The 250,390-nt window shown below is 43.6% G+C and overlaps 4 protein-coding genes across 19 annotated transcripts; 3 read left to right on the top strand and 1 right to left on the bottom strand.

Moving 5' to 3' along the window:
* Positions 1–17,768: 17,768 nt before the first annotated feature.
* LOC118650899 (sperm acrosome-associated protein 7-like) lies at positions 17,769–33,773 on the bottom strand. The gene is made up of 6 exons (XM_036299404.1): positions 33,686–33,773; positions 32,580–32,639; positions 29,853–29,954; positions 28,673–28,762; positions 20,523–20,603; positions 17,769–17,854 (listed from the first exon to the last, which is right to left on the bottom strand). The coding sequence occupies exons 1-6, from the start codon at positions 33,771–33,773 to the stop codon at positions 17,769–17,771; spliced, it is 507 nt and encodes a 168-aa protein (XP_036155297.1).
* Positions 33,774–93,672: 59,899 nt separating this feature from the next.
* On the top strand, positions 93,673–226,342 carry ARHGEF7 (Rho guanine nucleotide exchange factor 7). 16 transcript variants are annotated; one of them, XR_004966429.1, is made up of 24 exons: positions 93,673–94,220; positions 123,685–123,771; positions 146,998–147,082; positions 150,075–150,205; positions 160,773–160,974; positions 167,262–167,350; positions 180,507–180,601; positions 180,838–180,933; positions 183,373–183,459; positions 186,915–187,037; positions 193,086–193,224; positions 194,003–194,062; positions 194,780–194,926; positions 196,948–197,034; positions 200,071–200,149; positions 200,347–200,486; positions 203,543–203,767; positions 206,885–206,978; positions 208,695–208,775; positions 209,212–209,301; positions 216,684–216,886; positions 220,799–220,898; positions 221,860–221,914; positions 223,779–223,863. XR_004966429.1 is itself a non-coding variant. In XM_036301985.1 (24 exons), the coding sequence occupies exons 1-24, from the start codon at positions 94,056–94,058 to the stop codon at positions 223,899–223,901; spliced, it is 2,757 nt and encodes a 918-aa protein (XP_036157878.1). In that variant the 5' UTR covers positions 93,673–94,055; the 3' UTR covers positions 223,902–226,342. The 16 variants fall into 16 exon arrangements, 14 of the variants coding, with proteins under 14 accessions (XP_036157878.1, XP_036157880.1, XP_036157879.1 ...); XM_036301985.1 differs by lacking the exon at positions 216,684–216,886 and adding an exon at positions 212,381–212,557 and having other exon boundaries at positions 223,779–226,342; XM_036301997.1 differs by lacking the exons at positions 93,673–94,220; positions 123,685–123,771; positions 216,684–216,886 and adding exons at positions 144,932–144,965; positions 149,507–149,608; positions 212,381–212,557 and having other exon boundaries at positions 223,779–226,342.
* Positions 226,343–229,912: 3,570 nt separating this feature from the next.
* On the top strand, positions 229,913–243,363 carry TEX29 (testis expressed 29). The gene is made up of 5 exons (XM_036300270.1): positions 229,913–230,072; positions 232,705–232,815; positions 239,089–239,158; positions 239,949–240,115; positions 243,214–243,363. Exons 1-5 carry the CDS (start codon positions 230,015–230,017, stop codon positions 243,252–243,254), a joined length of 447 nt encoding a protein of 148 aa, XP_036156163.1. The 5' UTR covers positions 229,913–230,014; the 3' UTR covers positions 243,255–243,363.
* Positions 234,255–235,555, top strand: LOC118651273 (small kinetochore-associated protein-like). The gene is given in 3 exon segments (XM_036300269.1): positions 234,255–234,576; positions 234,579–234,809; positions 234,812–235,555. Coding segments are annotated over 3 exon segments (768 nt in total). The 5' UTR covers positions 234,255–234,317; the 3' UTR covers positions 235,090–235,555.
* Positions 243,364–250,390: the final 7,027 nt, after the last annotated feature.

Genomic DNA, 250,390 nt, shown 5'->3' with positions numbered 1-250,390 from the left:
AATGAATTCATAATCCCTTACCACACTTGGCCTTTTGCATTTCTCCTTTGGCAACCCTAACAGATATCTCTCCCCCACTGCAAGCAATAATGGGGTCTTACCCATTGGTCTCTCTAACAATCGTGATGGCCTTACTTGATTAAAAATCTACTTTACCATGCCTTAACAAGTGCCATTAACAAGTTTCTTCTTTAATTGTTTGCATAATAATTTTTTTCTTTAACCTAGCAAATTTGGATACTTGAAGACAGGATTCAAATACCTGAAAGAAACAAGAAGACTCCAGACTCAATATATCAAAATTAAACCCCAAAACCCTGTGTTTAGAATTGGCATTGTGATTTTCCAAAAAGGAATTGCTCAAGTGGGGCAGGGCTTAGTTGAAGGAATGTCCCAGTCAGAAATGCATAGACGTGTACACATACTTGGTACTCATTGGTGGGCCTCTTCTGAGAACTGTTATGCTTGGGACACAGTGAACAGTGTGTTGTGGAAAACGAAATTAGAGAGGAAGCTAGGGTCCCAGGTTATACACCAAACTAAGGAGCTGTCTTTAATTCCTGAAAGTGTTGGACCAGTAAGGGGCTTTGCTGTGGTGCCAGGTAAAGGGAGGGCGTGGTGCTCTGAGGGAGAACCAGACCTGACTTACAACTGATCATGGGACGGGAGATCCCACTCTGATGGTGCCTTTACCTTGGCCCAAAAGTGGGGCCAAAGTCTTACTGTTCTCTCATCTGCCTTTTCTCTCCTCCCATCCATCTCCCACCATGCTGCCAGATCATCTCTTAATAAGGCAAATCTGCTTAAAATTGGACGTAAGAACAGTGTTTGGGTCTGTCCAGGCTGCCATAACAAAATACCATAGAGTGGTTAGCTTCAACCAGCGGTCGCTAACCTTTTGGACCTCACGGACCACCAGTTGGCAACTGCTGGCTTAAACAACAGAAAGGTATTTCTCACCGTTCTGGAGGCTGGAAGTCAGAGATTAGGGTGCCAATACAGTTGGGTTCTGGTGAAAAGCCTCTTCCTGCTTCATAGATGGCTGTCTTCTTGCTGTGTCCTCGCGTGGTGGAGAGGGAGAGCTCTCTCTCATGTCTCTTATAAGGAAACTAATTCCATCAGGGGGGCATCATCATGACCTCATCTAACCTTAATCACCTCCAAAGGCCCAGCTCCAAATAGCATCATGTTGGGATGAGTTTGAGGGAAACAATTTCCCAAACTTTGGTCACTCAGATACCACCTCCCTGTGAATTTTCACGTCTATGTAGATTTTTTATCCATGTAGGATTTGTGCTATCCATATTTTTCTTTAAATATGTTTACTTCTTAAAACTTACCAACTTTTTTCACATCCTCTCCATTAACAAAACACCGATGAGTTATGGTGTTAGTTACATTTTCTTCCCTACCCATTTAAACAAATACACGATTTATTCAAGTGCTTTCCAAATCTCCCACCATTAGTGGTACTCACATCTTGCTTTGGAAATTGCTTCCCCGGCAATAAAATCTGTACCTACAATGTCTGACTTCCTTTGTTTCCTTTTCCATCAGTAACTAGCTAACTATGGTAATAATGTGACTAGTGTCCTTATAAAAGTGGGAAATTGGGCACTGGTGCACGCACAGGGAGAACACCCTGGGATGATGCAGTCGGACATCGGGGTGATGTAGCAGAAGCTAACAATGCCAAGGTGTGGAAGGTCTGGGACAAGATCTCTCTCCATCATCCTCAGGAAGATCCAACCTGTGGTCACCTTAATATTGGACTTCTGGCCTGCAGACCGTGAGAGAATACATTCCTGTTCAAGCTGCCTGTTTGTGGTGCTTTGTTATAGCAGTACCAGGACACGAGCATGCCCTCCTGTCCTGGTTCAATCCAGAGATGCCAAGGCTGGGGAGGCTCCCTCACTGCCCTGTTCAGACACCTTTGAATGCACCTGACTCCTTGGACTCTTTTTGAAAGCCGTGACCCTGGTAACAACAGGAGCTTTGTTCCCCTCCAGACACTTCTGAGAGCAGAGTTTCCAGATGTCTAGAATTTTAGTTTCTTGTCACCCCCAGATGGAAAAAATAAAAAAACCCAACAAGTAAATTTTACTCATTTTAAATTATGAAATAAAATTTTAAAAACAAAAATCAATCCTATATAATAAAAGTGTAGTATGCAAATTGTCCCCTGGACCAGGAGTTGTCCAGCAGTTCGAACCAGGGGGTGGGGCGGAACAGTGGAAGGGAGGGAGTACCCGGCAGCCGCTAGGGACCCTGCCAGTGCATGAATTTCGTGCACTGGGCCTCTAGTGAAATAAATAAAAATCTAGATAGTGAAGAGATGTGCCCTGAGACTGCCTCTCCACATTACTAGATCTCTTGGTGATTGGAGACATGCCAGAAGTTTGCTTCTGGAGGCTCTAAATGTGAAAACAGGTGCTTGTCTGTCAGAGGATGCCTCTCTGCTCTGCAATGGAGCCACCAGGCAGTTTGGAGAGCTTGCTCTGAAAATCTTGTGCTTTCCACTTCACATTGGGTGTTCTGTTGAATAAAATAATGGATAGATGCCTCTCTCTCTCCCACACCATTTCTGTCTCTATCTCTCTCCATCTCAGTCTTACTCTGTCTCCATCTCTCTGTTTCTCTTCATCTGTCTCTTTCCACCTCTCCCACTCTCACACTGTCTCTGTCTGTCTCTCTGTCTCTTTCCGTCTCTCTCCACCTCTTCCTCTCTGTCTCTCCTTATCTCTGTCTGTCTCTCTGTCTCTTCCTCTCTGACTCTCTCCATCTCTCCCTCACTGTCTCTCTGTTCCTCCCTCTCTGCCTCTGTCTTTATCTCTCAGTTTCTGTCTACTCTGCATCTGTCTCTCTCTCCATTATCACTGTATCCCTTGCACCAGGACAGTGCCCCATCCATATTAAGTCCTCAGTACAAATCTGTTGACTGACATCAAGTTGCAGGCTGAAACTCAGATCAGTTTTCCTTTGCAGAAAGGGGATCTTGGTTATAAAGAACATGAAGATTCTGGAATCTTACTGATTGTCCTGTGTCTTACTTATATCTTGTTTAGAAAGTGATTAGCACTATAATGGGGGGGGCGGATCTCATTTTTTCCCCTTCCTATGTAGGCAAAACCTCAGTTCCTCCCTGCTGCATGTTTCTTCCCTGTGTGTCTCCTTTACCTTCACAAAGAACACTTCTGACACTTCTGGTCACCAAATGTGTGGAGATTTGGAATAAGAGGTGCTCTTAGTGTCTTATCACTTTGGAAATGACAAGGGTTTTAGGAGCTCTGTCAGGAACTGGGGACAGAGGCCAATATATGTATTTCTTATAATTTCACAAGCACAAATGCCCTTAAAACCAAAGGACCTATGCTCCACTCAAAATACTTGAAATCTATATACTAGTATATATAAAAGCCTAAGCGACTGTTCGACCGGTCGCTGTGATGCGCACTGACCACCAGGGAGCAGACGCTCAATGCAAGAGCTGCCCCCTGGTGGTCAGTGCGCTCCCACAGCAGGAGTGCCATTAGCCAGATGCTGGGCTCGGGAGAGCAGCTGCAGTGGCGCGAGCCTCTCTCAGGGACACTCCCTCTGTGCGCCCCTCCCCCATCGGGACCAAACCAGGATCAGACCGTCATCGGGACTGACTAGGCACAAGCCCTCAGCTGCTTCTCGGTCATGGGCACTCTGGTATTGCCCTAGGATGGGCGCATGGAGACCGCAGTGGAGCGGCAGGTGCAGCAGGGGCTGAGATGAGCCAGAGTGACACGGTGCCCAGCCCGGGCTTGGGCTCCTCCCCGGCTGCCTGCCGCTTCCCAGATTTGGCCAGATCCCGCAGGCCATGCCGAGGGACCCCACCGGTGGCCTCTAGTAGTAGAATACTTGGGCATGGAGGGTGGAAAGGTGTGAGGAAGAAAAAGGAAGCAGCAGGCTGGTCTGTACCTGCCATCCTGAAGACAGGCAGCCGGGGTTGGGGCTGCTCCTGAGGAGGGTCCTGCTGAGATTACCATGTGTGGTCTCATGAGCCCTCGACCTTTAACTTGGCAACGAAGAAGTCCTTTCAGATGTTTCAGCCTATTCCTTAATTCCCCTGTGTTACTACCAGAGAGAAGAGTCCCTAGTGAGTCATCAGTATTATTGAAGCGTGCTCAGCGGTCCCCCGGCAGCGCTGTGACCTTCCTCCGCAGAGCTGGCCAGGAAATGCCCATGTGGCCACACCGAGGCCGATTTCCCTCCACACGGAGCCACAGCCCTCGAGCTGAGGCAGCTAACCATGCTCATTGGACCAGACCTAGGCACCTGGAGCCGCTGAAATTGATCACATGTTCCTCACCCTTCCTGAAATTCCCACTGTGGAATTCATCCCTTAAGTACATTCCAGAAACAAGAGCATTTAGCCCGACAGGAACCTCTGTTACTGAGGATAACATAATCTCAAACACCTGATGGAATAAGAGGAACTAAGTTGTCAAAACTACTCCAGTGGATGCAGGAGAGCTGAGACCATGTGAACCAGGAACACGGAGGCTACAAAGAGGTGAGGTTGGAGCTCACTCAGGTCCCAAGATGGTCTCTGTGTGGAAAACAAACACATGAGCACTTGTCTTTTTATCCAACCCCACTAGAACCCTGCACCCCTGGTCCGTTCAAACATGGGAGTGGTCTTTGTAGGGGACTGTGGGGCATGAGGGGAAGCAGCCAGAGTGGGGGATGGAGACACAGCGCCCTCCCGCAGTGGTGGCCCAGGGCACGGAGCCAGTTACTTTCACCTCTCATTATGCCAACCTCTCCCCTTTCTCCATTTCTAGGGTCTGGGTACATATGAAGAAGGAAGGTCTCCCTGGCTAGAGGGAACATCTCTCAGCCTCTCTAGCTTAGTCTCCTCATTCACTAAAGCAGCGGTTCTCAACCTGTGGGTCGCGACCCCTTTGGCGGTCAAACGACCCTTTCATAGGGGTCGCCTAAGACCATCCTGCATATCAGATATTTACATTACGATTCATAACAGTAGCAACATTACAGTTATGCAGTAGCAACGAAAATAATTTTATGGTTGGGTCACAACATGAGGAACTGTATTTAAAGGGCCAGAAGGTTGAGAACCACTGCACTAAAGGAAGACAAAAATTACCCAATTCCTGCTAAATGGCCCTTGTCAGGGTCAGATGAGACTGTGGGTGTGTAAAGGATTTTTAGATTGTGAAGATGCAGGTTATTAAGCATTCTGCAGAGCACCTTTGTTATTTACCCTGACACCAAGCAGTTTATAAAAATTTCAGTTACCAGCTTTTCCTGGTATGGGGTCTTGCTGTTAGGTGTTTTCTTTCTCTGGAAGGCTAAATTTCAGTGTCAAGGCCTCCAAGGGCCTTGTTGTCAGAAAGGGGCACCACTCAGAGTACATGCCAGCTGCTATGAGTGTCCCCAGGACCCTGCCCTGTTCCTAGGACCAATGGCCCTGCCTAGGCACTGATGTCCACAGGGCTGCTGATGACAGCATGCTGACCTCTGGCTAGGAGACACTGTCCTCCCCCTGGTCTCTTCATCCCAAATGTACAGTGACCCCTGGTTGTAGAGAGCGCCTGGGAAGGCGCATGAGCTGATTGTCAGCTGAGTCCAGTGACATCGGTAGAGCCACGTCCTGGAAACATACCTTGCCAGAGGCAGGTATGTTGTCAGCCTGGCCTTTAGCTCAGGCGCCAGGGGGTGGGTTTCATTATCTAAGTTCAGTCAGGCGCCAGGAATGGACACAATTATCCGGGCTCAGCCAGGAGTGACAATTACAAAGAAGCCACAAGAATGAAGAATTGCAGCTTGATCTTTAACCTTGATTTCACATAATTTCCATTGCCTTAAACTCTAGTAAAACTTCCTGGTATCATGCTGTACATAATAAATGTGCTGCACTAGCTCTGGGTCACTGTCTCTCCATCAGAGGGCAGCGTCCCACCTGGTCCCAGCTTTCCCTACTGTCTCTGTGTCTGTCTCTTTCTTTTCCTAATCCCTCATCACCCCTACTCAGGCTCGTCTGCTCTCTAGTCATACTGGTTGCGGTCAAAGAGAGAAAAACTTATACCTGGTAACTCCACAACAGAGACTGTCACATTTGTTGTATATATTTTCACACACACACACACACACACACAAATATAAGTATAGTTATACATTAAGCTACCCATGATTTTTCAGGTAAAATGGAATCATATTACACACTGTCTGCAGCAGAGCCATTACTTACTAAAGTTTACGCAGCTTTCCATGATGGTAATGGAAATAGCTACTGTTCTTTTTAATAGCTATGTATGCCAGTATGTGTCTATAGCATGAGTTGTTTACTCATTCTTTATAGATGAACGCATTATTTTGCAATTATAAGCAATGATACAATGAATATACTTATATATAGTTCTTGGCATACTTGCCCGATTTTCTAAGGTAGAATCGCTAGGTTAATTTTATGCATTTTTTATTAAATATATTTTTATAGATTTCAGAGAGGAAGGGAGAGGGAGAGAGAGAAAAACATCAATGATGAGAAAAAATCATTGATTGGCTGCCTCCTGCACACCACACACTGGGGGTTGAGCCTGACACCCAGGCATGTGCCTTGTCAGGGAAATGAACTGTGACCTCCTGGTTCATATGTCAATGTTCAACCACTGAGCCACTCCAACCAGGCAATTGTATGCATATTTTAATGGCTTTTCATACATTTCCAAGTTGCCACTCAGAAAATTTGGGCTAATTTATGTTCCCATCAACAATGTTTGAGAGTGCCTGTTTCCACACACCCTGGTAAAATACTGGGCACTCATCATATTTTTCAATTTAGGAAATCTGATATGCAAAAATGATTCATTTAACAAGTATTCATCAAGAACCTGCCACATGCCCTTTTAAACCTGCACTTGTAAATTATTAATGAGACTGCTACTGAGCATCTTTCTCTATGTGTTTTATGTTTCCATATAAACATCCTTGAGATGTCAACTGGTAGGCCTTGCTTATTTGTAAATGTTAATTTATAAGAGCCGTTCATGTTTAAAATATCAACTCTATTATGTCACAAAGAGTTGTTTTAACTGCTTTAATGGATCCTTTTACTTGGCCAAGGTTCTCTATTTTATGCAGTCAAGTCTGGCCTCATATTTTGCTTTATAGTTTCTGTCCTTGGAGTCAGGCTAAGAAAAGTACACTAAAATTATAAAAATATTTCTGTGCCAGTTGTCAGTCTATTGGATTTTAGCTTCAGCTTTGGTATTCACTCTACCAGAATGGACCAGATGCTCTAAGCATTTCTCCTTGGCATTAAGCACAGTGCTGAACTTCAAAAGTAGGGGATGCTGGAGGAACATGGCAGGAGGATGGCACCTTCTCCTCCTGGTCCAGGAATGCTGTGCTTGTTCTCTTTTCTTTGTGCCTTCTGTGAGGTCTGATGGTGATGCAGACTAGGAAACAGCTCTGACTGTGCAATTTCTCCACCACCCAATGGTGTGTACGAAGACCTTTGCGATGGAGCCTGGACGCTGATCTCAGGGGCAGGGCCCCTTCCAAGTTTGTCCTCCCTGCGCACTCTCCCTCAGCCCTGAGGTAATCTTCAGTGTCTTCTCTCCAGGGGACAGATGTTCAATGCAGGAGCTGCCCCCTGGTGGTCAGTGCACTCCCACAGTAGGAGCACCACTCCGCTGACAGATGGGCGCCAGATGCCAGGCTCACGGCTGGCTAGCACACCTGCAGCAGCACGAGCCTCTCCCGCGGACCCGCTGCACGCCCCAGCAGTAGTGCACTACTTCGTGCTGTGCGGGATCAATACGGACAGCATGCTGGAGCCCCACGAGCTGGCGGATAAGGCTGGGCTCCACTGGTGCGGAGGTCACTGATCCCTGCAGGCCAGGCCGAGGGACCCCACTGGTGCAAGAATCCATGCACCAGGGCCTCTAGTTCTTTGTATTGAAGTTCTCTTGTTTAAATTACTGACTGGACCCAGACTGGTACAATTCCCTTATATTTCCTTTCAGCCGTTGTAATGCTTGTATTCTTGATATTTAAATATTTAACTCATCTCCGTGTGTATTCCTGTGTAGGTATGTTAAAGCTCTAACAGTGTTTTCCCAGTAGTTCACCCATTGTCCCTAAACCTCCCATATAGACCTGAAACGATTCTTTGTCATATATAGAACATCATAACTATCAAAATTTCTGGACACTTTATTCCATTCCAGTGACATTCTGTCTACTCCTGTGCCAGACTGTTTTATGCCCTAGAGCTTTATAACACACTTTAAAATACAGTTTGCCAAAAGGAAATCTCAACAATCACCAGTAACTCCCTTTCCCCAAAATATTAGGTGATCTATGTCCATAATAAAATTTTAAAATAACAATAGATAAAAGTAACCTCTTGGAAAATGAAAAATTCTAACTTGTTTTAGAAGCAGAAAGGAAATAACTGAAATTGGCAGCAGTTAGGATTATCACCAAGAACATGCTGTACAAAAACCTATGAGGTGGTGTATATATTTCCATACAAACTATGCCCCTTGTACCCAGGAGCCAGCACACAATAATGTCACGATTCCATATTTTAATTTGAAAAATTAATATGCAGATGCAGTTTCAAACCATGAAATCCACTAAGTCTGATTTGGAATGAGAGGAGCATCTGCCTCTGTTCTGCAAAGAACAGGGACAGGGGCAGAGTAGCAGAGACCATACCCCTGGAATTCCATATCAGACCGCAAACCCTCTCACCTCGAGTCTTGTATCTTCATCCTCTCCTCCTTTACTAATTATTCAGAAGATGGAATGCCGTCTCCTCCTTGCCAAGACTAACCAGTCCCCACTGAGCTCTTGATCTGGGCCTCATAGCCAAGGAGCCCCTGTCCAAGGACACAGCTGGGGCTGAAACCCAGCTCCCACTGCTTGTCACATCATGCACCAGGCGAACGGCAGCCACGAGGTGCAGGGGTTCTTTTTTCAAATTTGTCACATCCAGATTAGAGCCCCAAAAGGAAAAAGGATGGAAAATGTAGAAAAAAAGAGCATAAGAATTAACTATCTTGTTGCCTTTGCATTGACTATACAGTAGTAAAAGTACTGATGTATTTTAGATTCTAGTAAGTCAGAGAGTTGTAGCTAAGTTAAGCATTAAAAGACTATTAAAATAATGTATACTAGATATAAGACTTTTCTCAAGTATTTATTTTGAAAATATTTTCTCCTAGTCTATAGCTTTTCTTTTCATCACCCTAACAGGGTACATCATAGCCCAAAAGTGTTTGAATTAGTACAAAAAAAATTGATGATGTACAACTTATCCTTTTCGCTTTTGATGTCATCCTATCTAATAAAAGAGAGACATGGTAATTGGCGTACGACCGCTACCCTTCCCATTGGCTAATCAGAGCAATATGCAAATTAACTGTCAGCCAAGATGGCGGCCGGCAGCCAGGCAGCTTGAAACTAACATGAGGCTTGCTTGCTTCAGTGATGGAGGAAACCAACGTTCCCCACCTGCCGCTGCAGGCCTCTGAGCTGCAAGCAACTATGTAACAAACAGAGAAGCTAAACAAAACCCCAGAAACCTGCCAGGCTTCAGCCAGCAGGATCGCAACATTGTAAGCAAAGGCCAGAAACCTACTTTCAGCAGCAGAGGCCTAAGAGCTGGAGCCAAGCCTCAAAGCTAAAGCTGGCCCAGAATAAAAAAGAAAAAAGAAGAAAAGGAGCGGTTGGGAGCTTCAGTCACCCCCAGCCTGAAAACAGCCCTCAGCTCCTCACCCAGACTGGCCAGGCACCCCAGTGGGGACCCCCACCCTGAAGGGTGTGTGACCAGCTGCAAACAGCCATCATCCCCTCACCCAGGCTGGCCAGGCACCCCAGTGGGGACCCCCACCCTGATCCAGGACACCCTTCAGGGCAAACCAGCTGGCACCCACCCATGCACCAGGCCTCTATTCTAGATAGTAAAAGGGTAATATGCCTCCCGGCACCAGGATCAGCGTGACAGGGGGCAGCGCCCAAACCCCCTGATCGGCCCTGCTCTGTGTGTGACTGGGGGCGGCGCCCCCCCCTCCCCCACAGGCCCTGCTCTGTGTGTGACGGGGTAGATCCATAACCTCCCCATCGGCCCTGCCCTGAGTGTGAGAGTGGCGGCACCCCAACCCCTTGATCGGCCCTGCTCTGTGGGTGATAGAGGGCGGCGCCCCAACCCCCTGGTGGGCTCTGCTCTGTGCGTGACAGGGGGCTGCGCCCCAACCCCCTGATTGGCCCTGCTCTGTGCATGACAGGGGGTGGTGCCGCAACCTCCCCATTGACCCTGCCTTGAGTGTGACAGGGGATGGTGCCCCAACCCCCCAATCAGCCCTACCCTGAGCGTGACTGAGGGTGGAATCACAACTTCCCGATCGCCCTGCTCTGTGTATGACAGGGGGAAGCGCCCCAACTCCCCAATCGGCCCTGTTCTGAGCCCGACCAGGGGCTGCACCTAGGGATTGGGCCTGCCCTCTGCCACCCTGGAGCAGGCCTAAGCCAGCAGGGCGTTATCTCCCGAGGGGTCCCAGACTGCGAGAGGGCATAGGCCGGGCTGAGGGACCCCCCTCCCCGCCGAGTGCACAAATTTTTGTGCACCGGGCCTCTAGTGTTAAATAACTATTCACATACTTTTAGGTTTTGAAATTTTTCTTCTGTGTTTTCTTTTGAAAGATTTATAGTTTTCTTTATTCTAATTAAATCTATGATTCATTTTGAAAACTATGAGATTTAGGTCAAGCTTCAATTTTTTTCCAGCACCATTCATTGAAAAAGCTATCTTTTCTTCACTAAATTGATTTTGCATATTTGTCAAAAATATTTACATGAGTCTATATCTGGGCTGTCTATTCTGTTCCATTTCTGCATGTGTCTATCCCTGCACAAATGCCAAACTGTTTTGAGATTATTCACATACCATACAATTAAAATATTTAAAGTGTGCAATTCAAAGGCTTTTAGTATATGTAGTTGTGCAACCATCGCCACAATCAATTTTAGAACATGTTAATTACTCCAAAAGGAAATACTATGTGGCATAGCTGCTATCCCTCAATGACCCAATACCTCCTACCATAGGCAACCATTAATCAACTCTCTGAATAGATTTGCCTAATATAAACATACTAGAGGCCCGGTGCACAAAAATTTGTGCACTCAGGGGGGAGGGGGAGTACCTCAGTCCGGCCTGTGCCCTCTCGCAGTCTGGGACCCCTCGGGAGATAACGACCTGCTGGCTTAGGCCTGCTCCCGGGTGGCAGAGGGCAGGCCCAATCCCTAGGTGCAGCCCCTGGTTGGGCTCAGAGCAGGGCCGATCAGGGGGTTGGGGCACTGCACCCTGTCACACACAGAGCCGCAGGGCAATCAGGGGGTTGGGGAGCTCCCCCCTATCAGGCACAGAGCAGGGCTGATCAGGGGGTTGGGGTGCCTTCCCCTGTCACGAACAGAGCAGGGCAGATAGGGAGGTTGTGGCCCCGCCTCCTGTCACACACAGAGCCGCAGGGCAATCAGGGGGTTTGGGCGCTGCCCCCTGTCAGGCTGATCCCAGTGCCAGGAGGCCTCGCGGCTCCACTGATCCCGGTGCTGGGAGGCATATTACCCTTTTACTATATAGGATAGAGGCCTGGTGCACGAGTGGGGGCCGGCTGGTTTGCCCTGAAGGGTGTCCTGGATCAGGGTGGGGGTCCCCACTGGCGTGTCTGGCCAGCCTGGGTGAGGGGATGATGGCTGTTTGCAGCTGGTCACACACCCTTCAGGGTAGGGGTCCCCACTGGGGTGCCTGGCCAGTCTGGGTGAGGGGCTGAGGGCTGTTTTCAGGCTGGGGGTGACTGAAGCTCCCAACCGCTCCTTTTTTTCTTTTTTTTTATTCTGGGCCAGCTTTAGCTCTGAGGCTTGGATCCAGCTCTTAGGCCTCGGCTGCTGAAAGCAGGTATCTGGTTTGTTTGGGTTCTATAATCGAAACACTGTTTCAACTCCAGCTCTGAGATCCCGGCTGGCTGAAAGCAAGTTTCTGGGGTTTTGTTTAGCTTCTATATTTGTAACAATGTTTCAAACTGCAAGCTCAGAGGCCAGCAGCGGCAGGCGGGGAACGTTGGAGTCCTCCGTCACTGAAGGAAGCAAGCCTCATGTTCACTTCAAGCTGCCTGGCTGCCGGCCGCCATCTTGGCTGGCAGTTAATTTGCATATCGCCCTGATTAGCCAATGGGAAGGGTAGCAGATGTATGGCTAATTACCATGTTTCTCTTTTATTAGATAGGATTATATAAATGGACTCATATAATATGGGGTCTTTTGAGTCTGGCTTCTTTCACTTGCATAGTATTTTCAAGGTTCATCCATGTTGTAGTGGGTGTCAGTGCTTTATTCCTATACTAGAGGCCCGGTGTGCGAAATTTGTGCAGGGGGGTGTGTGTGTCCCTCATCCCAGCCTGCACCCTCTCCAATCTGGGACCCCTCTAGGGTTGTTAGACTGCCCGTTTAGGCCCGATCCCACTGGGCTCGGGCCTAAATGGGCAGTCAGACATCCCTCTCACAATCCAGGACTGCTGGCTCCCAACTGCTCGCCTGCCTGCCTGTCCAATTGCCCCTAACTGCTTCTGCCTGCCAGCCTGATCACCCCCTTACCATTCCCCTGCCAGCCTGATCGATGCCTAACTGCTCCCCTGCAGGCCTGATTGCCCCTAACTGCCCTCCCCTGCTGGCCTGGTCGCCCCTAACTGTCCTCCCCTGCAGGCCATCTTGTGTCCACATGGGGGAGGCCATCTTCGACCACATGGGGGGCAGCCATCTTGTGTGTTGGAGTGATGGTCAATTTGCATATTACCTCTTCATTATATAGGATTTTGCTGAATAATGTTCCATTGTATGGATAGAACACACTTGTCTGTGAATCCATCAGTTGATGAACATTTGGGTTGTTTCCAATTTTTGGTTATTATAAAGAATGCCACTATTAACATAAGTGTATAAACTTTTGTGTGGGTATATGCTTTCATTTCCCTTGGTTATAAACCTAGGAGTGGGATTGCTGAGTTATATGGTAGCTCTATGTTTAACTGTTTTCCAAAGCAGCTGCCCCATTTCACATTCCACATGCAGAGTGCAAGGGTTCCAATTCTTCCACATTCTCCCCAACATTTGTTATTACCTATTACCCATCTTTGTTATTGTCACCATCCTAGTGGATGTGAAGTAGTATCTTATTTTGATTTGCATTTCTCTCATGGCTAATGATGTTGAGCATCTTTTCATGTGCTAATTGGTTATTGGTATATCTTCTTTGGAAAATCATCTATTCAGATCACTTGCCCATTTTTGTTGTTGTTATTGAGTTGTAATAAAAGTTTTATTACAACATTTAGATACAAGTGCCTTATCAGATATATGATTGCAAATATTTCTTCTTTTTTGTATATTCTCTTTTCACTTTCTTCATGGTGTAACTGAAGATACCTTTTAAAATTGTGGTTAAAAACACAACACTGAATTTATCATCTTAACCATTTTTAAATGTACATTTCAGTATATTTACATTGTTGTACAACAGATCTCTAGAGAGTAGAAGTTCAACTATCTTCCAAGGACCCAACACATTCATTCGCTGTTTTGGATGCTGTCAGTTAGATTGAAGACATTTTTATGTGGCCAAAATATTGGATCATTACACTTTCGGGTTTTGAAAATTGCTGTAATGAGATGTGTTACAAGGTCCAGAGACAGAACAAGGGAAGGTAAAGTTCAAATATCTGTTCAACCCTAGTAAGTTTTCTCAGTAGTTAGACTGTTGGCCCGGGGACCGAAGGGTCTCAGGTTCAATTCCTGGTCAAGGGCATGTACCTTGATTGCAGGCTCAATTTCCAGCCTTGGGGTTGGAGCACGTGTGGGAGGCGACCAATCCATGTCTCTCTTTCTCATATAGATGTTCTTCTCTTTAGCTCCCCTTCACTCCTTCTAAAAGTCAATGGAAAAAAATATCCTTGGGTGAGGATTAAAAAGGAGTATCTCTTCAATTTACCTCAAGATAATGAAAGGAATTTTTAAATATCTGTCTTATCTAAGGGCAGTACTGCTGTGTAAATTGATTGCGTCAGTATATCCTGATCTGCCAACAGTGATGGTCATGATTTTAAAACATTTAGTGGAAGACCATGACTCCTAAGTTAGGAGGCCTGCTGGAGTATTGGGTTCACCACGGACTATGTAATGGTGTGACAATGAGAAAGATCACTTAGTATGTCTGAGTGAAGACAAAGTGGAGGTGGCACCTCCTTCCCAGCACTTTGGTGAAGGTTCAATGGTGTTACGTACATGAAAACAATTTACAGATCACAAAGCAAAAATGTTTGAGAGGTGTTCTGTGCTGAACTGTGTCTCCTCAAAATTCATATGTTGAAACCTAACCACCCACCCACCCCCCACCCCTGTATATCAGTACGTGCCTGTGTTTGGAGATAGGGTCCTAAATAGGTGATTGGATTAAAATGAGGCCATTATGGTGGGCCCTAATCCATTCTGACTGGTTTCCTCATAGGAGGAGATTTGGTTACATAGAAACACCAGGATGCATGCACAGAGGAAAGACCATGTGAGGCGGGGAGAAGATGGCTATCTACAAGCCAGGAAGAAAGGCCTCAGTAGAAACCAACCCTACCCTTGATCTTAGACTCCAGAACTCTGAGACAACTAATTTCTGTTGTTTAAGCCTCGCAATAAGCGGTACATTGTTAAGGCAATTTGAGCAAACTAATACACACAGTCGAGTAGGAAATATAGAAAATAACAACACTGAAATATTCTTTTATTGATAAACTGGTAGCCCATTGCGCAATAATGCGCAGTAGGCTGCCCACTGCTTCCTCGGGAGCTGGCAGGAACCGCAGTGCACCGCCAGGAGCTGCGCTGCTTCCACCAGAGGCAGGAGGGAGCCGCGCTGATTCCGTGGGAGGTGGGAGGGAGTCAGGCCACTTCTGCTGGAGCATGGAGGGACTCGTGCAGATTCCGTGGGAGGTGGAAGGGACCCGCGCTGCTTCTGCGGGAGGCAGGCCCGCCGTCTCCTCTCCGGGCCTGTGCTCAGCTGCGGAGGCTGCAGGCCAGCCCCCTGTCCCTGTCCGTGTCTGTTCTGGCCAGAGCCGCCTCCAAGCCTTCATGATCAGGATCACGGGCTGCAGACTAGGCAGCTCCTGGGTCCCAGGGGTGCCGCCTTGCCTGCGGTCTGGCTTTCCGATCATGATCACCGGCTGGGGGAGGGCAAAGGCGCCCGGTTCTCCAATCCAGGGCCGCCTTTGCCCTGCCACCCGGCTCTTGCCTGCCACCTGGGTTTCTGACCGTTCTTCTGTCCTTCCCCTTTCGCCTCCCATCATTGCGCCTACATATGCAAATTAACCACCATCTTTGTTGGCAGTTAACTGCCATCTTTCTTGGCAGTTAATTTGCATATCACCCTGATTAGCCAATGGGAAGCGTAGCAAAGTTATGGTCAATTACCCTGTTTGTCTTTTATTAGATAGGAAGGGGCTACAGAATGGTGTAATAGAAATTGGATGGGGTTGGAAATCAGAGTTTTATTCTTGCTCCTCCACTGACTTATTTTGTAACTAGTGAGCTGTATGTCCTCTCTTTGCCTCAGTTTCCTAGAATCCTAGGGTTGGATGAAAGGCCTCAAAAGGCTATTCCAGCACAAACATTCTCTGACTCAAGCCCCCAGTCCTATATTTTACAGGTGATTCACTGACATTGGGAAAAGACAGGATAAGGCTTTTCTATCTTTGAGAAAAGCTTAAAGCCAGCAATTACAAATAAAATGGTATAGTTTAATTCAATTTCCAATTGCCTTTTAAAATAATGTTTAGAAGAACACCAATCCATTGCAAAACAACACAAACATTTAGCATTGTTTCTAAGACAAGATTCATGAACTTCCCCAAACCTGCCTTTCTGGAAAAATAGGGCAGCCCCACATTTAAACCTGAATAACACTTTTCAGCCTGGTCACCTCAAGAAGTAGGGCATGTCTGCAACCACAATCAGCTTGGGAATGAAAACTTGGAAGAAACTTTGCTCAAGGAAATGTTCTTGTCACCCACTAAAAAATGCTATGGGTCAAATCCTTCGCAGCTGAAATACTGATGGTAAAAGGTTCACTAGTACACAGGGAATTTTCAATGCCTTGAAAATTACCTGAATTTGGATCATTTCCTAGGGATTGGAAAACTTTTTTTTCCTGTAGAGATCTTGGTTTCAGTCAGGGATAATATTCAAAATATTTAACCACCCTCAAGGTTGAACACTGGCTATAAATAGCCTGGTCACACTGAGGGGCAATTTCAGCCCTGGCTTTCCATCCAAGTCAGTTGCATGCACTCCTTGGAATGCTGTTTTATCTCCACATTGCAGAAACTCATTGTGTATATTCTGAGCCTTCACAGGGCAAGGATATTTACTCTGTGAGTGCATGCATGCTTTCTATGTGTACGTGCATGCCTTTGCAGGTGCTGCAGCAGGAGGGAGGCATGGGAGGGCTGACTATCAGGCCTTCATAGGCTCTGGCTCTCCATGTACAGAATTATTCACAGGATATAATGGTTAATTTTATATGTCAACTTGACCACTGGATGCCCAGATATTTGATCAAACATTTCTCTAGATGTTTCTATGAAGTTGTGTCTGTATGAGATCAACATTGTAATGAGAAGGCTGAGAAAAGCAGATTGCCCTCCATAGGTGGGTGGACCGTACCTGATCGGTTGAGGCCTCAATTGAACAAAAGGCTGGCTTTCCTCCTCGAAGATGAACTTTGATCTGGGGACATTAGTCTTTTTCTGATTCCAGATTCGAACTGGAACATCGGCTCTTCCTGGAAATATACCAGTGGTTCTCCTGAGTCTCTGGTTTGCTGACTGCAGATCTTGGGATTTGTCAGCCTCCATAATTGCGTGAGCCAATTCTTTTTTTTTTTTTTTTTGTTAATCTTCACCTGAGGATATTTTTCCATTGATTTTCTTTTTTAGAGAGAGCGGAAGAGAAAGGGAAAGACAGAGAGAAACACATTGATTGGTTGCATCTTGCACAAGCCATGACCAGGGCCTGGGCCAGGGAGGAGCCTGCAACCCAGGTATGTGCCCTTGACGGGAATCGAACCTGGGACCCTTTGGTCCGCAGGCCGATACTCTATCCACTGAGCCAAACTGGCTAGGGCACGTGAGCCAATTTTTTACAATACATTTCTATATGTATACATCCTGTTAGTTCTGTTTCTTTGAAGGACCCTGACTATACAGGTTATGTTTCTTTAAAACTCATTCTGTTAGCAAGCTTTGAACACTCTTATTATTCAGGCTCAATCAGATTTTCTTTCTTTTTCTTTAAGAAAATAAAAACACCTTATCTTTAACTCAATATTCTTTTAAAATTATTTTTATTGATTTTTATATAGAGAGGAAGGGAGAGGGAGAGAGAGAGAGAAACATTGATGTGAGAATACAACATTGATCAGCTGCCTCCTGCACATCCCCCAGTGGGGATTGAGCCCGAAACATGGGCATGTGCCCATACTGGGACTCGAACCAGCAACCAACTGAGCCACATCAGCCAAGGCCCTTTAACTTAATATTTCAATATGTTCATTTTATTTGGCACTCCTTGAATACAATTATTCTTCTTTATTCTGTATAATTGTAATTCTATTTTATTTTTATTCCACAGGGTGGGAGTGAATGGTCAGTCCCTCAGGTAGTCTTGGTTTCTCAGTTTAGGCTTTCTTTCACCCTGTGGTGGTTGGATCCCTTGAACAAACTTTTGTTTTTCTTTCTTCTTTGCTTGAGAGTGTTTACTGTTTGAAAAGAGGAGATTTTCTTTAAAAATTCTAGGTGTTGCTATGAGCCTGCATTTCACACCCTCCCATAGTTCACTCATATTAATGAATACTGATGGGGCTGCAGGACTGAAGCGTATGGGGCTAGGAGCAGCTTTAGATTCACTCCTTTGTTGTCCCTGAACCACAAGCAAACACTTTCCTCTGGTCGCTTCAGGTGTGCCCCCCCCCGGCCCCCCACAGGTCCAGGGGGGTGGGTATGTGTGCAGGCTCCATGCTAAGCCCTCAGCAAATGTTATCTAACCCCTTCTTCCCCTATGAGGCAGGTGCTCTGACTACCCTACTTTGCAGCTGAAGAAGCTGAAGCTTAGGAGGTGCTTGGTGAAGGTCACCCCAATGTCATACAACTCATTTTGGCCTAGGTATAGATTTGAAGCCAGGTCAGTCCAAATCTTGTGCTCTGAGCTACTACCCAGCTCCCATCAGCACTGAGTCAGATCCTCTGGTTCTACATGTAGCTGAGATGCTCAGTGAGCCGCAGTCTCCTCTCCAGTTTCCCCAGAGGAGCTGGGTGACTGGAAGGAGATGTAAGAAGAGAGAGTCCTGGGTGGGGAATGCGATCGATATGGGGCATTCCAAGTTTAAGGTGCAGACATCATTCTAGAGATGCTCAGAAGATGTTAAATATGCAAGACAGAAACCCCAAAGCAGTCAGGGCTCACATGTGCATTATTTGCATGAAGGAAAAAGTAGAAGTGTGGGTTTAGGTGAGGTGGGCAGTGAGTGAGGTGTAGGAAAGAGAACTGGCAGGTTCTTGAGGGAGCATGAAGCCAGATAGAGGAAGGAGAGTAGGACAGAGCGGAGAGAGGAGAATCTGGCAGGCCAGGCTGCAATCTACTTGCCCCAGCTAGTCTGTTTGGTTTAACATCTCATTTCCAGGGCATTCTGCCCCAAAACCCAATGGGGGACCTTCTTAGAGCTTTGCTGGGCTTCTCCCCTCAGAGGCAGTTTGCTGGGGAACCATTCCTGTGATGTTATTTTGGGGAGGTCAAGGACTTTTGGTCCTTCCTGTCCAAGCATTGCTGTGGCCTGTACACCCAACTGCCATTCAAGGAGCTTCCATTGTCTACCGCCCCCCTCCCCCAAATATATAGGACCTGGATAACTTATAGGAGTGTCTTTAAGTGGAGAGGCCCCTGTCTTTAGACATTTGGGTTATAGGAGAGTTTATTGTTCTGATGTCAGAGCACTCAAATCCCAGGGAACTGGGAATTTGGCAAAGTCTCTCCTGAAATCTACATAAAAGCAACAGAAATTGGCTGGATGACAGTACAGTAGGTAAATTTTCAGCAGGTCGAGCCACCACTAATCTCCCTCTCAACCTCTGACTGTGTTGGACTGATCCTGTTGGGGGACAGGGTGCAGACCGTGGGGCCTGAGATTTTTGTGGCCCCAGACCTGGCTCTGGCACTGCAAAGTCTGAGGTGGGGAGAGCCCCACTTCAGAACAACAACTGGCCTGTGCCTGATGACAACTTGTACAACTGAGAGGTGTCTAGTAAGGTGCCCGAGATCCTATCCTCATTGGCATTTAAATGACAAGATGGTGGGCTTGTCGCATCAGGATGATCAGGGGCTTGGAGGAGCAGCCCATAGGATGAGTCAGGACCCCCAAATTTCCCAACAGGCTGGAACCAAGAGACACATCTGACCCCCCTTCCAAATGTGAGCTCCACAAGGGTAGGGGTCTCTGTGTCTATGGTGATGAATCCTGAGAACTTAGAATAGTTCCTGGTGCATGGGAGGTGCTCAATAAACATTGAAGGTTGAATTAAGGTGCCCAAGTTTAAATGTTTGGCCCTGCACTTGGACCTCCAAAAAGCCAACTGCATGTGGCTTAGCAATAGCACATTTACCAAATCCTTAGAAGTTTTCATTAACATTAGCTTGAAATTAATGGTGGGATGTATCCCCAGAACCAATGCCGTCTTAGAGTGTGTGGGCAGATGTGTGGGATGTAGCGTGCTGGAGATATTGAACCATCAACGTGATTGCGAAGTATAACTCAGAGAGGCTAGGAGGACGGAGGAGGATTAGCCTGGAGAAGAGGCTCAGAGGTATTCTGGAAAGTTCTGGGGAGAAGTCTGGAGCCAGGGGCAGAAGCCACAGGGGAAATGCACGGGCTAGCTTCAGCAATTGAAGTTGTATTTGAAAAGGCAGTGGGAAAGGGTGGGAGGCAAGGGACCCCCACTGATGTGAGACTCAGCCCCAAGTGGGAGGCCACCTTCATTGAGAGGCAGGTGTGACAGATGGTTTGGGGACCTTCCTGGGCCTGGTCATAGGGGCAGGCAACCACTACTATGTGGCCTCAAGCATCACAGTTATTCCTGGGAGAGTGAAGGGGCCCCTCAATAAGTCTGGCTGAGAAGGGAGAGTGGATGCCCATACATGGCCCATGACTCCTCAGATTTAGAGTTGAATGGGCCAGGTGTCCCTGCATTGACAACCACCAGGAAACTACGGTGGGGCTCACAGCTGGTCTACCCAGGGCTGAGTCATCTGCTTTTTCAGAGAGCTGTTCACAATCACACATGTCCCTTGAGTAGACACTTTACTTCTCTTCATACCAGCAAAAAAGAAAAGGCCCACATTTACCTATCACCAAGATGGTCCCAGGTTCCATTTACCTAAAGCTCTTTGTAGACTGTCAATAATATTTTCCAGGATTCTTAGGCTTTTAATCTGATTAAGTGTTTCTTTCTCCTCTTCTGTGGGAAAAATTAAGCACAATGATAAAAATTTGACAATTATGGTTTAATTCCAAACTCACGTTTTTCTTTTTAACTGGGCCATCTGGCTTTCAACCCTAAGTTCTTAGCTTCTCCCTTGCACTGTCTCCCAAGTTCCTGTGACCCACTATAAGCCTTTGATTCTCCTCCCCATCAGTTAGGAAAGGTGCTGGAAGCATCAACTGGATTTCCTTTGTCAATACTTACTCTGGTATTCATCAACAAGTACACAGAGGCTATGCATGTGCCTCTTTTTTCTTTATCTTCCACCCCCATATCATGAGATATCCATTAGGGTATGACAAGAATCACTAAGAAGCCAAATATAGAAGAACTAGAGGCCCGGTGCATGAAAATTGTGCATGGGTAGGGTCCCTAGGCCTGACTTGGGATCAGGGCTTGCCGGGAGCCAGTCCATCCTTGCTGTTTCAAAGGACCTGGCATATATGGCATACTGTTCTTAATATGTTTGCTCACCTTCTTGGCACTATGTGTTTTAACCAAGGTCTCTGAGAAAGGTTGTTTCCCCAGGTAGGGATTTTCCCCTGAAGTTAGGGAGGGAATAAAACCTCTTAACTAAGTGCCAGGTGGGTAATTAATCACTTTAACTATGAACAATCATGCTTAAGCTACATAATCTTTACTCCCTGGAATGGAGATAAGAAACGCCCTAACCTTTGTAATAGAGATTGATAGGATTGAATCAACTGGTATAAATACAGATGTAACAAGACAGTAAGACACAGAACTTAGAACACAGAACTTAGAACACAGAACTTAGAACACAGAACTTAGATTGAGAGAACATGGCAAAAGATCCTGGACTGAACCTGACTACAGAAATTGGCAAGAGAACCTGACTAGAACCTGGTGACTGAACCTGGCTGGAGAACCTGGACAGAACCTGGCTGGAGAACCTAGCGGGGGAACATGGCTACAGAACCTGGCTGGAGAACCTGGAGAACCTAGCAAGAGAACATGGACACAGAACCTGGCTGGAGATCCTAAGCAGAACCTCTCTGGAGATCCAGACCAGAACTTGGCTGGAGATCCTGGCTGGAGATCCTGGCTAGGCTGCTGATCAACTGAACGCTGTCTCCATGTCATTCCTTCTTCGCCGACTCCATCCACACCTTTGGGGACCCCTGGACCTGCTGGGGTTGGACCCCGGCATCTGGCGCCCGAACAGGGACCCCTAGGTAAGCCCCACTCTCGGGATGGATAGGACTCCACCGTAGGAAGAGGGTGGATAGTCTTCGCCGACTCCGTCCACACCTTTGGGAACTCCTGAAACAGGATTCCCCTAGGTAAGCCCCCCTCCCCATTAAGAACCCCCACACTCGGGACGGATAGGACTCCACCAGGGTGCTACAGACCCCCCTATAGAGGATAAGTAGGGTAAGAAGGTGGATAGTACAGAACTTAGATTGAGAAGATGTGCCATACTGAATCCAAAGAAAGAAAACTCTGTATTGATCTTTAGATTAAGAAGATATGCCATACTGAGTCTAAAGAAATAAGACTCTGTATTGATCTTTTAACACATATGCTTGTTAGCAGAGGAATTAAGGTTACTCCCAGTCAGACAGAACGTTTTATATAAGAAGTATGTCCATGCTTTTCTGAGGAAGGAAAGGTGCCGGAAAGGTAAATGTAAAGGCATGGGAGAAGGTAGGCCCAAGGAGCCTTATCCTTAACCCTACTGCAGCCTTTCCACCCCGGGAAAGTGTAGGATTGGCAAGTTCTCCCTGGGGTGATAGATCAGGACTCAGGTAATAGCGGAAAGTGCCAATCCTACTCTTAAAATGGATACAAGAGAGCATTTGGGGTTTTCCTTTTTAATGCCTGCTTTTAAAAAATAAAAAAGGGGGAATTTGCCAGGAGCCAGTCCATCCTTGCTGTTTCAAAGGACCTGGCATATATGGCATACTGTTCTTAATATGTTTGCTCACCTTCTTGGCACTATGTGTTTTAACCAAGGTCTCTGAGAAAGGTTGTTTCCCCAGGTAGGGATTTTCCCCTGAAGTTAGGGAGGGAATAAAACCTCTTAACTAGTGCCAGGTGGGTAATTAATCACTTTAACTACGAACAATCATGCTTAAGCTACATAATCTTTACTCCCTGGAATGGAGATAAGAAACGCCCTAACCTTTGTAATAGAGATTGGTAGGATTGAATCAACTGGTATAAATACAGATGTAGTAAGACAGCAAGAGATAGAACTTAGTATACGGAACCAAGAGAGACAGAACCTAGGCACAGAACCTACACAGAACTAGAGACAGAAGAACTTCGCTGGAGAGAACATGGCAAAAGATCCTGGACTGAACCTGACTACAGAAATGGGCAAGAGAACCTGACTAGAACCTGGTGACTGAACCTGGCTGGAGAACCTGGACTGAACCTGGCTGGAGAACCTAGCAAGAGAACATGGACACAGAACCTGGCTGGAGATCTGAAGCAGAACCTCTCTGGAGATCCAGACCAGAACTTGGCTGGAGATCCTGGCTAGGCTGCTGATCAACTGAACACTGTCTCCGTGTCCTTCCTTCTTCGCCGACTCCATCCACACCTTTGGGGACCCCTGGACCTGCTGGGGTTGGACCCCGGCAAGGGCTGATCTGTGGGGCAACTGTTAGGGTGATCAGGGGGCCCCTGCTGACACCCACCTTGGCCGACCTGGTGCTGCCTGCTCACTGGCCCCACCCCCAGCCTCCTCCTCCCCCCCCAGTTGCCTCCCTTTGCAGGGCAACCAGTGGGGTGATCGGGGGGACCCTGCTGGCATCTGCCTTGGCTGGCCTGGGGCCTGCAGGCTGGGGGCAGCTCCTGCATTGAGCGTCTGACTCCTGGTGGCCAGTGCATGTCATAGCGACTGGTCATTCAGCTGTTCGGTCAATTTGCATATTAGGCTTTTATTATATAGGATATGCTAAAAAATCAAATATCAGGAAAAGGCGATACCACTGTAAGTTCCATCATGCTTCTTACTAGTGTGAGAGAATAAGTCTAGCCCAGGAAATAGAGTCAGTGAGTTGCCAAAAGGTTCCCCTGCTCAGCATACTAAAAATCATAAGGAAATTTTCAAACTGATACGTTAAATCTGTGAGAAATCTATAGCCAACATCATACTTAATGACAAAAGGCTAAACTGTTTTCTATTGAGGTCTGGGAGAAGCCAAGAATGCTCATTTTCACCACTTCTATTTAAACCTTCCTAGAGGTCCTGGCAGTGCAATAAGACACGAAAAATAAACAAAAGGTATCCATGTCAGAAAGACAAATGTCCTTATTTGTAAATGTGATTGTTTACATAGAAAAATATTGGGGAACCTATAAAACAACTTCTATAGTATTAGTGTAGAGTACTGGGCCCAATACAATACCTCATCATTTTTTTTTTGAGGTAGAGCGTTTTAATTCTCTAACTTCTCCAATAGCAGCAGATCTCTGCCTGAGTCCTGACAGTGTGAGCATTTGCCACTCCTCTCTCTAAGGCAGAGGGTTTTATTTCTTCCCTTTCCCAGGATAAACAGAGAGAAGTTAGAGCTCTTCCATATAGTAGAAGTCTAACTAATCACTGTAGAAGGAATGATAGAAATAGATAAATCACTTTTTTGGCAACTACTACAGTCATAATTTTTAAAGGTAAATAGCAGTGGACGCTAAATTAATAGGTGAAAATATGATGAGGAATAGGACATTTTTATGGTCTGAAAGTACCTCCCAATAAGTACTAATTATTTACAAAGGAAAAATATATTAATTAACTTGATTATGGAGAAACCTCGTAGGCACAACCTTGAATAATTGAACAAGGTAATAAGATAGGTCTATGTCAAGCACATCCTCATGTACTGTACAAAGAAAAGCATAACATCACTTCAACATTCTTGCCAAAAATATATAACCAGAATCTAATCATTCAGACAATCTCAAACGGAAAGAGATTCTACAAAGTAACTAGGCAGTGCTCCTCAAGGTCATGAGAGATAAAGACACAACAGGGAACGCCCCCCGATTGGAGGAGACTAAAGTGACATGACAGTTAAATGCAAAGTGGAATCCTGGATGGATCCTAGAGCCAACAAAAAGCATTAGTAAGATAATTGGCAAAATTTAATCAGGTCTCTAGGCCATTTGACAGTATTGCATCATGTCAATGTCCTGGTTTTAGGAATTGTGCTCAGTCACGTAAGACGTTAGCACAGGAGAATACCAGGGGAAGGGAACACAGGAAATGCTTCGGGCTGTTTTCACAGAGTCTTTGGTAATTCTGAAAATATGTCAGAGTAGGAACTGTTTTAAATGCTCTCACTGTTTTTGTTTTATCTGTCCTTTTGTTTTCCTGTTACCTATTTCCCAGACATGCCAACATGAGTACCTATACACTGGGGATTATGCCCAGGTGAGCGCAAACACACACACACACACACACACACACACACACACACACACACACACAGCAGCAGCAGCAGCAGCAGCAACCCACTTCCGTTAATAGGTAGCCAGAGACAATCTGCCTCTCTACAACAACATTTCGCAAATAAATGTCTTTAATGCAGATGGACCAGCGTAATCTTTGCTGAGGATGTAATTAATTCTCCATCCTGCTCAGCAATTTCGTTCCTGTTCCCTCTGCGGCTTGGAGGCATTACAACAGGGAGTGAGGCAGCGACAGGCCTGCCTTGGTTTCCCTTCCCAGCAAGTGAAGAAGCAGCTCTCCCATGGGCCTGGGAGACTTCATCTGCATCCCTGTGGCACTATCCACTCATTCCCTGGCTCACTGTCACATCAGGCTTCCTGGCCATAGGCCACCTCACCCATTCAGGCTTCTATTGTGACCAAACAAAAATGCTAAGGCGTTTGTCTCCTCTAGCAAAACTCCAACTACCTCTTCATACCATGGCGATCAGTCCTGCCTGGGTGCCAGTGTCCAGTGTACCTACAGCCTGCTGCGTAATACAGGGCAATCCCTTAACCTAAGAGTGCCTCCGTTTCCCCATCTGAAAAACAGGAGCAGGACTAGAAGAATTTTATTCTCTAGCTGAAGCTGTTATGTCAGCATAGGAGTCCTTTACTAGCTGAATTATACTCAAATAGTCTAAATGATTACGATGAAAACACACACACACACACACACACACACACACACACACACACACACAGCCATAGCACAATGTTTCAGAGCTGCAGTCAATCTGATCTGCCCCGACCAATGCAGCTCTCCTGCCATTCACACCCATCTTCACGTCCTTCAGCCTAAGGATGAGGGGCAGAACATTGCTTAAGAGATGGGTCTGGCCCTAGCCGGCTTGGCTTAGTGGATGGAGCATCGGCCTGCGGACTGAAGGGTCCCAGGTTCGATTCCGGCCAAGGGCACATGCCTGGGTTGCGGGCTTGTTCCCCAGTGGGGGGTGTGCGGGAGGCAGCCAATCAATGATTCTCTCTTATCATTGATGTTTCTATCCCTCTCTCCTTCTCCCTTCCTCTCTGAAATCAATAAAGAAATATAATTAAAAAAAAAAAAAAAGAGATGGGTCTGCCTGGGTGTCAGGGAGTCGCCAGCGCTGCCTGTGTGTTTTTAATTCATGATCAGCACACGGAAGGCGGGCATGCCACTGGTATCTGCACACTATGTGCACAGTCTAAGAAAGCCCCAATGCTGTGGATGTAAGTCCTTTAAAGAGCACACGCCACAAGCTTTTCCAGAGTCCCCTGTGCCTTTTCAGCCAAGCAGAAAGGGGCAGGGTGGTAAGCTGAAGAGCCCGGCTTGCTGCCTCTGGCCCGAGAATTCTTTTTTTTTTTTTTTAAATATATTTTATTGATTTTTTACAGAGAGGAAGGGAGAGAGATAGAGAGTTAGAAACATCGATGAGAGAGAAACATCGATCAGCTGCCTCCTGCACATCTTCTACTGGGGATGTGCCCGCAACCCAAGTACATGCCCTTGACCGGAATCGAACCTGGGACCTTTCAGTCCGCAGGCCGACGCTCTATCCACTGAGCCAAACCGGTTTCGGCCCGAGCATTCTTTTAGAAACAATAATAACAATGAGCCTGACACCCAGCATTATAAAAGGGCAGACAAGGGCGCGTCTTGGAACCAAATGTGCATTTGCAGCCTCGCTGGTTGACCATGTCACTTACTAGAACCCTGGGCTTTCTGGGGTCTGGCCTCATTTCATTTGCTACACATCTCTATCTCGTGTGCTAAATCTCAGGGACCCCCACGACTTGGCTCTGGGCTCACCAATGGTCTGGGCTTGTGCCAGTCGCAGCCCCTGGCTCTTAGGCTTTTTGTCAAGAAGCTGGTGGGTCCAAAGCAGGATCAGTGGGCCACCATCCCCTCTGCTCCTGGGGCAACCACCTGAAGAACAGCTGCTCCAGAGGTGGGGTCTTTGCATCCCAAGAACTGGTGGGTGGCCCAGAAGGCTCTGCTCACAGAGCTGCTACTGGGACCAATGGCCAAAAGCAATGGCATTCTGGGTTTTCCCTTCATTCGTATCAGTTCATTAAGAGTAGAGCAGGTATTGTACGCTATGGTGACCTGAGGACACTGCTCTCTGTTCCCCTGCTCTTCCTTCTTCTTGGCAACCCTGACACCACCTCCTCCCTGGCCCCAGACTATAGGTTAGCTTCTGTTTGGCCCCAAATCCCCTCCTAGGCTGGCCCTTGCCCATCCCTCCCAAGACTCTGAACTTAACCTCTATTTTCTCTCAGTCCCTGAAGTGGCTGGTCTCGGCTTGGTGGATAGGAGAAAAACAATTCAATTAAACAGATTCCTTTACAGCAAAGTGTGGCCTTTGCCTTGGGGCCCAGAGAAATCTAGTGGCAGCTCAGAGGGCCACTCAGAGAGCAAGGGCTCTGCGGAGGCCCCCAGACCAGTCTCAGGACTGAGCAGAGGATCAGGGATGACAAACACAGTAGTGCTGGGCAGTCCTGCACCCATGACAGATTTGGAAATTTCATGGTCCCTGTGAAGACCCTGGTGACTGGTTCATTTTTTCTCCTTCATCTCTTACCCCTGATTCAGACTCTTCCCACTGGTCTCTCATTCTCAGCCTGTCTCAGACTTTTCAGTCCATCCTTACTTCCTCCTGCTTCTTTAGGGAATGAGTACAATGCAGAGAGATTGTGTTCTTGAGACCGGTTCATGGGCGGTCCATTCAGTAGAGACCCACCTTGTCACCTCTCCTGTTGTGGGCCCACTGCCATAAAGATGTCCAGCCCTATTTAATTTATAACCATCTGGCAACTGGCAGACGTCAGTGGGTGGGACAAATCCAGAGGCGTTAGAAATATTACTTTCAACTAGAACCTTATTCTTGTTCAGTCCTTGCAAACACAAGAGGCTGGCTCCCCAGAGAAGGCTATTTGGAGGAATGGACTGAACTGCAGGTTCCGGCAGAGTCACTCGGTGGAGCCTGGGGGCATGTATTTGAGTCAGCTCCCCTTCCTGCGCCTGCTATACCATCAGGCTTGGGAGCTGCAACCTGGACTTCCTCTAGGTCCACCACGGGGTCTCAGAGGGGTGTCCTAAGAGCTGCGCAGGTGTCCTTTCTTGTTGAGTCTTTAGGGTAAAGACAAGATCTGTCACCCATGGGATGCTGGCTCCTTAGTCCTGGAGCCTTGACACAGTGCTTTTCATTTCAGCAAACTTGTCTGTTTCCCCCACTCCTGGGGACATCCTGGGGGACACTCTGGGCCCAGCCCAGGAGAGGAGCAGTGACTTAACTGAAACTTTGGGAGGGGATGGGCAGTGTGACAGCGCCTTCCTTGCCCTCTGGCCCCCGCCTGCCTGCAGGGACGACATTCCTGCCAGCTCCTCTAGGCCCTAGTTTTCCAGGGTCTGACCCATGAGCAGGGGTGGGGGCTGGCTGTCCCTCAGCCCTGAAAGAGACGGGAAATCTGCCTGACCTGGTGAAGCAGCTATGACCCCCATCCTCCATCCTCCACACTCTACATTCTCTAACAAGGAGCCATCAGGCCCCTCTGTGCTCCCCACCAGCCTCTGAACTCAGGCAAGGGAATTACCAGGTTGCACTTACCATTAAGGAAAAGTATGTCTTCATTCCCGGAAGAGAATGTCTTTTCATGATGCTTATCAGTATCAGTCTGATCATTGGTTTTAATATGGGCTTTTTTGATGAAGAGCATGGGGGGGGGGGGGGGCGGAAATGGAGAAAAACATAAATGTATACTTTCATGAACATTTTGGTCCAAACTTTATTTTAAAACGTTAGGGTGGAATGCTAATAGAGTTTCCACTGGAAATGTGTGTTGGAAAGTTAATGTGTAACCAGAGAGTCAGGCATCGCCTGAGTGCCTTGAACCAGCAGTTGGGTCTGGGTGGATGTTGGTGAGCTAGTGCCAGGACTTAGAATTTATGTCTGGATGCAAACTTTCAAGAAAAAGCTGGACTCCCCTGCTGCTTTGTGCATTTTCATGCTCTGTGTGTAGATTTCTGGTGCCCTGCTTTCTCCTTAGCAGGTGTCAACCAAATATTCTGTCTTGGTTCTCAGTGCGCTACTTTATTAACATGAAGCTACACTTTGAAAAAGCACATTCTTTGCTTTTATTCTCTACTAGCAGTGTGGCCTTGGGCACGTCCTTTTTCAGACCTTAGTTTGATCCCATCAAATGGGGTCATGGTCATTGCCCTGCTCTCTAAGAAGCTTAGGTGAGCATCACACATGCTGGCTTATGGGAAGTTCCCATTTTCCTGTGCCCCCTGTTTCTGCAGTGGTGGAGCCCATTTTCCTCCCAAACCCAAGGCCTTGCTTGCCCATGCACCCCAGAGACCACTCCAAAATTAAGTGAACTTGTTTCTGCCGGTCTAGGTTTTTATAGACATGGTTTGGGACAACCACTTCGGTCACATCTCTATTTGCTTTTGCTCCAGAAGTAGCTGCCTTAAGAATGCTAAAATGATGGGATTGTGCTTTATGCCCATTGATTTTTTTTTTTAGCAAGTGGAAGGGAGGGAGGGAGGGAGGAAGGGCGAGGGAGAGAGAGAGAAAGAAAGAGAGAGAGAGAGAGAGGAGAAAGACACATCAATTGGTTGCTTCCTGCAGGAGCCCTGACCAGGGCTGGGGATCAAAACCCAAGACCCTTAGGCCCGAGGGCTGATGCTCTAACCCCTGAGCAAACCGGCCAGGATGCGATTGTGCATTTAATACCATAGACCCCTAGGAATACATGCAATTAAGAGTTTAAAAACATGTATACTTGCTTTTTTCTTTGTACTCTTCATTGGCTTTTGTTGTGGTCTTTGTGTTTCAAACAATATTGATTTATCTGGACCCAGAAACTCTTGGACTAGAATTTCATCTTGGGAAAAGCACACAAGGATATGTTAAAGCCAGTGGCGCAGAACCCGCACCTTTTTGCTCTACACGGCAGCTCTGCGAAATCTGTGACTGGAGGCAGGAAATCAGTGACTCCACGGGTAGGGGAACTGACCTTCTATAGTAGTTTTTTCCTTGTTCTGCTCACCTGAGGATATGTTTATTGATTATTATTTTAGAGAGAAACATTGACCGGTTGCCTCTGATACAGACCCCAAGCAGGGATTGACCCACAACCTAGGTGTGTGACCTGATTGGGAATCAAACCTGCAGCCTTTGGGTGTATGGAACAACGCCCCAAACAACTGAGCTACCCAGCCAGGGCAAGGGTAGGCTTTCCTTTCCTTTTTTAAATAATTCTTTATTGTTGAAAGTATTACATTACATATGTCCCCCCCCCCTCATTGACCCCACCCAGCCCACCCTCCCCACCTTGCCCCTTGTCCCAGACCCTCACTGCCCCATTGTCTGTGTCCATGGCCATGCATACATGCACACAAGATCCTTGGTTGATGACCTCCCACCCACCCAGAAGTTGGCTTTCTTTCTTTTTTTTTTTTATTTCTTTATTGGTTAAGGTATTACAAACGTGTCCTCATTTCCCATTAACCCCCAACCTCCTCGCGCCCCGCCCCCCCCAACTCATGCTCTCATAGGAGTTGGCTTTCTAAAGAAACTTGTCTGAGGAGGAAGGGCCTCCCTAACTAATAAACCTGAGACCATTCAGATTCCCTGAGTAATAAACATTGACCCCCAAAGATATGAGGCTGGAAGCGTGGCCTCGGGCATAGTTATAATTTCCTTCCTGCCCCTGTTGTCATTCTGTCCCCACCTTGAGCCTTTCCCCAAGCTGTCCCTGTGTTTGCACAAATGTCTTTTCTAGTTGCTACATAATGTGGCATGTTGTTCCTCTTATATCCTTCTGACCTCTCCTAGGAAGATTATAACTTAGTCTAGGCAGGGCTTTATGTTGGACAGACTTGACCCACATTCTGGTTCTACCCTCATGGGAATGTGCGTTTGACAAGTTCCTCTCTGACTTTCGGTTTTGTCTTCTGTAAAATGGAGTCTATATTACATCAGACTTTTATGAGGTTAAAATAAAGCAGTACATATGAGCATTAATATATAGCCTGGGACAATGGCAGCTATGAGTCCCCCTGTATCAGCAACACAATGGTCACCCTGACCATCTCCTCATCTCTGCAACACAATGGGCACCCTAAACAGCCCCCATTTCTGCAACACAGAGTGGTCATGCTGACCGGGACCCTTCATCTGTGTAATACAATGGTTACGCTGACCAGCACCCCCATAACTGCAACACAATAGACATCCTGACCAGCCAGTCCACATGTTGGGTTGGGCTGAGGGCAACCAACCTGCCCTGGTTTGCCCTGATTTTCCTGGTTTAGCATGAATGTCCCACATCTTGGGAACTCCACAGCCTCATGCAAAGCAGACTGGTCACCCCAGCTCCCACTCATGTGGAATACACGAATAAAGGGGATGAAGAACTAAATATCACTGGAAGCAATGGTGTCACAAACATACATGGGGTAATACTCTTCCATGGTTCTGTCGCATTCCCACTCAACAGCCATGTTCTCCTTCCTCCACCACAGAACCTTAACCTGGCGGGGGCGATGTATGCACCCCAGGTGGGTCCTTTGAGAACCTTGAGGAGCGGGTGGGCTATGGGACATGCAAAGGTAAGCGGGAGTCTCTGGGCTCTGTGAAGAATCTAGCTTTTCCTGATAAAAGGGAAATGGTGTCTGGACTGTATGCACCCCTGAGTTTTTCTGCCCTGGAAGTGGCCATGATGTCTGGAGCTGTGGACTCCATGTGTGACCCTGGGACACGAGCTCAAGGAATGGCCAGGGTGACCACAGGGATAAAGCCTCATGTCATTGAGCTGCTGATGATGCAGGATCACAACCCCTGCATGGCTGAGCCACTGTCACTCAGATTCTGCTCATGAAGCCAGTCGCAGTCTTAGCTGGTGCAGCTGCTCTGGCAATACCTGCTTCCACCTTGACAAGACCTTGGCCACTCTCTGAGCCAGCTATTATACAGAAGAACCAATTTTAAGTTCCTAAAAAATCATGGTGTCTAGTTAGATTCTGGGTCATGGAGAAGAATAGATGTTGAGGGGAACCACAAGCATTTATTGAGCACCTATTGTGGACCAGAAACTGTCCAAGTGCTGAAGGATCAAGGATGAGCCAGCTCTGGTCCCTGGCCTCTGTCTTGAGCAGGCCAGCTGTGTGTGAAAGGTGGGATTCTACAGATGTGACCACACAGCATGCTTCAGCTGTAAGAGAGAACGGGGACAGGTAGGGACAGGCAGGGGACAGGAGCTTGGCTGACCAGAGCAAAGCAGTGGGAGTTCCTGGATTCCATCTGCTCCATGCAGGAAGCAGGGGGCGGTCTCCTGGAGATACTAAAGGCCGTGAGCTATGGGGTCATGGGAATGTGATTTTAGCCTCAAATCAAATCACCTCCACCTTTTGCACTTTGCAGCAGGTTTTCTGGAAAACACCCGCTGACCAATCACCCAAGCCCATCCAAACACAAACCAGGTGTTTGGTAAGAAGAGGCTCCTTACCAAATATCCCAGGTATATCCTCCTGAGGTTCTGATTTCCATGACGTTTCAGAAGCTGGACCTAGTGAAGTAATAAAAACCCTAATAGTTTAACCATATTCATTGAATCTGCACTGACCTCTAAATAGATTTTCTTTTGCAGAGCCCTGCATGGAGCTCCTGTGTCTGGGTTCTCACCGGGAAACTGGTGGCCAAGGTGGCCTCCCTGTCCTCTGTCCCATTTCTCAATATGTAAGGGGTCAGGATAAAGGAGCCAGAGCCAAAGGCCTATGGGTGCTGCTTGGGTGTGATTAGAACCAACCACCTGCAGAAGGTCATTCTGAGACCACAGGGGAGATTTTAAATGGGCTGGGTATTAGCCAATATTCGCTTGTTTGCAGGATTTTTGAAACCCTTGTCAGTGTTTAATGACATTGTAGACATATACAAATAAAAAGGTTCTTATCTTAGCAAGAAAACATTTTCATAAAATGATAAGACATCTTGGACAGTGCTAAAATACTCCCAGGAACAACAAATGTGTCTATGTGCGTATAGAAAAAAACAAGATGGCAAAACATATATAATTGAAAGCAGGTGATGGAGGTTCTTTATACTGTTCCTCTACTTTTGGGTAAGTTAGAACATTTCCATAATAAATAGTTATATACAGCCTTGCTGGCGTGGCTCAGTGGTTGAGCCATCGACCTATGAACCAGGAGATCCCCATTCAATTCCGGTCAAGGACACATACCCGGGTTGTGGGCTCAATCCCCAGTATGGGGCATGCAGGAGGCAGCTGATCAATGATTCTCTCTCATCATTGATGTTTCTCTTTCTCTCTCTCCCTCTCCCTCTCTAAAATCACACACACACACACACACACACACACACACACACACACACACATTTCCATAATAAACAGCATACATAATGTATGCTACTCTCCCACTGAGTACCAGATTTTAAAAAGGGCTTGAATTTACTCTGTTCCCCTGGGAATAAGTGGTAAATGTGGGGAGATGGGGGAGAAGGGACCTGTGGCAGAAAGCGACCACCTGCCTGATTCAGGCCCCAGGGAGGAAGGAGCGTGTTTCCTACCTGCCACATGATCCACTGCGACTGTACCTGAAAATATGTTCATTGACTGGACCTCAGCTTCTTGCCAGCAGCACAGCAGCAGGACAAAGAGGGTCGCTCCTCTATTCGCTGCCATGTTCCCTCAGCCGAAGGAGGAGGACTTCCTTCTGAGGCCCCTCAGCGCCCCTCACCTTCGTAGCCAGGATACTGTGGAATGCTTGGGGGCCTGTGACATCACAGCAGGAAGTGAGTTGGGCCCTGCCCGGTGGGTGGGAGACAGGATCTGTGACTGGGAAGAGAGTGGGGCCTGACTGAGCCATGAACGGAGGCCTTCATAGGAGATGAAGATTTGAAGAATCAGTTGGGCCAAAGTATTTTCATGCTAGGTTTGATGAAGAGTGGACCGTTGTGGGGGACTCTGAAAGGTCAAAGAGTATGAGGTAAGCGTGTCAGGGAAACTCAGCAAAGCTTGTTCGTTAGGATTCTCTTTGGTGTCCCTTGTCTTGGGAGAGTCAAGCCAAACTCTCAGGACACAAAACAGGATGGAAGGAGAATCCCATCATCATTTTTATTAGTGACTCACAGAAAAGTTTAACCAAATGGATGCCGGTCTGGTGAGAACCGTAAACTCACTGGTCGGTAAGGCTGCCTTGAACAACAGCTTATAGGACCTAAGCCTATGTTGTTACCTATGATTCTCCTTTTTATGACAAAGGACACCAAGGACAGAGACAAAGGAAAACAACGGCTACCCCCGGAAGGGAAAAGATCAATAATAAGAATACTCAAACTCAGATTCGTAAGAATCATGTCAAATAACTATTATTTTTTTAAAAATATTTTTATTGATTTTAGAGAGGGAGAGAAACATCAGTGATGAGAGAGAATCATTGATTGGCCCGGGCTTGTGCCTTGACCAGGAATCAAACCGCAATCTCCTGGTTTGTAGGTCAACGCTCAACCATGGAGCCACGCCCAGTTGGGCCAAGGAACTAATTATTACAATGTGTTCTCTGAATCCAGATTTGGAAAGGAAAAGATAAGCAGTAGCTCTTGGCACTCTCACTTGACCAGACTCTGAGCAGAAGTCCAGAAGGCTGACTTGGTAAGTATTTCTACCTTCACAGCTTTTTCAGGTGTGCCGAGACCTCAATTACAGGAGTGCGTGGCAGATTACTCCCCCAGCTCATCTTTGTTGCCAAAACCATCAAGGAGGAAACACTTTTCATCTACCCTCTTGGGTTCTGAGGCCTGCAAATTGAACTATCAAGAGATAGAGTAACAGGAGAAAGGTATGGCATTTTTATCAATATTTACATGCATGGGAGTTCACAGAAAAGTGACTCTCAAAGAAGTAGTTAGACTTGGGGACTTATGTACAATTTTAACAAAGAAGAGGGGGTTTAGACCTCAAGGGATGATAAATGATGGGAAAGCGACTAAGAAATACACAGGGGAACTTAATGGAAGACAAGGGGTGTTTATGTAAATTCTCAGTGTGGGCTCTTCATTTCTACCACCAAGAGTGCTCCCCCTTCCTGGTATGGGTGAGGGTGCCACCTTCACAAAGGGAGACTTATATGACTTTGCCCGTAAGCTTTTAAGGAGAGGGCACAGAGCTTTTCCTCTATCTGTGATTTTTGATCGCCTTCAGCTCAAAATAATCCTAAATGGTATATTTTGGGGTGACATACTCTGTTACCCTTCAGCCATTAAACAGTTTGTTCTTATGTCACCAATTTTCCCAATAAAAGATCATTTTCAAAGCGCAGTTGCAGTTGTTTTTGTTGCCAGTGGAAACGGGGTCCCTGCGGTGTCACATAAAAGCATCTCGGGGGCCACGCACGGGAGGATGAGATATGGTGGTAAGATTGACCGGGGTTGGAATGGAAGGCTGCCCCCAGGCTCCCGGGGTCTCATCCCCACCCGCCCCGCTGTGGGAAATGTCCAGCCTTGTCTTCATCAGGCCCAGAAACTCTCTGCCAGGCCAAGGCTTTAGTTCAGTTTAGTCTCTGTCCCCATCCAGCTTGGTCTGTTTCCCACTGCGCTTTGGCTGGCGCCATGTCCAGACCCACCATTGGAGCCCCTGCCTGGAGTCTGCTCGGCTGCCAGGCCCTCATGGCTGCTATGGAGAGAGAACATGCGAGTGCACAGGGCAAGCCTGTGGAGGGGGGTGGGAGAGAAGAAAAAGGAGGAGGAGGAGGAGGAGGAGGAGGAGGAGGAGGAGGAGGAGGAGGAGGAGGAGGAGAGAAGGTTGAGCCCTTTTTAAAGTCTGGAGCTCCATGGGAGAGTAGAATACATAATGTATTTTAACTTTTAAAAATATATTTTTATTGATTTCAGAGAGGAAGGGAGAGGGAGAAAGAGAAAGAGAAACATCAATGATGAGAGAGAATCATTGATCGGCTGCCTCCTGCACACCCCACACTGGGAACTGAGCCCACAACCCAGGTATGTGTTCTGACCTGAATCGAATGGGGATCTCCTGGTTCATAGGTTGATGGCTCAACCACTGTGCCATGCCGGTGGGGCTGTATTTTAACTTTTTATTATGGAAATGTTCTAACTTACCCAAAAGTAGAGGAAGAGTATAAAGAACCTCCATCACCTGGCTTCAATTATATATGTTTTTTCATCTTGTATTTTTTTTTTTTTCAGGGCAAGCACCACACCTTCTTTGTTTTTTAAAATGTCACTCCCTTTTGGCAACCATCAACTTGTTCTTCCTATCTATACCTTGGTCTATTTCTGTCTTGTTTATTTATTTATTTTTTGGTTTTAGATTCTACATATAAATGAAATCACATAGAATTTGTCTTTCTCTGACTTATTGCACTTAGCATAATATCCTCTGGGTTTGTCCATGATGTCGCATTAGCAAGATTTTATTCTTTTTTCTTGCTAAGTAATATTCCACTTTGTATGCCACATCTTTATCCGCATATTCACCATGCCTACGTAGGGTGTGGTGGTTCTCAATCTGTATATCCCTTTAACTGCACCGGGGGACCTGGTGACACTGGCATGAGGATGTTCAAAGCTCTGCAGTGTTTCTGATGTGCAGCAATGCTTGAGCTGGTTTGCCCACCCTCTGATCCCCTGCAGCACCAACCAAGCTTGAATGGGACAACTGCGGAGTTTGTTCTAAAGGTTAGGAGTGAATTCAGAGAGCCTCCCTATTCTGCACCAGCTTTGCTTACCAAATCTCCCCTTCAAATATTCACACTCCTCTTTGCAATATGAGACTCTGAGAAAGTCTGTAGTACAGAAGTCTGTCTAACCTTACTCTCTATTCAGTGTTTTCCAAACTTAACATCAAATTGGTGTTATCCTATATAATAAAAACCTAATATGCAAGTTGACCGAACAGCAGAACAACTGATTGCTATGACACTCACTGACCACCAGGGGGTAGACGCTCAAGACAGGAGCTGCTCCCTGATGGTCAGTGAACTCCCACAGGGGGAACACAGCTCATCCAGAAGCTGGGCTCATGGCTGGCGAGTGCAGTGGCAGTGGTGGGAGCCGCTCCTGTCTCCAGGGCAGCCCTATGGAGCAGCAAGCAGGCAGGGGGTAAGAAGCCAGGGGTCCCAGACTGCAAGAGGTTACAGGGCACGAATGTCATGCACCGGGCCTCTAGTAATAATATATGTGCATTTTTATTAATATATGAAACTAGGGGCACACTGCATGAATTCATGCACCTTGAAAGGAACTGAGCCATGAGGCTGTGGTGGGCACAGGGGCAGGTTTTGACCCATCCTCCGCACCCCCACCCAGCCCCTTCTGCCACAAACCCTGGTCCCCTGTCTGCCAGCAGCTCTGCTCCCACTGCCACACCCATGTGCTGATGGCACCAGCCCCACTCACACAGTGATTGGGGCTGGTGCCAGCAGTGGGTGTAAGCGGGGCTGGTGCCATCAGCAGGTGTGAGTGATGGCTGCTGCCCTGATCGCACCTCAGGAGCAGGGGGAGGTGGAGAAGCCCTCAGGGGCGATTAGGGCTGGCAGCCACAGCTCGCACCCGCTGATGGCACTGAGTGATTGGGACTGGTGTTGGGCGCCGGCAACGGTGGCTCCGGTGCCAGCTGCAGGTGTGAGTGGTGGCTCTGGTGCCGACAGCGGGTATGAGAAGGGCCGGCACTGGTAGCAGGTGCAAGTGCCAGGTGGGACCGTGGCATGTAGGAGCAAAGAATTTTCAGTAACCACCAGAGGCTCACCCCAATGACAGCAACTGGTGCCCTGCCTTGGTGTGGCACCCCCACTCACCTGCTCCACCATCCTGCCGCGGCCAATGTTCACCATGTTCCACACCCCCCCGGAGGTCAGTGCACATCATAGCGACCAGTTGTTCGGTTGTTCTGGTTGTTCCACCATTCAGACTATTTGCATATTAGCCTTTTATTATATAGGATAATAAGAAATAGCAGCTATTTCAAGGTATGTGCAACAACTTAACATCAATGTAAAAATGCCAGGGCTGACCGGCAGACCCTGAGCAACGGATGAATGATTACTCTGACACATGTTTCTGTGAAAGAGAGGGCTAAGGGGCTGTTTGGGTATAGGAATCAAACAGCCCTGTTCACCTGCCTCCTTAGGCTTTTATTGTAGCAACAGCTTGAACTAAAATTAACTACTAGATACTATCAGCAGGGTAAGTATATTTGAGAAAATACGTGTATCTATAGTGTCTTTTAAACAAGGACGTTTAAAGAATAAACAAAGATTCCAGCAAAACACCCAGGGGGCTCAGACTTGTTTGGAAAAGTCAAGGTAGGGTCTGCCACCTTCGGCAAGGTCCCCCTAGAGGCCTCCCACCTTTCGGAGAATCCTCCTTACAGACTTTCCAACTAAGTCCTGTGCTTCCCCACATAAAAATACAGGATTTTATTTGTGACAAAATCACATTATAAATGTAATTTGCATTTATAATCAAAGAAAAAGCTAAATTTCAGATATAGACAATGCAAATAAGGCATAATTACCTTCCTTCCAAGTTCACAGACCCCTCTGCATTCTGTGCTTGTGGACTCTAAGTCCAGAAACCCTAAGAACAAAACTCACAATAAATGTCTTACAATAAACTGACCCTGATACCATGGAATGGAGCTAGTTTTCTGCAGAATTATCACAGGGGTGAATGTGAACATCCATCTCTAGGTTTCTTGCCATGGAACTGGTGGGATGCCAGTCACATGTGGGACTGGGAACCATCTCTGCCCTTGTCTGTTTTTGTTGGGTTTCTTGGACCTTCTTTCTCTGTGGCCCAGCTGTGCACTCCTCGGTAACTTTCCTGCGTTAGGCTCTCTATGATGGCTATTCAGAGTTCACTTTAGGTGTAAGTAGCTTTGTTGCTGTTGTCCTGAGAAGCTCTTTCAAATGCCCAAGGTTACCTATTTCCAGGAAAGGCTTTCTCTTCCCTTCCTGCTGCTGAGTGATGCTTGGTGTCCTGCCTTAACTGCTTCCGGGTTTGGCTGATTTGCAACCCAAGAATGAGTTTTTGCTCTTTTTACCTGAAATAAAAACTTCCAGGTGGCCTCTGAGCTTTGCTATATTTGGTTTGGCATCATTAAAATCTGCCTCTGGTTCCACCAGTTGGCATTTTACTTTTAGCTATAAAAACGATATGATCCCCTAGCCCAGTAGTGCAGGGACTGGTGTTCAACTTTTATTTTATCTTGTATTAGGATGAAATGGAAAGACAGGTAAAAATAGAGCACTTAACAATTTACAGATATTCTGAAAGATTAGTGTAGAGCAGTGATGGCGAACCTTTTGAGCTTGGCGTGTCAGCATTTTGAAAAACCCTAACTTAACTCTGGTGTCGTGTCACATATAGAAATTTTTGATATTTGCAACCATAGTAAAACAAAGACTTCTATTTTTGATATTTATTTTATATATTTAAATGCCATTTAACAAAGAAAAATCAACCAAAAAAATGAGTTCGCATGTCACCTCTGACACGCATGTCATAGGTTCGCCATCACTGGTGTAGAACAAGCATGTCAGACTCATGACCAGTGGGCTGCAGCCCACAATGAATATTTTTGTGCAACCAATATAACGGTATGTAAGAAACGTTTTAATAAAAATTTCTTAATGTTTACAATATCCTGTTACACATAATTATTAATAACAAAGTACAGTGTTTGCTAATGACTGATTACTATCATCTTGTTGCATTCATTTCCCTTACACGACTTACGCGCAGGCGCACCATTTCTCTCCACTAATACTAGCAGCGAATATTTTAGCAGTCGATTGCCACGTCATTAGTCTTGCAGTGACTTGTTTGGTCTGTGCAATAGGAAATATTTTGCTTTCGGAGAACAAGAAAAATAGGTTTATTTGTGTTGCGCTTATTAATTTGTACAGTTATTCAGTGTCTGGTAAGTTAATGTTCAAGAAAAAATATTAATTTTTATTAAAATGTTCTATTATTTTATGTTAACAGTTATTTATTTCAGCCCTTCTCATTCAGCATGTCTCTATTGAAATAAACCTATGATTCTATGAAAATTGAAGCTTTTGTTTTATTGCGGCCCACATAAACTTAAACCTCATTTATTTGGCCCGTGTTAGCCTTTGAGTTTGACATGCTTGGTGTAGAAAGTATTTTCAATTGTTGGGGAACGCTTCTAATTATTTTTGGAAGTATTCGAGAGAAAAGCCTCACTTGTTACTAAAATATCTACAGAAAACCATGTCAGTATGCCTTTGTTGTGGCTAACAGGACCTCTCACCCCATAAACTCACTGAGGTAAGCAAATCATGCCTGCTGTGGGTGAAAAGGAGTCAGCTCAGTGTTAAGTAGATGGGAGGGTGGATGAACCTTTAGACAGGGGTGGGAAATGTCCAGCCGGCGAAATCATTTGGTCTGGCCCTGCCAAGGCATTACGGGTGGGTTAATTAAATGCTTGACCAAATATAGCAGGCTAATTTTTAAGGTGATAATTTTGTATGGTCCATGAATGATGTTATAAATACCCAAATGGCCCTTGGCAGAAAAAGGGTTCCTTCTTCTGTTTAGGACAAGCTTGCCAACGCTATAAAGGACCAGTGCTTCAGATTGTGGCAAAAAAACAACAACAAAAAACAAAAACAAAAAAAGGGGGAAAAGTTAGAATAAGGCACTGTTGCTTTCAAATTAGAAGTTTTCCACACTTGCTTCTAATAATGTCCTAAAAATCTCTAATCTGAAATTGGAAAGAGAGTGAATTATAGATAACACAGGAACTGCTTTTGGGATTATCTATCTCTGTGTATATATTCAGTATTCATTATTTTGTTCCTTTTCTACTTTTGAAATATATTTATATTATTGAAATTTAAAGGTTTTCCCATATACATACTAGTATTTTATTGTCTTGGTCCTTTTATGCTCCACCACTGAACTAGCGTAATTTATCAGCAGTTTACCTTGTCAGTTCCCTTTTCAGGCTTCCTCTGGCTCAGAGCCTTTTTAGCTTCTCTAGGTGTGGATCTCTTGGTATTGCCTGCAGAATTGACAGGTTGAAGTTGGGTCTTTTGTGGTCTGTATTAATGGATCTGGTTCTTAGAAACTAAGTTGCTTGCTAAGAAAATTATCCCCTTCATTTCTGTTTCTAGTAGGGAGGCCTTGGCATTTGTCCAACAGTTAATGAGAAATCATGGTACAATTATGTTTTATTTTTCCCCTTAGTTCTTTCTGTGGTTGACATAATGCTGAAAATTAAAGAACCTTGAGTGGAAAATGCATCAATAAAATAAAAGCATATTGCAATTATATTCTGACCTTGATTTTTTCTCTATAACTATATATTTTTCACAGGATTAATTAAATTCTAAGAGGTACCTATTCCTCTCAGTGTTTGCTACCAGATGTTTGCTGGTAGAGTAATTGCATGCTACTTTGCCCTCAGATGAAGTGATGCTTTCATAACTTCTAACGAAGACAGAATTGTCTAAGGTTTCTTAGCTTTTAAAAATTAAATTTTCTTATTGTTCGTATTGATAAAAACTTGGCTGCACTCCAACTCTCAGGATAAATTAGTGTGTTGTCTCTAGAAAATAGCTCTTCTGTTTGTGAAAAGCAGATAAAAGCTATACAGGCAATTAACCTAATCTGTTCACGGACACATTATAAAACAATGAGGTTTAGCAAGGTGGCTTAAATAGTCTTTGAGATATTCATGCTGCATTTATAAAATGTTTTGTTTTCCATCAAAAATCATTTAATTATAGATTAAAGTGATGATAACCTCCTTATAGTGGTTTTGTTTATTCCTCAAAGCAGTTGTTAGTTATATGTTTAAGAATTAAATGTAAACCAAGTCAGTCCTGGCTGGTGTGGCTCAGTTGGTTGGAGCGCCATCCTGTGCACTGAAGTGTTTCGGGTTTGATTCCTGGTCAGGGCACACACCCAGGTTGGGTGTTCCATCCCTGGTTGGGACACATATGCAATTGATCGATGTTTCTTTCTCACGTTGATGTTTCTCTGTCTCCCTCTACCTCTCCCTTCCTTCTTCTCTAAAATCAATAAAAAAAATCCTCAGGTGAGGATTAAAAAATAAATAAATATAAATGAAGTAAAAAAATTCAAAAAGAAAGTCAATTAATAATTTAATAATTTAGATTGCTCTCCAAAGAATATACCTGTAAATTGAAAATAAATGTAGAAGTTTCTTCCCTGTAGCCATGGTGTTTTGACACTTACTTATGCCTCCTTATAAAGGAAATTGACTGGATGAATTCCTTAATCTAAAATGACTCCCCCTCACCGCAGTGCTATCTCCACCCTGTTCTGTTTATCACTGGTAGTGAGAAGTGCATTCTTTCACGTCTTTGTTTATGTGCAGGTACCCCTAGTATGGCCCTGTGAGGGTCACTTTTTTTATCCAGAAAATGAAGATAATAATGCAGCAGGCAACTCCATAATATTTCCTGGTTCAATGAATTAGCCAGGATGACAATTCATGAGTAGGAATATATGGGTAATTAGCTAGGATGACAAGCCAGTCTTTTAAATAGATTCATGAGAAGAAATATAGTCTCTTTTTCTTGCCTCTGATGAATTGAGACTTTTTTAAAATAGAAAATTCATAATGAAATTTAACTTTTAGGCCATTAACTGGGAATAATAAACAGAATATAAATTTTAAAGAGAGCTATTAAGTAGATGATTATAAAACATTTGAATAAAAATTGCTTCTTAAAACCTCTGCTTCTAGGCTTTCAAAAGCCCTTTAAAGCTATTACCATAGTTTCTTTTTTTAAAGCTGTGCTTCGAAGGAAGAAGAATGAATAAATTTTAAAAGATACCCATTTTTATACACCTTTTTAAAACACTAAATTAGAATTCCTGCTTTTATATTCTTTCTATCCAATCCATTCTATACCTACTGTTAATTCCAAATATCTAGTAATATTTGGGAGAGGAAAAATATTGTGCTTTAATTCTGGTCTAATCCACTCACCACCTGCCAGTTGTTTGTAGGAAGCCCAAGACTCGTCTTCTGCATAGAGGTGTGCTCTCCTGAGGCTGCGTCCTGCCAAGGGCTTGGGAGGAAGGAGGCGGCGCTTCTCTCTTCCTCCTTCTTCCACCCCCTTCTCACCTGCGAGAACAGGCGCATAACTAGCTGTGAAGCCACACAGGCCTGCATGGCTCTGCATATCACCTACCCGCCCATGGCTTCCTGGCTGTGTAAGCAGAGGGTGCGAGGAAGCTCAGCCTCTGAAGCAGCCACTGTCCAGCAGGCATAGCTGTCCTTTCTGACCAGGGGCCTGATGTCTAGTGCATCTCTGGGCCCTGCTGGAGGCCTGGCGGTGTGCGGCAGCGCAAGTTGGAAGCGCAGGTGCAGGGGAAGAAACTCACCATGGCGGCCACAGGCACGGGCCCTGGAACTGAGTTACCACCTGGGTCCCCTATCCTGCCTCTGGTTATAACTGACTGTTATAACCAAAAGGTCTGGCTTCTGAGCCTTTGAGCCTCACTTTTCTCACCTCTGCCCTGGCCTTTAAGACAGGCGTGAGGCTCACGGGAAGGCGCTGTGAAGATGGCCAGACTGAGGCACCTGCCGAGCAGAACCCAGGTGAGGCCTGCGCGGGCACCTGCCTCAGGGCGCTAAGGTGGACCGTTAGACCTGCGCTTGCACCAACACCCTCAGTGGCCCTGAAAGACACCCTGCAGGAGTTTTAGGACAGGCGGTCACCCTCCATGCTCTGGAGGGAGCCGGGAGAAGTCGGGGGTCTGATTTAAGGTGGGAGAGACCAAGGTAGCACTTCTCCCGTAGCACCTGTATGGCCCTCACGTCCATTTCATAAAGGGCTTGGAGTGAAGCCGGCTTTCCGAAAGCGGTTCCCTACTAGTTTTGCATATATTATTAATTCATTTCAGCGTTTTATGGTTATAAATGTGATAGTAATTTATTGTCAGAAATGACTATAAACGTGATGAATCGTTTCTTAAATGACTATAGAGTTTTGAATTCTTTGTAGCTTCTCATGTCTGAATCTGTGAGCTCAGCTCTTTATGTATCTCTAAGATGATTTGTCTGTAATTCAGAAAGGACTTTATTTCTGAGGGAGTGTGTAATGTTTTCCTATCTCTGGAGGGTATTAATAAATCAGATTATAAAGTCTCTTAAAGGAGCTCTATTTGGTTGGTTTACAGAGATAAAAAAAGCACTTTCATAAATTGAATATTTGAGAAAATAAGGACATTGAACTTAATTAAATTTAAAGTATTCTTAAATGTGCTATTTAAAAAATATTCATATAAAATCATGAACACAGACAATAGTGGGGTGATGGCCAGGGGTAGAGGAGTTGGGAACTGGGTGGAGGTGGGTAAAGGGGGGAAAAATGGGGGCATCTGTAATAGTGTCAATAATAAATTAGATTAAATTAAAAATAAGTAAAATATAACTCAGAAATGCTAAGAATCCAAGTATACAAATTAAGCAAAAATCCTTGGCAACTGAGACTAATTTAATCTAAAAATTCAGTTTGAAAGATAGCTGTCCCTGATTTATTGATGTAAAACAAAATGCTTAACTACTTGAGTTTGTTTTTCTTAAACCAAAACAGGTTTACTGATCAAGTATGCTAATGTTGCGCCTCTATAACGTTTCAGATTATGAAAAATATAGGTTTGTATTTAAGTAAATTGAAGCATTATTATGATGATCTTTTTTTTCTGTTCTTTATTGTTTTGTACACTCCAGTGACCAGACATTACATACCTTAATATGTTATCATCCTAATAAATCCCGCACCCATCCAGCACCACACCTACTTATTCGAATATTATTGACTATATTCCTTATGCTGTACTTTACATCTCCCATGACTATTCCCATGACTATTCCTCCCATGACTATTCTGTAACAACCAATTTGTACTTCTTAATCCCTTCACCTTTTTCGTCTACCCCTCCCCCAAGTCCTCCTCTTATCTGGCAACCAACAAAAAATTCTCTGTATCTATGAGTCTGTTTCTGTTCTGCTTGTTCACTTTGTTTGTAGATTCAATTGTTGATAGATATGTATTTATTGCCATTTTATTGTTCGTATTTTTTTCTTCTTCTTAAATAAGACCCTTTTATATTTCATATAATACTGGTTTGGTGGTGATTAACTCTTTTAGCTTTTTCTTGTCTGGAAAGCTCTTTATCTGTCCTTCGATTTGAAATTATAGCTTTGCAGGTTAGAGTAATCTTGGTTGTAGGTCCTTGCTTTTCATCACTTTGAATATTTTTTGCCACTCCCTCTGGCCTGCAAAGTTTCTGTTGAGATATCAGATGTGCAGAGACCCATAACATAGACCAGCTGATAGTCTTATGGGAGCTCCCTGGTAGCTAACTAACTGCTTTTCTCTCGCTGCTTTTAAAATTTTCTGTTGTCTTTAACCTTTTGTATTTGAATTATAAAGTGTCTTAGTGTGGGCCTCTTTGGGTTCTTTTTGTTTGGGACTCTCTGAGCTTTCTGGATGTGAATGCCTGTTTCCTTCACTAAGTTAGGAAAATTTTGTCATTATTTTTTCAAATAAGTTTTCAATTTCCTGCTCTCTCTTTCCCTGCTTCTGGAACCCCCATGATGTGAATGTTGGTTCTCTTTAAGCTTTCCCAGAGGCTCCTTACACTATCCTCATTATTTCAAATTTATTTTTCTTTTTGCTGTTCTGATTGTTTTTTGCTTCCTTATATTCCAAATTGCTGATTTGATTCTCAACTTCATCTACTCTACTGTTGACTTCCTGTAAATTATTATTTATTTCAGTTAGTGTAGCCTTCATTTATAACTGGTTCTTCTTTTTTTAAAAAAAATACATTTTTATTGATTTTAATATGCTTTTATTGAGAGGAAGGGAGAGGGAGAGAGAGATAGAAACATCAATGATGAAAGAGAATACTTGATTGGCTTCCTCCTGCATGCCCCCCACCTGGGATTGAGCCTGCAACCCAGGCATGTGCCCCTGGCTGGAATCAAACCCAGGACCCTTCAGTCCTCAGGCTGATTTTCTATCCACTGAGCAAAACCAGCCAGAGCATAGCTGGTTCTTCTTTATGCTGTTAAGGTCCTCAATAAGTTCCTTGAGCATCCTTATAACCAATGTTTTGAGCTCTGCATCTAATAGATTGCTTATCTCCCTTTTGTTTAGTTCTTTTTCTGGAGTTTTGTTCTATTGTTTCATTTGGGCCATGTTTCTTTGTTTCCTCATTTTGGCCACCTCCCTGTGTTTGTTTCTATGTATTAGGGAGAGCTGCCACCATCTCCCAGGCTCAGTAGTGTGGCCTAATGTAGCAGGTATCCTGTAGGGTCCAGTGGCACAGTCTCCCTGATCATTCAAGCTGGGCACTCAAGGTGCTTCCCCCCAATGTTGACTGTACGTCCTCCTGTTGTAGTTGAGTCTTGGTTGCTGTTGTCATTTCAATGGGATAGATTTACCCAGGCTGATCAGCTGCAAGAACTGGCTGTGACCTCTGATCACCAACTTCCAACCACCGTGGAGGATCAGATGCACAGGGACCCACCACACAGAGCAGAACTTGCTCCACCTGGGCTCTGGTACCTGCAGAGTCTGCCCTTGAGTGTGTTGCTTATGGAGGTGGTTGGGTGGGGGTACTTTGATGTGGTCTGAAGCTGTCCACTGGTTGCACTGGCTCTGGGGCCTCTGGGGAGGTACAGGTCAAGGTCAGTCACCACCTGTGTTCTACCCAGGCCACCAGGCATAAGCTACAAAGCAATCTGTAAATAGCTGCTTCTTGTATTGGGCCTGGAGGTGCCCAGGTAAGGCCAACCTGTGAACCAAGGCTGGTCGTTGCTAGTGCCTGGCCTGGGGCCACTTAATTGGGCTTGCTGAGGCCAAATGCTGCTCATTTGGTAGATTTTAGGAAAATATGAAGCATGAGCCAAGACAGGCCATTCCTATGGTACAACCACTAGAAACAGCTGGGGTGGACCTGAAAGTTGGGTGGGGCAGGGTCTCAGGGAATCACTGGATGGGGCAAACAGTATGAACCAAGTTGATGAGATCTCAGATATGGCACCTGTCTGCTGGCTCTGTGAGGGAAGGGCTCATCAAAGGAACAGTGGCTTCTGCCAGCACTTTTGTCTGGGAGAATGATGCCCCTCCAGCTCTTGACCTGATTCCAAACAATTCAATTCCTCCCCGGATGTCTCTGGTGCATATATATATATATATATATATATATATATATATATAATTGATTTCAGAGAGGAAGGGAGAGGGAGAGAGAGATAGAAACATCTATGATGTATGATGAGAGAGAACCATTGATCAGCTGCCTCCTGCATGCCCCGCACTGGGAACCGAGCCCACAACTCATGCATGTGCCCCGGAACGGAACCGAGCCCGTGACCTTTCAGTCCGCAGGCCGACGCTCCATCCAATGAGCCAAACTGGCTTGGGCCCTGGTGCCCTTTAAGCTACTGTCCCCTCACTGGAGCTCAGAGGGAGTGGGTCTGAGTAAGTCTGTGTTTGGGCTCTTTAAGAGGAACTGCCTGGGATTCCAACAGCCTCAGCTTCAATTATTGTTGTTTTTTACAGCCAGAAGTTCAGGAACTTCTCTTCTTGGAACTGGAGCCCTGGGCTGAGGGGCCTGGTGTGGTACTGGGACCCCTCATTTCTCAGGGGGGGACATCCATAGCAAAGGTACCTCTCTGATTTTTATCCGACAGATGTGGTTGTGGGATCAGTCCGTTTCACGCCTCTGCCCCTCCTACCAATCTCCATGTGGCTTCTTTTTAAATTTTGTAGTTGTAATTTTATAGTTTTAATTCTTCCATTCAGCTCAATTTCAGGCAGATCTGAATGATGGTGGTTCTGTATTTTCATTGTAATTTTGATGTGGTTTTGGGAGGAGACAAGCACTGTGTCTCCTATCCTGCCATCTTGGTTGGAAGTCCTATGATGATCTTTTTATTTAAACAGTAATTATGTTTTATATTGTCAGCTTGAAAATAATTTCCAAGGTTGTTAGATAGCAAGATTGTGTAATAATTTTAAGTTGCATTAATTAATGGATAATTTTTGGAAACCTAGACACTTTTTAAGTAAGATATATTGAAACATCAATCATATAGAACAATCTCAGAAAGAGTCTGGAGTATTGGCTAGAAATAAATAATAAAGATTATTCAAGGGTCTTAGAGTTTGTAAACTAGAACCACAGATAGGCAAAAACACAGAAGTGTTCCAAAAAGAAAGAAAAGTTAAGAGTTCTTATACTGGCTAGTACATTCTTGAGAAGAATCAGTCCTGCATTCTTGGCCTAGAATTGGCCCTAGATGATAATTCTCTAGATGACCTGTCATCTGGATAACGGATGTCAAGTGAGCATTCTTGGTTATGTAAGCATTCTTTACTTAGTCCTTCAGGGAATAATCAGAGGGTTATCTGGAGGTTTGATGTATATCCAGGCATTGACACAGGACTGAGAAGTTTAAAAGTTTAAGTTCCCATGCTAGTTAAAACAAAAATAAAATCATTTCCTCATGCCTCAACCTACTTGATTTTAGTAATTTAGCAGCTTGACTATACACCATTTTATTTCTTCACTCTATTTCTCCATTTTATTTCTTCACTCTATTCCTCAACCAGTAAGCATAATTTTACATAATTTGGTTTATTTTTATGTGCTAGAAAGGCTATATCTTTGGTTCAGGTTAACAAATGTGTTCTATTTTGCTACATTACAAAGGGATGTGTGTGGCCCTACCTAGTTTGTCTCAGTATATAGAGTGTCAGCCTGTGGACTGAAGGGTCCTGGGTTCAATTCTGGTCAAGGGCACATGCCTGGGTTGTGGGCTTGATCTCCAGTAGGGGGCGTGTGGGAGGCAGCCGATCAATGATTCTCTCTCATCACTGATGTTTCTATCTCTCTCTACTTCTCTCTTCCTCTCTGAAATCAATAAAAAATATATTAAAAGAAAAAAACAACAACAAAGGGATGTGTGTGGCTTATAGGAAGTCATATGATAAGCTTTGCTAGTCTGCTAAAGTGCTCATGTATGACAGATAGTTTTTAATCAATCTAACCCCTTAGTTTTCTTTATTAAATATTACTGACTAAGCCACACTAGCAGCAACAGTGACGGAAAAGTGCGTCTGTGTGTTCCTTGGATTTTTTGCAAGGAAAAAGGTAGTTTTGCCCTCAAGCAGTGATTTCAAACTTGTTTTGGTCACTGGACTTTGTAATACTCTTGGGACTTCATGAAGACCTCCGCTTCTGTTGATGCATGTTATAAATATCCACATTGACTAAGTTAAAAATGGAAATGAGGAAATTTTAAAAATGCACATTTGTTGTTTCATTTGAAGACGTCAATGATAAACACATTGTCGGTTGAAGGGTGGCCGAACATGCCATCTCCAAAGATGCCACTTTGGCATAAGGATGATTTTGAGCTGAAAGCACTTGAGAAGCAGTTACAAGAAAAGCTCTGCCCTCCCCCCTTTGCCTAAAAACAGCCTTAAATTTGTTAAGGTGTCCCCTCCCCTCTCTCTACTAGGAAATACAGAGACAACTCTTGATCCTTATCAACCCAGAGATGGCATCAGAGTAAGCTTCATAACAAATCTTGCTAAAACTAGCCATCGTCTACCATCCGTTTCCTCATATACTTGCCTCACCACAATTTGTCATCCCTAGAAGCTCAAAGTCCTTTTCCTATGTCTTGTCACTTCTCTAAAAATGTGTTGTTCTTTAATTAAGATGTTATGTAAGCTCCTTTCTAACCACCCCTTTGTGCTACACTCCTACGTGTATGCAGGATGCATATGTTAACAAACTTCTGTTTGTTTTTCTTTTGGGAATCTGCATTTTGTCAGTCTAATTTACAGGGCTCCAGCTGGAGAACCGAAAATGGGGAGAGGAGAGTTTTATTTTCCTCCTCATAACAGAAATAAAATCTTAGGATTATTATAAAATCAACTTTGACCTCCTGGACCCCTGACATCTGTTTCAGAATATTAGGAGTATAATGGAGGAAAAAACAAAACACTGGAAAGCAAACTGTATTTGCCTGGGTTTGAAATACCTGAATCTGAAAAAACACACACATAAAAACAGAAAACTATGTACTGAGTAAAATCTTGGCAGGGTTCACAAATTCGTTGGGCTTGCCTCCGTGGTTACTGTTTAATGACTTTGCCTACAATACAACAGGCCATTCTTCACTTTCTGTGTAATATCCTTTGATAGCAGAGTTTCTGCGTCGTATTGAAATCATTTTCAATACTATGTATTGACTTCATGTTCTTAACTATTTAACGGGAAATAAAAGGGTTTCCTTACTTACGAACAAACTGAGGCTTTAAAAACAGCAATATTATAGTCTATGTTTATTTTAAATGTTTTATTGTCATTTTGATTAAATAGGAAACTAAGTTACCTCAGGCACCCACGATCCTATCTTAACCAAGTGTGCAAGTCTGACAACTTTGACATTTGCCTTCCCCAAATCAGATCATAAATGTGGAACAAGTAAGATAAGACTTTTAGGATACCTTTTATCCCTAAAACATCACAGGGAATGATAAGTGGAAAAACAATTCTCTGATTGTTCAGAGAAGGGCTCAAAGTAGTAATTCGGTTTGACATGTTGCACTGTAAAGTTGCATGGGAAAAACTGTCAAATCTGAAGAGGTGTTCAGAAATTGCAGGCTTCCTGGGAAGTCCCTGAAGATTTGTCAATGCCCTGGCTATCCGTGGTGTATTTAACCTCAAGGACACCGATGAAAAACTCTTTGAAACAGTGCTGCCCACCTTTGTTAGAGTTCTGGGATATCAGGCAACAGCAGTCTACTTTTATCAATCAAATTTCAGTCATTATTTAAAATGTTGATTGGCCACAGTCTTTAATTTGTATCTAGCATCTGCTAAGCCAGTAACTTTCAATAGAGGATGCACATCAGACTTACCAATAGAGTTTTTGCTGTGTTAGTAGAACTGATTATTTAATTCTTCTTCTTTAGCCTGTTGATGTAACATTATATTAATTAAGTTTTTAATGTTGACATAGCCTTGTATACCTAGAGTAAATCCTACTTGCCCATGGATATATAATTCTTTGTATATATTGTTGGATTCGATTTGCCAGTATTTTGTTGGGAATTTTTGCATCTATGTTCATGAAACACACTGGACTAATCGTTTTCATTTTGTGTAATGTCTTTACCTTGTTTTGGTATTAGGGTGATGCTGGCTTCACAGAATAGGTTAGGAGTATTCCCTCTGCTTGTATTTTCTGGAAGACATTGTGCAGAAATGGCATAATTTCCTCCGTAAGAGTTTGATACAATTCACTAGTGAAACCATTTGGGTCTGGTGCTTTTTTGTGTGGAAACTTATTAATTTCTGATTCAATCTTACCAAACCTATTGACAAGGCAAAGTAACACTCTTTCTCCACCTACATAAATAATCAAGCCAAACCAGAGACCAGCCTTATACTATGATTAGAAATAATCTTTGAGATTATTATGGTAACAAGGGAGATTCTAGGAAAATATTTTGGAAAACTTCGAAATGGGGAAAACATTAAAACAGGACTTGTGGGTGTTCTATCTAGCTTACCCATTCAGGTTATCTCCACCTTTTACTGGCTTTGAGCTACTTTACAACTCTGAAATTTGTAGAAAACTGATAACATAAAAAAACTGATAGTAGATAATTCCTATCCACAGAAATGCAAATTCTGTTAGGTGGGATGCAATTGATTATTGCTCTGTAGATATTGGTGAATTTTGCTGGTTTTGCGTCTATTTGTAAATGCTTTTCAGTATCTCTTTATTATTATAAATGTGTGGTATTTTGAATTTTTCTTTGAATTATTTTTAGTCTTCAACATTCTGTTGGTTAAAATCTTTGACATGTGTTCGTTTTACATTTTATATAAGAGTCATGATTTTGCTTTTATAAAAAACTAGAGGCCTGTTGCAGGAAGATTCCTGCAAGAATAGGGCTTCCTCGGGCCTATTCCTGCAAGAATAGGGCTTCCTGTGGCCGGAGTGAAGCAGAGAAGGGAGTGAAGCCCACCGAGGCTGACTTTGCTCCCGTCTCTGCCGGCCCGCTGGCTTCTCTGAAGCTTCGCTCCCTTCTGCAGTGCTTGGCTTCCTTCTATGCTGTCTTCAGTCTTCGCTCTGTGCCTGCATATGCAAATTAACTGTCATCTTTGTTGGGTTAATTTGTATAGTTGCTCTGATTAGCTGGTGGGTGTAGCGGAGTGATGACCAATTTGCATGTTTCTCTTTTATTAGTGTAGATGGGCTTTCTTTGGAGAGAGGAAGACCTTCAGCTCATGGTTGAATGATAGAAATCAGTTCCTAGGTTGGCGACCAGAGAAGGCTGAGCTGTAAAAGTGTCCTGGTGAGCCTCAGAGCTCAGTAAATGGTGGGAATACAGTGGAGCAAGACTCTCTAAAGGGAGTTTTATTAGGAACGTCCTTCTCTGCATTTCTGGGTAGTCTTGACTCATGTTTCCATTTACTCAGAGAGATGGAGGAAACTGGGTCATTCTACTGCCACAGTGTCTGGGTGGAATTTTTGGTTGGAGACCAAACCAAATCTTTGGTTGGAAGGTATTTTGGAGTTGGAGACCCTGTAAAAAATAAAAATTTCCAATAAACCACCCTATTAAATTATCTTTAAGAATCTTGACTTTCAGTGTAGCCTAAGAAGCAAGGGTGTAATGGTAAGTGTTAATATTCTTCAAGGAATGCCTTGGAAAGAACCCAGGATGAAAAACCAGGTGACCTAATTCTGGCATTGACCCTGCCCTTGAGCAACTTTAGGTGGGTCCTCTGAAGTTTTGTGCCTGTAATGTCATAGTGGAATGCCTGCTCTACCCTTCTTGCAGGGTTGTGTGAGGGTCCAGTGGGATAATAGGCATTAAAATATTTTAAAATATTGGGAAATGAATGAACACTACCCAAATTAGAAAAGCAAAGGCTGTTTAATCAGAAGTCACTAGAGTAGGGAGTCACAACAATTGGAGTTTGGCAGACACTCAAAGCAGGCAGAGGAGGAAAAAGCTTATAATGGACAAGAGTGATTCCCAGGTGTGCCCTGATGGTCACTTCTGGGCAGGGGAAGCTGGAGACGCTAACCAGAAGCAGACCTCCCATGTGACTGGTCCGTGGAGCACATTTGGCTTTCTCTGGCTGGTCCTAAATTGTAAGCAAGTTAGGGTAGCTGTCAGCTGTTGATCAAGTCCTGGCCATTTGGGGCTGGTTGTTCCAGAAGTTATGCTTTAGCTTCCTGGATCGCCACTAGAGATAGCCACTTGGCTCCTTCGAGTCTGACCTACAACAGGCTGCTTCTGGGATGTTTATTGTAGATTAGGGATTGTTTTTTTCTGGGCAGGCTGAGGCAGGTTGTAGGTCAAAGTTTTATTTTTTATATGTGTGGGAAACAGTTTATTGTCTTCACTATCTGATAAGCATAGACAGAATACCCCCCAAGGCTGGGTGCCTTGAAGCCCTAGCAAAGGGTGGAGCTAGGCGCCACCTCTGTTTGTCCAGACAGTGGTAGCTGAAACTACTCCCCCATTTATTATTATGTAAATCCTTGCTGATGGGCTAGTCTGCCTGTTGCCTGAGCACGGTGGAAGTCCTTCCCCTTGAGTTGGACTTGCCCACCTGGTCCCCCAATATTTCCAATTATCTCTTGTCTTTTCATTTTCATTTGTGTGCGGCTGCTTCCAGTTCCTGAACCCTGATCCACGCGGGACGTGGGAAGGAAACACACAACATATATGTTCTGGCTATTGTCCATTGATGTATTCAGTTTCTCAATGTGTATAACATAAAATTCTGAATCAGTGCCTAAACTGATTTTTGAGACGAATATTCCATATTTCTTAATAGAGTATTCTTAAAGAAAGTCCCAACATATTACTTGAACTGAGTAAACATATTCCCAGAAACTTCCTTGAGAAAGCAACAGCTGCTACTATTTAAAGATTTCCTTTAAATCTACTGCCCGGAAAGCTGAGTCGGTTGAAGTGTGAAGTTCTCTCCGCAGATCCTGGCTCAGACCAGGTGGAGGGGGGAGGGGAAGCAGCTGAACAGAATTAATATCCCCATACTCGCTGCTCATTACCTAATTTCTATATCCAGAATCACAGGATTGGAAGGGGTTAAAATGTGACTTGCCCAGCTCTTGCCCTGGAAAAGCATTTGTAAATATATATTTTTAAAGTTCAATTGAGACCAAGACACAATAATCATAACTGGCAGCTGATTATGGGATTAAAACTTCCAGAAAAGTCAAATGGAAAAGGCAGCTATGAAAGAAATATAAGAAACCATGCCTGTTGGGGCTGACAGCTTCATGTGAGACATTTATGGGGGATGAGCACACATCTGTTACTCAGCTATTCCCGTACCATTGCTAGCTGACTTCAACAGAAGAGTAGTATTATGCTAAGCGAAATAAGCCAGTCAGAGAAAGATAAGTATCACATGATCTCACTCATATGTGGTGTAAACATAAAAGAACATTCAAACCTGTAAAGAATTTTTGTGAGCTTATTTGAGTCAAACTGTTGACAATTGCCAGGAAGCAGAATCTCAACGTATGGAGATAATGCTCTGGAGAATGGTGTGTTTTATTTTTTTATTTTATTTTTTTTACCTTGTTTTATACATTACAATCAAAAGAGGAGGCATATGTGGGTTACATGAAATCCATTGGGGATAGATTAGGGAGGTGGGAGAAAGTAAAGTGGGGAAACCTCTGGGATTGGATAAAAAATAAAATGATAGACACATACTCCCTTTTCATCCACAGTGGAATCTAATGATGAACAAAATAAGTCCATGGAACAGGCTGTCAAACCTTAGAGGGAAGGCCTGGATGGGGGGCGGGGGTGGGCTAGAAGAGGTCAATGGGGGGAAAAGGGAGACATATGTAATACTTTCAACAATAAAGATTTAAAACACACACACACAGGCATTGTATAGACTGAGGTAAATTAGCTAATGGCCTCCTCACCAGATGTTTCCACTTTTCTGAATTGGACAACGTCACGCTACATGTATTAAAAAACCTCTTGGCTAAACACTTTCATTCCTTCTGTTTAAGTTTTCACTTCCTTAGCAGCAGGCATCTCCAAGTATTTTTTCAACAAACTTAAAAAAAGCAAAATCTCAAACCTACCTAAAAATTGCAAGTAACAGTACAATGGAACACTTTTTTTCCCTGAACCATTTGAGAATAAATGGAGATCACGATACTCCACCACCCCCAAATACTTCAGTATGTATTTATTTATTTTATTTTTTTTACAAACAATAGCTTTCTCCTACACAACTATAAAATGTCTTTCAAAATCAGGAAAATAACATTGATGCATTACACGCTATGTAATAATACATTCCACTATCTAATCCTTGGACCCCTTTTAGTGTTAATCCTTAATCCCAAATTTAGCAAGATGATGGATATAATGGAATGGAATCAAGTAAATAGTTTTACTATTTTAGTAATGACCAGCTATAAGTTGTGATAAAAATATTCTTCATGTTATAGCAGAAATTATGTTATATGGGGGATATAACCCTAACACACGCAACAGAAAATATATAAAGGGTGTTCTGTTTAGTGGAAATGTCATAGTATTTCCTCGTAACCACCCAGAAATGACTCTGAAGCTAAAAGAACAAGAAACAGAAATGCAAACTCCATCACATAAAATATGAAGACATTTAAAACCCTAACTCTCTAAATAGGAGGAACTGCTCTGAAAGCAATAACAGTCCCAGAGAGGGTAGGGAGTTAGAGTGTGCAGTTAAAAATTAATAGATAAGAAACATTGCAGAACATTTCTATAATACCATTAAGGTTATGTGTTTGTTTTTTTAAAAAAAACTCCACATAAAATGACACTACATAATTTAACCACGCTATGTATTTTCTATGAGAACATATATATTCAATGCATAAAATATCTGAAAAGATCATATCAAATTGATGAGTTACCAATGGAGAAGCATAGGCAGGGACAGGTGAGATACACATGTTCAAGGGGAACATTAGCTTGATCTATTGGGCTTAATTTTTTTTTTTGGAATTGCTTTAAAATGCTCTTGTATTGCTTATATAATTAAAATTTGTTTTAAAAGCTAACTTTTAAAGTTACTATGTCTTTCTCCTGTTGTCAAGCAATAGCAATCAGATCAGGCCAAATTCTTTTCCTTTCATCTGTCTCCAACTGACTTCAACGTGCAGAAATGTAGCTGAAGATGGTCTGAAAGTATTAGATGACTCTGGGAGAAATAAAACATAATTGGGGAAATAGTTACTACACCTACATCACTACAAAGAAGTCATGCCTCAAGTTAAAGGTGAGACACAGGCTGGATGCAAAGGAACTTAGCTAAAAGTTTAATGCATAGTGTGGGCTAGTTTGGGCTTCCTCACATGGCTGCTGGGTTTTCCTAGAGAAAGTGTCCCAAAAGAGCCAGGTCAAAATGCATGACATTTTTTATGGTATCACCTAGCCTCTGGGGGTCCCAAAGCATCAATTCAGCCACACTCTGTTGGTCAAGACTGTGACAAAGTCTACCTGGATTCAAGTGGAGGAAACTGCTTGTTTGTTAAAAGAAGCATCAAGATCACATTGTTAAAAATAAAGGTGCAGGGGGAGCATTTGTGATCTTGCTCCCCAGCATGTTGTCAATTTGGTTCAAATAAATTCTTATCAAAATTTTCTACATGTTTGGATGTCAACTTTTATTTGGTACTAGAGGCCTGGTGCACGAAATTTGTGCACGGGTAGGGTCTTTGGGCCTGGCTGACATCAGGGCTGATCTGTAGGGCAGCTGATGGAGAAATTGGGGGCCCTGCCTTGGCTGGCCTGGCACCACCTGCTTGCTGCCCCTACCCCCACCCCTCCCCTCGCTGCCACTGGTTGCCTCCCTCTGCGGGGAGACTGGCAGGGCGATTGGGGAGTGGGGGGCCCCACTGGCACCCACCTTGGCTGACCTGGGGCCTTCAGGCTCTAGGGGAAGCTTCTGCATTGAGCATCTGCCCCCTGGTGGTCAGTGCACATCATAGTGACTGGTTGTTCCACTGGTTTTTCTGCCATTCGGTCAATTTGCATATCAGGCTTTTATTATATGGGATAGCCAGCAGGATTCCAAGGGAGTCTATCTAGGGACCACCATGCAGGTTCAACCCCATGCCTGGTACCAGCATGGGCTCATTGAGCCCCACCGGCTCCCAGCTTCACATTGGGTGAACTTGGTGAGCTTCCAGGAGACAAAGACTTTGAAGGTCATTAACTGCCACCAAGATATTTTGTTTATTGGAAAGGACATCAAATAAAAGACACTTCCACCCTCATTGAAAGGGACCTTATCAGGCACCAAACCACGAATGGACATCTACTCCTGTCTCTGACACTCACTTCCACCTACAACAGACACCAAAGACTCCTCAGGGATGAGAAGTCACTGACACCAGAGGTAGACAGCTACCCCAAGACATTGACAGCCTGTATACCTATGGATTGCTATTGAACTCAGAAATCATTTGTTTGGTTTTCTTTACTTGTCGGCTAATGATATTAATCATAATAGTAGCTATACTTGCTCTTTGGGTTTTTCTATATAGTCCAACTGCTTGTGATTACTGAACATGAATTAGATACCTTTGATACTCTTTTTATGGCTTATATAAATGTTATACTAGAAGCAAAATACAGAAAAATGAGACTAATGGGAAAACTTAGAACATGATAGTTCATAGGATAGAAATGTTCCAGAGTGTTTATTCAAAACAAAGGCCATAAGCCCCAACTACCTTGCATTTACTTGTCCTACCCTCTTGGGAAAATTGGATCTCAACTCACATACCATAGTTCCAGTATTGCCCCATCCCCAGTGACCCACTATTTCAACAAGACAACGTTGAGAAGTCCTAGGGATGAGCATTCCTATGCTGTGAAACCTCCTTACCTGACTGAAGGGTTAGTCATCAGTGCATTCTTCAGATTGATTTATGACCAAAAGGGAAGACTGTGGAAGAAGAGGGGTGTTGTAATGAATCATAAACACCTAACTGAGCAGGTCATGGTGGGCAGTCACCCCCAGGCCTATCAAAAGGTTTATCTTTGTCTTAAGTAAGTCCTGTCCATTGTTCTTGTGTACGTAGGTCAATACACCTTTGAAACGCCAGAGCAATCCTCTTTTTCAGAGGGAGGTGTAGCCACCCCCAAGGGAGCACAAAATCTCCTTAACTACCTTGCACCTTGCTTTCTCCCACCTTCATCTATTTCAGTGGTTCTCAACCTTCTGGCCCTTTAAATACAGTTCTTCATGTTGTGATCCAACCATAAAATTATTTTCATTACTACTTCATAACTGTAATGTTGCTACTGTTATGAACATAATGTAAATATCTGGTATGCAGGATGGTCTTAGGCGACCATGTGAAAGGGTCATTCGACCCCCAAAGGGGTTGCGACCCACAGGTTGAGAACCACTGATCTATTCTAATCTACCTTACATGCCTCCTTAATTCCCAATGTATAAAACCCCTGGTAAAACTGTCATTTTCCAGAGCATTTGAGATCTTGCTTCTCAGCATGTTGTCAGTTTGGCTCAAATAAACTCGTATAAAAATTCTCTAAAGAAAAAAAAAAGGCCTGTGACATGGGAGATATTGTTGGGGTCGTTTTTGGAAATTACAACCTGCAACTGAACCATATGCAAATGAGCATTTGAAAAAAATTCCAGACATCTGTGTTTCACAGGGAAAGGGAAGCCCTACATTATCCTCTGTGAAATGAATTTAATAAAAAGTGGACATTTCAATTCTAGAAGAATCCAAAGGCAACAAAATCTCAGACATATGCCGAAGCAATTTCTTCACTGATACAGCTCCTAGGGCACTTGAAACTAAAGAGAAAATGAACAAATGGGACTACATCAAAATAAAAAGCTTCTGCACAGCAAAAGAAACCATCAACAAAACAACGAGAAAACCCACTGTGTGGGAAAACATATTTGCCAATGTCATATCCGATAAGGGCCTAATCTCCAAAATTTATAGGGAACTCATACAACTTAACAAAAGGAAGATAAACAATCCAATCAAAAAATGGGCAAAGGACCTAAATAGACACCTTTCAAAAGAGGACATTCAGAAAGCCAAGAGACATATGAAAACATGCTCAAAGTCACTAATCATCCGAGAGATGCAAATCAAAACAACAATGAGGTACCATCTCACACCTGTCAGACTGGCTATCATCAACAAATCAACAAACGACAAGTGCTGGAGAGGATGTGGAGAAAAAGGAACACTTGTGCACTGCTGGTGGGAATGCAGACTGGTGCAGCCACTATGGAAGACAGTATGGAGTTTCCTTAAAAAACTGAAAATGGAACTCCCATTTGACCCTGTGATCCCACTTCTAGGAATATATCCCGAGAAACCAGAAACACCAATCAGAAAGGATATATGCACCCCTATGTTCATAGCAGCACAATTCACCATAGCTAAGATCTGGAAACAGCCTAAGTGCCCATCAGTAGATGAATGGATTAGAAAACTGTGGTACATCTACACGATGGAATACTATGCTGCTCTAAAAAGGAAGGAACTCTTACCATTTGCAACGTCATGGATGGAACTGGAGAGCATTATGCTAAGTGAAATAAGCCAGTCAATGAAGGAAAAATACCACATGATCTCACTCATTCATGGATAATAGAGACCATTATAAACTTTTGAACAATAATAGATACAGAGGCAGAGCTGCCTCAAACAGATTGTCAAACTGCAGCAGGAAGGCCGGGGAGGGTTGCGGGGCAGGAGGTAGGGGGGTAAGAGATCAACTAAAGGACTTGTATGCATGCATAGAAGCATAACCAGTGGACATAAGACATTGGGGGATAGGGGAGGCTAGGGGATTGTCTAGGGCAGGGGGATAAAATGGACACATATGTAATACCCTTTGTAATACTTTAAGCAATAAAAAAAAAAATAATAATAAAAAAAAAAAAAAAAGTGGACATTTCAATAGACTGTCCCATATTTTTTTTCTAGATTTAGTGGTTTATTGATAAATTATACAGTATGTAATGATGTGCAAAAGAAATATGTTCTGCCTGGCTGATGTGGCTCAGCAGTTAGTGTCAGCCTGCCCACTGGAGGGTCTTGGATTCAATTCCCAGTCAAGAGCAGATACCTGGGTTGCAGGTTCAATCCCTGTCCCTGGTCAGGGTACATGTCGGAGGCAACTCATCAATGTGTCTCTTTCATATCGATGTTTCTTTCTCTCTTCCCCTCCCTCTCCCTTCCACTTTCTGCAAAAAATAAATGGAAAAAAGTATCCTCACTCCTTAAGAAAAAGAAGGAAGGAAGGAAGGAAGAAAGGAAGGAAGGAAGGAATTTGTCCTGTGAATACAGAGGCCCCTGGGTGGGACAGACTCAGGTGGCAGGCATATCTTTCAGATTTATATTGTAACACCCACTGATTCCTGCTATTTCCCTCTTTTCATTGGTTTGGTATACTAGTACCTTCTCCCTTCCTCTCATGCCTCTGTTTGTCCTACTCCTTCTCATCATGGCTCTTCATTTTCTTTGACAAAATGCTTTCAACCTGGTTCCTACCCTACACTGGCCTAGAAAACAATTGCTTTCCATTCTTTGCCAATTATGCTATGTGAGATTCTGGCTGAGCCCCAGTGAGTTTCCGAGTCCTCCTGTGCTCTGAGGCTCAGAGACTACACACCTATATTCCGTCTCTATGCCTTTGGCCATATTTCCATGATGGAAACTGTTGAATCCTGCTGCCGGCGACTCAGCGCTGTCCCCTGGGTGTGTAAGTCCAGTGCAGCTGCTGCCGGAGGGTCAGCTGCGTTCAGCTACTGAGACAGTCATCCCAGCTGCCTCCACATCTCCCACTACCTTTTCCAGGAGAAGCCTCCATGTGTTCTTGGCCAAGGTCTCTATGGACACATCTACTTTGTGAAATCAAACTGCAACAGCTGTGATTGGGAATGAGTGGCGGTCCACTGGCCCAGTGTGCAGAGAAGCCATATCCAGGAGAACAGACTGGGAGTGTTCTCAGTCGCCTGTGGAGGTTGTCTTCCTTGCCTGGCTCTCAGATCACAGGGTTGGTCAAGATTCCTGTGGGCACTGTGCCCTCTTGACACAGGCCTGGGAGCCCAAGCAGCTGGAAGGACATTTAAGGCCAGCGGCATTTGGGTCAGACAGTATTGCTAGGCATGGACTTGCTCCTGTTTGTCACAGCGTAGAAAACAATGAACTGACCCAACACCCATCTGGACTACTTTTAGATCTCAGCCCTCGTCTCAAAAGGATTTCTAAAGTGACCTCTATCCAATGGTGCTGCTGTAAAATGGAGACCTTTTTGCAGATGCTGCTCCCAAATCCTTTGCGTTTTGCCACTCCTTCCCTGTACCCAGATGGCAACTGTGATGGTGAAACCAAAAGTCCTGCTCATTAATAAAGCATCTGGAAACTCACAGAAATTAGAACTGTAGAATGAGTCATTGAATAGACCAAATGAGTTTAAATCAATTACCTTTCTTAATTTTTAAAGAGGGTTTAATTTTATACCTCAAATCCTCTTTTGATTGCTCCATCTTTAAATTCAGTGCATCAGAGTTTTCATCCAGACTGAACACAGAATGCTCCAGGCCACCTTGCCTAAATGATGAATGTGTGCTTCGGGAATGCAGGCTGAATGTGTGCCGTCGCCTGCTATGAAGGCTCGCCGGAGTCACCACCCCAGCTGCTGCTATGCTTCCTGGGCCAGTGCTCACCCTTCACCAATGTCACGGCTAAGATTTATCAAACACGTATGTGTCCTCACCAGATCTCTACACTGTGCATGTCTTTCTCAGAACTGGCTGTATCGTGACTCTTTTTTTTAAAAAAATATATTTTATTGATTTTTTACAGAGAGGAAGGGAGAGGGATATTTAGAAACATCGATGAGAGAGAAACATTGATCAGCTGCTTCCTGCACACCCCCTACTGGGGATGTGCCCGCAACCAAGGTACATGCCCTTGACTGGAATCGAACCTGGGACCCTCGAGTCCGCAGGCCGTCGCTCTATCCACTGAGCCAAACCAGTTAGGGCTATCGTGACTCTTTTTTATTTTTGAATTGATTTTAGAGAGAAAGGAGAGGGGGGGGGGAGGAAAGATCGATTTGTTGTTCCACTTATTTATGCATTCATTGGTTGATTCTTTTTAAAAAATATATATTTTTTATTGATTTCAGAGATGAAGGGAGAGGGAGAGATAGAAACATCTATGATGAGAAAGAATCATTGATTGACTGCTTCCTGCATGCCCCACTCTGAGGACCGAGTCTGCAGGCATTTACCCTGACCAGAAATCGAACCGTGACCTCCTGGTTCATAGGTCGACACTCAACCATTGAGCCATGCTGGCTGGGCTCATTGGTTGATACTTGTATGTGCCCTGATCAGGGATCGAAACCACAACCTTGGTGTATCAGGAGGATGCTCCAACCAACTGAGCTACCCAACCAGGGTGTGACCAGGTCTTAATTGTCTTGCAATGAAGTCATGTTTCTCAAATATTGGCTATATTAAGAGAATGATGGTTTAGGTAGCTCCTTTTACTATAAGTGCTTTGCCACCCCCATTCATTCTTGCACTCTTAAAATAGATTTGTTCAGCATTAACAGTTGTTTTTCTGATGAGAGTCTGTTTGCTGAATGACAAATCCCACAGTAATGCCACTTCATGCTGGATAATGCCAGGCGCTGCCCCTGTTTGAAAGGGCGAGATGGCTCTTTGCCGAGACTCACTCCAGTTTTGGCCTTTCTGTTGTGACCAGTGAGTTGTGATGGAGACACCTGCCAACAGGAAGCAGACAGAAATTCCAGCTCAATGAAGTGTGAACTCAGGTCTCAGATAGCTGTGCATCGCAGGCCCAGCTGTCCCCTGTCCTGATCTGAAACAGTGACCTCAAAACCAGAGTTTTCTTCCCAACCAGCTGAAATGTCCTGTCATGTGTTATTTTTATATTAAATCTCTGGCTCAGCTTGCAGAGTCCTGTGCTCTCGGCACCAATGCCGTGGTCAGATGGGCGTTAAGAGCACCTGATTGCCTAAGGACCTAGATTTTCCTGCAACTTTTACTCTTTATCAAAACCAATGGGTGCGGGGGGGGGGGGGGGGGGGGAGAATGGATGGGTACATGCTTCACTCAGGAGGATTAGCCCCCAGAGGTCTGACTAGGGACTGGTTCCACATCACAAGCCTCAGCCTGAGGGGCAGAGGAGGGCAGGGCTAGACAGTGTAAAGGGACAACTGGTAGCTGCCCTTTGCCCCCACCTCCACCCCCAAGCTGTTCCCCAGCTGGGCCTAACTGCTCCCCACTCAAACTTGCCCCATCTCCACCTCCTCAATGGGACTTGGGAGAGAACACCCTGGGAACCATCAGGGAAACGGTGATAGGAGTGGGCTTCTGTTTGGTTCCCTTCCCAAACGCTCCTTTCCATCATCTGGTTGCACCTTACCCTCCAGTCCTCTTATAAAGAGGGTGGTCCTGCCCTGGCCAGGTGCTCAGTGGTTAGAGCATAGGCCCACAGCCCAAAGGGTCAAGGGCTGAATTCCCAGTCAAGGGCACATACCGCGTTGCAGACTGGATCCCTGGCCCTATTCGAGGTATGAACAGGAGGCGACCAATCGATGTGTCTGTCTCAGATTGATGTTTCTCTCTCCCCCGCTCCTCTCTCCCCTTGACTCACTCTAAAATAATCAATGGAAAAATTATTCTCGTGTGAGGGTTAAAAAAATATAATTAATAAATAAAATAAAAGAGGGTGGTCCCCAGACCTGAGCACTGACATTTTTACCTGGAGCCTAGTCCGATCCTTAGGGCCTTGCTCCCAGGGCAAATCATCTAAAATACAAGTGCAGGCCTACTGGGCTTCAGGAATTCTCTCTCTGGTGCACAGCCTTCTGTCTGCTGGGCAGTTGTGAATAGCTGACGGGCTGCTGACAGGGACCCCTATGCTTCTCAGTCACACTCTTCCCTCCCTCGGTTCCAGCTACTTGAGGAGTGTGCTCAGAAGTATGACAGATGAGAATTGTATTTCTGGTCAAGCTGGACTTGAGAACAGGGCTTGGACCTGAACTCCATTCTAGGCTTTCTACAGCATCCCCCTGCCCGCAATTGAAATTGCCCATTGAGTCACAGGCTGGACAACCACAGTCAGCCTGATAGGTTTCCTGATGAGGGAGATATGAGTGCATGTGTCTGAAGAAAGGCAGATTTCTCAGACCAAGAGAATCTAGAACATCCATGATCTGGGAATTTTTCAGTCTTACTCCCCCTCTTACAGAAAGGAATGATGAAAAGGGGAGAGAAAGCAGAAGAAGTTCTCCTTCTAACATCTTGAAGGTAATAGTTTCTAGTTTATAAGCTATGGCAGGTTGAATAGTGCCTCCCTAATTCACATCCACTCAGAGCCTCAGAATGTACCCTTATTTGGAAATTAAGTGGGCTCAAAATCCAATGATTGGTATCCTTACAAGAAGAGGAGAGGAGCCCTAACTGGTTTGGCTCAGTGGATAGAGCGTCAGCCTGCAGACTGAAGGGTCCCTGGTTCGATTCCGGTCAAGGGCATGTACCTTGGTTGTGGGCACATCCCCAGTGTGTGTGTGTGGGGGGGGGGGGGAGGTGTGGTGCAGGAGGCAGCTGATCGATGTTTCTCTCTCATTGATGTTTCTAACTCTCTATCCATCTCCTTTCCTCTCTGTAAAAAATCAATAAAAAATATTTTTTTAAAAAAAGAAATACTAGTTAAAAAAAAAAAAAGAAGAGGAAGAGGAGAGGATACAGAGACAGAAGACAACCACATGAATGTGAAGGCAGAGACTGGAGGATGCTGCCACAGATCCAGGAATGCCCGGAGCCATGGGGAACTGCGAGCAGCCAGGAAGGATCTCCCCCCTGGAGCCTCTGTAGGGAGCTGTAGCCCTGCTGACACCTCGATTTTAGCCTTCTGACCTCCCAACTGTGAGAGAATGAATTTCTGCTGATTTAAGCCACCCAGTTTGGTATGTCCTTATGGCAACCTTGGGAAACTAATATACAAGCTAAGGCAGCTATACTAGTAAGGAGATATGAGGAGGAAGGAAAGGAAGGATGGTCTGTTTCATGAAACTGTTTCCCTGGGAATAGCGAATCATTATACTGACTCACAATTTTTATTAGAGCTATAATATCTGATTCCAAAATATTTATTTTGTTTATAAATCCATTCTTAGAGTTGATTTAGGGGTTTGCCCACTGTAAGTATCTAGCTCCAATATTGTTGTTGGCATCCTGAAGGTAATTTATTTTGATAAGGAAAGGAAAAAGTGAAAACTCAGGCAAAACCAAGTTTTTTGGAAAGCATTTCCTGGTTTCTATCAGATCTTTCCCTGACCCTGAGAAGGTAGGAAGCAAGACACCAGCTGAAGTGCTAGTGCAGGAAGCACTATGGACATGGTGCTGTAAGAGAGGTGCCCAGGGACAAGAGAGGACCCAATTGATAAAGGAGTAGTCCAGCATCCAGATATGGATGTCATGAAATTTTAAAGTAATTTAAAACTGGGAGCTTTGTTAATATCAAGGGACATTTGAAATATTTGAAATATTCCATAAATGTTTACATTTGATCACAAAATCACCTGAGAAGGTATGTTTCATATCTTAATTCTTCTCATTTATAAACTTGTATTTTTTTCTCTCTCCCATTTTATCTCAAGGACAAAATCTGGATTATTCACTCACCAAGATTATCCTCTCCTGGATAATACACTCTCTTGGGTTACCCTGTCCACTGGATTGCCCTCTGTCCTGGATTACCTTCTTCCAGGATTACCACCTCACCTGAATTACACAGTCTCCAGGATTATCCTCTTTCCTGGATTAGCCTCTCTGTTGGATTATAATCTCTGCTGAATTACCCTCTCTCCTGGATTATCCTTCAACTGGGTTACCATGTCTCCTGGATTTCTCACCCTTTTGCATTACACTCTCTCCTGGATTGTTTTCTCTCTTGTGGGTTATATTCTCTCCTGGATTACCTTGTCTTCAGGATTATTCTCCAGCCTGGATTACCCTCATTTGGATTACACTCTTTCCTGGATTATCCTCTCAGGTGGATTATCTTTTTCCTCAGAATACCCTCTCTTCTGGATTATAAACTCTCCTGGATTATCTTCTCTGTAGGAGTACCCTATTGTTTGGATTGCCTTCTCTCCTGGATTATTATTTCCCCTGGTTTATTCACTCTCCTTGATTACCCTCTCTTCTGGATATAATATCTCCTGGATAATCCTCTCTTCTGGAATATCCTGTCTCCTGGTTTACCCTTTCTCAGGAATTATTTTCTCTTCTAGATTGCCTTCTCTCTGGATACACAGTCTCCTGGAGATGGGATTATCCACTTTTTGCTGGGTTATCCACTCTCATGGTTTACACACACTCCTGTATTATCCTTTAATATGGGTTATTCTCTCTCCTAGATTAGACTCACTCCTGGATTACCCTCTCTCTTGAATTATCCTCCAACCAGATTACCATTTTTCCTGGATTACCCACTCTACTGAATTACACTTTCTTATGGATTATACTCTCTCTGGGATTACCCTATCTTCAGGATTATTTTCCAGCCTGGATAACCTCCTCCTGGATTATCCTCTCAGGTGGATTACCTTTTTTTCTAGAATACCCTCTTTCCTGAATTAACTTCTCTGCAGGATTAACCTTTCTTGTGGATTAGCTTCTCTCCTGGATTATCATCTCACATGGATCATTCTCCATTCTGGTTTACACTCTCTCCTTGTTTATCTTCTCTGCTGGATTACCCTCTCTCCTCAATTGCTTCCTCTCATAGATTAACTTCTAATCTGAATACACAGTCTCCTGGATTATCTTCTCTGCTGGATTACCCTTACTCCTGGATTACCCTCTCTTCAGGATTACACTCTGTTGGATTACCATTTCTCATGGATTATACTCTACCCTCACTAACAATGACTCCTTTATTCTTCATTACTCTCTCTCTTGGATTACCCTCTCTCCTAGATTATCCTTCAATTGGATAACATTTCTCCTGGATTCACACCCTTCTGCATTACACTTGTTCCTTGATTACACTCTCTCCTGGAAAGTGTTCTCTCTTGGAAAACCTCTCCCATGGATTATATACTCTCTCCTGGATTATTTTATTTTTAGGATTATTCTCCATCCTAGATTACCATGTTTTGGATTACACTCTTTTCTGTATTACCTTTTTTCTTGGGATACCCACTCTCCTTGATTATAAACTCTCCTGAATTTTCTTCTGTGCTGGATTACCATTTTTTTAATTGGCTTCTGTCCTGGATTACTCTTTCTCCCAGTTTATTCTTTCTCCTGGATTACCCTCTTTTCTGGATACACTCTCTCCTGGATAATCCTCTCTGCTGGAATATCCTGGGTAACTATTTCCTGAATTGCTTTCTCTCCTAGATTACCCTCTCTTCTAGGTACACAATCTCCTGGATTATTGTATTTGCTGAATTATTCCCTCTACTGGATTACAATTTGATGGATTACCAGCTCTCCTGGATTACACTCTATGCTGGTTTACACATGCTCCTGTATTATACTTTAACCTGGGTTATTCTCTCTCCTGGATTACCCTCTCTTTGGGACAGTCTCCTGGATTATCATCTCTTCTAGATTACTCTCTCTACTGGATCACACACACTCTCCTGAATTACACTCTGCTGAATTACCATCTCTTCTATATTACATGCTCTGGATTACACTCTTTCCTGGATTATCAGCTCTCCTGGATTAGCCTCTGTGCTCTATGTCGAATATCCCAGATTGCCCTCTCTTCTGGATTTCACTCTTCTGGATACACTCTCTCCTCATTTTTCTTCTGTCATGTATTACCTCTTTCATGGATTACACAGTCTCCTGGATTATTCTGTTGCCTGGATTATTCTCTAGCCTGAATTACCCTCTTTCCTCAATTACACACTTTCATGGATTATCCTCTCAGGTGGATTACCTTCTTTCCTGGAATCACCCCTCTCTTGGATTACATGCTCTCCTAGATAATCTTCTCTGCTGGATTACTATTTCTTTTGGATTAGTTTATCTCCTGGATTGTTTTCTATCCTGTATTATAGTCTCTCCTGGATTGTCCTGTCTTCTGGATTACCCTCTCTCCTGGATCTTCCTCTCACGTGGATTGCCCTCTCTTCTGGATCACACACTCTCTTGGAATACCACTCTCCTGCATTACGCACTCTGTTGCATTGTCTTCTATTTTCTCTCTTTATGGATTAGTTTCTTTCCTGGATTATCCACCCTCCTTGATTACCCTCTCTTCTGGATTGCAGTTCTTTCCTCGATTACACTCTCTCCTGTATTTCCCATTCTCCAGGATAATGCACTCTTCTGCATTATCTTCTTTCCTGGATAATGCTTTAGGATTATGATCTGGTCTACATTACCATTCCTGCTGGATTACACTCTGTTATGGATACACATGCTCCTGCGTCATCTTCTCTTTTGGATTACCCTCTCTCCTGGATTACACTCTGCTGGATTACCACCTCTCCTATATTACACACACTTGTGAATTACACTCTTTCTGGATTACACACTCTCCTGGATTACACTCCTATGGATTACAATCTTCCTTGCATTACACTCTGTCCTGGTTTATACTCGCTCCTGGATTATTCTTTAACCTGTATTACTCTCTCTCCTGGATTACACTCACTCTTGGATCACATTTTCTCTCAAATTATCCTTCAACTGCACTACCATCTCTCCTGGCTTTCTTACTCTCCTGCATTATGCTCTCCCCTAGATTGTTTTCTCTCATGGATGCCCTCTTTCATGGATTATACTCTCTCCTCGATTACCCTGTCTTCATGGTTATTCTCCAGCCTGGATTACCTCTTTTGGATCACACTCTTCCCTGGATCATCTTCTCAGGTGGATTATCTTCTTTCCTAAAATACTTCTCTCCTGGATTGATCACTCTGTTGGATTACCCTTTCTTTTTTTGCATTAGCTTTTCTCCTGGTTTACCCTCTCTACTAAATTGTTTTCTCTCCTGGACTACCGTCTCTTCTGGACGCACAATCTCCTGGATTATTGTCTCTGATGGACTATCCTCTCTCCCGAATTACCCTCTCTTCTGGATTATTCCTTCCCCGGATTTTCCTCTCTAAAAGATTACCCTCTTTTCTGGATTACCTCTGTAGTGGATTACTCTCTCATGGATTATTTTCCCTCCTGGATTCTTGTCTCTGCTGAATTAGCTTCTTTGCTGGATTAGCCTCTTTCCAAGTTTTTCCTTTCTGCTGGATAACCCACTCTCCTGGATAACACTCTCTAGAGTTTTTTGCATTATTTTCTCTCCTGGATACCCTTTCTCTTGGATTACACTCTCTCCTGGATTATCCTACTCCTGGATTATTCCCTTGCCTGGATTACCCTCCCATATTACACTCTTTCCTGGACTATCCTCTCAGGTGGACCAACTTCTTTCCTGGAATCCCCCCTCTCTTAGATTACATGCTGTCCTCAATTAGCTTCTCTGATGGATTACCCTTTCTTTTGGATAAACTTCTCTCCTGGATTATTCCCTCTTCTATAATACCCTCTCCTGGATATACTCTCTCCTGGATTATCATCTCTGATGGATTACCCTCTTTCTTGGATTGGCCTCCCTCCAAGATTGGTCTCTCACTGGATTGCCCTCTCTTCTGGATCACACTTACTCCTGAAAAACCCTCTCTCCTGCATTTCACACTCTACTGTATTATCTTCTATTTACCCTCTCTTCTGGATTAGCCTCTTTCCTGGATTACCCACTCTTCTTGATTATCCTCTCTTCTGGATTACAGCCTTTCCGTAATTACACTTGCTCCTGGGTTTCCCATTCTGCTGGATTATGCACTCTTCTGCATTATTTTATCTGATGGATTACCATATCTCGGCAAAATTACCCTGTCTTCTGGATACATACTGTCCTGGATTTTCTTCTCTTTTGCATTACCCGCTCTCTTGGATTACACTCTGCTGGATTACCACTTCTCCTGTATCACATGCTCTTGTGGATTACTCTTTCCTGGATTACATTCTCTCCTGGATGATCGTCTCAGGCAGATTACCTTCTTTTTTGGGATTCCTCCCTCTCCTGGATTACTTGTTGTGCTGAATTATCTTCTCTGCTGGATTAGCTTCTCTCTTGGATTATCATCTCTCCTGGATTATTCTCTCTTGGCTTACAGTCTCTTCTGGATATACTCTCTGCTGGATTATCCTCTCTGATGGATTGCCCTCCCTTCTGGATCATATTCTCTCCTGGAATACCATTCTCCTGCACTACACACGCTACTATATTATCTTCTATTTACCTGTCCTTCTGGATTAGCCCATCTCCTGGGTTATTCACTCTCCTTGATTACCCTCTCTTCTGGATTACAGTCTTTCCTCAACTACACTCTCTCCTGATGTCCCATTCTATTTAATTACACACTCTTTTGCATTATCTTCTCTTCTGAATAACCATCTCTTTAGAATTATCATCTCGCCTGAATTAGCCTTTCGGCTGGATTACCCTCTGTTGTGGATACACATTCTCCTGGATTATCTTCTCTTTTGGATTACCCTCTCTCCTGGCTTACCCTCTGTTGGATTACCATCTCTCCTGTATTATATACTCTTGTGAACTACCCTCTTTCCTGGATTACTCTCTCCTGGGTTATACTCACTCCTTTATTACACTCTCTCCCAAATTATCCTTCAACTGGATTACTATCTCTCCTGGGTTTCCAACCCTTCTGCATTACGCCCTCTCCTGGATTGTTTTCTCTTATGGATACCCTCTCTCGTCGATTATATTCTCTCGGGGATTATCCTGTCTTCATGATTATTCTCCAGCCTGAATTACCTCTTTCAGATTACACTCTTTCCTGGATTAGTCTCTCCAATGGATTACTTTCTTTCCTGGAATACCTTCTCTATGGATTATAAACTCTCTTGAATTATCCACTCTGTTGGATTACCTTTTTTTTGTTTTTGTTTTTTTTGGATTAGCTTTTCTCCTGTTTTATCTTCTCTCCTGAATTGTTTTCTCTCCTGAGTTACCTTCTCTTCTGGATGCACAGTCTCCTGGATTATTGTCTCTGCTGGATTACTCTCTCTCCTATATTACCCTCTCTCCTTGATTATGTTCTCTTGTGGGTACATGCTCTCCTGGATTACCCTTTCTCCTGGATTAGTCACTCTCCTGGATTACATGTTATTGTGGATTACATGTTATTGTGGATTACACCCTTTCCTGGATTTCACTCTCTCTTGGATTACCACCTTTCCTGAACTATATGCTCTTCTGAATTATCTTCTCCGCTGCATTAGTATCTCTTTGGAATTACTATCTCTCCTGTATTATCATCTCTCCTAGATTACCCTCTCTTTTGGGTTATCCTCTCTCCTGGATATACTCTCTCCCAACTACCCTCTTTCCTGGATTACATTCCTACCTGGATTACACCCTCTCCTGGATTATCCTAAAGGCTAGATTACCATCCCTTCTGAATTATTCTCTCTGCTGCATTACCCTATCTTCTAGAAAGATAGACACTCTCCTGGATTATTTTCTGTGCTGGATTACCCTCTCTGATTATCCTCTCTCCTGTATTACTTGCTCTCCTAGATTAGCCTCTGTTCAGGATTATCATCTCTCTTGGATTACCCACTCTTGAAGGTTACATGCTCTTCTGGGTTATGTCCTCTGTTTGATTACCCGCATTCTGGATTAACCTCTCTCTTAGATTATCCACTCTCCTAGATTTCACACTCTTCTGAATTACACTCTTTCATGAATTACACTTTCTTCTGAATTATAAATTTCCTGCATGACACAATTTTCTGGATTATCTTCTCTGCTGGATTGCCATCTCTTTTGGAGGATTGTCTCTCCTGGATTACCCTCTCTTCTGGATTATATTCTGCTGGATTACTGTCTCTGTTGAATTACACCCTGTCCTCGTTTACACTCGCACCTGGATTATTCTTTAACCTGGATTTCTCTCTCTCTCTCCTGGATTATACTCACTCCTAGATTACACTCTTTTCATATTAGCCTTTAACTGGATTACCATGTCTTTTGGATTTTCCACCCTTCTGCATTGCACTCTCTTCTGGATTGTTTTAGCTTCTGGATACCTTCTCTTGTGGATTATTCTCCCTCCTGGATTATTTGGTCTTCACGATCATTGCCTAGACAGGATTACTCTCTTTTCTATTACACTCTTTCCTGGATTATCCTCTCAGGTGGATTACCTTCTTTCCTGGAATACCTTCTCTCCTGGATTATAAACTCTTGCTTTATCCTCTCTGCTGGATTACCCTTTCTTTTGGGTTACCTTTTATCCTGGCTTATCTTCTCTCCTGAATTGTTTTCTCTCCTGGTTTACCCTCTCTCCTGATTATCTTCTCTCCTGGATTATCATCTCTGCTGAATTAGCTTCTCTGCTTGATTAGCCCCTTTCCCTGTTTTCCCCCTCTCTCTCTCTCTTTTTTTTAAAAAATATATTTTATTGATTTTTTTACAGAGAGGAAGGAAGAGAGATAGAGAGTTAGAAATATCGATCAGCTGCCTCCTGTACATCTCCCACTGGGGATGTGGCCGCAACCCAGGTACATGCCCTTGCCGGAATCAAACCTGGGACCTCTCAGTCCACAGGCCGATGCTCTATCCACTGAGCCAAACCATTTTCGGCATGTTTCCCCTCTCTTTTGGATCTACTCTCTCTAAAACCACAGTCTCTTCGGGATAACACTCTCTGCTGGATTGTTTTCTCTCCTGGATACCCTCTCTCATATATTATACTCTCCCCTGGATTATCCTGTCTCCTGGAATATTATTCAGCCTGGATTACCCTCTCCTCTATTACACTCTTTCCTGGATTATTCTCTCAGCTGTATTGCCTTCTTTCCTGGAATACCTTATATTCTGGATTACATGCTCTCCTAGGTTATCCTCTTTGCTGGATTACTGTTTCTTTTGAATTAACCTCTCTCCTGGATTATCATCACTCCTAGTTTATTTTCTCTCCTGGATTACCCTCTCTTCTGGATACACTCTCTCCTGGATTATCTTCTCTTCTGCAGTATCCTTTTTCCTGGTTTATTCTCTCCTGAATAGTTTTCTTTCCCAGATTACCCTCTCTCTCGGATATACAGTCTCCTGGATTACCTTCTCTCCTCCCTTTCCCTCTCTTTTGGATTACACTTTGCAGGATGACCATTTCTCCTAGATTATACCCTGCTTTAGTTTACATATGCTCCTTGATTTCTTTTCTTTTTTCTTTTTATTTTATTGATTTTTTAAAAAAAGTTTTTCCAGAGAGGAAGGGAGAGGGATAGAGAGTTAGAAACATCGATGAGAGAGAAACATTGGTCAGCTGCCTCCTGCACACTCCCTACTGGGGTTGTGCCTGAAACCAAGGTACATGCCCTTGACCAGAATCGAAACCGGGACCCTTCAATCCGCAGGGACCCTTCAGTTCACAGGCTGACGCTCTATCCACTGAGCCAAACAGGCCAGGGCTCCTTGACTTCTTTAGTCTGGATAATTCTTTGTCCTGGATTACACTCTCTCCTGGATTATGCTTCAACGTGATTACCATGTCTCCTGTATTACCCACTCTTCTGCATTATACTCTCTCCTGGATTGTTTTCTCTCCTGGATTATAGTTTCTCCTGAATACAGATGCTCCTCAATTAGCTTCTCTGCTGAATTACCATCTTTCCTGGGTTACACTCTGTCCTGGTTTACACACGCTCCTGGTTTATCCTTTAACCTGGATTACTCACGCTCCTGGATGATACTCGCAGCTGAATTTACCTCTCTGATAGATTATCGTCTCTCCTGGATTTCTTTCTCTCCTGGATTACACTCTGCTGGATTACATTCTCTTCTGAATTGTACTCTCCCCTGTGTTATATTCTTTCATGGATTACCATTTCTGATGGATTACCCTCTGTTATGGATACACACTCTCCTGGATTATCTGGAGATGTTGTAATTCAAGAGAGAAAACAATCCAGGAGAGAGTGTAATCCAGAAGAGTGTAATTCACAAGAGCATGTAATACAGGAGAGATGGTCATCCAGCAAAGAGTAATCTGAAAGAGAGGGTAATCCAGCAGAGAAGATAATCCAGGAGAGAGGTTATATCCATAACAGAGGTTAATCCAGTAGGAACGGTAATTCAGGAGAGATGGTAATATCTTTCACATGGAATATACACTCTCCTGTGTTACCCTTTCTTCTGGATTACCGTCTCTCTTGGATCAACCTCCCTCTTCAATAATTCTATGTGCTGGATTACACTCTCTCCTGGATTATCTTCTCTGCTGGATTACCCTCTTTCTTTGGATTAGCCTCTCCTCTGGATTACATTCTTCACTGGATTATCCTCTCCCCTGGATTACCCTTTCTTTTCATTACCCTCTCTCAAGAATACCCCTCTCATCGATTCCCCTCTTCCTGATTACACTCTCCTCTGAATTATCCTCTCTCCTAGATTAGCCTCTCTGCTGGATTACTCTCCTGGATTACACTCTCTGCAGGATTATTCTCTCTCCAGGATTACCCTCTCTCCTGGTTTAGCATCTCTCTGGATTATCCTCTCTCCTGATTACTTTCTCTCCTGCTTTACCCTCTCTGCTGGATTACTCTCGGTCCTGGATTGAACTCTCTCCTGGAGTATCCTCTCTGCTGTGTTACCCTCTCTCCTTAATTACTCTCTTTCCTGAATATCCCTCTCTCTTGTATTATTCTCTCTTCAGCGTTATCCTTTTTCCTGGCTTATCCTTTCTCCTGGATTATTTCTCTCTTTACCTCCAGCTCTTAGCACAGTGCTAGACTCAGAGTAGAATGAGTACAGAAAATATCTGTTAAGTTGAACTGAATAAGCATAAAAAATCCAAAAGTAACTCATGATTTTAAAAACACACACTATATAGTCAAATACTGAGCAATATGATTGAGGAATGTGATTGAGGAACATGAAAGGGTTATGATAAAAATTATTAAAGAAACTAAGTTGTTCTTCACATACATGCAAAAGTGGACTCCATATGGAGTCTAGATTTAAGAAATAGCTTATTGCATAAATTATATTCAAAAACAAACAACAGACTGAAACAGTAATGCCAATCCCCTGGGTAGCACAGGGTAGTCTGCCTGACTCGTCCCTGACCTGCCTAACAAGGCAGCAGCCCAGCGCCTGGGCAGCACTCACAAGAAGGCAAGGAAGCTTGCGCTTAATTTCAGTTTGACACAGGCCTCCAGGCTCCACTGCCTATTGAATTTCCAGGCTCTCTCTCACCAGAGGAAGACAGGGCGAATTTTCTGCCAGCACATACTAGTATTTCTTTATCTTGGTGTGATAGGAAGTGGAAGAAGAAATTGAGGGCAGCCCTGATAATAGGCATGAGGCTCAAGAAAGGCTGCTGCCTGAGTGAAATTTCCACAAGCCTGACTCCCTTTCATACCTACTTGCTTCCAGAATTCCCTGGAGACACATTGCAAGGGAAACGACAACTTACTAGCTAGTATTGACATCCAAATTCGAACCTTGAGATCTTTCTTTCTTTTTTTCTTTTTGTGTTTTCTTTTTATTGTTTTAAAGCCTTGAGATCTTGAGAGAAGAAAATGAGTACATAAAGCAAACGGCAGTTTAGATGCCTGACCTTGGCTGGGATCTATGCATGTTTAGATCACGCTGGTTGAAGTGCCTCCAACTTCTGGCAAAAATCTGCTTCATTCTTTATGCTGAAATAATTTTTGACTGAAATTGGTAGCCCGAACCAATTCTATTCAGTTTTGTGCATCTTACCCTTGCCCACAAATTGGTTTTAGGAGGATTAAAGTACGGAAAGAAGTGCTCAATAAACAGTGGCCATAATAAATTGGGTATTAGTTTTCTGAGGTGCACTAGAGAAGTCCCACACACTGGGTGGCTTAAAACAACAAAAATCCATTGCCTCTCGCGTTTGGAGGCTGAAAGTTAGAGCTGTATAGTTATGAAGGAACGGGCACAGAGCTTCCATGCCCTCTCTGCGATCACACCCTCCTAGCACTTTCACCTGGAAACTCTCTGAATCCTGTACTGAAGCGATCTTTAGAGATTTTTAGGGAGGATTCATTAGGATGGGTTCCCAGATCCATCCTAGTTATCTCCACAGTTCTGGGGTACATCATTGGCAATAAACACTCAGCAATAAACATACATGCTGGTGTCCCCAGCATAATGCCACCCACATACTGTAAATAGTAAATAATCTAAAGAGCTATGATACTTCTGAAAATGTCAAGAGCACAGGAATCCGCTGTGGCTGTTTTATGTGTGGCCGGTAGTTTGGTTCCGAGCATTTGTCCTGGTTTTGGTTCTGTCTCATCTTGTCAAATCATGGGGTCATGGCTCAATGAGGCCACATGCAATGGAAGCAGCCACCAGGGTCTTGTGACTCAGGTCCCTGGTGAGGCAGACTTTCTTTTCATAAGCTGCAGTTGTCACAGCTGCTGTCCTTATGCCCACGCCTTTGGCTCACTACGCTCTCATTCATGTTGTAGGATTCTTCACCAAGTCCCCAAACCACCCCTGGCTAGATGAGGTCATCTTAGAACAGTTAGTGCTCTTTCCCAACTATTTGTTGAGAAAAGATTCCGAGGATATGACTTCACTTGGGATTGCATTTCCCTACTTCCTGCCTCTCTCTGTCTTGATGTGAGGATGTCACTCTATATTTTTAGGACGTAGTCTGCATGACAATGACTCATCCCATGGTTGACCTCATCTTTCGATGCAGGGCTAGATGGAGTTCATGTTATCTCGTTCCATCTTATTGCCTTACAAAGAGTAAATAGAAAATTTAAACTGAAAGATGGCAAGTTTAACAGTTTATTTAATATTTTTTGTTCCGTAAAATGGAAACGATCACATTCAATCTCTCTATATAGTATAGACCAGTGATGGTGAACCTATGACATGCGTGTCAGAGGTGACACGCGAACTCATTTTTTTGGTTGATTTTTCTTTGTTAAATGGCATTTAAATATATAAAATAAATATCAAAAATATAAGTCTTTGTTTTACTATGGTTGCAAATATCAAAACATTTCTATATATTACACGGCACCAGAGTTAAGTTAGGGTTTTTCAAAATGCTGACACGCCGAGCTCAAAAGGTTCGCTATCACTGGTATAGACATACTTTTCCAATCATAAATAAATAAATAAATAAATAAATAAATAAATAAATAAGGCTTATGGGGGAAGTATCTCCAAGATGCTCTCAACTCTGCAGTCAAAATCAGAAAGCATGTGGCCAACTTTTTCATTATGATAAATTGAAAATCAGAGAAGTAGTCATTTGTCCATGATTACCTAGAATATGACATAATATCATTAATCCTAAAGCACTCAGTTTACATAGAGAATAACATAAGACAAATGAGCCCTGAAAAGGGGAAGCATGAAATACGATTGTGAGTAAAATGTGAGCTATGCGAGGGCACAGATCACATCTGTCTCATTGATCATTCTGTTCCCAGCTCTGGGCATAGTGCCTGACAAATAGTAGGTGCTCAAGAAAGATTTGTTTAACTGCTAATGATAGACAAAAGAAACAGTTCAGTCACCACTTCAGCTGCTTTTGCTCATGTAAGAGTTGACCCTATAAGACAGAAAACTGTCTGTCATCCACAAGAAAATGCCAGTTCATTGTTATAACTTGGTTATATAAAATTGAATTATGAGGTGAGAAAATGCAAAGTATGGCAAGACAAACCTGAAACTCTTTATATATATTCTTCTCTACTTTCCTATTTAAAATATGTTTCTAAAAAGCAGTTAGCTTTATCTGTTTGTTGGGAATAGAATTTAAACCTCAAAATACATACAAGATAGGGGAAACAACTCTCTTTCTATACCAGTCAAATGGATTAAAGGCTCACTTTACTCCGTGACCTCATCTTACCTAATTTCATCTGCAAAGACCCTCTCATCAAATAGGGTCACATTCACAGGTATTGGGGGTTAGAATGTGAACTATCCTTTTGAGGGACACAATAAAGCCCATAACATATATCAAGGGATATCCCTCCCTTGGATATCGACCCTGGAGGTTCATAGTATGTCGAGACCCCAGGCTCCACCAGCCTCTGGCTCTCTGCCCTGTCACCTGGCATAGCCCCCTGTGCCCATGGGTGCTGACCTCACCAGCAGAGGCCTCCTCTCAGCGCAGCGCCCACCTTCCCTCAGGACCAAGTGGGTCTCTGGCCCCTTTCAGTGCCTAGTTGCCATCCATCCACCCTCTGGGAGCTTTCTCTTTCTCACTTGGCCAAGTGTTGACCTAGGATCCTTTCCTCCTTTTCAGTCCCCAGAGGGCCCCTGAAACCTAGTCATATTTGCCTCGCCTTCTCTGAGAATAAAATATGTAGTGGCCTCGGTGAGCCTTTTTCATTATCTTCCAGGCAGCTCAACTTGCATCCCTCTTCTGTCGAAATATGAGAGATGACTGCCCCCTTGGGGTAAGAGAAGCATCCTGAGTGATTTCAGGTGAGTGGCTGAGTGAAAGCATGGATACTTCTCACCAGTACACCCTACCTCGCCAATCCTCCACAAATCACTCTGCTAAATATTCATTCTTTAGTTTCCTTCCAGCTGCGTTATGGAAAACAGGGGAAGAAAGAGGAACCAACGGGAAAAGGAGAATACTAGTAAAATGCACCGAAAGCAAGAGGTAGGAAGAAATAGTAGAATAAAGGAATTAAACAGAGAGGAAGAGAAAACATATCACAAAGAGAGAGAATAAGAGAAATTTATAAAACAAGTCATAGAGAAATAGCTAGAGTTTATTAAAAATTCTATCAAGTCTTTATTTAAAATAAGTGTATAATAATAAGCCAGTCAAAAAAGACAAACCTGTATGACTCCACTTATAGGAGGTCTTAGAATGGTCAGATTTAGAGCCAGAAAGTAAGCACAATGATCTCCTCTCAAATGTGGGTGCAGAGGTGAGGGGGCAGGGCGAGGGGAGTGAAGAGTTGTTTAATGGAACAGAGTTTCAGTTTTGCAAGATGAAAAAGTTCTGTTGGTTGCGCGACAATGTGACTACATTAACACTATAAAACTGTATATTTAAAATGGTTAAGGTAGTCAATATAATATGTATATTTTATGATAATTTTACAAATTAAAAAATTAATGTATATCACAGTCTTTGGCTTAACATTTGCCTTTCATCTCTTTGTTTATCTTTCTAGTATGAATTCTTTAAAAAAAATCTTTTTTATTGATTTCAGAGATGAAGGGAGAAGGAGAGAGAGATAGAAACATCAATGATGAGAGAGAATCATTGATTGGCTGCCTCCTGCATACACCCCCCTGGGGGTGGAGACCGAAATCCAGCATGTGCCCTGATGGGGAATTGAACCGTGATCTCCTGGTTCATAGGTCGATGCTGGGCTCTAATATTCACTCTTATTCAATGTTTTATTTTCTGTGCTGCCTGTTAGAAATCATCCTAGGGGGCAAGAGGGGAATGGCAGCTCCAATCTTCTTTCCACATCAACAGGAGATTTCAAAAGTGCTGGAGACCAATGTGGAAGGAATCCAAAAGCCAGTCTTGACAGAGAGCATTTGGCAGCCAACTAGGGAGGCAGGGACCAGGCTAGGTTCAGAGTGCACACGGCGACAGGCAGATTCCTCTAGACCTCCAGGAAAGGCCCGGGGATGGCGCCTTCACACTCCTTCAGGGGCATCAGGCGATGAGTGCTACAGAGAAAAAAAGCAAATAGCCACATTCAGCCAGAGTGCCAATTCGATGAGATGAAGGAATCGATCATTCATTTCATCCAGTGGAAGCTGTCACTATCATCAAGCCCGTATGTGGAACTGAGAGTTAAAGATCTATACACTGTCCCCATGGTTCGGAGGTGTTGGAGGTAATTAGCAAGCCCCAGAGCTACCGGATGTTTACCAATGAAAGAATCCAGATGTTGGAAAAACAACGTCAAGCCTGAATCTGGGCCTTTTAACAAGATGTGATGTGTTGCCAGTTGGATTCCAGATCAGGGCACATGCCCGGGTTGTGGGCTCAATGTTTCTCTCTCTCTCGCTCTCTTTCTCTCTCTCTCTCTCAAAAAAAAAAAATCAATAAAAAATAGTTGTGATGCGGAAGAACCCATATTTATTCTAGAGATGTCCTTAATTCCCTCGGACAACTTGTTACAGATGGCTGCACTTGCCTGGGAGCATCTGTTTTGCATTGAACGTTGCATTGCATTGAGCACTAGTGCGGAAGCAGATTGCAGAATAAGTGGAGGGCTCTTGTTCACACTGCTTCCTTCTCAGATGACTGCATTGTGTCCAGTATGGGGGACAGAGGGGTTTGGTCCTGTGAGCACCCGGATGGTTAGATGACTAATGAAGTACACAGGTGTTCTGAAATAAAGCTGCAGTGGTTACAGCTCTGTCCAATTACCAGATATAATAATTATAAGCCCAACTTCTTTTTTACTTTTTCTACTAAACTATAATGCCGGTTTGTAACTCCTCTGAGCAAAGGTGGGTGTTAGAGCTAGCAAGCATTGACCTAATTTCGTTTACTGATCCTACCTTGCACTGACTGTGATGGCCAATAGGGGGCATTGATCAACAGTTTTATTACTATTCTCATATCTTAAGTTGTTAAGACAGCAAATTTTGACTCATTTATTAAAAATAAATATTTATTTAACTCCTTGAATCTTACAGGATTTTTACCACTCACTAATTTTACTTATGTATTCTTTAGTCTCACAACGAATGTTCCCAAATGTCTACAAATAAACTTTAAATGCTATAGATATATTTTAAAATTTATATTTAAATTGAAAAATAGCTCGGAAAAGTTTACAAATCATAAATGTGCAGCTGGAAATTGTTTTTTACAAAGATAGCACACCCGTGGGACCAAGCCCCTAGGTCAGTGTTCGGCAAACCGCAGCTCGCGAGCCACATGCGGCTCTTTGGCCCCTTGAGTGTGGCTCTTCCACAAAATACCACGTGCGGGCACGCACATATACTGTGATTGAAACTTCGTGGCCATGTGCAGAAGTCGGTTTTCGGCCTGGGCGAGTCTATTTTGAAGAAGTGGCGTTAGAAGAAGTGGGGGGTGTCGGTCTGTCGGGCGACGGGAGACGCGGGGCCCTGGGATACCAGCGTGGGGGAGGCGCGCGTGATTCATGCACAAGTTGAGTGAGCCAGTCAGTCAGCAGTCTCATGTGCAGTGGTTAGTGCTAGTCGTGTCCGCAAATTGCGCACGGGTGACAAAAGTACCTACTCGAAGCCTAAAGTTACCTGTATTTTTCCAACCAACCGCAAATCCTACAGGTATTTTTGTCATCAATTTAAGAATTGTAATTCTTTTGTGTTGGTGGCTTTATTATTATAAAATGACACATTTTTTAGGTGCCCTCTTTGACATGGCTACAAAGAAGAAGCAAAGAAAAATGGAAGACGAAAACCGTGAATTTAAAGTTGAACGGACCCAGACTTTCATGTTTATTCAAAACTTAAATGGCCTTCCGACCTGTCTTATTTGTCAGGAAAAATTGGCGCATAACAAGAAATCAAATTTGGAGAGACACTTTACAACTAAACACCTGTCATTTAGTACTAAATATCCTGTCGGTGATGCAAGGAAGAAAGCAGTTGAGGAACTTCAGAAGAGTCAAGAAAAATCAAGTTCTGTATTTAACTTACTGGATGCAATCTTCCAACAATGTTAACATTGCAAGTTTTGTGGTTAGTCAAGAGATTGCTAAGAGAGGAAAACCATATACAGACGGCGAATACATAAAAAGTTGTTTTATAAATGCATCCAAAGAGCTATTTTGGGATTTTAAGAACAAAGCAGATATTCTAAAAAAAAAATTAGAGTTACCATTGTCGGCTAAAACAGTGAAAGATAGAACAGTCAAAATGTCTTCAAATATAACCAACCAGCAAGTCAAAGATCTTAAATTGGTTTCAGCTTTATCAATAGCAGTTGACTAGTCTTGTGACATAAATGATACAGCGCAAGTTTCACTTTTTGTATGATTTATTTCATCTACAGGTCCTAAAGAAGAACTTTTATGATTATTGTCACTCAAAGGTCAAACACGTGGAGAGGATATAGCAAATGCTATAATTAAGTGCATTGAAAAACATCATATTCCACTCGATAAAATTGTCTCAATTTCAACAGACGGGTCGAAAAGTATGCCTGGAGTAAGAAACGGGTTTGTTGCTATTTTGAAAGGAAAAATTAATCACGAGATACTTACTTACCATTGCATCATTCATCAAGAAGCGCTTTGTGCGCAGACATTTCCAGAAGAAATTTGCAAAGTTATGGAATTGGTGATTAAGATGATCAACTCCATTATAGCTAAAGCTCTTAATCATCGCCAGTTTAAAGAATTTTTAGGTGAAATGGAGAGTGAGTACGCAGATCATCTGCTGCATAACAAGGTGCGTTGGTTATCAAGAGGAAACGTTTTGAAACGTTTCGCTTCCTTATTAACAGGAATTAAAGCATTTCTCCCTGAGAAGGGTGTTCACTATCCAGAACTAACGAGCGATCAGTGAATCCAAAAATTTTATTTCATGGTAGACGTTACGTCTCATCTAAATCAGTTTAATCGTAAACTACAGGGGAAAGGAAACACAGTTTTTTCGATGTTAGAAGAAGTTATTTCATTCGAAAACAAATTATCTCTTTTTGCTCAAGATTTTGAAAGAGAAACTTTGATTCACTTTCCAAGCCTGTTGAAACATCGCCAAGAAAATAATTTTGATATTGATATTTGCTATTTCAAAACAACACTTTTAAATATGAGGGAAGCTTTACTCAACAGGTTTCAGAAATTCAGAAACAGCGACGCTAGCCTTTGTTAAAAAACTTCTCAATGCTACCATAACAGAATTAAATTTTTCTCCCTTTAATATTGACATTGGCAACTTTGAAATGCAATTGCTGGATTTAAAAAACAAAGAACTGTGGAGCTCGAAATTTGAACATCTTTGTGCTGATATAGAAATATTGGAGAAAAACAAATGTGAACTTAGTTTACAGCACAAGTGGTCTGCTTTGAAAGACCTGGAGAAGGAAGATATGTTGATTTTTAACACCTGGAATAGTATTCCTGACTCATATAATCGACTGAAAAAACTAGCGTTTGCTGTTCTTTCCTTATTCAGGTCTACATATTTATGCGAACAATCATTTTCAAGCATGAACTTTATCAAGAGTAAATTGAGAAGTCGTCTTATTGATGAGAGCCTGGAATCGTGCCTAAAATTAAAAACAACAACATACAAACCTGACTTACCCAAACTTAACAAGGAGATGCAAGGCCATTGTTCACATTAGTGTTTGTCAGTCATTGTCATGATTTAATTTTATGGATACTGAAAGGTAAATTGTAAGGAATTTAATTTTATTTAATTAAGTTAATAACAATGTACCTACCTATATAGTTTAAGCTTAAAAAATTTAGCTCTCAAAAGAAATTTCAATCGTTGTACTGTTGATATTTGGTTCTGTTGACTAATGAGTTTGCTGACCACTGCCCTAGGTCAAGATATAAAATATTACCAGATTTAACCCAAGGTCAAATTTCCATAGCAAAGGAGAAATCTTTAACACAAATGCCGAACTTCGTCTAAGGCTAGCAATAAAAAACATTTATCCACAGACATGTGAACTAATTAAAAGTAAAATAGCCCTATCCACCTAATTAAAATAGTCATTTACAAAATTATTTTTTATATTTAATACTCCATTATAAAAATTGATATGCTGTATTGTTTCTAATCAGTTGTGAACTGATAAAAATTATAATGGTAACAATCTAGGATACATATTTTTGACACCTAGAGCTTTGTGATCAAATTTAAAGATATATATTACTATTTATATATGTAATATTTTTCTGTAAAAAGTATGCTAGAGTAATTAATAAAGTTATCTCTCTATATAAAACCCTAATATGCAAGTAGACCAAATGGTGGAACAACCAAACAACCAAACAACCGTTCGCTATGACATATGCTGACCACCAGGGCCGCGTGCGGAACATGGAGGGTGTCGGCAGCAGGCGGCAGAGTGCGGAACATGGCAGGTGTCAGCCATGGCAGGATGGTGGAGCAGGTGAGCAGGGGTGCCAGAACAAGGTGGGGCGCCAGTCGCTGTCATCGGGGAGAACCTCTGGTGGTTACTGAAAATTCTTTGCTCCTGCATGCCACGGTCCCACCCAGCACTCGCACCTGCTGCTGGGGGTGCCGGCCCCAGTCACCCCTTGGCTTCTTCACTTTCCCCTGCTCCTGGAGGCCGATTGGGGCTGGCAGCTGCCTCTCACACCTGCTGCTGGTGATGGCCCCACTCACACCCGCTGCCAGTGCTAGAGTTGCTGCTCGCACCCACTGCTGGCGCCTGGCACTGGCCCCGATCACTCGGTGTGGCCGCCGGCCCTGATCATCCCTGAGGGCTTCTCCCCCTCCCCCTGTTCCTGAGGAATGATTGGGGCAGCAGCTGCTGCTCGCACCCACTGAAGGCGCCGGTCCCGCTCACACCCACTGCTGACACCGGTCCCAATTGCTCCACGCCATTAGCGGGTGCGAGCGGGGCCAAAGCTGTCAGTGAGTGGGAGCAGTGGTGGCAGGAACAGGGCTGCCGGCAGACAGGGGACCGGGGCATGGTGGGAGGGGCTGGGCGGGGGTGCAGAGGATGGGTGGAGACTCACCCCTGTGCCCACCATGGCCCACAGTTCCTTCCAAGGTGCACGAATTAGTGAACTGGGCCCCTAGTTTAAATATATTATATTAAGATAAAATCTATGGAGAAAGTATAAATTTAAAATATAAATTTAAGGAAAAAAGTAAAATGTCAAATGACAGGCTTTTAAATAACTTTTCAGTCTTTCGTTGTTGTTAACCCTCACCTGAGGATATTTTTTTCATTGATTTTTAGAGAATGGAGGGGAGGGGAAGAGAGAGAGAGGGAGAGGGAAAAACATCAATGTGAGAGAGACATATCAGTTGGTTGTGCCCCGACTGGGGACTGGGGATCCAGCCTGCAACCGAGGTATGTGCCCTTGACCGGAATGGAACCTGCGGCCCTTCAGTCTGCTGGTCAACGCTCTAATCCAAGCATGTCAAACTCGCAGCCGGCAAAACTGGCTAGGGCTTCAGTGCATTTTTAAATGGAGAATGGTGGGCATGAAATTTTTATGGTATATAGGTTCCATTGGATATTGTTAAAGGAATGATGTGAGTTTATTTTTAAGTCATTGTTTATAATACACTGAAAGTTACATCCTTTGCAATTAATTTAACTTGTAATACTAGTAAAAACGTTTAGATGTCAAATTAAAAATATGCAAGGCTACCATAGTTTTTCATGAGTAAAAACATATGAAAACCACTGCTCTAAACCCAGGCGTTTAATTGGCTTGGTGGTTGTACTTTTGGGGTGCAGCAGGGCAGGTATCAAATACTTTAGTCACATGGCCTATTGTTTGGGATATAAGTGTTCCATTATATTCTCCAATAGCTGCCTGGGTGGTTCAGCCTCAGGAGGGCTGTAAATGCACCTGCATTGAGGGCTTCTGTTGTTTTCTAATAATAAATATAAACTGGAGGAGAGACCATTAGAAATTAATAAGATATAAGGTATTCAGGCACATGGAGAATGTTAATGTACCAATGAAAATGTAAAGTCATACTCTGTAAGTCTGGGTTTTGGACACCTGCATTACTAATAAATTCCTTATGTAAAAATGGGTCTATACATCTTAACTTTGGTATCTGCTTGTTATGGAAATTGTCCATATAGCTTGAGTTTTTTTGTACATTAAAGAAAGACCATTGAGCTGACGAGTAGGTCAATCCAATACTTTTATCCATCCTATTAGCTTATTCAGAAGCTGTGGCGACTGTGACATATAGAATAGATATGACTGAAAATAGGTTCTCTTGCTCCTGGGCCTGTGTTGAAACCTGTGTTCCCTCCCTCTTTCCCTGAGTGTTGGGGTCCAGCCCGAGCAGGTCCAGGGGTTCCCAAAGGTGTGGATGGAGTTGGCGAAGAAGGAATGACACGGAGACAGCGTTCAGTTGATCAGCATAGTTGGTTCTCTAGCCAGGTTCTATCTTTATTGTCCTGTTACATCTGTATTTATTCCAGTTGATTTTAATCCTATCCACTCTATTCCAAAGGTTAGGGCATTTCTTAATCTAGTTCCATTGAGTTTAATCCTGTCTAGGTTAATCTCTGTGTTCCATTATAAGGGCTATTCCAAGCTCTACTGATAAGCTACAAGGAAGTGCCTGAAGGAGATTATCCTACCCAGTAAAGGTTATGTCCTCCCAGCCTCGCTGCTTGCCTTCCCTGGGACTGCCCTGTGTCGGTGAGTCTCCAGGGGTACAGGCTTTGGTGCTTTCCCTGGTGGGCAGACCCCTGGGGATGTGGGCCCAACAAGTCCCAAATTTATTGCCAACAGTCTTAGTCCAAGTTCTTCATAAATAGTACATGGTATTTCTGTAACACAGGGGGTTTCACTGATTTATTCTCTTCCTTAGTCCTGTTAATCCCTAACTCCAGGGAAAAAATCCTCACCTGGGGAAACGACCTTTCTCGGGGAGGTGGTCTTGTTTAAAACACATAGCGCTAAGAGGGGGAGCAAACATATTAAGAGCAGTATGCCATATACGCCAGGTCCCTTGAAACATGTGCTGTGCAGATGTTTCTTCCCTGCAGCGACTGTGTCAAGCAACAAGGGTGGACCGGCTTCCGGCAAATTCCCCCTTTTTTATTTTTTCAATGATAGCGCGTGTAAATCAGCGGTCACCTCTTGGATTGGGTTGTTTAAGACTCGGAAGAAGACTTGTGATTTTGCTAACAGGTCAGTCTGAGGCTTAACCCTATATCGCCTCCCCACACCTGAGGCCCTGGTGCCACTAGCCACCCTGCCTACCTAGATGTGGAACATGGAGAGAGGTTGCCCTTCAGAGTTGATGGCGACAGATTCTGTGGTGCAGCCTCAGGTTAGCTGTCGAACAGCTGCAAGAGGCCAGCACAGACAGGAAAGGGCTGGGGCTCCTTACCACTATCCCAGCCATGAGCATCCATTTGCCTTATGGTCGACCCACAAGCACATATCAATGTTGAACTGGTTCGGAGGGAAAACAGAGAAGATGGAACAGCCCCAGCCAGTTTGGCTCAATGGATAGAGTGTTGCCCTGTGGATTGAAGAGCCCCAGGTTCAATTCCGGTCAAGGGCATGTACCTTGATTGCAGGCTCGATCCCCTGCCCTGGTCAGGGTGTATGCGGGAGGCAACCAACCGATGTGTCTCTCTCAATTGATGCTTCTCTCTTTCTCTCCCCCTCCCTTTCATTCTCTCTAAAAATCAATAGAAAAAAAAAATATCCTTGGGTGAGGAATAACAGAGAAGTGGGACATTCTCAGACCAAGGTCCGGCAGAGTCTTGCCAGAAGATGGTAACTTATCTGTAGAAACATTGTTTGAAGTCTTACCCCAAACTTTGCAGGACTGGAAACTAGAATTTGGCCATGTGTAGGATTGGGTGGGTTCCATTGAACCAAGCCTGAGATAGGTCAGAATGCCAATTTATTAACTTAGAAAAATATGACAGTCATGGGGACCAGCCATTCAAGTCTTCTTCCCCGCTCAAGTGGCCCCCTCCTGGGATGTCTTCGAAGGAAGCCAGACAGCATTGCCTCGCAGGCAGCGTTTAGCGACCCCTGAAAATACATCCTGCATATCAGATATTTACATTATGATTCATAACAGTAGCAGAATTACAGTTATGAAGTAGCAACGAAAATAATTTTATGGTTGGGGGTCACCACAACATGAGGAACTGTATTAAAGGGTCGCGGCATTAGGAAGGTTGAGAACCACTGGTTTAGTGGATAAACCCTCACAGCCAGTGCCCGCAAGCTCCCCAGCCCAGCGTCCATGGCTGTCCCATGTGCTGCTGAGAAGGCTGAGGCCTGTTTGCCTGGCCACGTTCTCCCCTATCAGTCCCGGAGCTCAGGACAGCTTCTTGCTCCTTGGGCTCCAAGGTCTGGCGGCGTCATGCTGACTTCCCTGTGTTGTCAAAATGCTCTCTTTTATAGTAAACTGCCTCTAGTTTATTCACAGGCTGGACTCAATAGGATGAAAACAGAAATGGCCTTTATTCCTTTTCTACACCGCCCCTTTCAACAGCTCTGTACCCCCTTCCTTTGTGGGCATCCCAGATACACACGGGAGGAGATCTGAAGTCTGAACCCACACTTTGCAGGACAGTTTTTCTGGGGCTGACAGTCATTAACAAAGAATCCCATCTCTTCAGTATAAATAAATGCAGTCTATTCTAATATTAAGCCTTCCGTTTCTCATTTAATTTTAACCTCTCCTACCCCAGCCCAGTCCCAACCTTGACCCAGGAGTGGGGAAGTGGGGCTCTTTGGCTTCTTGCTATTTCCCACCTGGCTCTACTCCTTGCCCCAAGCACCACACTACCTCTGGCTTCTCTGGATGGTAAGGGAGAGGACAGGAGATCGTGAAGACAGGAAGGTTCCTATTTGTAGATAGAATTGGTGTCTTCTGACATGTGAATGTGCCTGTGTGGGTCCTTACAAGACGTGACGGCCCTGCAAAGACCCCCCCCCCCCCCCGATCTCCAGTTCCCTGGTGTTCAGGGTGCCTCCAGCAACTGGACTCTGAGCACCAGGGGATCCTTCCCCAACACACAGATCCTGCTTTTGGTGTGACCCTTCAGGGGTACCCACATCTGGACGCAACATCCTCCCCAGCTCCAGGGAAACACAAACACTCTCTGACCCACCACACTCAGGGCACCAGTTGTTCCCAAGGCAGCCACGCTGCTTGGGAACCTGTCATGACACCCACCAGCCCGGGGAGCGAGTGACTCTCTGAGTGGGGCCCCAGCTCTCCTCTCTTGAGCACACGCTTTCTCTTCTCTAGGGTGGGAGGAGAAAGCCTCAGCACCCCTTCCAAATGAAGCTCCGCTCTACTCTCCAGCCCTTAAATTCTCAGCCTTCTCTTGTTTAGCCTGGATGAGTGATGAGGGGGACTGGCAGAACCCTCACTTCAGTGTGCCCCTAGAACAGTGATGGTGAACCTTTTGAGCTCGGCGTGTCAGCAGTTTGAAAAACCCTAACTTAACTCTGGTGCCATTTCACATATAGTAATTTTTTGATCTTTGCAACCATAGTAAAACAAAGGCTTCTATTTTTGATATTTATTTTATATATTTAAATGCCATTTAACAAAGAAAAATCAACCAAAACAATGAGTTCACGTGTCACCTCTGACACGCCCTAGATCCTTATTCTAGAATGTGGGGTCCCCAAGCATTTATCAATACAGCTGCTCTCTTGTGTTTCTCCTTTTGCTTAATGATTTTTCTAGTGGGCCGATTATCCCATCCCACATATTCTCCACTCTTAATGTTACTTAAAAATTTCCTGAGCTCTCTGCCTCTCAACCATCTTTCCCCTGACTCTGACTGCATGTTCCACTCTTCAGGTTCCTTATGTCAGCAAGGGTCCCACCAGGAGAACAGAAGCCACACTGGTCATTTGAATGGATAGAATTTAAGCTGAGGAACTGTTGTTGACTATGGGGTATCAGAGGACGGCCAAGGGAAAGGGGCACTGAGGCTGCACAGGGTGATCAAGCTGGAGGCAACTACCAACCAGGGCTGGGTGAAACAAGGGGGGAGGTTGGGCCACCAGGATTGAAAGCTGAGGACAAGCCTGGCAGAACCAGCAGACCTCTGCGGGGAGGGAACACCAGGCTGCTGGCCGCTCAGTGGCTCAGAGGACACTGCCAAGAGGCTGGGGCCCAGCCCTCTGGAGAGGGGTCTGTCCCCTGGCGCTGGAGCCCCCAGATGGCTGCAGGGAACTTGCTTCTAGAAGGGTGGGGATAGACTGGAGACCACCACAAGCAGCCTGTGCCCGGTGGAGGGGTGGCAGAACAACAAGCAAACAGGAAGGCATCTCACCTTCCTGCCTGCCGCCTTCCAGGCCCTCTGTGCGTGCCCTCCTCTGGGAGACCAGCTGATGAGGGAGACCAGAGATACCCAGGGACCTAGTCCCAGCGAGACAGAGTGGGGTGTAGAGGATGGGTACTGGCACCATGACAGGTACGATTTCCTTTTAGGGAATAATGCAATCCAGCTCTGTCTTCCCAAGTTCTAGACCAGCGGTTGCCAACCGGTGGTCCATGGACCACTGGTGGTCCGTGAGGTCCGAAAGGTTGGCGACCGCTGTTCTAGACAGTTACCATCACACTGCAGGAAACACTGTGTCGTCTTCCAACCTTGGAAATAATTAAGATGGACCTGCAGTGTTCAGAATCAAAATTCCTCACTATTCTCAGCACCTCAGGCATGGTCCCCTCTGCCCTTTTGCTGGTGTTCAGTGATCGTCATCACATAAATAATTCTGGCTATATTTTATATATAGTTATTCCACACATCATATTTACCATCTCACTGATTTCAAGATGAGCAATAAAGTTACAACTCTAATTTACCAAGCTCTTTCCCAATGATACGAATATTTTTCAGTTTTCCACATTAATAGATAATGGTGCTATGAAACCATGTGTGCATATTATTTTTTCTTCACTGGACATATTTCTGTGTCCTCACACTTTCCTTCTGTGTTATTTTACCTTATGTTGAAATTACTTGGTATCCCACATCCACACCTCATTAGATCCATCTCTGCTCAGCCTAAGGTCTCCATCCTTCCACCTTCTTTTCTAATCCCTTAATTACTTTTCTACTGGATTTGTCATTACAGCCCTTATTTTCTTAACTTTAAAAAAATCTTATTTCCCTTGGTTACCTTCACCTCTACTCAGTTTTTCCCTTGGTTACCTTCACCTCTACTCAGCTAAGAGGACAACATCAGAAATTGTTCTGTGGCGAGTGAAGCTTCTTCACCCCAGGCAAAATTGCTCACTGTCCAGGCTGAATCTTAATGAAATTTGGTACCTGGACAAGCACATAAGGCCCTGTTCCCTATGGGACATCTCTACTTTCAATAATCAGTGGCTTCTAAAAATTGAGTTTCAATTAATTGAAGCCATAATTCCTTGGATGTGGCTTTTCTGGAATAAGTCAAAAGAACAGAAAATGGGGCAATTAAAAATGTTTCCCTTTGGAAAGCAACATTACATTCAAATGGATGAAGCCATTTATAAAGCAAAACAAATTTCATGTAAGATTGATTTTGCTGCCCCAGTACAAAATCTATCACTGGATATTTATATATGGTATCTGCTTCTTTCCTTTAAAAAAGTATTTCTCCAACAGAATTTTAAAAAAAAGTTTTGCATGGAATATAGATAAAAATATCAATGGGCATTTAATTTTTTTATATGTTTATTTCAGAGAGGAAGGGAGGAGAGATAGAAACATTAATGATGAGAAACATTAATCCATTGGCTGCTTCCTGCACGCCCCCTACTGGGGATTGAGCCCACAACCCAGGCATGTGCCCTGACTAGGAATCGAACTGTGAACTCCTGGTTTATAGGTCGAGGCTCAACCACTGAGTCATGCCAGCAGGGCTCAATGGTTATTTTAAAAGAAAAATCAAAGCAACATTCACTTTTAAGGCCAATGTTTATTTCAGACTTTACAAGAGATTGACAGAGCCCTCTTGCCCACTGGTCGTTCTGCCATCTGGTCTAATTAGCATATTATCGCTCTTTGTTATATAGGATAGTATGCAGTCAAGGGCACTGAGAACAACACTCACTGGTACCCCCGAGGTAAATTCACATGGTGGAGAAAACAGACTTATAAGACATTTGTTTCCCAACAAGCCTTGTCTGTTATAGCATTATTAGGATTTATGCACCCCCAAAATTACTGGAATAGTTTAATCTTCAAATGCCTGTTGCTTTTTAAAAAATAGATTTACAACAATGTAAAATAAATAACTATTTAAAGTAATAGGAAAAAATTAAGTGTGTCAGGTAATACACTAAATCTGAATGGACTTTTATTTTAAAAACAGACAGTCAAATAGGCATAAAAATAAACCACAGCTCATGCTCTTTACACATCTAACGAGGAAGTGGTGAAGAAAAGTTGAGAGTCAGCAGCCAGGGAGGAGGAGCACAGGGGACGAGGTGCAGCTAGCACAACAGGCACAGCAGTCATCCATTCTGTCGGGGACCGTGTACAGTTGGAACTGGGCATGGGCATGTCCTGAGGGCACAGTAAGCTACTGACACAAATGACCCAGACCTGTCTCCATTGGTTGGACTCCCCATACTCCTCAGCTCTCAGGAACTGGATGGAGGAAATGGACATACATGAACACCTTCACACTCAGCTCCTTTTAGGAAGAGGCTCGCGTCCTTGGTTAGCATATGCACACGGCAGTGTCCTTGGTGGTTTGAAGAAGCTTGTCCATTGCGCGTCATTTGAGTTCTCTAGGTCTAGCCTGCGCAGGTTCACAGCATCTCGTCCAAGAGCGTGGCCAAGTGGCCTGCTTGGACTGAGCTGTTTCACAGTTCTTCCTTCCAGATTATCTGCACAGACAGTTTAGGCTCTGCTGTTTTCTTGACCTTCCTCCCACAGTGTTTGAAACGTTGCCACCAATTTAAAGTGGAATAGCTCCAAGGTTTCTTTCTGGTCCTGGAGAGTGAGGTCACAAGAGAGCAGAAGTGGGGCCTCCCAGCAGGGGGCATACGTGACACCCGCTCCGCAGCTGTGTGTGGGGGCCGGATAGGGGGAGGGGTGGGGGGATGGAGGAGGTGGCGGTGTCCACACCCCTCCTCCCCCAAGGATCACAGCAGCGTCCTCAAAATCAATTCCTCTCCAAATCAGACCCATCTGGTTAAGATTCAATTATCATTTGTGTTCGGTAATTATTGGCTTGCAAGGGAGCGGGGTGAAGCAAACGCCCCCAACCTCTTGAAATAAAACTGGCAAAAATAAAAAGAGCATTCCGGGAGGCATTTAATAATTTAAACATTCATAAATTTATATATATATATATATATATATATATATATATATATATATATATATATATATATATATATATATATATATATATATATATATATATATAAAGGGTTCCCAGTCCTTCAAAAAGGGGAGAGGGCGGCGGAAGAGACGGTAGTGAGCGGACTCCGGAGGGGGCTGCGCACGGACCCGGCGGGGCGCAAACGGTTAAAGGCGCGCGCCGCCCGCGGATCGGGAGTCCCGGCGAGCCCTGGCTGGCGGCCGGCTGTGGCCGCCTGGAGGTCACCGGGCCCTTGGGGCGGGGGCCCGCCGCCCGGCGCGCAGGTGCGGGAGCGCGCGCACGGCCCGGCCCGCGGGTGGAGGGAGCGCGGCGGCGGGGCCCGAGCGCGGAGTGCGTGTGCGGCCGGGGGGCCGGGCACGGGGCCGCTCCGGCGCGGCGTCTTTTCTTCTCCTCGCAGTGATGTCATCGACAGCAGCGGCTGGGAGCCGGGAGGCGGCGGCGGCGGGGGCGGCGCCGGGCGGCCGCCGCAGGTTCATGTGCTGGTAATGAAAAGGCACTTGACAGTCGGCCAGGACGCACGCGAGGGAGCGCGAGCCGGCCGGACCGCGGCGCCGCCCGGGCCAATCGCCGTCGTCGGCCTCTCCATGGGCGAGCAGGAGGAGGGGGCGCTGAGCGCTACCCGCCGGGCCGCGGCCGCTCCGAGGTGAACGGCGCCGAGAGCGGCTCGCGGCGCGGGGAGGCCGGGCGCGCCGCCGCTATGAATTCCGCCGAGCAGACCGTTACGTGGCTCATTACCTTGGGGGTGCTGGAGTCGCCCAAGAAGACCATCTCGGACCCGGAGGGCTTCCTGCAGGCGTCCCTGAAGGATGGAGTGGTCCTCTGCCGGCTGCTGGAGCGCCTGCTGCCCGGGACCATCGAGAAAGTGAGTGTCCCCGGGCCCGCGCCCCCACGGCGGACAGGCCCCGGCGGTGGGAGCCCGAGGCGGTGGGAGGCCCCGCGCCCCGCCTCGCCCGGGATGCGCAGCGACGCGCGGGGGCCGGGTCGCCCGCGTAGGCACCTGGTGGCCGCGCGAGGCTGGGAGAGCGCGGGGCGCGGCGGAGCCCACGCGTCTCCTTTGTGCGCGGACCCGGGCACGCGGCCCGCGCGGGGGGCGCGCTGGCGGCGCGAGGACCCAGTGGCGGGAGTTCGGGGCGCCATTGTGTGCGCTGTGGGCCGGGAAGGGGGTCCGGGCCGCGGACTAGGGGAACGACCCCGGGGAGGCCGGAAGGAAAGGGGAGCGCTGTGCACCGCCCTGAGGTCGAGTCGCCCCTCGCCGTGACCCGACCCGAAAACCGCGCTCTGGCGACGCGCACCGCTTCCTCAGAGGCTTTGTTTGAATAGCTTTTGTTGGGGGTATTGTATGAGAGTGGCGTCCCCCATTCGATTGACCAATTGCTCTGCATTTTTTAAAAGATGCATTCATCAATAGCCGAGGGCTGGGGTGTGAAATGATTTATTGCCCTCCCCACGAAAGAATGCCTCCTGTCTGTCTCCAAGCCCAGAGGATGGCAGACACGGGGCTGGGAGAGCCTTGGCATTCTTCAAGGCTGGCTTAACACTCGAGGTTTCACTTCCAGGTTCCTACCTGATTTTGGACAGAATCCCCAGCCCTACAGACCCTGCTTCTCTTCTTCGTGACTGGTGGCTCTTTCCCCTGGGCTGGAGTGTGAACCTTGACCCGCATCTCTGCGAGTGATTAAAGTTTGCTTTCCTCTCCCACAGCTGACAAAGCAGGGGTGAGGGGAGAGAAGCGCGTTTAAAACCAATGTGTTCCCTGTATTTCGAAAACACTACAATCTTACTCCAGTTTTTTTTTTTTTTTTTTTTTTTTTTTTTGCCAATACATAATCTTAAGATCCACAATTACTTAAAAGGTGTTAAAATGTAAAAATTGAAGTACACCATGACTAGGAAAAACTATTTAATTTTAGAAATGGGTTTATTGGCCCCAAATGCACAATAATAATTTGCTAATAAAAATATTAGGTGACTTTATAAAGTAAAATGTTTAATCTTATAAGCTTGTGCATGTCCTGGTGCTACATTTTAGAGGTCAGAAAAGATTTAATTTGAATTTTGGGTGCATACTAGTTTTAGGTATTTTTTTTCTTACTTGGAATGTATTTATGAAAACAGAATCTGCATTTTAGAATGAATACCTGCCAGCCTGTCCTGGGAAGAAAAATGTTTGAACATGAACCTGATGTCACAATAAAATTATGATTTAAGACAGGAATAAGGAGCAGGATTTAACTTTCAAGGCACTCATCTGGATATCAGAATCTCTGGTAATAAAAGACAGATGTTGAAAAGAATGGAAAATGCATGCATGCTAAGTTTACCAAAATAGGCTTATATGAAATACTGTTCATTTCTTAGAGTGAAGCTTTAAGCAACTTCATGTGCTGTCTAGAAAAGACATATCACTGTAAATGTATGTTATTTGGCATATTAACTAAATTCATATTGATCGACTTCAATAATAATTTTCTTTTAAATTCTAGAAAGGTTTTCTTAGAACACTATAGTGTGCCTTTCATCTCTAACACAACAAAGACAGGAATGAATAAAATGCTTAGCTTGCCAAAGCCAAATTGGAACAATCTAATATATTCTCAAACTATGGTCATTTGGAAATTTCTTAGATTGAAGCTATCCCTTTATTCCCCTAGGCCCCAATTGGTTTGTTTTAGACTGACTATCAGTGAAAGTTTAACATGAAAGTAAGCCAATTATAGACAGAGCTTCTGCTTTTCTGTGGTTCAAAGGTAGATTTTTGGAGTAAAATATTAGCTATTCTCTGCCTCTGAAAACCTTGGGGTTCGGAAGTTCCATGAACTTTTCCACTTTCTGAGCAGAGTTATTTATTTGAGCTTTGGGATGTTTGCGTGCACACCAAATAATATAGGCCACAGAGCACACATGCTGAACAGCTTTCCCTGAATGTGGGAATGTTAGGGCTTTTTTTTTTCCTCCTTAAAAAGAAACATTTGGAAACTGAACTGAATATTCACATGAAATTGAAAGTATCTTAACTTTACTCCTGTTGGCCACATGAACACACTGACAACTGGTCAATGGGGTGTAAGCAGCCTGCAACTTAACATTTGCAAATTCATCATTTAAAACTTTGAACCATGAGAGTGGAGATAGTGAATAATTAAAAGTTTTGTGGGAAAAAATTTAAAAATAAGTTTTGTGATGGCTCAGATTTCCCATGTGCCTTTTATTAAGAAACACGCCCTAATGTGTTTCTTACATTAAGCTGATTTGTTCTATTTTAGAGCCAGTAAAAGGGTGGGGAACCGAGAGTACATTCATTTGGTTCAGATTGTTCTGCTCACTTTTAAAAAGTTTTTTTTGTTCAGGTTCTCCTTCATGCAGTTCTTTTATTTAAGGTGAAAGGTTGGATAGCAAAAGAGGGGATTATAAACGCCTGGAGAGGAGTTCAGAAAAGAGATACATTTCATGATGGTGGAGGATAGGTTCTCTGCTGTAGGGGAGTGGAAAGTGGGAATTATAGTCCCAAATCTTCGTGTATGAGGATATGACACTCAGATTTTCTCAGTAATGGCCAGGATGCTTTGCTGTCCTACTCACACTGTTTGCTTCCCTCATTCCTCCTGTGATGAGAAATACACAAAGGCCACAGGACGCAGTGAGCCCTAGCAGCATTGGGCTCATGAGTTAACACTTTAAACATCCCTAGACTATTAAGTCACAGGGTATGAAATCAAGATACAGAAGTTTTAGAAGATGGAACATGAATGTAAGATCAATAAAACATATGGAAATAGTGAACACCATGAAATGCTGCTTTAATTTTACCTTTAGATGAAGTTGCTTGATTCACCATGAAAAACTCCAGGAACCTGGTTCTTTCTCTCCACGCTCAGAGCACATAGTAATCCGTAAAGTGCGGCACAGGAGACACTCCATCAACCTAATATTTGTAGAATATACTTGAAAGCCAGATGCTACCCTTCTGGTCTTGCTGGGTGTCTTGGGTGTGCAAGCATGTATGCATTTAAACTGTTTTAAACTGTTGGGCTGAGTATTAGTGTCCTGAGCTGCTGGGACAGAGTACCACAGACCAGGCAGCTTAGACAACAGAACTTATTCTCTCACGGCCCTGGATGCAGATGCCCCAGATTAAGGTGTGGGCAGGGCTGGCTCCCTCTGCAGGTGCGAGGGGAGGATCTGCCCAGGCCTCGCCCAGGCTTCTGGTGGTTCCTTGGCTTGTGGCAGCACAACCCCAGTCTTCCCATGGTGTCCCCCTGTGGTCGCTTCTCTGCACTCACACTTCCCCTTTTCATAAGGACACCAGTCATTGGAATAGGACCACCCTACCCCAGCATGACCTCATCTGCAACGACCTTGTTTCCAAATAAGATCACATTCTGAAGTATTGGGTGGTTAGGACTCCAATCCTAACGGGGGACACAATTCATCCTATAACAGGTTGCATAATACATTTGAACCAAGTCCATTCGTTAAGTACTTGTCTACCTGCAAGTGCCAGGTGCTATGGGAGCTAAAAGACTAAACAACAAGTTCTTGGGGGTTTTGTTGAAGGAGAAAATACAAATATAAGAATATGAACCATCTGAGACAGAAGGAAATCAAAAGTCAAAAAGTCATGTGTAGATGAAAACAGCAGAAGAATCAAGAAATCCAAGGAGACTGCATTTGAGCTGTCCAGCCTCCGATGAATTTTTGACACATGGGTTAGATAGCGGTTGCCAACCGGTGGTCGGTGGACCACTGGTGGTCTGTGGGGTCCGGAAGGTTGGTGACCGCTGGATTAGAATATTGTTCATATTTTCCTAAACTGTGATCTGGAAGTCCTAGGGGTCTTCCACTGCAAAGAAAATCAGTGAATTCTGATACAGCATAGGAAAAAGACACTGCTGTTTCCTAATTGATCCGTGACTCGCTTTCTGGTCAGTCCTAGGATTCTGAGGTTGGTTGGGGATGGGGGTGGGAAGAGAAATGAAGACTCAGTAGGTGCTGGACAGCAGTTCTACGTGCCCACTGTGAGAAATTTACCTTTTCCTAGGTCCTTGGCCCTAAGAACGTGGTCCGTGATGGCAGTGTGGGGTGGTGGTGAGAGTCCTGCTTTGCTTTAGAAGGCCTGCGCCTGAGCTGTTCATAAATACTTCCTAATTGGCTGGTAAAGCACTCAGAAGGTTCCAGTTAGAAAACATGTTATCTCCTACTGCATCTGTATAGAGACTTCTCTGCAAACTGAATTATTGGTTATAGCAAGTTGCTTCTAAGGAGACTACCTAAGGTTTCAGAATAGTTAACTTTGCAGTAATAAACATCTGCTTTTGAAGCACGTGACTTTACAGTAGTATCTCGGCCCTGCACCAGGGTGATTCTGGTTTTGGGTTTTAGGCCCAGAGAAGAGGGTAACTGCATTTGCTGGCTCATTCAACATAAAGCAAACAAACCTGAATTCAGTTGAATTGGGAACGCCTAAAGTGATTTCCTGAGAGCCACCCTACACATGCTGTAGTGTTTCTGTTGGCATCATACATGTGCACACACTTGCACAAATGTTTGCACACTCACACATGCATGCACATCTGACTTGGGTTTGGAGGACCCCCAGGGAAAGGATCACGAGATGGCCTTCATCAGGTGCAGCTGCCTCCATCAACTCTGGAGGAATTCAGCTTTTGTGCTATCCCATGGCCTCGTTCTATGAATAGAAATAACACCTGTAACAGCCTTGTCTTTTCATTTCTGTAAGCACTGCCTGCCTCGTCTTTATGTAGTTTTTTTTTTTTTAATAAAAAAAGTGCGCCCTGAGTTGCAGGCACTGTGCTAAACTGATGATCCATTGTCATCTCATGTCACATCCATTTCACAGATGAGAACACTGAGGCCCAGCAGTTTGCTGTGCCCAGGTCACCCAGCTGACACATGGATGCAGAATATTCCAACCCAGGCCAGCCTGCTGCCAGGGCCCCATAGCGATGACAGTACTGCCGCTAGTTGAGCACTTGCGCTAAATCGGTAAGATAGGTAGTCATGCCTTCAGGAATTACAAGGCATGTCAGAAAGACAGACAGACAGCGTGAGGGACCACAGCGGATAGAACAGAGTCCAGGGCTGGATCGTGTGGCATAGACTGCCAGTCAGCAGGGCTCCCAAGGGGGAAGGGGCACAGTGGGGACTCTCAGGAGGTTCGGGTAGGCAGCCAGCAGTAAGAGCAGTGCTCCTCCCTGGCTGGACAGGAATTCAGAGACAACTGGAAAGAGGACACACAGCTCTAGGGAGCACTGCCCTTGGGGTATGGCCTTGGGAAAGCTCACTTTGAGCCTTCTCATTCATTCTATCCAAGGACATCCCAGGACTTCAGTTAAGCTGTAACTCTGGTACCTGATAACCCCTGGGCCATCTGACTCTGAGTGTATCGGGTGTCCATCTACACCAAGATTTAAAACAATATAATCCTATCTAATAAAAGAGAAACATGGTAATTGGCGTATGACCGCTACCCTTCCCATTGGCTAATCAGGGCGATATGCAAATTAACTGCCAGCCAAGATGGCGGCTGGCAGCCAGGCAGCTTGAAACTAACATGAGGCTTGCTTGCTTCAGTGACGGAGGAAACCAACGTTCCCTGCCTGCCTTGCCGGCCTCTGAGCCTGCAGTTTGAAACATTTTAACAAATATAGAAGCTAAACAAAACCCCAGACCCAGGCTGGCCAGGCACCCCAGTGGGGACCACCACCCTGAAGGGTGTGTGACCAGCTGCAAACAGCCATCATCCCCTCATCCAGGCTGGCCAGGCACCCCAGTGGGGACCCCCACCCTGATCCAGGACACCCTTCAGGGCAAACCAGCCAGCCCCATCCATGCACCAGGCCTCTATCCTATATAGTAAAAGGGTAATATGCCTCCCAGCACCGGGATCAGTGTGACAGGGGGCAAACCCCCTGATCGCCCTGCGGCTCTGTGTGTGACAGGGGGCAGGGCCACAACTTCCCTATCCGCCCTGCTCTGTTCATGACAGGGGAAGGCGCCCTAACCCCCTGATCAGCCCTGCTCTGTGCCTGATAGGGGAGAGCTCCCCAACCCCCTGATCGTCCTGCGGCTCTGTGTGTGACAGGGTGCGGCGCCCCAACTCCTCCCACCCTCCCCCCACGGGCCCTGCTCTGTGTGTGACAGGGTAGAGCCATAACCTCCCCATCGGCCCTGCCTTGAGTGTGAGAGTGGCGGCGCCCCAACCCCCTGATCGGCCCTGCTCTGTGGGTGATAGAGGACGGCACCCCAACCCCCTCCCCCTCCACGGGCCCTGCTCTGTGTGTGATGGGGTAGAGCCATAACCTCCCCATCGGCCCTGCCCTGAGTGTGACAGTGGCTGCGCCCCAACCCCATGATCGGCCCTGCTCTGTGGGTGATAGAGGGCGGCGCCCCAACCCCCTGATCCGCCCTGCTCTGTGTGTGACAGGGGGCAGTGTCCCAATTCCCCTATCGGCCCTACTCTGTGAGTGACAGGGGGGAGCTCCTCAACCCCCTGATTGGCCCTGCTCTGTGCGTGACAGGGGGTGGCGCCGCAACCTCCCCATCGACCCTGCCTTGAGTGTGACAGGGGGCGGTACCCCAACCCCCCAATCAGCCCTACCCTGAGCGTGACTGATGGTGGCATCGCAACCTCCCAATCCGCCCTGCTCTGAGCCTGACCAGGGGCTGCACCTAGGGATTGGGCCTGCCCTCTGCCACCTGGCCTAAGCCAGCAGGTCATTATCTCCCGAGGGGTCCCAGACTGTGAGAGGGCACAGGCCAGGCTGAGGGACCCCCTCTTCCCCCCCGAGTGCACAAATTTTTGTGCACCGGGCCTCTAGTCTTACTAATAAAAGCCTAGGTAGTCCTCATGCATCACACCGTGATGCCCTCATGCTGTCACAAGATGGCTGCGCTTGCCACGGGGGCAGGTCCACGCAGCTTTTGCTGGGGTTCCCGTGGCCCTGCGCCCGCCATGGAGGCGGGGACCCCGGCTCCAGCCTACCTCTTTGGGGCAATCCATCGAGGAGCCCTGGATGGGTGGGTGGGGCCTACCTCTTTGGGGTGATCGATTGTGGGGCTCCCGCACTGTGAGAGGGCACAGGCCAGGCTGGGGGACCCCCCTCCCCCAGTGCACGAATTTCATGCACTGGGCCTCCAGTGTAATATAATATAAATTCACACTCATATACACACATGTATATGTATATAATAAACCTTTAAAATGAAGGTACTGTATATGTGTATGTTTAATGGATTTCTTCTCCCTTCAGAGGAAACTGCTCACTGTAAAAAATAATAATTGGAGGGGCCATGGTGGGGGGCACAGGAGTGGTGGTGGGAAGAGCTGTTAATTCTTGTTTTGTGGGGGTGTCTCTAACTTTTTGGATTGGAGTCATGTGGGAGCTGGAGTTGCCCTTGCCTCTCACTGTCAGCAAAAGGCAGCAAAGGCACACCATCCCTCTGGGACTCAACTCTGCCATGGGCAACGTCAGGGGCTGGGAGGTTCAGTGGTCCCCAAGACTTACTGGTCCCTCTTGGAACCACTGTAAGATGGGGTGGTCCCAATATGTGCTCTGGAGTCATCCATTTTCTGTGTGACCTTGGGCAACCTGCCTAACTTCTCTGAGTAATGTTTTCTTCCTCCTAAAAATGAGATTCATGATATATGCCAGGAGGAATGGTAAATGAGTAGATAGAGGTGAGGGGTTTTGTGCAGTGCTGGGTGCAGGAGGGCCTCAGTACATGGTAGTTATTATTATTTTATACTGAAAACTTTTCCTGCCAAGTCCAGGAAAATTCGGGATTTGAACCTCAAGGCCACCAAAGTCCAAGAATACATCTTCATTCTAATAGCAGGGCCGATTCTTGCAACTGTAGGGGGCTGGTGACCCTCCCTTCCCACTCTGATAGACCACCATTGTCTTGGTTGGTGGGGCCACTGAATTTGGTTTCCAGGGCCCTCTGGTTAGCACCAGGCCCCTGTGCAGCTGCTGGGTGTACACAGCTGCTGGCTCAGAGGGGCCAGAGGGCCAGGCTGGGGGGCTCAGGTTTCACGTATATAGAGTTTCATGCTTGAGAAGGGCCAGGAATCACAGATGGGCAGTGAGGGCCTGGACAGCCCGTCCTGTGTCTGCAGAGGGAGGGTAGGGTGTTGGGGCTGTCCCTGGGCCCCGTGTATAACTTCTGACTTTTCCCTCCATCAGTTCTACCAAGTTAGGTTGGGAGAAGTTATTTCCTGGTGTTTTTGTATTTCTAACTTTAGCTCTGAATTTTTAGTTTTATGAACCACATTGGTAGTTCTCAGCCCTGTTTTTGTAGGCTAGTTCTGTGTCTACTATAGTCTAAAGGCCAGGGAGAAAGGCTAAGGATGTTTACATGGGATGAGTGAAGATATATTTCCAACACATTTGTTTAAATTACTTAAATTTAATTAATGTATTCATTGGATTCCTACTCTGCATGCTGGTGTACACATCATAAGCACAGAAACACACATGTATTTATTGGGTTCTTATTATGTGCATGCTGCTAGTGTGTTATATTCACAGAAGCACATGCACACACATGCATGTTTTCTGTACCACCTTCTCAGGCAGGTCATAAGGGAAACCATAAGGCCTTAAGTGCAAAACATTTGTGAATTCTCAATGTGAAGGAACTCTCAAGAGGTCATCTAGCCCAAACGTGTAATCTTGCAGGTGGGTTAACTGAGGGCAGTTGCAAATGACTGTGTAAGGTGTGCACAGTCTATGGAAAGTCATTCACACTGCAGTCTAAATGAATGGTGTTTCCAGGATTGTGCTGGGCAAGGGCTCTGGGGCAGTGATGCAGAGAGGTCAGCCTCCATAGAGGTCAGCCTCCTAGGCACAAGCAAATGATTACAGAAGTGGCCGAATTGACCACCCCTCCCTGCAGCCATGCCCCTTGTAGAGTGACACCGCAGCTGCTCTCGTGCAGAGGTGGACCTGTTTTCTCACTTCTTGAATCTGAGTTGGCTGGGGAAACGTGGCAGAAGTGACGGGTGCTCATTCCTAGCCCAGAACTCAAGAGGCCTTGCATCTTTTCCAACCCTCTCAGACTCTGCCTCCACCCCAAGGACAAGCCCAGGGCTCAGATATGGAAGGGTTTGAGACCACGTGGCAGAGAGCTCAGTTGTCCCTGCTGAGGCCTCTTGTACCCTCCCATAGCCCACCAACCCTAAACACTGGAGAGAGCCCAGCCAAGAGCAGCAAGCTGCCACCTGAACCAGAGTTGACGAATGCTGCATGAGGGAGCCCATGGAGGCCAGGACTGCCCAGATGACCCATGGCCTCACAGATAAAAACAGAGACGCTTATTTCAGTCTGCCACTGAGATTTTGTGCTTGTTTGCCCCTCAGCCTTACTGTAGCAATAGATAATTGGTACAAACATGGAAAGTGGAAGTGGAATTTTGTGCATAACTTTGTTCTTATTACACTTGGGACAGCTTTTTAAAAGGGGGCTCATAACAGTCTTATTGTTTCTCCAAAGAAGCTGTAATTTAGAACCCCAAAAAGGGTATATGAAAGTAATTTAGGCCTCTTCCTGTTTATATAAATTGCTTCAGTCTAGGACGGGAATCCACAGTTTCAGGTTTGCTTTGAATGTGCAGTTTTTTGCAGTGGCACCGTGTTCTGGAAGTATGATGTTTGTTAGTAACGCCTTCTTGAAAATGGTCAAGTTTGGGATTATCTATAAATACCCTGACCCAGGATGGCCTTTCTTCCTCAATTCTGAGTGCCTCGCTGCTAAGATCCTATGCCAAGAAGACGCTTTCCCACCTATTTCCTGTCCTTAAAATAGCTCAAGTTCATAAGAGACTTGTAAGTATCCAACTGCAGTTAGCAAATTTACTCAGAAGTCTTTTGTCAGATTTTCTGAAAAAGCCCGTTGCTTTCTGAACACATGTCAAAAGATTATGACTTTGTCATTCACTTTAAGGAAGAATGTTATCGTGCTGTTGATGGAAAACTAGGAGTTTCAGTGGAATCATCTTGCTGCTGTTCACCTCTGTGGTTGGCTCTCAGGAGGCGGAAGAGACCATCAGAACATCTGGGAATGTTATTCTAGGTCCCTATTTCTTGAGTAAGATCACTGTGATCTTTCTATGGTGCTGAAGAAATTGCCATGTTCAAGACCTGCGTTTGTACAATGATTCTCATAAGACATTGCTGCTGGTAACAGATCTTTTCTCACGGAAACATGACATTTTCTGGTCATAGTTCTCCTGTTTGTTAGTGCATTTTTGTTTCTTTTGAAAATAAACTCTATAAATAGAATGTGGTCAAATTCTTGACAGACTTGTGGCAAAGGTTAAACTTCTAGAAAGTACCACAGAAGCCATACTTAAGTGACAAGAGACTGGAATTGAGTATCTTGCAGACTTAATCAACTAATGACAAGTGGAGAAGAATAAGAGTTCCTTTATTGTCTCCCCAACAAAGCACATTTACTTAGATTGAATTCGAGGAACTGCCATGTCAGCAGTCCAAGGCTGGCTCTTCAAATAAATAACAGTAATCATGTTTTCTTTTGGTGTGAGTCTTAAGCATATGAATTGTTTATGAGTTGTTAAAACAATATTCTGGGAGGGAGAGAGTACTGACCCTGCACATAATCAAGTCTTTTGTTGTCTGTAATGGAGCTCCCAACTTAAGAAGCTAGAAAAATAAAGGCAAGTTAAACCCAAAGTAAATAATAGAGAAAAGAGGATAATAAATAGCAGAATAGGAATCAGTGAAATAGATAGAAAATTACTAGAGAAAATCAACAAAGCTGGTTCTTTGAGAAAAATCAATAAAATTGACAAACCTCTTAGACTGATCAGGAAAAAAAGGAAAGAAGACACAATACACGAATTAAAAGGATAATAATTGGAGATTATGAATATTTTTATGCCAATAAATTCTACAATTTAGACTAAATGTACTATTTCCATGGAAGACACAGAATATCAAAGCTCATTGGATAACCTTATTAGCTCTATATTTATTACAGAATTTAAACTTGTAGTTAAAAAGCTTCTCATAAAGAAAATTCCAGGTCAATGGCTTCACTGGTGATTTCTATCAAACAATTAAGGAATATATAAGGAACTCTTAAGAGTCAGTAGTAAGGAAACAGACAACCCAATTTAAAAAATGGACGAATAGTTTGAGTAGACACTTCACCAAAGAAGATATACACTCACATGAAGGGATAAGGAAATATGCGGGGATCAATGGGGAGGGGGAAGGGGACACCTATAATACTTTCAACAATAAAGATTAAAAAATAAATGAAACCACAGTGAGCTACCAGTCTACACCCATTAGAATGGCTAAATGTAGAAGACTGATTATACCACGTGTTGGTGAGGATGTGAAGGAACTGCTCATGGGAATGTAACATCATTCAACTGCTTTAGAAACCAGTTTTTCAGTTTCTTAAATATTAAACATGCATTTGCTAAGTGATTTAGCCATCCTATTTCTATGTATTTGCCCAAGAAAATGGAAATGACATGCCCATACCAAGTCTTGTACACAAATGTTCATAGCAACTCTGTCTTAATAGTTACAAACTGGACACAGCCCAGATGTTTTTCAACTGGAAAAAAGGATAAAGAAAGTATGATATATCCATGGAGTACTACTCAGCAATAACCCAAGGACTGCCTGTACTTAGATTTATTGCCAGAGAGCTCACTTATTTATTTTCTCATCACATTTTTATTGGGTATCTACTATGTTTTAAAAATTGTGCTAGACACTGGAGGTGTAATGGTGACCAAAAATAAACTCGAATACTCTCTTAGGTGGGGGCGGGGAATAGCATTAAAATAATTATATGAACTTATTGTTTTACAAATTGAGAAATGTGCTCTGAAGGCAAGGAACAGATTTCTAAAAGTGTGTAGCAGCGGACCTGGCTGACACCTGGCACATGGGGACGGGGGGTGCTTTAGGGAAGGCTCTCCTCTGGAAGTGGTACGTGAGCCGAGCTCTGATGTGAGTAGGCTGTAATTAAGCTGCAAGGGCTCCTGTAGAGACAGATATGGGCCAGGCAGGGTGGGGCCTAGGTTTGGTACAAGAAGACCATGAATGGATTTAGTGCAGAGTATGTTGGATTGGCGCTCAGAGAGGACACCTACCTGGAATATGAATTTGGGAGTCACGCTACAGAGATGTGAACTGAAGTGTAGGAGTGGTGAGATTTCTTACGGGGAAATTATGGAGTGAGAACATAAGGCCTCAAGGAACTTGGAAATTGATGGCCAGGCAAGTTCTGATGAACCTGAAGAGGCTAAGGATGGTGGTTGAAGGGTGGTTAAGTCAAAAGAGAGGATGGTGACCAGTGGAAGAGGATGGCCAAGACAGTATGCTTCAAAAAACTAAAAGTAGCTTTGGCACTGTGCTTGGAGGGTAAAAGGCCACTATTATTAATTGTTCTGGGACAACAGGAATGCACTGGACTGTCCTGGGAAAGCCTGGCTGATTGGTCTCTCCAGTCACTGGTGACCTTAGCAACGGTGCCTGTGTGTAGTAATGGGGTGAGCACCCAGTTAGGGTGAATGTAGGTTCGGGATGGAGAGAGGGGTTGGGGAGGGAGGTTTGTTAAAACTAGGGGAGCAGAAAATGTTGGAGAGTATGGGGTGTGAGTGGGTTGATTTAATGAGAATGGTTGGATGGCTGGGAGCCCATTGAGAACCCATTGGATGTGAGGGTATGAATTTATAGTGATTTTGCAGAGGACTGAGCAGGATATATGATGCTTATCAACTCTTGAAAATGTTGTTAAGAGGAAGTTGATCTTTAGCTGTTTTTTCCTTGGATAAGGGAGACTCTAGAGCTCAACTATATTCCTTTAATAGCGTCAGGGGAAATACATCTATGGTATTTTTTCTTTCATTTCCTATATGTTTTAACATGTTCATCTAAATTCAATGAGTGCTGTGTGGAGGCTAAACAGTTGTCACTCTGAGCATTTCTGAGATTTCCATCTTGTCTTCAATGTATTAACGTCAGGTGTTTAAACTTTCTTCTTTGATTTATTTTACAATAAACAGCTTTTGAGGTAAAGTTGGTGAGACTGCTGAAAACTAACTGCTCTTTGCTGTATCTGTATTTTGCACTTGACATTTGAAAGTCTACTTCTGATGTAGGAAAAGGCATTATCAGGATATAAATGTATATTTTTCAGGAAGTTCATGTTCACATCAAGGACTGTTTGTATCATAATTTTATGAATATACATGTGCCTCTTCTGGGATTTGCTTTCTTTCTCATTTAGAAAATGCTAACGATTTGTTACATGTCATAATAAACTAAGGGAAGTAAAAACAAATCAAGTGGTATTTATTAGAAATATTGTTCCTAAATAACCACAACAAATGTAAGCAGAGTTTAGCTTTGGGTATTATTTTCCCAATGCAAAGCAATAAAAATGCACTATTCAGGTCTATCTCCATGTGTAGGAGAAGTAAGCCCATTGGCTGTTTTTTTTCTCCTTAAAATGCTTTTTCTTTGAGAGGAGAGCGGAGGTGATGTTATTGGGAGCAGGGGTAGGGTGGTTGAGGGAAGGAAGTCTGAGACACACTCATTGAGACTGAAAGTTTCTAGGTTGGTTTGGTTTTCCTTCTCTTATAGCTGGATGTGGCATAGCTGCCAACATTAATTTTTGTCCGTGATATATAAAAATGTTAGTCCTATTACTGACATCAGAATTAGTAGTATATGCATTTCAAATTGTTTTCAAGCAATGGCGGGCTTTCCTTCATTTTATACCTTTGGTTTTAGGTGATTGTGTGGGTCTTACATTTATGTGTGTGCCAGAGTCATCTGGTGGCTGGTGAAAAAGCCGAACCGCTGGGCCACAACCCCGACTTCCAGATTCAGTAGTTCTGGGAAGGGGTTGAGAATTTGCATTTCTAACAAGTCTCGGGTTATGCCGATGCTGCTGGCTCAGGGGACCACGTCTGAGAACCATGGATAACCCACTGAACTCATCAGCCCAGCAGTACCGTAACCTGCACCAGCCAGATTGCATGCATGGCCCTTTAAGAAGCCCGGAGCCTGAGGTGTGATCAGCTGGGGGCTTTCCCACAGGTGAGCCCTGGCAGCTTGCCTACCTGGGTTACCCCGTCATGCTTGAGAAGTTTCCTAACTAGTGCCTTTTAGTTTAAGGCAGAGCAGACCCCATGCTGCCGCCCTGTGGACTTTTGGAGCATTACACGTGGAGGTAGAGAGTTTGGCACGAAATCCTGCCTTTGGTTGGAAGGGGCACTCAGTTATGCCTGAAAAAAATGGGATTCCTCACCTGTTTCTGTGCATCTAGAAAATTCTTATACAAAACAGAGGAGAAACACAATCTCCATGAAGATATCAATTCAGGAGCTTGTATGAGATTTGATGAATGGGTTACTTAAGTAAGGCACTTAAGGGCAGATCTTTGAAATATTGAAATTAGGGTTGGGAGAACTGTGGCGAAGTAAGTCAGCGAGTCACTAAAAGCTACCCAGAGATATGGAGAAACTTCTAGGTAAGGGTTCTTTTAACAAGAGTGCTCTTAAGGGAAAAGTAAATCACACATGTTGGGTTGTGGGGCCAGGGAGTTGCCTCGGGGAAGAGTCTGGAATGTTGTATCAAAACATAACCAGGCAGCTGCTGCTCTTTAAAGATGGGGTTTAGCTGAGCTGTAGGATACATTCCAATACTGCTTCTAAGGGGTGGTGGGTCTGTGGCCCTTAAGCTGGGGACTCCTTGTTCTCTGAAAGTCTGGAGGAGTCTGTGTGGCTCACACCAGCCTTCCACCAACACCGAGGATAAGCGCCTTGACTTCATTCCAATTTATGCTTTTGGATCCAGTAACCAACGAAGAATTCATTTTGTTACTGAATATGGAGGAAACAGTGACAGTGTTTGACAACCTCCCCCACCCCAAGCCGGGTCACAGGAAGCTCCTCTCCTAGATGATTGCTTTTCTAGATGTCATTGCTGAGGTGATCTGTAGTGACCATTTCTCCTTCCAATGAATGATTGGAATGACCTGACAAGAGTTTTTAAGGAAGCTTCAAAAAGCAATGACAAATTCTCTCAAAACAAATGAAAAAAGCAGGACATCTCAGCAAAGATATAGGACTTATACAAAAGAAACAAATAGAAATGATAGCACTGAAAAATCGGGTAACTGAAATGAAACTCAGTGTATGAGCCCTGGCTGGGTGGCTCAGTTGGTTGGAGCGTCATCCCAGACACCAAAAGGGTGCAATTTTGATCCCGGGCCAGGCACGTACGGGAGGCAACTGATAGATGTTTGTCTCTCGCATTGATGTTTCTGTCTTTCCCTTCTTCTCTCTCTAAAATCAATAAAAACATATCCTCGGGTAAGGATAAAAAACAAAAAATAAAAAAACTCAGTGGATGGGCTCAAAAGTAGAGTGGAGATGACAAAAGATAGAACTGGTGAACCTGAGGACCCATCGCTGGAATTTGCTCAGTCTGAACAGAGAAAAAACAGCCTGCAGGAAAGTAAGGAAGTTGCTAAGGGCTGTATACTCTCCCTGAGTCTATCATGAGACGAAATAGATGACAATGTGCAATAACAAAGACAATAACGTTACTGCAGTCTTGGCAGTTGCCCTTATTCATTCCCTTCCCTCTCCTCCTTGTTTCTTTATTTTTATTTTTTATATTTCTTCTTCTTTTTTGTTGTTGTTCCCGCTTTCTCCTCCTTGTTCTATGTCTCTGCCTAACTCTCATCTCTGAAAGGTCAGCATCACATGAGGTCTTCATCAGCTTGTTTCAGCCCCTTTGTGAAACTTAGGAAACTAATATAAGGAAACCTTATTAAACATGCAGGTCTGTGGATGGCTGCATAAAGTGTCGCCCGGCCGACAGGAGCCTGAGGAGGCCTGAGGGAGCAGAGCAGCTGGTTAGGGGGAACCCAACTTGGAGCCAGCGATTTTCCTGAGCGATAGAGAGATGAGAGCTGAAACCAGAGTGCTGGCTCTCGACAGCACCGGCTAACCGATGCCCTGATAGACACACAGAGAAAACGGAGCCCTGGACACTGAACGTGGGCAGTCCTGGGGAGAGCTGGACAGCAGCTGGGCGGCCGACCTCGGGCAGAGCCTGCGGTAACAAGATGCATCTGTCAGTCACGACAGAAAGGGATTGAGGGTTTATGGTAAAACCCAAGAGCAACTTTTCTCTGTATCATTTTGCCTGTGGTGATTACATTTCCAAGTTTTTTGCAGATTATAGTCCCTGTCTCAAATATTCAGTTCTCATATTACACCAGTTATATACCTTTTGGTTCTAGGTGCTATGTCAGTATCAATCAACTTCACTTTCACTAACTATGATCAAGTAATTTATGGTTATTAATTAGTGTCGTAGGTATAGGTCCTTAATTCATTAATTCGCTGAACAAATAATAAGTGCTAGTTTATGCCAGGTGTGAGATATAGCACTCATCCAGTAGGCCAAATGCTATGCATATGGAGCATATATTCCATAGCTCAGGGAGATGCTCTGTAAACATACACAGTACACAAGTAGATTACATAGTGTGAGTGTTAGGTGTTATAGAGAGAAACGGAGAGTGAGGAGGAAGGGGAGGGCCAGTAATTAGGGCAACGATGAATGCAGTTTTACAACAGAAGTGACATTTGAACAAAGACTTGCTGAATATGAGGGAAGGTGCGACGTGACTGGGAGAGGAGGATTTCAGGCAGAGGAAGTGCCTGTGCAAAGGTCCTGAGGTAGGAGCTAGTCTGGCAAGTCTGGGACAGCGGAGGCCAGTGCGAGTTGGGCGATAGATAGTAGTTGAGCAATGAGGTCATAGAGGGAACAAGGGAGCAGCTTGTGCAGGAACTGCTCAGCCATCATAAGGACTTTGACTTTAAAAAATAGACTTTATTGTTCAGAGCAGTTTTAGGTTTTCAGAAAAATTAAGCAGAACATACAGAGAATTCCCATATTTCCCTTCTCCCATCTCCCAACTTTACCCTATTATCAATATCTTGCAAGTGTGGTACACTTGTTATAACTGATGAGCCAATATTGACATATTACTCACTAAAGTCCATAGTGTACATTGTGTTGTACATTCTGAGCGTTTGGACAAATGCATAATGACATGGATTAACCATACAGTATCATACAGGATCGGTTCACTGTCCCCCAAATCCTCCGTGCTCTGCCTGTTCATTCCACACTCCCCCCAAGTTCCTGGAAGCCACTGATCTTTTTTACTGTCTCCGTAGTTTTGTCTTTCCAGAATGTCATTTAATTGGAATCATGTAGCATGTAGCATTTTCAGGTTGGCTTTTTCATTTAGTAATATGCATTTAAGGTGCCTCCGTGTCTTTTTGTGGCTTAATCGCTCATTTCTTTTTAGCGCTGAATGTTGTCTGGATGTACCACAGTTTGTTTATCTGTTGACCTACAGAGGACAGCTTGATTACTTCCAGGTTTTGGCAGTTATGAATAAAGCTGCTATAAACATTTGTGTGCAGGCTTTTGCATGGACATAAGTTTTCAACTCATTTGGGTAAAGCATATTTATTCAAGGAATGTGATTGCTGGATCATATGGTGAGAGGATGTTTAATTTTGTGAGAAACAGCTAAACTGTCTTCCAGAGTGGCTGTACCATTTTGCATTCCCATCAACAATGAATGAGATAGTTCCTATTGGTCCACATCCTCACCAGCATTTGGTATTGTCAGTGTTGGACTGGTGTCTAATGGTGCGTAGGGTAACCCCTTATTTTAATTGCATTTCACTTATCTATAATTATAAAAGCGTAATATACTAATTAGACTGGACGTCCTTCTGGACGACCTTCCGGACGAAGCCAGGGCTTCAGGGGAAGCCTGGGTCCTGGGTGCCAGAGGGAAGATGGTGCTGGCAGCAGGGGGAAGAAAGGCCCACTCTTGCATGAATTTCATGCATCGGGCCTCTAGTAACATATAATGTGGAGCACCTTTTCATATGCTTAGTTCTCATCTGTATATTTTCTTTGGTGAGGTGTTTTGTTTTTTTTAAAATATATGTTTTATTGATTTTTTAGAGAGAGGAAGGGAGAGGGATAGAGAGTCAGAAACATCGATGAGAGAGAAACATCGATCAGCTGCCTCCTGCACACCTCCCACTGGGGATGTGCCCGCAACCAAGGTACATGCCCTTGACTGGAACCGAACCTGGGACCCTTCAGTCCGCAGGCTGACGCTCTATCCACTGAGCCAAACCAGCCAGGGCTCTTTGGTGAGGTGTTTGTTCAGGTCTTTTGCCCATATTTGAGTTGAGTTGTCTGGTTTTTTGTTTTGTTTTGTTATTTTTTTTATTGTTGACTTTTAGGAGTTCTTTGTATAGTTTGGGTACAAGTCCTTGATTGGATATGTGTTTTGTAGATACCTTCTCCCAGTCTATGTATGGCTTGTCTTTTCATTCTCTTAATGGACTTTGGCTTTTGATGAGTGAAATGAGGCGCTTTTGAGGATTTTGAGCTCAGGAGTGATGTGATAGGTAAATTATAAATATGAAGTGAGATATTCCAGTTACAGTAATATGGAAGAAATGTAATTCCTGAGTATACATTGGCAGCCTTATTTTAACTGATGAAAGTCAGTTTTTCTAAGTGATTTTTGAAAACATATTTCCCAAATATGGACAGACACATCTTCTTCACAGCTACAGCCCTATTTATTTCAGCCCACACTCTGCTGATGTTTAAGAGTGTTGAGAGAATGATCTCTGTATAGCCTTTGCATAGCCTTTTTATTACTCAGGGTTATAATGAAAGTCTCAACTGGCTGCTGAGTTCATGCAAGTGGCTTTTACAGAGTGAGTATTCCAAGCTGTGGTGGCCTCCTTCCCCTTACCTTTCCCTCTAGGGAGGGTCTCAGCTGCTATTTATAGAGGCATGCTTGCCAGCAAATGCCCTCAGCTGTTTTCTACTCCCTTATTCAGGTTTCTTCCTCAAATGTAGGCTCCCCTTTACTTCCCAGTCTCTCTCCAAAGTCAGCGAGCCTTCTTTCACAGGCTACCATATGGATGAAAATAGAATTTTTTCCTAGGTGGTCAATGTTCAATCTTCTGGCTCTGAGGCTTTAACTTGCTTTAAATGCAGCTTCTCAGGCAGTTTAAAAACAAAAGATCCTTTAGGCAGGAGGGTCATACACAAGGCAGTGCGCTGCTCTATAGCTCCCATTTTGGCCCTGCAGTTTCGTTGTGTGTGTGTGGAGGGCGTGAGGAGGGGGGGTTCAGAAGCAAGCATGAAGAGCTAGGGTGAAACAAATGGGGACTGGCAGGGCAGGCACAAAACCTTCTGAGACACTGGAGAACATAGATTTAGACAGTGGAATACCCTCAATGGCTGTAGGACAGGAGTTGACATTTTAACCTAAGGTGTCTTGGTCATAGGTAGGCCCCTTAGGTTGTGAGACCCAACCATTACCAGCGTCCCATTCAGAGAGTTGACTATAGGTGTTCCTCCCCTCCTAGAAGGTTCTCGGCCCTATTGCCACACTGATACTATAAGAATACACAGCAGCCCTAGCCGGGTTGTCTCAGTGGATAGAGCATTGGCCTATGGACTGAAGGGTCCCAGGTTCGATTCCGGTCAAGGGCATGTACCTTGGTTGTAGACACATCTCCAATAGGGGGTGTGCAGGAGGCAGCTGATCAATGTTTCTCTCTCAGTGATGTTTCTAACTCTCTATCCCTCTCCCTTCCTCTCTATAAAAAAATCAATAAAATACATTCTTTTTAAAAAAGAATACACAGCAATTCCTGCTTTAGATATTTTTTAGCACCTTCCCACTGACCACAAGCCTTCTCCATAGGCTTTCCCACTGATGGACAACAGGAAGATACCACCAACCATTCTGACACGTGTCCAGCAGGAGAGGAAATGTAGGTCAAAGGATCAGAAACAACATCGACATTGAGCTTAAGGAGAAAGTAAACAGTGGCTCAGAGTTACAAAATGCTGTGCCATAATATATGGGCTATTTCCAATAGGTCACAAGCATGAGAATGAGAGAGAAAAAAAGGTGATTATTCCTTCTGAACAGGTGATAACTTCAGGTAAGAAAAATCTCTGACCACAGGGCCCAATTTGAATTGCCCTATGAATTTGTACTCTTCTGTTTTCTTGTGTCAAGATCCTTCAAAGCATAAGACATGGCTCTGCTTAAGGAATGTTCTGAGACACTGACAGCGGCCCATCCCCTGAACTTCTGCTCCTCTGGTGTACTGAGCACAGCCAGACAGGGCAAGGTGTAGCAGAGACCTCTCACTTGATTAATACACACCCGCCTGTTTTGACCTAACGTTATTGGGGGAACAAAATGTAACCTCAGTGGAGAAGTTTATTCTAGGTTGTCTGATGCATGTTTTATGCTTACATTTAAAGAAAAAATCCATTTTTGGTGATGGTATGAATTTGGATGGTTGCGACCATTTCTGAAGGACTTAAAATGTGGGAACCAAACCTCAGGGGACACATGAGTTAATTTAAGCTGGGCCTCTCCTTGACATTTCACATGTCTTGGATATCTGAATTTAGTTTGGGAACTGGAGATTTTGTACATTCGTATTTTTTATTGCCCTTTATAATTTGGCTAGTTCCATACTGACATTTTATTTTTCCCCAGATGATTGCAGCATCCGTGCAAGATTTGGGCTTTGGGATAAGTTGAAGAAAGAAAGCAAAAGAAAAACATATTCTATTAAGGGCTTAAGTTTCTTTCAGTAAACTACTTTTAATCCTAGGCTATGCATTTTGGGGAGATACTTAGAAGCCAAATCCTTGAAATTTCTGCTGGGTGCTTAATTTGTTTCCCATTAGATTTAGAGGAAGGGCTGCACAGTAGACTGCCAAGGGAGCACTATCGACCTCCATTTTTACTCCATTGAACACTACTAACTGTGAGTGAGCACAGAGTACTATGGAAGCGCTCAATCCCTGACCCGCAGAGAGCTGCAGTCTAATTAAAATAAAGCAGTGGCTGCCAGGTAATTAAAAATTAGATGAATCAATAAGTGCTAATTAGACTTTTAGAAGATGAGCTCAGGGTTTTAAACAGAGCATTGCATCTTGGCCTGGAGTGATGGAGACTGGTCCCACAAAGACCCCAATACACTGATGGCCCACTTGCTAAGGACTGGGAAGGCACCTTGGGCTGAGGAGAACATTTGATTGGAGTTCTTCTTTTTTGTGTTAATCCTCACCCAAGGATATCTTTTCCATTGATTCTTAGAGAGGGGAAGGGAGTGAGTGAAGGGGAGAGAGAGAGAGAAACACCGATGTGAGAGAGACACATCAATTGGTTGTCTCCTGCACCCCCTGGGGCCAGAATCCAACCTGCAACTCAGGTTTGTGCCCCTTGACTGGGAGTTGAACCCAAGAACCTTCAGTGCTAAGGCCGATGCTCTAGCCAGTGAGCAAGACTAGCGAGGGATGCTGCTGCTTTTAAAAAAAATGTATTAATCATACTTGCATGTGGTACAAAATTGAAGGAGTTCAAAAAATTAAAGAGCAAATTTCCTTCTTCCCCTGTCCTCTCAGCCCCATTTCCTTTCCCTGGAGGCAAGCAACCCATGTTAAAAGTATCTGACATGTGCTTCCAGAGATATTCCATGCATTTATGAACACCCACATCCATTTTCTTCTTGCCTTTTCTTTTCTCTTTTCTTTTCTCTTTTTTTACACAAAAGGTAGCATGTTATATGTATTGTTCCCTATGTTTCTTTCCCCTACTTACTGTAACATATCTATATTTATAAAAGCCCAGTGACTGGAAGGGCAGAATGACCAGAACGACTGGTAGCTATGACGTGCACTGGGACAGCCAACCAGCCTGATCTGGGCCCTGATTGGCCCCCCACCTCACCCAGTCAGGGGCGGGGCTGGCTGGCCAACCACCCGCAGCCCCTTCCCCTGGCCAGCCTGGCCCAATGGGCCCCCATTGGGGCAGGTCAGCTGGACCCTACCCATGCATGAATTTGTGCACTAGGCCTCTAGTCAATATATAAAACTGCCTCTTCTTAAAAGACTGTGTGGTGGGTGGTGATCTGTTTTGTGGAGATACTATAATTGATTTAATCCTTTTCCTAAATTATATGCCATCTTCTCCTGGGACACTGGGTTCTATTTTTAACTGTACCACCAGAAAACTAACTAGGTTTGGGTCCCAGCAGAAAACAGCATGCTAAACAGAGGTGGTTGGGAGAGTTTAGTGAAGAGGCTATTTACGAAGTGTGTGCAGGGATTAGGACAACCTGCAATGATGTGAAAGTATCCTGGGAAGCCACTGCTTCCCCTAGGCCTGAAGGGAAAATTGGGGGAAGCAGGTTCCTGGAGCCAGTGAGAGCTTTAGCCACAGAAGGCTCCTGACAGGAGCTGGGGTCTTCAGTCAGTGGTGTGTTGGTAAAGGCTTAACAATGGGCTCTGTGGTGAGGGTCCCTGATTTGTAGTGTTTGCTGATTCCTGTGGTGTGAGCACCTCCATCATGCCTGATTCCAAGACCCCAAGGTGCTGTTACTGAATGCAGAGTTGGGGTGGGAAGCGCTTGTGAGAAGCTCCAGTACATCACTGCAGCTCAGCAGGATGGCTGCCGGCCTGGTTCCTGCTAGGGCCATCGATTGGCTGAATTCCACCAGAAACCAACGCACTGGGGAGGGATTCTGATGCTGCAGTCCCCACAGGTCAGCATTCTGGAGCACAGAGCAGGTTGGTGATGGATCAAGCTGCATAATTTTGGGCAGGTCATCTGTAAAAAAACAAATCTGCCTTGAATGTAGAACCTTTTTACACTGAGGTTCTCTCATTTCTCTGTGATTAGTGAATTCAGTGGCCTAAGTGGGTAGGTCATCTATAATAATAAAAGCATAATATGCTAATTAGACCGGACATCCTTCGGGACGAAGCTGGGGCTGTGAGGGAAGCTGGGGTCCTGGTGCCAGAGGGGAGCTGGTGCCAGCAGCCGCGGGAAGGAAGGCCCACTCTTGCATGAATATCGTGTATTGGACTTCTAGTTTAGTCATATTTGCTGACTATTTAACAGGAGATGCTGTGGGCCCCTGCACTCTGGGAGTTTATGTCTAACAGGGTAAGGTAAGACATTCACCAGGAGGTCCAGCTACATGGTGGGGGCTGCAGACAGAACCACAGGTATTCAGAGGAGGCAATTCTTTGTAGTTGGAGTGATCAGGCTGTTGTTGGTGGCAGAGACCTGGGGAGACCTTTGTTTTGTAGTTGGGAACTTGTTTTTCCAATGGGGAAAAAACAGAACATTTCTTGAATAGCTGCCTACTTATACTACTAGTTCCCTAAATATGGTCCTGGTACCATCAGCATCTTTGGGACCTTGTCAGAAATCCAAATTCTTAGGTTTCACCCCAAACTTAGAGTTTAAACTCTGTGGCAGGTCCTAATAACCTGTTAGTCCAGGTGATATTGATGCATGTGTCCATTTGAGAAATACTGTTATACTGTATCAGTGGTTCCAAATCGGCTGCAAATCAGCCAGATGGGGAATTTCAAACACACACCGATACACACACACGACTTCTGGGCTGTATTTCAGACCTACGCAATCAGAATCTGTGAGAACTAGGGTCCTGGAGAGTTAAGTGTTTCCCAGATAGTATAAGCTGTCTAAGTTTTCTATACTCTTGATCTGAGTTGTGGTAACACTGAACTTGTTACCACGGAGAACTGCCTATTCTCTTTTCTCATGCACTTTCTCTCTCTACACTTAAGACTTTCTAAACACGTTCAGAGTCAGAGGGAAGGCAGCTGCCTTAGATGGCGCTTGGTGTGGACTGAGGGTGGAGCTGGTTGTTCTTGGCGTGGTGTGGGTAGCAGAGAAGAGTAGAGGAAACTGGACAGCTGTGGAGGTCGCTGAAGTCTGACCTTAATATTGCTTCAGAATTCAGTTTTGTAGCAAATTCTTCACATCAGACATACCCTTTATAAAATATTAAGTACAAAAGCCATATTTGAAAGGAAAATTACAGTAATTTTGGGACTGCCTCTGCCTGATTAGAGTTCTTGATGGAAAAGCCTAGAGTTTATTAAAAGTGAATAACTAATGCTTGGAATTGCAGCTCAGGGATTTCTACTTCTTAGCTTTCACAGAATTACAGGGGACTCTCATCAAACTGTTAACTGATGATTTTAAAATTTATTTATGATAGATTATATCTGGACTTTGGCTGTGTAACTCAGAAGGCTTCAAAGAATCAAGTTACATCATAAAACTCCTTTCATTTCAACATACAGTTTCCTCTGCTATGGGAAAGTAGAGCATGCCTGTGAAAACTTTGGTCAGCTGTAGTGCATCAAGTGAAGAAGCCATTACCTTAGCACACATCTTGCTAATGGATGCATAAAATAAATCAGAATAAAGCACAAACGCTCACACAGTTCACAGCTATGGCGGCATGATGCTGAGATATTGAGTAGTTTCCAGGGAAGGAGCTTGGTGTTTCCACTCTTCTCTGGGTGTGAACTGCATCTATAATTCCTTGCTATAAAACAAATGCTAAACGCTATTTTTGTGCTGAGTGAGAGGTTGGATGAGAGATGCAGTATTTGGGGGACATGAAGAGAACTTCTGTGTCAGGGTGGGCATTTTTGAGTTTTTCAATGACAATGGACTGGAACATTATCCAAAATTAACAAAACCCTGAAGGCAAGGTTTTTGCCATGGAGCTAGCATTCGGCTTCTGGGATGAAGCAGTTGTGGAACCAATCCCAGAATATTTCGGACTCCATCCATGCTTTTTTGTTCCACTTCCAATGGACTGGCATTTTCTCCTCTAAGTGCTATTGGGTTTTGTGCTCTGTGTACCATTATTGGTTTGCACTTAAAGTCACTCTTGACATTGGCACACAATAGCAAGGTTGCCCCGGTCTTCGCATGATTTAAAGCCAGGGGGTTTGGAAGCCATTTGCATTGCATAGGTTCATTTGCCAACATTCTTGTAGAACAAGCCTGTCCCATCAGCATTGAAACCTGCTCTTCCATATAACCCTTTTCATGTATAATGCTTAACAGATATTTTAAAAAATTCTTCTGCAGCCTCCTGATCTGTAGGACCTGCTTTGCCTGCAAATTTAACATTTTTTCATGTGGTATCTATCACCTTTTGAAACCTGCAAGCCAGCTTGCACTAGCTGAGAAAGGTTTGACATTTTCTTCACTCTGGGTAACATGACTGTAAATTTCTTTGGCCTTTAGCCTCATAACAAAGCTGTCCACTACACTCTTTTTATTGGTTGTCATCTCATGAATCCACAAATTTAGCTGCTTTTCCATCGCTGCATCACACACTTGTTTTTAGCACTTTCTGGAACAGCCTCATGTACAGATCTGCAAATCTCCTCTCTTTATGGATATATTGTTTTGTTGATTCATTAACATTGAATTCATGGCCAATAGTACTATAACTCAGGCCTGAATGAAGCTTATCTAACACATATTTTCTCTGTAAGACACATTACAGACTTCTTGTGCTTAGGAACCCTAGGCAGTGCTTTAATACAACTATTCTTGGGGGCCATTTAAAACAGTGAAATCAGCAAAAATGTGACACTAGTAGATTGTGAAAGGACATTTGCATATATTATGAGCTAAAACAAGATGGTGCAAAGCATGGCCTTGGTTCAGGTTTAGCTGGAGATGTGTGCATAAGGCAATTCAAATTTTTCACTTCTATGTACATGTCCATAATGTCTGAGAAAGTGTGGCAAGTACTGATTTTGGGGTTACGCATACATTTTATCTAGTAGGCAAATTTGCAAATAGAATCAGTGAATGAGGACCAACTGTATTTGTATGGGTCTCTTGCAAAAACTGTGTGATCAATAACATTTTCAAACACAAATATAATTTTAGAATACAATTTTGTGGATAAAGTGGGAAGGAAATGAATTAAAGGAGAAAGAAATTAATGTGAAATTTCTGACTTTTAAAGAGCATGTTCATAAATATTTTCTAGATGGAGGATGGGTATTATATCTTGTATGTAGAGTCATCCTATCTAATAATAGACAAACATGGTAGTTAACCATAACTTCGCTACCCTTCCCATTGGCTAATCAGCGAGATATGCAAATTAACTGCCAACCAAGATGGCGGCCGGCAGCCAAGCAGCTGCAGCGAACAAGAGGCTTGCTTGCTCCAGTGATGGAGGAAGCCAAGGTTCCCCGCCTGCCACTGCCAGCCTCTGAGATGCACTCTAAGAAACAATGTTGCAATTATAGAAGCTAAACAAACCCAGAAACCTGCTTTCAGCCAGCTGGGCCTCAAGCTGGAGCTGCAACAGTGTTTCAATTATAGAAGCCAAACAAACCCAGATACCTGCTTTCAGCAGCCGAGGTCTCAGAGCTGGAGCCGAGCCTCAGAGCTAAAGCTGGCTCTCAGTTCGTGACAGCCATAGAAGGTAAATAAATCCCATAATAAAAAAAAAAAAAAAAGAAAAAAAGGAGAGGTTGGGAGCTTCAGTCACCTGCCAGCCTGAAAACGGCCCTCAGCCCCTCACCCAGACTGGCCAGGCACCCCAGTGGGGACCCCCACCCTGAAGGGGGTGTGACCAGCTGCAAACAGCCATCATCCCTTCATCCAGGCTGGCCAGGCACCCAAGCGGGACCCCACCCTGATCCGGGACACCCTTCAGGGCAAACCAGCCGGCCCCTACTCATGCACCAGGCCTCTATCCTATATAGTAAAAGGGTAATATGCAAACTGACCCTAACAGCAGAAGGACTGGGAATGACTGGTCACTATGACACACACTGACCACCAGGGGGCAGACGCTCAATGCAGGAGCTGCCCTCTGGTGGTCAGGGTGCTCTCACATGGGAGGAGCTCTGCTCAGCCACAAGCCAGGCTGATGGCTGCCAGTACAGCAGTGGTGGTGGGAGCCTCTCCTGCCTCCTCAGCAGCGCTAAGGATGTCCAACTGCAGTTTAGGCCTGCTCCCTGCTGGCAAGTGGACATCCCCCGAGGGCTGCCCAGCTGCCAGAGGGATGTCTGATTGCCATCTTCGGCCCAATCCCCTGGGGAGCGGGCCTAAGCCAGCAGGTGGTCATCCCCTGAGGAATCCCAAACTGTGAGAGGGCACAGGCCAGGCTGAGGGACCCCCTCCACGCTGAGTGCACAAATTTTTGTGCACTGGGCCTCTAGTCCTATATAATAAAAGCCTAATACGCAAATCGACCGAACAGTGGAACAAACGATTGCTATGACACTCACTGACCACCAGGGGGCAGATGCTCAACGCAGGAGCTGCCCCCCTGGTGGTCAATGCACTCCCACAGGGGAAGTGCCGCTCAGCCAGAAGCCGGCTCATGGCTGGTAAGCGCAGTGGTAGTGGCGGGAGCCTCTCCTGCTTGCACTGCAGGCAGGTGGTAAGGAGCCAGGGGTCCTGAACTGCGAGAGGGATGTCTGACATCCCCGAGGGGTCCCAGACTGTGAGAGGGCGCAGGCTCGGCTGAGGGACCTCTCTCCCTCCTCCAGTGCATGGAATCTGGTGCACCAGACCTCTAGTATGTATATAAAGAATGCCTAACAGTTTAGTTTTAAAATGTTATCAGGATGTCAGAAGTTAATACTTTGCAACTATTTAACATTATGAAGATTTTAGATGTTAACTACACATTTGGAACAAAGATTTTCAAAATTTTTTTAGGAAGGAGCAAAAAGAACTAGGAGGGAACTTTGGTTTTGATGTTCTTCTCTGCCGTCTACAAAAACAAATCTGTTCAAATTGGGAGGGAAATATGTTGGCACTTTCTTTGAAGAATTTTTAAATTATAGGAGCAGAAAAGTCACATTTCCTCCCTCTTTACACCTCTCAACATGCTGATTATGTTTTGATTTCTAATTGTAAAAGACCTGAGCACTTTCAAATGAAACCACAGTATTCCTTAGAGAGACCTGATGTAATGTCCTAACTTCCCCCTAGAGGACAGTACAAAAAGGCCTTGAATGTCCTCAAAAATGCTAGAAATCTGGATGATGACTTGGTGTAACTGCCAAAACTTAAAGTCCTCATATACAGTTCAGAACAACACAACAAAAAGCGCTTCTGATGTCTCCGGCTTTTCCCTCGATTTTCTGTGTAACTGGTACTGTTCCTGGTTTCCCTCGTGTCTCTGGCCCTGGGAGGCTGTCCATGATTATTTACGTGTGTGAGCCGTGGCCCTCACAGTTCTACCTGGGACCAAGCACCAGGCAGTCTGCGGAGCCCTCCTCCGCTTCACCTGTGGTGGAGGCTGCACTGGCCACAGTTTCTCTCCAGCTGACTTACTCGCTGACTTGTAATCGGCATTTTCGTTAATCATTCATGAAGCACATGGTCTGTATTTGGGGAAACGTTGCACTGTAATTCCAACATGCATAATTTATGTTGCTAATTACTTTAAACAATCGTATTAAAATGCGAACTCCACCCTCCCCCGAGCCCAAGGTGGGGAAGAACTGAAGAAACACTGGGCTCTTTACAGCCCCTTTGGGGTTGCTCAAGCCACCGAGGCCGAGCTCACCCGCGTTCCTCTGGACGGGGCAGCCTGTCCAAGGGGGCCGTGTCTGAAGTGGCGCACCAGGTGCCGGGAGGAGGAGGAGGAGGGCGCGGTGGGCCGGGCCAGGTGGGCCGAGTCGGAGGATGAGGACCAGGTGCCGGGAGGAGGAGGAGGAAGGCGCGGTGGGCCGGGCCAGGGGGGCCGAGTCGGAGGATGAGGACCAGGTGCCGGGAGGAGGAGGAGGAAGGCGCGGTGGGCCGGGCCAGGTGGGCCGAGTCGGAGGATGAGGACCAGGTGCCGGGAGGAGGAGGAGGAAGGCGCGGTGGGCCGGGCCAGGTGGGCCGAGTCGGAGGATGAGGACCAGGTGCCGGGAGGAGGAGGAGGAAGGCGCGGTGGGCCGGGCCAGGTGGGCCGAGTCGGAGGATGAGGACCAGATAGCGAGAAGAGGAGGCCTCGCGTGGGGCCAGGTGGGCGGCCGAAGTGAGGACCGGAAGAGGGCGCGCGGGGGGCCGCCCGGGGCGCGGTCTGATCACGTCACTTCCGGCGCCGGGTCCAATTCCTGGTGAGGGAAGGGGCCTGAGATTGGTGCAGCCCGGAGGAAGGAAAGAGGGTGAGGAGAGGCAGCGCCTGGCCGGGCGAGCGGCGGGGGCGGCCGGGGGCGCTCTGGGCAGCCGCGTTCTCCCGCCCGGATCCGCCCGCCGGGGCCGCCGCGGGTTGGCCCGGGGGCGCGGGCGCGGCCCCCCGCGGAGCTGCGCGTCTGTGCTGAGCGGCTGTGCTCTGTGTTGCAGGTCTACCCGGAGCCGCGCAGCGAGAGCGAGTGTCTGAGCAACATCCGCGAGTTTCTGCGAGGCTGCGGGGCCTCCCTGCGCCTGGAGGTGAGCGGTGGGGCGCGGGCGTCGGCGGGGCGCGGGGACCCCGGGGGCCGGGGAGGGGCGCGCCAGGGCGTGAACGCAGCCCAGGGCGGGGAGGAGCCGCCGTACCGAGCTCCGAAGTTGGCCCTCTGTACAGTGAGGGAAAATGGTTCCAGCAGCTTGGGGTGCAGGCGACACATTTTCGACAGCTGCCTGTTACGGGGCGACCTGGTTGCTTGGCGCTTGCCTCCGCTGGACCTGCTGTCAGGGCGCCGAGGGCGACCGGCCGCCAGGCCTGGGTCCGCGCGTCCGAGTCCCCGGGAGGGGATGAGGCAAAGCCGGGCGCTAGTAAAATGGGTCCTAGTCCTCGTCCAGCCTCACTCCTCCAGGCGTTCCTTTTCTCCCAGGAATTAGGCGGGCTTCACTCCAACAGCCGATGTTTCGATCAGAGACACGCTGGCTGACCCATGTCTTGGGGAGGACGCTGGGCGGTGTGTCTCCGCCGAGTGGCCTCAGGTTTTGTCCCTACGCTACATGCAGCCTTTCAGGGATGCTCCCTGGAGACTTCTCTCTCTCTCTCACCTTATTTTAACATGCGATTCGTCTTCATCTTGGGATAGTGCTTTAGACCCAGAAACCCAGCTGGGCATTTACTTCAGAATTGCAGACCGACGCGGCCGCAGTCAGATCTGTGCTGAGCTCCTGTGCTCTCTGGCTTCCCTGCGTCGCCGCGCTCGCGGCCTCTGGCTCCTTTTCGGAGGACGGAGTGGGATCCTGAGCTCCCGGCTAACGGTGCACGGAAGCGTCTCACAGAACCTGTTATGTAAGGTGGATCCACGGAGGGTTTCTGTCCAGGCTCTCATTGTAGGCTTCTTGGGGGGAAAAGCTAGAAGTCATTCACTCTGTGAGGGAAGGTTATAAGGAGAGCTTATCTGTCATTTGAAATTCGATGCGTAGGCATTCATAGAGATGGGAATACTGTTTTTATGAATGATTGTAAGCCGAGATGCTTTGTTGTTGGGAGTATTTGATGTCTGCGAGGAAACCTTGTACCGACAAGGGAGAAGGCTTAGTGCAGATTCCCGAAGGGCCGTTTCCTCTGCTGGATGGGCTTTGGCATTTTATCACAGTTTATCCTAGTGGGCTGTGATAATAAGCTTTGCTTGTAGCAGTTTTTGCTTTTTCGTAACCTCTGTTGTGGAACTGTGTTATCCTCTTCAAACTAACGCGTTTTGTTTATAGTACATTTGAAACCCAGTTTGCACATGAAGATTATAATCAGACAACTTCAGTGTAAGACTTTTAAAGCATTGTTTTAAAAAAAGTTACGTGTTAAAAAAAACCCTCATCCTTAGTTTTCCAAAGGTTGCTGTTGAAATGTCATGTAACGATTTTTTAAAAATGTTTAATTGAGAGTTTATTTAAAGATGTATTAGAAAAGTCTGTTCACTAACTTATCCCAAGCATCTAGAACAGTGCTTGGCACATAGTAGACCTTCAGTAAATATTTGTAATTGATTGATGAGCTTGAAGTTCAGTTGATAGCAATTTTTTTTTTAAGGTAAAGGGAAATTATGACTTACTTTGTGCTGTTTTTTAATGAGTAAATATCTCTTTCATTAAACTTAAAATATAGGCACATTTATTAGCATTCTATCAAGGGTCAGTTGCAAGCCACACTTAAAATTCCTAATTACATTACAGATAATAAAAATAAAACAGCACATCAAAAACCTCCTAAATGGTTTGTCACTCTGATTTTTATGAAGTTACCCTGAAAAAGGAGTTTGTAGGGACCCAACTTGGGCTTCCAGGCTTGTTCTCATCTGTGGTGTGAAGGAGCAGGCCTGTTCCCTAGAAGATGGCCTTGCACTGAGACCACAGTGCAGCAGTTTCCCAGTGACTTTATTTTATTTTCCTTCACATCTTCCTTATTTATTCCCCCTCCCCATGACCATTTATACCCCCATAAACTCTTCTGCCGCCACCCTCCCTCAACATCTGATTGCTTGAATTGTAGATTAGTTTTTGTATAGTTACAGATGTCAAGGTGCTTTGTTCCAGGGGTTTGTTTGGACTTATTTGTAGCAGACTGTCTGTATTTGGTAGATGTATTTGCTTGTTTGCCACCATTTTAAACTATCCCAAGAATTTTAAAGGAAAAGAGGAACTGAATATCATGGTTACTTTATCAGTTATTTCAGTTGAATACACATCGTAATTAGCTGTAGAAAATTCCCCAACAAGTTGTTCTTATTATCAAAGGAGTTTTAATTTTAAAGGAATATTGTACAGTTTGCGTTTGTTGTTAGAATAGGGCAGAAAATAGAGAAATGTAAGAAAAAAAAATTGTGTACTGCCACATCTAAAGATAACCAGTGTTAAAATTACTGTATATATTTTCAGTCTTTCCCCCCCCTTTACACAAATGTAAAAAGACTTACAAAATATCCATGACATCATTGTATACATAATGTTTTGTAACGTGCTTTAATTTAACATAGTGTGACTGTTTTCTCATGTTAAATATTTGTCTGCTTACTTTTAAAAGGATGCTTCATAGTTCCTAGTGGAAATTCTCATTTTTGGATGTAGAGGTTATTTCTGAGTTTTCATTACTGTAAACATTGGACTGTGCAGTGGACATTTCTGTACAAAATCCTTTATCATTATCTTTTAAGGAGACATTTCCTGATAGGGCACTGCTAGGCCAAAGGTAAGGGCTTTTAAAAGGTTTTTGAACATTACACTGCCAAATGTCTGCAGACATTTTTATTGCTTTGCCTTTGCCCGGTTAGCAGGATATGAGAGGACTCCTTTCCAGTCCTGTGACGGCCTGTCCCTGTTGTGTTTTCTCTTTCACCCAGGAAGATGGAAGGCATTTTGGCTTTTCTTCCTTGTATTGTTGACCGTGCCTGTATACCTAGGTTCATGGTAAACTAAGGCAAATGTGAGGCACTCATAATTTCTTGCATTGGATGTTTGAAAGAGGATGTGAGAGAGAAGCTGCTAGAATAGAAAATAAAAGTTGAAAACCTCAGACGTTTGCAGTTACCTTCCAGCTTTCTCACGAGGCTGCTGGCCAGAGGCGTTCTGTGGCTGGGCTGTGTAGGTGGGAACTCTGGCTGGAAGCGCCCTGGAGACTGCAGAGGGGCTGGTTTCCCTCTGTGTGTGCATGATGTCCTTTTCACTTTCTCTCTTTAAGTTGAGGGGGCATGAAAAGATGTTCGGGTGGGCTCTGCAGTATTGTAATCAGCTGGGCTGATTTAGTGAGGTAGGGTGAGGTTTTGGGAAAGGAATTGCCTTGCACATTCCTAAACACTTACCTTCCCTGTGTACTTCTGAAGGACAAACTCTTTTATTTATGATACTTCTTTGCCCTAATGCTCACTTCTTTTCCAGATTTTTAGCCAAGGTTATGATTGAGATTTCGTCCAAAAGAATATTTTAAAATACTATTAAAATAACATAGTCCTGGCCAGTGTGGGTCAGTGGTTAGAGAGTCAGCCCACACACCAAAGGGTCCCAGCTTCGATTCCCAGTCAAGGGCATGTACCTGGATTACAGGTTCGATCCCCAGTCCTGATTGGGGTACGTGTGGGAGGTATGATGTGTCTCTTTCACATCAGTGTATCTCTCCCTCTCCCCCCCCCCCCACCCCAACTCCTCTCCATTCCCTCTGTCTCTCCCCCCCCCTCTGTTCCTTCCACTCTTTCTAAAAATCAATGGAAAAATATCCTTGGGTGAGGATTAAGAAACCTACTGGGGATGGAGCCTGCAACCTGGGCATGTGCTTTGATCTGGAATTGAACCCTCGACCTCTCAGTGCATGGGAAGACAATCAACTGAGCCACACTGGCCAGGGCAAAGAATTTGAATAAAGACAAAAGTATATCTATAGTCTTTTCCCTAGGGATGGGATGCCTCACCCAAGTGTTACCTTCGTTTTAGATTTAGATAGATAGTTAAACTGTGTACTGTAGCTTTGCATTGAAGGTGTTTTAGGCCACACAGCAGTCTTCTTAGCTAGTCATCTTCTGTATCACTGACTCAGTGGTAAGCTGGAAATGGTAGGTAATGACATAGTATTTATTGGTGGACTTATTGAATAAACTTTGAAGTCAGTTTATTTATGCCTTTACCAGAAATTGCCTTTCAAAAAAATTGAAATGTTTTGTAATTAAAAGGTCACTTGAGAGGTGAAAAGGGTATTATCTGAACATTTTGTAGGTACTTAAAAGCAAAGAAAGCCAAATTCTACTCAGGTACTATAATTCTATTTTCATTTTTCCTGGCAAAAAGTGTCAAAGTTGACTCTGTCTTATATTTTATTTAGTTCTTATCAAACTGTCTTGTGGGGTGAGCATTTGGTTACCTCTTTGTCTTGGCTGCTTTCCCAGTGTGGATAATTAGACCTTTCTCTCTATTTCAGATATTTGGGTGCCTCGTCTAGATCATCACTACCCAATAGAAATAGAGTGCAAACTACATTTGTAATTAAAAAATTTCCATTAACACATTTAAAAAGTAAAAAGAAATATGAAGTTAATTTTAATAATGCATTCTTATTAATCCACTGTATTCATAATGATGTTCTTTCAATGTGTAGTTAATATAAAAATAGTAATGAGCTTGTTAAATCTTTAAAATCTTGTGTGTATTTGTCACACTCACAGCATACCTCAGCTATGGATTAGCAACATTTCAAGTGCTCAACAGCTCACGTGGCAAGTGGCCTCACATTGGACAGTGCAAGTGCAAGTCTAGATCATTGAAGAGGCTGGAGAAATAGTCATCTTCAAAATTAAATGGGAGTAACATTTGCTGAGTACAAATTATGGGCTAGACATTTCATATATACTATTTTATTTAACCCCCCCGAATACCCTGCAAAGAAGATGTTGCTTTCCCCATTTTGCAGTTGAGATCAATATATTAGTTGGTTAAGAGGTCCCACATCATCAGCCAGCATGTGAGTGTGTCAGGATTTGAACTTGGATCTAGTGGCTCTTCCAAGTATGCTGACACCTGGACTGGAGGTAGTTGAACTGTTTAATGATTATAAGGGAGTACTGTTAGCCTGACTCCTAGCAAGGACCCTAGGCAAGTTGTCAGGAGAATTCAGCTGATGGCAGGGCTGGCCTTGTGGATGTGTGATCTTTGTAGTCAATCACACAGGGCCCTGCACTTGGTTTAATGCTCTGCTATCCCTATCTGCAATTCTTAAGACTTATTCAATAGGAACTCTGCATTTTCTGTTTGTGCTGGGCCATGCAAATTGTGTAGTTGGTTCAGCCTAGTGGCATTATTCTTAGAGGTGTATAATAGATAACAAGAATAAATAGCATTTTCTGAGTGCTTATGTCCTGGACCCTGTTCTAAATGTGTATTAAACTCAATTTTTAAGCATCTCTATGAGGTTGTGTCATTATTATCCCCATATTATGACTAGAAAACTAAGGCATTGGGAAGTAGGGCATCTGCCCAAGGTCCAGAATATCCCACAGTCTCCACTCCTGAACAGTGAAGACCCTGAGAAACTTCCTGCAGTGACACAGGAATTAGAGTAAGTGGGAAATAGGTGTAAAAAGGGAAAAGTGAAGGCAGCTCACATATTTTAAGTTCCTGTCATCTGTCGTATTAATAAGGCTAAAGTCCAGGCAGGCTGAGTAAGCCTGATAAATTGTGTTCCTGACCCCAAGCAAGAGGAGGTGGAGGAGCAGGAATAAGACCTGGTAAGTTACCATCTCAGGCCACATCCATGCTTGCTGTGAGAGTGCTTCCTCTGCTAGGAAGTCAAGATAATATCTTCTGTGCAGCTTCCCAGGCAGCCACCATCCCGCCTGCCTGTCAGTAATAATGACAGGAGGTAATATAGACTCAGGAGTTTTGTTTTTTAAAGTAGGGGTGAGGAACGTCTGGCCCTGCTGAGGCAACCGCAGGTGGGACTTGAAATTCAATAAATCTAGGAGCTTTTTTCATAGCAACATAATTTTTAAATTGACAATTTTGTATGTCTCGTGAATGATATTATAAATATCCAAATGGGCCTTGGCAGAAAAAAGGTTCCCCACCCGTGTGAAAAGGATCCTTTTGAGAAAGCCCTCCTCTGGTGTTGGGATGAAAAGCAGGTGGGAAGTGGGGCCAGTGTGCATTTCCCAGTGGGAGAACCTCAGGGTGAAAGGAAGGGGACTTAGCTAGAGCTGAGCATCAGGCCAGATAGCTAACATTTCTGCAAAGCCAGGATTGTAGTATTCAGTGAAACTTCTACCTCCTTCACTAGCTACCGGTTTAATAACAGGGCCTCACCCATGATTCTAATTTTCCTGTAAGAAGCCCTTGTTGTGGGACTCAGATACTTCAGGGCTGCCCGCTGGGCCGCCCCTATGCAAGCCTTTTCAATGCAGCTGGTTAGGCTCACTTACTAGTAAGAGTTGTATAACTCGAATCTCAACTAGTTATTCAGCAAGTACTGGTGTTATTTAACACATGCAATAAAATAGGCTGTTTTGCCACCATGAGAATACGACCTCTGGGCTAGAGGCATAGGACTTAGAGGACACCAAGGGCATGTCATCAGGTTGCATTTGAAAACTTCCTTCTATTCAAGTAAGAGGTGTACATAGCATATTCCAAGCCTTAGAAGCCAATAGTTCCTACCTCTCTTCTATCCCAGAAGCAAACTTTTAACACGTGGCTCTTTCTCTTGGTCTTTACTTTGGTATTTATTCCACCTGCTGTGTGTCTTCTCATGTAGTGTTGCCACCTGTGGGATAGCCCATGTGGCCTCCAGTCCAGTGTCCTGCCAGCCTGTCTGTCCCTGATCCCCATCATTCAGAGGGTCAGGCCCAGGAGCCTGGCCATAGTGGGTGGAACTTCTCATGACTTGAACCCTTTCCACTTCTTCTGGCCCTCCCAAATGCTCTTGGACTTTCCATTCCAGGCATGTCAGACTATTTGAGATGACCAAATGGTATTTGTTGTTTCATTTTACAAATAATGGCATGGGCTCTGTGCCGGGTGCTGTTTTGGTGGCTTTACCTGTATTATTTTGTTTAAACCTTGTAATGATTTTCACTTTAGGAAAGAAACTGAGCTGGAGATGTTTAGGAACAGAGCCATGGTTACTCAGCTACTGAGTGGTGGGGCCAGATTCAAACAGGGAGTCAGGCTGTGCCTGCATCTCCCGCAGAGGCTGTTTCTGATGCCCATTCTGTCTCCATGCCAGGAGCCCCTTGAGGTGGCCATCTGCATGGTTTCCTGCTTTGAAGCTGGCCAACCTCAACTCTGCCGTCACCGCCAAGGTCTTTCAGACTATTTTTGCTATTTGCCTCTGCCTATGGCACCTTCACCACAGCGCCATTACTTGTACGTGTGTTTCCTTGGGTTGCTCCTTGAGGGCAGATTGTGTGTCTTTGTTTAATATTTGAGTTTTAGTGTCTCTCAATTAACAGGCACTAGATAGATATTTGTTGAATTGGTAAAAACCCTATGGGGTGCCCCATCTAGACCATTGGTAAAGGGGCTCAGCATGTCTGTAGAGTCCCATTTGTTCTCTCACAATTTAGCCTTTTCTCCCCACCTCCCACCCCCATTCACATTTTTTACTCTTCTTTCTTATCTCTCAAATTTTTGTTTTATTCTTTCACAGCCTTGCTTTATGAACTACATCTAGCTAAAATATAACTGAAAAAGTCACCCTTTTTTCTCATTTTATGAAGTAGGTGTCTGCTGATCTAATAAACAAAGGGCGGCTAGTCGTGCTGGTAGCCTGACTGTAGCTGAGGAGTTGTTACACGGGCCCTGGTCCTTCTTGGCGATGGCTTACCTTTGGCAGAGCACAGCGGGAGGCAGCGTGGGGGCCTGGTAGTTCCAGTCTTAGCATCCTAGAGTTTTAGAATCAGGAAAGACCTTGAGCCTGGTTAGAAAACTGGTACAAGAGAAACTGAGGATTTCCCATAGAGAGCACAGCAGAATAGAAGCTCTCTGTGCAGCCTCTTTCCCTCGGGGGTGATGTGCCACAAAATGTCCAGAGCTTCCTCAGACTCCTTATACAGGGACAGGAAATTTCTGTAGTCCCCACTGTGGGAGACTTAGGAGAATCTGGGGGAGGGGCAGCATGTGTGTATTGAAGAAATCCATGTGTGACTCTATTATCAACCTTTTGTCTCAACACTGGAAAGGGCCCAGAATCTTTGTTAGAAACTGGTCATAGCTTAGGTAGAGGCATCTGATCTAGGTGAAATATGTCAGGTGTTGGATATGATGCATTCTGCATATGTGTGGAGTTAGGAGGGCCATGCTCACTGAGGAAGTGGGAGGGCCTGCCCTGTGCTAGACGACAGCTAGTGGTGTGCTTTCAGCTGCCATTTTGGACCTGCTGCTGCCCTGTGCTGGCTTGTCTGGGCTGGCTCAGCTGACCATGCAGGGGAGTCTGGGTGTTGATGGGAAAGTCTCTCACTAGTCTTAGAATGGGGGAAAGAATTGTGTGTTTGACAAACACACGCATTATTTTGAATATTACTAGATCACACGTACATTTTTCATTTTGCAATTGGACAAGGATGTCCAGTGTTGTCAGTTGGTGGGGAAAATTCTTTATCAAGGATCCATGCTCTTATTTTCCAGTAAGGCCTTGTGAAAAATGATATAATGTCAGTCATGACTGATGAGTGAGACAATATGAATTTGGAACTCATGCACCTGTGTGGTCATGACTGCCTATTTCTCTGTCCATAGAAAATTCTAGTTACTTGTTGTTTTGCCTTTTGCCTCATTCCCCTCTTACTTCCTATTTATCCCCTAAAATAAAACACACAAAAAACAGGCTTCTCTGAATATCTTTCAGTCATCACTTTTTAATTTTCACTTAAAAACAAATCAAGAAAATCCTTATTGGTTTTGTAGGAAGGAGGAATTCTCACCCCTCTTTTTCCTGACAGGTATTTGTCCTGAAGCAGTTTGTATCCCTCAAGAATTCCTTTAAGTCCTAGGAACCAGTAAGGACAGGCTTCCGTGAATAACTACAAAACAAAATACAAGGCCTTTCAGATCATATTTAGATGTGAGGTCTGCGTTTAGAATATTTTAAAGAATAAAACTGCATCATCTTGGGTAGCAGTGTGGAGCTTGTAATATACTGATTCCAGGGGCCCTTTGGAGAGTTTCTGATTTATTATTTTGGTGTTTAAGCTGATCCAGCTGGGTCTTTAAAATTAGGGTGTGGTGAGGTAAGGAGAGATCTGGCTGGGAGATTTTCCCATGTTTGAAGAGCCAAGAACCCAGCTCAGCAAGTATACTTTTCTCCAGCCTTCTCATTGCAAAACAAGGCCAGCCATCTGTGGTGGGAATTTCAGGGAAATCTGGGTGGCAACAATTGAGATCTTGAAGTGATGTTGGGCCTATCAGAATTGTTCATTTAAATCTTTGTTTCAAGAAAGGCCTATGGATGATGAGTGAAAGCTTTTATTTTCTACTTAAAAGAGGGGCTTTTCTTATTTTGAAAAATTTATAATTAACCGAAAGGTTGGAAGACTAATGTAAACACCCTGTGTCTTCACTTAGATTGCCGTTATAGACACCTTTGCCCTTTTGTTCTCTGACATATTTGTATTTTGTTAATCATTTAAACCACGTGGTAGACCTGATGCTTGCCTTTGAATACTCAGCATGTATGTTTTTAAAATGAGAGCATTCTCCTCCATAACCAAGGTACTGTTGATACATCCAAGACCTTGTCCATTGTTTTAGTAATACTATGTCAGATATAGTCCATATTCACACTTGCCCAGTGGTCTCCAAGTGACTGTGTTGTAGTTTTTATTTAAATGTAGGTTCCAAACAAGGGGTCATGCATTGCGTTTGGTTTGTCATGTCTTGTAAGTCTCTTTCAGTTCTAGAAGAGTTCCTCCACCTTTATTATTTATGACTGATGGGTTTGAAGAATACAGAGTTGTTATGCAGAGTGTCCCACAGTCTGTTGAGGATCTGATTTAGGTTAAACATTTTATTTTTTTATTTACACATGTATGTATGTATGTATATGTTTTTATTGATTTTAGAGAGAGAGGAAGGGAGAGAGAGAAACATCGATGAGAGAGAAACATTGATTGACTGACTCCTGCACACACCCTACTACTAATTGAGCCTGCAACCTAGGCATGTGCCCTGACCAGGAATTGAACTGGTGACCTTCTGGTGCATGGGGCGATGCTCAACCAACTGAGCCACACTGCTGGGCTGGGTTAAACATTTTAGGCAAGAATTCTACACAAGTGATGCTCTGTATTTCCATGATCATATCAGAATGAGCTTACTGTCAATGCATTCCATACTGCCAATGCTAAGTTCTATCACTTATCTAAGGTGACATTCACCAGATCTCTCAGTTGTAAAGATGCTCTTTTCCCCTTGTACTTAGTATGTAATCTGTGGCTGGTCCCCCCAAAAGTCTTTTCACCTGATGCTCCTAGCATTCCTTGATCATCCTTCCTGAATTTAGTTACTCATGTTTAGAATCCACAATAGCTCTTACAATGGAACACAGAGACTAACCTAGACAAGATTAAAATCAACAGAGCTAGATAGAGATAAGATTTTTATCAAAGGTCAGATAAGAAACTATAAACATAGCCGAAACCGGTTTGGCTCAGTGGATAGAGCATCGGCTTGCGGACTGAAAGGTCCCAGGTTCGATTCCGGTCAAGGGCATGTACCTGGGTTGCGGGCACATCCCCAGTAGGAGATGTGCAGGAGGCAGCTGATCGATGTTTCTCTCTCTCTCATCAATGTTTCTAACTCTCTATCCCTCTCCCTTCCTCTCTGTAAAAAATCAATAAAATATATTAAAAAAAAAAAAAAAAAAGAAACTATAAACATAAAACAAGGAACTGTAGAAGGTCAAAGTAGGATCCAAAATATGATGATGTAACTATAGAGGCATGCTTATAGGATCAAATGGTATAAATACAGATGTAACAGGAGAATAAACAGAGAATCTGGCTATGCTGATCATCGGAACGCTGTCTCCGTGTCCTTCATTCTTGGCTGACGCTGTCCTCACCTTAGGGAACCCCTGGACTGCTGAGGCTGGACCCTGGCAGGCCTGGCCCTCGGGATTGGGCCAAAACCAGCTCTCCAACATCCCCCGAGGGGTCCTGGATTGCGAGAGGGTATAGACCAGGCCAAGAGACCCCACCTGTGCATGATCGGGCATGAGCTCAGTTTTATCCAGGTGGACTTCAGGTGTGAATACTAAAAAAATTAATTGAAGAGGAAGGAACCAACAGAACATTTCCATTGCGCTAATAAGAACTGAGAAAATGCAATCACTTTAAAAACTTTATACCAGCAGCTGGATAGTAATAGCGACTGCTTGCTGAGTGGCTCCTAAGTACTAGAGCAGCCACAGGGCAAGGCTGTAAAGTAGATTCAGTTAGCCTTGGTACACTGAGGAGAAACTGAGATCTAGAGAGGTAAAAAATATGCCTGATATATGACATTTACTAAGTGGCAGAGTTGGTATTTGAATCAGGTTTATGGAGATTTTAGAACTTCTAAATTTAGAATTGAAGATCAGCTGAAAAAAGGAGATGGTGGCAGTTTAGTTGGTGGAAACTCTTGTAAAAGGGAAGAGGACTGAGGGAAGATTATGGGCCCTTAGACATTTGATCTTTTCAGAAAACTAGGCAAGTATAGTGTCCATAAGTTCATGGTTTTGAATTCTTAATGTGTTAATTAATCTGCACCATGCAACTGAGATGGTCTTTACTTAAGATTTAGGATGACTAATTGTAAACTGTTAGTTTTCTACATATTTTCCATCATTTTGGGTGTGATGGCTAACTAGTTAAAGCCATTCAGTATAGTAACCTGGAGAATAAAGAAATCAGAGATAATGGATCATTAGCAACTGTATTAAAAGCTTGAATAAATTCTACTCTTGTTGCATTTGCTAATTGTTTATCTCTTAGTGGTGACTTTATTAAAAATTCAGATTGCACAACTTTGGATTTTGTGTGCCTGTACTGATTATAATGTAAAAGGCATTTTTTATTTGGATCATGGCCAGGAGTTTGAAGAACATCAATCAAATGGAGATGCTTGAAGAATCAAGACAAGACAGTTTAGGGGCTTGGAAGTTTGTATGGTAACTTTCATGTCCCAACTTCAATTTTGAGATCTCTTTGCCAAGACAAAAACCTAGAAACTTACCTTCTTCCTGGTTTTCAGCAACTTGTTGGAATCTTGGTTTAGAACTGGCCCATAGAAGAGGAGAAGGTGATTTCATATTGGGAGTGTTCTTAGGAAGATTGCTACATTGTTCACATAGGTTGAGAACATGAGATTTTCTTTTACCAGAGCATTTATTGGGTAGAATGTGTTTTGAAAATGTGATAACGAAGATCAAGCTTGTATTTCATTGCTAGTGGAGAGCAGGGAAGTGTTTCTTCTGGTGGTGGTAGTCAGTCTGCATGCAATTTATGAGGCTAGTTAGTCCTTGCGGCTGTGCCTTACCTGCAGTGGTTCTCAACCTGTGGGTCGCGAACAATGAAAGTACATCCTACATATCAGATATTTACATTACGATTCATAACAGTAGCAAAATTATAGTTATGAAGTAGCAATGAAAATGATTTTATGGTTGGGGGTCACCACAACATGAGGAACTGTATTAAAGGGTCGTGGCATTAGGAAAGTTGAGAACCACTGTTTAAGGGAACACACATGTCTCTGCTGGAAGCATCGGTGAGTCTGTAGCAAATACAATGAATACACGTAACTGGGAAACAGGCAGCTTCTGTAAGGCCTGTAAGAGCGACAGTGAGTGACACGGGGTTGGGATTTAGAAAGAAAGACCATTTCAGATGGCCAACCTGCAATAATGGGTAGACAAAATATTTGGGTGGGGGACAAAGCCTGCCACTGCTTTCTGGTTGGCCTTCAGACTTCTCAAATTGAGTTGTTGAGTTAAACCAACAAAACGTCCTGAATTTGATGAACTGCCCTAACTTGGAATTAAAGGGAAATCTGAATTGTGGCATTATGGGACCTAACTGCTTGGGGTTTGTGATAGCTTCATACTTTGAGAGGAAATCTTAGTGTCCTTGGAGATTATAATAGGCATGGAAGGGGAATGCTCAGCCTAGACAGGTGTCAGACATTTTAGAAAGCATTTTATTTTTTTTAAGTTAAAGATTGGGCCCAGCACTAGGGACTCAATTATAGCCCTTCAAAGTAGAACTAAGCCAACAAATGGTAAAGAGGTCTGGGGATGCCAGCAGTCTCATTGTGTCATTGTGCTCATGCTAGGAAGCTTTATTAAGTGGTATTTATTTTGAAATAAGTACACAATGTGTGTGTGTGTGTGTGTGTATATATGAAAATTACATAGAGACCTGCAGGTAAAGAGATAGCATTTTATGGTATTTAGATACCATATGGTATTTTATGGGTCCTAATTTTTAAAAAAACAAAAATGTTCTGAATGAATGAATGAATATATTTGGTCTTAAGCTTATGTTTTTCTTTCTCTCTGAAAGTGAGCATCTGGAAGTTTTGACGGCATCTATACTCAAGTCTTAATATCCAGCACCATCTACTTACTGTTCTGTCTTTTCTGATCACCCAAATTTCCTTTGAACTTTACATGTCGAATGGTGAAAGTTATATTTGCATAGCGTTGAATAGTTTGTAAAGTACTTGTACTTTCTCATGTTACCATTGTAATAGCTAATCATTACAAAGCCCTTTAGATTTTTACTTGTAAAATCCCATTCTAATCCACTTCCTCTGTGTGCCACTGTGACTTCCTTCATTTAGATCCCCATGAAAGGGAGGATTTAGTATACCTGCCCTGCCTCCCACCTTCCTCACAAACCCCTCTATATCCCAATTTTGTAATTGCACTGTTTGGTGATTCTTAATTTTTCAGTAATTACTTTGATAAATTTAAAAACTATACCAGAGACCTGTCTTTCTTAATTTATCACCTTCAACTTTACTCCTTAATGAAAGATGAGGAACTCCAGAGGGCATGGTGGGCAGCATGGAGGGAGGGGCCTGATTCCCCTGGTGTTACTGTCTAGCAGTTTCTTGTCTGTTGGGCTGTCTTTTTCCTGATGCTCTGGCCAGAGAGGGCAGGCTTTTCTCCGGGCTGTTTTTGTCTGCACTCTTGTGTCTTGGCTACAGTTTTCTCTAGCTCTTAGTCTGGGGCATTTGAAGTAAAAAGAAAATCCCGAGAACCCCTGCCATGTTGTTTCTCAGGACCCAAAACCCTTAGCCAGTCTGCCTCTCCTCTCCACATCTGTTTGTAAAATAAGACTGACATGAAGTCTCCAGCACAGCACCCAGGGGCCTTCTCCGAGGCTGCTGCATCCATCCTCTTTTCTGCTGCCTGTGCTTCAGCTCCATGGTGATTTCTGTTTGTGACTAAGACTTTTCAACGCTTTCATTGCTCAGCTGTCTTGCCTCTCTTCTTAGGACTTTGTCTTTCCCCTTCCCCAGCCCTTCCTGACCAATGTACCTACAATACTTGGTTGGTGTTTCTGTCCCTGTCCTCCTGGCTTGGGTATTGATACAGTAGAATCCACAAAACAATATGATTTAGTTCTCATTTTAAACTGAAAAATTGTTTGGGGATATGTTGGGTACAAGTAGAATTCATCATCAAACTTCAATTTTATCCCTGGGTGTGGGAGTAGGCGGAACTAAGCACAAAATCTACAGAAGCCACGAAGGCGAAAATTCACCCTGGCTCTGTTTTTCACATATCCCAACAGTAGGGACCATTTGCATTAAACTTAAATAGCACAACTTATTTAAGATTCGTTTTTACTCATCATGTTCTAAATTCACAAATTCCATTTGACAATGTGATAGGACAAAATTATATTTTTATACTTTAGGAATCACACTCTAGAACTGTGCCAAAAGTAGCAATTTCTTAATGTCAAAAATAGCTTCCTCATAAACTCATTGGAAGAGCTGACCTGACTTGTTGCATTTGGAACATTCAAGCTGCATGATTGAGAAATGGCTGACTTAGCCTTTCGTTGTAGGGGTCTTTCCATTAGTACAGAGATGTTGGAAAGAAGACATTTTCTCTCCACATTCCTTGGTATTTTCTTTTGGGGTATAACTATGGGTGTTATCAGCCAGTGACATCATTTAGGTGGGAGTCATCTATTTTTGCTTTGATGTCAGTATGGCTAGGTGGGTCAGAGTCTGTTTTGGTTGGTGATGTCTGTGTTTCCGTGATCAGAAACTGCACTAAGTCACATGTGTGCAGATTTGCAGGAAGGCTGTACCCATTATTGACTTGTACAGTCTCCTTGATGCTCTGCCACAGCGGCTGTGCAGTTGGAGTGGGCAGGTACAGCCAGGTGCTGCTGAGGTGGTGGACTTGTTGGCTGTCTGGGGCTGCTGGCAGTGGTGGTACCTTACAAGGAAGAACATTCCTAAAGCTGCAGCCCACACAGGAAAGCAGAGGAAAGAGATGGCCTTAAGCTTTCTATGTCTGTGCTGTCACTCTTGCCATTCTTGTTAGTTATGTGAACTGATAATATTTGGTTTGTTTGTTTAAGCCATTTGAGTTGATTTCACTTGCTTGCATTTGAAAGATTCCTGGCTAACAATGTCTGCATTATATGGTGCATAACACAATCTATTTACTGATGTCAAGTTTGCTTTTCTATTCTATTATGTGGAAGATACTCCTGAGATCTAATACCCTCGGTGAATTTGGAAGCCAAGGTGAGGTAAACGCAATGATAATGAGGAACCAATCTTTCAGGTCTTATTTAGATTCAGGCATCTTCTGGTTATCTTGGAAAACCCTGTTCCATTTCTTTGTTGGGTGTGTCAGCACTCTGCAGAATGAATTTGATATCTGATTTATCCAATTAGAAGGCATGGTAACTCAATTTAAAGAGGAAAGCATGGCACATGAAGGTAGTTCTTCCACAGTGGTGGGCACGCTGGTGATTTTCAAGCACTTGTCCTCACATTTTGTGAATCTTCCCCCTCCTAAAGGCAGGACTATGGCCCCCTTCCCTGGACTGCATGGATGATTCCTTTTTTACAAACAATATGGTGTGCTGGTCATTTAAAGGAAAAGAACAGAGAGGTTGGCAGAAACACTTAAAAGCTCCTAAAACTTTTACATGGGATTACATGCATCATCCTGCTCAGAGCTGGTGCATGTCACGTCATGGGAAGGCATGGCAATTGGTGGGGATGCACAACTCTCTTCCAGGGAGGGGTGTGAATGGAAGAAAGCAGTGGCACAGTGAGCTGCAGTTCCTTGATTAGAGACAAAGGAAGCTGAAAATAGTGTGATGAATATAAAAATTCTAGATGGGATCAGCATCAGCTCTTCATGTGCCTTTGAAACCTCAATTTTCCCACAATATTCTGTTGGTTACATGGTATCTCTTTCTGCTAAATCTTCTACCTAGCTAGAGGTTTATGCATGTGGGAGTTCTCACAAGTGCACATAGGAGGTCACCCTGCCAGTTGGTTGATGTGTGTAACACAGCCTCATCTTATGTACAGGTGAGCTCTCCTTATTTCAGGTGTTACTTTAGGAACCAAACAGTATTAATTGTGACTATATAAATAAGGAATATGCCAAAATATTTTTAGAGGACTAGCAAAAGTTGAGGCTGGACCAGATTGCCAAGTCTTTGATGGTCAGTTTTAGTTCTTTCAGTGGTGTGTCATTGACAGTGTTTTATGGGTGATGAGTGGTCAGAGTGGTGGGTGCTCTCAGGAGCTGGTTGCTCGGGGCCTCTGCTGGGCAGATTGGGGAGGAGCCCTAGGCAGGCTTGAGAGCCTCTCAGGCCAGATGGTGTCCTTCTAATGCAGATGGAACTTCTCTCCCTGCCTTTTGTCTGTAGCTGAGTGTCTGCACATCTGCTAAGACCACACACAGTTGTCAGCTTCTTTTGGAAGCCCTTTCTGAAGTTTGATGGCAGGTGCTTTCTTTCCTCCTCGAGACCAGGGCTGAACCTTCCTGTAGTTGTAGCATCCAGCATAGTGCAGTGAACTGGGCTTCTCAGCATCCCCCAGTCTCTGCTGAGGCTGGTATCAGCTTGGGTGAGCATGTGTCCTGCCTGCTAGGTGGGAAGGGGGTCCTTTCAGGCCTTCAGAAGTGTCCTGTCTGGGAGAGTGCTGACTAACATGTGCCTGGTGGCTTCATCGTCTAGCCAGGCCTACCAGTCACCTGGAGCCTCCCTCTTGTCTGGAACCTAGTCATAGGGGATGTACCTCCAGGACAGAGGAATGCCTTACCTATTGCGGAGTTGTGACTCATTTTCCCCGTGTTTTTTTTTTTCCTTTTTTTTTTTCCTGCTTCAGCCTTTACAAAGGCAGGTCAGGAAGGCCAGCTCCTGAATTTCCCACCCTTACATTTTCCCTTCTGCCAGGTTTCCTGAGCCTGGTTCTTTCTCCCTTGCTCGAAGTTGGTGATTATTCTTTAAAAAGGACACTGTGTCAGAGGTGTCTTAGAAAGGTCAGCCAGTTGAGTGTCTCCCTTTCCAGGTAAGGAAAATGGTGCCTAGGAAGTCCACAGGGGCCAGTGCTCAGAGGTGGGGTTGGCTTTGGAAGGCCTGTTCTTACTTGACATCCCTCTTGCCCTTCTGAGTTTGGATTGGGTAATCATGGACTTCTGGAGGCCATAGAGTCTGGTTTGTCTGCGGTGGCCCTGGTTTATGCTTGTTATCTTGGACTATTTTTTGATAGAGCTCTCATTCTCTCAAAGTGACGCACTGTGGCTGGTGAGTCCAGTGTGCCCTGCAGCGACTACCATGTCCAGTTGGCTCATTTTCCTTCTAGTCTCAACTTGTCTTCTCTGTACTGCTCCTGTGTTCAGAGCCCTCTTGCATCAGTTGATCCTTTTAATTTTCTCACAAGTTTGTCTTCAATTGTACCTTGTACAAGACGATAGCCAGGAGTAGCCTGTGTTGGAAAAACCAGCCTGGAGTTTTCGTTATTGGGCGTGGTGTCAGGGTTAGTTGTGTGCTCTTTTTAAATTTATGTAGATAATTGTAACCCTCTATCTGGGTTATATGGTTCTGAGTTCTCCTCCAGTAGAGGAATAGGATGTATGTGCTTGTGAGAGGAACTGGATGAAAAGAGTTTTTTGTGTTTTCCTGCCCTGAAGACACTTTTTGGCCACGAAGTGAGTTTTGTTAGTGACTCACTGTCTGAATGGGGAAGTGAGACAAGTCTCTGAAGGAAAATAAAGTATTTATGCTGATACTTTAAGGAAGAGTATAGCAATGCCCTGCTTTGATTGATACAAGGAGAATAAGTTCTTGGCTAGAATATTTTTGGTATTTGGTACTTTTCCCTGATAAAGGAAGTTTTTAATTTTGGGGTGATTCTGCCATGTCTATACTTGCATGTTTCTTTTAAAATATCTGCCTGTAATTGTTCTTGTAGATTACACTTTCATCAACCTGGATTTTAGGACTTTTCCCTGTAAAATAGTTCATTTTCTGCTTTTTTTTTTTGTAGGTAGAAAAAGGTACAACCTTCTCCTGAAACCCCCACTGATAGTGCTGCTTGGATTTTGTGATTGTGCATTGTTCATATTGCATTTTAAAATGGGCTCAGGTGAGGTCGGCCATGATTCCCACTCTGAGAGTTAATAGTGGGAGAAGGCATTGGATATTCAGTGTCCAGCAGATAGTGAGGGGAGTGAGAGCTCTACAGAAGCGTTCTCAAATGGGGGCAGCTGCTTCGGTGATGGGCAGCAGCCATCACATCCAGTGTTGAGCAGACCTGGGGTACGTGCTGGTAGGGGTGTCCTTCCTCTTTCATGTTGGTGTTTGTATTTCCCCTCATGAGCCTTGGGGCAGCGAAAGAGTCCAACATTGTTGAGGCTTAAAGGTGAGTGTGGGGCTGGGGGGTATGTGTCAGAAGCAGCAGCTTGGGTAGGAATTCTGGATGGGAATGTTGATATGGAGTAAGACAATCTCCTGTTGGAGTATGAGCTGGACTCTTGCTGATACTGATGTACATTAGTGGAGGTTGGCACCAGTGAGTCTGTGTGCTGTGCTATATGGTGTAGTATATGAGCTGTAGAAGCAGTGTGTGCAGTGTTTGGTGTGTTGCAAAAGCAGTGTGCATGTGTTGGCTGTGCATTGTGTAGGGTGTGCTGCAGAAGCAATGTGTGCATGTGTATAGTGGGCAGCACATGCTTTGGTGTGTGCTGCAGAAGCAGTGTGCATGTGCTATAGAAGCAGTGTGCATTTGCAGTGTGTACTTTCTGTGGGGTGTGTGTGCTACAAAAGCGTTCATGTTTGGTGTGTGCAGTGTGTGGTTTGTATGCTGCAGTCTGTGTGGCGTGTGCAGCATGTGGTGTGGAGACTTGTGGTCCTTTCTCTGGATGGCCTTTAAGATGTTCTTGAGCACTTACAGCAATTGAGGAAGCTTTCTTTTTTTTCTTGGTAGTTGTTTGTATTTTAGAAAATAAGAGTTTTCCTTGGTAGGACGTAATTTTTGATGGGTCATTTTTTACAAGAGACCTTAAGGCTTGGTGTGCAAGATTCACACTGTTTTTTTAATCATTATCCTTTTTGAACATTGAAGCGTTTGCACATTGCTGCTACCTATCATTATTATTGTAATCTCAGTATCCTCTCTGTTCCTCCTTCCCATTTTAAGGATGAGCAACCTGAGGCCAGAGTGCTTCAGTAAGTTGTGTAAGGCAATAACCAGCAGGGGGCAGCCTTCAAGTTCAGAAAGGTTATCTGTCCTCACAGAACAGTATTGCCTCCTTCTCACTTACATGCCTTGTCATATTAGTTCAGCCCTGTCTCTCTTTCTCCCTGAGAGACTAGAGAGATTTCTCAAATTTTTATTTTTATTTTTAAAAGTATTTTAATATTCTGGGCCTCTTCTATCCTGATTTCTTTATGGTTTGTATTGTATTTCATTATGTAGTATTGTCTCTAGACCACTCAGATTGAAGGAATTTCAGATTAGACAGCTTTGGTCGGGTCTCAGCCCTCTTCCTGGAGGGTGAAGGACTCCCTTGCCCCCATACCTGTTCTCATTCTGGAATCTGCATCTATTAAAAGTAAAATATTAAAAATAAACTATAATGTTTTTAGTATTATGAGTTTTTTTGGTTGGAATATTGATCGTATTTTTGTTGTTGTTGAGAATACTGGATCATTCTACTGCACACGTAATTCACTTAAATGTAAAAGTGAGGGTGAGTTTTTGGTTAATGTACTTTTCCAACTGGGTAGATTCTAAGATCTATGGGGTATTTGTGTGTTCCCTCCTTACTGTGTTTATAAGGGACATGCGTGAAAGGTGGGCCTGCCTAGGGAGAGGATTCAGGACACTTTCCTCATCTCCTCAGGGAGGTGGTTCTCACCCTTGGGTGCTCAAAATCACCTGGAGAGCATTAACATGGGTCTCTTCCCTGGAGACTCTAATTAAATTGGTCTGAGATGGGCTGGATTTTGTAAAGTCGTCTTGGTTTAGAAAAGTCCCAGGAAATCCTAATGTGCAGTCCCTCCTGATAATCACTCTCCCAATACCACCTGAAGAAAAGGAACCACTGTGTTTGTTTCCTTCCTTCCGGCTTGCTTGCTCTATATTCCAGCCAGAGGTGAGAGTGTGCTGCTCTGAGAGCATCAGTGGTTAGGCCATGAGGTGGGCCAGCCTTCCAGGGTTTTTATCTCCTTAACGACCGAGTGACCCAGGAGATAATTTAGTGTGCTAAGTGTCCTGGTCCTTCTCAGATATAGGCTGACTTATTTTTGCAGAGATATTTCTATAAAAGTTCTAATGAGACTTTCTCTTGTTCTCATAGTACACTTTCTCAGGGCCCTAAGATTTTTCTGGTTTTGCTTTTTGTTCAGTAGATTCATATTTCAGGAAGTAGTCTGTTATCTTTCTCTGGAGAAGCACTTTTTAGTCAAAACATTTTATTGACTCAGAATATGCATTATTTTCCTCTTAGTGGCAAGCATTTGTCTCATTTCATTGTGTAGTTTCCTGTTAAGAAATGTAGGATATGTGTGAATTCACTTAATTTCTGACGTCACATTGAACCCCATTGGTGGGCAGTTTTAGCCAACCAGACGCTTCCTGGTATCCAAGTAAGAAAGGTATATAGTTCTGGAATAACAGGAAACTTCAGTATTCAACATCCTGTTTTTCTGGGTTTTATGACTTGCTGCTTCTCCACAATGAAGGTTAGTAGACAATTTATGTAGATTTCTTTTTGTAGAATACCACAGTTTTAATTTTCCAGGCTCTAGAATTATAATTTTAGAGCTGAAAGACTGCTGCAGATCACCTACTCCAGCATTTTACAAGTAACATGTTCTACATGTAAGGAAACTGAGGTCTACTGAGGTTAATACTTTTAATTCTTTAAAAAAAATAAATAGCCCATTTAAAAAAATGTAGGTGGATATGTCAGCCTAGATAATGCTCTGATTTGACTTGGAATTCCTTTAAAAATAAGTATCAGAATAAATGAATTAAGTTGTATATTGTAAGATAGTTCTTAAGACTGTTCTAAGGGCTATCTCTTTTTATAGGAAGGATCTGGTATTCATGAAATTAGCTTTATTTTGTATTTCAACTATGTGAGATATGGCATCAGTCATTGTATACAGAATGCTTAGATGTATTCATATCTTTTAAGTCTTGTGGTTCCATTTAGTTTCCTCTTTCAGCTTTTACAAAAAGCTGCGTTTTCAGCTCCTCTTGACTCAGTGATTTGATGCCTTCCTTTCTTGAAGTTTTTCAACTTCTGAATTTTCTTATTTTGTTGTTTGTTCGTGTTCAAAACAAACCTCCTATTTCAGAAATTACAGGCAGAAGATCATTACTGAAGATGATTTTTGAGAAACCAATAATTACTCAGATTTGGAATGGCTCTTCGTAGCTGTTCTTTATGTGAATGGCACTCACGGTGACATTTAGTGCAGCTAAATAAATGGTGGATGGGTGGATGGATTGGTGCATTTAATTCATTCAGCAAATAACTTGAATTTTTACTGTACTGGTCATTTTGCTAGATGTTGTGTGTTGTAAATCTGGCTTTGTAGACTTGACAGTATAGAGGGGCATATACACATTAAATGTAATGTTGTCTTTGTGATGAATGTGCTGGCAGGCCCTGGGTAGGGGACCTAACTGAGTTTGGGGAAGGAAGTGAGGCTGGGGGAAGTCCGATGAGTAAGAGTTAGCCAGGAAAGAGATGGGGGCTGGGAGGCAGGAAAGGGGGTGGTCCTGCCAGGACCCATGAGGTAGAGGAATTGACCAAATGAGGAGAGAGGTGGCAGTTAGCGGGAGAGAATGTCTGGGCCCTCCTGTGCTGATATTCATTCTTGGATATCTAGTCATGTTGGTTTGTTTTTGTCCCACTGAGAGAAACTTTTGGAAATATGTTAACACAATTTACATTTTGGTGGATCTAAATACCATATCTTTTTGTTATTTGCATCTTTGAAATAGTTTCGTAATTTTTTTCTGGCTGAGTTGTGGGTTATTTGATTATTGAAAAAAAATTTTTGTGTGGAGTTTATTTGGTGATGAAAAGCTATATGTAATTTTCAGATAGTGTATGGGAATGAGCTCTTGTTTATTTTAATGTGTGTGTGCATTGGGGCTGCCTCATTTTCCCCTTGTCTCTAGGCCACTCAGATTGAAGGAATTTCAGATTAGATAGTTCTGGTCGGGCCTCAACCCTCGTCCCTGAGGGTCAAGTACTCCCTTGTCCCATACCTGTTCTCATTCTGGAATCTGCATCTTTTTATCTTCCCTCCCTTTTACTCTCATCCATTCTGATGCCTGTGTTTCTCTTTTGCTGCTGTTAGCTTTGGAATTGACTGTGACTAGGAGAGGAAATTGGTAGTGTGCCTGCCATGTGGCCTCTGCCTTAATCTAAAAAGAGAAGGATTGGGAAAACACCCCAGATTCACTGAGTGCTGGCATAATTGGCTCCCTAACTTGGGAAGGGCTTCCACTCCAGGTTATGAAGGAGTTTGGGGAGTTGGTCTCTGGCCCAGGTTTAAGGTATATGTAAGGGAATTCCGTTGGACCTCCCACCCCCAGACTGGAAGCTGAGCTCACCGGTCCTGATTTTTCAAGTTGTGCTGCATTTTTATGATTTTACCTGGAAATCCTACATGTGGTTCTCTCATTTTGCAAAAACTTGGTTTATCCTGCACCCAACACAAGACTCTATTAATTTTGTTTAATTTTTCCTTTCAGACATTTGATGCAAATGATTTGTACCAGGGGCAGAATTTTAACAAGGTCCTCAGTTCCTTAGTGACTTTAAATAAAGTAACAGCAGGTAAGATCTTTTTTTAATTGAACTTGACGGGGTGTGAAGACAAAAGGGCAAAACCTTTTCTTTTAGCAAGACAAATGAGCACTAATAAAATTCAAAGAAATAAGCTTCTATTGCATTACATTTTTGGTTGTCACTTTTGCTGGGATTTTTTTTCTTATTAGAACAGAATCTTCCATTTTAGGTCCTCAGATGGATATCAGGTGTTTTCCTTTCTGTGGGCAGAGTAGTTACTACCTGAAAACAGACCAAAGGAGAAATGTCTCATTCATGTGGCTACACTTCCTCTGGATTTTTATTAGGCTGATTAAAACTCATATTTATTAGCAGATCTAATGACTATTTTTGAGGTGTGATCATGACAGTGGAGTAGCCAGTGAATTGGCCTCTAAAGTAAATACCTACCTGGGCAAAGTTTCCAAAGGGCTATGAAAGTACGTACTCAGGGTACTCGGTTCACAGTGTTCTGAACTCCAGTCATCTCTCATGGAGAGGGTGAGTGGAGGTGGGGTGTACACAGTATACTCCTCTGGCTCCCAGACCAAAGTGAGGACAAGAGAGATTCTGTGCAAATTCCTCATGGTCTATAACTGTCCCATGAGCTCCGAGAAGTTCTATCTTGTGGATCTAAAAGAAGGACTTAGTGGCTCTTTTGTTTTAAGGTCATTTTTATTTTTCTTACAGATTTTAGTTTTAGATTTCTGGGGGAAAGTTAGACTTTGATATGTCTTTTTTGATCAGAGACCTCTTAAGTTTATTTTGTCATGGTTTCTTCCCATTTGTGTCCTGGCCCTTCAGATGGAGTGTACTCACTTCATTGTGTCCGGGAGGAACTGAGTCAGAACACTTTGGGCTACAATCTTGGCTGGGAGGTCCTCTGCACTCAGGAACTATCCCTGGTGCTCCTCACAGCACTTGTTTGCTGGGATGCCTATCTAGGGCAGCCGTGGGCAAACTACGGCCCGCGGGCCGGCCTGTTTGAAATGAATAAAACTAAAAAAAAAAAAAAAGACCGTACCCTTTTATGTAATGATGTTTACTTTGAATTTATATTAGTTCACATAAACACTCCATCCATGCTTTTGTTCCGGCCCTCCGGTCCAGTTTAAGAACCCATTGTGGCCCTCAAGTCAAAAAGTTTGCCCACCCCTGATCTAGGGGCTGCCTGTGCTGCAAGAGCAACTGGAAATTTGGGTTTTTCTGTGACATGTTCAGGCGTTTAGTTGTTGACAACTAACTCGAATTTTATAAGACACTATGTAAGCCAGGCATGCCAAACTTAAAGGCTAACACGGGCCAGATAAACAAGGTTTAAGTTTATGTGGGCCGCAAAAAAACAAAAGCTGCAATTTTCATAGGAACGTAGGTTTATTTCAATAGAGACATGCTGAATATAAAGGGCTGAAATAAATGAGTAATCGTTAGCATAAAATAAAAGAACAAGACAAAATATTAATTTTTATGAAAATGAGCATTAACTTACCAGACACTGAATAACTGCACAAATTAATAAGCATAACGCAAATAAACATATTTTTCTTATTCTCCGAAAGCGAAATATTTCCTGTTGCGCACACCAAACAAGTCAGTCCAAGAATAATGACGTGGCAGTCGCCTGCTAAAATATTTGCTGCTAGTATTAGTGGAGAGAAATGGCGCGCCTGTGCGTAAGGCATGTAAGGGAAATGAATGAAACGATTATAGTAATCACTCGTTAGCGAATGTTGTAGTTCGTTATTAATAACTATGTATAACACGATATTGTAAAAATTAAGTTAAGAAATTTTTAAAAAATGTTTCTTACATACTGTATGTTGGCTGGGCTACAAAAATATTCATTGTGAGCTGTATGCAGCCCATGGGCCACGAGTTTGATATGTAAGCCAATGCAAATATCTGCCAAGAAAATAGACCTGGAGAACATCAGTTTAAGAACATTTTTACAGAAGGCTCCCATATATCTTTAGGAAATTGCTAGGCAGTTTTCTATGTATCTCAGAACAGTGATTTTTTAGAAAACTATTCATGGCCTCCTTTTTAAAAAAATAAAATTACTTCAAAGAAGTGGGCTGCTAACATTTACTTACTGGTTGGCTTGTGTGGAGTGTGTAATCATGAAGAGAGAGAGAACTAAGCCCTTTAATAGCTGTTTACTTTTGTTGTTGTTGTTAATCCCTGCCTGAGGATATTTTTCCATTGATTTTTAGGGAGAGTAGAAGAGAGAGGGAAAGACAGAGAAACACATTAATTGGTTGCCTCCTGCACGAGCCCTGAGCAGTCAGGGCTCGGGCCGGGGAGGAGCCTGCAACCCAGGTAGGTGCCCTTGACCAGAATCGAATCTGGGACACTTCGGGCCACAGGCCGAAGCTTTGTGTACTGAGCCAAACTGGCTAGGGCAATAGCTATTTACTTTGATCTTTTCACCAGCTTGGTGAGGTGAATAAAGCTTGGGCTGCCTTCATTTTGAGGAAATAATCCTCAGAAGTGTCTCTAGCTGCAAAATACAAGGGGATTTTCTGTTGGTTTTAAGTAAGTCTTTTCCTTTTGTTAAATAATTCTTGCTGCTTATGTGAACAGTGATCCTGGAGAAGTGGGCATGTGGTGGTGATGTATTGGGAATGAATATGGGGTGGTGCTCTGCAAAATAATTGAATTAGTAAGGGTGTTCACCCCCGCCCACCCCCCCCCCCCCCCCCGCCCAGTGAAGTGAAAGTATTAAAAATAGGTTACAGAACATTTCATAAGTTTGAAAATTATGCTAGAGAAGAACTAATAAATAGTTATCTCCAATTAATTTCTGGAAAGGTGATTGGAGAATGAGGGCAAGTCTGTGGTAGACAGAATCTGCGCTTTGTGTGTTGCATAAATGGCCTGCTTTGTTGTGGTCTGCGGTGTGTCCCTCGGGGGCTGCCCCAGTTTAGAGTCTGGTGTGCACTGAGGGTGCATGGTGTCAGGCGTCTCAGCTCACTCTTCTCTCCGTTCACGACCTTTTCAGACATTGGACTGGGAAGTGACTCCGTGTGTGCCCGGCCCTCATCTCATCGGATAAAGTCTTTTGACTCCCTGGGATCCCAGCCTTCCCACAGTCGGACTTCAAAATTATTCCAGGGCCAGTATCGAAGTTTGGTAAGTTTAAGAGAGATAGTTATTGAAATTGGAATATGTGGGGAAGTGATTGTGTCTGTAGGTGTATCTGGAGCAATGCACATGCCTCCATTAATAAGAGTTGCAGAGTGAGGGGTGGTTTGATTTTTTCCCATTGTTCCTTTACTTGGGTTTGGCATTTGCTCATCACCAAATTATCCAGATGTAATGCTTAATGACTGCTTTTGAGAAACTTTTGTTATTTTCGGTGTTATATCTTAAGATGCATAATCAGTTTATCTAGAGACATGTGTGCTTTAAAATATTTCTCTGGTCACTTGCATAGTATTTTCTCTCTGCTATGCACAAATATACGGAACTGTAGGAATAAGAAATATATATTTGTAAAATACTTAGTTGCATAAAGAACCAATGGCTGCAAGCTAAAAAGACCTAAGGGTGGTTTTTCTCTTAATAAAGGCATGCCTTAGGGTGCTTTTCTGAGTCAGGATGCAGTATATGAAGGAGGAACTCCTTTGTTTTCTAAATATATATTTTTATTGATTTCAGAGAAGAAGGGAGAGGGAGAGAGAGATAGAAACATCCATGATGAAAGAGCATCATTGATAGGCCGCCTCCTGCAAGCCCCCCACTAGGGATCGAGCCCACAACCTGGGCATGTGCTCTGATCGGGAATCAAACTCTGACCCCCTGGTTCATAAGTCGATGCTCAACCACTGAGCCATGCTGGCTAGATGGAGGGACTTCTTGGTTATGAGCGGTAATGAGGTGGGGGGAAAACTTAGACTAACAGTCATCTTGGAAAGTAAAGAAAAATCCATTTATAAATCATCAGGGTAGAGGCTATTAACAAAGAACACAGGATTAACAGTGAAATTGTTACTGAGAAACTGGGGAAAAATTAAATATAATACTGAACAGAGAAAATGTATAAAGAGGCCATCACATCAGCTGACCAGTATGAGGCTGCTCCCTGTTGTCATTGTGAAAAAACTCTGAGCCCTCTTTTGAGCTAGTGGATGACTGGCATTTACTTTGATTAACGAGTGATGTGACTTTGCTTTCATGCAACATTTTAGTAAATTATTTTCTGTTAGAAACATAAATGATCTTGTAACCGGAGTCTGAAGAGAGGCCGATTCTTGTAGAGTTTTTAGGGACCAGATCTTTCTATCTACTTCAACATAGAAAGTAATATTGTTAAACTAATGGTGAATCTAAAAAAAAATAATAATAATAATTTAGTTAGAGTTGTATTTTATAGAGGGAAAGAAATTTAAGTTTAGTTCACGAAGCCATGTTAGAAACTGAAAGCTAAAGAAGGAACATAGTTTTTACATGTTCCTGCAGTTTTGAACTCAAGCTAACACTGATTGCTATTTATCTTTGACTGTTTTATTTTTCTTAGAGAAGTTCTATTATCCTGTTTCTGATTTTGTGTTCAATACAGCATGCTTTGAGTTGTTTTTCTGTGCCAGACATTGTTCTAGGTCCTTTACTTGGACTCAAATAACCCTTACAGGATCCCCTGAAGTTAAGAGTTTAATGGTAGAGAAATTTTGCAGAGTGTTGGAAGCATTATAATGCCAAATTAAGAAAAAAAAATATACAAACTACTTGAAAAATATTTTTTTATGAGAGGATTAAAAATACATCTTTATATTTTTTTCACATTTCAACTCCACTAAAATTATTTTTTATTCAGCACATACTAAATAACTGGCACTTCACCGACCTTTACAATGAGCTATTTCTTAGTAATAATAGATAGCTGTAGCACTTGCTTGGGTTCTGCACATATTTTGAAAAATATTTTAAATTAGCTTTATTTAAATACATGAACAAAATGTAAGAGAGATCGGCAAACTCTGGGTGAAGAAATATTTATTGTCTCACCCATTTACCCTTGGCAATTTTCATATTTTTTGTTTTTGAGTAAATAAAAACTGGATTGCAAATGTATAATTTGAAGTAAAATATAGTTAAATGTAGTGTTGGTAGTGAATGTTACTGAGATCACAGTAAGTATAGGATTAATTTTTCATTAGCTAAAGAAATTTTTTAAGTTACTCCAAAATTAAAAAGACCTCAGTCATCTCACCTGCGTTTGTGTCTATGATTGGTAGACAGTTATCTGCTAGTGAAATGAACATGGAAAGATTTTTCTTACCATGCCAGGTAAGAGTAATTATTTGCCTTAGATTTTTTTATGTGTTATTAATAGTAATTTTCTTACATTAAAAATAATTTCTAATGAAACAAGATTGGTAAAATTTTTAATTAAAGCTGGGTGATGGTAACATGGAAGTGTATCTATCATTCTCTAAGTTTGTGTTAGAAATTTTCCATAATAAAAATGTTAAGCTAAAAAAGCAACTTGTGCCCTAACTGGTTTGGTTCAGTGGATAGAGCATCGGCCTGCAGACTGAAAGGTCCCAGATTCAATTCCGTTCAAGGGCATGTACCTTGGTTGCGGGCACATCCCCAGTAGGAGGTGTGCAGGAGGCAGCTGATTGATGTTTCTCTTTCATCGATGTTTCTAACTCTCTATCCCTCTCCCTTCCTCTCTGTAAAAAATCAATAAAAAAAATATTAAAAAAAATAAAAAATAAAAAAGCAACTTGTAGTTTCTTGAACATTATGTGACCTCATTAAAATAAAGCTGAGCTTTGAGATTTTGTAAGGCACTACCATCCCCAAAGCAAGGATTAGTATTTTCAAGATGTAATTGCTTACATCTCTATTTAAGAATGTCTCGCCTAATTACCACCTTGGTGCTGGTTGTCTTTATAATGTTGCTTCAGTGTCTGTGAACTTATCATCTGTCTGTTCTAGGACAGATTTCCTGCCTTGTGATGAAGGCAGATTTGAAAAGTTCTAGTGTTTTGTTGTTGAGTTCACAAAATGTTTTTCCAAGGCATGCAAGACAGTAAAATGTATTACACATGTACTTAAAAAAATATTTTTAGTTCCTCTCTACCATAAACATAGAAAATAATTATGCTTCTCTAATGTGCCATATTTAATCAATTCTATGACCTTTTTATTAAAAAAATTTTAATATGTCTGAAAGTAGCATGTGCTTTATAGTTGATATTATAATTGATAGTATTTGGTGGAATATAAAAACCACAATATATTGTCTAATTTCTGGCATCTTATATTTGACTAGGTTCCCAGTGCACAAATTCGTGCACCTTGAGAGGAACTGTGGGCCGCGAGGCTGCGGTAGGCACAGGGGCGGGTCTCGGCCCATCCTCCGTGCCCCCACCTGGCCCTTCCTGCCGCGTCCCCCGGTCCCCTGTCTGCCGGCAGCCCCCAACCTGCCAGTCCCGCTTGGACCCGCTGATGGCATGGAGTGATTGGGGCCCGTGCCAGCAGTGGGTGCGAGCGGGGCCGGCACTGTCAGCGGGTCTGAGTGGCAGCTGCTGCTCCGATTGCCCCTCAGGAGCAGGAGGAGGTGGAGAAGCCTTTGGGGGCAGTCAGGGCCAGCAGTTGCTGCTCACACCCACTGATGGCGGGGAGTGATCGGGACCGGCGCCGGCAGTGAGTGCGAGCGCCGGGCGAGACTGTGGCGCGCGGGAGCAAAGAATTTTCAGTAATCACCCGAGGCTCGCCCTGATGACAACGACTGGTGCTCTACCTTAGTCTGGTGCCCTCACTCACCTGCTCCACCATCCCGCCGCGGCCAACGCCCGCTATGTTCTGCACACACCCCCTGTTGGTCAGCGCACGTCATAGTGACCAGTTGTTTGGTTGTTTTGGTTGTTTTGCTGGTTGGTCTATTTGCATATTAGCCTTTTATTATATAGGATGAAATACTTTATGAGAAAACTGAAGCTTAGAGAAATTAAGATATGTATTTACCAAGATCACAGGACTGGGAGATAGTTAACCATTGGAGTAGAAATTGGGTCTTTCACTCCTCAACAACCTTTTATTCTATAAATAAGATTATAGGTACTTTTAGGGAGTGGAGGAGAGGGTGGAGTTTATGTGAAGACAGCACACCAGGATGTCCTGGTTCTGGATTATTAGGATAATTACAGAACATTGGATAAAACAAAGAACTTAAGTTACAGAGGTGAGATACTGATGGTGGTGCCTTGTCTATAGGAATCAGAAATAGACCATTAAGAATGAATGTGGTGGGTATAGATTACTGTTTCCAGAGGAGGTACCCTGTGTGTGCCCTACCTGGTTGTGGGGGTCACCTTTTCCCTTTTCATTTTCCTTCCATCATTAACTTATATTGATATGTAACATACATATAGAAAAGTGTGTGCCAAAAAAAATAATAATAAGAAAAGTGTGTATCCTAAACAAACTGCTTGATGAATTTGCACAAGTTGAACATTTCCAGTGTGTAAGCACCCAGATCAAGAGACAGAATTTGACCTGCCTTTGTTGTGTCTGCTTTTCCCAAGGGCACCTGCTGTTCTGATTTCTTTTCTTTTTTTTAAACATTTAGTAATATTTTAATAACACAAGGTAAATAACGCCTAGTGAATTTTAATATATATTTAAGCCGCCTCTTTGCACTAGGGAGAAAGGGAGTTGAGATTTTTTTTTGGTGGTGACTTTTTTTTCTGATTTCTAATAGTAAAGATGAGTTTTACCTGTTTTGTGTTTTACATAAGTGGAATTCCACAGCATATACTTATTTTATAACTGGCCTCTTCTGCTCAGCTCTTTATGTTTTAGACTGTTGTGGAGTGTCATGTTGAGCCCAGATAGATGATGAGGTATAGTTTCAGAAGAACTTTTTAAAAAAGGGGAGAGAAAAATTCTAAAGTAATAGATAGTGATTAAATACATCCTTTCCAGATTCCTGTGACACTAGTGACAGTGACTAGAGCACTCTTGACTCCGCCGTTGTGATGTTAGGCTGAAATTGGTGTGTAGAGAGTCCCTGGAATACAGCTCTTTGTAGTGTACCCTCCTTTCAGCCTGTCTTTGGCATCTTCCCCTCTAATCATCACTCTTTAGAGTAACATTGTAAAAGTCTGTATATACTTCACTATAGTTAAGTGCTGAACGGATTTATGGAATCTGAAATTTTAAATGGATCCAGCCTGGCTGCTTGTACTCTGTGCCTTTTTTTTTCCATCTCATCTCTCAGACATCTCTCTGTTTTTCCTTAGTGGAGTGTGTTTCTGAAGCAGAGAAGGTATCAGTGGTGTTTGCCTAACTTGTGCCTTGAGTGTAGAGAATTCATAAGTGTTGGGAGAATGTAATTTACCTCATTTATAAGGTCCTGACAAGATATCGCCATTTCTCAACTTAGGTCAGGCCAAACTTGTGTGCAGAGGGGGCCTCAGTGCTGGTTGCTGAGCTGAGGTGGATGAGCTGGGCAGTAGGGTCACCCAGGGGCAGTTTGACCTCCTTAGGGGCCTGCTCTGCAGGTTTGTTTGTTTTGTAGTATTCTTTTGTAGGACTTTATCACCAGGATCGGCTGGTGTGCTTTTACAGAAAGCCAGGATAAGCCACAAGTAGGAGAATAATGAAGATCATAGTAGACAACTGATGAGTAAGGACAATGGTTTGAAGAAAGAGAGAATCTGATATAGCATAATAAGCCCGATGATGTTTCACTGAACCAGAACAAGGAAAATTGAACCAGAAAAATGTGCCATTTTTCCAAACGTGAGCTTCACATGGACAAGCGAATTCAAGTGTGCCAGCAAGCATTATGCTTGAGGTGACCGTGTTGGCCAGAGCTTTCATTGCCAAATGTCAAAGGCATATTTCTTTATTAAATACTAGAGGCCCGGTGCACAAAATTTGTGCGGGGGGGGGGGGGGATGTGCCTCAGCCCAGCCTGCACCCTCTACTGTCTGGGACCCCTCGGGGGATGTCCTACTGCCTCTTGCAATCTGGGACTGTTGGCTCCTAACCGCTCGCCTGCCTGTCTGCATGATTGCCCCTAACCCCTCTGCCTGCCTGCCTGATCTTCCCTAACCACCTCTGCCTGCCTGATCTCCCCTAACCACCTCTGCCTCGCCCTGCACCTGGAACAAAGGATTCCCTCCTCCTGCCGGCCGCAGGCACCCAGGACCCAGGCTGGCTTCGCCCAGGCCGGCTGCAGCCGCAGTGGACCGTGGGTGGAGGGCTTCGCCCAGGCCACAGCCACTGGTGCCCGGGGCAGCAGGGTATGCGGCTTGTCCCTCTCCCGGGCCACAGCCCTAGCTGCTGGCGACCAGGACCATGGGGTGTGCGGCTTGTTCCTCTCCTGGGCTGCAGGTGCAGGCACAGGCGCAGCCACTGGTGCCCGGCACCACGGGGCGTGCAGCTTGTCCCTCTCCCGGGCCGCAGCCTGGCTGGTACCCATTCCTCTCTCGTGAACTCATTTGTGCCTGGCTGGTCCCCATTCCTCTCTCCCCAGTGTTGAGTGAGTTGTTACGGTGTGACGGTGTGAGGGCGGGGTAACCATTTGCATATTAGCTCTTTATTATATAGGATTCTAAGTATTAAATATTAAGTATGCATTAAGTGTTTAATTTATTAGAGAAATATTTAATGTATTATTTGAATTATTAAATATTTATAAAATACAATAATTACTGTTATATATTTATAATGTGTAATAGTTAATATGTAATATAACATATACATTTTTATAATACAGTATTTATAATATACTAGAGGCCTGGTGCACAAATTCGTGCATGGGTGGGATCGGGCTGGCCCACCCAGGGCTGATCAGGGGCAGGGCTGGCTGGGGGGAGGGGCCGCGGGCGGTTGCCTGGCCGGCCCCGCCCCAGCCCCCTGGTCAAATTCCCAGTGGAACTTCTGGTCGAGGGGACAATTTGCATATTAGCCTTTTTATTATATAGGATAATAGTTAAAATTTATATAGATAAATAAGAATTAAATATTTTAGGAATTCTTTCAGCTCCTCTTGAAGATTTGCCTTAACACTGTGTTTGTGCTTTATCTTTTGTATCTTTTTGTTTAGTGATACATATACCTCATTTAAAGAGGCAGGCAATTAATTCTCCAAGATTTGGTATTAGGAAAAAAATCAGTAGAGACAACAACTTTCCATTTTTCCCTTTGATTCTTTATGTATTTGCCTGTGTGTCTTTAAATGAAATATCTACATAAGCTTGATTTTTTTTTTTAATTGGAAGAGTTTTCAATGTGGATTTCCCACAGTGTAAGACGGGATTAGGGCTCTTCCACTGCCTCTGAGCTCCTTACCTGCATCAATGGTTGCCAGCTCTTCTTCCTCATGAGTCGGCTTCTGTTGGGTCAGGGTTTAATATAACATTATGAGACTCAGACTCATAATGGAGCCATGATCTGTGCTGTGACTATTCTTCCTTGCATGACAACACTTTGTTTTCTGGACTGAATAATTGTTGCCTATTTATTTAGTTCTCTGGAGTACCTTTTGCAGGTTGCAATCCTAGTCTTTTGCCTTTTTCTAATAAACTCTTCTTGTATATTAAGACGTTAGGATTTTTCACTTTCCTCTTCCTAAGGAACTTGAAATCTTCTGGCCCACCAAGTTTCTTGGTTATCAGGCAGGCTGTTGCCAGCTGCCCTGTCTGAGGTTTTTTTACATCATCGTTCTGCCGACTCCTTGTGACCTGAGTCATCTTTACCACTTTCTCCCCACCATCATTTTTTCTTGGATAATTCCCCCGTTTTGAAGGAGCACATTTTTCACTACCTTCTTCAGAAAGGGTGTATGGGAAGTAAAGTTTTTGAAATCTTGAATATCCACAGATGTCTTTTTTATCCTGTACTAAGATTTTTTTTCTGTCTTTAGTTTTCTAAAAGTTTAATTATGATGTGACTTGGCCTGGATTTCTTTAGGCTGATCCTGTTGTGTTGGTTCACTCAGCTTCTTGAATCTATATATGTGATTCTTCTACCAAATTTGGGACACTTTCAACCATACTTCTTACACCACTTTTCAGCGCTGTTCTCTTTTTCCTCTAAGACTCTGATGGTACCAGTCTCAGATCTTTGTTATTTCCCACAAGTTCCTGGAGCTCTCCTCTTTTTTCTTTTTTCACTGTCAGTTTGAGCAAATTTTATAAGTTCTGTTTCTTTTCTGAGGTTTTCTATTTTATTCTGTACTAGAGGCCCAGTACACAAAATTTGTGCATGGGGGTGGGTGTCTCTCAGCCCAGCCTGCACCCTCTCCAATCTAGGACCCCTTGGGGGATGTTCGACTGCCAGCAATTAGACATCCAGCTCACAATCCAGGACTGCTGGCTCCTAACTGCTCGCCTGCCTGCCTGTCTGATTGCCCCTAAACGCTTCTGCATGCCAGCCTGATTGCCCCTAACCGCTCCCCTGCTGGCCTGATTGACGCCTAACCGCTCCCCTGCCGGCCTGATTGACACCTAACTGCTCCCCTGCCGGCCTGATTGCCCCCAACTGCTCTCCCCTGCCGGCCTGATCGCTCCCAACTGCCCTCCCTGCTGGCCTGATTTCCACAACTGCTCTCCCCTGCCGGCCTGATCGCCCCAACTGCCCTCCCTTGCTGGCCTGATTTCCACAACTGCCCTCCCCTGCCGGCCTGATTGCCCATAACTGCCCTCCCCTGCTGACCCTCTATTGGCAATGTTGCGCATGATGCCACCTAGGCTTTTGTTATATTGGATTGAGAGAATTTGTAATTGCTTTTTGAGGATTTTGATGATGAAAACTTTTTCTGATGATCCCAGCATCTGCTTCATCTTGTTGTTGCTATCAATGCCTTTTCTCATTTAAGCTGTGATTTTCCACGTTCTTGGAATGAGTTGTTTTTTATTGTATCCTGGAGACTTCGGAGAGTGTATTAGGTAGGAGATGCTGGGTCCTACTTAAATCTTGTATCTTATCAGCCTTCGGCCCTGATTGGGTTTAGTGAGTGGTCCTGGCCTAGGTTGGTAGGCTATAGGTTCCAGTGACAGCTTAGTTTGCCTTAGTCCTCTTCTAAGGCTGGATGGAATGTGAGGAGATTCTAGGTCTGGGTGGTCCCCTGGGGCTAGGTGGAGTGCAGGGGAGCAGGGGAGGATGCCTTGTTAGATATTTATAATGCATAATAGTTAATATGTAATATAATATATAAATATTTATAATATTATATTTATAGTATATAATGGCTAAATAGATAAATAAGAATTAAGTATTTTAGGATATTTAATGATGTGGTAGCCTGCTACCACCTGGTTTGGGTGGAGGCTGGGAACCCCTATCTGATTTTTGCTAATATCACCTACGAAGGTGGAGTACTGATGCTCTCTGTGGGGTGTGGGATGTCCTACTCAGTCTCCGTGGACACCCAGGTGCAGGCTAAATGCCTGTACCCACTGTCAGTGCCTGCCTGTTGCTCCTTTGCTGCTCCTTGGGCCAGGAGGGCACGATTTTATTTGTTCTTATTTGCTCTTATGGTATGTCTGGGTTGCAAGCTCCTCTGACACCCACTCTATGATATAGATGGAGATAAAAAGAATAAAAATACTTGACAATATTCAGTATTGGTTAGATACTGTTGGTTGGAATGTAGCTTGGTGTAAGTTTGTAAAATGTTTTTGGATGGTGATTTATAAATAGGTACTAAAATTGGAAATGTCATACATGTTCTGTGACCTGATTTTAACATAATAGATTTATTTACAGATGTTCAAAGATGGAAGTGCATATAATTTTAATGCAGCCTTGTTTTGCAATAGAAAAATACTAGAAATAGCCTTAAATCCAGTAATAGAGAATTGATTAAGTAATTAATAGCATAGTCATAAAGCTAGTTAAGATTAAAGTAACTAAGTACTCCTGAAAAAATGACTACAGTGTATTAACTTTTTATAAATTGTAGAGAAGTGTGTATAATAGCTATCTATCTAACTATACATATAATAGAGAAATATGCTAATTAACCAAGATGCCATAATGGGTCGACCAGATAGGAGGAGGTTGTGCGTGCAGCATTGGGGGCAGGCCGGCAGGGGCCTCCGAGTGCCTGCGCTGGGGGAAGGCTTGATGAGCAGCGGCTGTGGCTGCTTCAAGGGCCGGAGAGGGAGTGGGCGGCGCCGTGCGATTTTGAATCGCGCACTGGGCTCCTAGTAAGACCATAAAAATGTATGTGAAAATGTGTATATGTAGACATAACAGTGACAGGAATAAGACCTTTCAGGCCATTAAGAGAATTTCCTCCTGGACTGGAAGTGGGGTGGTAAGGTGGTCAAGATGCACTGTAGGAGATAGGAAACTTAAATTTCTCAAAGTTAAACCTTCCTCTGCTGTTTAGGGTAATCATACTACATTTATGATATTAAAATATATAATTATTCCATAATGACTTAGACCAGAGATGGCGAACCTTTTGAGCTCGGCATGTCAGCATTTTGAAAAATCCTAACTTAACTCTGGTGCTGTGTCACATATAGAAATTTCTTGATATTTGCAACCATAGTAAAATGAAGACTTATATTTTTGATATTTATTTTATATATTTAAATGCCATTTAACAAAGAAAAATCAACCAAAAAAATGAGTTCGTGTGTCACCTCTGACACGCATGTCATAGGTTCGCCATCACTGACTTAGACTATACTTCATGAAATTTTTCTTCCCTTCTCTTTTTTAGGACATGACCGATAATAGCAACAATCAACTGGTAGTAAGAGCAAAGTTTAACTTCCAACAGACAAATGAAGATGAGCTTTCCTTTACGAAAGGAGATGTCATCCATGTCACTCGAGTGGAGGAAGGAGGCTGGTGGGAGGGCACACACAACGGCAGGACTGGCTGGTTCCCCAGCAACTACGTCCGAGAGATCAAGCCCAGTGGTAAGTGGAGTGTTGGCAGAATGGACTGATGCTTTTCCTTTAGGTGAGAAGGAACAGAAATAAATGAATGTGCTCAGTATATATATACTATGTGCTTTTATTTAGTTGAACTTGTGTAAATGACCTTGGGCCGAGTATTGAAATTCTTCCCTATTTTTTGTTTTATGGGAAGTAATTTTTTACTGTACCCCCACATTGGGGTTATAATGACTTCTGACCAACAGGCAATAAATCAAGGTTCCCATGACCCCCTCCTTGGGTTTGATATTTTGCTAGAATGACTTACAGAACTCAGGGAAATGCTAACTAGTTACATTTCCTGATGTGTTATATAATAATGGATATAGATGAAGAGTCACATAGGATGAGGTCTTGAAGGTTCCTGCACACAGAACCTTCTGTCCTTGTGGAGTTAGGGGGTGCTACCCTTCCAGAATGTAGATGTGTCCACTAACCTGCAAGCTTTCTGAACCTCATACTATTGGGGTTTCTATGGAGGCTTCATCAGATAGGCATCATTGATCATTAGCTCAAATCTCCAGCTCCTCTCCCCTTCCTTGAGATAGGGGTAGGGCTAAAAATTCCAAGCTGATTTCTAATCATGGCTGGGTCTTTTTGGTAACCAGGCCCCATCTGGGAGCTGACCCAGAGAGTCATCTCAGTAGAACAACAGATGCTCCTAGTGCTCTTATCACTTAAGGAAATTGCATGGGTTTTAGCTTTGTGCCACAAACTGGAGGCGGAGACAAATATATATATTTTCTGTTTCACAACCACATTTTGTTTATCCTTTCATCTGTTGCTGGACATTTGGGTTTTCACCTATTGGCTATTATGAATAATGTTGCTATGAACACAGGTATCTGTGTAAGTCCTTGCTTTCAGTTCTCTTGGGTATCTACCTAGGGGCGGAATTGTGGCTCATACTGTAATTCTGTGTTAAATTTTGAGGAGCAACCATGCTATTTCCACAGCAGCTGTATCATTTTACAGTCCCACCAGCAATACAAAAGGGTTCTAATTTCTCCACATTCTTGCTAGCACTTTTTTTTTTGTAATAGCCATCCTAATGGGTGTGAAGTAGTATCTCATTGCTGCTATTTTTCTGTGCTTGTTGATAATAAGCAGTATTTTTCATCATCATTATAATAAAATTAACAATAGTCAAGATTTTGTGGTTGCTTATTATGTTCTGGTTATTGTATAAAGTGCTTTTTATTTGTGACCTCATTCAATCTTCACCACAACCCCAGAAGGCAAGTGTTGCTGGGATATTCAGGGCATATGGCACAAATAAATAATATTCTTTTAATCTATTCAAGTGTAGATCCAGCTGAGAGTGCAGTAATGGTATCAGGTTGATCAGGATGAAATGTCATTTTGACCTAATAGACACAGCTGTTGGGAAATGTGACTTAGTCTGTAACTTGTTTGGACCTGGTCAGTCCATGGGACAGCTGGACAGCCGTAGCACTGGCCCTTGAGCTTGAGAGCTGGGGCAGGCTGAGCCCTGGATCTGAGAGCAGCTCCTTGGCTAGTCTCACATTCCCGTGATCCATTTTTCTCCTGGGGACGAGAGAACAGCACTTGGGCCTTTTCCAGGAGGATGCTGGAGTCAAGGAGGGAGAGGGGTGATGGGCTTTCCCTTTACAGTGAGGATGAGGTTGGTCACAGAGTTGGTAATGGACACACCATCAGGAAGTTAGAGTTGGTAATGGGCATAGCATTTAGGCATCACAGAGCTGGTAATGGGCACCATCAGGAGGGCACAATGCTGGTAATGGGTACACCATCAGGACGCACAGAGTTGGTAATGGGGACTGCATCAGGAGGCACAGAGCTGGTAATGGGCACACAGGAAGTCACAGAGCTGGTAAGGGCACACCCAGGAGGTCACAGAGCTGGTAGGGCATGCTATTAGGAGGTCACAGAGCTGGTAATGAGTACATCATCAGGAGTGGAGCCCACTGATTGGGTAGATGTCTGCTGAATCTGGGCTTTCTTGAATTCTGCTGTGAATGACTCATTTCAATGGGAATTCTGGTATGATAGTAAAAATACAAATGAATGAATTTGTACTTTTCAGGTATTTCTCTTCATGGAGTTTTCAAAGTTAATCTTTGCAAATTAGGAAAGATAGAGTTTGAGTGAGTCTCAAAGTTCTCTTCAGGTGACTTCTGGGAGTTGTTTTCAAATTTATTTGAATGTCATTAATATCATCTCTTGGTAATATAATTCACCCTTGAACAACAATGGGGTGCTAACTTCTGCTTAGCTGAAAATCCAAGTAAGGAAGCTTTACTGATAACCTAAGCAGCCGATTAACACAGATATTATATGTATAAAGTAAGGTAGAGAAAAAATGTTATTAAGTAAATACATATTTACAGTATTTATTGAAAAAAAATCCACAGGAAAGTGGATCCATGCAGTTCAAACTCCTGTTATTTAAGGGTTAGCTAGTTGGTTTCACAGATGCAGCCCTAAGAGGAACCAGCCATTACATATTTTTAAGTGTTTATTTATGGCAGGAGTGACTGCAGCACTTTGTTCTGCCTGAAATTCTCATCTTATCTTAACCCTGGGTTTCTGTGTGTGTGGTGGGGGGAGGGAGGGGAGAGGTGGGGGCCGGGGAGAGAGAGAGAGAGAGAGAGAGAGAGAGAGAGAGAGAGAGAGAGAGAGAGAGCCCCTCAAACAGGTGTATGTAACTGCATTTGTGGTTCAAGAGCTCTTGGTGGCTGTCACCTGGACTCCCTAGTTTGCATATGCAAGTAACTTTGGAAATATTTCTGTACTGTTTATTTTTTAAGGTATAAAAAGTAATATGGTTCATATTGGCAACCTGTTATGCTAATTATTCTTTATGTCAGCGGTTGCCAACTGGTGGTCTGTGAGGTCCGAAAGGTTGGCGACCGCTCTGTTATGTGACAGTTGAACCAAAGGGATAATTTCTTTTGGGAATAACTTCTCATCCGTAGTGTTTTTAAATTACGTGAGTATATTAAAAATAAAGTTACCCCCATCTGATGTTAAATGTTGGCATCTGAGAGAGAAATGAGCAAAGCAAATATTTTACCATACCACTTTATAACCGTTCAGAATAAAGTGCTAGGATCACTTAACATTTCAGTATTGCATCTTTTCAGTAATTTATGTGAACTTAAAGCAAGTCAGTGTTTTTGTTTCATAAGAAAATGATCCTAACAAGATCTCCAGTTAGAGGAATCTGTATATTTAAGACCTGGCACACTTTGCTTACAGAAAATGAATTTATGTGTCTTTTTGATTTTTGGAATGGAATTATTTTAAGTGTGTATAATGTAAGCATTGTAACTTAACAGTGTATTTAATGCTTCATTTTCTGACTTGCTTTAAGTTGTGAATTTTTCTTTTGATTTGATTTAAAAATATTTTATTGAATAAACAAAACTGACGTTTACCTTTAAGTGAGTGATACCTTTTGGGCTGTGTATGTCCAGGTAAGTTCTGAAGCATGTCCAATTTCTCTCTTGCACCTCTTGGGGAAGTGTAAGGAGCCGTGATTGTTTGCCCTCTGGTGGTGAGAGATGGCAGTGTTCTGGTCAAGTTTCATGTATTTGTACCTTTGACCTATTTGCGGTTTCTTTTTGAAATTGTTCCTCTTTAAAGACAGATATCTCAAAGAGTCTGCATAAAGATGTTTCTAATGCTTGTTGCAAATGCACTGTGTATTCTTCCTGAATGTGTACTTAGCGTTTATTTTCTATACACATTTTTTTTTTAATATATAAAACACATGGATATCTACTGCATTTTATACACACAAACAGTAGAGAATTTTTAAATTCAAAGGAGATGGAAGGAAAGAGAAGCAACAGGGCTGGTTCTGGGCATGAGTGACATTGGTTGCTGCTGTTATTAAGTAAACATGGAGGCTCTCAGTCATTAGTGGGCAGTGTGATGAGGTGCGTGCAGTTGGAAAAAGAATCCCATTGAGGGCTAAGATGGTGGGGTGAACAAATCATATTCTCTATCCTCACAAGTACAGTTTCATGTGTGCATAAACATTCACCAGCTTTTTTTCCAATACATTCATTTCTTCCATTTCTAGATAGCTCATTATCTGTACAGTAAAGGCTCTCTTTAAAAAAACACACACCAACTTACCTTAGGTGCTGGTTAGCTTGAGATGATGAGTAATAACCTATGTTTGGCAGTGACGTGAGAACTTAATTAAATGTGTGACTGTCATTTGCTGATCCACAGATCTTTAATAAGCAGTCACACTACCACTTCCTAAGTTTGTCATTATTAATATTTTCTGTTTATATTTGACATCAAAAAGTGATATAAAGTGCAAGCTGTTGGACACAGTTATTTAACTATGAAAAAACAGTGTTTGATATAAATATTTTCTGTGCAGGGAAAGAAACAAAGGTAACACGGAACTTGTGTATTTTTTTTTTTTTTTTTTTTGCATTGCTGGAAATAAGTGTTTTCTCTAGCCCTCACCCTTCTTTGGTGTGGAATGGGTGGTGGTTGGGTGGGATATCTTTATACTCTGGGTTGCAGAAGTATTCCTGCAGAGAGGAGTAACATTTGCTTCCTCAGGGGCTCCCAGAGGTTTTCTCGAACCAGGCAAATCCTGGTGGTCCTGCGGGAGCTTTGTGTAGATTTGCGATACACTTTGGCAGGGTCAGGCTCTGGGTTTTCAGCCCTGAATAGCCAGCACACTTCCTTGCTGTTCTTCTGGACCAGCAGAGAAGAGGCTTGATTAGAAGCTTCTAGGCTTCTTTTCATCAGTCATGCAGGTCACCAAGAGACCCACCCCGTTTTACTCTGCTCAGGTTGCACCGGGGCTGTCTTATTCCTGCATTGGTTGCACCTCAGCCCCTGGAGCCACCCTTCCTCACTCCCCACAGACCCCTTCCTGTCATTGCTGTTTTTCATCTCCTAGGGAGTCCCTACTCTCATTTTCTTTTAGCACATCTGTGTTTAAATTCTGTTGTTTTCAGTGTTCTTATAGTTTATTGTAAGAAAGGGAAAACTCGTTTCTTTACTTGGCCACTGGGAAGGTAGCACCATTTCCCCATCCCTCAGTAATAGTGGATTGTATCACGTTTTACCTATCAGACACACCCACCCCATAGAACCAGTGATAGACAAACCCACACATAGAACTAATGTTAGATATGACACACCTCTCCTCGTAGAACCAGTGACAGACACACACACACACACACACACACACACACACACACACACACATTCTGAGAGCCATGTTATCTGAAAGCACTTCTTCAGTACCAATTGTGCTTAATTTCTCTTGAATGGATGTTGAATAAAAGCCATGCAGTTTAAAAATATTTGAATCCTTGCAGCATTCATGACAGCTTTCATTGTTGTCACTTGTGTGGAAGTTCTTAAGGCAGTGTGGTTTTTTCTATTGTTTTTTCCCCCCATTTGGGTGGCCTTCCTTCTCTTTTGTCTATCACCTTGAGCCAGACCATATTGTTAAGAGAGACTTTTGTGTTCTGAGTGATCAGAATCCCTGAAATATAGTCTAGACCAATGGTTCTCAACCTTCTGGCTCTTTAAATACAGTTCCTCATGTTGTGACCCAACCATAAAATTATTTTCGTTGCTACTTCATAACTGTAATGTTGCTACTGTTATGAATCGTAATGTAAATATCTGATATGCAGGATGGTCTTAGGCGACCCCTGTGAAAGGGTCGTTCGACTGCCAAAGGGGTCGCAACCCACAGGTTGAGAACCACTGGTCTAGACTGTGGGTCTTGATGCTTTAATTTTGTGAAATATTTGCCAACATTTTCTCTAATTCTGCATGGGTAATAGTTTACCATTACTCAGCTCTCTGACGTCAGGTTGTTGAGCATGAAGAGACGCAGGCACTGTGGTGCCCCCGGACGTGCGCAGGCCTTCTGTTCAGCTTCCCCTTTTTGGTTTCTTTTTAAAAAATATATATATTTTACTGATTTTTTACAGAGAGGAAGGGAGAGGGATAGAGAGTCAGAAACATCAATGAGAGAAACATCGATCAGCTGCCTCCTGCACACCCCATACTGGGGATGTGCCCACAACCAAGGTACATGCCCTTGACCGAATTGAACCTGGAGCCCTTGAGTCCGCAGGCCGACGCTCTATCCACTGAGCCAAACCCGTTAGGTTCTTTTTGGTTTATTTCAATTGAGGTTGCTGTACCATTCATGTTTGGCTATGTGGGGGCTGGTGCATTTGGTTGTCTCTAGTTTTGATCAGTAAAACTACATTACATTTTTATTTCAGAAAAGCCTGTGTCTCCCAAATCTGGAACATTGAAGAGCCCTCCCAAAGGATTTGATACAACTGCCATTAACAAAAGCTATTATAATGTGGTGAGTAATTGCAAAACAATTTTTAATAATACTTTGTTTTTTGAATGTCTCTAAAACTCAGTAATATATTATATAGGTAAACTACTGAGAGTATAATAAGGATATAAAAATAAAAATCATTATGTGTCCCACACACGTAACTACCATTAATGTTTTGGTATTGCATTTTGAAACTTAACATGAGCACTTTGTAAGCTTAAAGATATCTATGGTATTAAATCTAAAAATCTAATCTAAACCTTCTTTGTCCCTACACAATTGCATATGGTACAGAAAATAGGAAATGATAATCTTTATTTGGATAAAATTTTACATTGCTATTATATAACTAGGTATGATAAATCAGTAAAATAAACTTTTAAAATGTGGTTATGTTTTGAATTCTGTGGAAAGTATGCACTTATTTAGTTATTTTTCCCCCCCTACTTCCAATCTTTTATTTTTCTCAGATACATAAATCTGAGACCATGTGAACTTTGAATTTTTGAAGTGAAATAAACAACTGATTAGTTTTTCTTTGCAGCAACCCTTTTACCATGAGTGTATCATTTTCTGTACTTTTATTAAGAAACCAGAGGTCCGGTGCACAAAATTTGTGCGGGAGCAGGGGGAGGGTGTCCCTCAGCTCGGCCCGAGTCCTCTCACAGTTTGGGACCCCTTGGCGGATATCCCTCTTATAGCCCGGGACCCCTCGCTCCTTACCGCCTTCCTGCTCGCTGCTCCTTACCGCTCGGCTCACTGCTCCTTAGTGCTGCCACGTGAGCCTGGCTTCTGGCTGAGCGGCGCTGCCCCTGTGGGAACGCACTGACCACCAGGGGGCAGCTCCTGCGTTGAGTGTCTGTCTCCTGGTGGTCAGTGCTTACCCTAGCGACCCGTTGTTCTGCTGTAATGCTTGCTTAGGCTTTTATTATATAGACTAGAGGCCCTGTGCACAAAAATTCGTGCACTTTTGGGGTCCCTCAGCCCTCCCCACCTGTGTCCTCTCACAGTCCGGGAGCCCTCAGGGGATATCCGACTGATGGCTTAGTCTGCAGTCTGGCCTCCCTCTGCAGGAGGTGACTGGTGGGTCGATTGAGGGATGGCACCGGCCGGCTCTGCCCCCCCATTGCCCCGCTGCTGGTTGCTGCTGCCCCACGATTGCTGTCCCCTCCCTCTGCCCGCTGGCACCCGCCTTGTCTGGTCTGGCGCCAGCCCTGCCCCCCGCCAACTGGTTGTTCCACAGTTTGGTCGATTTGCATATTAGGCTTTTATTATATTACTAGGGGCCCAGTGCACAAAAATTTGTGCATGCAGCGGGTGTCCTCAGCCCAGCATGTGCCCTCTCACCATCTGGGACCCCTTGGGGGATGCCCACCTGCTGGCTTAGGCCCGCTCCTGGGGGGATTGGGCCTAAGCTGGCAGTCAGACATCCCTCTGGCAACCTGGGAGCCCTCGGGATGTCCACTTGCCATTGGGGAGCAAGCCTAAGCTGCAGTCGGACATCCTTAGCATTACTGAGGAGGCGGGAGAGGCTCCTGCCACCACCGCTGTGCTGACAGCTGTCAGCCTGGCTTGTGGCTGAGCAGAGCTCTCCCTGTGGGAGCACACTGACCACCAGGGGGCAGCTCCTGCATTCAGCATCTGCCCCTGGTGGTCATTGTGTGTCATAATGACCAGTCATTCCCAGTCATTCTGCTGTTAGGGTCAATTTGCATATTACCTTTTTATTATATAGGATATAGATGGTGAGCCTGGCTGGCATGGCTCAGTGGGGTGAGTGTTGATCTATGAGCTGGGAGATTGCGGTTTGATTCCTGGTCAGGGCACATGGTTGTGGGCTCATTCCCCAGTGTGGAGCGTGTAGGAAGCAGCCGATCGATGATTCTCTCTCCCCCTACCCTTTCCTCTTTTAAATCAATAAAAAAAATATATGTAGAAAAAAAGACAACCATTAAAAAAAAAAGAAATGATGAAAAATTGTGACATTTTTTTAATCTTCACCTGAGGATATGTTTTTATTGATTTGAGAGAGAGAGGAAGGGAGAGAGAGAGAAAGAGAAATATTGATCTATTGTCTCTTGTACATGCCCCAACTGGGGCTGGAACCCAAAACCTAGGTATGTGCCCTGATGGGGAATCGAACCTGAGACCTTTCAGTGTACTGGACGATGGATGCTCCAACCAGCTGAGCCACACTGGCCAGGGCAATTACGACAGATTTGAATATGGGTCAGTTCTTCTACACTGACCTATTGCCACAGTCTCTTCTGTGTGTGCATATTTAGCTTTCTAAGCATTTACCTTTCATTTACCCCAAATCTTACGAGCAAGTTGGCCTCAGAGAAAATTCATTCACTTAACAAATTATTATTAGGAGCCCACTCTTTGTCAGGCCCTGTTAAAGGCATTGGGCATATAGCAGTGAATAGAAATAGCAGAAATTTCTCCCTTGTTAGCATATGTTCTGATGCATGGATACAGTCAATTGTTTTTCTCACCCCCTATGTCCATTTCATTGCCTCCTCTTTTCATCAGTTCACTTTAACACTTCTCATTCACTGTGTTCTGCGCACGATGCCCCTAAACGCCTGCCATCAGCAATCTTTGACTTATTTTCCTTGTATTGGTCAACTCCAGATTTTCTTTTCCTGAGAAATCCTGCATTTGAGCTTCACCTTGTACTTCTCTGGTTTCTTTTCACCAATCATCTGTTTCATCTGGACTCTGACTTCCATCTCAACTCTGTCAACTTTCAGAACATTGGACTCCTCAGCACATCCTGTATTCCACCTGACTCTGAGGGCCACCTTCCTTTCTTGGTTATGCTTAGCTCTCCACATCCTCTTCACACCTGTGCCTGTTGGATGTTTGTTCCTGGGATGTGATTCCACTATCTTCTTTGTATTTTAGTATATGATGTGTTATATATGTGGTTTTGGGCCCATAGGCCCCCCCCCCCCCAAAAAAAAAAGACTAAGTCTTTTTATGGTTTTTCGCAGTTTCTTAGTAGGAATACTTAACTTTTAACTATTGTAGCTTCCTTTTCCTCTTGTATTCTTAAATGATACTTTGGTTTCTGTTCTGGGAAGGGCTTCATGTAGGGAATAATGCAATCATAATCCACAGTGATATTCTAAAGAGGGAGCTGCTTATTTTCTATTAAGAGTCTAAAGTAGTCTCTTCTTTTCAGTGGTTTCACTTTCCAGTTTCCGTTAACCATGGTCAACTTTGGTCTGAAAATACTACAAGAAAAGTTTCAGAAATAAACCGTTTATAAGTTTTAAATGGTGCACTCTTCTGAGTATCTTGATGAAATCTCCTCCTCTCCCGCACTCTCCTGCTCTGGCCAGGAATTGTCCCTTTGTCCAGAGTATACAAGCTGTATATGCTACCCGTTAGCCACTTAGAGGTCATTTCAATTTTCAGATTGACTGTTGTGATATCAAGGTGCTTGTGTGCAAGTAACCTTTACTTTTTACATTTTAAGCTTGGCTTTTCTAGTATTCACCAGAGTTCAGTATTTAGCCAAAGATTGCTTGAAAATTGTGCTGAACCATGCTTCCATCCTTTGCCAGTGTGTCTGTATGTGGTTGGTTGATAATGCATTGGAGCAGGGCTAGGGTGGGCGGAAGCTTTTTAGAACTTAAAAACAGTGAGTGGAAACATACAGGAAAATATCAAAGTTGATTAGGCTATGTAAAGTTTAATAAATTCTTTGCCTTCAAACAATGTAAACCAAATTATAGATTAACTAGAGGCCTGGTGCACAAACATTCGTGCATGGGGAGGGTCCCCTCAGCCTGGCCTGCCTCCTCTCAGTACAGGAGCCCTCAGGGGATGTCCTCCTCTGTGGGAGGTGACCCGGCTGATCAGGGGAAGGCACCATCCCCATCACCCTGCTGCTGCTGCCACTGCTGGCTACCGCAGCTGCCAGCCCTTGGCCTTCGCAGCCACTGCTAGGACTGCTGGCCATTGGCCCTCACTTCGTAGCATTGGCCCTGTCCTCCCCCCCTCCCCCCACTGGTGGGTGGGGGGGGCGATCTGGGACCAGGCCGGCTGGGGGAGGGGCTGTGGGATGTTGAGGCACAGCAGGTCGCACCCTGTCCAGCCTCTGTGGAGGTGTGGCACCGGGACTGGCTCACGCTGCTGCCTCTGCGACTGTCTCTGCAGAAGGGGCAGCACTGAGACCGGACCGCACAGCCCCCTCTCCCGCTGCCTCTGTGGAAGGGGCCTTGGCACTGGACCGGCCCACACTGAGGCCTCTTCCGTGTTGCCTCTGCAAAAGGGGCCGTGGAGCTGCCTTCTCCCACGGCTGCCTCCAGAGTCTTCTCCTCCCACACACACTGCCGCCTCTCCTGCACCACTGCCCCTCGGCCCTTGCAGCGCTGTGGCTTTGTCTGGAAGGACGTCTGGAAGACATCCAGTCTAATTAGTATATTACCCTTTTATTAATATAGATTCAAACATTATTTGCAACAGTTATAACAACATAAGATTATTTTTAAAGTATGAAGAGCTAATTAAGACAAATACGTTAAAATTAATAGATACATATGAATAGCAGTGCCTTAATAAGTGCAGGCTCCTCTAACGAAATACCGTAGATTGGGTGGAGTAAACACAGACATTTATTTAACACAGTTCTGGAAGCTGGAAGTTCAAGATCAAGGTGCCAGCATGATCGGGTTCTCCATGAAGTTACTTTCTTGGTTTACAGAGGGCTGCCTTCTGTTGTGTCCTTACAGGGTGGAGAGTGCAAGCCCTGGCTTTTTCATCCTTTTATTGACACTTACCCATTCACCAGGGCTCTGCTTTGTGACCTAATTATTTCCCAAAGGTCTCACCTCCTACTGCCAACACATTGGGGATTTAGTTTTCAACATGTGCATCTTGGAAGGACACACACATTCAGTCCACCCCACTCTGACTAAATAGTTAAGCTTACCATAAAAAATTTGATAGCAATGTTATCAGTATCCAGTAAGCAGAGATTTAAAGAGAGAATATTCAGTTCCAATAATGGTGGAAATGTAAATCTATATAAGGATTTCTTAAAAGTAATGTGGCAGGTGTGTATAGAATTCTAAGGACACTCAAGCCCTTTAATCTAGTAATTGTACGTCTTGAAATCCATCCCAGAAAAATTACCTGAAATGTATTGAAAGATGTTTGTGCAAAGGTGTGTTCATAGGATTATTTGTGATAGTAATAAATTACAGGCAACCTAAATATATAACTATACAGGAATGGTTAAGTAGCCAGAGGCAAATCCATTTATAATTATTAAAAATGTAACCCTAGCTGGTATGCTCAATGGGTAGAGCATTGGCCCAGGCAACAAAGGGTTGCGGGTTTGATATCCGGTCAAGGGCATATACCCTACCTGGGTTGCATCCTTGATCCCTGGCCCCACTTGGGGGTGCATGCAACCAATCAATATGTTTCTTTCACATTTATGTTACTCTCTCTCCCTCTCCCTTCTTCCCTTATACTCTCTCTTAAAAAAAAAAGTACTTTAAAAAATATAAAAAATGATGTTAAGTACAATAAGCAGAATATAAAATTATTTAGGTAATGTGACTTAATTATGTAAAAATATTGTCATAGAAAGTAGAAGGGAGTGTACCAGAGAATGGCTTCTTTTGAGTGGCAGAATTTTATTGTTTGGTAATAAAAGTGGTAGTGATTTTGGAAGATTACTTTGGTACCGGAGTCCAGATTGTTGAAGATGGAAGCAGGACGTTAGTGACCACAGGTGGGAGCATTGGGGCCTTAGTCTTGAAGAGTGACAATGGAAGGGAGAGAAAAAAAAATCCAGGGTACTTTAAATAGTTGATTAGTTTTTATAAAAAGCCAGTTACCACCGTATTTTTGAATGTGGAAACTATTTGAAATCAGTCTGTTCTCAGTGTATGGTCAGTGAATAATCAGGAGTGCCTTTGCTTTAGGTGATGGGGTTGGAGTGGGGTTGGGGATGTGGATTCAGGCTTTGGGTGTAGTGATTGTGTGCCCTGTTGATGGGCTGGCCAGGTGTGCGTCCCTAGCTGCCTATATAGTCACTTCATTGTAAAATGAGGTTGATAGTGCTGGCCTTGGCCTTGTAGTATTGTTAAGAGGATTAGCAGTTGGTCTTAATGTAGGTGTCTGGCAAAGTACTTGGCGCTTGGGTTTTCAAGGTTATTGGGAAGACTAGTTAGAACCATTTGGGATGTTAGGCATCATTGAGGTCACCATACCATTCTGTTTACCAACAGGAATTCCATTTAAGGATTACCTGGGAGAGCTCTAGTCAAGGGCGATAGGATCATATAATTAAAGAAAATGTTTGTGATATGCCTGAGACTGGATTTTTAAAAAAATACCCTCATACCAGGGTATTTTTAAAATGTTAATTTTTTTATTTTTATGCCGGGAGCCGGTCCATGCTTGCTGTTTCAAGGGACCTGGCATATATGGCATACTGTTTTTAATATGTTTGCTCACCTTCTTGGCACTATGTGTTTTAACCAAGGTCTCTGAGAAAGGTTGTTTCCCCAGGTAGGGATTTTCCCCTGAAGTTAGGGAGGGAATAAAACCTCTTAACTAAGTGCCAGGCGGGTAATTAATCACTTTAACTATGAACAATCATGCTTAAGCTACATAATGGAGATAAGAAACGCCCTAACCTTTGTAATAGAGATTGATAGGATTGAATCAACTGGTATAAATACAGTTGTAACTAGACAGCAAGAGTCAGAACTTAGAACACAGACAGAACTGAGAACACAGAACTTAGAACACAGAACTTAGAATACGGAACCAAGAGAGACAGAACCTAGGCACAGAACCTACACAGAACGTTCTCTAGAGACAGAAGAACTTCGCTGGAGAGAACATGGCAAAAGATCCTGGATAGAAACTGGCCTCAGAACCTAGAGACAGAACCTAGCGAGAGAACATGGCAAAAGATCCTGGACTGAACCTGACTACAGAAATGGGCAAGAGAACCTGACTAGAACCTGGTGACTGAACCTGGCTGGAGAACCTGGACTGAACCTGGCTGGAGAACCTAGTGAGAGAACATGGACACAGAACCTGGCTGGAGATCTGAAGCAGAACTTCGCTGGAGATCCAGACCAGAACTTGGCTGGAGATCCTGGCTAGAGATCCTGGCTAGGCTGCTGATCAACTGAACGCTGTCTCCATGTCCTTCATTCTTCGCCGGCTCCGTCCATGCCTTTGGGGACCCCTGGACCCGCTGGGGTTGGACCCCGGCATTTTTATATTTTTAGAGGAAGGGAGAAGGGGAGAGAGAGAGAGAGAGAAACATTGATTGGCTGCCTCCTGCACAAACCCCGACCAGGGATCTAGCCCACAACCTGAGCATGTGCCCTGACTTAGAATCAAACTGGTGACCTTTTGGTACAGGGGACAATACTCAACCAACTGAGCCATACCACACCTGCCAGGGCTGAAATAGATGGATTTTGACAATAAAGAACATAAACTGCACCTGCAGGATGGTAATAGACACCTTTCCTGTTAGAGAGGAGAGAGCTCTGCTGTTGTAGAAGCTGATGCCCACCTCTAGAGCGGGAGAGGTCTTGAGTCACCTCTTTTAAGGAATCGGGAGTTTCCTCAGTCATTAGAGAGCGAGGTCTCTTACTAGTAAATATGTTGATCTGGGAAGTTACAGGTTCTTATTACCTTACATGTTCAGTGATACATTGTGGTTTTATTTTCCAGGCTTTATGGAATGAACACTGTGACTTAAAACTGTATGACAGTATCCTTTGTGTATGGGAAGAGCAAGCAGTTCTCTTTCCATTCATGCCAAATATCATAAAAAGGCAGGGCAGCTTTTGCATTTGAAATTTGTAAATATGATATAATAGGTAGCAATCACTAGTTTTAATAAATGTATATAATAGACATGCATCTTTCTTAAAATGCTGTGGCAAATTTCCAGGACCTTTTCTGTGCTCCAGAGAAATGGTACACCTGTCTTTTCCCCTTTGTTCCTTTAGTTGCCTGGAACCTTTGCATGCTGGGCCTGGGAGAACACCAAGCCTCTGACCTGACATTGTATGTGTACATTGAGCATTCTAACCTCAGCCTTAATTTTGCTGCTATTATATCTTTTACTTGTCCCTTGGCTTCTCTCCATCTTTATCAAGATTGCTTTCAGTTCTTTGACATCTGATGTCTCTGCCCCGGCTGTGTATGGATAAAGTCTATTATCTCATGTGCCCTGGGTATTATAAAAGGGTATGCAGCTTTGTTCCCTGTGGCCTTCCTAGGGAGCTGTTGCCATCCTTTCTTATATCCCACCCACATTTCATATCAACAGTGAGAGGCTTGCTGACCTCTTTGGCAAAGTTTGCTCCCATTGTTTTTATATACTTTCCTTGTTTTATATAGATCAGGATCTACATGAAAGTTTTCAGGTGGTAGCAGTAGCCTGGCACAGAGTAGGAGCTAAGCATTTGCTCAGTGAATGAAAGAAAAACTGAGTTATTTAACCATGGAAAAGGCTGTCTTGTAAAATAATGACCTCCTGGCTAAGAGTTATGTAAGAAGTAACTCCAAATAGGATTCCAGGTTTGGGTTGGAAGGTTGTACTAGGTGGTTTGTAAGATTCCTTTCTACCCTAAGTCAGGGAGCTAACACTTTTGTGAAAGAAATCCCTTTTTGTAAACAGAGGAGATAGACCCATAGACAAGTACAGTACCAGATAGGAAGTAGCAGAGCCAGGATTTGTGCCCAGGTCTGCCAGGCTCCCAAGGCCAGTTCTTCACACATGAGGGTGCAGACATGCACATCAGCTTGCTTGCTAAGGCCAGCTTTCTGTGGTGACATATGTCATTGTGAACCTGCACTTTTGCTGCAGCTATTATATTAGTAAACCTTAGGGCTTGGAAGAAATACATTTAAGACCTTGTGAATCCCCAAATTTAGAAATATAACATAATATGACTTCTTCCAATAGGTACAGTAACATAAAACATTTTATGTGGCACCTCTGAACTCTTGGAGAGTAAATGTTACAGAGATCAACAAACTACATTAAGTCAGTAATTGCCAGTGAGTGTAGGAGTGGGTTGCTCCTCTGTGTTCCTTTGGCCTCTGGATTTGTGGAGCTGGGAAGAGCTGTAGGAATTGCTTCCTCTAGCAGCACTGCTCTTCCCTTCCTCTCCTTTCCCTAGAGCGGCGGTTCTCAACCTGTGGGTCGCGACCCCTTTGGGGGTTGAACGACCCTTTCACAGGGGTCGCCTAAGACCATCGGAAAACACATATATAATTACATATTGTTTTTGTGATTAATCACTATGCTTTAATTATGTTCAATCTGTAACAATGAAATTGGGGGTCACCACAACATGAGGAACTGTATTAAAGGGTCGCGGCATTAGGAAGGTTGAGAACCACTGTCCTAGAGGCTGATCGTTTATTTGCGGTTCAGTTCCTGTCTCATAAATTTACTGTTTGAATACTTAAGTTAGTACTTAAGTTAGTACTTAAATACAGTTTAAATAGACTAGGTTGAAAGAGAACGTGCAGTGATTATTTTTCCCTGTGTGGGGAGGGAGTGACTAGGTGGGTGGGAGAGGGGTTAGAACAGTTGTGCTAGTCTTTTTTTTTTTTTTTAATATATTTTATTGATTTTTTACAGAGAGGAAGGGAGAAGGATAGAGAGTTAGAAACATCGATGAGAGAGAAACATCGATCAGCTGCCTCCTGCACACCCACCACTGGGGATGTGCACGCAACCTAGGTACATGCCCTTGACCGGAATCGAACCTGGGACCTTTCAGTCCGCAGGCCGACGCTCAATCCACTGAGCCAAACTGGTTAGGGCAAGTTGTGCCATTCTTTAGTTCTTCCCATTGTGCGTATGAAACAGGTTTATGTTTTTGAAATTTGGCTTTAGTTTATGATGATAATTTTTTATCAGGATCACATCTTAGAAAATTACCTAATGTTATTATTTTTTCTTATATGTAGATCATTTATTCATTTTTAAAGGACTATCAATGTCATATAAAATAAAGCATCTGATATCTATTAAGATTTGCAATGAAAGTTGTAACTCGTTTGTAAAATCAGTCAGTGATACTAAGTGCTCCATTAATGGTGGTAATAATTAGTTTCTGTTCGTCTGCAAGTTACTGAAATCAGGCGTCCTTTGTTTTGCTTTGCTGTAATGGCTGATAGTTCAGGGATTGTCTGTGTGGCGTGCCTGATGTCCTCCTTCTGTGTGGCACCATTGTTTGACTGGACTTGGTTCTCCACGCCTTATGCCTCAGGGAGAGCTCATGCTGGCTGAGCTCAGGCTGGGTCGTTCCTCACGGCTGTGGAGTAAAGACTGCTCTTTCTGTGAGAACTGCACGCATTCGCTGGTATCCTGCCTTCGTGTGGTGGCGCTTTGGCAACCTGTCTGCTAGGTCTCATGGGGTCCTGCAGCAGCCAGAGTGTGCAGAAGTCAAAGGGAAGAAAGGTGATGACGAGTACACAGATGTGCTGATGAGCTTAGGGAGGAGGGACGCGTGGCTTCCTGGCAGAGTGGACAGTCAGTGTCAGCCAAGTCTTGGTCCTGCGTTGGTGGAAAAGCTAAGTGTAACTTGGAATGTTTGGATGGCTGTATTATAGAACTTGTCTCTAGCACTTATTTGAAGAGAATGTTTATGACAATAACAGAAATGAGCCAACTGAACTGTCGTAATAGGTGTAGCTTTTTGGCAGAGGATTGTTTTTGGTGCTACATGCTTTCGGAAGCTTTTACAGCTGCCTGCTGTGCTTAATACTACCATTGAGGAAAGGCCACTTATTCTTCCACTCTTGTTTTCTCCCAGTTTGCCTTGTATGTCACCTAGGAACTGCTCTATGTTTTATAAAATAGAATTTTAAGTTTTCAGTATTCTACCCAGTGTTGCTAATAATTCCTGATATTTGTACTTAACCTTTGTTTTAACATTGAAAAAGGACTTTTCGTTGGACATATCTGTGACATTTTTATTTTTAGTTCAGTGACCCATTATACTTGGCTTATTACTTCACATTATTTTTGAAGGATAAGATCAGGTTTAAGTATAATTCTCTGATGATGCAGTGGCTGATGTCACACGGTGTTCTCAGTCCACTAGTGCTTTGACATTTGTGTCTAAAGAGTATTTCTTCGAAGAAAGACATTATAATCATAGGATCAGCACCCAGATTCCCCCACAAAGGAATGAACTCTGGAGTGGCCCCTCCTCCCTCTGGCTCACTCCACCAGTCTTCCATGAATAGACCCATTCAGGGGCAAAACCCGTGTTCAGTATCACAGTGAAAGAACCTCTGATTCTCTTCAAATTAAATAGTATAGTAAGTAAGTTATTTAATCAGGTTTGCATTTACTCATGAGTGACTGTAGTCTCTCCTCAGAGTACACAGAAAACAGTAGTGAACAGAATTAATGCTGTAAGCATAAACATTACTTTTTTCTTAAATGTTTAGACATATATTTTTATTATAAAAAACCAGGGGGAGAAAACTAAGTGTGTTTCAAAGCTTCATATTCTATACATTTTTTTGTATCATTTAGGATCATTTGTTAGTTTTAGAAGACATAACACATGTTAGTGCATGTAATAGTCCTCAGAAAATACATGTAATATGATTTCCTGATTAAAGAAGATGCTGGGGATGAAAGGATAGTTGAAGGGATTCCACTTTCTTTATTCATGCCAGGGCCCAGAGGAGCCCTGACTCCTGCCCCTAGTCTGATAGCTGGGGAAGGCAGTGGTGGGCAGTGTCGTGTCAGAGAGATCTAGGCTCACATTCTGGCTCTGTTCTTCACTAGCTGTTTGATTTTGGATAAGTTACATTATCTCTCTACACTTCTCTCTACACTTCTGTCTTTTCCTCTGTAAAAGGAAAAGGTTTTGTGATATTCTAAAGAACTTGAGCACCCTGCTTAGTGCCGAGAATAGAGAGTACCGTAAGCATTGGTAATTAGTCTCAGGCCTGCCTGCACATCCTGGCTCCACTTGCAGGCCTCGGCGTCTTCTCCCCTTGTCCAGTGAGGAGCCTTTGCTTTTGGTGATTACTCGTGGAGAGAGCCTCATGCTTTAGTTCAGCTGTTTCGCACTTTATATTTCAGTTTTTAGGAGTTAAGTGATTTTTGGCTAAATTTGCTACACTAATACAGGGTATCAGGAAACCTTTTACTTTAAAAGTTGATTTATAATTTATCTGCTATCTTTAGAGTACAGGCATACCTCAGAGATTATTGTGGGTTCAGTTCCAGACCATCATAATAAAGCAAGTATTACAATAGTAAGTCCTAATGTTTTTACTGGTGGAGGAGGGTCTTGCCTTCAGTTTGTTAAATAAACACACCTGTGACTTGCAATAAAGAGAAGTGCAATAAAACAAAGTATGCCTGTACTGGCTATTTAAAGGTGGTTTTATACTGTAGGTTTTTAATTTTTAATAAATATATGTAGGATAATCTGAGTCTATCATATTCTCTAGTGAAGGTCTTTAGTTCCCACAAATTAATTTAGATTTCCTAGATGCAATCTAAAGAATAAACTTTATATATTTTTTAGTTAGAATATACCTCATATGTCCAAATGCATAGATTTTAAGGGTACAGTTCAGTGAGCTTTGACAAGTGTATATGCCTATGTAACAACTACCCAAATCACAATGTAGCACAGGTCCATTACCCCAGTAATTTATGTCATGTCCCTTTCCCCCTTGTTACACCGCCCTCCCACCTTTTGATTTCTGCCAGTGTAGATGAGTTTCGCCTGTTCTTTGATTTACTATAAATGGAATAGGCAGGATGTGCTTTCTGTGAATGGCTTCTTTCGCGCAACAGTGCTTAGAGATTCATTCATGCATCTGTGCTTTTGTGATTATCAGTTGTTTCTCCTTTTTATCTATAGACTTGGCATTACTTACTGATGAAGGAATTCATTCTAGCCTCATTCTAGGTATACCTGTGTCATGTGCGCCTGGCAGTAAGGTAGCCAGTGGTATAGCCATGGTAATAGTAATTACGTGGATTTAGTTGTTAATCATAGGGATCTATGATATTAAACACATTAGTATTATATAGAAGCAACAATGTGAATTGAACAATGGTGATGAACTTTCAGAAACTTCAAAATCTTAATGTCAAGTAATATTTATTCATCATTTATTGTAGGTGCTACAGAATATTTTGGAAACAGAAAATGAATACTCTAAAGAACTTCAGACTGTGCTTTCAACCTATCTACGGCCATTGCAGACCAGTGAGAAGTAAGTTAGATGATAAATTGTGTTAATTGTAGAATAGTCGTCACCTAAGGCTGTTTCTTTGTATTTTCAGAAAATAGAGGGTGAGGTACTGGCACAGAATTTATTGTACCAGTTTGCCTTAGACATAGGCAATTTGTTTATTAGGTTAAGACTTCAATAGGGCATCAGGATGGGAGAGGAGAGGAATATAAGTAAAACTGTTTACATATTTTTACTGTTATTTTTCTTGGCTCTAGGTTAAGTTCAGCAAACACTTCATATTTAATGGGAAATCTAGAAGAAATATGTTCTTTCCAGCAAATGCTTGTACAGTCTTTAGAAGAATGCACCAAGTAAGTAAGATGCTAAAATTTACAAAATTCAGATTGGTATAAGTGGTATTTAAAGGATCAAGTTTACCATAATTTGAGAATTTGCATTTTCAAAGGTGGAAGCTAGATTATTTGGAATTTTTAAGGTATATTACCTTTTATAGTAAAAGCTGCAGTTTAGATTATCTAAATTTTACAGTAGTGATCTCTGAAGGGAGGATATGCTGACTAGTCAGAGAAAGGAGAAGGATTTCATGTGAGTGATGATTTTTAAGGTGTTAGGGAAAAGTAGGGGATGAATAACCCTTGAAGCGAGGAAAGAGTGTAGAGGCACCAATGACTTTAGTTCCTTATGTGCCACCGTGTGCTGCATGGGGAGGCGTGTGTGCACACAGCCTTGAAGACCAAGTCTTCTGAGTGTCTTCCTCCAGCATGTGTTGTTCCTGGCCATCAGGAAGCTGAGAAATTGTAAAGCACTGCATGCATAATGTGATGTTTGGAGGTATTAAAGGCTTGGTTTTGTCACTTTTCCAAGATACTAGTTTTTCGGGGGTAGGGGACAGGTGTGTTTTGGATGTCAGACATGAGATTTTTTTCTGTGTGACTATTTTATGTTCTTTGTTAACATAAGGCATTAAAGGATATTTATTAATGCCTGCTGGGTGTTGGATGACTTAAAGTCATAATGCACATGAAAAGATTTGAGATTTTAATCCACCAGATGATATTTATGCTTATTTGTTTGTGGGCTGATAAAGAAAGCTAACACATTTTATTTTTGCATTATCTTTATTTTTGTAGCCACCGGAAGGACCAGAAAACTTTTTCTCTTGGTTGGTCTCTGGTTTTCCTTCCAGCTTTTTGTATGTGTCTTTCTCATTCTTGGAAGAGGTCTGCCCTCGGTGTCAGGAGCTCTTTAAATTGATAACAGTTTGCCATGCTGAAAGTAGGTTTGCTCTCTCAACTTTGGCTTCAAGGTTTCATAGAGGAACTTCATATTGGAAGGTGTGGCAAGGAAAACTGAATGTCAGTGTAACCAAATCCTGGCTCTCAAACAGAAATTGACATTTTTTGTTGTAATTGTTTGCAACATTTTTGGTTTACTTAAAATTACATTACTTGCATGATCATAACTACGGTAGTGTTCCCTTTGGTAAATGAAGGTTATTTGGCAGCAGTGTGGGTTTTTTGCAAGAGGCCAGTCCTGTTGAGTACAAAATGGAAGTAAATGTTTGCTTCTCCTTTCCACTGGCATAGGTAATGTAGACTAAATAAATTAATATTTATGCAGTACATTTGGCAGTACCTCTTTGCGAGCCTCATGTAAACCTAGTGAAATAGGGCAAACATTACTATCCTCACAGCACAGATTTAAAAACGGAAGTTCAGGTGGCAGAGGAGGGTTAATGGTGAATAGCACCAGATGTTAGACCTTGATCCTTGAGTTTGACTAAGAAAGAATTCAGAGCCGAGAACTCAGATGGGTTATATAGAAAGTTGCAGAGGAGGAAGAAGTGAGCCGCTGGGCTGCATGGACTCAGGAAATAGGTTACAGAGGCAAAAGAACGGAGCTTAGGGGAAAGAAAGAAAAGGTATGTGCTTTGAGGGAACAAAGGGGAGTGGGGAAGGTATGGGCCTGCTCAAGAGAGAGGGAGAGCTTGCACTGGGTCCTTCGTCTTAAGGGGTTTTAGCTGTTTTCCAAAGACAGGGATTTTAGGGGAGGTCTTGAGAGGATCTCAGTAGAATATTCTTCAGCTTTCCAGGTATGTTCTTTCAGTGTCATGATCTCTACTGATTGGTTGGACCTAGGGGTCATTAGTTCTTGCAGCTGGTCCTGATGTCAACCATGGTGTTGCTTCCTCTGATTTTGCTGCTTTCCTGGGCCTGAAGCTGAAAACTGTCTCTATGGTCAACAGACCTCAGACTTCGTTCCTAAGATTATTTGAAGCAGTCAGAACCTCATTATTCTTAGGGCTTAATGCTTAAGGGAGTGGTCATGCAAGGTCTTTTATAGGAGTTGAATGAGGCTATTCTCTGGCCCTCTTGTTTCTCCCCCAAGGGGGTCTACCACATTATTAGCAGCATGCCAGGGGAGAAAAGGTGGTGGTGAGTATAGTGAATTCTGGCAAAATTAGGTTGAGTGAGGTAATAAAACTCTAGGGCCAGGCTCAGTGGGGCCAAAGAAAAACTTTGTACAATGAAGTAATTGTTCATATGTAAACCATATTAACTTAATTTTAATTGATGAAATATAAGAAATGAAATCCATTGGCTTAGATTATAGGTACGTTCTCCTTTGAATGTATCAACGGCTGTGGTGTTGGATCAGGTTGGAAGTGAAATCATAACAGTATATGGCACAGCACTGAGCAATGAAGTCTTAATAGTTTAATCATTTTCATGTGCACATCTCTAACAATGTTCTCTTGTTCATAAAACTTTGTCATCCTATCATTGCAGTTACCTTCAACCCCCCTTCCATTCTAGAAGCCAGGATCTACTATTTCACTTTGCTCCTGAGTATGAACATCACCTGCTCAAATGCCAGTATGTAGTAGTTTGAAAATAGGTGTGTCTCAGGTGTCTGGATCCCGGTAGAAAGCAGGTGGTCCGATGTATCTTCTGGTGCAGCATCCTTGCTGTATGTGATGACTGGTCTTTGGGTGATTTGGAAAGGATGCTGCTGGCCTTTGCGCCTTCTCCTGGAGGGTGTGTGCTTTCTTCCTCTGTGGGCTGGCAGCAGTTTGTGTCATAAAATTGAGGCATCATCGGCTGTCTTGTATTTCTTTAATTTTTGTATGTGTTTCATCTTACCCAAAAAGATTGCAGTCACTTTTAAGGTAGAGAAGATTTCTTACCTTTTTAATCTGTTACCAGTGTCTGAATAAATAGTCGAAGTTTGTTTGTTAGGTAAGTGATTATTTATATTATAGATAGAGTTGTGGCTAATTCCTGAAGGCTATTAAAACCCCCACTTAGGAGTTCACACTTGGAAAAGAGTCTTCTAGCTGTTCAGATGCTAGTTTACATTGACTTGAGATAAGGGTAAATGAACTAAATAATAAAACCTCAGTAAGCCTGGTTATTGCCTTACGTAAATGCTGTTGATGGAATTACTGTGCCTTTTTCGCATAATAGTAATGGTGATAATTGCCTTCATTTTTTGTCTGCTTGCTTTTTTCTGTATCTGCCACTAATTTATTCATGGCTTATGTTCATTTCTTTCAATATATTCATATGTACACTAGGTACTTATTATGTTATATTGTAGAAGTCACTCTGGAGCCTTCTGGTTTTCACCTCTAGCCATGCTCCCTGGTCTCAGAGTCTCCCTTGATTATCATCCTGCTGCCTTTCACCTCCTCTGTGTTGGACACTGGTGTCTTCCTGTCTTGTTGCTGCAGTCTCTCATTTGCTAGGACTGTCCTGAGGAAAGAGTGCATAGAGACAGTTCATGTTCATATTAATTATGATGCATGGAGGTAGAATTGTTGGAAATTGTTTCCATCCACTGTTTAAGGTTCAGTGTTGTTGAGAAGTCCCTGGCCATTCTAGTTCCTGATTCTTTTGTTTGAAACTTGTGTTTTCCCCTCAAAGCCTTTAGTGTCTTTGTTTCTAGAATCCTGAACTTCGATGCTGATGCATATATTGGATTTGTGTCATTTTGCATTCCTCCTGCTGGCACTTTGGGTTCTTTCCAACTGGAGATTCATGTCTTTTAGTCTGCTGAATTTTATGATAATTTCTTTGATTTACTTCTGTTTATTTTGTTTTTCTGTATCTGGAATTTTTATCCTAACGTGGAACTGCTTGGCCTGGTCTTTTAATCTTCTCTTTCCAATTAATCTGGGAGATTTCAGAGCTTCATTTTCCAGATTTCTTTTGTCTTTCTCAATTGCTCTTCCATTTTAATTTTCAAATGCTCCTTTGCTTTTGTCCTGAATGTTCTTATTTTCAAGGTATCAGTGTAAGAACGTCCAAACCTGTAGAGGATTTTTATAAAAATTTATTTGAGCCACACTGAGGACACACCTGTCAACAGACTGAGATAACAATTTGCAGTTTCTTTTTGTGCATTTGAAATTAAGGAGGAGCTAAGGAAGATTACATGGAGATGGGAGAAAGCAAGGTGGGGATTAGATTACAGGATAGTTAAAAAAAGATGAGCCCAGCCTGTGTGGTTCAGTGGTTGAGCGTTGACCATGAACCAAGAGGTTACCAGTTCAATTCCCGGTCGGAGCACATGCCCGGGTTTGGGCTTGATCCCCAGTATTGGGCGTGCAGGAGGCAGCTGATCGATGATGTTTCTCTCATCGATGTTTCTCTCTATCCCTCTCCCTTCCTCTCTCTCTCTTCAGAAATCAATAAAAACATATTTTAAAGAAGAAAAGATGAAACATTACTAAAAAGATATAGGCTTGGGGCATGATTGCCCACCATGACCTGCCCAGTTAGGAATTTATAATCAAATCACCCTGTGAGGTTACTTTCCATAGAAAACCCTCCTCCCCCCCCTTTTTTTTCTCTCATCCACAAAAGCATGCTTTTCCTTTTTTTATAGATCTTGTGTTATTTCTTTCAGGCTTAATTACAATTCTTTTGAATATTTTTCTGCTCCCTGCAGAGTAACTATAATGTCCCCCCCCCCCCCGCCCCCTTTTCATAGATTCCCACCTTTTGTCCTTTGTTGTTCTCGTTAGATTTTTTTTCCAAAAGTATTTGGTCGTATTTCTGTGTCTTATAATTAAGATTGGTGCCCTAAACTTTTGAGTGGAAGTGCTGACCATGGGTTATAACTTGTTGACTGTTTTGTTGGAGAACCCCTGCTGTTACTATTTTATGCTCGATTTTTCTCTGGGTCTGATTCCCTCAGGAGAAGAGAAGGCTTTTTTGGTTTCCTGCTTTGAAGGTTGCAATCCTTTCTGTCTATGCTTTGGGGTTCTGGTGACAAAGGAGACTGGGGTGAGGATGGCTGGTCAGTGTCCTCTCATGGTCCCTTTTTTCTAAGGATTCCTGCTGGTATGCTCAACTTCTGGTCCACAAAGATAAGTGTCTTGCTGCCTCACAGACCTTTAAAATATATATTTTACTGATTTTTTACAGAGAGGAAGGGAGAAGGATAGAGAGTTAGAAACATCGATGAGAGAGAAACATCAATCAGCTGCCTCCTGCACACTCCCACTGGGGATGTACCCGCAACCAAGGTACATGCTCTTGACCGGAATCGAACCTGGGACCCTTGAGTCCGCAGGCTGATGCTCTATCCACTGAGCCAAACCAGTTAGGGCCTCACAGACCTTTACCCAGCTGTTTGTGGCCCCACTGCTGAAGGGCAGCCTCATTACAGGGGGCCCCGGTGTGATCTTGGAGTTGGATTTGCCTTCCCAGTTATGACTGCTCATCATTTGCTTTTCAGCTTCCAAAGTTGGTTCTTCCAAAGTTTCAGTTCTTTTTGTTCTTGTGAGTTGATGCCTTCTAACATCAACCGTCATGTAGTGTGGATTTGGGAAGGAGAGCGGTTGATAGATGTGCTCAATGTCCAGTCTTCACCTGAAGGAAAAGGTGGCTTTTGTATTTTTTATGTGTGTGCATATCTTGATGTTACTTTGGTAGAAAACCGTACTAACCAAATAGCCACATTTTATAATTCTCCTTGTTTCATGCAAAATGTGAGGCTTCATGATATCTACTAGTATTTTCCTCACGACCCAAAGAAGCCTGGACTTGGGGGTTTGTAGCTCTGCTATGCATAGGTCCTGGCATCTGGATGGAGGAAAGGTTGGGAGTTAATTCACTGTTTCGTAGCAGAGGAGCTTTCAAGGTAAGTACTTCTCCCTGCTATATGCCTGCTTTGAACAGAAATATTCTTGGATTTGGATATTTTGTTTTCATAGAGGTGGTACACAAGGTCTTTCTTGCTCAAAATAATCTGTTTATTACGTAGGAATTTTCCTTCTGTCTATAAAATTTAGGTTTATTTCCTTTGTATTGCATGTCTCCAGGTTGCCTGAAGCTCAGCAGAGAGTTGGAGGCTGCTTTTTAAATCTGATGCCACAAATGAAAACCTTGTACCTTTCATATTGTGCCAATCACCCATCTGCCGTGAATGTTCTCACAGAGCACAGGTGCGTTCACTTAGACCTGAAAGGAAAGGACTTCTTGGGGTACCCTCCAAAATACTAATATTCACTTGATTATTCAACAATGAAAATGTTAATTACCCCTTGAAATTAGTGCCTGAAAAGTACTGGTAAGACGTCTTTGAAATGCATATTAGAATTTGTATAATGGAAAGGTTATTTTTAAATGTCTCCCCTTAAGTCTAGACTAGAGCTCTTTGAAAAATGACTTGAAGCTGCTGGTAAGTATTCTGGAATGTAGCTACAAGCTAGATCAGGATACCAAATCAGTTTTCTTTTAGGCCATAAAACTGGAAGTGCATGAGACAGATTTTCTGTAAAAGATAATATCTCATTTAAAATGAGGGCTGGGTTTTATAGGTATATTTAACATTAAATTGGAGACAATCAGCAACCTGAAACAAAATTAAACACGTGAAACAGAATGTACAGATTTTCTGCTAGGTTGTTAAGACAAGGCTGGTCTGTTTCCTGAGAATTGTAAGAAGACTGAGGAATGTTGCAGTTGTTAGCAGATGTTATCACAAGAGGCACAGATTTTTATTAATAAGTGTTTTAAAAAATGTTTATGGTTTCTTTTTTGAACCCTTTTAAGCTCGTGGGCCCAGGTCACCTCACAGCTGTAAAAATGCCTATTTCATAGGGCTATTGTAAGCATTAAGCAAAAAACATGTATAAACTGATCTGGAGTGAGTGAACATGATAAATGCCCTGAAATGAAGCAGCAGTATTTGACATGTTGATGAACAGAAGGGAGATTAGGATACATAGTGTCCAACAAAAACAAAAAACCCAAAGGACCTCCAACCCCTACCCAATACTTCGCCCTCCCTCACCTTTCCAGGAGGGTGGGCTATGTTAGCACACACCTTTCTGAAACCACGAAACATGCATTCAGTTATGCTCTTGCTGTCTACTCCTGGGAATTAAAAATTAAATGAAATTTCTACAGACTTGAAATGCAAGCATTACATTGTGTTTCTGAAAAGTTTAAAAGGAATTATTGATGCAGTCATAGGGGAGATAAATAGAAAGCAAATAGAATGCTAGGGCAAAATTATGATCTTTTTTATCTTTGCTCTCCATCCCTCTTTTTGGGGGGGAATGCTCTAAAATTGGGTTGGAAGTTTGATGGGAGTGAATAATTTTAGGGAAAGATTCTCACTAAATATTTTTCTCATTAAAGTGAGGATCTGCCCTGAGGATGACATTTAAAGCAAATTCAGACTGTTAAAGTTTCCTAAAATAACACTTCCAAGGAAATGCTTGCAAGTATGTGCTGTTTATCCTCTCTTCTGTACTATTACTTTAATGACTGTGTCATAGCTGAAATGTAAGTGTAGCATTTCCCCAAAATAACAGGGAAAGAATAGATAAGTTTCTGAGTGGGGAAACTGTGCCTCCTGCGTGTGGCTTGTCCCAGAGTTGGGAGGTGGGTGGAGAAGTCATGCTCTGGCCGTGTGAGCCTCGGAGAGGACGCGGCAGGATGCACTGCCTGTGTGCCCTCCTGAGGTCCCTGAGCAGCCAGAGTCCCCACTCTGATCACAGGTCAGACCCCACTTCTGAAGCGTAAGTCCATGAATGGAGATGAGGATCGCAGTTGGCTAGTAGCTTCTGTCAGGGTTCACCACTTTTCATTCTGAATCTTAACTTGTAACCTCTTTCCTATGTTTATGCCTGAATATGTTTTTTAAGGATTAAGTGTAGTATTTTGAAATTTTCAAATCTTATTTTCAGTCTTATTGGGTTAATTTAAATTCTGAGTGTGAATTTGTGAATACATTCACACAACCACCAATTCTAGAATTATAGCTGATATGTACCTTTTGCATTATCATATGATAGTAGACATCATATATTCATGGTTGCCTATTTTGAATGAATTATAGGTTTCATAATTTAGTCTGTAAAATGAGTTTTGTTTTCCCCCAGCACTTTAATTGTTACTTTTTGCTTGGCTACAATATAGTTCTCCTTATTTGTGTTCCTTTTGTTGCCTTCTTGCAGCCCACAGTGTCATTTCAGTAAATACAGAGGAGATTCACTGTATAAGGATTGCTCACATCAGTAGAAAGAGCCATTGTTTTGTCAAAATAGCTGTAACCAACTGTTTTATTTTATTGTACTAAATTAAAAAATGAACCATTGATTTATAAAGTTCTGTTTCTTTTCTTAACTGCATATGTTCTGGCATTATAAAAATGTCATATGTATATTAAAAGATGTTACTTTTGCTTGCAACAGTTACTTACATTTTAAGTTGTAGGGTTTTTTTTACAGGGGTGAGGGGTGATAAGGATAACTTGCTTAGTTTTATTCATATTTCTCTGCTTTAACTATAGTTATAAAATATAAAATATAATCCTTAAATATCAAAAGTACATAAATAGACTTTTCTGTGATTTTCTTGTAGTAGAAAGGCCCTGCATGGATTGTATTTAAAGGAGGGGAAATATACTTCTAGTATCATAAAGTTTTAGTTTTATGCTTGATTAGTTGTTCAATTCTTAGAGAAATGGATATAAAATATAAATTGCTTCTTCTTAAATCCATCATTTTACTCATGCTTTAGGCCAGTGATGGCGAACCTTTTGAGCTCGGCGTGTCAGCATTTTGAAAAACCCTAACTTAACTCTGGTGCTGTGTCACATATAGAAATTTTTGATATTTGCAACCATAGTAAAACAAAGACTTATATTTTTGATATTTATTTTATATATTTAAATGCCATTTAACAAAGAAAAATCAACCAAAAAAATGAGTTCGCGTGTCACCTCTGACACGCGTGTCATAGGTTCGCCATCACTGCTTTAGAGGTTGATAGAGTGAGTAATTTGAAGAGGAGCATTTCTGAGTAAGGATTTATGAGGAGTGTGTGTGGCAGGGGGTGGTGGTGGGGGGGCGCGGGGCAGGGCACGTGAGTGTGAAAGACAAAGCAGTATGGTATGGTTAGAGGGGCCAGACCAGACACAGTATGAACCTCTTGGGTTCAGCTGTCCTGCTAGCAGTGAGAACAGAGGCAGTTGCGGTCTTGCTGGGAGTCCTCATCTGTAAACATGCCTAATAATCCTTGTGGCACAGGCCCAGAGTGGTGCTTATGGGAATCATGTACAGAAGCATTTGCTCTGATGCCCAGCACAGAGTGCTGGTCCCATAGTGTCACGCCCTTCTCTCCGTCCTTTTTCCTGACTGTTCTTTCTGCAGCTCTCACTTCTGCCTGAGCTCAGCAGAAGGTTGGGGGAGGTGGGAGGAAGGCAGCAGGTTGAAGTCGGTCTTGGGGCACTCTTCACTTACCAGCCTATCTCTTGTGAGAAAAGGCAAAATGATAAAACTATGCAAACAAGTACTCCAGGATATTGCTCATAGCTTTTAAATCACCATGACCTCTGGGATGAACACTAGACTAATCACAACAAGGTTCTGAAATATCACTATTCCTGGTTTCAGTAATCCCAGCCCTGTGTTTTTCCTGAGAAAACCATTCTTAGAAAGCACAATGTTATATACACAGAGATATGGAATTGTGTGTTGGTTATGAAAGCAGGCGCACACACACAGCCCTAGAAGGAGTTTGACAGCTTCTATGGTAACATTTTAAATTGCGTCACCATGATGGCTGCCTTAACTGGAAGGACATCATCATGAAGCCTTATTTCTTACAGAAATGAGAAAATGTTTATTTTATGTGTTTTTATAGCTAGGATTATATTTTCACTTTTTTGTAGTTTGCTTTGATTTTTATAGTATCTCCTAAATGGTATATGTGTTTGTTTATTTAAAAAGTTGATATTAAAAACATGTATGTGTAGATAAATTGATAGATAGCTGGCACTATTAACATTATTACTGTATTTTTTATGCAATCCAGGAATACACTCTGATTTTATATATTTATTTATTAAATATATTTTTATTGATTTCAGAGAGGAAAGGAGAGAGGGGGGGAAGTGGAAACATCAATGATGAAAGAGAATCATTGATTAGCTGCCTCCTGCACACCCCACACTGGGGATCGAGCCTGCAACCCTGGCATGTGCCCTGATGGGGAATGGAACCGTGACCTCCTGGTTCATAGGTCGACGTTCAACCACTGAGCCGCACCGACTGGGCTGCACTCTGATTTTAAATGCAATGTACCTTGCTTACTTAACCAGGTCCCCCGAGTTGTCACAAACTTGAATTTAGATAGCAGTAGTCTTCTAAAGAGGTCTTACATGTAAGGCTAATTTCCTAGGGATTAATTAATTTGTTTTCAAGCTGATATTTGAAACCTTATATTTCTAAGTTGGTTTAGTTAAGTAAGATGATTTCTCCTTTAGATGCATCACTGTGGTCAGTTGAGGATGGGATAAGAGGTGGTGGGGAGTACCAACACCAGTTTTTGCTCTCACACCTTCTCACAATGAAATCCTTTTAGGTTGAACCATAGGAAAGTGTTATATTCACCACTTTTGAGCTGACATTTTCAAATGGTTTATCTTAAATTTTGTAAGGAGCCCTTGGAGTGGCTGCTGGTCCTAAGAAGTTTGGGCAGGGGGCCAGTTAGACCTGGGTGGGTGGAGGGATGGAGGAAGTGAGGCAGCAGCTGGGTCCTTGTGTTCAGATTCAGGTAACCTACATTGGGGGCGAATGTGTTCAGTTATTCTTTAGCATCTTATTTTATGGCTTCATTTATAATGCTCTTCCTGATAGGTGACATGGAGCCTCAGAGTTCACTCTCTTCTCTTCCCAGTGGGTGACCTGACCTGGTGCTTCTTTTCTCCCAGCCTGTCTATCCCCCATTTTCCCATATCTGGAATGACATGTGCAGCAACAGTGAGGAACACAGATCCAGGTCCTCACATGGATCCTAAACATCATTTGTCCTGCAGTGGAGAGACAGAAATGCAGAGTTTCAGCCACTGATACGGGTCATAAATGTGTCAATGACAGAGGTTGACTCCCATTGCACTCCTGGCCATCCTGGGTCATTCTAAACCTAGGGCTGCTGAATTGGATATTCAGGGCAAACAGTGTATGCATGATGCTACAGGGCTCAGGAGGGCAATGTTGTTGTAAAAGGTACACGAATAATAGTGAAGTTGAGGGTGAAAAAGTATTAAAATATTACAAACTTCTTTTTTTTTTAATATATTTTATTGTTTTTTTACAGAGAGGGCGGGAGAGAGCTAGAGAGTTAGAAACATCGATGAGAGAGAAACATCGACCAGCTGCCTCCTGCACACTCCCCACTGGGGATATGCCCGCAACCCAGGTACATGCCCTTGACCGGAATCGAACCTGGGACCTTTCAGTCCACAGGCTGACGCTCTATCCACTGAGCCAAACCGGTTTCGGCATACAAACTTCTTTTTAAGCTTTTTAGATTTCTGAATATATATAGTCAGTTTTCTCAACACTAAATGGGGACAACTTTATTTGATAATGTACGGATTTGATGAAATATTGATGTGGAAATACTTTTGAAATTTTAAAACTTAAATAAATATTAAGTATTTTATTGTGCCACATTGTGCACTCTAACGGAAACACTGTTGCTCTCACAAGTGCTTTAGGTTGCAGTTGATGTTCAGGGGATGTCGGGTGGACTGATAAACGTCTGGAGTGTTAACGCTCTGATTTAGGTTATTAGAGTTTTAAAGCATTTTTCTCCTCTTACATTTTTTACCATTTTGAAGTTCCCATATAATTGGAATCTATTTGAGCTCTAAGACTACACACTTACATTTGACCCTTCTGTATGAAATTGGCTTGCTGAAATGACCTTTCTTGAGTAGAATTGTATAGGTGACTACATGTATTCTATATTATGCACAATTGTTTTTACTCATAATGAGAGACGTAACATGAACCTTCTGGGGTTTCCTTTGGTGTTTTGAAATAACCAGCACATGTTTGGTTAGAAAAGCTATAGTTTTGACAATATAAATGGTATGCTGTTATATTTTTGCTAGTGGGGATAAGGGAATGTCACTATGGTGAACTCTTAACAGCAGTGTCTTATTCTTTCATTGCTGGCGGCTTGTTGCTTAGTGAGGAGTTGGGAGAGTTCATGGAGATGAAAGGTGCCAATAGTCCGGGGATTCTCGTGTTGACCACTGGCCTCAGCAAACCATTCATGCGCCTGGATAAGTACCCCACTCTGCTCAAGGAGCTCGAGAGACACATGGAGGTACTGCTTATCACATGTCTGTCCCTGGAGTCCATTAGCCACTGTGAGAGAAATTATTAATGATTTACTTTGGAATCAACAAAAAGAGTTTACCAAGGTTTTTTAATTCAGTGGATTTTCCAAATGATTTTCTTAAGTATTAATTTTTTTCTCCTTATCCCAGCTCCTTTATCTCCTTTTTCACCCACTGCTGCTGATAGAAAAAGTTTCGAAAGGTAGAAAATGCTAATAGCATTGAAGAGTCCTAGCAGGAACATTTAGCTACAATTATTAAGTGCATAAGTTGTGGAGTAATATAATGTAAAAGCATTATTTAATTAAAGATAGGTATTTATCTTATTTCTGAAAAACAGGCTGTGAGCCTTGCAGAAGTTTGGGTTTGGTGAACTATTGGCTAGGGTTTGCTGAGCTTTTCCTGTCAAGGGCAGGCTGTTGGTCTTTTCCACAACTGCTCGCCTGCTGCCAAGGCAGCAGAGCCGAGTATTAGGAGTGGGTGTGGTGTGTGCTGTCTGCATTCACTACAGCAGATGGTGCTCTCCTGACTCCAGCTCAGCGCTTGGCTTCTCTCTTCGAATGATTGTTTCCCCTAAGGCCACTGGCTCCATGATTCCCTTAAAGAATAAGAGGCGGCAGTTTAATGCTGGGAAAAATAGGATAGGACGTATAGGACATATTACAGGTTGAAAAGTATTGGAAGATTCAGTAGAGTCTATAGAGAATGTCTTTTTAAGAAAAAGCTTTTCATTATAAAAGCTAATCGTGTGTTCTTTTACTCAAGGATTATCATCCGGATAGACAAGATATTCAAAAATCCATGACTGCCTTCAAAAACCTTTCAGTAAGTGATTAAGCATATTATGGAGTGTTTTTTCTTACATAGTATTATGGCAAATGAATGTAGAAAAACTGTTTATCAGCTGAAAAAGTTAGATGATAAAAAAAAATTACCTGTGAAGTATAATTAAGGTTTACTCTGGTGAAATAAAAATGAGCATACATAGTAGTTATTCCATGACTGGTAAGTTCTCATGCTTTACTAGACTTTGGAGACTAGAACAATGAAATGATGATTGTTTAAATTTTTTAAAGGCTCCACATATTTGATGCATTAGCTACCTGAAAATGACTTACACATGTTTTAGCCTTCATCCAGTCAGTGTCTTTAGTGATAGAGTATGAAATGGAATACTGGTGGTTCCATTTTATTTTTTGTCTGCTGTCTTATTGACTGTGTTTCTGAGATACACACCTTATAGCATAAATGCTACTTATCTTTTTTCCCCCTCTTAGTCTTCTATATTGGCAGATATTAATAAAATCAGAAAATATTTTTCTTGTCCAGTCTGCATTTTTTCTTCCATAAGTGGCAAAATATGCTATATTTTTCTAAAACAGTGTTTCTTATTTCAAAGGTTTGCCTCTCTGGACTTGATTCCATGCTTGTGAATTAAACACATTACGTGTCTTAAGAAGAATTAAGATAAAAAGCAATATGGCCAAAACTTACAATTCTGGAAGTTTGTCTCTTTTAATAGTGTTTTACTATGTTTTCCAGGCCCAGTGTCAAGATGTACGGAAAAGGAAAGAGCTGGAGTTGCAGATCCTGACGGAAGCCATCCGGAGCTGGGAAGGAGATGACATTAAGACCCTGGGCAACGTCATTTACATGTCCCAGGTCATGATTCAGTGTGCCGGAAGTGAGGTACTGTCATGCAAGTGTGCAGAGAGTGGATGGGAACAGCAGTGGAAGAAACACATGCCATGGAAGGGATACCAGCCATGTGCTGTTGGTCTTTGTTCTTATTCTAGTTTCTTGGTTGTTTTCCCTGAAACCATTAAAAAGTCTCGGATAAAAATTAAGAGCTGAACATAATTTGCATTAAATGTTTTATAAATGCTTTTAAAGTTTTCTTAGTGACAGTCAAGATATGTTTTGATGATTGTGTAATACAAGATTTTAAAGGACTACCAAATGATAACAACATTTTAATAGGACTCCTAGCTTATAATTTGTCTACTTTTTGTCCTTGCCAAATATAAAAGTGGTTTCCGGTATGTTAGCAAGGCTTAGCTGGCTGTGGACCACTTGACCAGTTAAGATGCAGCCAAGAGCAGTTATGATCAAAGTCTATATCAGTGTCAACTAAGAGATGGTGTCAGGAGAGGATTTTAGATCCCTCGTTAGTAGTCCAGTTTGGCAAATGTCTGCCACAGAGAAGTATGGGCTTCTGGCCATGGGCTTCTTACCAACACTGCCATTCCAGGAAATCTACTGTTTTCCATGGTTAGATCATTATACTGTTCTATTATCTAATATTAATTGACATTTGCTTATGGGAATCACAGTTATCTTACAGGTTTGGTTTAAGTGAGAGATGAAACCAGATCCTTGTGCTATCCCCACACAGTGAAATTTGAGCAGTTTGTGTTTCAGTATTCACAAGTTACATCTTCATTGGGTCACTAAGCTAGTACCTCTTTATGAATTCTATTTTACCTTTATAAAAAATTATCAACATGATCAAAATATGCTCACTACCCATTTCAAACATGACATTTTTAGGGCAGTAAGAAAAATGAAGCTTGTACTCACAATGCACATTCCTTCCTGCCTATGAAATTAAAAAATGATATCAGCCCACTAGTTGTTAATTTGGGTATCATAAGAAATCATGACTTTCTAATAGACTACAATGATTAAAGAAAACAACCCAAATCTTAATTCTTTTTTTAAGTTATGCACTTTTAAATTTTATTTAAAAAATCTATAGAAACATTTCTCAGTGTTTTCTTTATAATATTAGATCTAGAAAACATTCACTTAAAAAAAAGATTTAAAGTTATAATGATGACTGAAAAGATGATAATATCCCTGTTTCCCTCTCACCCTTCCACTTTCTGTAAAAACCAATGGAAAAAACATCCTCCCGTGAGGATTAACAAAAAAGGAAATAGAAAAAGGAGGGGAATATAATAAGTACTTTTCAACAACTTCTTTAGAGTATAGAATGTCTTTTTCAAGGCACTTTGCATGTGGCTGGTGTTCTGAAGTCTACTTGGAGACATGGCTTCCTAGTATCATTTGCTTTTGTGGGCAGTGGTTAAATGGCAACTTGTGACAAAGGCTATCTGCATGTTCCTTCTGTGTCTCCTTTTAGGTTCTGGGAATTTTTGTCCTTTAGTTGTGGTCTCTGGGGCTTTACTTACCTTATGGAAGTGAATGATTTCTAACACATAATGCTTTTAAGCCTTTCGTGTACACTAGATTAAGTTTACGGGATGGATGCGAACAACATTAAATTGATATATCAGGAGTTATAGGGAAGTGCCAGGAATTATTAATAGACCAAAATTGATTTTAACGTTTTATTTTACCCACTTTTTATCATGAAAGGTCCACCTATTTCCCCTCCTCCCACTAAAATTTTACAAGTTCTTTTGTTGTTTTTTCCTCGATCACAAAAATAAAATTTTAGATTAATTATAAAAAGAGTTAATGGCAGCGATAGATCCCTTAACCAAATTTTTAAAGAAGATGTTACATGGGCTACTTGTAAGTCTAATAATTCATTCTAATTTTGTTTCCATTTAATACAGCTAATGTAATTTGGTAGAAATACCTAAATGGAAAATATAATGCAATGTTTCAGAAGATTTAGTTTAAATATTTGTTTTCACATCTGTAAATACATGTTTTTGGATTTATTTGATCTTTTACTTTAGGAAAAGAATGAAAGATATCTTCTACTCTTCCCAAATATTTTGCTAATGTTGTCTGCCAGTCCCAGGATGAGTGGTTTTATCTATCAGGTAAAACACATTTTAAATTTATTTTTTATTGTGTGTCTGAGAATCATTTCCAGGCATATTTTGAATATTTTCATTAAATAGTAGCTATCACTATTTATGCGTTGTGTGTAGTGTTATGTGTATAGTGTTATACATTCAAATATGTATATACATCTCCTGTCTGTGTATTTTGATGTCACTGTGCAAACATCCTGGTATTAATCCTAAGCGAAAAAAGAAGGGAACAAATGAAACTTACAGAACTATCTCCTAAGGGCACAGATCCTGAGGTGCAGGGTAAGCTGTGCCACCCCCTGAAGTCATATTTGCAGTTGCCACTTCTTTCCTGGTCGTTGTGCCATCGTAGGTGCCACTGTGGGTTGGGCTGGGCTTCAGATTGAGACGCTTCATAAGCAGTGTAGCACGGTAAGAGGCATTGGCAGATGTCAGGTGTTATAAGTAGTAGTAAATGATCACTTATCCTCTTTATTCTAGTGTTCTATAATTTCACTGATTTTCTCTGAGAAGATATGAGAGCTGATTTAAATGAAAACACAGGGCAGATCTTTTCTGGTTTTTTGTTTTTTGTTTTTTTGGTGGTTGTTTTTTTTACACAGTCATCCCTTGGTTTCTGCAAGGGACTGGTTCCAGGACTCCCTCTCAGATACTAAAATCCATGGATGCTCAAATCTCATATAAAATGTCATGGGACAGTGCTTACAGTTGGCCCTCCCCATCCTCAGGTTCCTAGTCATGGATAGAAAATACTGTTTTTGATCTGCAGTTGATTGAATCTGTGGATGTAAAACCGATGGATAGGGAGATCTGACTGTAATTTACAGTGCTGGTATTGAGCAGATTATATTTTCCCTGTATGTCTAATAGGTGCTTCTAGAAAGGTTTTATTACCTTTTTTCTGTGTAGTTAGAGAAACTAATGCCTTTCCCATCAGTATGTAAAGGCCTGGCCAGTCACCAGATACTGCTTCAGCAGAATCACCACTTTGTTTCCTCTGAGTTGCATTTCAGAATAGTGGGTTGTTTCATATTGTCTGCAACAAGAACACTGGTGAATCCTCAGTCAAAAGTGTCTACAGCTTGTTTGTATCCAGAAAGCTTTATCTGCCATCCAGAGAGTTGTCATCACACAGTTATTCCAAAAGGAGCACTTTAAAGTTGATAAAGCAAATATATATGGACAAACCCAGAAAAATAATACCTCTTGATTTGTAAGTCTGTTTCTGAGCAGATGTTTAGATATAGCGGCTACTTGTGTTCCCTCAAACTGGCAGCTCCTGCTTTGTTAAATGACCCTAATAAACATAAAGCAGAGTCCTTTATTGTCAGCACTCTCTGGCTTCATGTTTCATATCTTAAGAGACTGAGATGGGGCCCTCCTCTGACCTGAGGAAGCAGAGGTTGCCCTTTGGGTCAGGCCAGGCCCCTATGGATGACCAGGCTGGTGAGTTTGCTCTGGATGTTGGCATTGATGTGCCACGGGAGGTCAGACCACGTGTATGACCTGTTTTCCCACTCTGCACAGTTTCCTGTGAGGTGTTGCTCTCTGAGTGCTGTGACCTATGTATTGTGAATATTTATATCTGGCTTTGACTGACATTAAAAAGCATTAAATCTAGCAGTACCCGGAACATCCTATCCCTTGGTGTTGATTTACTAGGTTAAAAGCAGTCACACAGCTTTATTTCTGTAGGACTTCTCAAAGCTACTAATACACTTGTGTGCATTATGAATCTTGGAAAGGAGTGCACAGTATACAGCATTTTTCAGATTCATCCGACCCTAGAAGGATCAAGTACTGGCTAATGTTTCACCACCAAATGCCAGGACAGGCTTTCTCGGTGGACTGGATCGTTCTAGTTCCATGAGCTGTAGGAGGATGTTCAGCAGCACTTCTGGCCTGCTTCCCTCTATGTATCGGGAGCACCCACATCTCTGTGACTTTGCCGGTGTCCTCCGCAGGGCAGCCCTTCCTTCCCCTGTACCTTGCTGAGAAGTACTACTTTCGGAGGTGCTGAGAGAGTCCTCCACAGGTGGCTTGGCCCAAACGCTGTTAGACTTTTCCTAAAGACTTGGTTGATCACCAGGTACATTAGTATATCTGTGAAGATGTTTGGTCTACACTAGCCCATATACCTAACTCCATGTGCTGTGACTGGCTAGGCTACCGAGGCAAGAAAGGTGGTCATTGACCATACAGCCACAGCACAATCCTTGGATCAAGAAGACATGGTAACTTCTTGTGTATTAATCCAGTAAACCAAAAGTGAAAATAAGTGGTGTGTGCTGTTTGAAACCAGGGATGTCTTCCTAAGGGTGGATGGTTTTTTTGTCAGGACCAAGTTTCAAGCACCTTTTGGTGTGAACCAAATGTCTCAGTGACGTTTTGGACAGGACCAAGTCCTGCCTGGCTATTTGCAGTCCTTTTCTGGTGTCTCTCCGGTAGCATTTCCTATTTCAGTTCCCAAGGCCTCCATTTTCAGAATGGACAGGTTGGCTGCTGTTTTCTGCATTTTGTGCAGCGCTCAGCACAGCTGCTGACTTCCTGTCTGGTGGACAATCAAGTATAACTTGTACAATTCCTCTTGCCCCAGTTTCCCCCTATTTTGCCTTCAAACATGGAACTTTCTCTGCATTTCTTTATGAGGCAAATCTGTGCTTCCTTTTCATAAACATGCCATTTAAAATAGCTACCATAGATGCTAGTGTGTTTTTTTTTTAATCATAATATGTAATGTTTTTGTGTCCTCACATTTATGTTTAGAGTAACTCACCAGTTGGAATTTATTTGTGTTCTAGTTTGCTGCTCTGTACCTTTTTGCTGAGGCTCAGTTTGTTGATTATAGTATTATGATTACTTATTTGAGATAGAGGCTTTTTGTGTTATACATGTATCTGGTACAAACAAGACAGCTTTTGTGGTTTACAAATGCAGTTCCTCTGCCATTTCTAAAATTATTAGTATTTACTTTAGTAACAGTACCTTCTTTACTAGAAAAGCACTAATTGTGTTTTTTTTTGTGGGGGGGCTCTTTTTTAGGGAAAGCTACCAACGACAGGAATGACAATCACAAAGCTTGAGGACAGTGAAAATCATAGAAATGCATTTGAAATATCAGGTGATAGGCAAAAACCTTGCGGATGCTATCTGTCATGGTGATGAGAGGCAGCTTACCATCTGTGTGCAGATTCTTGCTTGACTATTTCAGAGGGCTGATGTTTAACTTTGTTGAAGTATACTCTGGGTGTATGTATGTGCATGTGTGTGCTTTCTACCAATTTTCCAATTTCAGCCCGTTTTTCTCATCTCTTCTAGGGAGCATGATCGAGCGGATATTAGTATCATGCAACAACCAGCAGGATCTCCATGAATGGGTGGACCATCTACAGAAGCAAACGAAAGTCACATCTGTCAGCAATCCTCCCATTAAGCCTCATTCTGTGCCGTCTCATACCGTAAGGACCCCATACTTCTGCCTCCAAACTTCAGGGTCAGCTTTTGGTTGAGTTGTCAGCAAGTGGTCAAGTAATTTAAAGCATTATCAATATCTGGATCAAGACTGCACAATACTTGCCTTGTACTTCTCTGCAAATATTTGCTTATTTCCATTGAGTAATGAATAGCTTCACAGTGGTCACACTTGTGAAACAGCCCTAGGTTGTGCTTCATCACATACAGTCAGTGGCACTCGGGCAGGAGTCTGCTGCCGTGCTCAGATGGGCCTCAGAGAGTAAGGTACTGGGGTTTTCAACTGAAACTTGAAGAGTGTGCTTTTTCTGAGAAGTTTAAGTATTTCTGTTGTTTCATCAAAAAATAAGTATTTATGATGATGAAAAGGACCAGATTCATGTTGAAGGCATTAAAATGTAATTTTTGACTCATTATTTTGATTTTAAGAAAACCACTTCTACTTAGAAAAGCTCAACAGCTCAGCTCATTGGTTTTTTAGATACATAAACCTTTCAAAATAGATCAGTACCAAAGTGTCATTTTTTAAAACTTCTCTTTATTGGTGTTTTTTTGCTTAAGATATTGCATCATTTGTCATCTTTACCAAACAATATTGAAGAACCAGGCACACCTTTTTACAAATGACTTACGATTACATAGCATTTCCAGTTGGTAGGTTTCTCTCACATCCTTAAATTGTTATGATCTTTGTTAGGACGTTTCCTACTATGTAATTCGCTTCTGCATTCGTTATCCTTGGCATTAAAGTTTTAGCTCAGGAAGGGTGGCTGTAGCATAGCATTCTGGTCATGGTATCATCTTACTCGAAATCTCTCAACAATATGGAGGCTAAAACTGCTCATTTCCTTTAGCTGATATGTCATTATGAATGACTCTGCCATTTATAACTCCATACTTTAAAAAATACTAAAGATGCCCTAACTGGTTTGGCTCAGTGGATAGAGCGTCGGCCTGCGGACTCAAGGGTCCCAGGTTCAATTCCAGTCAAGGGCATGTACCTTGGTTTCGGGCACATACCCAGTAGGGAGTGTGCAGGAGGCAGCTGATCGATGTTTCTAACTCTCTTTCCTTCTTCATTCCTCTCTGTAAAAAATCAATAAAATATATAAAAAATATATATTAAAGATGCTTAGCTTTCATGGTACTAAACTTACTTCAAAGGCATGTATGTATGTGTGTGTTTATAAAGAAAAATGAAAGTGCCTTTTCATTCAAATTGTTAGTAACAGTCTGAAACTAAGCTTTATAAAATTTCATTTCAGGTAAAAGCTTTTTCTATTTGGACCCTGGCCTCTCATAATCCTTTTCATGTCACCCAGTGGCAAGGGAGGTGCCCCATCAGCAGGGATTTTAAGTCCCCACTCTGTGGATGACGCTGTTCCTCACATACAGGCTTTTGAAATTTGCCTTCTTAGGGAACTTCTTTTTGGGGAATTGAGTGTTCTCCCTGTGTTCTGTCCATATCTAGCTTGAATAATGTTCTAATTTTAGCACAAAGCATACCTCTTTTGACTTATTTGAGGAAGGAGAAACACCACCAAATATTACTTACTACTACATTATTGCTAGAGGGGATGTTTTGCATAATTTTATTCTTTTGTGAATTATTTTTTTGAAAAAAATTTTACAGTAGTTGTGTAGCAAATGACAAGCACTGACACACACACCAGGACAGGCCCGTGGTTTCTGCACAAAGTTTGTTCTTAAATATGGTGGCATCAGCTAGAGCCAGGGTTTTCTTATTTTAAACATGTATTTCAAATATTGTTCAGCTTTCTTTCCTTTTAATTTTTTTAAAATAGTTTTTATTGATTTCGGAGAGGAAGGGAGAGGGAGAGAGAGATAGAAACATCAATGATGAGAGAGAATCATTGATCAACTGCCTCCTGTATGCCCCCACTGGAGATCGAGCCCGCAATGCGGGCATGTGCCCTGGGCCAGAATCGAACCTGGGACCCTTCAGTCCGAGGGCCAACGTTCTATTCACTGAGCCAAATCAGCTAGGACTAAAAAATATAGTTTTACTGATTTCAGAGAGGAAGGGAGTGTGGGGGGTGGGGGAGGGCGGTGGAGAGAAACATCAGTGATGAGAGAGCATCATTGATTGGCTGCCTCCTGCACGCCTCCTATTGGGGATCAAGCCTGTAACCCGGGCATGTGCCCTGATCTGGAATCCAACTGTGACCTCTTGCTTGGTTCCTGGGTCGATGCTCAATCACTGACCCACACAGGCTGGGTTGTTCAACTTTCTAATAATGGCTTCACTCAGGTTTACAGATCACAGAATCACTCAGCTCTTGCTCCTGTTAAGCATGCCTTATTGCTTTGGGTCATTGGCTAATTTTGAATTAATTTATTTAACATTTTCTTATTTAATTGTCACTGTGATGGGTTTTCCAGTAATATAAACCCCAGTGATCAAGCCTTCTCAGAAGTTAGATCTCTATAACTTTGTTTTGATTAAAGTTAATCAAATAATTTGTTTTATTCCAGAGAGTGGCAATTTTTTCCTATAAAAAAACCAGGTAGTAAATATTTTCAGCATTGTAGGCAATATGGTCTCTGTAACACAAAAGCAGCTATCAACAGAGGTGGGCCTGGCTGTGCCACTCCTTAGTTAAACAAAACCTGGGGTCAGGTCCAAGCTTTGCCCACTCCTAAATTACAGGCACTGAATAACAGCTGACTGGGGAGGATTACCCTCCCCCATAGTCTTGCTCCTAGTAAAATTCTGATATAGTATATATTAAATGAAATACCTTTTTGCAAATGTTAATCCATGGCAAATAAAGGTGGTGGTGGAGTGTTGTCCGGGTTTTAGTTCCCCAGCGTCCTGCTGCCTCCTAACCCAGGCTAGGCCGCAGCCTGAAGCAGAATCTTTGGGGTATCGCAGAGTCAAACTGCTTGGAGAAATGATAATCTGGGGGTTATTTCATTGGGTGCATTTTTTAAAATTAGCGGAACTAAGTGTATTTGATTGAGGTTTCTTTGATGGTGAATGTTCTCTTTTTTGCTTTTTCTTGTTCTTTTCCTTGGTTAGCTCCCCACCCATTCGATCACCCCATCCAGCAAGCATGCAGACAGCAAGTCGGTGCCACTGACGCCTGCCTACCACACACTGCCCCATCCCTCCCACCACGGCACCCCACACACGACTATCAACTGGGGGCCCCTGGAGCCTCCGAAGACCCCGAAGCCATGGAGTCTGAGCTGTCTGCGACCCGCACCTCCCCTCCGGCCCTCAGCTGCTCTCTGCTACAAGGAGGTGAGGTCTGAGCGAAAGTGAGCGCGACCTGACATCGGGATGTGTCAGGTTGGTTGTGCTGTGCTTCATTCCAGTAAATTCAGAAATAATGGAAAATCACGAATTTCTACCTGTGACATAAAAGTGCAGCTCAGCTTCTTTGAACTGTGAAGGGTCTGCCTTTCTTTATTGTCATTTCCTTCTGTTTAGGGGCCTGGGAGGCTGTGGAGACCCTATAGGGTGGGCGGGTTAGTGCAACATCGGACCCTCTCTGTGCCCCACATGGCCTTTTCTGTGCTCACCATGGTCCTATCTTGAGGACTCAGAAGCTTCCCATGGGCTTCCCATGGGCTTCCTCTGGGCCTCTAGCTGAATCTGAAATGATTTTCAGCTTCCAGTCATGATGGGTCTCACTATTTCTGCATGCTGTTCTGCTGTGCCTTCCTTATGATCCTTTTCCAAATTTGAGATCTTGCCTGGGAACCCTACATTTACACATAAAAAATGAAAGTTAAGTCGGCTTTTCTCTTTGTGTAAGAGGTCATTATGCACGTTGCTCTTTTCCTTTCTAGTCCAGGATTTTGTGCAGTTAAAATATGATTCCCAGCCATAAATAAGTACTAACAGTTTCCTGCACTTTCATGCTAGGTTTTATACAATAAATCTGCTTTGATGAGGAAAGGAAGTGCCATGAGAATTGCATTCTGAGAAGTGTTAGCACTCGAGGAAGCTTGATAATTGAAATGATGAGAGTTGGTTATCACGAGCGTGAGCGGCATGAATGAGTATGGTTATCATGCGTATGAACTTGAGTGTGAGTTGGCAGTATGGTCATCGTGAGTGTGGATATGGTTACTGTGAGTGTGAGTGTCGTTATTGTGAGGGCGAGTATGGTGATGATGAGTATCAATGTGGTTGCAATGAGCGTGAGTGTGGGTGAGGATGGTGAGTAGGGGTGTGAGTGTGGTTATTCTATTAGCCTGAGTATGAGTATGGGTAGAGTGTGAGAATGCATATTGTTATCATGTGAGCATGTGACCATGGTTATTCTGAGTGAGTGTGGTTATCACTGTTGTGATTTTCATAAGTGTGTGTGTGAGTGTGAGCATGGTGAAAAACTATTGCCTGATAGGAGTCTCCACGTCCAGTCAGAGACTGAATTTGCCTAAGAATCTGGAGCAGACCCTCCCTTAATCCTTGCTAGCAGTTCTAAAAATTTTAAGACACCTAGAACAGTGCTACATAAATTATTATTTCTTTACGTTTTTTGTTCTTAATGAATTTTGAATTTTTTGATATGTCTTGCTGATGGTGGTTATATGCCCAAGTCAGAAATGTCTTTATCATGGGCAGTTCCTTAAAGAATGTTGATGTTCTTTATTACCTAGTTTAGTGTTTACAGGTAGCACAGGCAAGCACGGGTGGGGGTTTCATTATTGAGAAGGAAAATTGGGATAAAAGTGTTAATTAAGCAAAGGAACAGAAAGGCAGGGGAAGAGGTGTGGCAGTGAACGTGAGCATCTGGTTTGGGTAAGTCTGGCTACAGTTGCTTTGCTGGACCCCATGCTGTAGAAAAGGTTTCACACTCTTAAGTATTGTACAGTATTACTGAGCACCTCTAAGCACTTAGTGAAAAGAAGTCTTACTGAGTATGGCAAGAAACGGAGCAGCCAGCCTTGTCTGCGTCGAGGAGTCGGGTGTGCAATGTGTGTGGATTTGTGCCCTCTGCACGTGTGGTGGGTGCCTTGTCTGGTGCGCCGCCAGGCGTCTCATGTCTTTGCTTTGAGTTATGGAAACCACCAAACACATGCCGTGTTTATTTCTCTGTGAGCTGATTTCTGCTGCATTTTAAAGAGTTTTTAAATACTTATTTTTATGGAAAATATTTTGAAGAGATACCTTTAAACATAAAGTTTTGTTCCCTCTGTGCTTTCAGTCTGACTCATCCCATAGCACGTCACCTTCTGAGTGTTGGTTTCTCATTGTAAGATTCACAAATGGCTTATGTAATTTAAATGATGCGGAAATGAACCCTTTTTAAAAATATATATTTTATTGATTTTTTACAGAGAGGAAGGGAGAGGGATAGAGAGTTAGAAACATCAATGAGAGAGAAACATCGATCAGCTGCCTCCTGCACACCTCCTACTGGGGATGTGCCCGCAACCAAGGTACATGCCCTTGAACGGAATCAAACTTGGGACCTTTCAGTCTGCAGGCCGACGCTCTATCCACTGAGCCAAACCGTTTAAGGCAGAACCTTTTTTGATACTGATAATTTAATGCATGCTTGACAATTGAAACTTTACCCACTCCATTGGACTTCTTCCTTCTCTCAGTTTTTCACCTTCATCTTCTGCAGTTTGTGAAGTTGTGTTGTAGAGGTAAGAGGTAGACCATTACATTATGAATTTAGCTCTGAACTAGTGTGAACATGCTCTAGAGAGCCAGTGTCTCATCTTCTCTCTGTATCTGTGCTCAAGGCCGATAGGATGATCTATCTTACTCCATTTTCTTCTCCCCAAGGCTTCAAATATTTTCCTAAAGGACTCATTTTTTACTTACCTCTACTTTAAAAATAGCCCTGGGCTTGACCAGGTGACTCGGTTGATGAGAGTGTTTTCCCAATACGCCAAGGTAAGTGGGTTCTATCTCCTGTCAGGGCATATACGAGATTCAGCCAGTGAATGTATGTATAGGTGGAACAGCAAGTTGATGTTTCTCCCTCTCTCAAATAAAAAAATTGTAAAAATAGCCTTAGTTTTCTCATCTCTTTCTAGTTAGCGGCAGCAGATGGGTCTGTGCCAGAATTAGTAGCATGCATGGCTCTCTGTGCGCACGCCAGCCAGCTGTCCTTTCCTCTCCAGAGGCTGCCTGCCTCCCCTCTGCTGTGTGTGTGACAATGCTGATGGACCTAAGTAACATGAGGGTTCTTACCAGTTACTGTCCTAGTATTGATTTTAAATTAATGCTCCGCTGCTGGCAAAAAATCAAAATATGAGAAACATAGGAAACTTTTAACAGTGAATGACTGTGGTGATTTAATATTTTGCATCTTTACAGTGACACTTACTGATCTGTCAGTAAAAATTACTGCCTTGGGAAATTGTCAGCATTTTTTCTCTTTTTTCCCCTTAGGATCTTAGTAAGAGTCCCAAGACCATGAAAAAGTTGCTACCTAAGCGTAAACCAGAGCGGAAGCCTTCGGATGAAGAGTTTGCGCTGAGGAAAAGTGAGTCTGTGGGCACAAAGGCCCGGGTCTGCCTCACACCCCACAGCACAGTGTGCCTGGGATAGGGAGATGGCTTCTCAAAGACTTCAAACACAAGTCAGGTCGGAGCCTTCGTGGCACTTCCAAAGGAAATTGTTGGAGCAGCAAGAGCGACAAACTACTGCGGTGTAGACACTCGAGCAGGAAAGAAACACTAGTGATGTGCTGTCGGATTGGACGCGGGGTTTGTGGGAGTGAGGCTTTCAGCTTGTAGGGACTGTGATGGGGCAGGACTCTGAGGCCAGGGGAAGGGCTGGGCCAGTGGTGAGAATTTCAGAGTTGTTCTCTGTGCTTAGGTGGTTTCTCAAGCTGTGAGATTGAACAAAGAAGAAGAGAAAGGGTTGAGTCTTAGATGATGAGGGAGGGAAGGAGCTAGCAGAAGAAGGACCAGGAGGTAATAAGAAAACCAAGGGTTTTTGTATGGGCTAAAGGAGAAACTTTACCTGTGTGGACCACTGTGTAACTAGTGCCTGTGCACAGCAAGTACTAAGTAAACCTGACTCCTTTAAAGTCACATCGTAATTCTGTAAGTTACTTTAACCTTTATTACATTCAGAATCAGACAAGTTTTTCTGGTTATTAGAACCAGTGGTTTCCTCCTCTGTGCCACATAGAAAATGTTCGCTGTCCTCTCATTAATTTACCTTCTTCAACCTTCTCAGGGAAGCCAGTCCCTTTCTGGCTTCATGATGCTTTTGTGGCACTGAGGAGGAAACCACTGTACTTGCCCACGTCTGAAAATAATCCAGTTACATCAGCTGCACAGAGGGAATGGCCTGTTCTAGAAGTTACCTTGCAACACCTCCTGAAATGAAACTAGTTAAATGTTACCTTTCTTACTCCTGAGAGAGGAGCTTGTTTCGGAGCTTATAATGAGAAACCTGTTAATTGATTGGTCCCCATTCGTGAAATTTAAGTCAGCTTCTCAGTTGCTCTTAAACTCTTCATACTGGAGTTTATTTTTCAGTAGGGACTATTCAGCTTGCTTTGTATATAACTGTCTTACTATCATAAAATAACAGAGGGTTTAGTGTGCAACTTATAAATATTTCAGCCTTCCATTCTTCTTACATTTTTATTACAGTAGGTGAGCTTTTTAAAAAATATATCCAGCCTGGCCGGCCTGGCTCAATGGTTGAGCGTCGACCTATAGACCAGAAGGTCACAGTTCAGTTGCAGTCAGGGCATATACCCAGGTTGCAGGCTTGCTCCCCAATGTGGGGCATGCAGGAGGCAGCTAGTCAATGTTTCTCTCTCATCATTGATGTTTCTGTCTCTCTCTCCCTCTCCCTTCCTCTCTGAAATCAATAAAAATATATTTTTAAAAATATCCAAATATTATGTTAGAAAATATAGAAAATCTAGGGAAACAAACTAGAGAAACAATTTAACCCCAGGTTCCTATGAAGTGTGAGGCTCTGAGCTTGGTACTAATACCATTAGATGCTGTTAGTCTGGAAGATTCTGTTCTCTGTACCTGTGATCTCTGAGAGTGAAGCCAGTGTCTGGAATAATCCATAGCTTAAGGAAGAGCCCTGGAATGATACCTTCAAGCTTTAGATTGTGCCTTATAAATTTTTAGATGAAATCTCTAGTAGGAATTTGTGGATCGTAGGAAATGTTCTTTGTAAAGCCTCTGATAAATGTGGTCATATCGCCTGTCTTCATTCCTACCAGCTGTGGATGAAGGGAAGACTTTCTCTCCACTATCCATATCAACATTGAGAATTGTCAGCTTTTTCACTTGTTATCATTTTGGTATGTGAAAACCTGATGCTTTGTTTTAGTTCTCACTTCTTAGTGGGATTGACTATTTTTTGTTACTGACCGTATTCTTTCTGTGTGAAATGCTTGTTTCTAGTTCTTGCCTTTTTTTCAATTTCAGGATATGGAATATTATTTTTCTTCTGGATTAGTAAGATAACATGTACTTAGGATATATTAACCTTTTGTCAATATGCTGCAGATAAGAAATACTTTTAAATTAAAAATTCTATTGAATGTAATTTTGTAAATACTGGAAAACAGTTATCTGACAAGAAAATAAAAGGAGGGGTTATCTTGATTGTCATCATTTTGGTTGAGTGGATGACTTCATATTCCTCTACTTAATTGGAGTAGTTATTTTTAGATTGTGACCTGTTGTACTTGTCATTTTTAATTCGATTGTGACATGTTGTGTCTGTCTTGACAGGCACAGCTGCTTTGGAAGAAGACGCACAGATTCTGAAAGTCATCGAAGCTTATTGCACAAGCGCCAAAACACGGCAAACACTTAACTCAAGTAAGTTTTATAATAGTGGTTCGTTGTTTTGGTGTGTGTGGTTTTTTTTTGTTTGTTTGTTTTGTAAATCACAGTGGGAAGGAAACTGGGCTGTGGGGTCCTGTGCACAGCCCTCTGTGTGCTGCCTGAAGGGTCCTTAGTGAGTGATGCTTCTGTGGTCTAGGCAGGTATAGGATAGCTGGAGCCTCACATCCCTAAATCATTGAAAGGGTCTGAGCTGTCAGTAAAATAACTGATTTCTAGAGAAGGTTCCACTGGGAAGCCTTTAAGTATAAGGTGCTGCCAGAGTTTATGAAGCTTAGAGAAGATGTATTTAGATATCAGCGGAAGATTCATTCAGTTCAGTTATTTAAGCTACTTAAACTATTGGTGTGGTATTGGGATTTTATTTATTTAATTATTAGCTTTTTACAATTCTTGTTAAAAATATAAATCTAGAACAAGGTTTCTTTTAGTCCACTCCCTTTTTTTAAATGATTGCATTTAAAAATTTTTGAAAGTAGACACAATTTATTAGATTTCAGTGCTACTGAATTTGCCTGCATCTTATGCATAATGTCTTAAAACCTTAATCTATTGTGAGAACAATAACAAGTGGGCCTTTCTTTTTTTTTTTTTTTTTTTTTTTAACTTCCCCAGCATTTGAGGGTGGAGTGCAGTACAGTGGGGGGTGGGGCAGATGGAGTAAAGTATGTGGTTTGTTCAGAAGAAAAGGGGACAAGTTTACCCTCTGCTGGTGCTGGGGCCACAAGCATCACATATCCTTCTGTACTGTTGTTTCTTAGGGCTTTTATTTTTTAAGAACTGGATGGTTTATATATTACTTCTAGCATAAAAACTAGTTTTTATTCAATTTTCTGTGTTTGGTACCCTTTCCACCCTGACATTTGACAAATCACTTATCTCTCCTTCATTTTCATTACCTGTAGTATGGTGATTAGAATCAGTGTCCTGTCCTTTTTTTAAACTGAAGATGGGGGGGAAAAGTGGGAAAGGGAAATTCAACTGCTTTAGCTTTTGTTAAAGATGAAGATAGGACTAATAGGGTTAAACCCCAAGTGGCATTTACAGATCATCTAGAAACTTCCTGTGGCCAGTACATTACATATCCCACCTGTGACATTAAGACTTTTCCCCCCATATTCTCACTGGTGAAAATGTCTTTCGTAGTGACTAGCCAGCAGAGAAGGAATAGAAATGGAAAGGTCTGAATGTGGAGTGCATATGCATAAAATCAGGCAATCATTTGTAAGTCCAGATTATTGTCATTTAAGATATTACATACAGTTTCGTATATGTGATGAGATTGTGTTATAAGTAATAGGCTGTAAAATGTCAAAATGTTTTTGGTTTTGAATTTGAGATGTTAAAGAATTATTCATCTCAACTTCAGTTATTTGAAATACAATTTCAACCTGATAGTCTCAGGTGACTAGACTAGGCAATATGAGCTTTATGTATGTTTTCTGTGGGCGCTGCATTTCTTCATCCAAGAGACAGTGAGTGCCCTGTGATGTGCCTGTGGCCTTGCTGCTTCTGGCTGCCTCAAAGGAATGGCTCATCGTTTGTGCAGATCTTTCCTTATCACATTGCTTTTATTATGTGTTTCCATTTCTCCTGTGCAAGAAAAGCATTGGACACTACATTAATTTTTATATTTAACGGCTATTATGAGCCAACTCATATATACAATCATATATGGCCTTAACCCAAACATTCTTAAGAACAGGTCGGATAGGAAATTGACCCTTTGCGCTTGAAAGGTGATTTCCTTGACACATTTGGAAATGGGATCAGAGTGAAAGCAGCTCTTTTCATATTAAATTTTTAGTGAAGACAGGATGTCATCTAAAATTTAGCTCAGTTCTGTATACATTTAGATGCCATTTACAAACTAAACATCTTGGGTATTAACTTCTATCTCAGAGAGATAATGACCTTCACAGACTATAGGTATTTAGTTGAAGAAATCCAAACTAGACTATTGCTTGTTGTTACGGATTTGGAATGGAATTACTTTGGTCAGAAGCAGGAACAGGATGGGACCAGTGGTTGCTGTCTGTGCCATTCCCCAACACAGAGGGGCACCCTGGTTCCCACTGAGTGTTTCGTTCCAGAACCTTTGTCCCTGGTCCATTCCAGCCTGCATGTCTCATGCACAGCTGCCTGCCCAGTCATTGCTCACAGATGCCAACCACTCATGGGCTTATTTCTGTTCTCCCATTTTGCTCCCACTTCCTCCTGTTGTCCTTCTTTTAACATAGTGGCACTACCAGTTCACATCGCTCTTCCTGCCAGTAAAAGGGTCTGCATCAGGGTGGATAACACCTGAACTGACATGGCTTCCCACTTTATCCATAGCCACTGGCTGAGTGCTCTAAGGAGTGGACATGCGGGGTGATGGGAAAGGGGCAATGAGTGGGAAGCGGACCCTATTTAATTCCTTTCTCCATTCTGAAATTTTTACAGTGGTTATAGTTCATAAGGTAAGTTTTAGACCCCCATCATTAAGATGACTTCTGGTGACTTATAGTCTGACAAAGAGGTAGCTGAAGAAGTAAGTCAAAAGTCCTTTGAAACTATTTTGCATTCAATATCCACTTAATGGATAGGAAACAATTTTTAATTAACCACACAAATGGTTCCTTTTACAAATAATGTCCTAAATGAGGTTATTTGTCAATAGAATGTGGAATAGAATTGGTTACTTGTTAAATGTCTATGGATTCATTTGTACTAGTAGACCTGGGCTTAATTTGAAAAGATTTAACTGAGGACTTAATAGCAATGTTTTTAGAAAGGAACAATTTGGAAATAATATTGTGCTTTAGGTTTATTTAAATAATAATTGTTCTGGTTTTATTCTAAGGGTTGTGCTAACTTTGTTATTAAAACCCAGCCATAAATAAGGAGAAGTGAACATTGTTGCCATTTTTTAACAGTATTTTCTCTTTTCCTTCTTTTCCCATCACCTTTTGCTTTTATTTTCATGTTTTTGGTTGTGGCTCTTCCTGTCCGTCCTCCTTTTCATCTCACCTTTGCCTGTCACACCTGTCACTCCATCCCACTCCCGTCTTAGCATGGCAAGGCACTGACCTGATGCATAATCACGTCTTGGCTGATGATGACCAATCAAGTCTAGACTCCTTGGGTCGTCGCAGTAGCCTTTCTCGTTTGGAGCCTTCAGACCTCTCGGAAGACTCTGACTATGACAGTATATGGACAGCCCATAGTTACAGAATGGGTTCTACATCTCGTAAGAGCTGTTGCTCATATATCTCTCACCAGAACTAATGCACTTCTGAGCTTTCTTAACAAATGCTTGTTGTATCGCAGCCTGCTTTTCTTAGATGTTTTCTTGCTGTTCCTTGTCTCTTTTATGTGATATTTTAACAACTTTTGAGAGCGTTTCTGATATTCCCATTGTATTTTGTGGAGGCATAATTGCCAATTCAAGTATCCATTTGAAGTTACTTACTAACTGTTGAAGGAGATGGTGAATTCACACAGCCTATATCTATGGGTTCTTTTCCCTGGATAGTGGTGGTTTTATAGCCCAAAATGGTTTGGTTTTTTAATTCTCACTATAGCAACTGTCTCATTTCTTTTTGGATACAGCTATATGAACACTTTTATATTTTATACTGAAACCATACAGGTTTGTGATCTAAGTGCCAGTAACACGGAGGAGACTCTGGCCTTATATATAGGATTCTAAATTTTTTATGTATAATGGACACCCTGATCAAGTAGTTGTGGAGAGAGAAGAAGGAAAAAGCATGCACAAAAGTACTGAGAGTTCGTTCAGACAGCGTGTTCTGAGGACTCCTGGGGGCACTTGGCGACCATGAAGAACCATGTGTTGGTGTGGGCTTTGGGCCTTGGCAGCACTGGAAAGCTTGTCTGCACCCTACAGCTCTGTGCTTGTCAGTGTGCCACATGTGCTCTTCCCTGTGCCCCCATTTGCCCGTGGGGTGTAAGTTTTCCTCTGCAAAGTCCAAATTATTGTCAGAGTTCAGACATGGTCATTACACCAAACTTTCCTTAATTGGAGTAATTTCTCTTAAATGGCACTTAGCAAGCCTATGCCACTCTACCGAAGGTTTAAAGTCCAAACTCTGAAGCATTGAGCCTCTGAAAGTGTAGATTAGAGTGCTTTCAGAGAGAGGCATTTTGGTGTGCTTAAAAAGGCGAGTGCTTTGGCTTCAGTCACAGCCTGGCTTTCACCCTGACATTCATACTTATACTGCCTGTGATGGACACATTGTTTGTTTTCAGCAACTAGCTGCAGTGAATCTCCATTTACAGCAACCCTATCCTATATAACCCTCATTCTTGATTGTAATGGGGTATCTGAGTCTATTAAAGACTTACTGAGTTGCCATGTAACTCACTTATTAGGAAAGCTCAGATTGGGGTGCAGTCCCCCATTTTCCTGGGATTTGTTGTAAGGAGATTTCACTGGCATCACTCAAGACTAATTTCTGCTTCAAAAAGAACTGAATGTGACATGTTGCATTCAGTTGTAGCATCCAAATCCACATCCGGTCATTGCTAGAGGGGAGGAAGTGTGTTCTCTCCCATGCATGCTATATCTGGTGTTAAAATGTAACCTTAAGGTTGTGTTTTAAGTATCCATTGAAACCAGCTTCAGAAAACAAGATGCCATAATAAACTGGGAATAACATTTTTTCCTTTCTTCAGGGTGGCTGTAATTCCAGGTGGCTGTGAATTCTCTCTTCCCTCACCATACCTCCTTCACCAAACCCATGTATTCAGTGTTCTGATCTCATTTGCACAGAGACAACTCTGATACACTATGTCATTGTTTCCTGGGAGCTGGGTCCTGTTGCTCACAAGCCCAGAGGTGCTAGTGAACTCCCGGCAGTAGCATATTGCTTAGAAAATCAGACAGCTTCAGCACTGCATGCAATGGGGTCATTGGGAAAACCGATAATTCTAAGTATCTGTTTTCAAGCTTATGACATCTGGAGATTTCATATTTTTATATCAATTAGTATAAAAAAGTTGAGGAGCAATCGTTTAAAATTAGAGCTCAGTATTAACCCATGGTAGAGATGGAGTTTAATATATGTTAAGCCAAATAGCAAATGGAATTTTTGGAAAGCTATAACTACACAGTTCATATGCTTACTCAATATCATGCAAGGAATTTAGAAGCAATTTTGTTTTATATTACGTAGAGAACTCACCTTTTCTGATATGAATAGAACATCTTTTTGTTTGCTTTGAGACTATAATTGGTGCATTGGCCTCGATGCCTTTGCCATGCCTTAGTAAACTTGGTTGCCTGGGTCATTTGCTATATACCACAATTGAAATACAGTTGCTGCACTTAGATTTTTCTGTAACACTAGTATCATTTGGGTTGTCTAAATGAGTTTCATTTTCTATACACCAAAGTTTTGACATGTTCCCATTATTCCTGTTTGTACCAGTTAAAGCCATTTGACGATGATTCTTTGTTGATGCTAAGATCACTGCACAATAACAACCTGATTTTTTGTTTGTTTGGATTTGTTTTGAATGTCTGGCACCATTAGTTCTTGTGACCTGGTTGGAAGTAATAGTGCCACAGGCCTGAAAACAGTTCTTGTGTGGCAGTGGTGATAAGGCGTCCAAAGGGCCATGTTTCTACTTCTGTGGAACTTTAGTCATGCTGAAATAGTATTATATGCTTATACAGTTCTGTAATATCTATGTGTACAGCTAGTATTATAATGAAAGGATGAAGAATCTGGACTAGAAAGTAGGGTTAAGCCATTACCAGTCCTTGTTGCAAATGGCCTAAATGGTGTTCCCATTGAATTAACACTTGCCACAAATACATAAGCTTATATTAATTGTGTTTTGCATAAAATTGCCAAACACAGTAATGTATATATAGTGGTATAAGACCTGGGAGAAATTTATATATTGTGCTTTTTATCTGTGAACGGGAAAGCCATTTTTAGTGGGTGACTGCCCTTTGAAGACTCAGTTGGATGTATACCTGAATGTTGCATTGTATTGTACAGTATCATGTTATTGTTTGTGGTTGCATATGGCAATGAAGTGTTTGTTTTATAAAAAAAAAAAAAAAAGACGTCTGTTATGTACAGTTGAAATAAATTTTGCATTTGCTAGCCTGTGGCTTTTAATATTTGTTACATGGGGGTGGGGGGAGTAGCATAGTTTGCAGTTTAATATGATTTGGCTGTTCTCATGAACGTTGTCTTCCAAAGAAAGGTCAGGCAATAGAACACTTTCTATCTGCCTTAATGGAGAAGCTCTCACTTTCTTAGGTTAAATATGTTCTAAACAATACAGGGCCACTCATTGTACATTTTTATTTCATCTATTTTTCTTTAATTTTTCAATCACTGGGAAGTTTGTCTTAAGAATGGAGCATCTCATTTTTGTGTGTTTTGTGTGTGTGTGCGTGTGTGTGTGTGTGTGTGCATAAGTAGAAAAAAAACACGCAACTTTAATGCTTTTTTATACTAAGGTCAGTTTTTATTTTTGTTTTTTAAAGTGCATGCCCAGTTTAGTAGGAAAAGCAAAATGAAAGGAAAAGAAGTCCCCGTGCCATTGTGGGGCTAGGCCAAGGTGCAAACAATGAACAAATGCAAATCATTCTCTAAAGAGAATCCTCACATTTCTTTTCCTAAGAAAAATAGAGTCTTATAGCCATAAATAACAAAGTGGCATTTTGGAGAAATTTTATGAAGTAGATTTTTAAAAGTATAATAATTTTTTAAAATATTTTTTTATGGATTTCAGAGAGGAAGGGTGAGAGGTGGAAACACCAATGATGAGAATCATTGATTGGCTGCCTCCTGCATGCCCCCCTACTGGGGATTGAGCTCACAGCCCGGGCATGTGCCCTGACCTGGAATCAAACGTGACCTGGTTCGTAGGCTGATTGATGCTCAACCACTGACCATACCGCCCAGGCTAAAGTGTAATATTTTACTTCATTCTGGAAGTTATTTCACTTTTGGTTGTGTATAAGTAGATGAAGATATTAGAAATATGAATTTAAGAAGTGAGTTTTGCTACAAACATACTAGACTGCTGGCTAGCGAGGCAGATATGTTTGTTATTTATTTATTTTTTTATATAAACTGTTTCTTGGCTTTTGGTGGAGGCTGACTCACTCATGTGTACACACACACACACACATATCATGCTCATGCCCTGGATTTGTGTTGTCAGATCAGGCACCAAGGTAGTGGTCTAACAACCGAGATGATTGTGCGCTGGGGCTTGAGTCCTACTTACTCCTGCTGCCTGGGCAAATCATCTGTTTATAAAATGGAAGTGTCTGATCAATCGGTGTTTCTCAAATGAAGGCCCATTTGGGGTTCTCTGAATTTTAGGAAGCAGTGTTCTAAGTGTGTGTCTTCAGCTTCTGGATTACACCTCTGAGTTGCCTCCAGGGGCCCCAGTGCCTACTGTCTCTCCAGCTGTGTGGTGCAGAGTGACCCCTGCTGGTGGCCGTGTGGACCTGTCACTGCCTGTTTGCAGCCATTGGCGGCTGGATCCCAAGCATGTGCAGATCTCTTTGGAGTCCTCAGGTTTGGTAAATGCTGATTGGTGCTAAGTATACACTATTGTTTCCTTATCTTCACCCCCTGTTGAACAACTACAAGACCAACCAGCATTTGTGTGTATGTATCTATAGACAGGATTTTAGGCTAGTCGAGCACTCTTCAGATTGTTACCCGGAAAGATTGATGCTGAAGAAAAAATGTTTAGCACGCAGACGAATTTAGGAAATGCTGAATTAAACTTCAACAGGCATTTTTACTGCAAACCTTCTGAAAACCTTAAAAATGCTACATGTACCTTGTGAATCTCTAAGAAGTGGCTGTAGCATTCAACATTTTTCAAGATGATGTGTTGTGGAAACCCCTATTATCACCTGTAAAATACAGATTTTGGGAAACACAGGTTTGAGTATGCTGGAACCATCATGAACCTGTTCATCTGTGTCTCAGACCTTTTCGAGAATTTTAAATAAAGCAATAGAACATTTTTGGTGGTTCTGCTGTTAAATTGTTTTTCCAAACTAAGTAGTTCAGGCAAAATATGCTGCAGTACCTCTGAAAATATTTCAGTAATCTTGGAGGTAACTTGTTAAATCTGTTTACTTTCTAAAACTTTGTTCTTAAAGAAATAGTCAACTTACTTATAAACCTGGCTGGAGAATATCCCTTTATTGTTTTGTTGAAATACTAACATTTTTTTAGTTATTTTAGCAAAATATGTTATATTGAAACTAGGCAAAATATTAGCCTCCCATGGATTTCTGTTCAGGAAACAAGTAATCTTCATTAACAAACCTCCTGGCTCATCATCAGACCTATAAATGACTTTTTTTTTTTACATTGGCATGTTTCAGGAATATAGCAGCTTAATACATCTGACTATAGCAAACTTAACATTTTTTTCTGTCTTAGATATTTTTATTTATTTTTAGAGGGAGGAAGTGGGGGTGGGAGGAGAGAAACATCCATGTGAGAGTAAACATAGATTGGCTGCTTCCTGCATACCCCCAACCAGGAATTAAGCCCACAAACTGGGCATGTACTCTGACTGGGGATTGAACTGGCAACCTTTTGATGCACAGGAGGACACCCAACCAATTGAACCACACTGATCAGGGTTCAAACTTAACATTTTTATAATATATAGTTGCATTCTTCTTGTGTGTTTTAAGTGTATTTAAAAATCAGAACCATGTCATGCATGTACAACCGTTGTACAGATTTTAGTTTCTCTGATTTAGCTATGCTACGTGATGGAATTTAAAGTTTTTATCTTTTTGATTTTATCTGGTAAGAGAGATTTATAAAATGTAATTTTTAAGTTAATCCTCAGGACAACTCTGCAGCGGTGGTCAATTTTGTTCTTCTATTTTACCATTAATGGAATGTGGTTCAGTGGTTAAGTGAGCAGCCTGAGTTTATTGAGGACTATCACCGACGGGTGTGAGTGCAAGTGCAGATGGTCCCAGCCCCTCTGCAGGACAGCAACTGCTGTCTGGCCCCTTTACAAAGTGGATGTCCCTTGTGATTCTGTCTTATGTTATTTGAACGTTTTAATGCTGGGAAGCGTGTAAATAGTTTGCCTAGGAAGCTAGAAGATGTAAAAATAATTGTGTAGAATTTCATATTCCCTCAAGTGCTGTTGTATAAAAACATTTTTAACCTCTTGTCTCATCCATTTGAAGGACTGTTGTATTACAAAACTGAATGTGACAGGTAAACAACTGATAACTTTTTTGATTTGACTAACACAGTCAAGAACTGTTTGGACTCAAAGCAGATACCCGTTGGAAAATTTATGAGCCTTCTAAATTGTCCTATGTCATCAGTTTGCTTCTCTTCACAGTGCAAATTAAATTTGTTTTCTACATATCTGAATCTTTCTGAATCTTTTTCTCTTTTTCTAGGAAAATAGCACATGAATTAACTTCCTTATAAAAACATGGGTAACGTTTACATTTGTATCAGAAGCACCGGATTTTCCTCAGCCTTAAGAATTTTTGAGCTGGCTTGTATCCCTGTACTTTCTCAGTACTTTGTTTCACATACCAGTTTCCTTCTTAAGCATCATTTCCCCAAGTAGCCCAGGTTTCCAAACAGCCTTCCCTACTAACCCAGAAAGGCCTAGAAGACACGCCACTCGCCATGGCAAGTAATTCTCCAGCTGTGCAGCTCACTGTGTAAAAGGGAGTCTGTGGCCCTAAAGCAGGGTATGAGTGAAGCCACGCCTCCCTCTGCCTGACAGTGACCAGGTCTGCTGGATTTGCAGCATGGTGGGAACACGAAAACGCTAGCAGCGGGTCCTCTTTGAAGTGGTATTTGATAAACCTATGTACAAACATACTTCTATATACCAGTTTATTAAGTAAGGCTTGTGACAACATTCTAAGTACTGCATTTGATTATAACATTGAAGTTATTCTCAGCGAACATAAAGGCCCTTCCCTTTATTGGTGTAAAAAAAAAGATACGTATAGAAGCTTGTGCTGTGTAACATAAGATAGAGCGTGGTTTTCTTACCCCTGAGGTAACAAAGAAGGATGTCAGCACCTCAGTTTTGTCCTGTTCTGGATGTTATGGTTTCCCAGCGGCTTGTATTTGGTACCTTTCCTCGGCTGTGAGACTGGGCAGGAAGGCTTTACAGATGTCCAGCTGCAGCCGGGAGGCTTGGCCAAGGCCCCGAGTCCCCTTCCCTGTGGCATGCTGCCGTGGGAATGGCAGAGGTACTCTCTGGACATCAGTCATGTTTTATGCGCCCTCCTATGGAGCTTTGACAGTAATTGTTAATCTTGTGCCATTCATAGCAGTAAAAGCTTACATACTGGTGGAAACTGTTCTTCAAAATGAAACTGAAAACATTGGTGTTATGACGAACATTCCCATGATACAAATATGTACAATAAGTGCCCTCTTATAATTCAATGAACTTTTAGGAAGGCAAGTCAAAGATAAACCAAGAAAAATAAGATCAAGCAAGTTACGCTGTGTAATTAGCGTATGTCAACATCAAAGGTATTTTTTAATGGAGAGATGTGTGTCACATTACCATTTGCAGGTGTTTGTTTCTCTGTAGACCATATCCTTCCGCAATTTGCATTTGATATTTTTCAAAAATACAAATGATGTATGTTATAGTGTTATACAGCCTTTGATATTATTTTAAGATTTTCTTCCTGTATCCTTAAATAAGATTTGATTCTCTTTTTTCTCACATTTTAAAGTAAATATTGGAGTTTCTCAGTTAATTTCTAAAGTACCTATTTTGTGGCAAACATGTATGGAGACACACTGTCATGAGCAAGCGGTTGTGTTGGGAGCTCGTTAAGTGCCATAAACTTGTCTCTGACATGGTGAACGGTTTACTTCTAGGGAATGAAGAGTAGTTTTCATAAAAGAAACAAGTAATAAATTCCACTTCTAAGCCATATGCCATAATAGCTATATTTTTAACTGTCACTGTAGAGTTAAATGTTTTAATTGCCAGTTTTTTAAATTTACAAACACTCAGGGTATATGTACTATATAGTCTGACATGTCTTTTTAAGATTCCTGGAATAATACAGCTAAAGGTTTTGTGGATTTGGATATTTATTCCAAAATACCCATAGTGCTGTGGGCAGAATCTTTAATGTACTACCTGCGGGAAAATTCTGGATTTAACAGATCCGTAATCCAGATTTAGAAACAGAAGCTTAATAAATTAGAAAAAGGCTGTTTCCTTTTTTCTGTAATGCTTTAGGCATGAAAAAAACTGGGTTCAGTAGACAGAGGTGGAGAAAATTGGTAAAAGTTGCCCTTCCCTATTTTATCTACAAAGTAATTCATGTGATGCACAGTCCCTAGAATTTAATGTTAATATTTAGATAGTGTTAATATAGTGAAATTGTTCTTAGCTTTGCTGTGGTATTCACCTTGGGTATTTTTTTTTTTTTTAATGATGATAGGTTCACGTAAAGAATCTGCTCCACAAGTTTTGCTTCCAGAAGAAGAAAAAATTATAGTTGAAGAAACAAAAAGCAATGGTCAGACAGTGATAGAAGAAAAGTAAGATGTATTCCAGTATTAAAATGCAGGCATGTGGGTGTGTGTGGAAGGGGGTGGTTTGTGGAGGGCATGGGTGTGTGTGTGTGTGTGTGTGTGTGTGTGTGTGTGTGTAGGGGTGGGGGCATGGGTGTGTGTGTGTGTGGAGAGGTGGGGGCATGGGGGTGTGTGTGTGTGTAGGGGTGGGGGCATGGGTGTGTGTGTGTGTGTGTGTAGGGGTGGGGGCATGGGTGTGTGTGTGTGTGTGTGTAGGGGTGGGGGCATGGGTGTGTGTGTATGTGTGTGGAGAGGTGGGGGCATGGGGGTGTGTGTGTGTGGAGAGGTGGGGGCATGGGTGTGTGTGTGTGTGTGGAGAGGTGGGGGCATGGGTGTGTGTGTGTGTGTGTGTAGGGGTGGGGGCATGGGTGTGTGTGTGTGTGTGGAGAGGTGGGGGCATGGGTGTGTGTGTATGTGTGTGGAGAGGTGGGGGCATGGGGGTGTGTGTGTGTGTGGAGAGGTGGGGGCATGAGGGCGTGTGTGTATAAGGGTGGGGGCATGAGTGTGTGTGTGGAGGGGTGGGGGGCATGAGAGGTTGTGTGTGTGGAGGGGTGGGGGCATGGGAGGGTGTGTGGAGGGGTAGGGGCATGGGAGGGTATGTGTGTGGAGGGCTGGGGGCATGAGAGGGTGTGTGTGTGGAGGATGAGGGGGAGGGAGGAGGGGAGCATTGGAGTCAGAAAAATTCCAGGAGGGTTGGGGTGTGGCTTCAGAAACTACTACTTTGTGTCCTCGTAGGTGGGAGTTGACATTGACTAGGCTCTACCTGCCCAGAGAAAGAGGCTGATTGTTCTGAAGTGTATGAATTTAGGTGTTTAGAGAGGAGGGTAGAGCAGCCCTGTTTATTTCGTCTGGCATGTTATAAACTGCTTCTCTCTGTCCTCTTCATCCCTTGTCCTTGTTCAGGTGTTCATTCTATTTTCTATTCTAGGAGTCTTGTTGATACCGTCTATGCATTGAAGGATGAAGTCCAAGAATTAAGACAGGTGAGTCATAATCAATTTTTAATCTTTTTTTTTTTCATGGGGGGAAAAGAGGAAAACACTATATTGAAAATGAAGTCGATGTCCTTAAGCAAAATAATACAGAAAGGAGCCCTCTGGAGTGGCTCAGTTGGTTGAGTGTACCATACACCAAAAGGTTGTGGGTTTGATCCCCAGTCGGGGTACATTCAGGAGGCAACCGATCAATGTTTCTCTCTCATGTCAATGTCTGTCTCTCTCTCTCCATTCCTCTCTGTAAGCATGTCCTCATCATTTAAAATATCTAAAACTCCATCTAGTTAAAAGTTTTATTAACTACTTACTGTGACTATTCTCTGCCACTTTGTAGTGTAACATATGGTCTTTGTTCCAAGGAAACCAAAACAACAAGTCAGTTAGACAAAGTATATAAGTATGTATATGGTTTTGGGGGGACATAGGGTATTCCCAAAAATGTATACAAACTTTAATAGCTGATAACTCAATTTTCACTCCTTTTCAAATTTAACTAATTTGAAATAATAGGTCAGCGGTTCTCAACCTATGGGTCGCGACCCCTTTGGGGGTTGAACGACCCTTTCACAGGGGTCGCCTAAGACCATCAGAAAACACATATATAATTACATATTGTTTTTGTGATTAATCACTATGTTTTAATTATGTTCAGTTTGTAACAATGAAAATACATCCTGCATATCAGATATTTACATTACGATTCATAACAGTAGCAAAATTACAGTTATGAAGTAGCAACCAAAATAATTGTATGGTTGGGGGTCATCACAACATGAGGAACTGTATTGAAGGGTCACGGCATTAGGAAGGCTGAGAACCACTGTAAGCCAGACTAAGCTTTGAACAAAAGAAAATTTATCCAGTAGACTTTTTTACAGGGATACATAAAAGATAAAGTTTACAGTACAAACCCAGCAACAGTTAGCGGATTGCGGGTGCACAAATACGGAACGAAATGATTTTTGATGTTTGCGATTCTATTGCTTCACGTTATCAGCAGTGCCTGCACCAGAACGGCATTGACAAAAAAAAAAAAGTTATTCATTTCTGTAGCTTTTTTAAAATATTGAAAATGAACTCTTAATAAACACTGACTTTGTAATCATTCAAAGTGTGTATACACATTTTGGGTCACCCTATGTATTATTTGTACAAATGGCTTTGGTCTCAGGAGGGAGCGGTAAGTGTTGCTTCACAGGCCGGAGCTCGGGAGAAGCGCAGCTCAGCATGGTCTGGGCTGGGACGGGACACTGCTCTGAGCTGCCTCTCAGCCATCCCAGCAGCATCCCTGCAGCTTCCAAATACTTGTCTTCCTCTGAGGGGCTTCCAGGTTTGTGCTGTCCCCTTGGCAAGGGATGCATCTTTGTGTGTGCACCTTCTCCATGCGGAGGAATGATTAGGTGCAAACTGTACGGGAGTAGGTGCTTAGTCACTCACTCTGTATTCATTCAGCTGCTGTTACTTCCATCCCGACATAACTGTAAGATCTTTACAGGTGTGAAAGGAGCAGGGGGGTGGGGAGTGTGCAAGTTGTTCCTTTTGCTATTTCCAGCCATGTTCTTAAGGTATGTTGTACAGCGATTCTCCCCTTCAGTAATCGGAACTTAAATTGTCAGTGACATTAGAACTGTTTTTCCATCTGTGATTGGTCTTGGTCCCAGGAGCAACTGTGCGATAAGGAGCCGCGAGTGTCTGTTGAGGCATGTGGGCAGTCTTGTCGAATACACCCATGCCCACAGCACAGGGCACATTGCAGCACACAGTTTCAATTGGCAAGACCCCAGCCCTCCTGGGGGAAGGAAGTCCTCTCCAGGGCCCAACACACTGACTATCCTGTCTGCTTTGTTGACAGGATAACAAGAAGATGAAGAAATCTCTGGAGGAAGAACAGCGAGCCCGCAAAGACTTGGAAAAGCTGGTGAGGAAAGTTTTAAAGAACATGAATGACCCTTCCTGGGACGAGACCAACCTCTAAGGAACGTCCATGGTTCTTTCTTGAAGACCAGTTAGGAGACTATGCTGGGACCCTGGGGCAGGGCTGTGCATACAAAAGCTGGAGTCCAGGCAAATAGAAACACATTGTTCCTGAAGAGTCCAGACATGAGGTATCGACACTGAGGGCAACTGCATTAATCTTACTCTGCTAACATCTCAATTACCTCATTTTGCAATAAGTGCAGTGACTGACTACAAACCCTGGTCTTTCAGGCTTTTATTGAATCTATATAAATATTATACATACATGTTTCGTGTAAATATCCTGTTTTGAATGCATATACCTGATTGTTATATCTGATACCCCTGCTAGAACTTCCTTCCCACTAACCTTTCTGGTCCCATGACCTAGAAGTTGTGTTCACACACACACGCATGGAAAGCAGAAACGCGTGGCTGTGGTAGATGCCTGACTTCGCCGCCGCTGTGGTTTCTATAGTGCTCTGAAAATACTTCCCATGTTGGTTGCCTACCTAATTTAACCTTATTTATAGCTGCAGAGACAACTTGAATACCATTTGAAAGTCTTCTGTTAAAGCAGTATTGCAGTCACCGGCGTGGGGGTCTCTGAGTGCCGTGCTCTGGCTGAGTGAGGGTCTGGGCCTCAGCCATGAATCTGAGGAAGTCCCACTCACGCCACCGCGTCCAGCTGCAGGTGCACCCTCTCGTCTGCTTTGAGTGGATCTGTGGTCACCAGAGTATCCACTGCACTTGGAGAGGTCATACAGACTTGTATATGTAGGCTAGTTCAATAATGTGACCGAGTGTACTGCTTTGTCCTCAAAAGAGAGCGCTTCACTAGAGTCTGTAAATAGAATGTGTTGTTACACATCACTGCGGCCGGGAAGATGAAGCGAGGTGGTGCTATGGGTAGGATTCCTGTGTCAGCCAGCGTCAACCCTGAGCTCTGCTTTACCGTCAGGGCAGCAAGCATTACTGCAGAGCTCACTGGGAAAGAAGAATAAGCAATATCCACCTTAAATCCCACCTAAATAATGAAAGTTTAAATGTGGGTCCATTCCCTCCCTATATGCAAATTGCAGAGCAGACAAAGGAGGAAGTGGGCCCCAACCTGGCTCCGCAGCCCCTGGGCCAGGGCTCTAGAAGCCTCGCAGCCGGCAGGAACAGCCTTGGAGCCTAGCTTGTCCTGCCGTGGAGATAGGATCGGCAATATCACAGGGTCTGTGCTTTCCGTTTCCCTCTTCTAAGAGGTTGTTTTAGTGAGATGACTTCTTCATAGAACAAGTGTTACATTGTTAAGAAGCAGAATTGCAGCACTGTGCATTAGAGACCGCTCAGAAACACCTTTTTGGCCTCAGATGTGACCTTTGATTTGCAACCTATTTATTGGTCAAGTGACCCCTTAATCTTTGATGCCTATGGACTGGGCATCTTTGGAACTAGTTGGTTTTCTGGTTGTCCATGGTTCTGTTTCCATGCCCTTGCTGATTAGACCCTGTGCCCGCCCATCTCCCTGGGGGGTGGTCCTGGAGCCGGCCCTCCCGCTGCAAGCTCAGCAGGTGTGTGGGGCCCAGCATTGACCTGCCCACACTTGACCTTTCAACTAGAATTGCCAACTTTCTCTACTTAGCATTCATGAGTGCTAGGACTAGAAAATAGTGTCATTTTTTTTTTTACAGTAGTATTTTTTTGGTGATGCATAAGACATTGCGGTGAAAAACAATTACATTTGAGTGTACTGAAGTTTGCTGTCTTAAGCAAATTTTAACTCAGGAACAACATTCAGCACCTGATCCCTCCACCACTTAGTGATGAGCGATGTTGCAGCCAGCAGATGGGTCTCCTACAGCACCTGCCTTAACTGTTGCTAAAGCGACAAGTGAGAACTTGTGTTTTCCTGCCCCTCCCCTTGCCCCGGCGGGGTGATGGTTGAGGTGCCCGTGTAATGCATTACCTTTCTTCCCCAGGATCCAGTATTTTACTAAACTTTTTAGGGAGCAGAGAAAATGCATCATAGCAATTCTACAGACCTGCCCTCTTCTAAACAGACTGCACGCGTCTCTCCGGGTGACTCCTGAGAGGTTGGGAGTGGGTGATGATGGTAGAAAGGCGCGCTGTTGACTCTAAGGGTTACTTCTCTGCTCTCACCTTTCTTGGATGAGGAGACGAAGCCATTCCTGTCCTGAGATGTGAAGCACTTTTATTTCCACACGACACTGACGTGTGGCATCGGAAGCTCTGCCCACTGTGCTCTGCAGAGTGTGCCTGTCCACGTGCGCCAGGGCCCGGGCCCCGGAGACCTCCGGCTCTGGCGGACTCCTGCTGTCCTCCACTTCTTTCTCCAGGACGCAGAGGCCGCGTTTACAGCCCTGGGGACACCGCGCAAATGCCACCGACTGTCTGGCGCTGACTACTCATACTATGTTGTTGTAATGATTAAACTGATTATTTTTTCTTATGTTACAAAGATGTCACTTTATTTTCGAGGATGTGTTTGTGTGTGTGTGTAAAGTTACATTTACACTTTATTTTGACTTTTATATTTTTTAATTCTGGGGTGAGTTTTGGACACTGGAAAATATCAGTTTGCCTTTAAAATCTAGGGTTTGGGAGTATTTGAAGATACAAGATTAGGCAATGGAACTGACACTGTTAGGTACGGCCTCCACTCATCCTGGGAGATGCTCTAAACCAGTGGTTCTCAACCTTGGCTGCACATTAGAATCACCTGGGAATCTTTTTAAAATCCTGATTTCTGGACCTCATCCTCTGGAAATTCTGTTTCTTTGTTGTGGGGTGGGGCCGCAACATTAGTGACAAAGAAACAGAATTTCCAGAGGATGAGGCCCAGAAATCAGGATTTTAAAAAGATTCCCAGATGATTCTAATGTGCAGCCAAGGTTGAGAACCACTGCTCTAAGCCATGTTGGGGGGTTGAACAAGTGACATCATTTTTCAAGATTTCTGTGAGGCCCTTGCAGGAAGGGCCTGACAGCAGAAAGTTACTTGTCCGTTACAAGCCTTGCTCTTTCCCGACACTCTCCACGCAGGGCCTCCCTGGCCAGCTAAGAGGGCTGGGAAACAGGGAAGAAAACAGCACTGGCAAGCTGGGAGTGTAGGAAGTTCTTCCCTCCCACCCTGAGTGTGACCTCATCCTGACCTGATTGTGTCTGCAAAGACCCTATTTCCACATAAGGTCATGAGCACAGGTCCTGGGGATCAGGACTTCAACAGATCTTTTTTTGTGGGGGACACACACGATTCAGCTTGTAACAGTAGGGAAAGTGGACTCACTCACCTCTCAAGTGAGCCTGAGGCCGACGGTTGCTACAGGTGGTCATTTAAACCCCATTATGGTGTAACGAATAAAGGTTGTAAGGGACCCCAAGGGTACTTCTATTTCAGAAAACCCACAGCAACGCCTACATTTTTCCATGGGAGGACGGCACAGCCCACAACAGCAAATGTTCTGCTTCTAGCTGAAATGAGGTGGGTAAATGCAGTCGCTGGTTATCATGGGAATAGGACTCCAGGCTAATACAGGAAGAGACGAGGCCCCGCCACACTGGCTCCCCCTCCTGTGGACTGTAAACCCCGTCCCCAGGGGCCTGGCCGCTGGTCAGAGTGGACAGCGGCTTCAGGCAGTACTGGCCGTCACCCTGCCAGGCCTGGGGCGGGGTGTCTCCCCAAACAGTGGTGTTCTGCAGGTCTTGGCCTCCAGGTGGGGTTATGAAGTGGCATCTCCTTGTCCTGTGGCCCCTGTGGATCCTGCTGGTGGAGGGGGAGGCACCTTTTCCTTTTCTCTCAGGCCCCTGCAGCGGCCTCTCCCCCTCCCCCCAGGCTGCCTGCCCTCGTGCCTGGGCAAGCCCCCTAGCTGCCATGTCTGTCTTCACTTGAATAAACCCTTTGGCAACTCAGGGTCACTCTTGCCTCTTTCTGGAAGCCTGTTCTGAGCATCGGCCTCCCACCCGAGGGCTTTCTCAGCTCCCGTGCGAAGCCCAGCCTTAAATGACCACACTTGACTCACTGTTTCCATGAACTCCCGAAGTTTGCTGAGACATGAACCTGAACATGAGCCGGGGTTTGTGTTGGCTGGAGGTTCAAATTCCCAGGAGGGGAACCCCACTGCCTCCGTTTGGGAACCTGAGAGGGTGCAGCCACTGGGATGGTTGGACAGTAAGAGAGGCTGGGTAATTTCTCCTCCTCCCTCTGCAGCTGCTCCCACGAGTCCTTCCTCTCTTGTCCTCACGTCTCCTCGCCCCAGCAGCCTGGCCAATGCCACAGCCAGCCAGCAGCCAGGCCTGCTCCCCGGGGGCTGCCACTCCTGACGACACTCCCTGCCGCGCTGTCTCACCACCCTTGGTGCAGGACCATGTGTTCTTCCCGAAGGTGAACGCTTTTTTCTCCCGTCTCAATACCACGCCACCTGTGCCTCCCACCACCTGGACTCCTAGCCGCGTCTTCCAATTTGCAGGCTCTGTCCCCGCCAGCCCAGGTGCCCCTCCAGCGCAGGCTCCACTGGGTGCTCCCCACATGCTGATGGCACTCGGATTCAGCTGCCCACTGCGCATGCCTCCCCCCCCCTCCCCCCCCCAGGACCACAGCCCCAACTGGACACACAGACGCAGCCTCTGCTCGGCCGCGCCACCTGACTTCTCATGCCCATCTTCCATGTGGCGGCCACCTTCCAGCCTCCCAGGCAGAATCCTTGGGCTCATCACAGACCTGTTCCCGCTCACAGATCGGTCAGCCCATCTCATGGACTCTAAAATGACACAAAAAAACATTCAACCAGTGACTCCCGGTCCCACCCTTATTTTTCTCCCAGATTATTACATCGTTCCCCATGTTTACTCTTGCCTCCTTACTATTTTCAGCACAGCCTGAGAGATGTAATCCAGTTTCCCACCTGCGCAGAATCCAGACCTAGCGCCATTTCCCTTAGTGAAGGCTGAAGCTCGAATAGTAACCTACACCCTTGCTTGTGATTCAGTCTCAGTGCCATCTCTGTCTTCAATCAAACCGCCCTGGCTCCCGGGTTCTCAGCTTCACGAGGCCTGCCTCACCCCAGGGCCTTTGCACCTGCTCCTTTCAGACTTGCATGAGCTTCCTGGACGCCCACATAGTGCTTCCCCTTCTAAACCTGCTCAGATGCCGTCAAATTCAGAGGCCGCCTGCTCACCATGACATGGCCTTGTTGGTGTGCTCTGCTTTCCTGTTCTCACAGCGCGTGTCTGACCTGCATGTCTGTGCTGTCTCCCTCCATGGAATTCGCTCCCTGAGGGTGGGCACTTTTGTCTGTTTCGCTCATGGTTGTGTCCCAGCAGTGCCAGCAGAAGTGGGCTCTCTAAGAAGGAGACCATGGAGTGAGGACGGGAGTGGCAGGACTCAAACACTGGTTCCGAAGCGGGGCCTGGTTTCCCATAGGAATAGGGGTGGGTGTCCCATAGGAACAGGCTGACTAGGGTCTGGAGGAGGGCCAGGTGTTTATTTTTGTTGTTGTTTATTTTTAATGTATTTTCATTGATTTCAGAGGAGAAGGGAGAGGGTGAGAGAGATAGAAGCATCACTGATGAGAGGGAATCACTGATCAGCTGTATCCTGCACTCCCCCCCCCCCCCCCAACTGGGGATCAAACCCACAACCCAGGCAGATGCCCTGACCGGGAATCAAACTGTGACCTCCTGGTTCATAGTTTGACATTCAACCACTGAGCCACATCGGCTGGGCTGAAGGCAGGGTTTTTGATGCCATGCCTGCCCCCCTTAAGGCTCTCCCACCCTCCTCGGCACTGTGAGCATCCTGTTTGCCCTATAGTGGCCAGCGTCACAGTCCTGCCATCTGTGTGGTGTCACAGGGCTCTGTGACATCACAGCAGGTGGGGTGGCCCAGCCACTCACTCTACACTCTGCTCATCAGTGGCAGCAGGAGGGAGGAGGTGGCCAGCTTCCTGTTTGATTCTGAAGTCTGCTTGGAGTGTAACTGGGAGACCTGTGGCTGGGGGCTCAGCTGGGGACATGACGGACTGGTGAGACCAGACTCACGCAGCCTGGCTGCCTCAAGGTCTGGCTTGTGCTAATTTCTCTCTTTCCCAGGTTCCCTTGAGCCCTCACCCGTCCTTCAACTGCCACAATGAGATATATGCCAGAACTCAAAAAGTCCCACCCGCATTTCCTGAGGAGTTTTGCAGGTAAGGAGAAGGGAACCTTCAAGGAGCCTATTTCAACCCAAGGTGTAGATGACTAGCACCAGGCTGAGAAGGGAAGGCAAAGAAACTTGTTTTTTTTTTAAAATAATGTAGGAAAATACTGTGAAGTCTTCATTTTTTAAAAATTTCATTGCAAAAAACCCCAAACCTGAGGTTTTCAGCATAAGAAATATTTTTAACTATTTCACAAGGGGTTAGAGGATTAAAGATGTTTTCATATGACATGCCAAACATATACTTCAGCTACTTCATAACTTTTATGGCAAGAGTGATTTTTTTTTTTTTAAAGAAAAAATATTTCTTAACAGTTAAGTTCACCTTTCCCCGTGCCCATCCTGGGTGCCCAGGGTGCAAAGTTGGACACTGGTGCCTGGGTGTTGAAGGAAACTGTGTAAATGTGGCTTTCTCCAGGGCACGTGGTTAGCGTGTATATATAGTGTGGTTGCAGTCGCTTAAAACCACATGGAGGAAATTTCTAGAAGTGAGACCACTGGAGCTTGAGGGAGAAGAGGGACGTGTCACCTACGTTTTTCTTCATGCACAACTATAGTAATGAACAAAAAGAAAAGCAGAAGGAAAGGCAATTTGGTTTTCCTCTTTAGTTTTTGTTTGTTGGCTTGGCAAAGGGACTGACCAGGGAGGTTCCCGGGGTGGCCAGGGCTGGAGACATGAGACCCTGCTATGCGGTGACTGTGAAGAAATACACTGAGACATCCCGGGAGGTCCCAGCAAGCGAAACAGTGCTGGAGAGGGTGCGGGAGGGGCAGGGAGACCCACGGGGGTCCCAGATGCAATGGGGAGACAGCTGCCACGAAGCTGGGGGTGGGGGACCAGCGGCTGTTCCAAAACAGTCCATCAAGGCAGCCAAATGGGAAATCGGTGCCAAGACTGTCTCACCTGTGTGATGATATTAAAGAGAACAGTCAGACCTGGCGGCTGAGGCTCAGTCGGCTGAGCAATGTCCCAGGCCGAGGGGACAATGCATATTTTCTCGCCCATGTGTCTGCTGCAGTAAACACCCACTGTCACCTGGAGCAGGTCTGGGAACCCATGGCCATGGGGGGAGGTGGGGATAGAGGCGTGAGGTGGGGTTGGAGGCGTGAGGTGGGGACGGAGGCGTGGTGGAGATAGGTCCCAGCTCTGCCCGCTAGCTGTGTAGCCTTGAGTCTCGGGATCTTTCTGGATGAGGTTGAGGACTGTCAGCAGCAGCCGGCCGTCTGACCTCTGTGGGGGCCACAGGCTGGCATGGCATGGTGGCGCTCCCCTTGCTGTGACCCTGAGACCATCATGACCGCCCTGAGGGCCTTCGGTGGGCTCCCTGCAGCCCAGACCACACTGGGAGCAAAGCCCAGCACAGCTCCCCATCCACTAACCTGACAGCCTCTCTGCAGAGCGACTGAGAGCTCAGTGACCACAGGACCCCTGGGGAGCCAGCATGCCACGGCCTCCTGGACCAGCCTAGGAGCCCCTCTAGTCCAGCTGTGCCAAGGACAGGCCCCTCTGCCCCTCCCGGTCACTGGCGACCAGGACCCAGCTTTAGGAGAGAGCCGGGATGTCTCACATCCTCCAACTCTGCCGGAGTCCATCTGTGGGCTCTGAGGGCTGCAGTGGCATTCAGAGGCCATCACTGTTCCATTACATCCCTGGCGGGCGTGGGCAGCCATGGCGACAGAATTTGTCACACCCGGAGTCGGGGGTGTCTAGGGAAGGAGAGGGAAAAGCATGAGAGACAGCGGTTTCTCTGGAACCCTTTAGTCTGAAAGTCTAAATCAGTGGTCAGCAAACTGCGGCCCCTTGAGTGTGGCTCTTCCACAAAATGCCACGTGTGGGCGCGCACGTACAGCGCGATTGAAACTTCCTGGCCACACTCAAGGGGCCAAAGAGCCGCATGTGGCTCGCTAGCCACAGTTTGCCTACCACTGGTCTAAATGAACCCTAGGAAAATTCATCAGAGAGTCAGGAGGTGGGCGGGCTCCCCACTTCCCCTCCCCCTAGTGACAGATACCCCCAGGGTCAGGCAGAGGCTGCTGCTGCCAGTTAGGGAACCACAGGTCCTCAAAGCTGAAGGTGCATCGGTTGGGCAGCTGAGCTCTGCTGAAGCGGCCACTTATCCCCTGCGGTGTATGGCACATTCATTATCTTTTTTTCTCTTTTTGGTCAAAACTGGCATTAAACTTTGTCCTTTTGATTCAACTTTTAAATTCTGAACTAATGCTCAGCCCATAGTGATCATTTTAATTCACTGTCTGCTTACAAGTGAATTAATTACACATTATAACCTGAACTCCCGAATATCCATTGTGTGAGGTCTTTGTTCCCCGCTTTCTTTGTAGAGCTAGAGCGCCGAGCCTGGCGAGGCGAGCGCTCCACTCCTCGGAGATGTATTATCTCCTTCATCATTAGAGGCCCCTGCATTATTCTGTGTCATTAACTTGGCATTATTTTGTTCAGCTCCCCATATATTCCAGATCTTAGTTTCAAAGTGAGATTTCTATGATGCATAATTAAAAACCCACCACATGCACCCCCGAGTTTCCCTGCCAAGCCCAGTGGTGTTGAGAATGACGGGGGTGGCTGTGTCTGGGGCGATAGCGGGTCTGTGTCTGCTCTGCAGTGTGCGACATTCCTCTGGACCACATATGCAGCCACGACATCAGCAGAGATCAGTGCAAGGGACTCGGGCGCTGCTTTCACAGAGGTGTCTGCAATGAAAAGTCAGTTTCCAGTAAGTATCCGGGCCGGGCCCACCCAGGTGGACAAAGCCATGGAGTCCCAGGGCAGGCCTGCCTTCCCTCCCGGGTCTCTGTCCCTGGACAGGCCTCTCGCATCGTCCTGGTCACATCTCTGCAGTAGTGGGAGCAGAGGGCTGTGAGGGTCTGGGACTGGGACTGAGGCAACCTGGGAAAGTCCCCTCCCAGATGGGTAGACTTGCTGTGGAAGAAGACTGACCGAGAGCCTCCTTCCTCGGTCATTCTGGGGGTGTAACTGCTGGAGGTGGGGACTCAGTACTACAAAAGCACCTGGTTGGGGGCGGGGCTGGCTGCTGACCATGCGAAAGGCAAGACCTGACCAGGCGGGAGCTGTAGATTGTAGCTGGGACCCTGAGGATGACTGAGGACCCCTATGCTGGGGAGAGTGGGAGGGGCTGGGGGAAGTTTCTTCGGTTTCATCCTAATCAGAATAAAACCACAGCCCTGGCACTAAGATCTGCTCCCGGGCCACTGCAGTCTGGGCTGTGCCTGGGGAGGTAGGGCCTGCAGGGACTCCCGGGGTGGGGGCTGTGGGATCTGAGGAGAGCGCCATCCTCACTCAGAACAGGGCTGCTTCCTGCCAGCCCACCAGGGGAGGCTCTGGGTGAGCCCGTGCTCAGAGGGTGGGGTGTGGGGTGGGGGGGGTGGGGGGTTGGAGGGGTGGGGGGTGGGGGAGTGGGAGGATGGGGGGGGGGTGCAGCGGAGGATATAAACTAGATGCCTGGCCCAGAAGGGAAGCTGCTTTAAATATCCTTTCTGTATATTTTCTCACACTTTAGAGAAATTCCAGAGGTCTTTGTGCCTCTTGATGGTTGATGGGTTTTCTTGCCCTTGTGGCCCTTTCAGAAATGAGGGTGAATGGGCTCCAGGACTGTTTGGAAGGAGATTAAACAAGTCGGTGGGCCAGGGCAGCCTACATAAGCCCTCACCACAGAGGAGGAAAGTGCCCACAGATATGAAAAGCTGGCCGCTGGCCGGGACACTCAACAGCTCTGATGCCCCTCCCTGTCCTAGGCTGCTCTCCTGTCCTCACCCCCCGAAGTGGACACAGGTGCCCTTGTGCTGTGGCTTGGGAGGATCTCTTCTTTTCTCTTCTTTCTCCTCTGAGTCCAGTTCAACTGAGCCCCTCAGAGGCAAGACAACGTGTCTGCCTTCTCATCCCAGGACACAGTCAGACTTAGGAAGTCAGAAACACTGGTGACCCATGAGTGTTACCAACTCTTGGCCCACAGGGCTGCCTGGTCCCATGACCCACAACTCTAAGCCAGCTCTTTTAAGAAGTAAGTGATATTCTGGATAAAATGACTCAAGAAGCTAATGTATTGGCAGGATCTTGGCTCACCCAAAGGGAGAGCATCTGTCTAAATGGTAAAGATTTGGCACTTAGGGCAAAAGAAAGGGACATTTGGCTTCTCAAAAAGTGGCAGATAATTTTGAAACCCCGGTGGCAGACCCGGCCGGCAGCGTGGCAGTTTCCATGGAGGACCTTTTGAGTCGGAGCAACGAGGACTGCGGGCGGGAGCAGCAGGCACCTGGGGCCAAGCCTTGCCACCCCGCGACCATGACCAACGTGGCTAAGACAGTGCACACCCTGCAGCCCCCCTCCGTGCTGAGTGGCAGCCCGCTCGCCGACACACAAACTCGAGCCACTTCTAAGAGCTTATTACCTGTGAAGTCTAAAGAAGTCGATGCTTCCAGATCTCTTCATCCAGGAGTTTCAGAAAATGATGTAATGAAAGGCAGGGGAAAGCTGCAGATATTGCCATCAAGAGGAACATCAAAAAGAGCTACAGGCCATTGAGTAAGCAGAAGTCAGAGGAAGAGCTCAAGGATAAGAACCAGATCTTAGAGGCTGTCAACAAGCAGTTACACCAGAAGTTGACTGAAACTCAGGGAAAACTGAAGGACCTGACTGAAAAGGTGGAGCTGCTGCAGAAGTTTCAGGACAACAGTTTGGTGATTTGGGAGAGCAAGGCCTCAACCCAGACAGTAAAACCCTGGAATCACAGCAAGAATCCAACCCGGATCACATGGACTCGATGTTGCTGTTAGAAACTTTGCAAGATGAATTGAAGCTTTTTAACCAAACAGCAAAAAAGCAGATGGAGGAGTTACAGGCCTTAAAAGTAAAGTTGAAGATGAAAGAAGAAGAGAGGGCCCGGTTCCTAGAGCAGCAGACCCTATGTAACAGCCAAGTAAATGATTTCACAGCAGCCCTTGAGGAAATGGAGCAGCTATTAGAAATGTGACAAAAAGCAAGTGGCCAGATGGCTCTCTCTTGGGGATTAACTTTTGGAGGAAGCCACTAAGGACATCTGCTTCTTGGCTGTGATCTTCACCATTCCAAGAATGAAACCAGTTTGTGCAGTAGGATTAAGGATAGTTAGTGCTGGAATGGCAGTTCTTCCTTTAAGAAAGTGTTCTCACTCGTCAGATTGGCCAGCTCTCTGAACTTCACATGTACATAATTGAGGTCTACAAGAAGGGAATCTGGACGCTTGGATCAACTCCTGGGCAGCAAAGTGACCCACTGTTAGAAACAGGAGACTCAACCAGCCACAGCCAGAGGATCCAAAAGGTCACATTCAGATGTGCAGGAAGAAACCCTGAATCGTACCATGGGGCACAGGTCTCCACAGGAAACGCCACTGAGGAGCCATGCAGGCCCTCTAATTTGGACACATGGGAACTTAAAGTCACTTGAAATGGCTTAATAAATGGGGTGAAGGTATAGATAGCAATAACACCAAATGAAACAATACACTTTGGAGCTTTTAATCTAAATCACTTCTGTGTTTTTTATATGTATATATATAAAGTGCTAATTTTAAAATAAATATTTCTGTAACTTCAGATTGCAAAAAACAAAAAAGTGGCAGATGAGAGGCCACAATGAATGCCATTTACAGCTGGGAGGGTTTTCTGACGACAATTTTTCTTTAGATCTTGAATTAGATAACTTGGGAACACATCTCCTTATTAATCCTGCCCTCTACCTTCGGGAGATTCCAGCATCCCTAATGTTATTGTAAATGGAATTGTCTTCTTAATTCTACTTTCAAATTGTACATAGAATCCTCGATATGTACCCAAGAGAACTGAAAGGTTGCTAGTATATAGAACTACAATTTTGTGTATTTGTCTTGTATCCTTAACCTTCTTCAACTCATTTATTAATGGCTTGCTTAGGATTTTCTACATGTAAAATCATACCATCTGCCTATGAGATAGTTTTACTTCTTTCTTTCTAATATAGATGGTTTTATTTAATTTTCTTGTCTAGTTGCCCTGGCTAGAACCTCCAGTACAATGGTGAATAGAGGCAGTGAGAATGGACATCTTCATCTTATTTCTGATTTTAGGGGCAAATTTCCAGTGTTTCACCTTTAAGTGCGATGGCAGCTATGAGTTGAGGAAGTTCTTTTCTGTTCCTAGTTTCTTAAGTGTTTTTTTTATCAAAGAATATTGGACTTTATCAAATTATTACCCATGTGGACTTGTTATTGTCCAGTATCTTTCCCTTTTATCCCGAAGGACTCCCTTTTATATTTCTTGTAAGGCATTTATGGTGATGTCACCCTGAAAGTTACTTCTGAGCTGCAATGAATCTCTAGTTGTACATAATCAGGCAGTGAATTTGAACAAGACATAGTGCTTTTCCTTAAAGGAGTTCATTATCTTCCACCTACCTCATCCTAAAACCCACAGCCTTAGCCAGAATCTTATTTGAGAAATCTTTTTGAGTCCTGGGTCTTCCAATGTTGAACGGCCTATTGTATTATATTCCAACAGCCCACTCCCTGGAGTATGCGACAGGTACTCCTGAGCTGGGTTCACGGCACTGGCTGGTGATTTGGCCATAATTTGCTGCTTTGGGCACTTATCATCTTTCTGTTTCTGTTTTGTGTATTGGTGGGTTCACACACACACACACACACACACACACACACACACACACACCCCTATTTGGAGAGGAGCAGATGATTACATTCAGCTCACTTCATTTCCATCACAGGGTTTCCCTTCTTAGAGGACTCCAGTATCCTAGGCATTTATGCAACTTAGTTTTTCTGGGACTTTTACCTTTTGGGGGTCCTAAAAGCAGGAAACATTCACATCCAAAGGGCATTTGGGTTTGTTCTTTCAACCTTTTACATATAAAGATGCAGAAGACATTCAATTCCCAGGTCAAGTCACAGAACTGGACACCATCTTCGGCCATTAACGATGCCAATTTTCTCGTCTCCCAGAGAAACAGAGACAACAGCAGGAAGTGGTGAAACAGAGCATCCAGGGGAGACTGCAGCCGGCAAGGGAGCGCAATCCAAGCTGCTGCTGCTTTCCCCACCGGTCCCTCCCCGAGCATCTTCTCATCGGGATTTTCCGTGGGAGTTGGCCATTTTGTAAACGTTAGCATGTATCACAAACATTGTTTAAATTAGTGTAATCACCTTATTTATGCCTGTTATTCATTTGAAAAATGAATAACACCTAACAGCACCTTCATTATTGGTGTCTTTACGGACTCCTCTCCGCCCACCCCCATGAGCTCTCAGGAATGTTTTCTCCTCGAAGAGAGCTCACGGCTCTGCAAGTGGAATTGTCACTGTTGCATGGAGGCGAGTGCTAATCCTCTCTTCATTCTTTCCATTTCCACAAGTGAGCTGTGTGGGCTGGGCTCTTTCTCGCCTCTGACTTCTTTCACGGTGGCGAGGGTGGGCCACCTGTGGGAAGGGTCTGGGCAGTGAGCCCTGCATTGCGTTCTCACTGAGCCCTCAAATTACTTCTCATTTCTTTGACATCTTACTCACTGAAGACGGCGACGGAACCTTTGTGCTGTGTAAGTTGTAGTATTCGGTGACAGGGTATTATGAGCTCTTTGTGCGTATAATTCCATGTTATGAAAACCTTTCACCAACTTCTTAAATTGGCTGGTTTGAAGTGCTCATTGTGTTACGGCATAATCTGTATGATTAAGAATGTGAACTTGGGGAATTAGCATTAGATCTTTGAGAAACAATCAGGGACTCAGAGAGAGTGACTTGCCTTCACCCTTCAGCCTTGACTTAGGCACATTATGTAACATGTCATGTCTCCCGAGTGTATGACTTCCGTTTCTCCAGGAGACGTGCTGAGCTGATTGCAAAACTTCTGTTTAGTTATATTTGGAGGAGAATTTCTCCAGATACTTCTTAAAGAAAATAATGCTGTCTTTCAGTTGCTGCTATTTCTGAAGGATCATCATGTATGGTTTATTAAAAACCACACATATTGTTTATAACAAATAGTGTGCTGGCCAGACACTGCACAGAGGCTCAGCCTCTGCCTCCAGGAGCTTGACCTCAAGGACCAAAAATACCTGCACGTATAAAGATACAGAAGATGCGCTGATGATTGAATCCTGAAACATTGTCTACATATGTGTCTCTCTCTAACCGGACTTCGCTACCATTAATTCTGAATTTATTTCATGAACCAAGACACAAGATCCCACTAAGGGATACACATTCCCTGGAATTCAAAACTTTGAGGTTTACCTTCTTGTCCCTTAAAAACTTCTCATTTCACGCTTTCAAATACAATGAACTTGATTTGTTCATTTCAATTCGCTTCATTCAGCATCACTGAAAGTGAACCTTCTCTGTGCCTTTTGCTACACCCCTAGGAGAAAGTGCAGTGGGAGTGGAGAGGGGCAGAGAATTTAAACCAACTAATGCTCCTATGCAGGGGAACACAGAATAGAGGCCACCCCCTACGAGTCACTTTGAAGGCCCTGATTCTTCCGTTTTGAGAAGATGGAAGCAATTGAGGACAGTGAAAACCCTTGTTAGTACAGAAAAACTCCGTCAATATAACTTGAAATCAGACCAACGGAATTTAACATCCAAAAAGCATCTTTGGAATCACTTTCAGGGAGTTGGGGTCAGGATGAGGTGCCAGATGGCAGGAGGCCCCATGTCGCTGTTTCCTGGGGGACAGACAAGGGACCACCTCTGCAGGCTCCCCTCAGGGGGCAGTCCTCTGTCATCGGGGAGCCAGGCCACCACCCTGAGTCCCTTTCATGTGGAGCCCTCATCTGTCTGGGGGTGACCTTGGTCCCAGGGCAGTGTTTTGGGAGGGGAGTGGCAGTGTTAGTGGAGCGGCCAGTGCTCGGGGGAGCTGGGTGGAGGGCCCAGGCCCACCTCGGGGAGGAGGACTGCCCTGTTGTAATGAACCCAAATCATGGTAAATGGAAATTGTTTTTTCAGTTTATGTGCACGTGTTTTGTGCCTTGATCCTGATCATTGCTGCAGCCTTTATTATCACCATGATTTACAGGTCAGCCATTCTGTTCTTTCAAACTCACACGTAGAACTTTGGTGGGAGAGGAGCAGGCATGCGGGGGGGGAGGGGGGGACTCCCCTCCTCGGCTATTGGGGCCACATGGACCGCCTGTGAGGCCTGAGAGACCTCCTTTTCCCCCAGATCTTGATAATAATACCAGCCAGCCTTTCATATGCACCTATCATTTCACTCCACAGCCCTCCTACGAGGAGCAGGGCGGGGGGGTGGAGGTGGGGGGCCCTGTCTGCAGAGCCCTGGCTCCAGGCTGACCACGCCCCTTCATCCTGTGCTAAAGACCTGTTGGATCCATGCTCTCAGACACAATCTCCCCCTCTAGTTTCCATGGTGACGACATGCACACCCAGCAAGGCTACCTAGGCTGCTTGCTGCCCCCTGGCCGGACTGGAATTCAGCTTTCCCCCTTGGGGGGCCTTGCACCAGCCCGAGATTAGTTGAGGCACTTTGTCCAGCAACAAGGAAAACGATCTTCCTCTCTGAGTGGTGCTGGGTGGCGTCTTGAGTGAGCGACGCGGCTGTAACCTGCACGCAGTGCCCACCTTCCCCACTCCTGCTGTTGTCCTGGGGAGTCTGGCTGCTGCATGCAGGCGTCTGTTCAGGGCAGGTAGAAGGAACTAAAATGGGAAGTCCCAAGGCAAAGCATTTACCCTGACAGATGTTCTACATGCATGATCATGAACCCTATACTTTTAGGGCGGTGCCCTGGCGGCCCATAATTTTCCATCTTTAATTTCTCTGATTCTGATACAAACTCTCTTCCCTTCAGAGTTGTCCAAGAAAGGAAAGAAAAGGAAGCCACTATGGAATTGCCTTTGTCATTCAAGTCTGGAGGTGAAGTCGCGGCAGCTGCTGCTGCCCGTAAGCTGGCAGTGTTGAAGGCTCGGACTGCCAGAGCACTGCCGTGTGCCGGATGTGCCAGGAACACCGATAAGAGTAAGAGTCGGGATTGCCCATCCTAGGGCTCAGGGCACAGCTTTCCTCCCTCGACACATCTTACCTGTGAAAGATACCCAGTCAGCAGCTACATTAGCCTTTTAGCAGAAGTTGCACTTTTTTCTTTTTCAGTTTGGACTAAATTTATTTTTTCCAATTAGAAGGGTCTAGCATGGGTTTCCTGCTCTAAAGCCACATTTCCCTCCATAACTATTGTCTTCTATCTTTACTTTCTCCTCTCTTTGCCTCTCTGTCATTCCACCCTCTCTAGCCAGTCCAGCTGCGTGGTGGGCAGTGGGTAAGGGGCGGTAGTGATGTTGGGGTGTATCTACATCCAGTGGCTTCCTGGCAGGTGCCTGACAACACCATTCCTATTGTGGCTCCCTGGCAGCTCAGTGGCCCTGGTTGAAGAGATGTAAACACAATAGCTAAGTCTTCCAACACCTCTGACTTTTAGGAAGCAAAGCCGCATGTATGTGATTAACTCTTAGGAGGACTTGGCAGTTGCTTGATGCTTTTCACAGTCGGCAACTTGCTAGGTAGAGAAAGAAACATCCCCAATGGTCAGCTCAATCTTAGGTGATATTGTTTGGGAACATGGTCTAGGTCTCTTATTATTCACTAAAGACCTGGTGCACGAAATTTGTGCACTGTGGGGGGGGGCGGTGTGGGGAGGTCCCTCACCTTAGCCTGTGTCCATTCACAGTCCGGGAAGCCTTGGGGGATGTCTGACTGATGGCTTAGGCCCACTCCCCATGGGCCTTAGTGTTGCCGCGGAGGCAGGAGAGGCTTCTGTCACTGGCGCTGCTCTTGCCAGCTGTGAGCCTGGCTTCTGCCTGAACAGTGCTCCCCCTGTGGGAGTGGACTGACCACCAAGGGGGGCAGCTCCTGTGCTGAGTGGGATCGGGCCAAAACCGGCTCTCTGACATCCCCCTAGGGGTCCCAGATTGTGAGAGGGTGCAGGCCAGGCTGAGGGACCCCACCAGTGCATGGTTGGGGCCAAGGAGGGATGTGAGAGGTTGACCAGCTGGGGAGGAACCGCAGGAGGGCTCCAGGGCATGTCTGGTCCATCTCTCTCAGTCCCGATCAGCTGGACCTCAGCAGCAAGCTAACCTACCAGTCAGAGCATCTGCCCCCTAGTGGTCAGTGCATGACATGGCGACTAGTCGACTGGTTGACTGTCTATCCCCTGGTGGTCAGTGCATGTCATAGTGAGCGGTTGAGCAGCCTTAGCTTTGATTGTTTGAACGGATGAACAGATGACTGGACACTTAGCACATTAGGCTTTTATTATGCACTGAGTGGCCAGATTCTTATGACCACCCCATCAGTACTCCGTTGGGCACTTTTTGCCTTCAATACTGTGGTGATTCTTCTTGGCATTGACTCCATGAGACGTTGAAAGGTGATGCGAGGAATCTGACACCATGCCTGATGAATAGCACTGTCCAGTTCTGTGAGATTTGATGGTTGTGGAACCAGCTGCCTGATGGCTCTTTTAACTTTGTCCCACAAATGCTCAATTGGATTGAGATCTGGTGATTGTGGGGGCCACCTAAGCAAGGGAAAGTCTCCCTCATGTTCTTGAAACCACTCCTGCACAATACGAGCACCGTGGCATGGTGCATTGTCTTGTTGGAAGAAGCCATCTCCATTGGGATACGCCATCAACATGATAGGATGAACTTGATTAGCAATGATACTTAGGTATGGTGTGCTATTCCAGTGGTTCTCAACCTTCCGAATGCCATGACCCTTTAATACAGTTCCTCATGTTGTGGTGACCCCCAATTTCATTGTTACAAATTGAACATAATTAAAGCATAGTGATTAATCACAAAAACAATATGTAACTATATGTGTTTTCCGATGGTCTTAGGCGACCCCTGTGAAAGGGTCGTTCGACCCCTAAAGGGGTCGCGACCCACAGGTTGAGAACCGCTGTATTCAGACGTTGTTCCACACGAATTAAAGGGCCCAAATCATGCCAGGAAAACACGCCCCAATCCATAACACTGCCCCCACCAGCTTGAAGGGTTGTACTCATGCATGTGGGGTGCATGCTTTCATGCTGTTTCCACCAAATTCTCACTCTGCCATCTGCATGATGCAACTGGAAACGTGATTCATCAGACCACATGCCTTTTTTCCAATGCTCGACTGCCCAATCCTTGTGTTCCTGTGCGAATTGGAGACGTTTTATCTTGGTAACTGCAGACAGCATAGGTGTTCCAACAGGCCTTCGGCTCTTTTGCTGATACTTGCTCCATGGCTCCGAGCGCCAGCAATCATCCCATGTTCAAAGGCTGTTAAATTGCGTTGTTTACCCATATCTTCAGAAAAAAATCACTTCTGTCTGGTAAACAACCTGCTCCCCTATTTACAATGGTCTGGCTCTCTAGCAACTTCAGGGCTAAATTATAGCTAATTTGCCTACAAACGTCAGGTGGTCGTAATAATCTGGCCACTCAGTGTATAGGAAGAGTCACAAAGACTTGGTTTTACTGGGACAAATGGGAAAAGGGAGAGGCTGGGAGGAGCAGCCTACCCAAATGTCTCCGAGGATCTCGATGCTCACTCCTAACCGAGGCTGTGTCTGTGCACAGAGCGCGATGTCGCCTCCTCAGGGTGGTTTCTGCAGAGGGAGGCCATGAAAGGTGGAGACCGTTCTCCCCCAGGAAGCTCTTTCTCTCCCAGGAGTGAGTGGAGAGACAGGGCAGCACAAACCCACCTACCAAACACAATTGAGTAAATCATGGCCCATTGTATGCCATAGAGATGTGTTCACAGACCTTGACAAAATTTCCCTGGCATTGCTGACTATTCTATTCAAAACACACCACTTAGCCTTGGCCAGTGTTGCGCAGTGGGTTGAGCATAGTCCCATGCACCAAGAGGTTGCAGGTTCCATCCCCAGGCAGGGCACATGCCCAGGTTGCTGCCTCAATCCCCAGTAGGGGGGTATGCAGGAGGTAGTTGATCAATGTTTCTCTCTCTCTCTCTCTCTCTCTCTCTCTCTCTCTCTCTCTCTCTCTCTCATCAATTAAAAAAATATCATTCTTAAAAAACACAAACACTTATTGTCGTTTTAAATTCAGCAACAGTGACAGTAATGAATACTGAAGAAACTAAGGATTGAAATGCATGATGAAGAAAACGTGAAGATTGGCAGAAATATCCAAATGAAACAGTACCATTGTGAACCACTCTTAAACATGGCATGGAATGACTACCCAATTAGGAAAACAATAAAGGTATTTTAAATGCTTTGGCTCTAAGTTGTCTTAGTCAATGCTGTATTTTTGTCTCAGAAGAAAGCCATTGGAGGGTGAGAACATTACCAGAAGCTATATATATATTTGATTTCAGAGAGGAAGGGAGAGGGAGAGAGATAGAAACATCAACGATGAGAGAGAATCATTGATTGGCTGCTTCCTGCATGCTCCCTACTGGGGATTGAGCTCACAACCCAGGCATGTGCCCTGACTGGGAATCAAACCCTGACTTCCTGGTTCATAGGTTGATGCTCAACTACTGAGCCATGCTGATTGGGCAGGGTTTGATTTTTTTTAATGACACTGTTTCCTAGTGATGCCAGAATCAAGGCAGCTTATAGCATTGTCACCAAGGCCCCCTTTTCAGAAGAAAGCTATGCTAATGAGAAGAGCAGCATCATGTTCTGTGAGGCCCAGAACCATCTGGTGCAGCTTCCTCAAAGTCTCTCGTCCAGGTAAGGATGCATGTATGTTTCAGAGTGCCTGACAGTGCTGTGGGTGATGCAAGCCAGCCCAGTTGAGTCTGGTTTTTACTTTGGAAACTTGAATATCTATATGTATAAAAGCCTAAGTGACTGTTCGACCGGTAGCTATAATGTGCACTGACCACCAGGGGGCAGATGCTCAATGCACAGGCATGGGAACATAGAACAGACTGATGAATCTCAGAGGAAAATGGGGAGGGGGGCAGGGCTGGAAGAGATTAACCAAAGATCTTATATGCATACCAGGGTCCCTCGGCCTGGCCTGCACCATCTCACAATCTGGGATCCCTCGGGGAATGTCAGACTGCTGGTTTTGGCCCAATCCCAGGCCGAGGGACCCCACCAGTGCATGAATCTGTGCACTGGGCCTTTAGTGTATATATATATATACACATATATATATATATACACGTATATGTATATGTATATGTATATGTATATGTATATGTATATGTATATGTATATGTATGTAGGAGTCCCTAGACACCCTCATTTATTTTTCAGCTGGTAAATTCTATGCATGTGAGCAATGCAGGTTTGGTCAAGGTCCTACAAGATCTTACTAGTAGCCCAGGCTTCTTCGAGAATGGAGGATGAGAGAGGGTGAGGGATAGAGGCTGGCCCTTTCCTTCTCACACACATCCTGCTGACCTTAGTTATTGGCCCTTATGTTGGTTTAGATCAGATGTCAGCACACCTTTTGTAAAGGTCCAGGCAACAACTATTTTAGGCTCTGTGGGTCAGAAGTTCTGATGCTCTTCAACTCTGCTTGTGTAGCATTAAGGTGGCCACAGACAATGGAAATGCATGGATGTGGCTAGGTTTTAATAAAACTTTATATAAAATCAGGTGATGGCTAGACTTGGCCTGCAAGCTGTGGTTTGTCAACCCCTATTTTTTTGCCCATCTTTTCCTAGAAATTTCACAACTAGTCATTTCTGTGATCTCTGTAGGTCGAAAGCCTCTGATGGTCAATTTGTTCTTATAGCTTATTGTGATTGTACCCACCTACTCTGTAAACAGCCAGGACCTGGAGTTCCCATGCTGGGATCCCATTCCCAGGAGTTATTAATTCACCTACGTCCGGCACAGGGCAGCCCGCAGAGAGCTTTTCAAGGATGCATTTTTCATGCCTACGTGAATGGGGTGTGCCATTGTCCCTCTTGCAGAGGTATGGTTGTTTGGGAGGCTTATAAAAGATCCATCAGCATCCTCTACACCAGTGGTTCTCAGCCCCAATGAACATTTGGCAACGTTGGGAGACATTTTGGATCGTCAGAACCGGGGGAGGCACTGCTGGCATCTAGTAGGTGGCAAACATCCTGTAGTGCACAGGACAGCCCACGGCAGAGAATCACCCAGCTGATGTAGTGCTGTATAGTGGTCTGACAGTGTTCAGGGAACGAAAGCAATAATTTTGTAAGGAGTAGTTATACTTTAAAAATGTCAAATTATGTTTATACATCATTTAATATTTGAATCAGTTATAATTTCTAGGCAGGACTGACCTGGGATACATCTTACTAATAAAAGCCTAGGTGGTCCTCATGCCATCACGCCATCACAAGATGGCTGCGCCCATAGTGGAGGTGGGGTTCCCGTAACGAGCCGTAATGAGCGATCAGCAGGGACCTGAGGCTGTGTGGCACTGGGGCAGGAGACCTGAGGCTAAGCCCCCTGTCCGGCTGGGCTTGATGGGGGACCTGAGGCCGTACCCCACACCCAGCGGGGCTTGACGGGGGACCTCAAGGCATGCCCCCTGCCCGGGCCTGGGCCAGTAGACCTCAGGCTGTGTCCCTCCGCCCAGTGGGGCTTGACAGTAGACCTCAAGATGTGCCCCCCCTGCCCGGGCTGGGGGAACCTCAGGTTGCACCCCTTGCCCCAGTGCTGGACCAGGGGACCTCAGGCCCTGCCCTCTGCCCAGTGGGGCTTGACAGCGGACCTCAAGGCATGCCCCCACCTTGGCACTGGGCAGGGGGACCTCAGGCCGCTCCCCCTGTTCCGGGGCTGGGCCAGGGGACCTGAGGGTGCGCCCCCCGCCTGGTGGGGCTTGATGAGGGACCTGAGGCTGGACCCCCTACCTGATGGGGCTTGATGGGGGTGGGGCCAGCCAGGCCTGGATCTTGCCCAATGGGGGTGGGGCCGGCAATTTCCTGCGATTTCAAGGTGCATGTGAATGGGCAGGGCCTTGACCCTAGGTCCCATGGCATGCATGCCCCAGACTCTGACAGGAGGAAGATTTTTATATACATTTTACTAATTTTCTTTCATCTCTGACACTTCTATTATAGAGAAAGGGCAAGTAGCAATATTAAAATATTTCCTCCAATTAATTCCCTTTTAATGTGCACAAATTTCATGCACCAGGCCACTAGTACAGAGAGAAGAGGTGGAAAAAAAGAAAAAGAAAAGAAGATTCTGGACTGCCCACTTAGGAGTAGGACCTAGGGTTGCATATGCGTCGGGTGACTGGTGAGCTCGAGCATCATTTCTAACACCATTTCGGTCAGGCCTGTGGTGCCAGCGCTCCTCTTCAGCAGAGGAACTGTACACAAAATGCGCTGAGTGAGCTCAGTTTTCACTGGCGAGGAGTGGAGCGGATTCCTGGGCTGGGACTCGTCTCGGAGGATGGTTAGTCGGGAGCCTGGTTGTTTGATCATCAGGGAAAAAGAAAAAGAGAATGTTGACGTTTCCAGTTCTCAGCCACACAGCTTGGCTTGGCTCAGGACAACTCACTGCTGTATTGTCTGAGTCTTTTACTTTCTTCACTTATGTTTCCTATTTTCAACCAAATATTTGACCCTTACATCACATTTCATGTTATCCTGAGCTGAATAGCAGTGATAATGCTTAGAGAATGATTTGAGATTTTTGAGGGAAAATTATCAGAATCCATAAGTATTACTTTAAATATTATTATTTTTACCATACAGGTTCAAAAAATCCTCTTAAGTACCAAAAGCTAATTAATACTACATATTATTATTTTGCCATGGTAATGTAGGCTGGCTATAGCTTTTGTCTGTATTTCTATGATAGTTGGGGAATATACCAAATTCCCCACTGGGTATATACCAAATCACTTCCCAACTCTCACTCCTTCTGAAAACCATTAGTATATATAATTAGTACTCTCAGAGATTTCCCCAAAGCATTTTAGCCTTTTATTTCAACTACTCTTCTATCCAATATTTCAGCATTAGCAATAATGATGAACGAAGTTGACTTCCATACCACCAGGCTGTAACAAGGTGCCCCTACAGCCGGGGGTGGTGTGGTGTGGTGTGGTTTGAGTGCGTGAGTGGGAGGTTAGAGAAGGCCAAGTGAGGCATCAGGACTTTCATACCCTTGGGAGGTCATAAGTCCCTCTCCTACCCCTGTGGTATCAGTGGAGACCACATGGAGGGCCCAATTTCTACCCTATTGGCTGGAATTTCACTACTACCCAGTGCTCCACACACACACACACACACACACACACACACACACACACATACACACACACACAGTCAGTAGAGGCCACATGAGGAGCAGTGACAAGGCATCCCTGTCCCTCCCAGCCGGGGTGGTATCAACGGGGATTAAGACGGGAAGCTGGATTTCTCCTCTAGGCCAGCAATAACAAGCCCCAAGATCTCCCATTTCATGGTGTCATGGAAGTTGAGAAAGGAAGCTGGATTTCTAACCCCATCTGGCAATGACAAGGTGATGCCCCCCAACTCCCACAGAGTCAGAGGAAGGCGCTAAAACACAAGACTTAAATAAAGTCCAGAGTCTAATGACATAATAGCCAAGTCACCCAAGATTCAAGTGAAAGTCACTCATTGTGCCAAGAACCAGGAAAATCTCCCCTTGAGTGGGAAAGGACAATTGAGGGCACCAAACATGATACAGATGCTGGGATTATCTGTAAAGGATTAAAAGCACCCATCATGCAAAATCCTTTAATGAGGAATTATGAATGCATTACATGAAAAATAGAAAATCTCTGCAAAGAAATAGAAGATATAAAGAAGAATCTGGTGGAGATTTTAGAACTAAAAAATATAACCCAAATAAAAAATTCAATGGATGGGCTCAACATCTGAATGGAAAGGACAGAGAAAAGAATCTGTGAACTTGAGGATAGAAATGATCCAATATGAACAGGAGTGAAAAAATAGAATTAAAATAAAAAAGAATCTCAGCGGTCTTTACAATATAACAAAACATCTAACATCCATGTCATTGATGTCCTAGAAGGAGAAGAGAAAGAGAGTGAGACTGAAAACGTATTTGATGAAGTAATGCCTTAAAACCTCCCAAGTTTAGCACAAGATATAAACCTAGAGATTTAAAAAATTGAATGAACCCCAAATTTATGAAAACTAAAGATAAAAACACACACATCTTGAAAGCAGTGAGAGAAATGCAACTTTACCCGTGGAGGAAAGAGGATTCTAATGACAGCAGACTGCTCATCAGAAGCCGTGGAGGTCATAGGAAGGGACACACCATTTCCCAAGTGCTTAAAAAAAAGGAACCGTCAATCCAAGTTCCATATCCAGTGAGAATATCCTTCAGGAATGGAAAGGTAATCAAGTCATTCTCAAAGGAAGAAAAACAGAGAATTTGTCTGTAGCAGACCTACCCTAAAAGGATGGACAAAGGAAGTTCTGGAAATAGGAAGTTGTAAAGGAAGGAATCTTGGAACATCAGAGAGAAAGGAAGAGTAATGTAAAAAAGTGGGAAATGTGATAGATTTTTCTTCTCCTCTTGAGTTTTCTTAATTATATTTGATAGTTGAAGTAAAAAATATAACTGTTATAATACGGTTTTTGATGTATGTAATCTAAGGCCAGCATATTATAAATGTGTGAGGGTAAAGGAACAAAAAGGAAAGCACGGTTTCTATTCCTCACTCAAACTGGTATCACTGCTCTGAAAATAGTTTGGCAGTTTCTTAAAAATTGAAACATACATGTACCATACAATTAGCAGGTGTGCTCCCAGGTATTTATTGCAGAGAAATAAAGACTTAACATAATATTTATATAAAAATCTGTACATAAATGTTTATGACAACTTTCTTTGTAATAGCCCCAAATTAGAAACAGCTCTACAATAAGCGAATGGTTAAAAAAATTGTGGTATATCCACACCAGGGAATTCTCTGCAGGCGATAAAAAGGAAAAATTAATGATATATGCAATAATTTGGATGGATTTCAAAGGTATTATGTTGAGAAACCAATCTCAAAAAGTCACACACTTTATGATTTCATTGTTGAAATGACAAAATTGTAGAGATGGTTGCCGTGGTTAGGAGTGTTGTGAGGTGTTGGTGGAAAGGTGTGGGTGTGCTGTAAAGGGGCTGCATGAAGGAGTGTGCTGGCACAGCGTGTGTCTTGATTTCCGTGGAGGTCCCACGAATCTACACATGTGATAACACACACACAGGACCAGAGTCTGTTCCTGATTTTGATTTTGTACCACAGTCATGTAAGATGTAAGCACTGGGAGAATCTGAGTGAAGCGTGCACAGAATCCTCTGTACTACTTATGAAACTCCCTGTGAACAATGATTATTTCAAAATAAAAAGTTAAACAATGTTAAAAGAAGTCTTTCTGACAGAAAAAAAGGCCAAAGAAATGGTCTTGATGCTCTAAAAAGTCAACCAGTGTGAAAAGCCACGGCCAGCATGGCTTTTGGGTTCAAAGGCTTGGAGAAAGGGCTGATGCACAAATTAATACACAAGAAATATAATTTGGAAATTATGGAGGAAGCCAGGGAAAGCTTAGCTGTAGTAGCCAAGTTCCAATGAATCTGCGTTCCCATCTGCTTTTATTTACTAGAATACACAATTGCCTTTTAGGAATGCAAACAGACATATCAAAGGTGATTATTTAGTAAACAGTAAGATTATCAGGTTGGGGGAGTTTGCTTTAGGCCATTGAGTCAGCAGTAGGTAATAAAATGCAAATATTCACCCCGTGAATATCAAAGAGCCCAATTCAGCCTTCTGACCGGACTTCTTGCATTTATATTAATTACTGTTGATCTTGGTTCTCAGCAAATCAGCATGAACCTAGTCTGTAGAGATTGCAAGCATAGTTCTTATGCTCATCTTATTAGCAAAAGGAAAGTTCTAATTACTGTGTAGTTTGAGAGATGCAAATCAGAGGAGAATTAAACTAGTATGATAAAATACAAGCCTTCCCTATCATTCCAATAAGTTACAGAAACGTATATCAGAGTTAGCATATGTCTTTCATGTTCCCTGGAACAGAGTTCTGATTTCTACCTACTCACACAGTCATTTATTTATTTTAAAGATTAATTTTATTATTTAAAATTTTTATGTATTTATTAATTTGAGAGAGAGAGAGAGAGAGAGAGAGAGAGAGAGACATTGATTTGTTGTTCCACTTATTTATGCATTCATTGGTTGTTTCTTTATGTGCCACAGCCTTGGTGTATTGGGATGATGCACTCACTAACTTAGCTACCTGGCCAGGGCAATCCTTTATTTTTTT

The sequence above is a fragment of the Myotis myotis genome, unplaced genomic scaffold, assembly GCF_014108235.1.
Source record: "Myotis myotis isolate mMyoMyo1 unplaced genomic scaffold, mMyoMyo1.p scaffold_m19_p_3, whole genome shotgun sequence".
In the NCBI taxonomy this organism is placed as follows: Eukaryota; Metazoa; Chordata; class Mammalia; order Chiroptera; family Vespertilionidae; genus Myotis; species Myotis myotis.
This window is presented reverse-complemented; position numbering and strand designations above follow the sequence as displayed.

Coding starts and splice junctions, on each gene's coding strand:
- LOC118650899 (XM_036299404.1), bottom strand. CDS start 33,773: ATGGCAGCGAATAGAGGAGCGACCCTCTTTGTCCTGCTGCTGTGCTGC. Junction 29,955..32,579: donor GGATATACCTGGGATATTTG/GTAAGGAGCCTC, acceptor GCTTTTCCCAAG/ATGAAATTCTAGTCCAAGAG. Junction 28,763..29,852: donor GAGTACAAAGAAAAAAGCAA/GTATACATGTTT, acceptor TCATCAAAAAAG/CCCATATTAAAACCAATGAT.
- TEX29 (XM_036300270.1), top strand. CDS start 230,015: ATGAGATATATGCCAGAACTCAAAAAGTCCCACCCGCATTTCCTGAGG. Junction 230,073..232,704: donor TTTCCTGAGGAGTTTTGCAG/GTAAGGAGAAGG, acceptor TCTGCTCTGCAG/TGTGCGACATTCCTCTGGAC. Junction 239,159..239,948: donor ATTATCACCATGATTTACAG/GTCAGCCATTCT, acceptor TCTTCCCTTCAG/AGTTGTCCAAGAAAGGAAAG.
- ARHGEF7 (XM_036301985.1), top strand. CDS start 94,056: ATGAATTCCGCCGAGCAGACCGTTACGTGGCTCATTACCTTGGGGGTG. Junction 147,083..150,074: donor TTTAAATAAAGTAACAGCAG/GTAAGATCTTTT, acceptor CGACCTTTTCAG/ACATTGGACTGGGAAGTGAC. Junction 160,975..167,261: donor CCGAGAGATCAAGCCCAGTG/GTAAGTGGAGTG, acceptor TTTTTATTTCAG/AAAAGCCTGTGTCTCCCAAA.